Source organism: Lampetra planeri, chromosome 41 (assembly GCF_965212315.1).
Source record: "Lampetra planeri chromosome 41, kcLamPlan1.2.h2, whole genome shotgun sequence".
NCBI classification, from domain to species: domain Eukaryota; kingdom Metazoa; phylum Chordata; class Hyperoartia; order Petromyzontiformes; family Petromyzontidae; genus Lampetra; species Lampetra planeri.
In genome coordinates this window covers 9079855-9307354 of record NC_136147.1, presented here as the reverse complement: position 1 = coordinate 9307354, position 227500 = coordinate 9079855, and the positions used below count along the sequence as shown (strand labels likewise).

At 52.6% G+C, this 227500-nt stretch overlaps 8 protein-coding genes and 1 pseudogene across 14 annotated transcripts; 4 read left to right on the top strand and 5 right to left on the bottom strand.

Moving 5' to 3' along the window:
* Positions 1–22732: 22732 nt before the first annotated feature.
* Positions 22733–59002, bottom strand: GRHPR (glyoxylate and hydroxypyruvate reductase). Of its 2 annotated transcripts, none has more exons than XM_078613545.1 (9): positions 58499–59002; positions 50396–50526; positions 39806–39878; positions 38980–39096; positions 34701–34789; positions 33866–33970; positions 30929–31064; positions 29176–29306; positions 22733–25174 (listed from the first exon to the last, which is right to left on the bottom strand). In XM_078613545.1, exons 1-9 carry the CDS (start codon positions 58705–58707, stop codon positions 25032–25034), a joined length of 1134 nt encoding a protein of 377 aa, XP_078469671.1. In that variant the 5' UTR covers positions 58708–59002; the 3' UTR covers positions 22733–25031. The 2 variants fall into 2 exon arrangements, with proteins under 2 accessions (XP_078469671.1, XP_078469672.1); XM_078613546.1 differs by lacking the exon at positions 22733–25174 and adding an exon at positions 25759–26741 and having other exon boundaries at positions 58499–58998.
* A 6036-nt stretch (positions 59003–65038) lies between these two features.
* Positions 65039–72007, bottom strand: STOML1 (stomatin like 1). Its single transcript, XM_078613536.1, is given in 9 exon segments — positions 65039–65321; positions 65323–65342; positions 66035–66229; positions 67223–67454; positions 68801–69004; positions 69548–69697; positions 70311–70426; positions 71016–71157; positions 71798–72007. Coding segments are annotated over 8 exon segments (1212 nt in total). The 5' UTR covers positions 71122–71157; positions 71798–72007; the 3' UTR covers positions 65039–65132.
* Positions 72008–78202: 6195 nt separating this feature from the next.
* LOC144732187 (eukaryotic translation initiation factor 4E-binding protein 2-like) lies at positions 78203–92421 on the top strand. Its single transcript, XM_078613544.1, has 3 exons — positions 78203–78451; positions 87485–87763; positions 89864–92421. The coding sequence occupies exons 1-3, from the start codon at positions 78319–78321 to the stop codon at positions 89893–89895; spliced, it is 444 nt and encodes a 147-aa protein (XP_078469670.1). The 5' UTR covers positions 78203–78318; the 3' UTR covers positions 89896–92421.
* Positions 92422–95301: 2880 nt separating this feature from the next.
* Positions 95302–111254, bottom strand: LOC144732183 (uncharacterized). 3 transcript variants are annotated; one of them, XM_078613538.1, is made up of 8 exons: positions 111193–111212; positions 110983–111022; positions 103322–103414; positions 102914–102961; positions 100872–100953; positions 98591–98616; positions 97265–97291; positions 95302–96780 (listed from the first exon to the last, which is right to left on the bottom strand). In XM_078613538.1, the coding sequence occupies exons 2-8, from the start codon at positions 110989–110991 to the stop codon at positions 96625–96627; spliced, it is 441 nt and encodes a 146-aa protein (XP_078469664.1). In that variant the 5' UTR covers positions 110992–111022; positions 111193–111212; the 3' UTR covers positions 95302–96624. The 3 variants fall into 3 exon arrangements, with proteins under 3 accessions (XP_078469664.1, XP_078469665.1, XP_078469663.1); XM_078613539.1 differs by lacking the exon at positions 110983–111022 and having other exon boundaries at positions 111193–111254; XM_078613537.1 differs by lacking the exon at positions 111193–111212 and having other exon boundaries at positions 110983–111186.
* Positions 111255–111317: 63 nt separating this feature from the next.
* LOC144732186 (uncharacterized) lies at positions 111318–118092 on the top strand. Of its 2 annotated transcripts, XM_078613543.1 has the most exons (6): positions 111318–111399; positions 112450–112530; positions 113384–113431; positions 114118–114217; positions 116657–116682; positions 116836–118092. In XM_078613543.1, the coding sequence occupies exons 2-6, from the start codon at positions 112450–112452 to the stop codon at positions 116956–116958; spliced, it is 378 nt and encodes a 125-aa protein (XP_078469669.1). In that variant the 5' UTR covers positions 111318–111399; the 3' UTR covers positions 116959–118092. The 2 variants fall into 2 exon arrangements, with proteins under 2 accessions (XP_078469669.1, XP_078469668.1); XM_078613542.1 differs by lacking the exon at positions 111318–111399 and having other exon boundaries at positions 111407–112530.
* A 787-nt stretch (positions 118093–118879) lies between these two features.
* On the top strand, positions 118880–130064 carry CISD2 (CDGSH iron sulfur domain 2). Its single transcript, XM_078613540.1, has 3 exons — positions 118880–119239; positions 126320–126534; positions 128437–130064. Exons 1-3 carry the CDS (start codon positions 119143–119145, stop codon positions 128524–128526), a joined length of 402 nt encoding a protein of 133 aa, XP_078469666.1. The 5' UTR covers positions 118880–119142; the 3' UTR covers positions 128527–130064.
* Positions 130065–132509: 2445 nt separating this feature from the next.
* WDFY3 (WD repeat and FYVE domain containing 3) lies at positions 132510–213000 on the top strand. Of its 2 annotated transcripts, XM_078613535.1 has the most exons (63): positions 132510–132754; positions 139902–139964; positions 148213–148434; positions 148963–149086; positions 154010–154119; positions 154480–154737; positions 155358–155550; positions 157747–157933; positions 158629–158798; positions 160629–161234; positions 162058–162251; positions 162498–163018; positions 163867–163972; positions 164652–164866; positions 165594–165718; positions 165934–166189; positions 167437–167540; positions 167777–167998; positions 168419–168600; positions 169104–169350; positions 169905–170059; positions 170367–170478; positions 170776–170966; positions 171091–171243; positions 172183–172256; positions 173427–173692; positions 173944–174067; positions 175202–175419; positions 175918–176105; positions 176726–176869; positions 177612–177791; positions 178098–178343; positions 178599–178698; positions 179285–179445; positions 179782–180011; positions 181032–181141; positions 181522–181704; positions 182068–182309; positions 182856–183095; positions 183705–183885; positions 184317–184480; positions 185567–185715; positions 186198–186318; positions 187480–187565; positions 187824–187901; positions 197354–197405; positions 197646–197765; positions 198321–198438; positions 198860–198966; positions 199971–200124; positions 200844–200935; positions 201505–201717; positions 202281–202437; positions 202870–203024; positions 203265–203426; positions 203909–204088; positions 204281–204466; positions 205157–205256; positions 205547–205696; positions 206752–206988; positions 207351–207462; positions 208104–208301; positions 209005–213000. In XM_078613535.1, exons 3-63 carry the CDS (start codon positions 148243–148245, stop codon positions 209180–209182), a joined length of 10779 nt encoding a protein of 3592 aa, XP_078469661.1. In that variant the 5' UTR covers positions 132510–132754; positions 139902–139964; positions 148213–148242; the 3' UTR covers positions 209183–213000. The 2 variants fall into 2 exon arrangements, with proteins under 2 accessions (XP_078469661.1, XP_078469660.1); XM_078613534.1 differs by lacking the exons at positions 132510–132754; positions 139902–139964; positions 148213–148434; ... (3 more) ...; positions 155358–155550; positions 157747–157933 and having other exon boundaries at positions 158080–158798; positions 164655–164866.
* On the bottom strand, positions 188883–192806 carry LOC144732181 (leucine-rich repeat-containing protein 18 pseudogene; annotated as a pseudogene). Its single transcript, XR_013588159.1, has 2 exons — positions 192602–192806; positions 188883–190834 (listed from the first exon to the last, which is right to left on the bottom strand). The product of XR_013588159.1 is annotated as a leucine-rich repeat-containing protein 18 pseudogene (transcript).
* Positions 213001–217596: 4596 nt separating the features above from the next.
* On the bottom strand, positions 217597–227230 carry LOC144732179 (phosphatidate cytidylyltransferase 2-like). Its single transcript, XM_078613533.1, has 9 exons — positions 227073–227230; positions 225619–225677; positions 223746–223828; positions 222410–222497; positions 221516–221584; positions 220352–220516; positions 219610–219729; positions 219076–219179; positions 217597–218809 (listed from the first exon to the last, which is right to left on the bottom strand). The coding sequence occupies exons 1-9, from the start codon at positions 227119–227121 to the stop codon at positions 218698–218700; spliced, it is 849 nt and encodes a 282-aa protein (XP_078469659.1). The 5' UTR covers positions 227122–227230; the 3' UTR covers positions 217597–218697.
* Positions 227231–227500: the final 270 nt, after the last annotated feature.

Sequence of the window (227500 nt, the reverse complement as noted above, 5' to 3'; positions counted from 1 at the left end):
CTGGTGCGGTGTGCAAACATCTGAAGAGACAAAGGCGGCCGGGCGTGGTGCTGACCACCAACCCCCTCATACGGAGCTCGCGAGCAGCACTTGCCCCAACAATCTGCTACAGGCTACGTGGGGGATCTTTGTATTGTATGTGTGTTTGTGGGTATGGGGCCGTCCATAAATTACGTCACGCACCTAGGGGGGGGGGGGGTCAGACATGTGACGATGTGTGACGAGGGGGGGGGGGGGTTGAGAAATGTGACGTCACATCAAAATGCGAAACTTTAAATAAATATAGAATTGTTATAACAACACTCCTACAACATCAGAGTGCAGCTCCACATTAAATACGCACTACAATAACAATAATTTAAAGCGATTGGAAGCATGTTTTATTTTCAAAATGGAAATATGGTTTTGGGGGGGGCGTCATATTTGAGGGGGGGTCTGACTTTTTGTGACGCCGTGTGACGAGGGGGGGGGGGGGCAAAAATCGTCCAAAATAGCGTGACGTCATTTATGGACGGCCCCTATTAAGTAGCGGTTGTTTTAATGGTCAGCGCACTGTGCTAAGATCGCGTTGCGTGGTGGCTTCTTGTCACGGCACCGCAGAGGAAATTCGAACCTGTACCTGGTCTGGGAATGCCGCCAGGTGAACTCGGCCTAAACCAGTACCTGGCGCAGTTGCGGTCCGAGTCGTCGGCGCTGGAAAGACAACGGCAAGACAACGGAAAAGACAAGACAATGGAAGACAAGACAATGGAAAGACAAGACAATGGAAAGACGAGACAATAAAAAGACAGGACAATGGAAAGACAGGACAATAGAAAGACAATGGAAAGACAAGAAAAAGAAACAATGAAAGACAATGGAAAGACAACGGTCACGATTTTACTGAGGGAGTGGATGCTGAGAGAAGGAAGAACGCAGTGGAGTCGTGGCAGTGAGATGAATGAGAGTTGCATCGATCACGACCACAGAGAAGCAGCTGAAGGGAAGGAATAGTAGACAATGGAGGATGTCATTGCCTAGCAGCGTGACGTCACGTGTGTATGTTGAACTTCTTTCGCGCCGTACCTAGCCAACCGTGCTCATCGGAGGTGGGGGGGGAAGGACAACAAACTAAACGCACAAAGCTCGACTAAAGAAATGCGTTTTTAATCGAGATTATTTAAAAGTTCATAGCTCCAGTGGCTTCCTAATATCGGAAGGAAGAACGTTCCAGACGGCCGCAGAAGCGCATCTGCAAGCGCCGCGCTTTGCGGTGACCGACTTTGTTCGATGGCCATAGCCAAAAGCCGCCGCTGCTACTGCGAGGATGGACCGGAGTTCGCGTGACTGATGGTCTGTGTTCCTCGACGAGATGAGCGAGGTATTGTGGTTCATTTGTGGCAAGCGCTGTTGTGTGTACATGAATGCGACAAGGAGAACAACAGAAACAACAGCAGCGGCAGCGGCAGCGGTGGCAATGGGCCAAGCAATCTACGACGATCAACGTGGATCCTCTGTGCGCACGAGTGCCTGTGAGTTGTGCCCAGCGCAATGTGGGTGGGGGGGGGACGTGCATCGTTGCGTTGTTCATTCCCTCGGTGGTTACTGCTTTGCACTTGTATCGGTGGCCACGGCCTCTGCGACTGTGCCCTGTCGCTGTGCAGCTGAGTGGCTGGTTCTGGTTCACTCGGTGTCGATCTGCTCAGCAAGTACCTTCCCATTGTCTGAGCGAGAGTTGGTGGTGGTGGTGGGGGTGTTGCAGCACTGCGCTAAGCTCACTATTAGAGAGGGCACTGGGCTCACACCAGAGTCATCGCACCTCCGAATAGCACGGGTTGGCTACGTCCGCGGCGAAAGAGGCTCAACACACGTGCATACAATACACCTCGCATCGTCACTCCATCACTGTCAGCCGTGATCTTTCAACTTCTGGATGAAGGCCACCCCAAAGCTGTCTAGCGCTGAAACAATACAAATGATCTCCCGCACCATGAGATGGTTTCATCACTCCGTCTCCGCGCTGGAAATCCTCTCGGCTGCGCACTCCATCCTTTGCCTGCCACTCCATTATTGGTCTTGACCACCGGCCATTATCGCTCCAAGTGTTGTGTCCTGCCCGAGCCTCCGTACTTCTTTACGACCGGTCTCCATCTCGCATGGCAGTTTAACACGGAGCAGGCTTTTGCGACCAATATCTATATAATTAAAAGGGAAATTTGTGAATATGTGTGTTGGTTCGAAATGTTTAGCATACTTCCCAACATGCTACAAACTTGCAATTTGGCATGTGGGTAGCTTCCAGACTGTACACAATGCAAAACGTATAAAAATAGACTTTAGCATTTTTTGGGGGGGGGGCGCAATAATGGAAATATTTTGAACGGCAAGTGAGCGGTGACGTCACATCTGTGATGTCACCCGCATGCAGCAGCGTCACGCAGTATCACTGCTGACGTCACGCACCCCCCCACCCTCCGCGTAGACCGTGTGTTGATCCAAGACAAGAACCCAAGTCCCGGGCGAAGCGGGGTAGTCAAGCTCGTTATGCACAATAGAGGTGTTTTGGTGGTTAAATCGCGTTAATATGAATGTGCCGTTAAAGCCGCCACCACCGGACACAGCCGATTAGTAAGCCTCGTCACGTGACCAGAACGCGCCAGTTCGTGAGCAGTGCACAACGCCGGTGTGTGGGAGAGTGACCCCACTACGACATTCACAATTCGAGTTAACGACGTTTCGCCAGTAATTACAACCATCCTCATCAGGCGACAGCCAGGTTTGTAAACGTCGTCCTCGAATTGTAAATGTTGTAGTGCGACTTACACTCCCACACACAGGGTGTGCTGAACTAGTAACGAATTGGCACATTTTGTTCACGTGACAAACCTCACTAGTTGGCTGTGTCGGGTGGTGGCGGCTTTAACGACACATGTATATATTCACGCGATCTAACCCCCCAAAACAACCTCGATTGTGGACCTCGCATGTGTCCATGCGCTCCTCTCATGCTTTGCGATCACCGAGCACGCGTCTCTCCGTGCTTCTCTGCGCACTCTCCAGACTTTTTTCTTTCGGTTATCTTCGTCAACTGTCCACGTCTCTGAACCGAGGGTCACAGCAAGGGAAAGTTGCTTCGTGATTCCACCCCCCCCCCCAGAAAATAAATCATCCTTCCAGAGAGGCAATAACAACGAGTGAGGCTGTGCAAAGCCGAGCTGCGATTCCGTTTTTGTATGAAAACCCTGGTCCCTGTCATAGTAACGTGGAATTGACATTTACTGGCTCACGGCCACGAATGTAAATGGGCATCACGCCACGCTCGCTGGAGCGGGGATACGCTGACAGTGAGTTGACTTTTTGACTCGGAACGAGACACTGCCGCTTTATGCAGCCTAAGGATGTGTTTATCCGCATGTCAATCACACTCAACAAGCAAGGCATATTCACGACTTGTAACCCTCGCAGCTGACTTCACCCTGAAACAGGGGGTCAATAAGCCACCTCTCATTGGTGCTGTAACACCGCATCGATTCACAGGGTGAAGTAGATTTTATGATGCACACGAAACATGCATCGGATCGTGTATGTGATCATTTTAAGCTTTCACGTTACATTTGTTTAATTAATAATCTTAATCTGTGTTTATCCCGGAGGAATCCGATGAGCTATGAAGCTCTTTTTCACAGACATCCAGTAGGGACGGGCAAGAAAGTAACAACAAAAATCAACACGACAAAAATACCGAGAGGTGTGCAAAGTATAGTAAAGGTCGGCGAAGTCACTGTCAAAATATAAAGAGACTAAAACTAAACTGTTTCAACTTTACTCGGTAAAGCCCACTGAGCAATCCGTATAACCAGTATTCAGTGTAACCTGCAGTCGGTGTAACCAGCACTTCCAACTATTCAATATTTAATTTGTATTTTATTCTACCAGGTAAGGCCCACCAAGCTGTACAGCTCTTTTTCAGAAGCGACCTGTCCACAAATGATAGCTCAACAAAGTGGCTTAGCATCACGTGGAAATTTATAACAGAGAAAAAAATAAACGTGCAATGTGCCACAGTATTCACTGACTCTTGTAGAACCACAGACAAGCGGAAAGTCAGCCACGAGGTTAGCCAATAAATTGCCCAAGCTCTGCGGTCCTTTACATATTAAGGTGGTGTCGGCCAATTAATGAGTGTTCATGCACGTGGGAGGAAACCGGAGCACGTGGCTGACACCCACACGCGTGTGAGGGGGAAACACTCGATCCCACGCCGATGAAACATGTGGAGTCAGCAGTTGTTGCTGTACCGCCTTCTCCTGGCGAGCCGGGATGTGACACCACGGACTCTGCCCGAGAAGGGCGTTGTGAAACATTTGTGTGATCCACCAACCCTCGCCTGCAATACCGGATCAAAGGCGTGAACCACCACCACCACCACCGCCGCCGCCACCACCGCCACCACCACCACCACCACCACCGCCACCACCACCACCACTACCACCACCACCACCACCACCACCGCCACCGCCAACACCACCGCCACCACCACCACTACCACCACCACCACCACCACCGCCACCACCACCACCACCGCCACCACCACCGCCACCACCACCACTACCACCACCGCCACCACCACCGCCACCACCACCGCCACCACCACCGCCACCACCGCCACTGCCGCCCAGCTAATGGGTTCACTGCGGCCTCAAATTGTGATAATTAATCAGATCGCGGTTTGCAGGATGCCCACGTTTAAAACGTCCATTATTGACCCTGGCGTTGAACAACGAATTCGCTACACTGAGGAATTTTTCGTGAAACCTCCACATGGCTATCTGGATTCAAACACAGCGGCGCTGGCTCAGCACAAGGACATCGCGGGGCCCTCTCGGCCACCTGGTTGCGGTTTGAGAGCCGCGCTTTTGGTTAAACAAGCCGAGAAGAATGTTGAGTTTACACGTGGATTTAACCTTTCCTAACCCCAACACTTATCCCCCAGATTCGCCGTTGCTTTCATTTGTATTGCGACCACTTTCCATTTATAAATCCAGCTGGGCTATTTGGCTCGGTAATTTCCAATATACAGCAGCACGGCAAGTAGGTTGTTGATCGATGCACATCGCCTGTTTGTGTATGTGTTTTTTTAAAATCTGCCTTCAACGCCTTTTCATAGTCGACAACGGCGAGGCGTAATGGTTGTTGATGTACATCTCTCGTTTCCATAATCCGATTATTAATGCCCGTTATCGAATGTAGAGAAACCTTTCCCAAACCTGGTTTGCTCACGCGGTTGGTCGGCCTCGAAATGAGTCCACGATTCTCCCTGCAGTGATCTTTGTGAAGCACTTTGCTCGGTGCGAGTTGGTGAGGCAGGCGAGGCAACCGGGTATCGGTTCAGATCTCACTCGGCACTTACTCCACTTGCAACTGGCAATCGAAGCCAAGTCGCCGTCTTCCGAACGCCAGTGCGTGAACTACCATGCCACCAGTCGTGCCCCTCCTAACAAACACCACAGTGCAAGTTCACGGTGCAAGTTCACGGTGCAAGTTCACGGTGCAAGTTCACGGTGCAAGTTCACGGTGCAAGTTCACGGTGCAAGTTCACGGTGCAAGTTCACGTACCCAGAGTTGGACTCATCGTTTCGCTCCTTTGGGGTTCACACAACGAGCGTTTGTGGAACGTTAAAAGTGGCCCCCCCTATGGTGATGCCACGGGAGAGACTCACCCCCGCCAAGGAAATGTGGAATGTATCCACTGGCTCAGTGTCGCCACCAACAATGGTGAAGTATGCACCTTGAACTTCCTTCGCACCGTACGTAGCCAACCGTGCTGCTAGGAGGTGCGAACATTGAACCAGGCAGAGGTTTTACGCTTCGGATCTGGCAACGCCGCTTATTAAGGAACAAATGACTGGGCAATTACGACGCTCATTAAACATTCAAGTCCACAGCCTTGCATTGGCCTGCGCTGTGGTGGTGAAGGGCAGCGGGGTAACGCGCACGAACAAAAAAAACAATTTCCTTAACGACGGAAGTCGTTTAAAAGAGAAAAGCGGCCAGCTAACACTGGACTTACAAAATCAATTGTACGATCGCCATTATTTCTCGACGCTGAATAATCCACGACGTATTTGTTTGGGTTTTTCTCCTTCCCCTTTCTGCCTCCTCCTCCCTCCCTCCCTCCCCCTCTCTCAGTCGTCTTGCACTTCAAATTAAAGATCAGGAACTAATTGTCCTCGCCAGGCAGGGGGACAACAAAGGCAGCCTTTGTGTGCCACGTCGTTTTGTGTGTGTGCGAGTCACGGACTCTGCGTCCGCGTGGAGGCGAATTGTTCTGCTCCAACGGCCGCACACAAACGCACTCCGGGTTGAGGCAGGGACGTCCCATTCCGAAACAAATCCTTCATTCATGGCTCCGCACCACGTCCCGGCTGACTCAACTCCCCGCGAGCCAGGCGCCCGCAGAGTGATTCACCACTCTTCTACGAGTCACTTTCATCAGCGCAACAACATTTTTTCTAATTCACGCCTCTCGTGAACATTAGGGGGCAAAGCGGGCGGACGCGTTTGCAGCCAGCAGCGGGTGTACCCCTTGCTGCGTGGAGCTGCTCAGGCAGCTTGAATCATGCGTCGCTACTGTCATTATCATTTTTCTCCAGGTTGCCGTTCGCTTGGGCCTTGCGAATTTGCAGTGGAGCCCACTGGGCCGCTCACAATGGCCTAACACAAGCGTCAGTGCTGCTCTTTAGAGACGAATATCCCTTTTTTCCCCTTTAAAGTTTCTAACGATATGGGACTTACATGTAGACTGAAAAGACGGGATGAGGAGCTGTATTTATAGAGCGTCGTGTTGAGAAAGGTGAGCAGGCTTGGGTGGGGACACGTCGTGACAAGGGATGAGGGGCCGTGATGGAGGCAAAGGAGGGGACATGCCTGGGTCGACATCTGCCATGCGCGCAGAATCTCGATAGGTATTTGTATTGCGAATACAAATAATAAAGACAAACAATAATTGTCAACGGTGGTCACGATGCGGACAGGCTGGGCCTCCTGCCCTGTGAATGAGGAGTGTCTACCACTGTCTCAGTGCTGTCAGCAGAGAGATGAGCACAGCACCCACGCGTGTCTGAGCGGGGAGACAGGCCCTGGGCTTCTTGTCATTTATTCAGATCGTCGGAGCGAGCCAGCGATCTGTATGCAGATCGACAACTGGGCGCATGCGCATTTTTTGACTCAACAGTGACGGCGCCGAATTTGCCCCTTGTCGAGAAATGAAATGTCTTCGGGGGTAGAGTAAGAGGCAGAGATTGCAACAACAACACCACCCCTCCCCCCTAGCGTGGGCTAGAGATAGGGTGCCAGCGAGCGGCCTGCCAGGCTCAGCAGGTGGCAGCCTGTCCGGCGGCGGCGATTGTTATGCAAATGAAAGGCGCGAGGCTTAAAGGAGGTGGGGATTCGTCTGAGGAATGTGAGGAATCCGAGCCTGCTCCACGTTGCCTCCGATAATCCGCAGTCTGCTGCAATGCACGAATATTATGCCGGCATTCCGTACGCAGAATTTTCATTAACCCCCCACCCCCCAGATTCCTTCACGCATTCACTTCTAATCGCCGATGCTGAGCACACAGCCTTCCGAGGCCAAGAACGTCAAGCGGCCAGCAACGGACAGCACTCTTACAGTTAGCACGGTTGGCTATGTACGGTGCGAAAGAAGTTCAACATATACGTCTACTAGATGAGAGTTTACACTTTGACATTGAGCGAGGTTATTATCAGAGCTTGGGGAGATGACGGAAAGGAATTCCGAAGTGGAGCAGTGCGAGGGAATACGTTTAAAGGGAAGGGTTGCGACCTGAAGTGTGGTCAGTGGGTGAGTGAATGAGTGAGTGGGTGAATGTGTGGGTGAGAGTGAGTGAGTTGTTGTGACCTGCAGTGTGGTGAGTGAGTGAGTGAATGAATGAGTGAGTGGGTGAGAGTGAGTGAGTTGTTGTGACCTGCAGTGTGGTGAGTGAGTGAATGAGTGAATGAATGAGTGTGTGGGTGAGAGTGAGTGAGTTGTTGTGACCTGCAGTGTGGTGAGTGAGTGAGTGAGTGAATGAATGAGTGAGTGGGTGAGAGTGAGTGAGTTGTTGTGACCTGCAGTGTGGTGAGTGAGTGAGTGAATGAATGAGTGAGTGGGTGAGAGTGAGTGAGTTGTTGTGACCTGCAGTGTGGTGAGTGAGTGAGTGAGTGAATGAATGAGTGGGTGAGAGTGAGTGAGTTGTTGTGACCTGCAGTGTGGTGAGTGAGTGAGTGAGTGAATGAATGAGTGAGTGGGTGAGAGTGAGTGAGTTGTTGTGACCTGCAGTGTGGTGAGTGAGTGAATGAATGAATGAGTGAGTGGGTGAGAGTGAATGGGTTGTTGTGACCTGCAGTGTGGTGAGTGAGTGAGTGAATGAATGAGTGAGTGGGTGAGAGTGAGTGAGTTGTTGTGACCTGCAGTGTGGTGAGTGAGTGAGTGAGTGAATGAATGAGTGAGTGGGTGAGAGTGAGTGAGTTGTTGTGACCTGCAGTGTGGTGGCGGAGCACAGGAGGGATGATACAATGCGGCTTTAATGTTCTGCCACAACAAAGCTGCATTTCACGTAACTTGGTTTGTTTTTTTTGCAAATCGACACACGCGAATGCCAACTGCGTCCCAATTGTGTTTGAAATAAACGGCGAGATTCAAGAAACTCGACTTATTAGCAATCATATTTATTTCGCCGCTGGAGTTTGTTCATGGCAAGGGTTGTTGTGAAAGCAGAGAGCTGTTTATAATGCACGTCAAGAGGTGCGCTAGCTCATGGGCTGTCGCCTCAATGCAACCGTTCCAGCAACGTCCATTGTACAACAGCAGCACCACGAAAGGTGATCCATTCACAGATACCCCGCTACAATAATAAACTATGGGGAGACATTCTGGGACAAACGACGTTTCATCTCAAAGTCTCTGCGCATCCTTCGCCAAGTGTCAGCGCCACGCATTGATCAGTTTAAACGCCCTCCTGTGTCAGATGTGGAGCCAGCGCCGTGACATCGATCGCTCCAATCAGCTGTTGAGACGAAACTCGCACATTAATTAGAAATCAGTGAGGCATCTGTAAACGGATCGCCCACGCAGTATGATTTTCACAATTATCTACGGTGACGTGCTATTGGCTGCTCCTGCTGACTTGCATTAACCCAATCAGATTACACGAACCATTTCCCCCTTTTAATTGGGTGTGTAATCGTGTTGGAAGTATATTTGAAAAATAATGGGGAAAAGCAAAACAATGGCCTCTCTCTCTTTCGCACTTTCGCTACTCACCGCCGTGCGTTGCGTTGCCAAGACGAGTCGAGGGGTCTCTCTCTCTCTCTTTCTCTACACCAGCGGGTCGTAGTGACCTTCACCGCAGCCTTGCACCCCACCTGGGTCACAACCGTTAGACAAATGTATGATGCTCATAAACATGCAGGGTTTGTATTCTTGGTTCTTTTGGTAAAGTCCCGTAGAAGGAAAATAATAAAATAATATAAATATAAAGCAATAAAAAAATATATATATTTATATTATTTTATTATCTCCCTTCCACGTGACTTTACCGAAAGAACCAAGAATATGAATCCCTGTAGTCACGAAAGCTTTAGATCAAAATGTATGCAGGGTTTGGTGAAACAAAGTGAGTTTGCACTTAATTTGTGTCTTCGATTATTCACCTTCAAAAAAATCTGTCCGTGTGTCGCACCCCCAGAAAGGGCATCTGGCACCCCCAGGAGGTGCAGCGTGATGCCCCCCCCCCCCCCCAGGCTAAGAAGCCACTGCTCTGCACGATGCACACGGAGATTCCCAGCGGCCCCCCCAATGGCCTCAACGCCGCCACTAATCAATCTCACGGCACTCACCGGCCACTCGCTGGCACTGCCCATCTACCGGCGCTTGAGAGCTCTGTCATGAGGCGAGACGTGTGCTAATTATAACGGTGCTCTGATGGCACACTTAACACGGTCTTAGTAGTAAATGCAGGGTTACTTTGAAGGTGAATGCGATGACGGTAATGGGTTACACATCAGCACCCGCGAAGTTAACTGGAGATGCCGATGAATTGAAATGAAGCCATCAACTTTTGAGAAGCTGCATGTTCACTCCAGTGGCCCATGCACTGCAGCCCAGGGGGCAGCTCTCCACAGCAGCAGCAGCAGCAGCAGCGCGACCCGCAGCCTCCTCCTCCTCCTGTACACCAAGGAGTATGACCCTGGCCTCACATTTAACACATTTAAAAAAGTATTTCTTATTTTACCAGGCGAAGCCCACTGAACTGTGTAGCTCTTTTTTCAGAAGCGACCTGACCACAATTGACAGCCCAACGAAGATGACGTGTCACTATGTGGAGATTTAGAGCAGCCAAATACTTTAAACGCAAGCTTCTGAGTGTGGAGGGGGAAACCGGAGGACCCAGAGAAACATTCACACGACCACGAGGAGAGAGACACGCAGACTCCAAGCAGGCGTCAGGGTCGGGGTGGAACCCACGACCTCCTGTACACCAGGCGAGGTAGTTAACATCTCCTAGCCACCGCGGCGCCCTCCATCTGTAACGCGGCCATCATCCTCTTACTCTTAGGTTTTTTCGGTAAAGTTACGTAGGTAAAAAATAAAATTAAAATTAATAAAAGTAAAATAAAAAATCACGACGTTTCGGAGGCAACACAAGCTTCCGTCTTCAGGTGGAACCGTCACAGCACGATTGCTGTATCAAGTAAAGAGGATTCTAAGAGACCCGACCTTGTATAAAGCGATGGGTATTACCTTGTTATCGCGGCATCTCTTGAAGAAGGCCAGCGTCTCGAGAAGCTGTGACTTCTTGTCTCGTCGTCTGTTAAAAACTCTAACAGATAGGTGGAATTCCTCCCCGTAGAGGGTAGTAATTCTAGATTTGAAGCTTTCGTGACTGCAAGGATTCATACTCTAAGGTTTTTCGGTAAAGTCACGTAGGTAAAAAATAAAATAAAAATTAATAAAAGTTAAATAATAAATCACGACGTTTCGGAGGCAACACAAGCTTCCGTCTTCAGGTGGAACCGTCACAGCACAATTGCTGTATCAAGTAAGCAATCGTGCTGTGACGGTTCCACCTGAAGACGGAAGCTTGTGTTGCCTCCGAAACGTCGTGATTTTTTTTATTTTATTTCTATTATTTCTTCATCATACCCCACTGCACATACGCAGCAGCAGCAGCAGCAGCGGCGTTCAAGCCACGCCGACTTCTGAGAGACACTTCGCGGCCCCAGCCTCCTCGCTCGGCTGGCCCTCGAGCGCCACTTAGTTTGGCTCCACGTGTCTCAGAGTCGCCGTCAATTATGCCAGTGAAATAGCGTGCGCGTTATAAATAACTTTCTTATTACATTCAGTCCCGTCCTACAACAGCCGCGGGGTAAACGCACGGCCGTGCACTCCTGGCCCACCGACACCCATCTGGCAGCACTAAAAGTCGACACGTCTACTCTTCCAAAATGGTTTATGTTGTCCATCAAAACAAAAAGCTGCCCTGTTAGTGCGTCTCGTGACCTGCACCCCCCTCCTCCTCCTCGTTACCGCCGGCAATACCGAGGGTGGACCCTGTCGTGTTTTACCGCCCCGAAGTAAAACAATAAAACGCAGCTTCAACAAAGGGGGGGGGGTGTGGTGGTTCCTGGCCTCAGTGTGGACTCTCGTTCATCGCTCTGCCGCCCGATGATGGCATCGCCAACGCGGCCGTCGCGGGCCGTTGAGTCCTCATCAGGTCGCCGCTGGGTGTGCAGACGAAGCAAGGTGCAGTGCAAACGCGGATTTCGCTGCACAGACTTCCGCTGCCCATAACATGTCCCCACCAACTAAACTAAGACTAACTACTTGTTTTATTTTACCAGGTAAAGCCCCACTGAGCTACGTGGCACTTTTTTCAGAAGCGACCTGAAGTGTCTTACCATCATCACGCGGTCATTGATAGCAGCCAAATACTCTAAACGCGTGATGTTGATTCTAAATGTGGAGGAAAACACCGGAGAACCAGGAGAAAAATCCACGCCACCACGGGGAGAACACACAAACTCCAAATATACAGCAGGCGCCAGGGTCGGGATCGAACCCACGACCTCCTGTGTATCGTAACAAACAACCTAAAATCCATGGTGGTCACCCATCACAAGAACAATCGAGGCTCAACTCTATTCGCGTCTGGGATATGAAGACATCCGCCTCGTTATGGAGGATTTGGCCATCTGCCATTTGGGCTCTTATCTCGTTATCAATGAAGGCGAGCAAGATCTCTCTGCGCACATTCCAATCTTGCACTCTTTTCATTTATTTACAGATGCCTTTGTGTTTCGTCTGTTGTCCTTCCCCCGCACATCCCATTAGCACAGTTGTCTGCGTACGGTGCGAATAGAGTTCAACTCAACGACCTCCGCGTGTATTAAGAAGAAGAATTTACGGTGTCTTCATTTTCTAACGGTTCAGGAGCGCGGCTCTTAAACCACTGCCTTCCTATCTATGCTGGCAATGCCGAGCACCCACGCCTACCCACAAGTCCATAACTGGTGACAGTTGTCGAGCCGGGCAGAAGGAAGGAGGCGACGCGCAGATGCGTTGGCGACGCCGGCCTGACGTGGCCCTGCTCTTACTGCAAGCACCACGCGCAGCCGCAAGTTCTCGCCGAGCGGGAAGCGCAGCAGACAAGCAAACCAACGACGTTTGCAGCATCAGAGCGTAAACACACTTCCAGCTGCAAATGCAAGGCAGGCTTTGTGTCCAGGTCTTCCCAAAAAAACCCTTGAGGGTGCCGTTTCATTTCGACCCACGATTATTTATTTATTTGCGAACAACGAAACGAAAATGAGCTCGAGCGCTAGGAAGCACTGCACTAAAGTGCGCCCGGGCTGACGGGTAATGTGGCAGAGAAGCTGACGACTCGATATGCAACCCGAGGCCACTGTGACACCGTAACGTCGATGAGTACTCAGCACGGAGGACCCACACCGCTCACAGTCGTGAGCAACGTGCAACCTGCGGGCCGCAGTGCTTCTCGCTCCTTGGGGAAGGCGGTGGGGGGAGGGGGGGGGGCTGAGATAGCAGGGTGGCGGGTACCTCGCGTGGTGGCCCACGCAGGAAGGAGATGCATGGCCACCAAGAAGAGCGGCGTCATGACGGCTGATGCTGCTTGACGCCGCCGCAACTCGACATTGCTCACCATGCCCTGGCTTGTGCCACGATCACTGCGGAGTCGATGTCTGCGCTCAAGGTGCCACTCTCACCATCTTATCGCACTCAACATCACAACGCAATGTGGGGACTCACACGGCAACTCTACTTCTTTCGCGACGTTACGCAGCCAACCGTGCTACCGCGTCACACGTCACTGACAGACAGAGGGGACGAAAACGTCTTGGACCCTGGACTTTAATAGGGGCATGGAGTCGACAGCACGGACGGCTGGGGGAAGAGAGTTATAAGCCAAGGGGGCAGCAGCAGAAGAGAAAGAGCGAGCTCGCACTGAGAGAAGGTGGACTGGAGTTGAGTCGCGGCATTCTCCGCTCGCACTCAGCTCCTCTCCCAGAGACGATGCATGTGAGTGTGTCTCCCTGGCCCACAGACGCACGCGCATTCCACTACGGGGCGGTAAGTCCACTTGCCTCTAGTTCTGGGAAGGCAGTGCCTAGCCACAGCAGGAACGATCCCAGTGATATTGCCGCCCTCGATAAGGCGTACAGGCATCGCTCGATTTACGAAAGGGATGTGTTCGGCAAAAAACTAAAACACGCTTGATACGAAATGTCGTAAATCGGAATGGCTTTTCCCGTGAATTTATAACAAAAAATGAGGGATGTGTTTCGGACAATCATTCCAACTCTACTCCTGACGTATAAATATACACCTATATCACTTGTCGCAACACAAAAAATATCAATAGACCTAACTATGAAAACAATTGCAAAAATGGTTCATTTAAAACAAACATAATTCACCTTTTCAGGGAACTCCCCAAGAGATCTACCGCATGTTGTCGTGACTGACAAGGCGACGTGGAGGCGACACCGCTGCACTACAGCGACACCGTGACGCTGTCCGCTGTTGGATGACGCCGCAGTCCTCCGGGTGCTGCTTGTTCGACGATCGCGTGGCGCGTGCACAGGTCACATTTCGTTCACGCGGAAATTCTGTTTCGATGATCGAAACATTTCCATATTTTGTCGATTGCGTTTACGCGAAATTTCGTAAACCCCGCGCGTTCGTTAGACGAGGGATACCGGTGCATAAGAATGGCTTCCCCCTTAACGCCAATTTGCGCATTTCAGGGTGGAAACGTTTTGAAATGTAGATTTCCCAATCGCGGTGACTCACGCCTCCCTTGCCCACGTCGCTCTCGCCGTGTCGCTCTCGCCGCGTCGCTCTTCTCCGCGTCGCTCTTCTCCGCGTCATTGCAAAATAACGCGACACTAATAATGATCACGGAACAAACGCTGAAAAGTGCGCAAAGAAGCATGCGGAGATGAAAATTCCCCCGAGAGAAAGATAGAGAAACACATGGCGAAGTGAGCAATGAACGGTAAAGACTTCATGTTATGATGATTATAATGATTTTCATATTTACCCAGGAGAACCACACTGAGTCATTGGACTCTTTTTCAGCAGGGACCTGCATTGACATTTTATTCTAAAATGTTTTCGGCCAATTAATGATGAGTTGTGTTCTTTATATACGCGTGGGAGGAAACCGAAGCACCCGGAGAAAACCCAGGTGCGCGAGGGGACAACGCTCAATCCCCGTACAGATGCAAACAGATGGCGATTAGTCTACTTTTAGTCCACTTGCTGTACTGCTTTCTCCTGGTGAGCCAGGGTAGGCACCTCCTCGACGCCAACGGGAATGGCGTTACCACAACATGTGTGCGGTGATCCACCAACTCTCGCTGCATCCAAGGTGCCGGATTACAGGCCGTGTTCATCGCCAACTATTAAATAAATCCAGCGGGATTTGGCAGAACACGTCGTCTGAAGGGATGCTAGTCAGTGGTCAAGATGAATGACTGAGTGGCAGGCATGGGAGGGCACACACACACACGAGAGTACGCCCCCCATGGAGATGGAGCGATGAAAATCAGCTGAGGTGCAGGCGGATTGCTACAGCGCAGAGTCGCGAGGGATGGCTGCTGCTGCCGATGATGTCTTTCAAATCCATGGTAAATCCAAGCAAACGCTCACCGAGTTAAAGTTTGGCGCAGTTATTAATTTGATAAGAGCTCCAAAAGGATGCTGCGTCTCTACCAATGGCGCTAATAGAATGATTAACCCTTCGGGAGATCCCCGTCTGACGAGATGTATTACTCTGAGCATCCCTGACCTCATAGCGATTCCGCGTCTTCCAGCAAACATCCAATTTAACCGCCGACAGATCACTGCTGCCCAAAGCACCGCTGCTGCATAATGGCTTCTGAGTGGCCCAAGAGATCATTGCTGCTCTTTCGGCTCGAGGTGAGGAAGGCCAGATTTCCTCCGACCACCAACCGCTTTGACACCGGTCGAGAGGTCATTGCCCTCCACGCACGGCTCACCACGGCGCTGCCAACAGCAGCGAGCTGGCACCACCAAGAGCCGGCAGGGAAAGCAAATTTAATCGGGATGGGATTTGTCTCCCCGCAGCAGTAACGCGCGCACACACAAACCATCACGTTCGAGTCCGTCGACTTAAAAGTCTTCCGGGACAAATATTTCCCAGTAGCGTTTGTGTGAACAGGGGCTAACCCCCCCCCCCACCTCCGACTGGTTTCGCGACCTCTCCCGAGTCCCGTCGGCAGGAGCTGTGACTACGCACCTCCGATGCGGCACGGGAGGCCACGTGCCGTCGCGAAAGACGTTCAACACACGCGCTTGCATACCCCACCAACAGATATGCCACACGGGGGGGGGGGGGGGGGGGTAGGTGGCGTTGTCTGTTTCCGTGGGCAAAGCTCGGGGCGGACGTCCGCGAGCGAGTGAGGGCCGTGAAGACACCGAGAGAATTGGGGACGGAGATCGCTGCGCTCTGCCTCATCGGCAGATCGCCAGCAACGACTAAATAGGGTGGAGGGGGGTGGGTGAGTAATCGGCGAAGGCATCTGTTTCATCACCAAAAATAAATTCACTTTTGACCCCCCCCCCCCTCCCATTGACTAATGGACCTTCTGGACCAATGCCTTGCAGCAGCGGCAGCAGCGGCAGCGGCAGAATGTTGTTGAAACGAAGCGAACTGTAGACGGGGTTTGCCGAGCGTGGAGAGCGTGAGAGGGCGCCGCGGAGTGGCGGGTCGGAGAGACCGATTGGCTTCCACAAGCAATCGAAACGTCGTATTCTATTATTATGTAATTTAATTTATTTCCACGTGACTTTACCGAAAGAACCACAGAGTCATTCCACAAGCAGCTTTGTGGCGTCATCTTCCTCTCTCGCTGCTGCCCCGGTGTAGACTGTAGTGGCGAGGAGATGTTAACTACCTCGCCTGGTATACAAGAGGTCGTGGGTTCGATCCCGACCCTGATGATGCCTGCTGTGTATTTGGAGTTTGCGTCTCTCTGTCATCATCATCGTCATCATCACGGTGGCTAGGAGATGTTAACTACCTCGCCTGGTATACAAGAGGTCGTGGGTTCGATCCCGACCCTGACGCCTGCTGCTGCTGTATATTTCGAGGTTGCGTGTCTCTCTCGCCGTGGTCACGTGGATTTGTCTCTGGGTCCTCCGGTTTTTTGCCCCTCCACATTTAGAAACGTGCGTTGAAGAGTCTTTGGCTGCTGTACATGTCCACGTGATGAGCCACTTCGTTGAGCTATCATTTGTGATAGCCAGGTGCCTTCCGAAACAAGATCTATATATAGCTCTAGTGGGCCTTCACCTGGTAAAAAACTAAATGTTTTTTTTTGTTTAAATAACGATTATTTATTGTATACAACTCAAATTACAGTCGAGCTGATGTGTGACGTTTTGCGATTGTGCCGTACTCCTCTTCGACGCGCTATCAGGTTGTACCGAATGATGTCCGACGTTTCGCTCCCCACTGCTTGGGAGTTTCTTCAGATAAACCATATTTGCTTACTGATTTTTTTAAAGGAATTTTTGTATTTACTTCTCTGCAATCTAAATCAATATTTATTGAGGTATTGGCACGTAAATGTGGCACCACTCGTCGGGGTTGGGGCAGCTTTTGGCTGCGAGTCTGAATCCCGGTCAGAGGTCAGCTGAGCCCATCACCCATTTGTGGTCTCTAGAATAAGAAGCACGTTGGTGGGAAGTCAGCACTCTGTCATCAGTGTACACACATGAGCAAGTATGTTGTTGTTTAATACACCACACGGGTGTCGTGTTGACAGTGCCCTTGTCTACAAACGGTGAAGGCAGTGCAGCAGCATCGGCTCAATCAAAGCCCGACCCTGCTGATGAGGCACCGAATGCCAACGCCAGGTGCAGAGTTTGCTCGAATTCAACCGAATCGACGCTCATGGAAGACCGTGTGGTCCGATGGGTTTGTGTAACAAATTGCTTTCATTTTGTGCGTGCGCGTGTGTGTGGGTGGGGAGCGGTAGTGTAGTGGTTAGCGCGCTGCGCTACAAACCTGGCGACCCGAGGTCGATTCCCGCTCACGGCCAACACCCAGTGGGCCTCCCCTAGGTCGACTCAGCCTCAAATGAGTACCTTGTGCAGTGTGTAGTAAACATCGCTACTGCGGAGACAAAGGCGGTCGGGCGTGGTGCTGGCCGTCTGTCCCCTCGTGTACCGTTTCGGCCTTCATAGGTGTTCGCTAACGGCACTTGCCCCAACCGTCTGTTCAGGCTATACGGGGGATTTTTGTCTTTGTGTGTGTGTGCGGGGAGACACGTGTGGAGACAAAGTCGTTCTGTCATTCAAGCCAAAAAACACACACACAGCAGGCGCGGCGTAATATATTTGACGGACAAAAATCGGTGACCGCCTTCGTAACATTTGTTAGCCTTTGCCAATTACCGTCGCCTTCAACCGACATCCCTAATGGGAACAGAAACATTCCTTCCCATTTTTTTTTGGAGCGGGGATTTTGTTTTGTGATCTGGAGCCGCTTCTCCTAAAAGGATTCCTTCTCTCGCTGTTGTGGTTTTTTTTCTTTCTGGAGAGCTCTCAATGTGATGTGCTCCACTCTCGGGGTGAGAGAGACATTTTTTTCTTCCACCAGGACCAAAGATTCGCTCCGAAAGATCTCCCCTCTCTCTCTCTCCTATTCAGATGTTTTTTTGTTTCCCTCAAGCATTCCGCCAGCACGGGCGGCGAAGGGGTGATGTCATGGTCTGCAGGACGTCACGTCTCTTCAGGCATGGCTGGATTCTAAAATATTATGCCCATGTTTGGGTGACATCTCTTCGGCGCGGCAGGACGCGGTGTTCAAGGGGGGGGGGGTAGCGAGCGGTGGAAAGTCGCCCACCTTATGAAATCGCCGCGCTCCACCAGCTACAAAGGCAACTACAAAGATCCCCCACATAGCCTTTCATAGACTGACAGGGCAAGTGCTGTTTGCGAGCACCGATGAAGGCCGGCACGGCATACGAGGGGATGGGTGGCCAACACCACGCCCGGCCGCCTTTGTCTCCCCAGTGATGATGTTTCCACACCGGGTACTCATCTGAGGCTGAGTCGACCTCGGTGAGGCCCAGGAGCGGTTCAGATATAATCGACACTGATGCTGTCCGTGAGCGGGCATTGAACTCGGGTCGCCGGGTTCGCAGCGCATCGCGGCTCACCGCTGCACTGCGGCACACTACCGCACCACCAGCCACGCACGTGCGTGTGCGCGTGCGTGTGCCACTTCTGTTCCCCACCCCCCTCCCCCTTGCACTCAGCCCGAGCACAACTAAACAACGTCGGGGTGGGGTTGGTGGATCACGCGGAGATGGAAGCACGATGAGCGCTTCCGCCTGCCGGGCGACAAGGTGCTGACGGTGCAGAAAGGAAGTTTTCCGCGATGCGACATCGGCAGAGTCGATACGCTACCGCCCTGCTGTACTCGATGGGTTTGTCCAACACTCTGGTTTATTCCCACGTACGAAAATAACAAAATAATGTAAATATAGAAATTGGCCAAACTTCTCGAAAAAAGTATTTTTAAGACACTAAGGCTTTTCTGAGAAATATGTTGCTACATTGTGGTCTTGTGGCAGCCGGATAGCTCAGAGGTTCAGAGGGCTGAGCTGGTGCCGTTGAGATCCTGGGTTTGAGTCCAGGTTTGAGCCCCCTGTCGTTACCCTCGCTGCTCACATGGTAGTCAGTTGACAGTCTCAGCCGGGTCACCTATGACCAGATAAAAGCAAACCCCCCCCCCCATCACATATAATTTGGTTCGGCACTTTCATTTGACTGAATTCCATCTCTGAAAATGAATGCGCGGTTTGACGGTCACGCGATGAGCATCACTCTCATTGGCAGGGTGGGGAGGAAATTGCTGCGCCCGATTGTTTCAAACGGAGGCCACTTGAAGGAATCTCAGATGCACCTCTGTAACATCCACTGATGTGGGTCCTGCTCTTTTTAGCACGAAGGGTCGAAATGCCCCGAGATCTGAATGGATACTTTGTTTAATGACATTCCGCTGATGGCCCAATCAGAATAAAAATAAAGGCAAAGTGTTGTTGTTCTTACTATGTAGCGCCACGTGTGTTACTCAACTATAAAACTAGTTTTTATTTTGCCAGGTAAGGCGCACTGAGCTATGTAGCTCTTTTTCAGAAGCGACCTGGCCATAAATGATAGCTCAACGAAGTGGCTTATCACGTGGACATGTATAGCAGCCAAATACTCTAAACGCGTGTTTCTAAATGTGGAGGGGGAAACCGGAGGACCCGGAGAACAATCCACGCGACCACGGGGAGAGAGACACGCAAACTCAAAATATACAGCAGCAGGCGTCAGGGTCGTTATCGGACCCACGACCCCCTGCAGACGAGGCGAGGGAGCTGACATCTCGCCACTGCGGTGCTGTACAGCTCGGACGGCCTCTCGCAGCAGAGATAATTAATGCGAGACAAAATCGATGCCGGGCGTCGACCCATCCCACGACCGCTCTGTGGTCGATGAAATAGATGCAACATCACTTTGGGGGACGTCAAACAGCGACTGTGCCGCGTGGAGATTGGCCCCTGCCATCGGAAATTACCAATTTCACGACTGGCCCAAGCACTGCCCTCTTCACAAACCTCACATCTAACCGGCTACGGGCTTCCTCCACCTAAAATTAAATATTCTGACTTCCCTGTCAACTTCGTACATCTGCAGGAAGAGAGGTTGCACACTTTTTATTTCGCTGTCACCTATCTTGTCTTGGTAAAGTAATTCTACAAGAAATTTGGACAGAGAGAGAGAAAAAGCATCGTGATGAAGTTCCTCCCTCGGTCTCACCTGTGCGATGACATCAGCTGCCTATGGTCGAGGGTGTCGGTTGTAAACTCTGGTTTGGCAGTGCCCTCTGTTGGTTGATTCATCCGTTCAAAAAACCTGAACGGACGACAGCGGTGGTCTGTCTCGCTCAGTGCATGGCAAACGAACGCGCGGATTTGAAGTTGAAAATGACGTCCGGTAATGAACATAGAAAGCGATCGTATGACATTGTAGAAGACAAACTGATGAAGGATATGTGAAGCGGGTAGAGTGAATTGGGGTGGCTCATGTCAAACAAGCCAGCAACGTCGATACCTACCTCTCACTAGGTACGTTTTGAATCGTGTTGAGAATTACGATGTTATTGAAGCTTATGTTTGAGTCTGCATGTGAGGTGACGTTTGGCGAATCCCCATCTCGTCGTGAAGTTCTCCAGCGCAGTGAATTCATGGTGCCCGCTCGATCACAAATGGCTACACACAGTGCCGGATTAAGCTAGTGCGGGGCCTGTAGCATATGTTATAAAGGGGCCCTAAAAAACATAAATGTAAAAAAATTACTTGCATAGCAAAGTAATTGTATTTTTTTATTTGCTATACTGACTAACAGCCAGTCGTTCATAAAAGTTGAAGGTAGTATAGTACTATAGTAATAGAGCAAGTGCAGAATCACTGAACCGGAATTGATAGCTTGAAAGCATTTAGCGCGGGGCCCTTGAAAGTGCGGGGCCCGTAGCACGTGCAAGCTACTGCATATGTAGCTGCTACAACATGTGTAGCTCAATTTGTGTTCGTGGCCACCAGGGCTGGGTTAAGGCAAGCGTTTATTTTGTGCGCCCAGTGCCGGATTATCACAGGATCACAAGTAGCTACACATGTAGTAGCTACTACACGTGTAGCTACTGCAAGTGCAGCTACTACACGTGTAGCTACTGCAAGTGCAGCTACTGCACATGTAGTAGCTACACGTGTAGTAGCTACTACATGTGTAGCTACTTGTGATCCTGTGATAATCCGGCACTGGGCGCACAAAATAAACGCTTGCCTTAACCCAGCCCTGGTGGCCACGAACACCAATTGAGTTAATCATTTCCTGCTCAAACGAGCAATGAGAGAGCTCATTTTAGTTGGCCAGTCTCACTAATAGGATGACCATTGTTGATTTTCGACATGACGGTAACTCATTTTATTGACGCTGAAAGGGGTGATGGTCTGAGTTGACCCTCGACTGTGACTCGAACTTTGGAGATTGAATGGCAATGCAGATTTGTGCAATGTCACTTCGGAGTTAAAACTTGAAATTAACGGCCATTGTTTTATAAATGTTTTGACGTGCCAATCGCAGGGCATTGATTTTTACACGCATCTTTTGTGCATGCATTGTGAGCTGAAGAATTGATGGCGTGAATCAATGGATGCCATCGATGCACACATACACCCCTCATACCAATGCAGGATTCTTGTGAAAAAATACTGGAGGCTTTCCTGGATAGTGTGCAGTTCTAAATATTTGTTTTTGTTATAATTATTGGCATGACCAGTAGGTGAAAACATGGCTAAGGTGGCCGCCAAGGGAGGGAAGGCACCCGCCACAGGTGCAGAGTGGAGTGTTACTTTCCAGGACCGTGAAAAGATAGTGAAGGCTTAGTGAGGCATTCATTAATCCAGCAGTTGATTCATCGTAGCTGATGATAACAATCATTATTATAGGGGCGATAACATCCACTGTAAAATTAACTCCAGGCTTTCGTAATTCCTTCCGTAAACCAAAGTGGCTGTAGCGGGAATAGAACTGCTGACCTGAGTAAAAAACAAACGCGCATTGTGGCCTGGGGCCAGCGCGCTGTCCGGTAAACCACGTGTCGGGTCCATTCGATTCCAATTCGGCTGCGGTCTTGCTCGAACGATATGCGGTTATTTCACAGAACCGCCACTCATTGTATCGCAGCAAACAGTGGGCACAGAAACAAACCCGTGAACATTGACTCGTAAACAAACAAAAATCCTCATGCCCCCCCACCCCATGTATGTATTTGAATGCATACCACGTGTTTGTCTTTGTGTCTTTGGGAGCGGTAGAGTGGCTTGCGACCCGAGTTTCAGCTCTGGCTTTGCACATCAGAGGACTGTGGTATATATATATAATTACAAGACAGTCCAGATTAGCAGACGAGTCTGATGGGATGTTGACTTCTCTCAGACAACAGACTGGCAGACTCGGCTGGGGGTCTGTAGTCAGACTAAATTAAAAACATGAATCCAAACAACTGTGTTAGTTGAGATGAAATTCAGATGAAATGCAGATATATTTCTGATCAGTTTTTGTAAATAAAAAAAAACATCACAGCAATTGCACACGACTGTAGTATTTTATTGCCTTGTTAATCATCACATCTGAAATTAATGCTGTAACATTGCATGAACAAAATTAATCCTTTAGTAAAGCGATACCGATTTAAAAGTTGTTTATGGTGACATGGGGCAATACAATATTCTGCACCTAATCTAGGAATATTTGTGTTATCATCCGGCATCTCTATAAAAAAAATGTGTCCGTCCATCCGTCATGCTCTGTATCTACGAAACGGTTCGGTCAGAGTAAATCACGCATCAAGCCAAAAATGTTTCTCTTGCCGAGGATATTCACGGACAATTGCTGTCTTCCCTAATTAAACACATTTGGCACCCACATTTTTGAAAAATTAATTCCAACAAACCAATGGGAGCCGAAATCTTCCAGAAGAGTGAGTCGCATTTCATTGCAAAAGTCTACCGGTTAAAATGGGTTCCCCCATTGATGCATATTTAATGCATAGAGCGCCATCAATTCCATGGTGCTCTAAGGCTCGTATTGAATGGGACGCTGTAACACGGAGTGCCTTGCACGGGTGGTGCTCAGCCAATGAGTGTGAGCGTTGCGTCCATGGAGAGTTCAGTCACGTGTGGCGCCTCCGGTTGGATGGATTTTGACACGTCCACGAAAACGCTCAACGAGGCAGCTCCTCAGACCGTGCTCTGCCTTGCTACGGCGATGCGCTCTGGCTCGCGAACCACGACGTTCAATAGTAAAGCCCTCCGGAGTACTCTGCCCATTGACCGCGCCCCCCGACGTTTAGGCACGACCTCATCGCCCCTTGAGCCGAGCCTATGATTTTAGATTTGAAGCTTTCGTGACTGCAAGGATTCATACTCTTAGGTTTTTTCGCTAAAGTCACGTAGGTAAAAAATAAAATTACTAGAAACAAAAATAAAATTTATAGAATTTTTTTTATTTTGTTTCTATTAATTTTATTTTATCCGCAGAACGTGAGGAATAAAATTAATAGAAACAAAAGAATATTTTATTTTTTACCGTGACTTTACCGAAAAAACCTTAAGAGTACCAAGCCTATGACTTCACCACGGTAATGTCACGTGATTGGGCTGAATGGTGACGTCATCACGCTTGACGCCGACTACCCACGCAACTCGTGGTGACGTCACGCCACCACCCCGCTCATCTGCACGATGACATTAACCACATCTCACAGAACAGAAGCCAGGTTCACGTCATGCTCCCCTCCATCACCCGCCACCCCGGGCATGAACCATGCAAATATACGGGCAGTGCGAGTCCAGAGACTCCTCGACTTATGAACATTCGACTTACGAACTTTCAGAGATACGAACAAACCTGTCCGTATGTCCAGTTGCCTGTTTGGACCGAGAGTCGTAAGTTCAACCGCCGCGCAATAGATGGCGGTGGTGGCATCTACGTCTGCAGAACGTCAAGCACCAGTGGCATCAACATCTGCAGAACATGATGAACCAGTAGCATCTACATCTGCAGAAGGTGAAGAACCAGTGGCTTCTACATCTACACTAGACAATACAACTTTTAAAGCCATTCCCCGTGTTTAGTGTACACGCCGTACAACATTTGTGGAATCGACTTACGAACAAATCGCCTTACGAACAAATCGACTTACGAACAGACCTCTGGAACCCAAGCTGTTTGTAAGTAGAGGAGTCCCTGTACAGGAACCCCCCGCGACACGTCAGGGATGCGGTTCCTAAGAAATGCTCCTTAAACTCGAAATGACTCGCAGCAAACTCTCATTTCGCACAGACTTGTTAACAAAAAGGGTTACATTCATGTTGGCCAATAATCGATGCGTATAATTCGATACAATTTACCAGAGATGATTGAAGAGTTTTCTGATCGAGGCCTCTTGGGGTGGAGAGGGAGTGGAATTATTATGCAGACGAAAGCCACGCCTTCTTGGAATATCGACTGCCTTTCACCTGCTTTAAAACGCTTCGAAGCTTCTAATTTAACCTCTAGATTCATACTTTGCCTTCTCTTGCCAGAGACACTATCATCGTTTACTGTGCATTTTGCAATGATCTTTCCAAGCCTTTTGCAGTTATTTTAAGACCGTCACCTCGCGCAGGGGTCGGCGCCGCGTGCGGTGCCTCTTGAAGGACTGCTGCTCCGTGCCTTCCTTTATTTAAGGGACCCACCGTCTCGTATTCACGTTGCATTGCCAAAAGAAATGTCTCTTCTTCTTCACTTGGTTGCCGACCCCCTGACCTAACGCTACGCAGTATTTCTGCCGCGCACGTGCACAGCGGTCACGCGAAACGGCGGGCTGGTAGACGGAAGCCGATCACGGGCCGGAGGGAATTTCGGTGGTCGGCACCGCGCGTGTACAGTACGGTAGAGCCATTACATCGTAAATCAGTCCCGTTTTCGCCCGCATGCGTTCCTCGTTGACAAAAATAAATAGCACGAAAAATGTTGCGCAATTTTCTGAAAAAAAGAACGCATACGCAAAACGTTAACACTCATAGGGCAATACGTTCCCTAATTAATTGGCAACATGCACTTGAAACAACGCATCACGTGGTCACTTACAGCGGGGGATTCGTGTAACCTTTACAAAGCTTCCACAAAGAGGTCAATTGCTCCCTCTCTTCTAGTGCCCTCACTGCCTTTCGCCCACGTGGTGTGCGACTGAAATTCCTATGACAGCCCAGTGTATTGCTACAGTCCCAATAGCGGAATCAGTTCATCACACGGCTCATGGTTACAAGGTTGAGAGGGAGAGGTGGGAGAGCACGTGATGGTAAAAGAGTGAGATGTGAGGAGGTCAGAAATTGCATGGGGAGGAGTCGAGTGAGAGGAGAGAAGTAGGCAGCGGTGAGTGTCCATGGAGGACCATGAATACGGTGACACTGATATGAAATCGCGTTTACATTGGCAGCCACTGGAGAGACTGGAGTATCGGTGCGATTTGTCTCATTTACACGTGTGGGTAACAATTCTGGCAGTGGCAATTGAAGTATTTTGCTGCTGTAAATTTCCACATGATAAGCCACTTCGTTGCGCTATCACTTGTGGCCAGGTTGCTTCTGAAAAGAGCGATATAGCTCGGTGGGCTTTACCTGGCAAGATAAAAAAAATAGTTCATAGTTTTATTTGCATATTTTTGTTAAAGTAATTTATTTACCTTTCCCTATATTTTGCACCATCGTGTTTTTGTATTGTTGTTGTAACGTTCTGACCTGCCCCTACTGAACATCTGTGAACAAGAGCTTTATAGCTCATCGGATTCCTCCAGTATCAATACAGATTCAGATTCTGATGATGAGGCGTACACGAGTTTTTGGCAAAATTTTTCTGGAGGAAGTTTTCGAACCGATCCGAGATGACAGAACGCGAGAGTGGACAGCGAAGTTGGGTTTGTGTAGTCTATGGGGACATCCAGTTGAGAGTCATCAGCAAGGAAATTGTGATGGACATTACGAGGGAACATTTTTGGCAAGGGCGATGAGAAATATTCAGAGCATGTAAAATGCTTACTTGGCACGGGTTATTCGAAGTGCATAAGTTGATGATCCTGTTATACTAAGAGATTCCCAGTTTCTTCCGTATTCACATCTATTAAAAAAGCCAGAAATTAATTGTGGAGTTGCGCTCACATAGTGCTGCTCCCGGCTCAAACCACTCGTCCCTTTAACCGCCGTGCAGCATGACCATCGCCAATCGCTGGGTTAGTTGTCCTAGAGGAGCTATGACGAAATCAGTAATTAGCGGGGACAAACAATCGGGTTATTTGTGGACGCAGCAGTCGCTAAACTGATTCGGGCATCTGCTCAGATAGCAGCGCCAAGCCCGAATGCTGTCGCCGCGTGCGGGCGGGCGGGCGGGCGGGCGGCGGCGACGACACTAGAGCGGCGGCGACGAGGCTAGAGCGGCAGCGTGAGCTCAGCGTGCATCGGCTCTCCCCTGAGTCCGGCCAGAAGGTTCTCCGCGGTCATCACAGCCATCTTGCTCCGCGTGTCGGTCGTGGCGCTCCCAATGTGCGGCATGATCACTGCAGGAGTCAGAGTTTCAAATCGGGATTAGGGCACTACAGGGGTCAGAGTTGAAATCGGGATCAGCACACATAATGGCGGCTCCCACATGACCCAGTCGACCACACTGTGGCATTTCTAGGCTATGGAGAATAGTAGCTTGTTTATAATTTATAGCCCTTCGTTAATCCATTGCTAAATGAAGGACATCCTCTGCTATGTCAGTGATGGGGGTTGTTTGACCATACTTTTCCCATGCTCGTCAGTGCTGGTGGGTAAATAAGCAAGGGAGGCTCCCGGGGGAGATGCAGGACCAGTTCAGATATCACCCGCCACTGATGCCAGCCATGGCCACCAGTCGACCTCAAGTCGCCGGGTTCATCGCGCAGTGCGGCCGCCGCTGCGCCAGTGTGTGCTTGAGCGTGTGTGTGCACACACACATGCAAGCGTTGTTATTATCGACATTCGACGCTTTACATCACTGTTTATTTTCTCAATGCGCGGACCAAATCTGCCTCGCTCTCCAATTAGTGATGAGCGCCGCGGCGGTGTAGCCAGCATTTATAAAGAAGGGGCAAAAACATGTGAGGCTCGTGTTGGCACTGGGGTAATGCCAGGGACATTCTGTCTCACGAAGAGTGGGCTGTACCTCGGGGAGATTTTAGGGGTGGGACCCATGGCCAAATTTGGGGTCATGAAGACCTCCCTATTGGGTAGTGGGTGGCTACGCGTGGGTGGCTACGCGTGGGTGGCTACGCGTGGGTGGCTACGCGTGGGTGGCTACGCGTGGGTGGCTACGCGTGGGTGGCTACGCGTGGGTGGCTACGCGTGGGTGGCTACGCGTGGGTGGCTACGCGTGCACGTGCGCACGCAAGTGCGGGATGCGCCCATCGCTACTTGTCTGGCAATCCCCTGGAGAGTTCATCTTGTACTCAATCAAGTCAAAAAGCATTCCACTGTGAGCGAGTGCCCTGGGCACAAGTCAAACCTCAAAGTGTCTCCGCGCTCTCAGATGAGTATTTGTGCGGTGCTCGTCTCCATTGGCAGCCCTGAGCCAGCGGTGGAAATTCCACATTACTTGAGCGGAGGCCACTTGCAGATATAAGAGCATCGCGACTTTGTCACATAATTCAATTTTACACACCAAAGTTGAATCAATGCATGACTGGAATTTGAACCTTGCAACCTTCTTCCCACTGTAAGCAAAGCATCCTGCTGCAGCACTACTTGGCCAGATACATCGATTACCAATCAAATGTTAAAGTGTCTCCATGGCTGCACTGAGCAATTTCTTGTTCCTGAGTGCCCAAGTGCGACCGCACCTCGAGAAGCAAATACAGAGACATTGGGCAGAGTCAGTTTACAGGTTGAGGCGGTCCGTCATGGGCAGAGGGACACACAGGAAGGGATCTTGAGGCTCGACTGGAACAGGGGCAGGGTGTTGACAGCACGGACGGCGGGGTGAGGGGAGTTCCAGCAATGGCGACAGTGCAGGAGATTGAGCGACCTTCCTCCGAGCGGAGCGTGACCAGGGCGGGGCTCGACAGCAAGCGACGGCTGCTCGAGCGGGAGAGTGGACGGAGTAAGGCGAGATGGATGGATGTATGTATGTTGAACTTCGTTCGGAACAGTACGTAGCCAGACCGTGCTAATCGGAGGTGTGGGGGGAAGGGTAATAAACTAAACACAAAAAGCAGAGATGAGAGGGCAGGGGTGAGAAGTAGGCAGGGGAGGCTCCAGATGGATGAGGCGCTACGGACTCCCAATCGGGATCTGGAACTTGCAACCCGGTGCCGAGTCGGGTGCTACCTGGCCAGATCCTCGAAAAATTTACTTGGGAATTAAAAAGTTCTCTGGGCAGCTAAGAAGGGGGGGGGGGTGCGCTTGGCAGGACGCGGCTGAAAAAAAAAATTCCCGAGACTCCTTGAAGCCTTCCAGGTAAACGAGTGGAAACAAATAAATAAATAACATAAAGCACTGAACTAATCCTGCTCGGGTCATGCATTTTCTCAATTGAGATAAAACTTCACAGCGCTTCGCAATTCCAATGCTGGATGAAGAAGCCCTCCTGCACACTGTGTCAGTCCTGGTCGCTGTTGGACCAAACTTCACCACGTTGGTCACAGTGCGGTTTGATGGAGGGGCAGAGGCTCAGAACCCGTGGAGACATTACTCACCACCGATGTTAGACATGGCTGGGATTCAATCTCGGAGAGCTGTGGGTTTCATTGCGCAGCGTGCTAACCACTATACCACTGCTTCACCCAGAGTAGGCCATAGTCCAATAGTCAAGCAGTCTAGCCCTTCCAGAATATTATTACAAGATTAATCAAGAGAGATGTGACCACAGCATAAAAAAAGATACACGGTGGCCCTAAAATCTAAAACAATAATATATATGTCTATGTTATGTTTAGGCTATGGCCGTTATAGTGGACAGGTGGAACGCCGTACCACAGTTGCTGAGGCTGAGAAGGGGGTGGTCGGTGGGCAGGGGCTCCGGCGTGGTTACGTCCAGACCGGCCGCCGCGATCTCCCCCGACCTCAGGGCATCGTAGAGGTCATCTTGGTTCACGATGAGGCCCCTGGGGCAGACGAACGAAAACAAAAAATCTTTCCGCGGGAGCCAGAGCGGGGAAAAACCCAAGCACACGTGTTGGAAATATCAAAATTCCTCAGCGATTTTTTTAAAGGGCTAAGTTAATTAGAAACAAAAACGCAAGGGAGGATGCCTTTAATGGTGCAAATTGTACGCGCACGATCATCATCAGCATGATCAATCCACTGCTGGATGAAGGGCTCCGCAAGTCTTAGCCATCTCTCCCCATCCTGCGGTGTAATATGCACAGTTAAAACAATGACATCAATAGAGATTTGAAAGTGGCCTCTGTATCTAGTGCATAGCACTCACTCGTGTTTAAGCCTGGCCGGGTGGCGCTGTGGTCAAAGTACTTGACTGCAAGTTCAAATCCCGGTCTGTGGTCGACTCGATCATCATCCATCCGCGGCCAAAAAAAAAAAATTACCACTTGGTAATGGGCATTGACAGCGGTTGCCTTAACAGACACTTGCTGCCTCCAACCACAGGAATGAGGAATTTACACCACTGGCTCAGCATTGCCAACAGGAGACAAGAATTGCCCTATGATTGTTTGGGCAGAGAGAGGCTTTGGGTTTGTTGTTGTGTCTAATGGAGAAACTATGTAATGAATAAGGAGCCAGTATTACAAGTAGTCTTTCGCGACCAATATCATCCATATTACAGGTTTTTTGGGTTAGATGTCGTACTCAGATTGTAAATGTTGTGACTTTGCTCTCCAACACACCGGTGTGCTGTACTTGTACCAAATTGGCCACGTTCTGTTAACGTGACAAACCTTACTAGTTGGCTGTGTCGGGTAGTGGCGGGTTTAATGACACAGTTATATATTTAAGTGGGCTAACCCAATCAGCAGCCATAAAAATTATGTTTGAATCGGGGGGGGGGCGGGGGGGAACTCGAATGCACGCAGTAAGAATATTCACCGATGAATCATAAAGCAAATAACTAAATTGCCACAACTGCCTCAAAACTTGTGCGGGGAATTATCAAAGTACATTTTTGGCTGCATAACAATGGAATGTGAAAGACCATTTTACGTCAAAAAGATCCCCCCTTTCGTGCAATAAGTGCGTGGTAAAAACTGTTAAAATAGGGAATGGCATGCACATGCATGGTTTCTGTAATGTTTTCCAACGTGTTTGTCCTCGAAAATATTCAGCCATTTCTCGTAACGTCACGTATCACGCTGCACAATGACACGACGTCAAACTGCGCACGACGCGGCGAGATGACGCCACGCGTCACGTGATGTCTTTTCTTTCGGCACTGGATTTGCGGCTCCTTTTTAGCGCCGGCGTTCATTTTGATGTTTTTGGGTGACACAGCTCAAAAATTTGGCCGTTTTTTTTAGCGGGCAAGTGCCTAATGGCAACACGACTTTGCACTCAGGTTTCGTGCTTATCGGATCATCGCTCCAATACAAATTGGCACGCACGGTTGGCTATGTACGGTGCGAACGAAAGCCAATGGACATACATCGTTACGAGCGTCATCGTGCCCGCCTGTTACAATCAAGGACAGATGCCACGAACACTTTCATCCTCGGTCGAAAAGCCTCCCGAAAACTGTCTCGAAGGTTAATCAGGAGGCAGCGGAGGAAGTTACCGGCTGATGTTGATGAACACGGCGGAGCGTTTCATGCGGGCGAACGCTTCGCGGCCGAAGAGCCCCCGCGTGGCGTCCGTGAGCGCGCAGCTCACCACCACGAAGTCGGCCTCCCGCAGCAGCTCCTGCAGCGGCACTGCGCGTGGCGGCAACGGCGGCACGTCCGGCAACAAGGAAAATAATCAAGGCCCGTCGGACGCAAACTAAAGTCACCCAGCAGGGCGGAGGTGCTGTGGTTAAAGCAATGCGAGCGCACATCTTGATCACGTGTCGGCCTATGACCACTTTATAGCGTCATAAGAATTTACATTTGTCAAACCACTGCTGGATGTATGTTAGTTGAACTTCTTTTGCACCGTACGTAACCAATCGTGCTAATTCGAGGTGCGAGGGAAGGACAACAAACTAAATAGAAAAATCAGTTTGAAATGAGTTTTCAATCGAGATTTAAAAGTGCATAGCTCCAGTGGCTTCCCAATATCGGGTGAAGGCCTCCGCATGCAGCATCGATCACTGCAGATGTTGGAAGGGGCGGCCCAAGCTTGGTGAAGCGATCACTCGTCATTGGTGTTGCCATGAGCGGGAATCGAACTCGGGACGCTGGATTAATATAGAAGCGCACAAACCACTGCACCACCGCTTCTTCCCCGTTTACTGCTCTGGGGTTGAAGACAATTATAAACGACCTTGTGGGAAGTTAACAGTGGTCACATTACAGAGGGAATAGCATCCAACCAGGGGCATGTGGATTCTACATCACTGGCTAAGGGCCTCCAAGGAAAATGGGTAGAAGCCCTCATTGCTCATTGGAATATCGAGGACACTGACTTTGAGATGCACAAGAGGATAGGCAGCACGAACTACAAATCGGGAACACCGGTCAAGTAGCCGTGCGATTGAAAGCCCCGATTTTAAACCCGAATGTATCCGTGCACGACAATCACAGCAGCAGGTATCGGGAAACCAGGGCAGCGAGTGAAAATGCAGCTGGCGTGTTCGCCAACGTTGCAAACTCTCAAAGCATTTCCTGCACGTGGAGATTGAACTGACCCCAGCTTAATCAGTTTCCAACCCCGAAGAAAAGAAAAAAAACGGAGCATGCCGAGTAATATTCGGGCAGTCGTATTGCAGCTCTCAGAGAGTGGGGGGGGGGGGAAAGGATCTCAAACGGAAGGCTGCATATTCAAAGGAAATAATTAAGCCTATTTTGGGGTTGTGGCGTCAGTTGCCGTGCCATTAGGCAAAAGCTACCTGTCTTTCTACTGCCCCGTGATTAAAGGTCAGACCGGTGCGTTGAGTGAAGCAAGGTCTCCCCCCCCCCCCTCCTTGGCGTCATCTTAATTGGCCTGAACCGTAGCCGGTCATTAAATCTATTAGCGATCGCACATCGAGCCAAACACACATTCCTTGTGGATCAGATGACCCGCAGTACAGCTCGGAGATTCATAATTAAGCACTACCCTTTAAAGAGTGGAAGCACAGTAGGAAACTGAGATTGTTGAAATGTATGTTTTAAGATGTAACTTAACATGTTTGAATTGTACTTATGTTCGTTTGCATTTAAGCACTAGCCACTTCTGCAGTTTGCAGGCATTTCTGTGTCTGCACTTGGAAATAAATCAGTATGGCTCTGAACAAATGAGCAACAGCTCATCTCCCATGTGCAGCCCTGAGCCACTGTCGAAAATTCCACTTCTCACGAACTGTAATGATCCAGATATAATAATAATGATGGCCCGAGTCGATCCTTGACCGGGATTTGAACTTGCATCTTTTCCGCTCGTTCGTCAAACACTCTAACCGCAGCGCCATCCAGCCACTAATGTGAGTGCAGCTTCACGTTAACTTGCTTCCCAGATGGCCAATACACCACTCGATTGTTTATTAAGAAAAACTTCTAACTTTTTACCTTTGTAGTGGAACTGAGCAACAGTTGGCGATTAATTGTTTTAAGCTCTTGGCCCGGGAACAAGAACCCACATCTGCCTTGAGAAAGCCAGGCAGATGCTCTTCTAACCGCGAGGCAACGAAGCTCATTAGGCCCCTCTCATCTCGCACGGCTGCAAAATTGCTCCATTCCGTCTTCGGCCCGCTTCCACAGGAAATCTCTTGGCAGGACGCGGAGTCACACAATTGCACATGCCACTGTTCTCCTCTCCGCCACAGGCGGTGGAGAAAGTTGCCAGGATTTTACTCCACTTGGTGCCACACAGCTCTGCGCTCAGCTCTCGCAGGGGACGACGGATCTCCTGCAAACGCCGTCGCGACGTAATGCCGCTTCCCTGTGAATGCTTCGGCACTGTGAATAAACTGACGTGCTGTGTCGTCTCTCAGGTGAGTGGCATCTGAACGTGATGAGGTAGGTCCATATGCTGGGGCAATAACAGCTCGACGTCTGACGATTTTGCTTCACATGCCTGGAGCTCCTTTACAAACTGAATTTATACGGTATGACCCACAAACCCATCGGAGGGCTACACAGCACAACTGCGAAAGCCTAAACTATAAAAAAGAAAAATTACCGGGAAAGGCCCACTGAGCTATATAGTTCTTTTTCAAACGCTACCTGGCCACAAATTATAGCTGAACAAAGTGGCTTATCATGTGGAAATTTATAGTAGCCAAATACTCTAAATGCACGTTTCTAAATGTGGAGGGGAAAACCGGAGGACCCAGAGAAGAGTCCACACGACCACGGAGAGAGACACGCAATCTCCAAATATACAGCAGGCGTCAGAGTTGAGATCGAACCCACGACCTCCTGTATACCGGGCGAAGTAGTTAACATCTCGCCATTACGGCGCTACTACGTGCGTGGTAGCAGTCCCAACTTCTGCATCGATGTCCGTGGATTTGCGGCTAGCCGGGCCACTTTGGAATTGTGTCCTGCTGCGACGTACTACAACTGCAATCCGGAAATGAATGTTTGATCCTCACAGAACTGAGCGCCCAGCCTCTGCTCCACGTCCGGCTTTGGGTTGCGTCCCGTGTACAGCACTCGCCGCACGCCGAACGGCTTGAGACGCTCGCACACCGCCACCCCTGGGACGACGCGGGGGGGGGGAGGGAGGGGGGGAGACACGAGAGGGGGGTTTGCGATGTTCACGACGACGCACAAGGCAACAAATGGCCACCGGGGCCGCTCTGTTTGTGGGTTTAATCCGAGCCTCGTTCAATCCGAGCTTTCGAGGGTCAACAGCCAGCGTTGCGCATAGAAGTACATTTAATGGCATGCAATTGATAAAAGTAATCGGCTTAATTAAGAAGTGCAAGCATACGGACTGTTTAACGCGGGAGGAAACTGAAGTACACAAGAATGAACTGGTCATCGATCTTGACAACCTTGTGTCTGCAGAGAAAAATCTACCGTTCTATCCTGGGGGGCCAATATTCCCAAACTGCTGTTGACCTCCAATAAAAGTAACCCTCACTTTAGGAACATGGGCTGAGGTCCTTCCCCCGCACCTCCGATTAGCACGGTTGGTTACGGACGGTGTAAAAGAAGTTCAACATACATATACAACCTACTTCTTGCGCTGGAATCAGCAAGGCTCCCCTCCTAACACAGCAGGTGGGTGCCTCACGTGTAACAGCGATGACCTGAACTACCCTCCTAATCCACCAACCCCCCCTCCCCCCAAACCCCAATGCAGGTCAAAGTTGAGTGCCACCACGCATGGATTTGGGGCCAAATTACAACCTTCATCTGGACCCAATAAACGGCAGGGCACGGGGGAAAGGGCACGGGGGGGGGGGGAAACGAAAGTCTTACCAATGCGGCCCAGCCCCACCACACCCACAGTGCTGCCACTCAGACCCTGGCCACACATCCACATGGGCTTCCACGTGCCCCATCCTCCACTGGGAAAAGGGGGTGGGAAGGGGGTGGCACGGGGGGTGGGGGGTGCGGTGGAGGGGGGGGGGGCAGGAGGATTGAGTTACAGAGTTACGTGCCACTGTGTGGGTCTTCACGGACGCGCTGCTGTCCAGCCCTCCGCAGTATTCAAGGGGTCGTACTGACGCGCTATCTTTGGGCCCGGCCGCGATGCCCGGGCGTTTCGCTTTGCATGCCGGCAAACATCGTCAAGAACCCGGGGGCGGGGGGGGGGGCGGGGGGGGGGAGTCGAGGCATTTTGCTCCCAAGCACGTGGAGCGAAACGTCGGACAACGTGCCGAACAAAACGCGGCATGACCCGAGATCGCAGCGGAGAGCCGTAGGATTGAGTTACACCCCACCACTGAGAGGGGCTGTGCCGCTGCCGCGTATTTATTTACACCGCCGCCACGGGGTTTAACTCGTCAAACATTCCGCTTCCACTAAGCGCTTTCAAAACGACCTTTCTCCGGCAACACCGCTTCTGCGTTTGTTCCAGCGCTTATCTGCCAAAGCACTGTGCTTGCCGCGCGAGATTCATCGATATTACACCTACGTGACATATTGTCTTGCTCATAAATTAGCTATTACACTTGCACCTGTATCCAGCAGGGTAGTAGTAGTAGTAGTATAGCCCTGTTAGAGCAGGCAGCTCAAATCATGATTGGATTTTAAATCAAGATCAAGGGGTTGACTCAGCTCATCACCCTCGTGGGACTGATGTATTGGGTACCACTTTGTGACGAGTTAGCAGTGGTTTTCTTGTGAAGAGGCTGCCACCATTATGTATGTTGAACTTCTTTCACACCGTACATAGCCAACAGTGCTAATCGGAGGTGCAGAAGGACAACAAAGTAAACACAAAAAATCATCACTGTCGTTATCAGCCATGATCAATTTACTGCCAGATGAAGGCCTCCTCAATCTAACACCATTTTTCGCAGTCCTGCAATGGAACAATCCATATGGCTAATTTTATTGCTCCATCTCCGTGGTTAAGAGCATGTTCCCTCCTACTGAACATCTGTGAAAAAGAGCTTCATAGCTCATCGGATTCCTCCATATAAATATTCTAATTCGGATTCGTTGGCTGCCACTCTTTCATTCGTCTCGACCATCGACTATCGACCATCATCCCTGCTATTGAAGTGCTGAACTTAATATACGTCTCTCGGTGGAACGCAACATATAATCAACCGATTCTGGGACTCCGACTGATATGAGCTTACCAACCATTCCATTATAGGACCATAGAGCTTGGACGATCATTGGCGTACGCAGATTCTGACTGCTCTCTCATGCGTCGGTGGTTTGCCATGCCTCCGAATAATTCTCTCTCACTACGGGGGGGGGGGGTGGGGGGCTCGAGAATGGGAGGAGGGGGGTTGGTAAACATGAACTGCGCACATTACAAATTCTGCGCATTTGGCACTGCCCATCGCTCGTTTGTGCACACGGAGACACCGAGTTTTGGCATGTTTGTCAAATTTGTTTCTCAATAGCACTGAAGCCAGTGTGCTTCCCCACCGAGTCAGTTTGCATTGACGTCCAAGGTCAAATTCCTGCAGCTGTCCAGTAATGCATGGAACGAATTATCAAAATTCAGAGTAATCTACAAAGTGTTTGTTAACACAGCCTGCGGTGTGACACGCACCAGACTATTCCCACTTCGTGCCCGTATCACAGAACCGAATATTATCACAAACAGATTGTAAAAATAGGTTATAATTGACAAATAATATCACGTTGATATTTGCCAAAACTGAATATGGTCAGATGTATGTGTGTTGAACTTGTTTCGTACCGTACGTAGCCAACCGAGCTAATCAAAGGCGTATGATTTGATAACACATCTTAAATGGCCTTTCACTTTATTAATCTAAGGAGCATTAAGCCACATTATTCTGTCCAGGCAGTCCCCAGGTTACAGAAGGGTTAGCTTCTCCAGAATGATCCATAACCCGAATTTTCCGTATGTCGGAAACTGAAACATTTCCCCCCAAAATGAAGATAAAATCCCACAGCCGGAAATAGTTGCGCCTCCCCTACCCGATTACTAGTTCGTTTTCTCTCGATATCATACAAAAGGAAAATAATTACATAACGCTACGAAAAATTCCTTAATCCTAGTGCAGCTCGGGCTTCGTGAAGGCGGCGTTTGGTGGAGTGAGGTGTGCAAGGTGAGCCACCTGACATCTCGCTCCGCGGTGTTCATCCGCGATCTCACCGTGCTGCGCCATTTGCGCTTGCGTAACAAACGCAAACATTTCCGCATGCTGAACATTTTTGTTTACACGATTTATGGAAGCATTTCCGTAAAGTCGGATTTTCGTAAGTCGGGTCTTCAGCAACACGAGGACTGCCTGTATGTGTCACATTCAAGAATTGTAAATAGTTATTTGATCTTGGGTGTAGCAGTGCCAAAATGTTTAGCGCACTGCGCCATGGACCTGCCAATCTTGAGTTCGATTTCTGGCCACCGCAGCGAACGTCAGCGGCGAGTGATATCTGAACCTGTCCTGGGCTTCCCTCTCCACCGACAAGCACTCTCCCATGTGGTGAATATGGTCAGTCCACATGACCAACACGGCCTTCAGCCAGTAGCGGATTGATACACGACTGTAAATTATACATACAAGTTAGAGAAATCGTATTAAATAAACTGCTAGTAGCAGGTAATTAAAACTCGCAAGATGCTCTATTAAGCATCAACTTACAATCAACAGTTCGAATACAGCAAACCCTTGCCCATCGCGGGGCTTACGTTCTTGAAAATAGTCGCAATCGGCAAATCCGCGACCCGCAAACTCAAAGGCAAATGGGAAAACTCGTTAGTTGTAATTACTGACGGAACGTCGTACTCAGATTGTAAATGTCGTGGCTTGGCTCTCCAACACACAACCGGTGTGCTGTACTAGTGACGAATTGGCATGTTCCGTTTACGTGACAACCCTTACTGGTTGGCTGTGTCGGGTGGTGGCAGGTTTAATGACACATTTATATATTTACGCGATTTAACCAAAAAAACCTCTATTATGGATGATATTGGTCGCGAAACCCAACGTGTTAAACTGCATCTCACAAACTCTGTGGAACCACAGCTCAGCTAGAAGGCAGCCAGGCATTGAGCTGGCACCAACAATTGCCAAAGCTCTGCAGTTCTCTTTATATTAAGGCGTTATCGGCCAATTATTGAGTGTTTATATATAAGTGGAATGAAACTGGTGCGCCTGAAGAAAGCCCACGCCAGTGAGAGGGGAACACTCTCTGCTCTAGAGAAGGGACACAGACGATATTAGTCCACACTTTGCTGTGCCACCTTCTCCTGGCGAGCCAGGATATGGCACCTCGACTAGCCCGGGAAGGGAGTTTTTGAAAAATGTGTGCAATTCACCAACCCTCGCCTCCACAGTGCTGAATTACTGGCATGCATAACCATACCACCACCCAGTTCTGTTCACTGTATATGAATACATCCTCCGCTATTCAATCTGCAGCTCAACCATCCAGTCTGAAGCTACTCTTGCATCAGGGAAACATGCTACTTGGCTGCAAATGCAGCAGTTGTGCACCCTAGTTTTCCGTTGCTTCAAGTGTGCACAGGTAGCATCGAGCGACTGGTCAGGCCATTTCACCAATGCAGACGGATCACATTCTCAGCAGCAGCAGCAAGCAGCAGCAGGTGGCAGAATTATTCCTCTTTGCCGAGCGTCAACCGCAGCGCTACAGCGATACGGCGTGACAAGAGATCCATTAGCATCACTCGGCCACGATGCACCAGATACCCCTGTGCAAAGACACGGCGGGGGCACGATGACGCCCACGTGTGAAGTCTTAGTTGACGTGTCGGGTTGCAAGATGGATCGCCGAGTCCCTGAGAACAGAGCGGTTCACCCTTTTCAGCACGGCAGCCCCCCCCCCCCCAGCTATAACTCTACGACTCGAGTATTTTGTGCAGCTGCTATTGGCAACCCCTCTGAGATATTTTGTATCCACCTACCCGAACCCTAGGGATCCGCAGACCCTAATTAAGAACCCCCCCCACGCCACCTTGACAGTACGCAGGTAATGATGCATCGAGTCATCAGTTTAAATCAATGCTTACGATTCTGGTGCCCGGCCAAAGCCCTCATTGTCCCCCCCCCACGTGTTGTGGGAGGGTCACCCTGGGCCTCACCTCTTGACCTCGGCCGCAGCCTCCACCAGCCTCCGCGACGTGGCGAGCAGCAGACCCACGGTGAGCTCAGCGGTGGCGTCCGTTAGGACGTCGGGGGTGTAGCCGACACGGATGCCCCTGTGGCGAAACAGCGTCGGCACACACAAAGCACCTCCCGTCAACGTTACACCGTTGCCCTTCGCTTAAATGAACCCTCTCGCGCATCGTGGTGTCCGGTGTGGTGGGGACACTGCTACGATTTGTTTGCATTTCAGCCACGGTTGCTCGTGCCTGCAAACCTGTGGCGCACGTAATTCTCCCCTCCCATAGAACGTCACCTATTCAGGGTTGCGATGGAGTGGCGAGCGATACGACCACCAGGGCGAGCATCACCGGTTAAAGCAGAGCTTGGCATTCGAGGCGGCGGCGCCTGACGGAAGCTCAGTGTCCACTGTAACGGACACGATTCAGAATTGTGATTAAATTCGGTGAAAGTTTTCAAACATATTTGGGAGAATCCTTCGACTCAAATCATATGATAGCAGCAACACAATGTTCGGTTTTGGGTGCCCAGAAGAGTTCTATGTAATTTAGCAAGCCGCTACCAAGCCTGTTCTATGGACAAAGAGGATATATATATATTTTTTTTAACCACAGCCCTTGATTTAAAAAAAAATAATTGGAAGAGTGAACCGAAAACTCGTTATATATTTCACAGCTTTTAGAGACCAGGCCGAGATCATTAACGATATCAGGAAGTACCGACTGAGCGCTCACACCTCCGACTCAGCAGGCCGCCCCTCCGGCCAGGTGATTGGTAACGGAGGCGCGGTGTCACCGAGCTCACCTCTTCTTGCACTCGTCCAGAGAGAGGTGATCGAACCCCACCGACATGGTGCTGATCACCTTGAGGCTTGGGCCTGCTCGCGTGAATGGAAAACCGCGCTCAGCAACCCGCAGTGTTTCACTTTTCATTCAAATTAAAAAAAACTAATGGGATAGAAAAAAACATCGTTATACATATTATAGATGACCAATTTACCGAGAATGCACCTGACCTCATCAGATCTCGGAATCTAAGCAGGTGTGAGCCTGCACATTGCTTACATGGGCGACACTACGCATGCCGGGTTGTTATAGACGAGGCTGTGCTAAGTGGTTGGCAGCCGGTGGCAGTGAAGCATAATTGCCCTGTGATTCTATGCTCCCATAACTATGACTGAAGTGACCAGCATGGTGAAGTATGGTCAAAATAACTCCCACAACCCACAGTGGGGAAGCTGCCATCCAGCAGTGTACTGACACACAGGGCTCTACGTGTACAGTACAGTACCTTTCGGTTACAAGACATGAGGCCAGTGAAAATCTTTTGGAGGTGGTGCAGTGGTTTAGGTGTGTTATAAAAACTAGAAAAAATTACCTCCAAAATGACATCCCTACATATTACTGGGATGATTTTTGATTGTTCGACCTAATTTTTGGAACTGCACAGGATGTAATGGCCACACCAAAGCCCAGTATAGTTTGCGTAATAATAAAAATATTATTTTAAAAACAAGTCAAAACGCGCACATTTTCACGTAAAGACAGTTAGCATGACAATGGTGGCACAGTAGTCAAGTCGAGCCACCACAACCTCTCCTGATCCACTAAACACTCTTCCAAAGCAATGCATTTTTGATTTCTGCCACCGTGCCTGGCAGAAGAAAATTACAATTTATCCAAACTTTAAGTGAGGACTTTCATTCAATTATGTTTGCATTACAGAACCTCCCTCTGCAGCACCATCTGGTTTCAGCACAACAAATCCACTGGGTAGACACCACAAGTGTTTTTTTTCAGTATCGTTTATTGCAAACGACAGCACTCTACTGCCAGTTATTGCATTGGTAGAGATGCCGCGTCAGTCCGATAACACCACTAAAATATCATCGAGGAATATCGTCATCGTTATCGGCCATGTGTGCCGGTGCCACCGCCAAGGTTTGCTAATTATTATCAAATTACATCACTGGGTAGAAAGCCACATAGCAGCATTACCTCCAACTGTGAAACTACTCTCAGACTATGCTCGTCTGTGAAATGTAGCGCCTTTGGGATCGTGTGTATTCCAAATGTACTGATTCATAACAGATGCCTGTGCCATTAGAAACTGTCCACCACCTGACACAGCCCAATGATTTTTCACATGTACAATCTTCTAATTCTCTAATTCTAACTGTTTTAGCTCACCGGTGAGTTGAAAAACAATCCTCACAACCGTACGCATGTATGTTGAACTTCATTCGCACTGTACACTAGCCAATCGGAGGTGCGGGGGAACGACAACAAACTAAACACAAACAAGCAGTTCTAAAGAAATACATTTTCAATCTGGATTTTACAGTGCAGAGCTACAATGGCTTCCTAATATCGAAAGGAAAAGTGTTCCAGGCGGCCGCAAAAGTGCATCTGAAAGTGCACGATGTAATAACCGTCTTTGTTCGATGGTTAGCCATTTATCAATGTACTTTTAAATCTAGATTGCAAACTCATCTCTTTAGAACTGCTTTTTGTGTTTAGTTTGTTGTCCTTCCCCCCCGCACATAAGATGAGCACGGTTGGCTACAGTGAGGGAAAAAAGTATTTCATCCCCTGCTGATTTTGTACGTTTGCCCACTGACAAAGAAATGATCAGTCTATAATTTTAATGGTAGGTTTATTTGAACAGTGAGAGACAGAATAACAACAACAAAATCCAGAAAAACACATGTCAAAAATGTTAAATTGATTTGCATTTTAATGAGGGAAATAAGTATTTGACCCCCTCTCAATCAGAAAGATTTCTGGTTCCCAGGTGTCTTTTATACAGGTAACGAGCTGAGATTAGGAGCACACTCTTAAAGGGAGTGCTCCTAATCTCAGCTTGTTACCTATATAAAAGACACCTGTTCACAGAAGCAATCAATCAATCAGATTCCAAACTCTCCACCATGGCCAAGACCAAAGAGCTCTCCAAGGATGTCAGGGACAAGATTGGAGACCTACACAAAGCTGGAATGGGCTACAAGACCATCGCCAAGCAGCTTGGTGAGAAGATGACAACAGTTGGTGCGATTATTCGCAAATGGAAGAAACACAAAAGAACTGTAATTCTCCCTCGGCCTGGGGCTCCATGCAAGATCTCACCTCGTGGATGTGGTGGAGAGTTTGGAATCTGATTGATTGATTTCTTCTGTGAACAGGTGTCTTTTATACAGGTGTAGTGGTGATACGCGCTGGGTGTATATGTCGTGTGCCAGCGCGTATGTACGGGTGTGTGTGCGGTGACGCGCGCTGACGGGGAGGAGCAGGCGTCAGTGCGCGGGTGGGGGTAGTGCTGCTGATTGGCTGTGTGCCGGTGACGCGCCCAGAGGGAGTGATCGGGTAGCAGCGCGGTGTGATTGGTCGGGGAGTGGAAACACGCGCTGAGCGGAACCGGATCGTAAGGATAGCGCGTGGGGATTGGGTAACTGAGGAGCGGTGCCGACGTTGAGGTCCGCATCCGCTCCGCCTCCCGGGAAGAAGGGGTATATAAGGTGATGCACAGAGGAGCAGGGGGCAGAAGTGGAACCATCTAAGAATGAAGAGGAAGGTGCAGAGATAGAGCCCGGAGAGGAGAGTAATGGAGAGTAGAAGCTGAGTAATGTATAGTGTGTAGCCAGCGAGATAGAACGGTCTACACGAGCTGAGTAATGTATAGTGTGTAGCCAGCGAGATAGAACGGTCTACACGAGCTGAGTAATGTATAGTGTGTAGCCAGCGAGATAGAACGGTCTACACGAGCTGAGTAATGTGTAGTGTGTAGCCAGTGAGAGAGAACGGTCTGCACGAGCCGAGTATGCATACGGTGTAGCCAGCGAGAGAGGAAGGTCTGCACGAGCCGAGTATGCATACGGTGTAGCCAGCGAGAGAGGTGCAAAGTCTACACGAGGCGAGTGGAGAGTGTAGCAGAGGCGCAGAGTCTACACGAGGCGAGAGAGGAGTGTAGCCGAGGCGCGGAGTCTACACGAGGCACAGAGAGCCGGCAGCACAGAATCCAGAGTCAAGAGAAGCGCATTGTAAAGAAGAGAGGCCACGCGTTGTATTGTTACAAGTCAAGATTTAATAAAAGAAGTGTGTTCCCGTCAAGGAGTTTCCTGCCGTCATTTTCCAATACTTCATCTGGCGTCAGAAGTGAAACGGGCTTCCAAGTATGGAGACGAGGAAGACCCGTAGGACCCACGGGATTGACCGCGAGGAAGACCTGGACGACTCGGGGCCGCTGGTGGCGGGGGGTGAGGAAGAGGACTTGCCCACGCTGCAGGGTCCGTCGACGGCGCCGGCCGAGCGACCGGGGACAGACGCCGGGCTTCGTGAGGCGCACTCCCGACTGGCGGAGCTGCTGCTCGCCGCCGCGTCCATCTTGGCGGAGATCAGCTCGTCGGGAGGAGCGGGGACGGTGGGGGACATTTTACAAGGTCGCCCCGCAGATTCCCGCCAAAACGAATGGGGGATTCCCGCCATTGCGCCTGGGCCTACTCAAGGCGGGAACGGCGAGCGCCACGTGGTGGTGGGTTCCCAAGCGCGCGCATCGACGTCATCAGCGCGCGAGGGGGTCCGCCATCTTACGTCTGCTGCTGAAGCCGCCATCTTAGACACCGACGGACAGGCGGAGAGGAACCACGAGGCGGATGACTTCATTTTTCAACAGCGCCTGCCCACGTTGTCAGCCTTCAAGGCGGAAGGCGGAGACTGGGGCCAATTTCAGCGGAGGTTTTTGGCGCATCAAGAGATGTCAGCGTGGTCCGATGCTACGGCGCTGCGGGCATTGCCCGCCATGCTGGACGACGATGCGCTCGCGGCCTTCAGGGCTGCACGGAAGTCGGACCGCTCCACGCTGAAGGATGCGCTGGGTTTGTTGGCCAGGGTCTACGGGCCTCCCTCTACGTGCCGCCATCAGTTCTACGCAAGACGGAAAGCGGCCACGGAGACCGCGCTGGCCTATCGCACGGCGTTGCTGGCTCTTGCTGATGCTGCGTTCCCTCGGATGGACGAGGAGGGCCAAGACGCGATGGTTTTGGAGCAGCTGCTCAAGTTGGCGCAGGACCTGGGGGTCCCTATCAACACAGCTGACGAGATTGATATTTCTTCTTTGAGAGTCGCCACGTGTATTCAAGCGCACGAGGCCCTACAACGGAAGCAAGGCGTTGGTTGCAACGCTGCTGTCGTCGCAGCCCCGGGTTTGGTGGTCGCCGAACCCCAAGTCGTCAGCCCACGAGAGGAGGCGTTCGCCACGGGACGACCAGGGGACTGGAGGCCGGGGGCCCGGTCGCCTCTGCGATCGGGCCGAAAGTCGGAGCAACTAAGATCTACTCCGACCCTCGTCACGTGCTATAACTGCGGCCTCCGGGGCCACGTGGCGTCCGGGTGCCGCGCTCCGCGGCAGCGCGCCATGGGAGCTCGGCTGGACGACGACCGAGAGCCCAAGTCATCTCTACAATCCCCGGCAAGTCGCGGCACCTCACACGCTCGGCCTGTTTATTCGGCACACATGGGACGCCGCGTTGCGGCGGAGGAGGGCCGGTTAAGGTTCGGGGATTCGGTTCGGCGAGGGGGGTTCGGCCGGGACCAGGGAGACATTGAATGGGCGGAATTGGGGCATAGAATTGTGGCTGCTTCGGCGGGTTCGTCCGTTTTTACGGGATCTATTGATGGGGTTGAGATTAGGGTGTTAGTGGACACGGGGGCATCGGCAACTATTATATCGGACCTCATTTATAATATTCTTCCGGTCCAATGTCGTCCGCTGCTTCCAGTGGATGTGCCATTTTACGCCGCTAATGGGGGATCGTTGGGCATTATCGGTCAGGTTAGGGCGTCCATTTGCATTGGAGATATCAAATTGTCGGGACCCGTTTTCGTTTCGTCTTCTTTGGCAGTTCCGTGTCTTTTGGGCACTGACTTTTTGGCTAAAATGCCCATTAAAATTCTTATCGATCAACGATGCATTGAACTGCCATCGGGTCGCCGGATTTCATTTTTGACGGGCCCTACTGACATTCGGACGGCGTGCGCTACGATACAAGCGGTGGCGACGCAGACAGTGCAAGTGCCCCCGGGTTCACAGATGTTGATTCCCCTCCGGTTGCGGAAACCATGGGTGAGGGAGGCTTCGGGACAGAGTATGCTTTTGGGTCCTTCTAACAAGGCTGTCGGGGGTCTTGATTTATCGGTGGCTCACACTTTGGTGCGGGCTGACAGGGATCCGTTTGTGATGGTTTTGAACGCGGGGTCGCGACCAGCTGTCATTCCGCAGGGCACCGTGCTGGCTCACGCGGCGCAGGTCCCTGGGGATGATGGGTTGGTTGCGCAGGTGGGCTCGAGCCCCGCGCGGAACGTTGAGCCAAGGGAAGACCTTGAGTGGGTCCATTCGTTATGTGCCGCCTCGGACGATTTGTCGGCGGCGCAGTTGGGTGCGCTGCGCGAGTTGCTCATTGAATTCTCTGATGTATTCAGTAAACATAAGTATGACATTGGGTGCACGGATTTGTTGCACCATCACATTGAAACGGGCGATGCGGCGCCGGTCAGGCTAAATCCCTTCCGACTGAGTCCCGTGGAGAAGGAACATGTTCAGTCGGCTGTTAACGATATGCTAGAAGCCGATATTATTTCGCCCTCCTCTAGCCCGTGGGGAGCGCCTATTGTGCTGGTTAAGAAGCAGGACGGGTCCCTGCGATTCTGCGTTGATTTCCGTCGCCTGAATAAGATCTCTGTGGCTGACGCGTATCCGCTCCCCAGGATGGATGAGTCCCTCGATGCATTGTCTGGTGCGCGATATTTTTCGACTCTTGATTTGTTATCGGGGTTTTGGCAGTTGCCGCTCGACGAAGAGTCGAAACCTAAGACAGCATTTCGGACTCCAGGGGGGCTGTTCCAGTTTAACCGGTTACCCATGGGACTTCACTCCTCTCCAGCGACGTTTCAGCGACTTATGGAGCTGGTTTTGTCGGGCTTGCAGTGGGATACATGCTTGATTTATATGGACGATGTCATTGTTTTCAGTAAAACCTTTGAGGAACACCTCCGGCGATTGAGAGGGGTGTTCTTGCGAATGCGATCGGCTAAGTTGAAATTTAAACCGGCCAAATGTCACCTCCTTCGTAGGTCCGTTAGATACTTGGGTCACATTGTCGATTCTTCGGGGATCTCCACCGATCCCGCGAAGACGGATTGTGTCGGTTCGTGGCCGACACCTACGTCCGTTTCCGACGTGCGTAGTTTCATCGGGTTTGCTTCTTATTATCGGCGGTTCGTTGAGCACTTCGCCACTATTGCAAAACCCTTGCACGCTCTAACGGCGAAGGGAGTGAAGTTCAAATGGGGACCGGAGGAGGAGGCCGCGTTTCGCTCCCTCCGGGACGCCTTGGTGGGTGCCCCACCCTTGTGTTATCCCGATTTTGCCAGTCCCTTTTTGCTGGACACGGATGCTAGCAACACGGGCATTGGGGGGGTGCTATCCCAAGTCGTTGGGGGTGTCGAAAGAGTTGTCGCCTACGGTAGTAGGGTGTTGTCTCCGGCGGAGCAGCGCTACTGTGTCACCCGTCGCGAGCTGCTTGCCATTGTTTTTTTTGTGCAGCAGTTTAGGCCATATCTTTATGGTCGTCACTTTACAGTCCGAACGGACCACGCGGCGCTACAGTATTCATTGAGGGTCGCCCAGCCCTCGGGCCAGTTGTCGCGTTGGTTGGAAGTCCTCCAGGACTATCAGTTTACGACTACGTACCGTAAAGGGTTGCGACACACGAATGCCGATTGCTTGTCGCGGTTGTTGCCTTGTGATGAATGCGCGTGTTTGTCGGGATCGGCGCGCTGTAAACCGACGCTTGCGGGGGAGATGGGGGCACTGGCTGCGACAGCGGGCGCACCGATCGGGGATGATTCCACTGCCTCTCAGGGTCGGGACTCGCTGCTCTCGCTGTCGCTCAGCGAATGGGGCCGCCTCCAGATGGCGGACAGCTCGCTGCTAGCATTGCGCCGCAAGGTTGGGGGTCCCGAGGGGGACCAGGAGCATACCGGCTCCTATGTACTTGAGCGGGGCGTGTTATTGAAATGGGACAGTTTGTCCCGGCGGAACGCACTCGTGGTGCCTTCCGCTGTGAGGGGGAGGGTTGTCTTGGCGGCACACGAACGCCTCTTGCACTTGGGAGTTAACAAGACGCTTGCCCTGCTTCAGCGTGACTATTACTGGCCGGGAATGGGAAGTGATGTGGTGCATATTCTGAAGGGGTGCGTTGAGTGCGCCAGGCGTAAACCACCGGCCGTGGCAGCTAATCCACCGCTGCAATCTATTCAGGTCTCGCGTACCAACGAGCTCGTTGCACTCGATATTTTGGGGCCCTTCCCAGTCACGCCGAGAGGGAATAAATATTTGTTAGTGGGGGTCGAATACTTTACCCGATGGCCTATGGCGTGGCCTCTCGCTAACCAGTCGGCAGCGGCTGTGACGGATGCCTTCGTCCAGGGCTATGTCCTGGACAAGGGGGCTCCCGAACGCCTGCTGACCGACCAAGGTAAAAAATTTTCGAGTAAATTGTTGCAAGAGGTGTGCGATCTGTTGGGTACCAAGAAGGTGCGTACCTCCCCGTACCACCCGCAGACTGACGGGATGGTGGAGAGACTCCACAAAACCTTGACTTCCATGCTGTGCCAGCAGGTGTGCGAGGCACATGTAGATTGGGACCTGCAGGTCCCGGGAGTCCTTGCCGCGTATAGAATGGCCCCCCATGCAGCTACGGGGTTTTCCCCATTCTATTTGATGTACGGTCGGGAAGCTGACCCGCCAATAGAAACGCAACTTGGCCTGTCCGCTCCACGAACTAATTCTAATTTGGCAGAACATATTAAGTTTAATATTCACAAGCTGACAGAGGCGAGGGAGGCCGCGCGGCTTAATTCGCGGGCTCGCCAAATTGCTAATGAACGGTTGCGGGCACGGAAGGTGTCCATGCACGAATGGAAACCAGGTGACAGGGCCTGGCTGCATTGCCCTCAGGCACCCTTGGCTACGTCGCCTAAATTGTTGAGACCGTGGAGGGGACCCGTGGAGGTCGTGCGCGTTGCACGGCCCCAGTGCGTTCAGATAAAGTGGGGAAAGCGCCGGTGGTACGTTCACCCCTCCCGACTGAAACCGTTCTCGCCTCCATATGGCCTCCCCTTGTGTCGTGATGGCCGGGCGTGTGACGTGACCGGCGACCCAGAGGGGGAAATGTCTCTGCCTGATCCACACGTATTTTCGCCTGATCTGCTCCCAGGTGTCTCGGAACTGACAGCTGCCGATCACCGGCGGCCGGATCTCCGCGGCGGGGCCGGCCCTTTCAGGCCCGTTCCGCGCCGTCTGGAGCAGCCGGAACCGCCGGACGGTCGTCAGTGTCCCGCCCCATACGATGGACCAGCCAGACGGACTCGCGCCAGGTCGTGCTACTTTGCATGACCTGCCTCGTGAGGAATCGGGGCAGTTGGAGCGCCTCGTCACTGCGTGTAGTCGCAGGGACGTGGGGCGCGTTCGTTTCGAATTTGCTCGTATCGTGTTATTGTTGACTTTTCGGGTTCATTGTCAATCTGTACATAGTTATTCTTGTTGTTGTTGTTGTTGTGTTATGTTACGGGGCACACTCGGGGGGTTACGGGGTTTTTTTTTGTTGGTTGTCGTTTTATCGTCGCGGTTGGTTGTTGTTAGCAGCCGGGCCGGCTGCGAGCTATGTGGGAGGGGGTGATGTAGTGGTGATACGCGCTGGGTGTATATGTCGTGTGCCAGCGCGTATGTACGGGTGTGTGTGCGGTGACGCGCGCTGACGGGGAGGAGCAGGCGTCAGTGCGCGGGTGGGGGTAGTGCTGCTGATTGGCTGTGTGCCGGTGACGCGCCCAGAGGGAGTGATCGGGTAGCAGCGCGGTGTGATTGGTCGGGGAGTGGAAACACGCGCTGAGCGGAACCGGATCGTAAGGATAGCGCGTGGGGATTGGGTAACTGAGGAGCGGTGCCGACGTTGAGGTCCGCATCCGCTCCGCCTCCCGGGAAGAAGGGGTATATAAGGTGATGCACAGAGGAGCAGGGGGCAGAAGTGGAACCATCTAAGAATGAAGAGGAAGGTGCAGAGATAGAGCCCGGAGAGGAGAGTAATGGAGAGTAGAAGCTGAGTAATGTATAGTGTGTAGCCAGCGAGATAGAACGGTCTACACGAGCTGAGTAATGTATAGTGTGTAGCCAGCGAGATAGAACGGTCTACACGAGCTGAGTAATGTATAGTGTGTAGCCAGCGAGATAGAACGGTCTACACGAGCTGAGTAATGTGTAGTGTGTAGCCAGTGAGAGAGAACGGTCTGCACGAGCCGAGTATGCATACGGTGTAGCCAGCGAGAGAGGAAGGTCTGCACGAGCCGAGTATGCATACGGTGTAGCCAGCGAGAGAGGTGCAAAGTCTACACGAGGCGAGTGGAGAGTGTAGCAGAGGCGCAGAGTCTACACGAGGCGAGAGAGGAGTGTAGCCGAGGCGCGGAGTCTACACGAGGCACAGAGAGCCGGCAGCACAGAATCCAGAGTCAAGAGAAGCGCATTGTGAAGAAGAGAGGCCACGCGTTGTATTGTTACAAGTCAAGATTTAATAAAAGAAGTGTGTTCCCGTCAAGGAGTTTCCTGCCGTCATTTTCCAATACTTCACAGGTAACAAGCTGAGATTAGGAGCACTCCCTTTAAGAGTGTGCTCCTAATCTCAGCTCGTTACCTGTATAAAAATCACCTGGGAGCCAGAAATCCTTCTGATTGAGAGGGGGTCAAATACTTATTTCCCTCATTAAAATGCAAATCAATTTATAACATTTTTGACATGCGTTTTTGTGGATTTTGTGTTGTTGTTATTCTGTCTCTCACTGTTCAAATAAACCTACCATTAAAATTATAGACTGATAATTTCTTTGTCAGTGGGCAAACGTACAAAATCAGCAGTCGATCAAATACTTTTTTTCCCTCACTGTATGTAAGGTGCGAAAGAAGTTCAACATACAAACACAGCAATTCCATTTGAAATAAAACTATGAACAAAAAATATTTTTATTTTACCAGGTAAGGCCCACCGAGTTACATAGATAATTTTCCGAAGCGACCTTGTCAGAAAGGATAGCTCAACGAAGTGGCTTATTGCGTGGAAATGTATAGCAGCCAAATACTCTAAACGCACGATGTTGATTCGAAATGTGGAGGAAAAAAACGGAGGACCCGGAGAAAAATCCACGTGACCACGGGGAGAACACGCAAACTCCAAATATAGAAGCGTCAGGGTCGGGATAGAACCCACGACCTCCCGTATACCAGGTGAGGTAGTTAACATCTCCTAGCCACCGTGGCGCCCCAATCTCCGTGGGGCGGGCGGTGCTGTGTTACCGGCGGCGTCCAGCACGGCAGCGTCGACGCGGTCGGTGAGCAGGCAGTAGAGGCCGTGGACTCCTGGCACCCGGCGGAGGAGCTCCTCCTGCGGGATCTGGTCGTCGCTGTCCCACTGCTGCACCTCGCACCTGCCGGGCAACACCGAGGGCCCAGTTCCAGTACATTTCAGACACTTGAATGGTGGGGGCAATCATTAACATAATCAGATATACTCTTTGGTTCTTTCGGTAAAGTCACGAAAGAACCAAAGAGTATGCATTCCTGCAGTCACGAAAGCTTCACATCAAGAATAATCAGATATAATGTTATTATTATCCTGGGTCGATGTCCGGTAGTCAGCTGATATCCTGTGCTGCTTACTGTGCATCATTGCTCAGATTGAAAGAGATCGATTAACACAAGCACCGTGTTAAGATTGCTGTCTTTCTCCCATATATATATAAAACCTCGATATCTACATATATGTTGAAAATGTAACCTTTCCATATGATAGAAAAAGATGTGTAAGAGGAAGTAGCAGTGACGGTCACTGCATCGAGCGAATTCAGATGCGCATCTGCGCCCACCTGGAACGCTCTTCTTTCCGATATTAGGAAGCCAATGGAGTTATGCACTTTTAAATCATCTAGATTGAAACCTCACTTCTGTTGAACTATGCACTTTTAAATCATCTAGATTGAAACCTCACTTCTTTAGAACTATGCACTTTTAAATCATCTAGATTGAAACCTCACTTCTTTAGAACTGATTTTTGTGTTTAGTTTATTGTCCTTCCCCCACACCTCCAATTAGCAATTTGCTTGGGCATAGTATACAACCAAATTAGACCGATTCTGAAAAAAAACAGTTTCCAATACAACACTCAAAAGGTGCGCACAGACAAGTCCATTAATCCACTTGCTGTAGCCACCACCTCTTGGCCACCTCACAGCCCAGTGGGTTGGCGAGTTTCACTATTTTGCCCGAGATCCAATGCAGCAGCAACTTCTGCTCTAAGGCCTCTACGTGGCAGCACACACGATCGAGAAAAAACTGAAGCCACCAATCAGAATCGGTGATGGGTAGCAGAAGGGTGTCTCATGGGCATGCTCATGGGTAGCAGACAAAACCACGTATGGGAAATAAGGACAGCCTTAGGGGCCGGGATCATGGATAATATGAGGAAGATGAGTACAGCTAGGGATCGACTTAAGAGGTTATGAATAAGGTTAGAAATATCGATAAGGTTAATTTAAAGTTGGATTTATGGATGTTGCTGTAGAGATAAGCTTGGGGTACAGTTTAAAGTTGATTTGGTTTAACTGTTCAGAGCGCAATAGACCACAAAATAGAGTCACATTTGCCAGCGCGATCTGGGCCACAATGACAGGAGCAGACACAAAGAAAATAACGTGCAGCACCGAAGCAAAAAGTAATTGGAACAAAAACAACCGTGTTACACGAGAAATCCAAAACACTGCACACATGCCCACACAATCAATGCCAAATAATAAACGTCCTGCAGTGCAAGGCGGCTCAGGAAGATTATTCCCAGGGTGATGACAGAACAATAACGAATTAAGTTACAAAAGCATCAAACAGATATATGGGTGACCATTGTGCCTGTCTGGAAAGAGGCGACAATACATTTCAAATGCAATTACAAGTGAAGTGATTGCAAAAAACCGAGAGTTTAGCGTCAATTTGCGATTCAGATGGAAGGACATCTGCCTCCCGTTTGTGACAAAAGGCAATGAATGATTAGAGCCAGGGCTTGAGTCATGGATAGGGTTTAGAATACAATTAGGAACAGTGTTATTATGGCTTGGGTTGGGGGAAGCTGTCGTGCGCTAGCATCTCGGGATGTTCAACAGGGCTGGCTGCTACCGAGTGGTGACTGCAAGCGCCGCTATTTCGGAGCAATCGCCACAAGCACCGGCGACATCCACGCCACCACGGCAGCTGCTGTCACGCATCTCCTGACATGATGCTTGACACTGCAGGGCTGGTGGCCACCACGTGCGCATACCGTGTGAACCCATACGGTTTAACCCGTATTCTTGTACAGGGAAATTGAGTTTTCAGGTCCATACGGCGTACAGCCGTAGCAATAAGGGGACAAAAAAATGTTTTTTGTCTATTTGTTTGTTTCTCTCCTTGTGATGGGACTTTGTAGGATGAACGTTGAGATGTATAAGGGCACGTGGTGACCAATGCGGTCTGAATTGGTCTGTAATAAGGTAGGGCACTGACAAGGGGTTGACAGGTATGTGTGTGTGCGTGTGTGTATATATATATACCTTAATTCTCAGGATTATGAGGCGCTCCTCCCTGGCCCTAATTACCTATCAATTTGCGACACTTTGCAGTCGATTGCGGTACTTTGCGGTAACTGCTCTGTATTTGACGGTAATTTAGGGTCAGGGAATTTGCGTTGGTAGTTGTGCGGTTCTCCGCGAGACTTTGCTGTAACTCGGAGGGGCCGACACGCGGGAAAGTAAGACACACCCCAAACGCGTGCCGCCTATGAATTGTATGTCAATAGTTACACAAAATCTGGTCACACACACGCACTATCAACAAACACACACACATACATTATGATGAAGCTTGTTGTAATTACTGGCGAAACGTCGTACAGAGATTGTAAATGTTGTTGCTTTGTTCTCCAACACACCGGTGTGCTGTACTAGTAATGAATTGGCACGTTCTGTTTACGTGACAACCCTTACTAGTTGGCTGTGTCGGGTGGTGGCGGGTTTAACGACACATTTATACTGGTAGGAACGAAGTGGACCAGACCACCAATAGATTAATGTGTCCGTCCGTCCGTCCGTCCGTCCGTGTATCAACATCGCCCTCTACTGCAAACACTTGGCATGACCCTGTCCGACAAGATGGCCGCCCGCTCCCCCTGCGATCTGTGAATTAAACAAGATGGCCGTCGCTTCCGGCGCATCACGGCAAAACTTTCAACTTCGCTTCAAAATTACTTTACTGAAACGCAGCACTTTAAAAAAAATTACTTTACTGAAACGCAGCACGTTTTTTTAACACAGAGACAAGAAACATTTATTAACAGAGACGAGATACATTTAATCGCCTTATTTGTGCACGAAAAGCACGGCGCGAGGCCTAATGCGGCAGGCTTCGCGAGGCCTAGTGCGGCAGGCTTATTAACACAGAGATGAAACGCAGCACGTTTATTTAAAAAAAAAATTACTTTACTGAAACGCAGCACTTTTTTTTTTAACACAGAGACAAGAAACATTTATTAACACAGAGACGAGATACATTTAATCGCCTTATTTGTGCACGAAAAGCACGGCGCGAGGCCTAGTGCGGCAGGCTTTGCGAGGCCTAGTGCAGCAGGCTTCGCGAGGCCTAGTGCAGAAGGTGGTGGTGATGGGGGGTGGTGGTGGGGGGTGGTGAGGGCTGGTGGGAGGGGTGGTGTTGAGGGTGGTGTTGGGGGGTCTTTAAATCTCACAGCGTTTCTTGTCAAAACAAACACTTTTAATTAACGTTACACTAGAATACAGTAATTTTTTCTTTAACTCCTCTATACCCGGTCGATATCCCTGTACCGGTACTAAGTATTATTCCTATCAGCCCACCCCGCAGGGTCCTGTTATATCTAACCCCCAAAAAACCCCTGTATTATGGGCATTAGGAACACACAGACACATACCAGATGGCTGTACATTATTCTATAATACGCTCCCCCCCAACTCGTACTTTAAATAACTGAAGGGGTGGTGGGGGGGGTTATTATAATCCGAAAAACACGGTACAGTCAATCGTGGTGGTGTCCGTCCCGCGTGTTTGTGTGTGTGGGCTCGGCTGTGTGTCTGCGTGTGTGTGTCCGGCAAAACAACCCCCTACCTCCTCGTTGGTGACGGACGGTAACGCTGTGGTGAGCAGTGCCATGGATGGGAGGGCAAATTTTGATGGCCATTCCCCTCATGGCGTTTGTAGCCACCACAGAGGCCAAAGGGGGCTCTGGATGAGTGTGAAGGGCTGGTAACTCCTCCACCTTTAATTAATTAACACGAAACCGCAAAATAAAACTGCGGGTGGCCACGTGGAATGTTCCAACACTTACTGTGGAGGAGAGGCTGCCACTCCTCTGTCAGGAGCTGGACCGGTACAGCCTGGATCTCTGTGGTATTCAGGAGGTCCGGTGAACTGGCTCTGGCTCCTGCCACCATGAGGGGTGGACAGTCCTCTACTCGAGGCAGGAGACTGCCAAACAACATGAAGTGGCTCTTCTTCTGAACAAAAGAATGAAGGGAGCGTGGGAGCATGGCGGTGAGGTGTGGGAAGCTGTAAGCCCCAGGCTACTTTGGACTCGCCTTCCCATTAACCAGAGGCGAGGAGTGGTAGTCGTGGTTACTTATGCCCCCACCGAAGACGAACATCCGTGGAGGAATGCAGGCAAGGCCGACGAGTCAGATGCTTTCTATGACCTCCTGTCACAGGTGCTAGCTATAGTGGCCCCTCGGGATAGAGTCATCTTGTTGGGTGACTTTAATGCCTTAGATGGTCATGATGCTGGCACCTGGTCTGGAGTGATTGGAAGGCATGAACCAGATCAGCTCAATAACAACGGTAGAAGGCTGCTAGACTTTTGTGCAGCCCATGGGCTTGTAATGACCAACACGTTGTTCCGGCATCGGCACATCCGGGTCCAAGCAAGAACATCTGCTGGACTACATAGTGACGGAACAGCGGATGTGGGCCCATGTCCTTGACACCAGGAGCTACACTGGAGCTGACCTGCCCACTGACCATCGACTTGTCATCTGTAAGATACACCTGCCATTCTTCCACTCCGATGGTGGGTGTACACCCAGGACCCCATTCAAACCCATTGTGGCCTGGTCTCAGCTAGCTGATGAAAGTTGCAAATGAGAAATTCATCATCCCTTACGGCTGGGGTTGGCATCGTCCCCCATTCCTCCTGATGTCGAGGGGAAATGGGCGAGGTTTAGGACTGTGGCTCATGTAGCTGCAATGGCTGCATTGGGTACACGGTCCAGACCTCCCCAGAGACCCTGGCTGACAGAGGTGTTCAGGCTGGCTGAGAAAAAGCGACAGGCCCACTCTCATCGTCTACAGCATCCCACGTCAGAGAATGAGGAGGCTTACCGCAGCTTTTGCAAGGAGGTTCGGAGAGCCGTGATACACTGCAAGGATGGGTGGTGGTCGCGGGTTGCTGGGGAGATGGAGTAACTTGCAACACCACACCTATCACCATCATTAGGGGTAAGAAAGGTGATCCAATCTCCGACCGCCAGGAACAGGTTTGCAGATTTGCTGAACATTTATATGAGGTCCTGGGGGAGGGGACATCTCTCAGCCTGCAAAACATCGTGGGACAAAGTGGGTATGACCCTGCTGAGGCTGTGGTGCCTCAAATATTGGAAGAAGTCACCCCCTGTGAGTGGCTCGCTGATGTGCCATTTGTTGAGGAAGTAGTAAAGGCGATCCAGAGTCTGAGAGCAGGAAAGGCACTGGGCAGAGATGATCTCCGAAGCGAAATGCTGAGGGGTTGTGCACAGATTGCCCTACATGACATCATAACAGTTGGACCACTGGACAGGTTCCGCAGGATTAGAAGGATGCCCTGGTGGTCCCCCTCTTTAAGAAGGGGGACCACACAGACTGTAACAACTACAGGGGCATTTCACTCCTCAGTGTGCCGGGAAAGGTCCTGGAAAGGAATATTCAACATCGCCTTGCCAGGCACACTAAGGTTTCGGGAAAGGGCGGTCCTGCACAGATGCCATATTTTCCGTCCGTCTGCTACAGCAGAGGTATAGGGAATTCCAACAAGATCTATATCTCTGCTTTATTGACCTGGTCAAGGCCTATGATTTCATCAGTACGCCTGGGCTCCGGGTTGTTCTTCGTGCTTTCGGAGTCCCTGACTCTCTGCTCACGATCAGTAAGGACCTTCATAATGGTGAGTGGGCCCGGGTAAAACTACGTGGCCGGGAGTCGGAGTCATTCCTTGTACACCTTGGGGTGAGACAGGGATGTCCTCTGGCTCCCACATTATCTAACATCTATTTCGACCACGCAGTTCGTGAAGCCTTCGATGGCTGTACCGGAGGAATTTCCATCTGGTACAGATACAATGGGAGGCTGATCGATGCCTGGGTGCGGTCAAGGGATGGCTCCCTATTGGTCAACCATGTTATGTATGCCGATGACCTGGTAATTGCTGCTTAGAGGAGGAGGCGCTGCTGCTGAACCTGGCGCGTGCCGCGAAGAGGTGGGGCCTTACCATAAGAACCACCAAAACTAAGCACCTGCCTGGAAATGTTGTACCATTTGACACTCCACACCCACAACTCCCAATTGGTAATGGGGCAGTTGTGGAAAGAGTGGAAAGTCTCCCATACCTGGGCACTGTGGGCAGTATGCTCATGACCGGCTCCAGTTTGACAGCAGAGATCTCACTCCGAATCAGTCGAGTGGCATTATATTTTCATCGGTTGTGTAACGCTGTGAGGAAGCTACCTGGTCTGTCACTCCGCACGAAGCTTCAGGTCTTCTCGGCCAGTCATTACATCCCTTCTCTATGCTTGTGAAACGTGGACCCCCCTAATGGAACATCTTAGCCGGTAGAAACATTTAGGCTGTCCTGCCTAGATCCATCCTGGGTTTAACCAGGCTGGATTGTGTGAGGAGCTCACAAATCCTTGAAAGATCTGGGCAAAGTCCCATCGGTGAGCTCCTCCGGCAGATAAGGCTGCGTTGGCTGGGTCATGTAGCCCGCATGCCCAGCCACCGCATGCCCAATCAGCTTTGTTCGGGCTAGAGAAGAGATGGAGTGATGTGGTACAGGAGGACGTGGAGCTGAGTGGACTTGCCGATGACTGGCACCAGCGGTGTCAAGATCGGCCTCAGTGGAGGAGGCTCGTGAAGGACGCTACTGGGCAGTTGGAGGCAGTCGCCCTCCAACAACAACGGAGGGCGGAGGAGCGACGCTCACAACAACGAGCGGAGCACCGGGTGGCTAAAGCACAGCAAGTTATCACAGTAGGGGGCACAGGTGGTGCATCAGCCACTCGTCTCAGTCTACCCGTGGCACCTGCTGGGTCTGCCCCGTGACCTGCTACCAACGGGCGTTCGACACTTCACGTGGCCTCAACGTGCACCTCAACGTGCACCTAGCCTGGCACAAGCGCCGTGGTGACGTCACCGCCACTTAGTGCCGAATACCGGTTGTTGTTGTTGTGTGTGGGCGCTCGGCGTGTGTGTGTAGGATCAGTGTGTGTGTGTGGGTACAGTGTGCGTGTGTGGGTACAGTGTGCGTGTGTGGGTACAGTGTGCGTGTGTGGGTACAGTGTGCGTGTGTGGGTACAGTGTGCGTGTGTGGAATCAGTGTGCGTGTGTGGGTACAGTGTGTGTGGGTGTGTGTGGAATCAATCACCGTGTGTGGGATCACCGTGTGTGGGATCACCGTGTGTGGGATCACCGTGTGTGTCTCACCGTGTGTGTCTCACCGTAGTGTAGCGGTTAGCGCGCTGCGCTATGAACCTGGCGACCCGGGTTCGATTCCCGCTCACGGCCAACACCAGTGACGATTATCTGAACCGGTCCTGGGCCTCCCCTAGGTCGACTCAGCCTTAAATGAGTACCTGGTGCGGTGTGTAAACATCGCCACTGGGGAGACAAAGGCGGTCGGGCGTGGTGCTGGCCACCCACCCCCTCGTGTACCGTTCTGGCCTTCATAGGTGCTCGCTAACAGCACTTGCCCCTACAGTCTGTTAAGGCTATACGGGGGATCTTTGTCTCACCGTGTGTGTCTCACCGTGTGTGTGTGTGTCTCACCGTGTGTGTGTGTGTCTCACCGTGTGTGTGTGTGTCTCACCGTGTGTGTCTCACCGTGTGTGTCTCACCGTGTGTGTCTCACCGTGTGTGTCTCACCGTGTACAGTGTGTGGGTACAGTGTGTGAGGGTTCGGCGTGGCTGTGCCCCCACTCACTGTGTGCGTGTCTCACTGTGTGTACAGTGTGTATGTGTACAGTGTGTATGTGTACAGTGTGTGTGTGTACAGTGTGTGTGTGTGTACAGTGTGTGTGGGTTCGGCGTGACTGTGCCCCCACTCACTCTCCGCTCGCCTCCAGGGCCCCGACCCCGGAGTCGGGGATTCTGCGGGTCAGCAGAACCCTCCAGGGCCCCGACCCCGGCCCCGCTCCGCGTGTCGCGTCAGCGCTCGCCATTGCGAGGAGCCTCGACCAGGCGGGTCGCACGCCTCGACGCAGCAGAGGCACCAGCGGTAGTCGATGCAGCAGCAGCAGCGGCAGCGGTGCAGGCATCCGCCGTGAGTCTCTCCCCCACCAGCACCGCCTCCCCGCACGCCACCACCAGCAGCGAGAGAGCGGCTCAATTCAACAACACCAAACACAAAAGCAGTTATATGGGTACGGCGTAATGAGTAGTGCAATTATAACTGTGATGGCAACCGTAGATATTCGTCGTGAAGTAAGCGTTCTAGTATAACCGCTGCCCCAAAACGTGGTACCTTTAAAATGAGATTTTATAAACGCGAAACAAAAATTGAGCCGCGACGCTTGCCGTAGTCGGCTCTACGGGTCGCCTCGATTGCCAAGAAACGCGAAGATGGAAAACGCGTTTTGTTAAGTGCGCTGGCGCGCGTGATCACCCACGTGGACGTCCACATGGGTGATCACGTGAGCACCCACGTGGACGTCCACTGCTGCTGAACCTGGCGCATGCCACGTTGACGTCCACGTGGACACCCACGTTGACGTCCACGTGGACACCCACGTTGACGTCCACGTGGCGGCTGCGACGGAGCGACGCAATCGGACACCCGACGAGATCGCCCCGATCGAAGATTTGCCCAACGTGTGCCTGGCGTCAACCGGTGTCAAGATCGGCCTCCATGGTGGAGGCTCGTGATGGAAGCTGCTGCTACTGGGAAGTTGGAGGCAGTTGTGGGGACCGACGTCCACCCCACCGCCCTCGCGAGGCAGGTGGGGCGCGACATCCGCCCCTTCCGCTCCCTCTTCCACCGCGTCGACCGGCTCTCGCCGGGCCCCCGCCGACCAAACGAGCGGAACCCCCGCGCTCGCGCCCGCTCTGAGAGACATGTTCACACTGCTGGCTCACGGCCGCACGGAGTTACCCCACACGTGGACACCCACGTTGACGTCCACGTGGACACCCACGTTGACGTCCACGTGGACACCCACGTTGACGTCCACGTGGACACCCACGTTGACGTCCACGTGGACACCCACGTTGACGTCCACGTGGACACCCACGTTGACGTCCACGTGGACACCCACGTTGACGTCCACGTGGACACCCACGTTGACGTCCACGTGGACACCCACGTTGACGTCCACGTGGCGGCTGCGACGGAGCGACGCAATCGGACACCCGACGAGATCGCCCCGATCGAAGATTTGCCCAACGTGTGCCTGGCGTCAACCGGTGTCAAGATCGGCCTCCATGGTGGAGGCTCGTGATGGAAGCTGCTGCTACTGGGAAGTTGGAGGCAGTTGTGGGGACCGACGTCCACCCCACCGCCCTCGCGAGGCAGGTGGGGCGCGACATCCGCCCCTTCCGCTCCCTCTTCCACCGCGTCAACCGGCTCTCGCCGGGCCCCCGCCGACCAAACGAGCGGAACCCCCGCGCTCGCGCCCGCTCTGAGAGACATGTTCACACTGCTGGCTCACGGCCGCACGGAGTTACCCCACACACCCGCGCGCACCACAGCTATCGCGAACCCAGCCTCCAGCAGCACGCTCGCGCTCCCCACCTGCGAGCGATTACCTCAACGAGCGTCCGTGCACACCGCAGCTATCGTTAACACAGGGGCGCGAACGCCCTCGCACCTGCGGGCGATTATTTCCTAACACACCACAGCCAACGCTAACGCGGCGCACAGCGGTACGTCCACACCCGCGAGCGATTACCTCACGGCGCACCCGTGTCGCGGCTCCGCAGTCGCTCTACACACAAATCACAGACACCACACTAATGCTCTGTGCTATCTTTTATTCGCGGCACAAATACACACCCTGGAGGAATATTTTGCGAGAAGAGCCGAGCCTACTGCTGCCTAAGTGCTCAGTCACTCACACGTCCTACCACGTACCTCGAAGCTGTACTCACGGCGTCACATGGACGCTGTGAGAGTCGGAGGGAGAAGGACGAGAGAAAACTTTTCCTATCACTGCCTCGTAGCAGCACTCGCTGGCATCACACGGATGCTGCGAGCGGCTCGAGGAGGCAGGGCGGCAGGGAGTGGGCCTTGGCGGCCCAGAGGTTGAAGACAAGAGTCCGAAAATCATCCCGGGATACTCTTTTTATTCCCTTAACTTCAAAGGGCCGGGGTGACGTCGTACCGCGCGACCAATCGTAAGCCTACCTGTGGTTACCGCCCCCTGTTACCGTGTCCTCCGTGGAGTGCCGCCGTGGCGGCGCCGGCCATCCCTTGTCCCTCGTTACTCATTGTCTGGAAGGGCGCCCAGCTGGCGAACACACCCTGCGACTGTGTATTCAGTATGAAGGTCGAGATGGGGAGTGGCGCTGCGATTCTTCATAGTCTGCTCTTCTTGCTTAATATTCCATTCTCAGTCCCTCCTGATGTCGTGAATAACTCATTGCGGCTGGTCCAGTGAACCTTTTCTTTTTGCGCCCATACAATTTTACGCCAACTCAGGGGCACCACAATGTGATCTGTCCTGCGAGGGTCGGCCAATCTCCTGGCCCCAGGAAACCGTGGGACTATCCTCCTGGGGAGCCTTCGGATGAAAACCCGTTGTGCCAGGCGATCCCCTGCCAGGACACTACGTGTGTGCGCTGCATGTGGATGCTCAGTGTGTGTGCTCAGTGTGGGGCCAGGGGGGAGTCGCAACCCTGGCAGAGTTGCTCTGCGACCGTGGCACCACACAGTCGCCCTCCAGCAACAACGGAGGGCAGAGGAGCGACGCTCGCAACAATGAGCGGAGCACTGGGCAGATAAAATGCGGTAAGGTGGCACAGTGGAGGGTGCAGCTGGGTGCGTCTACCGGTCATCTCAGTCAGCCAACCTAAGGCACCTGGGCCTGTTCCGGGACCTCCAGTCAGCGAGCCTTCGACACTTCACGTGGCCTCAAAGTGCACCTGGCCTGGCAAAGGTGCCGTGGTGACGTCACCGTCACTAAGTGGCGAATGGTGGGGATTGGTATTGGCAGTTAACCGAAGGGGTGGGTCTTTGCCCATATATCAGAATCGGAATATAACACTGCAGGAGGAATCCGATGAGCTATAAAGCTCTTTTTCCACAGTCCATTTGGGGAGGAGGGTAAGAACGTTACAAAAACAAACAATACAATGACGGGAGTGCAAAGTACAAGGGTAAACAAATCACTCAAACACATACAAATAAAACAACAACATCCCCATCCCACCGAGACAAAGCCCACCGACTCTTGTGGAAAGTGAATCGCGGATAATTGGTTCGATTCCGCTCAGTCAATCCGGCGCCCAGCTGAAAGTCGATTGGACAGCCATCTTGAAGATGTCCGATTTTGATCATAAATGTAATTCCACGGTTCACAGGGTGCATACAAAACAACAGTATTGATGTCCACTTTTATTATGTGGAGATCTGCAAACCGCAAAATATTGATTCAAGATAAAATCGGATATTTTCAACTTTGAGCTGGGCGCTGGATCGACTGATCGGAATTGATACAATTACAGTTAATTTCGAGTCACGACCCGCAATGACTAGATGTGGGGGACATGTGGTCGGTGACTTGGTCGGGTGTGCGATTGTGTAGCTCCATTGCAGCTCCATTTCAGCGCCACGCGGACTCGAGGGAACACGTTTCGTGACCTCGCTTTAAAAGCAACAACTGAAAGTTGTGACATTTTGACCATTGTCCGCATGAAGTGCTCGCATACCTGTCAACCCCTTATCAGTGCTCTATCTTATTACATACCAGTTCAGATGTTCATCCTAGAAAGTCCCATCGCAAGGGAGAAACACAAATATATATTTTTTTTTTAACGGCTGTAAACCGTATGGACCTAGAAACTCAATTTCCCTGTACAAGAATACGAGCGCCATCTCCTGCATTATTGGGGAGTTACATTTACATACTGTCATGCGGTACTATGGATTCTATCTGGGGGAAAGGTTAATGGGCGGATCTAGTATGGAAACCTCTGGAACATTCCCAAAGGTTCCTAGAAGGGCGTGGCCAGAGGCGGAGCTTAGCCTCGGAGAAGGGAATATAAGCCGGGGGCACAGCAAAGTGAGGGGTCGGTGTTTGAAGATCGAAAAGGAGCTCCCCGCCGCTGCTGCCCCGCCATCTCCACCTGCCACGTGGCGGCTCGACCTCCAGCCGCTCAAGCCTCTCCCCGGCGCGCCATCAGCCGGCGGTGCGGTAGAGAATGGGGAGAGTGCCACGTGGCGCGCCATCAGCCGGCAGTGTGATGGAGAGCGCCACGTGGCGTGGAGCAGCGCAACCACGAGAACGGGTCGGCATCCGCGGAACGAGAGGAGTGGCTTTACCGAAGTCTAAATACATTTCCTGAAGTACTCACCGTGTCGGAGACACTTATGACATGGGTAAACCATATGGGTTTACACGGTTTGTGCTCGTGCTGGTCATGGTGGGTTGGTGGAGGCTTCTGTAAGGGTGCAGCAGCCAACACGATGATGCTCTGCCCACGTTGTTGTCTGTTGTCATAGGTCTTTACTTGGTCTTGGTTCTCACCTCTCTCTCGTGTCTGGCAGCGGTGATTAATAACTCCGGCAAGGGCATTGCTTCAAATCTGGACTCGACAGAACACCACACTTGGCGCTCGACAGAGGCAACCCGAATATGACCGCGACTGATGGTAATGCCCAATATTTACCTTGGGATGTTTGGCCGATTCCACAAATGGCTTCATGCTGGAAGAAACCAAAAACAACCCCGGAGAAAACCCAGCGGCGCACACACCGGCATGTAGGAATCAAAGCTCACCTCAGGTAGAGGCAATAATCCATTGTTCTATCATTTCCTGGCCACATTGCAGCCAAACCCTGTAACCCTTGCTCATCCCATGAGGTGTACTCATGTAGTGACTTGTAACGTCACTACCGTGTGGGTCTGTACACACACATGACGTCACTACGTGTGATTGTGGGAGTGACGTCACGGCCGGGCCGGGGAGCCTGAAAGCCGTCGGTCAGTGCCACGGGAGTCGTGTGAGGCCGCCGCACTCTGTATGAACCCGGCCGGACACGTGACCGGATCTAGGTGGGGGCCGGGGGCCCCGGGGGGACCTTGGAGGTCACGTGGCCAGAAGCAGAGCCTTCTCGAGGGTTCTCGAAGGTGGGTGTGGCCTGGCCACGCCGAGGCGCATATAAGCGGCCTCCGCACGAGGTGCGGGGCTGCTCGGGTCCGGGATGAAGACGCCTCATGAAGAGTGAAGCCAAGCCTCAAGTCAGCGTGGCCAAGCAGTAGTCCTCCTGGCTTGGCCATGCCAGTCGTTATCAGATAGTGTCAGTGTTAGCGAGAATAGGTCGGTGGTCACCACCCTATGTGTAGTGTAATTACTCATTGCCTTCCCATAACAGTGTGTGCGCCTCCATTTCACTCATAACTAGAGTAATTAGCAGACGCATGCATTTTTGACATGGAATAATTTATGGAACGTTTGATTTAAAAAAAACAGTAACAGATTATTTGACTGCCATGAGCATTTTTGATTTCAAGATGCACGCGATGCCCTGGGTGAGAAAGACAGTCGTCGGACCAAAGTCTCTTGGTCGAGGGACGCAGCATTAAACTTCGCACAGCAAAATATCAAAAGACGAGCTTTAAATAAAAATATTTTTAAAACTCCACACGAAGGCTCGTTGCTGAAGTTGTAACGCACGCGCTTAAGCGCAGATGTACGCAAACATTACCACTGCGGAACAAAAATTTACAAACGAACCCCCCGCCCACGGAGAAATAAATAGAGTTAAACACGCAACACCCGGGACGGCGATGGCCGTGGCCCAGCGGTGGTGCCGTCGAACCTCCATCGCAGCGGTTTGAGGCGAGCGGCCGTTCTGGTTAACACTGCAGCGTGCGTTATTGAAGGGAAATGCTACGCGCTGCCTGCTTCACAGTCGACGTTAAAGATCCCGCGTTGTCATTCATGACAGAGTGGGAGGCCACACGTGCCGAGGTCGCCGTCCAAATTTGCCGAATTGTGAAGATTACGTTCACCTTAATTTGGGCAAAACCCACATCGCAATGTCCCTCCCTGCTGGCGGACTCTACTCGTCTGCGAAAAGGCGCCACCACCATAGCCTTTGCACGATAACGATGGCGTAAATATAAATTAACTAATTTTTAAATTATGAACTAAGCCATTGTAGGGGTACACCACAATCGTTCAAGGAAGATGTGATCAAAACAGCTCTCGTGTCGGACCCGAAACCAAGCGGAAGACTCCGCAACTCTCACCAGACGGACGAGCTCGTACGGGGGGGCCTGGGAACGAATGAGCGGCTTGCATGCGGTGCGGTGATGTCACGTGAGAGTGTCTACAGGTGAGAGTGTCTACGGCTGACAGTGTCTACAGGTGAGTCTACTGCATGGCCCCAGGTGGTGGTGGCCCCAGCTGGAAATGGCCTGGGTGGGGGTGGCCCAACCTGGGGCTGGCACCCGGGTGGGGGGGGCCCTGGGTGGGGGTGGCCCTGGGTGGGGTGGGCTCAGCTGGGGGTGTTCCCGGGTGGCTAGAGGTGGCATGCCGCCTTGGCCACCTCCTCGAGGCGTGTGGCGGCTCCCAGGTCGCCGCTGATGCGGAGTCGACCGCTCATGTAGGCGGTGAGCGGACGCAGCTGCCCACTCATCACGGCCACCAGGTCGTGCTCCGTCATCTCCAGCACCGCGTCGGGAGGCTGGGCCGCCGCGGGGGGGGGGCCCTCGTCCCACGGCCCCCGATCCTGGCACCGGCCGCACGGCGATGAGCGAGGCGAACAAAGGCCGTAAAGCCACAGATCGCGCCGGACTCGGCTCGCCGTAAAAACGATAAAGATTCCCCATGTAGCCCATGCAAGCTGTTGGGGCAAGTCCTGTTAGCGAGCACCAATGAAGGCTGACGCGGCGCAAGAGGGGGTGGGTGGCCGGCATCGCGCCCGGCCGTATTTGTCTCCCTAGTGGCAATGTTCACACGCCGCACCAGGTACTCATTTAAGGCTGAGTCGACCTATGGGAGGCCCACTACCGGTTCAGATAATCGTCACTTGTGTTGGGCCTGAGCAGGAATCTAACTCGGGTCACCGGGTTCGTAGTGCGGCGTGTTAACCACTGCGCCATCGCTCCCCCACACACACTTTGGAGTGAGTGCAATTCTGGCGAAGCTGGAATGGCTATCCGCACGCCGATGGTGCGGTGCAGGACGGTTCTCATGACCAACAATCTCGTTACCCAATTTGGCTGAGACTTGTTCCTCAACTCGCCTATGTGAGCTGCCACACGAGAATGGGCGGCGCGTCGTTAAACGTTTGCCAACGTTTGGCTGCGCCGGGTGGTGGAGGGACGTCACGACACAACCTTGGTCGGATCCCCTTGTCGCGCGACCTACAAATCAACTGTGAATGAAACCGCCCGGCGCCGACGAACGCGCCGCTCTCACCGGTCTTGAGGTCCAGGTGGTAGGTCCGGAACGAGCCGTCACGACACTGCACGTCGAACCGGTAGACGGCGCCCACCCTCTCCACCAGCGACTCGCACAGGAGCGGCCCGACGGCCGCCAGCAGCGCGTCGTCACCGTCGTCGCCCCCCTCCCCTCCCTCCTGCACCGCGGACCTCGCCGCCTGCAGCGAGCATCCTGCGGCACAGGGGAGTGGGCAGCGTTCACGCCAGGGCCGGGCAGACCCGTCGCTCCCAACGCAACCCCGACGGTCACCACACAACCCCGGCACCGCGCCGAGCCAAAGCGTTCATTCCGGAACAGAACGCTCACAGCCGTAGACGCCCCGCAGCACTAAAGTGCCTCGTGCCGAGGACTAAATCCCCACCGGGTTCTCAGTCGTTTTCTGCCGATACCCTAAACACCCGGAAATCCACCGATTGTAAAACATCCTTGAGGTTCATCTACCATCTGTCGACGAACCTCACCTGCAGTTGTATTTGACATCGTACTCCCGTGTCTCTTTGCATTCCAGAGCGATCCTCGGCAAAATCCCCGCCAAAGTCTCCCACCACTATTACCCGTCTAGTGCAGCCAAGATGCTCGTAGCGATGGATAGAGGTCGCTCGTGGAAGACTCGTGTTGCCGCGGACCGTGTGGGATGAAGTTGCAGGCCGTGGCTGGGCCACGGGCCGCAGGTTCCCCAGCCCGCGTCTGAATCTCAAGATGCCACCTACAGCCATCTTGAGATACACGCACAGAGAGCTGGCTTTTTACGTTTACTACGTTACATTCCGCTTGTTTTACACCGGGAGAGCCTCATCGAGTCCCAAAACTCTTTTTGGGGAGGGTCCTGCCAAGTTTTTTGCAGTAAGGGGCGATGTTGCTACTGCTCTGTAAACCCAATTGAGTAATTTGCAGGGACATTTTCAGCATTGGGTTGTTTTAGGCCGATACTGGGTACATTGTGGGGTTTTTTGTTTTTGCAATGGGAGGAAACTGGGGAACCGGGAAACCCGTGCATAACAGGGGGGGGGAGAACAAACGCCTTACGGAGAGGCACCCGAGTCGGGAATCGAACGCAGACGCTTCTTGCTGGGAGGCACGAGCGCAATCATTTCTGCGTACTTTTACTTGCGATTATGGGCGGCGCTCAGCCAAGAGAAACAATCGAGCGACTTTGTTGCTCACCGGCGTCGCGCCCTGCCGCCTGCCGGTCGCTCATCGCCATCACGCCGCCCAGGATGGTTTGCACCGGCCCGGCCAGCGCTCCCCACGCCTCGGGAGTGAGGCCCGGCACGCACGGCGGCAGCAGCGGCGCCGAGAGGCCGGTCGCGCCCGGCGAGCACAGCACGGCCTCCAGCGCCAGCTCCACGCGCTCCACCTCCAGGCCCCACGGCTCCGTCACCTTGGTCACCTCCAGCTGCGTGCGGGCCGCACAGAGGGGGCGGGCCAGATCAGCCGGAGTCGCGCGGAGACTCGGGGGAGGGGGGGGGGCAGGACGCGCATGAGTTTCCCCCGCAACGCACCCGGCACACCACATCCAGTACACATCTTGCTATGGCTGTGGCTACTACTAGTCACTATCCTATTGTAAATGTATTGTATATACTATTGTGTATACAGGTTGTCCTCGCTTTAAGTGGGTTCGGTTTGTGCGATTTCTTTGCTATGTGGCTATACGGTCGGAAGCTGGACATGTGTGCTGTGTGTACTGCATGTGCTGTGTCTGTACTGCATGTGTGTGTACTGTGTCTGTACTGCGTGTGTGTGTACTGCGTGTGTGTGTACTGTGTGTGTGTGTGTACTGCGTGTGTGTGTGTACTGTATGTAATGTGTCTGTACTGCGTGTGTGTGTACTGCGTGTGTGTGTACTGCATGTGTGTGTACTGTGTGTGTGTACTGTGTGTGCTGTGCGTACTGCATGTACTGTGTCTGTACTAAGTGTGTGTGTGTACTGTGTGTGTGTGTACTGTGTGTGTACTGTGTGTGTGTGTACTGAATGTACTGTGTACTGAATTACTGTGTCTGTACTGCATGTGTGTGTGTACTGTGTGTGTACTGTGTGTGCGTACTGTGTGTGTACTGCGTGTGTATGTACTGTGTGTGTGTACTGTGTCTGTACTGCGTGTGTGTGTACTGCGTGTGTGTACTGCGTGTACTGCGTGTGTGTGTACTGTGTGTGTGTGTACTGTGTCTGTACTGCGTGTGTGTGTACTGCGTGTGTGTACTGCGTGTGTGTGTGTACTGTGTGTGTGTATACTGTGTGTGTGTACTGGGTGTGTGTGTACTGTGTGTGTGTGTACTGTGTGCGCTACTCGGCAGGAAGCTGTCTCGAGTGTTCGCTGGCTGTTGCAGAGGTTCGCGGTTCGAATCATGCAGACAGCCCTGGTTATTCCTGCGGGTGTATTAACTACAAAAATACGCGCCGTCTGTCTCACTGGATGTTATAGATCCTATGACACCAATCGAAACAATAAGTCCATTGTGTCGGAGTCATGCTAAAAAAATTTAAACATTTAACTGAATTGGGATTAGACGTGGCAATCATCGCCCCCTACTGGCAGACTATTGCCCGCTTGCAGCCCGTTGCCGAGTCACCTTGTGCCCCGTAGGCACAGCTGCCACTGGGGGTGCCCCTTCGTACGTGTTGACATGAGAGGTGATGCGAGTGGAGCGCTCCGACACGCCCTGGCATCACAGAGCTCGCCGTCGCGATCAGGACGAAGCCCTAACCCGGGCCGCGTCGTGCCCACGCCGCCGTCTCACCGCGAGCTCGTCGGCCATCTTGGCGCTCTCGCTCTGCAGCTCGTGCAGCGAGTGGCGGGGCAGCAGCGAGGTGAGCGCCGTGTGCGCCGCGCTGCGCGAGGAGCGGTTCACGTCCTGAGCCGCGGTGAGCAGCAGCACGGGGCAGTGCACGCGCACGCGCACGTCGGCGCCCACCGACACCAGCGCGCCGTCCCGTGTCATCGCCTGCGCCGGGTCGTGCGGAGAGGGAGAGCGGCGAGGGAGAGGACGGGCGGTTGGCTCAGAAGGGAACCATCACAGCGTGAGTTTCGTGTTGAGTTTGTTAACCAGGTGGGAAGTCAAGAGACAAAGGGAGCCCAGTGACTAACCTGGGTCACCAAATGACAAAAGCAATGATTACATAAAATAAAGTACCAACTAGAAAATAGAAAACAGGGCAAAAACAACCGTGTCAAAGAATAAGTTGAAAACAGGGCACAAACTTAAACAACGTTAAATAAATCGGGTGGGAAACAAATACAAAAAACGAATATAAAGCTGTGCTGTAGCACGCAACGGCAGTAAGGCCCGACGCCCATCCACACGCCTTGCGTGCGTGTCACGTGACCGCACATTGCCTGCCAAACCTCTAACAACCGACAAGTCGTGCGACTCCGGCCTGCACCTAGCAACCGCATCAGCGATGAGCTTGGCCGAGCGGTCGTTGGGCCCGCCGCGGCGGCGGGGACGGGGACCGGGCGAGGGGGGGGGGGGCGAGGAGCGACGCACCCTGCAGGGAGGAACGTTGAACGCGCGCGGGCGCGTGTCCACCCGGCGCCAGCGGTCGATGCAGGGCAGCACGAGCGCGACGCCGGGGCCCAGCGGCGCGCGCAGCCTCCCCAGGCGGAACACCACGATGCGCTCGTGCTGCGGCACAACCTGCGGCCGGGGGCGGGAGGGGCGGCGGTCACGGTCGAGTGGCCGTCTGGCTCGGCGGAGCCTTAAGAGAGGCCCCCCCCGTAAGTGGCGAGGCCTTCGTGGTTTTTGTAGCGAGGTCTTCTTGGGCAACCTTTCCGTAGATTGGGGCGGTTCGTCTCTCGCAACGCAATTTGACTCTACAGTTTTGTTCGTATTGGAAAGAGACGGAAGCCCAGAGGCATTGCGCCAACGCTTTTGAAACTCAGCTGGAAAGCTAAAACTCTTTTGAGAGTGTACACGTGCACGTGCGTACATGTACATCCCTTTTGTCAATCAACTGTCGCATTAACGCCTCCCTACGCGGCGCGAATCGTGGGGGTTATTCAACCAGACGTCACGACAATGGTCGGTGCGGGTTCGTCATGGTGAGGTGCTAATAAGTGGGAGCATACGAGTAGAGTACAATGGATTTTTCTGCACCGTCCTCTGCCGTCCACAATCCCCGCAGCCCCTACGGCAACCTGTTTGCGCGTGGCGGTGACCCATCGGAGCGCTATCCAGCCTCAACCTGCATGGCTTCCGAGACCCGACGGTGGGGAGCGCCGCGGGCGCTCGTGACGCCGGGACGCGGTACCTTGAGGCAGAACCACACGGAGAGCGGGAAGGTGAGCAGCACGAAGACGAACGTCAGGGACGTGATGACCAGCGAGCAGAACCACGACAGCCATGACTCGACGGACTCGGCCTCATCTGAGCACAAGACATACGCAGCGTCCACACACGCACACGGGACTCCGTGCCAGGGAGAGGTGCTCGCGTCGCGAGTGCGTGTACACGAGCAGCCCTGCTGTCAATCTGCTGCAGCACCCGGGCCTCCACTTGCCGACCGGGTCACGGCGGTTGTTGAAGGGGCCCGAGTCCTGCTGTTGGTGGGGATTTATATCGAAAGTCACAATGACTTTTCTTGTGGAGGAAACTGCACGTGGATGTTTGGACAATATCACGAATCATTGAGAGTTTTGGCTTCAAGTGTAAGAAGACCGGATGGTCTGGAGAAAGCCCAGCACCGTGCCGCTGTGTACACGAGGGGAGAGATCCGACACTGCCGTGTCCTGGCCGCACCTCGCAGCCCCGCGCCTACAACACCTGGCAAGCCTTGGTGCTCGGATCCCTTTAAAAATGGTGGCCACCCCACACATCAACAATATTCACGTAGACAATGCGACGCTATTTTTACACGTTTGCATTTCGCGTGAATTTTTAGATTCATTATTTTTTGCCCGCCGACCTGGTCGGGCTTAGCGTGAAACTCCGCCTATCCGCTGTTTCCCTGCAATACCGAAGTCGTCGTCCTGGCTGAGGCCGCCGCTGCCCTTGGTGGAGTCCGGGCTGCTGTAGGTGAACACGGACTGGAAGGACAGCGCCTGATACTTGGCACCGGCCATGACGCCTCGGGTCGCACCTCCGATTAGCACGTGTGGCTGCGTACGGTGCGAAAGAAGTTCAGCATAGACACACACACGCGGGTCACGTGGCCTGTCCCTGCAGTGAGAGGAGACCCAGGCAGGCCAAGTCAAGCCGTCGTCGCCCGATGGGATGCAATTGTTATTTTCCAACCATCTGGCGATGTGGCTGCTGCTGCTGCTTAAAAAGAAAAGACGTTTCGGGCCATGGCCCTTCTTCACAGCACATAGGAGAGAGAGAGGCCACAGCAGTTGCCAGCGTCCTGTCTCTATATTTATACGCGCTGCGCGAGTTTACACTTAGCACCGCCAGCCCACTGCTGGATGACGGCCTCCCCACGCAGTGCGGGTCCGCGAGGGGGTTGACAGGCCATGCTTCACCAGACCGCTCACTGCGCGCGTCGGTGAAGGCGCGGGAGCCATACAAGTGCAGCACAACACTGAATGCTGCTGCTGCATCGCCCTCTGCTGGCCGCCACGTAGCCCCGTCTCAATGAAGCTCCGTACGCAGCCCCATCAACAACCACCACCACCAAGAGACAAAGGCACACTCATTGACCTACATAGGCCGAGTTAAATCATCTCTGCCTGCACCCGGCAGCTCTACAGATGTATGGGCACGGCGCGGTACAGATGGGCAGGGCGTGGGCGCTCCTACCTCCTTGTCTGGCCAGCGAGGACGAGTAGGCCAAGTCAAACGCGCTTCAGCAGAGGCAGTGGTTGGGGGGGGGGTCTCTTTAGCGGCCACTCGTGGGGGGCCTTCCGCCAGCAGTGGCGGCGGGAGCGAGAAGCACTTGCAGGGCTGCGCCTTTGGCTTCCGTTCGCTTCCGCGTTGTCTGTGACGTCACGCGGCGGCCTCTCACCCTCAGGGGGCGGGGCGAAGATTGTAGGGGGCGGGGCGGCTCGAGAGCTTTGTTCGTATTTAAAAATAAAAAATATAAAAATGTTGGGATTTGAAGCTTTCGTGACTGCAGGAATCCATGCTCTTTGGTTATTTCGGTGAAGTCTACCTACGTGACTTTACCGAGAGAACCAAAGAGCACAAAACAAACTGTGCCAGGTAAGGCCCACTGAGCGATGGGTCTCTTTCTCAGCAGTGGCTCAGCTGCCTCAGCGCCACGTGGAAATGTAAAACGCGCGCGATGTCCATTCTCAGCGTGCAGGGGGAGGACCCGGAGGACCCGGAGGGAAAAAAATCCACGGGGAAGAGAGACACGGCCGCAGAAGCGCGACTTGTGACTGTCAATGACCATATTTGTTCGATGGTTAGCCATTTAGCAGGGCACTTTTACATCTCGATTGTAAACGGATATTCTTCAGAACTGCGTATTTGTGTTTAGTTTGTTGTCCTTCCCCGGCACCTTCGAATCTTCGATTAGCAAGGTTGGCTACGTCCGGTGCGAAAGAAGTTCAACATGCATACATGACGATTCGATTTGAAATAAAACTATTTTAAAAGTTGTTTTATTCTACCAGGTAAGGCCGACTGAACTCTTTTTTCAGACGCGATCTGGCGTTCGCAAACGATCGCTTATCGCGTGTACATGTCGAGCAGCCGAAGACTCAACATGTGTTTATAAATATGGAGGGGATGAACACAGCAGAGGACCCGGAGAAACATCCACCTGACCATGGAGAGAGAACGAGACACGCAGACTCCAAATATACAGCAGCAGGCGTCAGGGTCGGGATCGAACCCACGACCTCCTGTACACCAGGCAAGGTAGTTAACATCTCCTAGCCACCGTGATGATGAGAGAGACACGCAAACTCCAAATACACAGCAGCAGGCTTCAGGGTCGGGATCGAACCCACGACCTCCTGTACACCAGGCGAGGTAGTTAACATCTCCTAGCCACCGTGGTGATGATGATGAGAGAGAGACAAGCAAACTCCAAATATGCAGCAGCAGGCGTCAGGGTCGGGATCGAACCCACACGACCTCCTGTAGACCAGGCGAGAGAGTTAACATCTCGCTACCGTGGCTTAAATATATACAAAATTCAGGATTTATACATAATGTGTTTATATATATATAAAACGTGTGTTTACGCCATTGTTGTCATTGTGTACTTGATATATATATGTTTTGGTGCAGTAAGCTGCACGTTGAGTAACCCGCATGAATGGGTGGGGGCCACGTGGCGGCCTGCAGAGGGCGGTACAGCAGCAGCAGCATTCAGAGTGAGACCCCCACCAACAAGACAAAGATCCCCCGTATAGCCTTCACAGACTGCTGTTGGGCAAGTGCTGCACGCCGCTCTTGTACCGCCAGAGCTGCAACGACAAGACACGCTCACAGGGCCACATGCACCAACTCGTGCAACTGTGTTCTCTGAGTGTGCTACAAAGACAGATCCCCCCGTGTAGCCTTTACAGACTCTAGGGGCAAGTGCTGTCAGCGAGCACCTATGAAGGCCGGCACGGCACACGATGGGGTGGGTGGGCAACACCACGCCCGGCCGCCATTGTCTTCCCAGTGGCGATGTTTACACATCGCACCTGGTACTCATTTGAGGCTGAGTCGACCTAGGGGAGGCAAAGGACCGGTTCGGATAATCGTCACTGAGTGTTGGCCGTGAGTGGGAATCGTACTCGGGCCGCCGTATTCGCAGCGCAGCGCGCTAACCGCTACACCACCGCTCCCCTTGACCCCCACCACCCCCGCACTGACCGGCGTGGTGAAGTATGGTCAAACAGCCCCCATGACTGACGCGGCTTGGGAAGGAAGGGCTTCATACAAGAGCTGTATTACTCCATAATAGAGGGGTGTTTTGGGTGAGATCGCGTAAATGTATAAATGTGTCGTTAAACCCGCCACCACCCGACACAGCCAACTAGTAAGGGTTGTCACGTAAACAGAACGTGGCCAATTCGTCCCTAGTACAGCACTAGTGTATAGTAGTGTATAGTGTAGTGTATAGTAGTGTATAGTGTAGTATACTAGTACAGCACACCGGTGTGTTGGAGTGCCAAGCCACAACATTCACAATCTGAGTACGACGTTTCGCCAGTAATTACAACCAGCTTCATCAGGCGACAGACAGATTTGTGGAGAAGTCCACCTGCTTCGTTCCTTATATAGAGCCGTAGATGTGGTGACCACGCTTCTGCGCTCTTGCGCAATGATGGGGGGGGGGGGGTGTGAGTCATCGTACATTATGCATGTGCATTATGAGAGCCCTTTGAACTTGTCCTTCTACCGGTGTGTTGGAGAGCCAAGCCACAACATTTACAAATGTAAATGACAACCCTTACTAGTTGGCTGTGTCGGGTGGTGGCGGGTTTTAACGACACATATTTACGCGATCTAACCCAAAACAACCTCTATTATGAATGATATTAGTCGCGAAAGCCTACGTGTTAAACTGGTTGTATAACTGTTCATAATAGTTGTATTAACCAATACAATAGCCACGTGAACTTTATCAACAAACTTTCGTATAAATGATTCCTTTCAAGGTGTATTCATTAGTAAGCCAAAGTACGATATATATTTCTGTACAGTACTTGCATTTAATTTTCTTTATATTCCTGATGAGTGTTTTTTTTTATTGTGTGCTGACACATGGCCATGAAGTCCATTTTCTAGATAGACGTCATCGATTACCCCCCTTCCCCAGTGTGGCAATGAAGGCGCTGACTGATGGGTGGATGGCTATCAGCACACAATGCTGATTACCGCCGGGCTGAAGCTCACGTGGGCGTTGTTATTGTGACAGCTATGAAACGGGAGCCCCCCCCCCACCACCACCACGTTGTATGGAGGACGTCGTCGAGTAGGTAAACACGCCAGGGGGTGGTGTAAAGTTCACCGCCGGTACTTGCAGAGTGTGTGGGGATGGGGGGGAAGCACCCATGAAGGCACACACGGTCATCAAACTTTAGCCCTCACCCTAGCACCACGGGTGGGGATGAAATGGGGTTTTCTTTCATTACCGAACAAAATACCGACAGAGGCCCCCTACCTACAGCGTGGTCGCACTTACAGAGAAGAGTCTCGCTCGCGCAGTGAGCAGAGCGACACCGCTGTTTGGGTTGAGGAGGAGGGCTGCTGCCCGTGTTGTTGTTGATGATGGCTCGTGGCTCGCTGGACATCATCCAGAGTCGGACGGTTCAATTCCATCTCCCGGTGCGGCAGGTGCAAACGATGGTGCAAGTTCCAATCCGTGCACTCATTACGAACATTCCACCGGAATCGGTTACCGGTTCCTGAACCGGTAGACGATTCTGAAAACAACCCGAATCCTAATCAGAGTAGTCAATCGGATTATAACCTAAATAGGCCACTTTCTGGACTGTTTTGAAATGCGGTATCGTTTAGACGCAATACAGAGAAACATTGTCCAGTATAGACTAGCAGAGACCCATATACCAGTAGAGAACCATACACTCGCATAGAGTCCCAGTCTTACACAGAGACCCACAGACGCACACAGAGACGCACAGACTCACACAGAGACCCACAGACTCACACAGAGACCCACAGACTCACACGGAGACCCATAGACTCACAGAGATGCATAGACTCACACAGAGACCCATAGACTCACAGAGACCCACAGTCTCACACAGAGACCCACAGACGCACACAGAGACCCACAGTCTCACACAGAGACCCATAGACTCACACAGAGACCATTAGACTCACAGAGACCCACAGACTCACACAGAGATCCACAGTCTCACACAGAGACCCACAGTCTCACACAGAGACCCATAGACTCACACAGAGACCCACAGACTCACACAGAGACCCATAGACGCACACAGAGACCCACAGTCTCAAACAGAGACCCACAAACGCACACAGAGACCCAATGACTCGCATTCAGTGTTTTATCAGCAGTCAGTTGAGCCAAGACTGCTGAAATGATGCACCCCCAGAAAGCGACGGGATGTGTAATACAAATACTTTTATTTTTCGCGACGGGACAGATATGATGTGGAGGTGAATCGCCTGCTCAGTTAATTTGTCACATGAGGCAGTGTCATTGACGAATGTGTTGAACTTATGTGCGTGGTGCCGACTCAATGCCACGACTGTATGTAGCCTGTGATACATGTGTACAGAGACTCCTCCACTTGCGAACATTCGACTTATAAACTTTCAGAGATACGAACAAACCAGTCCAGATGTCCAGTTGCCTGTTCGGATCAAGTCACAAGATCAACCGCCGCGCAATAGATGGCGGTGGTGGCATCTACAGAACATGAAGAACCAGTGGCATCTACATCTGCAGAGCGTGAAGAACCAGTGGCATCTACATCTGCAGAACGTGAAGAACCAGTGGCATCTACATCTGCAGAACGTGAAGAACCAGTGGCATCTACATCTGCAGAACGTGAAGAACCAGTTGCATCTATATCTGCAAAACGTGAAGAACCAGTGGCATCTACATCTGCAGAACGTGAAGAACCAGTGACATCTACATCTGCAGAGCGTGAAGAACCAGTGGCATCTACATCTGCAGACCATGAAGAACTAGTGGCATCTACATCTGCAGAACGTGAAGAACCAGTGGCATCTACATCTGCAGAACGTGAAGAACCAGTGCCATCTACATCTGCAGAATATGAAGAACCAGTGCCATCTACATCTTCAGAACGTGAAGAACCAGTGGCATCTACATCTGCAGAACGTGAAGAATCAGTGGCATCTACATCTGCAGAGCGTGAAGAACCAGTGGTATCTACATCTGCAGAACGTGAAGAACCAGTGGATCTACAGAACGTGAAGAACCAGTGGCATCTACATCTGCAGAGCGTGAAGAACCAGTGGTATCTACATCTGCAGAACGTGAAGAACCAGTGGCATCTACATCTGCAGAACGTGAAGAACCAGTGGAATCTACATCTGCAGAACGTGAAGAACCAGTGGCATCTACATCTGCAGAGCGTGAAGAACCAGTGGCATCTACATCTGCAGAGCGTGAAGAACCAGTGGCATCTACATCTGCAGAACGTGAAGAACCAGTGGCATCTACATCTGCAGAAGGTGAAGAACCAGGGGCATCTACATCTGCAGAACGTGAAGAACCAGTGGCATCTACATCTGCAGAACGTGAAGAACCAGTGACATCTACATCTGCAGAACGTGAAGAACCAGTGACATCTACATCTGCAGAGCGTGAAGAACCAGTGGCATCTACATCTGCAGAACGTGAAGAACCAGTGGCATCTACATCTGCAGAACGTGAAGAACCAGTGGATCTACAGAACGTGAAGAACCAGTGGCATCCACGTCTGCAGAACGTGAAGAATCAGTGGCATCTACGTCTACATTAAATTATACAACTTTTAAAGCCATTCCCCGTGTTTTGTGTGTACGCCGTACAAGGTGTTTGGAATTGACAGGGTTTGTAAAGTTGGACTCACGAACATACCTCTGGAAACCGAACTCGTTCGTAAGTCCCTGGATTGCATCTTCCTATTCTTGCATTCTTGATTTGAAGCTTTCGTGACTGCAGGAATCCATACGCTTTGGTTATTTCGGTAAAGTCGCGTAGTTAGAAAATAAAATATAACTGTATTGCATTTTCTTGGTTCTTTCGGTAAAGTCATGTAGAATGGAAATAATAAAATAATAAAAATAAAACAATAAAATAATTCTCACGACGTTTCGGCCACAACGCAATTATTTTATTATGTTTTATTTTTATTATTTCCATTCTACGTGACTTTACCGAAAGAACCAAGAAGACGAATCCCTGCAGTCACGAAAGCTTTTAATCGAAATATTATTGCATTGTCTGTGACGTCACGTTCTAGATGAGGCGAAGGGCGGTACTTAGGAGGGGGCGGGGCGAGCTTGGTGGTGTGGGCGGGGCTCGTGAGAAGCGGGGCCACGTGGGGGAGTGAAGTGGGGGGCGGTACTTAAGAGAGGGGCGGGGCCACACGGAGGAGTGAAGTGACGGGCGGGGCGTTACTAAAGAGAGGGGGCGGGGGTACCACGGGGGGTGGAGCGGTACTTTTGAGTGGGGGCGTGGCCACGCGAGGGGCGGGGCCAAATAAGGGCGGTACTTAAACTGGGAGGGGCGTGTCTACGCTAGGGGCGGGACCACGCGTAGGAGTGAAGTGGAGGTGGGGGGCGGGTTCGAGGCCTTGGCTCGGGCGGCATCAGGGAGAGAGGCAACAGCAGCAGCAGGGACCGCAAGAGCAACAGCAGAAGAAGTCGCCATGTCGTGCAGCCGCTCGCACACGGAGAGCCGGGCCATCCCCACGCGGAGGGTGCTGCTGAGCGACGCCTCTCAACTACCTCACGACTACTGCACCACGCCGGGCGGGACCTTCTTCTCCACCACGCCTGGGGGTGCGGCAGCAGCGGCAGCGGCGCCACGCGTGGCTCCCTCCATCATCATCTACACCACCACGAACACCACCATCATCGTCAAGCGCCACTCTCATCAGCAGTAAACGCTATCGTCAGCAGGCACACGCTCAGCAGTAAGACTGTCATCAGCAGTAGAATTGTCATCGGCACCGTGACCAGCACATGGTCGCAAGTTGCATCATGGTCGGCATCGGTCTCGTCCTCTGGCTAATAGCGCGGTCAGCAGCAGACACCAGCTGGTATCACCACCCCCAGCATCGCGACTGCTATTGCACCGTCTTCATCACTATCATCATCAGGAGTATCATGAGTAGCACTACCACCATCATCAGCCTGCAATAATAGCACCGTCGTCATCACCAATATAACGACCACCATCAGCAACACGATCGACATTAACATCACCACCATCGTCACAAACATCGCTATCACCACCGTTACCCGCACCAACATCAACCACCATAAGCACCACACTCGCACACTGCTGTTGTGGTTGTTGTGTTGTTGCTTGCGAATCTCGTGGGGTCGCCTCGCCTCTAACTTGTGGGTGGTGGTGGTGGGGGGTGGAATCGCGTCGCGATGTTGAGGTTACACGGCGAGAGAGGAGGGGATCGCGTCTTGTTGTGCCCCGAGGCCTGAGCTCGAACCCAGGAGACGCCTTTAACCGCAGGCACACGCCGAGCAACTCTCACTCGACCAGGACCCGTCATTCACAACCACCACCACGTTGTTACAGCTTGGGGAGGGTGGGGGAGCCGACATGATGATGAGTTTAATAACCGAGACCCGGAGAGATGTTAACTCCCTCGCCTGGGACGCAGGAGGTCGTGGGTTCGATCCTGACGACGCCTGCTGCTGCTGTGTATTCGGAGTGTGCGCTGTCTCTCTTCTCGCCCTTTTGACCATCGTGGATACCACCACCACGTTTCGAATCGACATGGCACGTTACGAGCACTTGGCCGATGTAAATGTCCACGTGGTGATGAGCCACTTAGTTGAGTTTGTCGTTGTGGCCAGGCCGCTTCTGAAAGATAACGAGTTGTATAACAGCTAATTGAGCCTTGCCGGCTAAATAATAAATAGTTTAAAGACTTCAGAGTTGGCCTGCGGCCCATGACCCCGGACTTATTTGGCCAACAGGGTTCTGGCTCGAACTGAGAAGCTTTGGATGAGGGGTTTGGGGTTGAGCCAAGGAACACCGCCCTGGGTAGTTGCGTTCTGGGTTCAGTCTCGGGCCCCTTCAGTAAAACAAACACCACCTTCTCTGGTATAATGATAACTTTTGTAAACAAAAAAATACGTAACATTCTGCTTAAATGCGCTTTTGTGAGAAGTGTAGCGAGAGGCGGGCCACGTTTCGTACCAATCGTTATAACTGGCAGCAAACACGAGGGGAGTTGTAAATTAAAAGTTGAAAAACAAAGCGGGAGCGGAGTTTCGTTGCATACCGCGGGGGAGGGGACCCGCCTCGTGCTGCGGCCATGCTTCCACGCTGCTGCTGCTGCTGATGCTTCCACGCCGCTGCCGCTTCATATATAAGTGCCGCTGATTATTCTGATGCAGTGGGGAGGCGAACTGCCCCCGTGCTTTTGCGGTGTTATGCTGCTTCTGCTTCCAATCATTGTGCCGCTGTTAATTAGTCTGCCATTGCTGTTTGCTTCTATGGATGTTTTTTTATGCATCTCTCGACTTAAGCGATTGCTTAAACTTGTACTGATACTCGGCTGCTTCAGCCACTGCGTATTTGTTTCAGGTTATTCTCCCGTCAGCTGCTGCCATCTCCTTGTTTCAGCATCTGCTTCTTGCTTGCTTCTCTCTTAAAATCCTGCTCCTCACTGCTGCCCCTTGCTTCGGCCTCTGCCCCTCCCTTGCTGCTGCCCCTTGCTTCGGCCTCTGCCCCTGCTTCTCCCGTCAGCTGTCAAGGAAGCACGCGTCAGTCACCACGTGTTTACGTTTTGTGGAGCGCATCGGCATGCCTGCCGTTCGTGGCGCCCATTGGCTGCTGACACGTCACGTGAACTTCCACGGGTGCATTGCGATTGGCTCTGGCAGCACGCCCCCCCCACCACCTCCCCGCCCCTTTACGCACTGTCCCACACGTGACTTGGGGTGACGTCAGCACGTGTCCCCAGCGCGAGCACGTGCTCACTGTACTTGTTTTTGTCCAGTATCTGTAGCTCCGTGTTCTTGTTTTAATTGTGATGGAGCACTGCACGTGCAGCCCTGTGGCAGTGCCACGCAGTGTCAGTCATGGGGGATGCCTTGTTTATTTTAGTTCTTGAGAGTCCCTTGAGATGGAATATCTCGCTTTTAGCAAGGGTTTCCAGGGTGTCCGCTGACAGCAAACACGTATACACAACATTTAAATAACGTATAAGAGTACATGTATGCCATGAATCGTACTTCGCCGCACTTTCCAACACGCTGGATGCGAAGGTCGGGTTCAGACATCGATCGCGACTGAAGTTATTCGTGGCCTGGAATCTAACTCGGATTTCTAGCTCGGAGCGCTTAACCACTGCCAACGTTTACCCCACTCGCCGACATGGCAACAATGGCCTTGGTTTCTTTTAAAAAAATCCAACTTTGGTCTTCATCCAGAAGTGGATAGAAATGTGAGATGATGACCTTACTGTGACGAGGGAAGCCACATTGTGTAGATGTACAGGCCGTGATGTCAAGTCAACTGCTGGATGATGGACTCCTTGCGGGCCTTGACGGATATTTGGTCATACTTCGTCATCCTGGTCGGTGCGGGTAGGGGCAGTGCACAATGATTGTGATTGTTTTGAGCAGGCAGTGAAGGCACCCATGGCTGGACTTGCCAGGTGAGGCATCTCTAAAGCACACGCGAACGTGAATTAGTTGACGCGTAAACAACTCTTGCGGTTGACACCAAGTGGCGCGGCTGTAACAGAATAAGCATCAGGGGAGCTGCTGCACCCAGCAGCAACAACATTCGTCTCAAATTTCATCGTCTCGCTGTGACCCCGACAGTTCAAGTACAACTCGGGGGGGGGGAGGGGGGTGGTGTCTGTTTGTTTTTCTTGGTACTTTAGCCACCTGTGCGAGCTGGCTCGGCCCAGTGGCTGTTGCAATCGCGCGGTTTATTGATGTTTACAAGGCACGGGGCCCCTGTCCATTTAGTACGTAACGCATGGAGGGGGGAGGGGGGTGAACCCAAATGCGTACGCTGCGTATGGGGGGGGGGTCTACTGACAATGTACGCACGCATAGGAAACGGGGGGGGGGGGTGAAGCCTCGATAATAATGCAGCCGGCGGTGGACTATCTGTTTGCTTAAACACGTTAATATTATTAATCATTGATCGTTTCTGCGTGGATTAAATATCGGCCGTTCTATAGGATGGGAGGAGGGGGTCAGGCGTACGTACGCAGGTTGGGGGGTGTAAAAAGTCCGCGTGCGTACAGGGAGGGGGGGAGGGGTCCAGTTTTGACAGCTTTTTGGGTTCCTACTAAATGTATGGGGCCCCTAAGGAGTGTAGTGTGGCGTCAGGGATAACACACGTGTGTGCCCCCGAGCAAGGAGAAGCCGAGTTCAGTTCCCGACTGGGCAACTGCTTTGCGTGGAGGAGTTTGTGCGCTCTGCCGTCGCTTTGGTCGTAGGCGGCTTCCGCGTTCTCCGCAGATTCTTCCCGTAGCTTACACAACAAAAACTACGAAGCAAATTTGAGAACCCACTGGAGATACGTCTTTCTTGAGCTGTGATATGGGTTTCCTGGGTCGATAATAATTAAAATAAGGAATACGTCAGATATGGGTTCGGGGGGGCGTTTAAATTCTGTTTACGTTTGTGGATTTGAGCTTGATAGGTTGATGTGGACTGATGGCTCTGGACACTTGTAACGCTATCATGTGCATCATGTGCACAGAGAGGCTGCGGACAATTCCACTGCTGATAAAACGGTTGCGACAGACGGGAGCGAGCCGTCAACAAGGGCTATCTGGCAATCGGCATCGTGTGATCGATGATTGTTTGGCAGATGGGGCCGCCTGTGTGTTTTCGAGTGGTCACGTTTGTGCGAGGTGGAAAACCAAGCACCCGGTGCCCCCTACCTCTCGTTGCGCTCGGTCGAATTCGCCGTGAGGCAGTCGACTGGGTGACTGATCCAGCACTTCGCTAATTGAATCCACTCGCTCGCTCACCTGCGGCCAGTCGCCTCGACTCTGTTCTCTCGCTACTGCCGCGGTTTCTCTTCCTGTGATCTTCGCATATTGATCCCTCCACCCGTGGTGGGAGGACGCGATCTCTGCTCGAGGCTGCTTCATCTTTCATCCCCGTTGTGTTCGCTCGCCACACTGCAGGTCACAACAACGCTCCTCTTTCTGCTTCTTCCCTCGCTCTGCTCCACTTTGGGATTCCCTCCCATCTCTTTTCCCAAAGCTCTTGTGACCTTGCACATTTCAAGAAGCCTGTTAACTCTTAAGCAGTATCTACAACTTTGATAGTGCTGGTTGTTGCTGGCCATTGTAACATGTGGTGCACTGCGGGCCACTTTGCGACTGGTTACTCGCAATTATCATTTATACATTTGGAATTTGTTCCATACTTATAGCGCAAGACTCGTGAGGGTGCTGAGCTTGACGGACTGCAGTACGTTTGCAGTGTTGGCCGATGTTGCCATGTTTTCCAAAGGAGTATTTTGCTGTGGAATTGTTTCGACTTTTGGTAAATGTGTAATCGTCATGTGACGTCAGGCGATCTTTAGCGTTCACCGTGAAACAGACGGCGTGTAGCATTGGACGGTTTTACATGTGCAGTCATAACTAAGGCGGCCTACCGGGTTTAAACCGCAATCCTCTGCGACAAGTGGCCAATGTGTTACCGTTTGCCACTGTTACGTAACGCGCCAATGTGCCAGCAAACCGGCCCACCGACTTCATTGGATGTTGTTGTTCTCCTGGTTGTGGCGGCGGCGGCCACTTTGGGACGTAGGCCAGACCCGGGGTGGGAAGGAGCCAGGACGCCCAGGGGCCCGCGGTTTATTGCAGAAGTTTATCTCGTAGAATGAGCTAAATAAATAAGCTTACGTTATCCATTACTAGGGTTGTTGAGAATGGTTTTTAACGTTGTTGGTAACTGACGGAAAAGAACGGGTTAAAACGGTTACTGATTTACCTAGTGTAGACACATTGTTTAGCAATAAACACGTTTGTTAACATTTTTAATCGAGAAACGAAGGAAGCTGCCGCGGTGTCATAGTTGGTGAATTTGCAACCGACTCACTAAAGTGGAGGCCACTCCATCGGCAGTGGCGTGAGCAAGCAATTTCAGGGCTGCACCTTTACCCCGTAACTGAGAAATGAGAACATGTTTGTACAGCGTGTGCGTGCGTGTGCCAATCGGTGTTTTGACGAAAATTCACTGGAAAACAACCGGTTCCTGACTTTGGTAACCGGTTATCGCCTGTGGTCAACAGCAATTACCGCGTAACTGTTAACGGCCTCACCCATTACCCATCCCTTAACTCTGTGTACTCACGATCATTGCAGTGTGAAAGTACGTCGTGTGTGTGTGTGGTATTCCCATGAATCGCGTTTGTGTCTCGTGGTCTCTGGATCCTTGTCTTGACTTGGTCCAGCATGTAAACATCAGCTCTCGAGAGACAGAGAGAGGTGGCTGGCCGCGGTTCTGACCCGATGTACCCAATCGTGCAGTTCCAGCCTTCGTAGAAACTTGCAATGGGAATTGCACGAGGTCACAAGGTTAACCGTGGGATCTTTGTTGTTCATGAATACGTAACCCGCTGTACAAGGGTCTGTTCCGTGACCTCGCGGTGAACGTTTGCCACTTCACATGGCCTCAGCGTGCACTTGGTCTGTCACAGGCTTCATGGGTGACATTCACATTTGGCACTGAACAGGGGCTGCTGTTGCGTGCGCGTGATGCTGACCACACCACTGCTTAAACGAAGCTAGTGCGCTAGTGCGTACGAACGCTCAAAGGAAGGAGCAGTGACAGTGGTTAGGGCAGTGCGCTGTTAATCCGCTCACCAAGTTTGATTCACGGCAGAGGCTACCATCAGTGGAAATGATTTGAATCAATCCTGGGCCTCTCCTGTTTTGCCTTTCAATGCGTGCTCTGATGTGACGTGTTAACATCGGCACTGGGAGGCTAAGGCAGCCAGGCGTGGTGCTGTGAACACCACCACCCTCGTGCTCGCCAACATCACACTTGCCCCAGCTGTCTGTACGACTGGAAGGGGTGGTCGGGTGGGGGGTGCGTCACGGCGCAGCGGCAGTAGTGCTCGTCCTCGAGGTCTCGTCTCGGCTCCAGGACTGCGGCGATGTCGCCGCTCTCTGTGTTTCTCTGTTGTTCTGTTGCGCAATGTGTCGCTCGGCCCGTTTCTTGTTTGTTTTTATTTTGAAAGCCGCGGAAAGCTGTTGAGGTTTGTCATCGCTTGAAAGAGGACACTCAACGAAAAACTGAAATCTGCAGACCTCGCTCCACCCCTCCCACAAAAACAACCCGCCACTCCCACTGACTTGGCGCTGGCAACAAAATTTGCGGCGTCATTTCCTGTTGCCGCAGCCCACGAGGGTATTGGTCGCGCGATTTGAGTATCGGTGCGTCACGCTGGCGGCATGTCCTGGCACGTGCCGTCCGTCCGTCGGTGCCGTGGCCTCTGGGTTCTGGCCGGCGGGCGATGGGGACGGGCGATGGGGACCGCACGAGACGATAACTGGCCTTGCTTTAGTCTGCCCAGGCTTTCGTTCCCTTATCCACCGACTCTTTGCACAGATACAGACGGCGATGGGCGGTGTACTAGGCCTATGGAGAGACTGTGCCCCCCTTTGTGGATTGTGGAATGTCCACAGTTGGCGGGGGGGGGCAGTGGGAATGAGCATTGGGGCACGGCCACTTGAGCAGATGTTGTTTAGTTTCGCGTCTCGCACATGAAGCCGTGTCCGAGCTCGATGCGTTATTTCATTGCAACCTAAATATAAAATACGACATAAGCTTAGCATTCACCCAGCGAACAATGTCGGAGTTGTTGATTTACCAGATTTTAATGGGATCGTCATCATTACCCGTGACCCCAATCACGTCGTCTCTCGAAAGCATTGTTGCTAAGCAACTGGATGGGTGACCACCTTTGGTTCTTGCCAGGCGTTGTAGATGTACAGCTGTGAGCTGTGGGCCAGGAGTGTCTCCTCTTCGTATGCAGCGTCTGCTGGGTATTCTCTGGGTTCTCTGCCCTTTTTTTGTCCCTGGCTAGAAATAACTCCTATGTAACTGGTATTGGCCAATCATCCCATTGCTGCACAACTCAGTTGGGATTGCACATGGCAACATCAGTCCCTTCTGCGAACATTGGCAGGACTCTTCAGTCAGACTTTCCTTTGTAAAACAAGGGCGGTAATAACAAAGATTAAAAAACAATTGCATCCACGAGCTGGACGGCACAACTGGTGAACACCTACGAAGCGATGGGTTAACAATAATTAACATTTAGTTTTGGCGCATTTGCATCCGTAGATGGCAATGCACCTCTCGCCCCCCCCCCCCTCCTGGCTTGCGCGATGGCACCACACGGCACCCCACGCAACGTGAACCCTGTTGACTACGAGCGTGCGCCCGCCAGTATGTCTCGCGCGTAGCCCGGCCCCATCGGCTCGCCGTAAGAAAATAACCGAGACACTTTAGGCTCTCGTGGGAAGATAAAAAAAACCCCACAAGTTTTGCAAGAAGCGTTTGACAAGAAGCAGCGGCGGTGGAAATGACAAGTCCTGTTCTGCCTGTTTCGCTTGCAGAAGGCTTGGGAGTGACCAACTCGCACTTGTGGTTGCCTGTGTACAGTGTTGGATCGGAACGCCATGTGCTCACCCGCCCGACCCGAGCTGGCTTTGCAAACAAAAGCAATGAGGAGGAGGCGGCGGTGGCGGCACTGCCAGTGTTGTTGGGGCGACCTTGTGTGCTCCCTGCTCTGGCACGCGGCGCTCGAGCCTTTTGGCCTGGTCACGTGCCGCATTTTTGTACAAATTGTCAAATGCCTCTGCCCCCCCCCGCCTCAGCTCTGGCTCTGCCTGCATCATGCGGGGGGGGGGATCTTGAATGGCACGTGTTGTGGTGTTAGGGGGCGCTTCTGCCATGGAGCTCATTACTGCAGCAGCTGATTGAGTCAAAACAAATCTGCGAGGAGACACGATGCTTTGGGGTTGGTGTGGTCTGGCAGGGTGGGCACCTTTCTGAGTAGGGTTTGCAGGTTTTCTCCATCTGATCTGCATGGGTTTTCTCCGGCTCCTCCAGTTTCCTCCCAGGGCCAAAAACAATTACAACACACGTCATTGGTGTTGGGCAAACATCTCTCCTGTGTAGCGGGACCCTCCCGGAAAATAAGTGTGGTTGGCTTTCCCGAGTAAATAAATAGTTATTGTTTATAATGAACGACGGCGTGGCGCAAGAGGGCGGTGTTTTATTTCGAGGCGTTTGGTATTTATTTTGCTGCTCTTCAAGATTTTTATTTTATGTCGCTGGGGGGACTTTAAATCATCCCACGTGGCTTGGAGGAAATGCACAGTGATGCATTGTGTGTACCCCAGAAACGGCTGCCAGGCCGTTTTCGTAAAGAGGCGTTGGATATACTCGCGCCGTGGTGCGGCTGGATTGGTGGCTCGATGGTTGACGCACGGTGCTGCGAACCCAGCAACCAGCGTTCGATTCCCCACCCCGCACGCCTACCATGTCAGACCACTCCCGGGAACCCCCCCCCCACTTCTGCATCCTGCACTGACCAACTTGGGTGATGTATGATCATACAACCCCCACATGATGACGTGCTGTGTGGGGAGGGGCATTCATCCAGCAGTGTTTGTCGAAGGGCTGCAAGCCATCATCGCATTTAAAGTTGTATTTAAATAATTATACATTTTTCAAAAATGTTGATAAATGACTCTTGGGGAAAGAAAAAAACATCGCTGCCCCCTACTGTGCGAACTCGGTGACGGCTGAACACGCGCCCGCGTGCGCCGCCCCGCTCCGTGCTCGCAGGCACCCGCATCATCTACGACCGCAAGTTTCTGATGGAGTGCCGCAACTCGCCGCTGGCGCGCACGCCGCCCCCGCTGCTGCCGCACATCCCCGGCGTGACCAACCCCCGGAAGAGCTCCCCCACCGCCGTCGTCAACGCCGCCAACGCCGCCGCCAGCGCCGCGGCCAGCGCCGCGGCCGCCTCGCCCAACGTGGGCGGGCAGCAGGCGGCCACTCCGACCGCGTCGCCCACCAAGGCGGTGGCGGAGAACAACGTGGCCAACCACACCGACAAGCCAGGTCGGCACCACGTCTGCACGTGCCGCTGTGTCCGTGTGTGCGTGTGTGCGTCATTGTGCCCGCGTCGTGCATGTGTGTGTGTGCGCGCACGCGGTGTATGTGTGTGCGCGCGTCATTGTGCACGATTCGTGTGTGTGTGAGCACGCAGGGTGCGTCATTTTGCGCGTGCGGTGTGCGTAATTGTGCATGCAGGTGCGTTCGGCATTTTGTGTTTGCGTGCAGGTGCGTGCCTCATTCTGTGTTTGTGACAATTATTATTTGAATTGGTCCTGGGCCTCCCCTAGGTCGTCTCGGCCTCAAATGATTACCTGTTGCAGTGTGTAAATATCGCCACTGGGGAGACAAAGACGGCCTGGCGTGGTGCTGGCCACCCACCTCCTTGTGTGCCGTGCCGGCCTTCATAGGTGCTCGCTAACAGCACTTGCCCCAACAGTCTGTTAAGGCTACACGGGGGGGATCTTTGTTTTTGATCGCGTTTGAGGGAGTGATGGTGTAGTGGTTGGCGCTCTTGCGCTCTGAGCCCAGCGACCTGAGTTTGATTCCTGGCCACGGCTAATATCAGTACCAAATATCTCAACAAATCGACGTAAAAAATGAGTGCGTGGTGCAATATGTAAACATCAGGCCTCGGGAGACAAAGGTGGCTGGGTGTGGTAATGACCATCACCCCCTACATTGCTCTGCTGCCCTGAATCGGTGCTCAGTAACAGCACTTACCAAATCTGTGTGGCCATGGGAGACGTTTGGCCTGCTTTGTGCAATCTAATAGTGTACCTAGCCTGGCGCAAGCGCCGCGGTAACGCCACGGACGCTTTCGGATGAATAGCGACGGCTCTCGTGGTCTGTGTGTCTAGTTCTGGTTACGCAACTCCTTTGTGTGCCGTGCCTGCCTCAAAAGGTGCTCGCGAAGCATCATTTGGGCCTGCAGCGTGATTTGGCCGAGTGGTGGTGTTTGCACGTGGACGTGTGTGTGTGAGGTGGGGGAAGAGCCGTCTCGTCGCTGTGTGTACTGTGCTCTAGTCCTCTACACCCAGGTTCGATTCCAGGCTGTGATTCGCAATGTTTCATCCCCGTTGCTCCATCGGCATCGCCGTCATGAGACCCAACGTCCCCGTGCAGAAGCGGATACTGCAGAGTTGGCTCTGAAATTCTTTCACCTGACTTTTGGCCCACGCATCCTAGGGGGGGGGGGGGGGGGCAGAATTTCCCCACCCGCTCTTGTCACAGAGTACGACGTTCATCCACGGCACCGATATTCAAAACCGATATTTTTTTTTTATTCTCAGCGCTCCACTTTGGCCAAGTTAAGTGCAGAACCGAATTTCACGTTGTGGGTTTTATTTTATGCAGTCATGGGTGACCCAGGCTGAGAACATCGCCCCACAACGCTTGTAGCCCCGCGTTACTCGCCGGCGGCTGAAACCTGTATCGTAACCCAAGTTCACAGTTAGTCCCAGCTCAGTGCTCCGGCCTCTTGAGCCATGCGTCCATCTGTGAACAAAACTCACAACGGGCTCTGCCTCCACGGGGGGAGGGGGGAGGCCAAGAATTACTCCAGTATTTGTCTGAGCCGTTGTTTTTTATTTGTGGAGCTGCTGCCAGTGTCGTTGTGCTGCCGTGCACTTGGCTATGTTCCGCTTGCCGCTTGCATCACCGGTGTCCGGGGGTTCTCTCGAGGAAGTGGGCTCTGTGTGTGTGTCTTTGTTTTTGTGGGTGGGTGCGTATCAGATTTGTTTGTGCGCTGCGGGCAGCAGTGACTCTGTGGTCAGCACACCGTTACGAACCTGGTGACCTGAGTACGATTCCACCTCGTGGCCAACACCAGTCGGTCCTGGGCCTCCCCTAGGTCGACTCGGCCTCAAATTAGTATCTTGTGCAGTGTGGCGCTGTCCACCCACACTCGTGTGCTCTGTGTCGGCCTTCGCAGGTGCTCGCCCAACAGCACTTGCCCCGACAGTCCGTTAAGGCAATACGTGGATATCTTTGTGTATGAGAGCAACGACGGCTGTGTTTGTGCTGTGTTTGCCGGGCCACGCCCTGGCGCACTGACTGACGTGGGTCGTCTCTTTCTGTGTTCCGTGTTTGCATTCCGACATGCAGGGGAGGATGCTCAATTCGAGATGGACATCTAAATGGATGTCTCGATGAAGATCCCAGCTGTTCCACTCGACAGTTTCCACCGCGCTCGTCTGGCTTGCACCCCGTTTCAGTCGCCCCCGTGCAAGGCGAACTGATGTTTTGTGTTCTAAGAAAAAAAAAATCATGAAAAGTTGGCATTAAAACGGACACGTTATTATAGTACTTTAGAAAGCATGCTACTACTCCTGCGCTTATATTGTTGCCTTAAGGTAATCGTGTCTGCTCTCTACTCTTTTTTTAACCTAGTTTATTCAACCGAGCAGACGATTAAAGTCTACTTTTTAATTTGAACCCAAAGTTTAAAGACAACTTGGCTTCGAAAGGAAATGTGGCCATGGTGCCGTGTCGTTTCTGGCGTGTAACGGTGCCATCGCAAGTTTTGACTTTGCTTAATTTTTTTGTTCTAAAAAATGTGTCGCTCAATCATGGCAATTGTTTGTTTTATTGCTATACAAAACGACCTCCATGGAATACGGCTGCAAATGGACTTGGCGAAATGTACGATTGCGAAACTTTTTCGTAGTTGATATGGGCGCGTGTCCTTGGCTGACGTCTGTGCAGAGTCTCTCGCTTGCTCGGTTTCACCGTTTCCTATCAAAAGCATGGCGCTCGACTCGCAACCAAACTAAAGCCGGAACGATTCTTTATCGACGTTTTTAAAAGGAGTGCATTTCAGAAACGAACTCCCCTTTTTGAAGGTGTTAACTTCACAGTCAATTTTTTTTTGGTTCGCCAAGTCCCAAGATTGCCCCCCCCCCCCTCTTACCCGATGAATCCACCCGAGACGCTTAAACGTTGACGTAACTTGGGGGTGGAGCTGTTCTCTTGCAAGCTCCTCGCGTCGCAGGAGCCGTCGTGCGGTGCGGAGGAGGATGATTCTGTGCCTCGTTGAGACTCCCAGTCCGGAATCTTCCACAAATCCTTTTTGAAAGGTCGGTTACTGTGCCTCGATGCAGGACTCTTTTTGGAACGTGCTTGTTTTGGATTTGGTTCCTGCGCTCGTTCCGCCTTGATTTAAGCCCGGCAGGAACGAGCCTCTCCGTGTCTTTGCAACGATCGGCGGTGTGGAATTGAGGACATTTGAAGCCACCTGCCTCCCAACCAGCATGGAGAAGTGTGCACGAGCGTGTGCGCTCACAGAAGTTTCTATCGATATTGTGGATTTTTTTTACAGTTCAGTCAGTTAATGTCATTGCAAGTGGAGGTGCTAAATGATTTGTATTTTTTTTTTATCTCGTAACCCCGGAACTTGGCTCTTACCGAGAGGTGCCGCGTGCCTTCACGCCCAATGCAAATTTTAATTTTAAAAATTGTGGCGCGTTCAGGCGACACGGGCTCGCGAAATCTTTGGTTGAACTAAATCCCGCCCAGGTCAGGTGCCATTGACGCGAGTTAAATTGAATTACCTGGTCATATTTCTCAGCCTCTTGTGACCAGTGGCCAATCGGGGACTAATCCTGGACTCTGTGCCATCTTGGCCGCAGGGTACCGTGGATTCTCCCGTAACTTGCGGCGTGAATATTTGTAAACGGAGGTTTCATTTCTGTCCACGCGCGTCTGCGAAGTTGCATGCTCGCGAATTGCGAGTGGACGGGCCTCGCCATCACACGGTGGTGGCGTCGAGACGCCCCCCACCCCGGGAACCACTTTGCGTCGGGTGAGTCCGCCGGCCTCTCCCGTTTGTCCGGAGGCGCCGGCTGCGAGCGAGCGTCGTGTTCCTAGCGAGCGCGTTGTGTTCCTAGTGAGCGCCGGGCAGGGGGGGGGTTGTCTTGGTGCGTTGCCAATCCATCCGTGCGACGGCGTGCTTCGCCATGCCCGGTCCTCCGTAGATGAGTTGCACGGAGGAAACCAACAACCGCCGTCTTCCTCTGCTAAGTCGACAGCGGCGTTGGCGACCTTGACCTTTGCCTCTCCGATGGGAGGGGCGGTGGGTCTGCCGCACAGGTCAAAGGGCACGTGGCGTACGGCGGTGACTCGTGCTCCTCGCCACAATGAGGAGGAGGGGTTGCTGTCGTGCAAATGCACTCCCTTAAAAAAAATTTTGGAAGCAGCAATTTTTTTTCTTGACTCTTGAAAAGTTAATAAAACTTTTTTTAAACAGCGGTGCGTGCCAAAACGGCCCGGAAGGGTTGCGAGTCTGCGTGGAATTTCTCAAGATTCTGAACGCGTGCACCTGCAGCTTGCTGTATGGGGGGAAAAAAGTGTTGGCTCTCTTCGGCTTAAACCGCAGCGACGCTCCCCACTCCTCCCCTCGGTTCTTGGCTTTTGTTTTGGACTTCTCTCCGGAAAGGGATGAGATGAGGGCGAGGGACCGATTTACTTTTGTTCCGTGGAGCCCGTGAGGGTGGGGTGGGGGAGTGTGTGGGTGGCAACAAATGCCCTTGTTAATACTGTGATTGTGTTTGACTACCAGCCGGAGTCGCGTGCGAGAAGTTGAAATTGTGCTTGCGTTGAGATGAATGGGATGTGTACAGTTCACATTTCTGAAATTAAAGGTTACAACAAAAAGGTGAACAGCAGCACCACGGCGTTGGAGCGTTTTGTGCGTCGTGGCTTCCTGTGAACTTTTCCTCGTCGATTTGCTGCCCCCCTCCATCCGTGTTGAAGACTCGGTCGAGACCACACACACCGCGACCGTCTCAACCACCACTGCATGGTACAACAAACATCCACTCGCCACACTTCAACCACCACCACTGCAGGCCACAACGCACATTGCTCAAACACTCGCTCACCACACTGGGTTCAACCACCACCACACTGCAGGTCGCAACAACGACATCCACTCGCCACACCACGCCCAACCACCACCACACTCCAGTCACAATGCACATCACTCCTCCACTTACCACATCTACACTGAACCACCACTGCAAGTCACAACAATGAACATCCACTCACCACATTATGCTCAACCTCCACTCACCGGTATCCTCTCTTCCCCGAGCTCTCTGGACAATGGCTCAAGTCGAGAAACGCGTTAGCTTCTTTCTCTGTTTATTTAGCGCCTTTGTCAACTTGTACAAATATATCGATACACTCAGACACTAGGAATGGGAGGCAACCTATTGTAGCCTTCGCCAGGTTACAAGGGGTAACTACACTTCAGCCAGGACAGCCAACAGAGACTGCCTGGCTGACGACGCCGAGAAGGTGAAGACGGTGACGAAGACTCCAGCAGCCCGACGGGATCCCACTCCAAACAACAGCCCCGAACCTTCGCTCGGGGTCTCCTTTTATCCTCCTGGCGTGGCCTCGCTCTGCCCCTGGCCACGCCCCCCTTGAACCTACTCGTGAGCTCCCGAGCTTACCTCACGTGCCCCCTCTATCACCTTTGCCCCACACCCCCCTCTCTGCTTATCACGTGACCTGACTGACGGGGATTCCTGCAGTATAAACAGGTACCTGCGGGGTGGGCTGGTAGGAACGAATAACCAAAGAATATAAACATCATGTATTATTACACTTGTTTAGCCAGGAAAGCCTCACTGAGTGTAATGGTTTTTGTAGGGTCCTGCCAAGTGTTTGCAGTAGGGGGCGATGTTGCTACACCTAATCGGACGATACGAAGGGAGAGTTTGAGGCCTAGTTCTAGGCTTTAGGCCTAGCTGTAGGCTTTAGGCCGCTGTGACTTAATTTTTAATTCACATTTTTAATTATGAATGTAAAAGCTTTAAATGTAAATGTTTCTATTTACAAACATCAGGGAATGTAACATTGTTAAACATTAACTCCCTTTCACACACGCGGGGGTACGATACGAAGGGAGAGTTTGAGGCCTAGTTCTAGGCTTTAGGCCTAGCTGTAGGCTTTAGGGCGCTGTGAGTTAATGTTTAATTAAAATGTTTTAATTAAAAGCTATCTCAGGGAATTCTAAGGGAATGTTACACTTGTTTAGCCAGGAAAGCGTCACCGAGTCTAAAGGTTTTTGTAGGGTCCTGCCAAGTGTTTGCAGTAGGGGGCGATGTTGCTACACCTAATCGGACGGACGGACGGACGATGTAATCTATTGTAGGCTGGTTCACTTCGTTCCTACCAGTAATAGTCTGATTACATTAGTATTTGAACGACTTCCTGGTCTCTGACCTGAAGATGCTCGGCGACGTTTCCAACGAATCTCAAGTCGCTGAATGTGGTCGTGATAATTGACTCTTCGAGTCGTCTGAGAGCGAGCGGGGGCTCCCAGGACAGACGCGTGTGCACCCCGTGGCGATTTGCTTGGCTACGTGAATGGGTGGGGGGGTGAGCAAGCGAATGGTTGAGTGGACGGAAGGAGTGGGTGAGTGAGTGGACTGGTGACGGTGAGCGAGTGGGCGTCGACAAATGGGTGAGTGAGTGGATGTGTGGTTGGGTGATGGTTTGCTGGCGATAGTGAATGAGGGGGTGAGTACGGGTGAGTGTACAACGCCTGCGGTGGTGAAAGTCTACCCTGAAACCAGACGACCTTTCCTTTGGATCTTTCGGTAAAGTCACGTAAATGGAGAACATACAACAGATAAAAAAAACCCACGACGTTTTGATCGCAACACAAGCGGTGTTTTTTTCCCAGATGATGACCGCTTGTGTTACCATCGAAATGTGGGTTTAAAAAAAAATATTTTTTTTATTATTTTCTCTATCCACATGACTTTACTGAAAGAACCAAAGAATACGAATTCCTGCAGTCACGAAAGTTTCAGGTCAAAATTCAGACGACCACCTTCCTCCGTGCTCCGAGCTCCGTGCGAGTCTCTTCCACTCCCCTCTCGCAGGGGAGTGGAACTCGTTCCGTGCCGAGGGCCGCGCGGCACTGTGAGGACGCTGGCGGCGGGCGAGCCACGCGCCGCTGACGAGAACGACGCTCCGCCATAGCCCAGGTCGCCCTCGCAGAGACAATTCGAGGGCGACGCGGAGATGACCACACGATGTAACACGAGTTGTGTTGCTGGGTGCGAGGTGTTTTTTTTTTAATGGCTCATGCCTAAAACGTATAGAAAATGGATTTTATTCTCCACTAACTTTGCTTTTGTGACCAGGACTTTGTGTGAAGGAATGAGACAAGGGGCCGTCCATAAATGACGTCACGCGATTTTGGGCGATTTTTGACCCCCCCCCCCTCTTCGTCACACGGCGTCACAAAAAGTCAGACCCCCCCTCAAATATGACGTCACAAAGCTCTGCCCCCCCCCCCAAATAAAACATGCTTCAAATCGCTTAAAACTATTGTCATTGTAGTGCGTATTTAATGTGGCGCTATACTCTGATGTTGTAGGAGAAAACATCAAAAAGTCTATTTAATTAAGTAGAACGTGTTGTCTATTTTTATTTAAAGTTGCGCATTTTGATGTGACGTCACACTTCTCACCCCCACCCCCCTCGTCACACATCGTCACAAATGTCTGACCCCCCCCCCCCCCGAGGTTCGTGACGTCATTTATGGACGGCCCCCAAATGCACACCACGTTTTCTCATTGAAAATATGTACATTTCAAAATATCACTGTCCTGGTCACAAAAGCAAAGTTCGTAGGGAATAATCGCCATTTTTTGTACTTTTGAGGCATAAGCAATTAGGAAATAACACTTCCTACCCCAGGGACAATTGTTTTGTTTCGCAGTCATCGCAGCGTCGCTAGCCTCGTCAAGAATATGCGCCCCTGCAGTAGCCCGATGATCAGCGCAGCCGACACACACTTGGGTTGGATCGCGTAAATATATAAATGTGTCGTTAAACCCGCCACCACCCGACACAGCCAACTAGTAAGGGTCGTCACGTCAACAGAACGTGGCCAATTCGTCACTCGTACAGCACTAGTGCATAGTGTAGTGTATAGTGTAGTGTATAGTGCAGTGTATAGTGTAGTGTATAGTGTAGTGTATAGTGTAGTGTATAGTCGTGTATAGTGTAGTGTATAGTAGTGTAGTGTATAGTAGTGTATAGTCGTGTATAGTGTAGTGTATAGAGTAGTGTATAGTGTAGTGTATAGTGTAGTGTATAGTGTAGTATACTAGTACAGCACTAACCGGTGTGTTGGAGAGCCAAGCCACAACATTTACAATCTGAGTACGACGTTTCGCCAGTAATTACACCCAGCTTCATGAGGCAACAGCCAAAAATGGACGTCGCTCTCCAACACACCGGTTAGTGCTGTACTTGTGACGAATTGGCCACGTTCTGTTTAGGTGACAACCCTTACTAGTTGGCTGTGTCGGGTGGTGGCGGGTTTAACGACACATTTATATATTTACGAGATCTCACCCAAACCAACTGTATTATGGATGCTATTGCTCGCGAAAGCCTCCTCCTACTACTGCTGCGTGTTACACTGATCTGTCTGGCGTGACCACCTGAATGTGAAATTGCAGTTGTCGCTTCTGCATCGACATCGGCAGCCGTGCGACAACAACAACAATAATAAGACGACGCAGGGGAGATGCTCGCGGCGCCGGATGGAGATCGTCTGCGGCAGTCTCGAAGTGGGGGCCTCGTGTGGCCGCGGCGGCTCACGTGAAATCAAGTTGCGGTCGCGTCCAGAATGTGGCCAACAGCCCCGCCGGGGCCTAGAACATCGGGTGTTTGGTGGTGGTGGTGGAGGCCTAGAACATCGGGTGTTTGGTGGTGGTGGTGGAGGCCTAGAACATCGGGTGTGTGGTGGTGGTGGTGGAGGCCTAGAACATCGGGTGTTTGGTGGTGGTGGTGGTGGAGGCCTAGAACATCGGGTGTTTGGTGGTGGTGGTGGAGGCCTAGAACATCGGGTGTTTGGTGGTGGTGGTGGTGGCCGGGGCGGCGGTGGTCGCCGTGTGGTTGGAGGGGCACGGCACGGCGAACACGGCCGACACGAGGGCCTGGTAGACGGCGGCCAGGCCCAGGGACACGAGCAGCCACCCCTTGCCCTCGTCCTGCGGCCACACGCCCGGCACACCGATACACTTTTAGTTCCCTTACTCGACTTAGGATCACGCGGTTGACAGTCATTGTAGTAGTTCGGGCAGGTAGGTGGGGGGGTCACGCCTTGGTTCCCCTACACGTGCCGCTGGACGGGAGGTGATGGGCGAGTCTTTTGTGGGGGGTCATTGGCAAAAATATCCAAACGCGTCCTTGAAGAGCGGGAAATCCAACATCCGAAGTGTTGGAATCCAAAACGCGCTCCTACTCAATAAGGTTCTAACAGTTGCAATTGTGATGCGGTAGGGGACAATTCATGCTGTGTGTAATCCTCGCTGAGTAATGTTATAACTACAATTGACGGGATCTCGGAGGTAGTTCTGCGATGTCAGCTTCCGCAGGGCGTTCTCCACCACACGGAGCGACGCGCCACTCAGATGCGTTGCCCCGTGGCGTGACGCCGGTCACGCGAGTGGGTTTTGTTATCGGAAGACTCACCAGCACGCCGCTCTTGTACCACCAGAGCTGCAACGACAAGACACGCGCACGGGGCCACTCGCACCAACTCGTGCAACTGTGTTCTCTGAGTGTGCTACAAAGACAGATCCCCCGTGTAGCCTTTACAGACTCTAGGGGCAAGTGCTGTCAGCGAGCACCTATGAAGGCCGGCACGGCACACGAGGGGGTGGGTGGCCAGCACCACGCCCAGCCGCCTTTGTCTCCCTAGTGGAGATGTTTACACATCGCACCTGGTACTCATTTGAGGCTGAGTCGACCTAGGGGAGGAAAAGGACCGGTTCGGATAATCGTCACTGGTGTTGGCCGCCGGATTCGCAGTGCAGCGCGCTAACCGCTACACCACCGCTCCCCGAGACCCCCACCACTGACCGGCGGGGTGAAGTATGGTCGCATACACCCTCGCGACCCTAATATCACGCGCAATCATTTGGTGACATTAACGATAATAATCGAATTCATGATGACGCCCATGACGAGAATCTTTCTTAGTCTCCTGCTGCACAACAGTAGGAACCAGGAAGAAAAGCCACGCATACGCGTGGCTCCTGCGTAGTGGTCTGGTGGTGATGCTGATGCTGCATTGGCCCTGGTGCACAAATAAACAAACGCTCAACACGTTCCGCAATACCACTGTGTGGCCTTAAAAGGGAAAATGTATAATTTGTGACGTTTCGGGCAATGGCCTTTAGTTTACGTGCTATAATATCGTTTTATCTTTTAAAAATCAATGTATATTGGGGGTGAAAAAATGTATTAATATAATTAACATTACAAGCTGAAAAAACTGGCTAAATTTGGTCTTCATGGGAAGTAATGGGATCTTATTAAGATAATGGATAGACTGGGGGGGGGCACCCCTTTTATATCGAGGACACGTGCTGGACTGGTCGGTGGAACATCTGCCATGCCCTGAGCACACAGACACAACCAGGGAGAGTGTGGGGAGAGCGTGGGGAGAGTGGGTGGAGAGTGTTGAGAGAGTGCAGGGAGAGTTGAGAGAGTGGGTGGAGAGCGCGGGGAGAGTGTTGAGAGAGTGGGGAGAGTGCTGGGAGAGCGTGGGGAGAGTGTTGAGAGAGCGCGGGGAGAGTGTTGACAGAGTGGGGAGAGTGCTGGGAGAGCGCGGGGAGAGTGTTGAGAGAGCGCGGGGAGAGTGGGGAGAGTGCTGGGAGAGCGTGGGGAGAGTGTTGAGAGAGCGCGGGGAGAGTGGGGAGAGTGGGTGGAGTGCGTTGAGAGCGTGACCCCTCAGCTCGTGGTGAGCGTGCCCAGGGTAAGTGGTGAGCCGCACGCCACCGCAGCAGCACTCACCATGAAGAGCCACACGGAGCCGCTCACTGCAACAGACGGAGACACAAACAGCGCGACGCGTCACTGCGCTGCAAATTACACTTCGCCAGGCGCGGTGCGTCCACGAGGGGGCGTTGCGGCGCCGCCCCACCAAATACTGTTCTATACATAGTGTTGTCGTGTTCACATGTTTCAATACAATGATTCTTTCAACGTGGATTGTTTCTTATTAGAAACGGCTGCAACACCGCCGTATAATTTGTTTCTGGCGGCTGTGAAGGCGTCCCGAGTGAGAGATGTCCCACTTCAGTCACTGCCATCAGCTTCTTCTTGGTTCTTTCGGTAAAGTCACGTAGAAGGGAAGTAATAAAATAATAAAAATAAAACAATAAAATAATTTTCACGACGTTTCGGCCACAACGCAAGCAGCCGTCGTCAGGTGAAGACCAGGTTTGTCGGGGAGACAGCGTCTGAATGACGCTGTCTCCCCGACGCTGTCTCCCCGACAGACCTGGTCTTCACCTGAGGACGGCTGCTTGCGTTGTGGCCGAAACGTCGTGAGAATTATTTTGTTATGTTTTATTTTTATTATTTTATTATTTCCCTTCTACGTGACTTTACCGAAAGAACCAAGAAGATGAATCCCTGCAGTCACGAAAGCTTTAAATCGAAATTTAACTGCCATCAGCTTCTCACATTGTGGCCACGCCGTTAGAGACCCAATCAAGGGCGGTGAAGAAGTCGCCCGCGGCTGCAATGAGAGACGATGTCACGGCGCGAGGTTGCGTTGTGCGAACACCGCAGGTCACGGCCTACAGGTGGATGTAGGACGGCGTGTGGCTGGTACGGTGCGGTACGCGGTGTCTTGATTGCCGTGGCTAATTTGTTGAGCCGTGTCAGCTGATCTGCAATTGTTCTTTCGGCTTTTGGCAGTGCCAACGGGGTTGTGTAGTGTGGACTTGAGGGTCATGGGGACAGCATTTGAGTGCTTTGTTGTTTTGTCGAATTGTGTATAAATGCCTACCGTTGGTAGCTAAGAGAGCTGTATCACTCTCACGGGAAGGCCGATAACACGACGAGGTGTTTCTTCACTACGACGCTCTCTTGTCAGCAGAGGTCACTCACAACAGCCCCACATGAGGACAGCAATCGCCCCCGTATCGTACCAACGCGTCCTGCAACTCAACCGTGTCATTGTGTCCATGAGCAGCCTACACATAACCTGCCCGAGCCGACTCGCGACGCAGGGAATTCATCATCAAACACTGACTTGGGTTGGATCGCGTAAATGTATATATGTGTCGTTACACCCGTCACCACCCGACACAGCCAACTAGTAAGGGTTGTCACGTAAACAGAACGTGGCCAATCCGTCACTAGTACAGCACTAGTGTATAGTGTAGTGTGTAGTAGTGTATAGTGTAGTGTATAGTAGTGTATAGTGTAGTTTATAGTGTAGTGTATAGTAGTGTATAGTAGTGTATAGTGTAGTGTATAGTCGTGTATAGTGTAGTGTATAGTAGTGTATAGTAGTGTGTAGTGTATAGTGTAGTGTATAGTAGTGTATAGTGTAGTGTATAGTAGTGTGTAGTGTAGTGTATAGTAGTGTATAGTGTAGTGTATAGTAGTGTATAGCAGTGTATAGTGTAGTGTATAGTAGTGTATAGTGTAGTGTATAGTAGTGTGTAGTGTAGTGTATAGTAGTGTATAGTGTAGTGTATAGTGTATAGTGTAGTGTATAGTGTAATAGACTAGTACAGCACACCGGCGTGTTGGAGAGCCAAGCCACAACATTTACAATCTGAGTACGACGTTTCGCCAGTAATTGCAACTGGCTTCATCAGGCGTAGATGTGGTGACCACGCTTCTGCGCTCTTGCGCCACGTGGAGGGGGTGGTTACTGAGTCCACGGGAACGTTTTGCATGCGCATTATGGGAGCCCTTTGAACTGATTTGTGTCTGCGCGACATTGCCGTGCCCCCACGCGGCAACGCGGCTTGTTCACGCGGCAACGCGGTTTGTTCACGCGGCAACGCGGTTTGTTCACGCGGCAACGCGGCTTGTTCACGCGGCAACGCGGCTTGTTCACGCGGCAACACAGTCGGTTCACGCGGCAACGCAGCTTGTTCACGCGCCGGTCGTCTGTTCACGCGGCAACGCAGCTTGTTCACGCGGCAACGCGGCTTGTTCACGCGCCGGTCGTCTGTTCACGCGGCGGTCGTCTGTTCACGCGGCAACGCAGCTTGTTCACGCGGCAACGCAGCGTGTTCACGCTCCGGCCGTCTGTTCACGCGGCACTCACGCGCCACGCTGAGGGCCAGGAAGGCCATTTCGGGCTGCCGCACCAGCGTCGTCGTGGCCGCCCCGCACACGATCGTGGACACCTGCGGCGAGGGGGGGGTGAGGTGGGGGGGAGACGAGGGGGGGTGGGAGGGCGAGTTGGGGGGAGAGACGAGGGGGGCGAGGGGGCGAGGGGGTGAGGTGGGGGGGAGACGAGGGGGGGCGAGCAGACGAGGGGGGGGGGGAGACGAGGTGGGGGGGGCGATGGGGGGATCATCAGCCGCGTGTGGTGGGACCGAGCTCACACGAACGCGAAGCAGTGCCCCCCCCCCGCCTCTCAGACCGCCGTCTCCGCTCCTGCTGCCGCCTCGCCCCCTGCCCACTCCCCCTTCCTCAGCGCAGAGTCCGCCCACTGGCATCTCTCCGTGCAGGTGGCACGACCTGTGTGACACATTTCTCATGTGAAGACAACAACAAAAAGGGCCCCGTGATTAGCCGCTGCCTGATTTGTGCCGAGAGCTGATCGAGCCCGCGGCCTCGCCCTCGCTGATCGTGACTTGTCACGAGGAGCTACTACACGTGTAGTAGTAGCTACTACTACACGTGTAGTAGCAGCTACTACAGCTACTACACTACTCTAGTAGCTACTACTACACGTGTAGTAGTAGCTACATATGTAGTAGTAGCTACTACACGGGTAGTAGCTACTACAGCTACCACAGTACCTGTAGTAGCTACTACTACTACATAAGTAGCTACATAAGTACGGGCCCCGCACTTTCAAGGGCCCCGCGCTAAATTCTTTCAAGCTATCAATACCGGTTCAGGGATTCTGCACTTGCTGGATTACGATAGTACTATACCACCTTCAACTTTTATGAACGACTGGGTGTTTAAGGTTAGCGATTTGTCGTTTTAGCTGGCTGTATATCAAATTAAAAAATACAATTACTTTACTGTGCAAGTTAAACATGTATGTGTTTTAATATTTACGTGTTTTATTTTAGTTAGGGCCCCTTTATAACACGCATGCTACAGGCCCGGCACGAGCTTAGTCCCGCACTGCCCTTGGGTCGAGTGCGAGCGCGTTCGTCGGCACGGGTCCCGTGAGCGACTGAGCGGTCACGCGCGTGACCCACGAGTGGTCGCCCGGGTTAATCAGTGGCGCGTGCACCCCGCAACTCACGCGCACTCGGTAACGCGTGGCACTCACCTCATGACTTCATCCCAATACTGGTTGACCCGTACAGCCTGTACAGCCAGGTCTGGAGACACGTGTTTTGTATCCGATATGCTACATGGCGTCCCATTTACCACTCACTCAGCCACTCACTCACTCAGCCACTCACTCAGCCACTCACTCACCCACTCACTCAGCCACTCACTCAGCCACTCACTCACCCACTCACTCACCCACTCACTCAGCCACTCACTTACTCAGCCACTCACTCAGCCAATCACTCACCCACTCACTCACTCAGCCACTCACTCAGCCAATCACTCACCCACTCACTCAGCCACTCACTCACTCAGCCACTCACTCACCCAATCACTCACCCACTCACTCACTCAGCCACTCACTCAGCCAATCACTCACCCACTCACTCAGCCACTCACTCACTCAGCCACTCACTCAGCCACTCACTCACTAACTCACTCAGCCACTCACTCAGCCAATCACTCACCCACTCACTCAGCCACTCACTCACCAATTCACTCAGCCGCTCACTCAGCCACTCACTCACTGACCCACTCACTCAGCCACTCACCACAGTGCAGGTCACAACACTTCTCGCCCTGCTTCTGCCCTCGCAACGCTCTGCTCCCCTCCCATCTCCTATTCCCCCCCAGCCCCCCCCCCCCCAAGCTCTTTCAGTAACCTTGCTCTATTGAAGTCACGTGTTCACTCTTAATGTCACAACTTTGAGGTTGCTGTTTGTTGCTGGCCGCTGTGCTTTGGACAAATGAAAAAGCGGACCCCACCGCGTTCGTCAGATCCGCTCAGCTCCCGAACGCTTCACTGAGCCGAGCGCCGAGGTGTTGGCCCAGAGTGCGGTGGCTCACCAGGAGGAGGACGCTCACGACGCCGGCAAACACCTGGAAGCACAGCGCCTGCGGGGACAGGGCGGCAGCGATTCACGGAGCCCGCTCCGTGCATTGCCGCGCTCTGCACGGACCAGGCCACGCTACAGCCGGACACCGCACGGCGCCCCACGCTACAGCCGAACAAATACCAATTTGTCTTGGGTCAGATCGCGCGAGTAAAATGTTGTGTCGTACACCCTCCTCCACCCGACACAGGATGTAATGCTTCATTAGATTTTATTTTACTTTCGAGCAAAAAAACTACATTTGTTCCTCTGGAAATGTGGATGCTGTAGAATGGCTTAAGAATCAGCGGCTTGCACGAGAATGGTTGGCAGGTGTAGACTGTCACACATACTGGCTGTGAGAGTGATGTAGGTCCCTTACCCGCCGTGGGGTCTCCAGGGTCGTTATCTTCGGATCTTCCCTTTGATCAGCCATGACTGCGAGTTTCGATCCAGCTGCGAAAATGACTCGGTACTGAAGAAGGACAATTGCCAGAAACGTCGCCGATTAAATGTTTGTTTTCCTTGTAAGGTCACGCAGTGTTATTAATTGTGTTGTTGTTGTTGTTGTTGGTGTTGTTGTAGTTGTTGTTGTTGTCTGTGCTGTATAGACCTCCGGCCTGCATAATGCACGTGAACACTCCGCGCCCTGCTCTGTTTAAATCAGTGGTTCTTAACCCGGCGTGGTTCTAAACTCGGCGTGGTTCTAAACTCGGCCTGGTTCTTAACCCGGTGTGGTTCTAAACCCGGGGTGGTTCTAAACCCAGTGTGGTTCTAAACCCGGGGTGGTTCTAAACCCGGGGTGGTTCTAAACCCAGTGTGGTTCTAAACCCGGTGTGGTTCTAAACCCGGGGTGGTTCTAAACCCAGTGTGGTTCTAACCCCGGGGTGGTTCTAAACCCAGTGTGGTTCTAAACCCGGGGTGGTTCTAAACCCGGGGTGGTTATAAACCCAGTGTGGTTTTAAACCCGGTGTGGTTCTAAATCCGGGGTGGTTCTAAACCCAGTGTGGTTCTAAACCCGGGGTGGTTCTAAACCCGGCGTGGTTCTTAACCCGGTGTGGTTTTAAACCCAGTGTGGTTCTAAACCCGGTGTGGTTCTAAACCCGCGGTGGTTCTAAACCCAGTGTGGTTCTAAACCCGGTGTGGTTCTAAACCCTGCGTGGTTCTAAACCCGGTGTGGTTCTAAACCCGGGGTGGTTCTAAACCCGGTGTGGTTCTAAACCCGGGGTGGTTCTAAACCCAGTGTGGTTCTAAACCCGGTTTGGTTCTAAACCCGGGGTGGTTCTGAACCCGGCGTGGTTCTAAACCCGGCGTGGTTCTTAACCCAGCGTGGTTCTAAACCCGGTGTGGTTCTAAACCCGGTGTGGTTCTAAACCCGGGGTGGTTCTAAACCCGGTGTGGTTCTAAACCCGGGGTGGTTCTGAACCCGGCGTGGTTCTCAACCCGGCGTGGTTCTCAACCCGGCGTGGTTCTAAACCCGGGGTGGTTCTGAACCCGGCGTGGTTCTAAACCCAGCGTGGTTCTAAACCCGGCGTGGTTCTCAACCCGGCGTGGTTCTAAACCCGGTGTGGTTCTAAACCCGGGGTGGTTCTAAACCCGGTGTGGTTCTAAACCCGGGGTGGTTCTAAACCCAGTGTGGTTCTAAACCCGGTTTGGTTCTAAACCCGGGGTGGTTCTGAACCCGGCGTGGTTCTAGACCCGGCGTGGTTCTTAACCCAGCGTGGTTCTAAACCCGGTGTGGTTCTAAACCCGGTGTGGTTCTAAACCCGGGGTGGTTCTAAACCCGGTGTGGTTCTAAACCCGGTGTGGTTCTAAACCCGGGGTGGTTCTGAACCCGGCGTGGTTCTCAACCCGGTGTGGTTCTAAACCCGGGGTGGTTCTGAACCCGGCGTGGTTCTAAACCCAGTGTGGTTCTAAACCCGGCGTGGTTCTCAACCCGGTGTGGTTCTAAACCCGGGGTGGTTCTTAACCCGGCGTGGTTCTAAACTCGGCGTGGTTCTAAACCCGGCGTGGTTCTTAACCCGGTGTGGTTCTAAACCCGGGGTGGTTCTAAACCCAGTGTGGTTCTAAACCCGGGGTGGTTCTAAACCCGGCGTGGTTCTAAACCCGGGGTGGTTCTAAACCCGGTGTGGTTCTAAACCCGGGGTGGTTCTAAACCCGGTGTGGTTCTAAACCCGGGGTGGTTCTAAACCCAGTTTGGTTCTAAACCCGGTTTGGTTCTAAACCCGGGGTGGTTCTGAACCCGGCGTGGTTCTAAACCCGGCGTGGTTCTTAACCCAGCGTGGTTCTAAACCCGGTGTGGTTCTAAACCCGGTGTGGTTCTAAACCCGGGGTGGTTCTAAACCCGGTGTGGTTCTAAACCCGGTGTGGTTCTAAACCCGGGGTGGTTCTGAACCCGGCGTGGTTCTCAACCCGGTGTGGTTCTAAACCCGGGGTGGTTCTGAACCCGGCGTGGTTCTAAACCCAGTGTGGTTCTAAACCCGGCGTGGTTCTCAACCCGGTGTGGTTCTAAACCCGGGGTGGTTCTTAACCCGGCGTGGTTCTAAACTCGGCGTGGTTCTAAACCCGGCGTGGTTCTTAACCCGGTGTGGTTCTAAACCCGGGGTGGTTCTAAACCCAGTGTGGTTCTAAACCCGGGGTGGTTCTAAACCCGGGGTGGTTCTAAACCGAGTGTGGTTCTAAACCCGGTGTGGTTCTAAACCCGGGGTGGTTCTAAACCCAGTGTGGTTCTAACCCCGGGGTGGTTCTAAACCCAGTGTGGTTCTAAACCCGGGGTGGTTCTAAACCCTGGGTGGTTATAAACCCAGTGTGGTTCTAAACCCGGTGTGGTTCTAAATCCGGGGTGGTTCTAAACCCAGTGTGGTTCTAACCCCGGGGTGGTTCTAAACCCAGTGTGGTTCTAAACCCGGGGTGGTTCTAAACCCGGGGTGGTTATAAACCCAGTGTGGTTCTAAACCCGGTGTGGTTCTAAATCCGGGGTGGTTCTAAACCCAGTGTGGTTCTAAACCCGGGGTGGTTCTAAACCCGGTGTGGTTCTTAATCCGGTGTGGTTTTAAACCCAGTGTGGTTCTAAACCCGGTGTGGTTCTAAACACCGCGGTGGTTCTAAACCCAGTGTGGTTCTAAACCCGGTGTGGTTCTAAACCAGGGGTGGTTCTAAACCCGGTGTGGTTCTAAACCCGGGGTGGTTCTAAACCCAGTGTGGTTCTAAACCCGGTTTGGTTCTAAACCCGGGGTGGTTCTGAACCCGGCGTGGTTCTAAACCCGGCGTGGTTCTTAACCCAGCGTGGTTCTAAACCCGGTGTGGTTCTAAACCCGGTGTGGTTCTAAACCCGGGGTGGTTCTAAACCCGGTGTGGTTCTAAACCCGGTGTGGTTCTAAACCCGGGGTGGTTCTGAACCCGGCGTGGTTCTCAACCTGGTGTGGTTCTAAACCCGGGGTGGTTCTGAACCCGGCGTGGTTTTAAACCCAGTGTGGTTCTAAACCCGGTGTGGTTCTCAACCCGGTGTGGTTCTAAACCCGGGGTGGTTCTAAACCCGGCGTGGTTCTGAACCCGGTGTGGTTCTGAACCCGGTGTGGTTCTAAACCCGGCATGGTTCTGAACCAGGCGTGGTTCTAAACCCGGCGTGGTTCTAAACCCGGCGTGGTTCTTAACCCGGCGTGGTTCTAAACCCGGCGTGGTTCTAAACCCGGTGTGGTTCTAAACCCGGGGTGGTTCTAAACCCGGGGTGGTTATAAACCCAGTGTGGTTCTAAACCCGGTGTGGTTCTAAATCCGGGGTGGTTCTAAACCCAGTGTGGTTCTAAACCCGGTGTGGTTCTAAACCCTGCGTGGTTCTAAACCCGGTGTGGTTCTAAACCCGGGGTGGTTCTAAACCCGGTGTGGTTCTAAACCCGGAGTGGTTCTAAACCCAGTGTGGTTCTAAACCCGGTTTGGTTCTAAACCCGGGGTGGTTCTGAACCCGGCGTGGTTCTAAACCCGGCGTGGTTCTTAACCCAGCGTGGTTCTAAACCCGGGGTGGTTCTAAACCCGGGGTGGTTCTAAACCCGGTGTGGTTCTAAACCCGGTGTGGTTCTAAACCCGGGGTGGTTCTGAACCCGGCGTGGTTCTCAACCTGGTGTGGTTCTAAACCCGGGGTGGTTCTGAACCCGGCGTGGTTTTAAACCCAGTGTGGTTCTAAACCCGGTGTGGTTCTCAACCCGGTGTGGTTCTAAACCCGGGGTGGTTCTAAACCCGGCGTGGTTCTGAACCCGGTGTGGTTCTGAACCCGGTGTGGTTCTAAACCCGGCATGGTTCTGAACCCGGCGTGGTTCTAAACCCGGCGTGGTTCTAAACCCGGCGTGGTTCTAAACCCGGCGTGGTTCTTAACCCGGCGTGGTTCTAAACCCGGCGTGGTTCTAAACCCGGTGTGGTTCTAAACCCGGCGTGGTTCTGAACCCGGTGTGGTTCTAAACCCGGCGTGGTTCTAAACCCGGCGTGGTTCTTAACCCGGCGTGGTTCTAAACCCGGCGTGGTTCTAAACCCGGCGTGGTTCTAAACCCAGTGTGGTTCTAAACCCGGCGTGGTTCTAAACCCGGGGTGGTTCTAAACCCGGCGTGGTTCTAAACCCGGCGTGGTTCTTAACCCGGCGTGGTTCTAAACCCGGCGTGCTTCTAAACCCGGCGTGGTTCTAAACCCGGGGTGGTTCTAAACCCGGCGTGGTTCTAAACCCGGGGTGGTTCTCAACTCGGCGTGGTTCTAAACCCGGTGTGGTTCTAAACCCGGCGTGGATCTAAACCCGGGGTGGTTCTCAACCCGGGGTGGTTCTAAACCCGGCGTGGTTCTAAACCCGGCGTGGTCCTAAACCCGGTGTGGTTCTAAACCCGGTGTGGTTCTAAACCCGGGGTGGTTCTGAACCCGGGGTGGTTCTAAACCCGGGGTGGTTCTAAACCCGGCATGTTTCTAAACCCGGCGTGGTTCTAAACCCGGCGTGGTTCTTAACCCGGTGTGGTTCTTAACCCGGTGTGGTTCTAAACCTGGCGTGGTTCTAAACCTGGCGTGGTTCTGAACCCGGTGGTTCTAAACCCGGCGTGGTTCTGAACCCGGTGTGGTTCTAAACCCGGCGTGGTTCTGAACCCGGCGTGGTTCTAAACCCGGCGTGGTTGTGAACTCGGCGTGCATCACGCTGCACCCCCTGGTGGTGCGAGACGCCCTTTCTGGGAGTGCGAGACATGGGCAGAGTTTAATTCTAGAAGGTAAATAATCGAAAACACAAGTTCAGCATGGGCACGTGAGTAAGCACTACTTTGTTTCATTAAACCCTCCGCATTTATTAACATTGCACATTTGTTTAACGACTGGGATTAAAAGGGGTGCAAGGCTGCAGTGAAGGTGAAGAACCACCGGGTGCAAGCGACCACGTGTCTGGGAGCTGGGATACAACCGGACTCACAAAGGTGAGCGGGTACCCCCCCCCTTCCCTGGTGCCCCCCCCACCCCCCCAAATTTGCATAACCACGCCCTCTCAGACACCGGACCCCGCCCACTATTCAGGTATAGCACCGCCCTCCCTCTCCTCTTTTTACCCGTATCAAAATCCCCCCCCCTCCTATAATCATTATAAACTTAACAGACTCTTAAGACTTTCGCGACCAATATTATTCATAATATAGGTTTTTGGGTCAGATCGTGTTATTTATAAATGTGTCGTAACCCTCCACCACCGACGCGGCCAAACAGTAAAACATGTGTCACGTTTGTTACTGTGTGGCCGTGTCGGGTGGTGGAGGGTTACGACACATTTATAAATAACGCGATCTGACCCAAACACCTATATTATGATGAACAGACTCTTCTTGGGCAAGAGTGCTGTTAGCGAGCAGCCCCTGTGAAGGTCAGCACGGCCGCATTTGTCTCCCTCGTGGCGATGTTTACGCATCGCAGCAGACACTCAATTGACTGGCCCAAACATTTTTTTTTTAATTCGCCACCAAGAAAAATCACAGCTCGTTTGCCGGCCGTCGACCCTCGGGCGGGCCCGGGTACGTGGCGCCGAGAGCGCTAACCGGCCGCGCCACCGCTCCCCACGTAAAGCCAGCGAGGCACACGCGGTGAGCTGTCACTGCGCCCAGCCGGGCCCTCTGTGGCACGAGGAGGCAGCGAGCGTCGCTCGCACGGCGCCACTCGGAGAAGGCGAAGCCCTCGGAGGGAAGTAACAGACAGAGGGGGAGACGCCGAGACCCCTGGGCTCATCCGACACCCGCCGTGGGACTGCGAGCGGCGAGGAGCAATTAGCCGGGCCCGATCGATCCTGTCACTTTCCAACTGGTTGAGTGGCTGGGGGATACAAGGGTTTATCACCAACACGCCCTGACCAGCGTGGTGAAGTATGGTCGAAACAATCCGCACGGCGTGACAAAGGCGAGCTTTATCCGGCAATGAATCGACACATATCTGAGCACGGTGGTAATCTCATGTTCAGTTTTGATGATAATCACAATCATGCGTGGTACTATTGTGTGATTATTGTGATTATTGTGATTATTGTTGATCAAGGAAAGCCTCAAGGAGCCTCGAGATTTTCCTTTCTTTCTAGATTTATTTTTAATATTTTTTTTAATTTTTTTTCTTTATCTACGTGACTTTACCGAAAGAACCAAGAGTATGTTTTCCTTTCTATTTAATTCTCTATTTTTTATGTAATCAGGTTAGGCCCACTGAGCTGTACACCTCTTTTTTCAGAAGCGACCTGGCCACAAATGACAGCCCAGCGAAGTGGCTTCTCGCGTGGTCATTGATAGCGGCCGAATCCTCTTCAACTATCTCCGTGACTTTACCGAAAGAACCAAGAATATATCTTCAACGCGTGTTTCTAAATATGGATGGGGGGAAAACGGAGGACCCGGAGCAAAACCCACGCGATCATGGAGAGAGAAAGAGAACATGCAAACTCCACACACACCAGGCGTCCGGGTCGGGATCGAACCCACATTGGGTCCTGTTACATTCATTGGATGCGCGATCGACTCCACTAATGAGAGTTTGGCCTCTTGCCGGGGAACCCCGAAAGAGGTCCACCACGACGCATACGAGGGAATGGGGGTGACACTCTTAAAGCTCCGCACAGACAGATTCAAGAATCATCCATTGCTGTGCTGCCACCTTCTGGCCACGTGGCGGCCAGGCCCCAAGGCGAACAGCACCTGCTGCTGCTGCACCTGCTGCTGCTGCTGCACCTGCTGCTGCTGCACCTGCTGCTGCTGCTGCACCTGCTGCTGCTGCACCTGCTGCTGCTGCACCTGCTGCTGCTGCACCTGCTGCTGCACCTGCTGCTGCTGCACCTGCTGCTGCTGCTGCTCTTCCCCAGCCGAGCGAGTCAACCACGGAACGCGCAGTCCCGGGAATGGAAAGTTAAAAGCAGAAGCAGGGAAATTCCCCCCACCCACAATCCAGTAGCGCCCTGGAAATTGCAGAAGGTAAAGATCCCCCGAATAGCATGCAAAGGCTGTTGGGCCAAGTGCTGTTTATTTAGTCTCAAGCGGCGCACGAGGAGATGCTGTGGCCAGAACCGCGACCGGTCCGCCTTTGTCTCCCCCAGTGCCGCTGTTTAGACACCACGCCAGGTAATTATTTAAGGTTCAGTCGACCTAGGGGAGGCGCAGGATCCGGTCCAAATGGCATTCGCCACTGATATTAGCCGTGTTCGAGAATGGAACTCGGGCGAGAAGGTTCGCAGCGCGATGCGCGACAGCTCTCGGTGCACATATGCTTCGTGCAGACAAACAGACGCACATGGCTACACAGATACAATGACAAAGATCCCCCGTGTAGCCTCAGAAGACTGTTGGGGCAAGTGCTGTTGGCTAGCACCTATGAAGGCCGGCACAGCGCGCGAGGGGGTGCGTGGCCATCACCACGCCCGACCGCTTTTGTCTCCCGAGTGGAAACTTTACACACCGCACCAGGTACTAATTTGAGGCTGTGTCGACCTAGGAGAGGCCCAGGACCGGTTCAGATAATCGTCACTAACGTTGGTGGCAGTGAGCGGTAATCGATTTCGGCTCACCGGGTTCATAGCGCAGCGCGCTAACGAAAGCGCCACCGCTCTCTAAGTACATCTCTCACACACGCGCGCGAAGGTGTCACTTGAAGGCACATTGTATGTTGACCTTCTGTCGCATCGTCCGTAACCAACCGTGCAAATCACTTTGACGAAGATCGTGTGTGTGTGAGAGAGAGAGAGCAAGATCGGTGATCAGCAGGGACGCACACCTACCTGCTGCACGCTTCCTTCGAATGCCCCCCACTTGTTCAGTGAAAGCCCCCTCGCACCAGCCCCCCCCCCTAACCAACAACGCGGAACTTGCACCACCCACTCACGAGGAAAATGAGCGCCCGTCACGTGCGCGGGGGTAATGGGTAACCCGGGGGGGGGGAGCCGGGCAGGAGTCACTCGCACACGCGCGTGACTGCTGCTGGCCAGGTGAGCGCGGTGGCGTCGGTTGGTTTCTGTGAAAATTCCGTGATTGCCGCCTGCCATGTGTATTGTGCATATGGTGTGCTGCTGTATGTACAGGCTATTATATACAGCATCGATGTGGCCCCGTGGCCCCCTGTGTCTCCCCGTGTGTCCGCAAGCAGCAGCTAGTCACAGTGGCAATGTGTCCCCGTGTCTCCCCATGAGTGCCCGTGTCTCCCCGTGTGTCTCCCCGTGTGTCTGCATGCAGCAGCTAGACACAGCGGCAATGTGACGCATGCTTACGAACACATTTGTGTCTCGCTGTGTTGGCTCGAAAGCCTTCCTCGCGTGTTTTCTTTCTAAACGTAGAGTTTGCTCAGAAGCGTGCCGCCTGGGCAGTCGCCGGCGTTGTTGGGACGCTGCTAATTAACCATGGAGAGGCTGCGTGGCCTCATCACTCGGAATGCGCCTCGACCAGTCGCAGCTGAGATGATAAGATCAGAGTTGAGTCTGCAGAGTGCTCGCATGGGCCATCACCCACCGCTATGCACGGACAGATAGGGGCAAGCGGGGGGGGGGCAATGTGGTGTGGTGGGCAGCTGAGGGCACTGAAGCGAATCTCCCCTGAACACGTAGCACGCTTTCGCGACCAATATTACCCACAGTAGATGTTTTTTTCGGGTTATATCGCGTAAATATAAATGTGTCGTTAATTGGCCGCGTCGGGTGGTGGCGGGTTTAACGACACATTTATATTTACGCGATCTAACCCAAAACAAATCTTTATTACGGACAAATGTCCGTTGTTGTACTGTACTTCTATCCTCGTCGACTTCACAAACCCGCGCAGACCAAGATGGTGAAGTATGGTCAAGTATAACCTCACGACCCGGACGCACGGCGTGGGGAGGCCTTCACCCAGCAGTGGATAGATCATGCCTAGAGATGATGACTGCTGCTGAGCGTGGCTCTGTGGTGGCGGCGTGCGCTGCGTGGCTGTGACTATGTCCACCCTTGTGTCCACCCTTGTGTCCACCCTTGCGTCCACCCTTGTGTCGGGCCGCGGGTGCCCAGATGGCCGACTTATTCACAGAGCGCACCCCCATAGTGGGAGCAGCGGGAGAGGAGGTGCCATTGACTGAAGAAAGCAAAGCGGTGAGGAGGTGGTGGTGGTGCAGGTGGTGGTGGTGGAGGAGGTGGTTGTGGAGGTGGTGGTGGAGGAGGTGGAGGTGGTGGTGGTGGAGGAGGTGGTGGTGCTGGAAGAAGTGGTGGTGCAGGTGGTGGTCATGGAGGTGGTGGTGATGGTTGTGGAGGTGGTGGTGGTGGTGGTGGTGGCGGTGGAGGTGGTGGTGGTGGAGGAGGTGGTGGTGTTGGTGGTGGTGGAGGTGCAAGCGGAGGAGTGGCGATCTGGCAGGGTGTTGGGCGGCTGGGTGTCGCATTGGTGATGGCACTCGTGCCTCACAGCAAGAAGGACCTAGGTTCAATTCCTGACTCTAGCGCTTTTCTGCGTGTAGTTTGTATGTTCTCCCATAGGTACAAAAAAAACTATACAATGTAAACAGTCGTGGCCAAATATTCCGATGTCGAAAATGAACGGCAAATTATTATTCAATTAGAATGACACGCAACGCTAACATCGCCACCTACTGCGAAACCTTGGCAGGACCCTCCTGGATTGATAGTCTCACAGATACAAGGGGAGAGGGCGATCACCCCCCCGCCCTCCCTTGAGACCCCGAAAATGTGCGTTTCATTGACATTTAACATGTCAAATACTGTGCATGTTTACATTTCTATTGATGTAGGGGATAGGGGAGGCCTTCATCCGAAAGCTGATTTGGTCACGGTTGGCGACGTGAAAGTGCACACGTGTGTAGCGGGTTGGTTTTTTGCGTGTGTCGTTATGTATGTGTTGTATTGTCTTTATTGTTTTGTGTTCGTGGTGTGCGTGTGTGTTGTGCATATTGTGTTGTTGTGTGTTTAATGAACGTTGTCATCTTTTCATCAGAAAATCATCCGGCTGGTGTTCCGGGTTCTGGTCACTGTCATGGTAACGGTGAGTGACCACGTTTTGTTGATCGCCACTCTGTGTGCGTGAGCGCCGGCCTCGATGCTAAGATCTGTTATCGTTCCATGCCAGCTGTCACATGCTCATCACTAACCGCGTATATTTTGGCATCTCCACCATCTCTGCTGCACCAGCAAGGCGCTCTGTGCAACGGGCATAGTCCGCAGTTATGTCGCTACGCTACGCGATCATCCCAATTGAGTGATTTTCAGTAAACTTTAAACGACGGACCATGACTCCGGCACGCGGTCGCCTCCACGAGTATCAATGGCGTCTGGTGATCTCTAACGCCCCACGAACACGCGCGCAGTCATGACCAGGGCGGCCGACGGGCCGCGTTCAAGACCGCAATCCTCCCTGCTGGGCCGCAGCACAGAGCTCGCTGCTCCAGGAACCCGGTGGACGACGACCAACACCGGTGACGATTATCTGAACCGGTCCTGGGTCTCGCCTAGGTCGCCTCAGCCTCAAATGAGTACCTGGTGTGGTGTGTAAACATCGCCGCCGGGGAGACAAAGGCGGACGGGCGTGGTGCTGGCCACCCACCCCCTCGTATGCCGTGCCGGCCTTCATAGGTGCTGCTCGCTAACAGCACTTGCCCCAACAGTCTTTCAAGATTATACGGGGGATCTTTATCTTTGGGTGTGGCAATTCGTGTCGGTGACTGTGTGCAGGTCAACACGTCGCTGTGCTTCGTCCGTGGCGCCCAGTACTCCAACAAGTACGGAGTCTCCTACGGGGTCAAGTACTTCCTGCTGGGATGCAGCCTTATCGGTGAGATCGCGCTGATGATGATGGGCATCGTGATCACGATGTTTGATGATGATTTGCGATCGAGTCACCGCCCACACGGCTTCGGTTCAGTTGGGTCTGTCCGGCTCGTTGACTTGGAAACGATTTCCCGAACCCGGCACACCACATCCAGTGTCCCACTCGCTTTGGCGGCGGCTCCTAGTCCACGTGTCTACGGATCGTCACGCGTTTTCCAGCGATCCAGAAATTGTTTCAGTGAGGAATTTGGCTCTGCCTGCGTCGGACATGTGGTGGAAGTAGCCTTGTTGTTGTTGTTATTCCACGTGTTTACCCAAGAGGGTTCGGCCAAGTTTTATCAGTGGGGGGTTATCATTATTATGTAGAATCCAATCGAGTAATTTGCAGCAACTTTTCAAATTTGAAACATGATATCAGCACACGATGGCCCACCCTTGCGGATAACATCAAGGGATCGTCAACATTCACTGTGAAGCATATGTTTTGGGTTAATATACCCGCAGTGTTAACCGGGACGGCCGCTAGATTCGAACCACGAAAATCTGCGGCAAGCAGCGAACACGTTACCGCTTGGGGCGCGTCACCGCCATCAACAATCACGCCACGAATGATCGAGATGGACTTGAATGCCACGACGATGATCACTACAATTATGGATGACGTTGTGAAGGATGACGTTAGCTGACAGTGATGAAAACTTCAAGTACCCTTTGGTGTCGACGCATTTGAGGTTTGAGCCCGGGTTGAAGGCGGGCGATTAGCATGCGGGTGAAGCCGCAGACTCTGATGAGACGTGACCCGGTGTTGCCCTCTTTGCCGTTCCGTGTGGTGCTGCGTGACATTGTGGTTGAACGCCTGACCTCTACAGCGCCATTGAGCTTCTGTTCAGCTCCCTGTAATGCGTAACGATGAGCCGCTGCCACCACTGCAACGCTTTGCGGTCTCGTCACTGACTCAGTTTATCGGCGCTTACAAACGATCTCCGCCTCGTGTTACGTGCAGAATATAGGTCGTCACACGTTTGGCTCTCATCTGCGTTTGTCGTCTGGCCAGAAAAAAAAATCCTTTGTCAATCCACTGCAGGATAAGGGTCTCCCCACACCTAGCGGGTCGTGGGGGTTGTTTGATCATACTTCACCACGCTGGTCAGTGCGGGGCTTTGGTGACGACGTGGAGCATAGACGTGGGAGCGTAGCCTACAAAAACTCGTAGATCATAATCATCTTTAATCATCATAATCATCTTTAATCATCATAATCATCTTTAATCATCATAATCATCTTTAATCATCATAATCATCTTTAATCATCATAATCATCTTTAATCATCATAATCATCTTTAATCATCATAATCATCTTTAATCATCATAATCATCTTTAATCATCATAATCATGATCTTAGAGCCGTGCACTCAAGGCCGCACGGTGTGAGCCGCGATGGGAAATGGATCGCGGCATTCACCTTGACAATCCCCACGACGACAGCGTCTGCAAGGCAGCCCATCGCGTCTGAGCTCGCAAGCTAAGCAGCCTCGAGACGGTATAGCGCTTGGAGGGGCACTTGTGGCTACTTGTTGCGCTGCACTTCTATGCTCCCCACATCTGTGCTGCTCCGCCTTCACGAAAACTCACCCTGTGACCAGCGTGGTGATGTTCATGGTAAAACCCACGGCATGGGGAGGTCATTATCCAGCAGTGGATTGGCAAAAGGTCTGCACGTGGCTGCACGCACGCGTATGATTCTGTACGATAAGAGCGTGCAGTGACACTGAGATAAAGATCCCCCGTGTAGCCTTAACAGACTGTAGGGGCAAGTGCTGTTAGCGAGCACCTATAAAGGCCGGCACGGCACACGAGAGGGTGGGTGGCCAGCACCACGCCCGACCGCCTTTGTCTCTCCAGTGACAATGTTAACACTGCGCCAGTTACTCATTTGAGGCTGAGTCGACCTATGGGAGGAGGCCAAAGACCGGTTCAGATAATCGTCACTGATGTTGGCCCTGAGCGGGAACCAGGTTCATAGCGCAGCGCGCTAACCGCTACACCACCGCTCCCCGTAGTGAGACACACGCACAGTGACACAGACACAGTGACACAGACACAGTGACAAATACAGTGATACACACACGCGCACAACCACACAGTGACACACACAGTGACACACGCACAGTGACACACACACAGTGACACACGCAGTGACACACGCACAGTGACACAGACACAGTGACACACACGCGTGCACACACACAGTGACACACGCAGTGACACATACACAATGACACACACACAGTGACACACGCAGTGACACACGCACAGTGACACAGACACAGTGACACACACGCGTGCACACACACAGTGACACAGACACAGTGGCACACACGCGCAGACACACACACACACCTGTAGTCCTTGACGCTGTGCCGTGCCTCTCCTCTTTTGCAGGGTTCAATGCCCTGCTGAACATCATGGTGAGTGTTCTCTTGGAGATCCATTCTCGTCGCGTTACGCAGCGGGAACATCGCCACCGACACCGCGCTGACGACGAAAGGCGGCGGCTGAAAGTGCGCGCTCCTTGCCAGAGGCGGATTCAGCAACTCCCGGTGTCGGTGTGTCGAGCGCAGTTCGCGTTGTGGCGACGAGGAGACATCCCGAGGCATGGACAGAAGTTCCTCTACTGCTTCGGTGGCGTCATCACGCTCCAGTCGATCCTGGCGGACATCGCGGCGATGTCGAACTGCCTCTGAAGAGAGGCGGCTGCCGTCCACTCCGTCGTGGGGAGAGAGATCGGCTCGTTTATCCTGGCGGATGTGTGGCCCAAGCCGGCCTTTATTTCTCGCTGAATAGTTGCTGTAACACGCGGTGTATCTGCGCAACCAATATTCAGATTCATAATAGAGTAGACGTTTGGGTTAAGCCACGAAATGATGTGGCACATTTTTGTCGTTCGTATAGCCCCCCACCACCCGACACGGCCAAACAAATTAAATGGCCCCATGGTTAGATCATTACGTGGCCAAACCAAAACATCTCTCGTGAGTCTGAATGTTTTCCTGATCGTTGGTAGAGTAATAGCCACAGCCCCTGCGAGTCATACTGGATGCAGTGTGCTGGCTCAAGTGAAGCCCCTGAGAATAACTGTGCCCTTGTCAGAACGCAATACGATTGACAGTGCATCGTGTGTGTGTATAGGCATCTCAAGATGCTGACACGTGCAGGCCTGGCTCTAGCAGAGCTGTTGTGTGGGACCATTCCAGCACCTGCCTAGTGCTGCTCTGTAGACATAGTTCATAGAGAGAGGATGTCGGTCATAGGCAAAGGATAATAGAAAGGTCTCGAGTCTGGACTTGAACAGAGGCAGAGAGCCAACAGCATTTGATGGCTGGGACAAGGGAGTTCCAGACGACCGGGGCAGCGGCAGAGAATGAGCATCACAGGTCCACACGCTCAGAGGATTGTACGCACATGGACTTGTTTCCCACACTTGTGTTGTAGGTCACACACTGACCGGGTCCTCAGCGTAAAGCGATGGGTAATATCGGGCTGCACGTTTGTGCGTGTGTGCTTTGTCTTTGGCGTTTCAGCTTTTATTGTGAAGGGCAACAGCAAAAAGCTGTTGCCCTTCACAATAAAAGCGTGCAAACCTCGCACGAGCTCACGGCTCTGAGATGGGTGCAGCACTCATTGCGAGCGATGGTTTTGTGATATTTCAACCGATCGGACGGCAAGGCAGAGAGTTTGTTTATTCACTGGCAGCCCGGCGCAATGGAGACTCGTGCTGATGGTGGTGCGGGGTGCCCGTGGTTTAAGGCAGGCACGGAATGCCTGCTCCTGTATTGTATGGCCGGGCATTAAATTCTTGGTGTTTTCCACATCGACAAGCGAATGAATCTCAGTTGATCGACGCGTACTACGGATTATAACACGCACTTCCCACGCCCCCTCCCCCTGTAATGAAAGCAACATGTTGGGGGAGCGTCTTATAATCAGGAGATTATTTGTACTCGGATGTCTTACCCAAACACGTGGACACGGCAACTACTCCACTCAGCGTCACCCCCAGCACACCTCCCACCTGGGAAGGACCGCGCAGGCTGCGTCATGGACACCGTGCAGGAGAAATTTCGTCCGTGCGCAGTCAGCAGCGACGGCAAACACAAAATAGACACGCCACGAACCGCGTGTATCACTCAACACTCGAGGCCTCGACCTGCCATCTGTGTATTGTGACCACAGTTTTCAGTTTCATGTATTAGGTGTAATCCTGTGAGCCATGCGGCTCTTGACTCAGGTGCAACCGCAACAAAAAAAAACATGAACAAGACACATCTTAAAGTGACTACACGCAACAAAGTCAGTGATCTGGGGAGGGAGGGGGGAGTGGGGGAATCAGTCATCCCAGTGGCGGTCATCTCTGTCAGCCAACCCACCCCTAAACCCTCCTCCCGTCAGCGAACCGTCTGACACTCCACGTGGTCGCCTCAAAGTGCACCTGGCCTGGCACAGGCGCCGCGGTGACGTCACCGTCTCTTCGTGGCGGTGATTGGTCTTGGTGAGAGGGGTGTGTGCGCGTGTGGGGGGGGGGGTGTGAGTTGGTTTCGCCCGAGTGGGGTGGGGATTTAGACAAAGCGGCGACGCTGCTCACCCCCCTGGCGCCCGACCACGTGGTGGAGTCCAGCACTCGAGCGGCTCTCAAGTGCTCCGTCTTGTCCACCAGCCACCGCGCTGCCGAGTGGGGCATCAAAAGCCGCCGTCACCGCCTCGTCACTGCTGCTGCCGCCAACCACGTTCCGGGGCCCCCTCCACCACCACCACCAGCAGCAGCAGCACCACCTCCTCTTCCACGGCGCCTTCTCGCCTACGCCTCGTCCACCAACCTCCTCCTCCTGCTACCCCCGCCCCTGCCCCTCTCACCCCGCCCGACCGCAGCTATGGACAGCATCGCCCGCCTCGTCAAGACGCAGCTGCCCGCCTACCTCAAGAGCCTCCCCGTGCCCTCCAGCCTCACGGGATACGCGCGGCTCACCGGTGAGGCGGGCGCCGTGGCAAGGGGGCCTCTTGGGGCCTCTTGGGGCCTCCTCCCCTGCTGAGCGTGGCGCTCACGGTGGCGAGAGGGCCGCGCGTGTTCCCCCCTTCGTCGTGGATGGTCACTGGGCCTTGTTCTGCCCACTGCTGGATGGAGGCCGCAGTGGGGCTCGTCTGTGGCAGCGAGTTGGAGGCTCCATTGTGTCCCGCTTGGAGCTGGTTCTGCTTCATTTGAGGCGGGGGGAGGGTGTTTTCCGTGTGCGTCTTCCTACCGCCGATTGTGCGTTTTGATGCGGTGACGGAGAATGGGTTCGAGCGAGGTTGTGGCCCACCCCGAGTAGGCGAGCAGGAGGAGGAGGAGGACGGGGGGGACATTCCCGCCCGCCCCTCTTCGACTGCGGGACGTCGCTTGGCGTTCCAGTGGTGGCACCTCCTGTGGTGGTGGTGGTGGCACCTCCTGTGGTGGTGGTGGCACCTCCAGTGGTGGTGGTGGTGGTGGTGGCACCTCCAGTGGTGGTGGTGGTGGTGGCACCTCCAGTGGTGGTGGTGGTGGTGGTGGCACCTCCAGTGGTGGTGGTGGTGGCACCTCCAGTGGTGGTGGTGGTGGCACCTCCAGTGGTGGTGGTGGTGGTGGTGGCACCTCCAGTGGTGGTGGTGGTGGTGGCACCTCCAGTGGTGGTGGTGGTGGCACCTCCAGTGGTGGTGGTGGTGGTGGCACCTCCAGTGGTGGTGGTGGTGGCACCTCCAGTGGTGGTGGTGGTGGCACCTCCAGTGGTGGTGGTGGTGGCACCTCCAGTGGTGGTGGTGGTGGCACCTCCAGTCGTGGTGGTGGTGGCACCTCCAGTCGTGGTGGTGGTGGCACCTCCAGTCGTGGTGGTGGTGGCACCTCCAGTCGTGGTGGTGGTGGCACCTCCAGTCGTGGTGGTGGTGGCACCTCCGGTGGTGATGGTGGTGGTGGCACCTCCGGTGGTGATGGTGGTGGTGGCACCTCCGGTGGTGATGGTGGTGGTGGCACCTCCGGTGGTGGTGGCACCTCCGGTGGTGGTGGCACCTCCGGTGGTGGTGGCACCTCCGGTGGTGGTGGCACCTCCGGTGGTGGTGGCACCTCCGGTGGTGGTGGCACCTCCGGTGGTGGTGGCACCTCCGGTGGTGGTGGCACCTCCGGTGGTGGTGGCACCTCCGGTGGTGGTGGCACCTCCGGTGGTGGTGGCACCTCCGGTGGTGGTGGTGGTGGTGGCACCTCCGGTGGTGGTGGTGGTGGTGGCACCTCCGGTGGTGGTGGTGGTGGTGGCACCTCCGGTGGTGGTGGTGGTGGTGGTGGTGGTGGCACCTCCGGTGGTGGTGGTGGCACCTCCGGTGGTGGTGGTGGTGGTGGCACCTCCGGTGGTGGTGGTGGTGGTGGTGGTGGCACCTCCGGCGGTGGTGGTGGTGGTGGCACCTCCGGCGGTGGTGGTGGTGGTGGCACCTCCGGCGGTGGTGGTGGTGGTGGCACCTCCGGCGGTGGTGGTGGTGGTGGCACCTCCGGTGGTGGTGGTGGTGGTGGTGGTGGTGGTGGTGGTGGTGGCACCTCCGGCGGTGGTGGTGGTGGTGGCACCTCCGGTGGTGGTGGTGGTGGTGGTGGTGGCACCTCCGGTGGTGGTGGTGGTGGTGGTGGCACCTCCGGTGGTGGTGGTGGTGGTGGTGGTGGCACCTCCGGTGGTGGTGGTGGTGGTGGTGGTGGCACCTCCGGTGGTGGTGGTGGTGGTGGTGGTGGCACCTCCGGTGGTGGTGGTGGTGGTGGTGGTGGCACCTCCGGTGGTGGTGGTGGTGGTGGTGGCACCTCCGGTGGTGGTGGCACCTCCGGTGGTGGTGGTGGTGGTGGTGGCACCTCCGGTGGTGGTGGTGGTGGCACCTCCGGTGGTGGTGGTGGTGGTGGTGGCACCTCCGGTGGTGGTGGTGGTGGTGGTGGCACCTCCGGTGGTGGTGGTGGTGGTGGTGGTGGTGGTGGCACCTCCGGTGGTGGTGGTGGTGGTGGTGGTGGTGGCACCTCCGGTGGTGGTGGTGGTGGTGGTGGTGGCACCTCCGGTGGTGGTGGTGGTGGTGGTGGTGGCACCTCCGGTGGTGGTGGTGGTGGTGGCACCTCCGGCGGTCTCCGCAACGAGTTTCGAGCTGCTGCACGTGGCCACCTCGTCAGGCGGTGGCTTCGTTTGCGGCACAATGTGCTGCTCGGGGGAGTTAGTTCAGCTATTTAGTGCAACCGGCCAACTTAATTATTCTGCGAAAAAGAAGCTACGTTTATCAAATGCAATCACAATGTTTGGCTGGGTTGTTTGCAAGCTACCTCACCATGTCCGTCAACCCACGCGGTTTACCCCGTGGTCTTGTGTACAGGGAAATTGGGCAAAATTCGTTTCTATCTATTTGTTGTGTTTCTTCCTTGTGATGGGACTTTGTAGGGTGAACTTTGAGATGTATCAGGGTACGGGGTGACCAGTAAGGTAATAATCTAGGACACTGATAAACACTGGCAGAGCCAGTGGGGGGGGGGGGGGTGACATGTGCCCCCTCATTGATCCGATCGAAATCCCTAATTTCGATCAGATCATTGAGGTTTATTAGTAATACATCGGCATTTTGCGACCCCCACTGCCACTGTGTAGCATATTACTGTGTGCCAGGGACTCTATGAGATGATAGGACAATAGTCTGAGTCCATAATTGGCAATAAGTAACGGCAAAGCAGTTGTAAGTGACTCAGAATTGTGCGCAGTTGCGTCTACAGCACACGACTTCCCTGAAGGCATTCACCTTCAGCGAGCGCGATGCCGATCACACGACGCGGTTCGAATTCGATCCTCGATCGATGGCTGCACCATCACTGCACACGCGTCGAATAAGAAGCAAGGGACAAGTCCTTACTTACCAACAACTCCTTACTCACTAACAACTCCTTACTCACTAACAACTGCTGACTTACTAACAACTCCTCTATCATTTCTCATTGCTGGAGGGGTTTTGCCCCCCCCTACCTGAAAATCCTGGCTCCACCATTGCTGATGAACGTGTTGACAGATATGCCTCCTAACACGTTAAAAAAAACTACTTTGGCGTTACAATCAGACACACGTCATGAAATATTGGAGTTGATGCCGCTGTTTATGTGAACACGCACGCGATGAACATCGCGTTGATGTGTGTGGAGCGTTGTCACGATGGCACGGCCGCCTCCTGCCACTTGAAACGCCTTTGTCGAAGAGGGAAAATCGCTCAATCGAGGTCGCGTTACGCAACTTGCCACCTCCTCGTGTTGCACTCAACACCTCGAGTGATGAAGGCGTTCGCTTGCACTGTCGGTTAAATACTAACCCTCATAACGGTGAAGTGGTGATGCGACTCTCCATGTTCTAAACCAATGGCACCAGATTCCGATAAAATAGTAAAATACGGAAACATAATGGATGGAGCCTTTTGTGAATTCCGTTGCTGAACGGAGACCTCCTCTCTTCGTATCGGTCACCGGGATTGTGTGACCATACCTCACCATGCTGGTCAACGTGGGTTCAGGAAGTTGGGGGGAGGGGGTGTCCAGGGCCCGATTCTTAAATCACTCGCCACTGATGGTAGCCGTGGCATTTAAATTCTGCGATTAACTCTTTTCCTTGGACATTTGAATCCCCTTACCTCGCGTTGTGCTGTGAAGAAGGGCCATTGCTAGAAACGTCACCTTATGTTGCTAGTTTCTTAGCGAGGCAGTGATGTTGACCAATTTATGGAGTGTTTTAAGTTGAGGGAAATATTGATATTATATCTAACAGGCCGCAAGCCCCGATTGAACGTAACACTTCTCTCGTCTCGATATTTCATGTTCTGTGTTCATTGGGTTATTCCTTCGTAGATACCTCTACTGGAGCAATGCCTGTGTCACTGAAATTGGCTTCTAGTTCAGCATTATTAAAGAAGCCAGGTCTTGACTCCAGTGTTATGTTAAACTACAGGCCGATTTCACACCTCTCGGTTTCTGTCAAAAAATCTTTGTAATGTGTGGAAGCTCAGCAGTTACAGGGTCATCTTACAAATCACAACCTCTGAGCCATTTCAACCTGCGTTTTGGCCACTGCACAGTGCTGAGGCAGCACTTGTTAAGGTGGTCAATGATATGTTCATGAGCGCTGATTCGGGCTTCCGATCCTGGTGCTGTTGGATCTTAGTGCAGCGTTAGATACAGTTGAGCATCATCTTCTGCTCAAGCGTCTAGAGACGCGATTTTGCATCAGTGGCACAGCTTTTTCCTGGCGTAGCTCCTATCTGACTGATCGGAAACAGTTTGTTACGTTGGTGAGCCATGTGAAACTTGCCCAGTTGTCACTGGTGTCCCCCAGGGGTCGATTTTAGGGCCTTTGTTAGTTTCCATCTATGTGTTGCCACTTGGGAGCATTTTTCGTCAGGGTCTGAGTTATACATTTTATGCTGTCAACACCCAAATATATCTGCAGACTATAGGCCTGGCACTGATGATGCAGTTTCAGTCCTGTCTCAGTGTCTTTATGAGGTCAGGGTGTGAATGCATCAAAATGTCGTGAAACTTAAATCGGACAAAGTTGAGGTCATGTTGCTGGGTTCACCTAACTTGATGATTGATGATCTTAAAATCTTGTCATCTAGAGTCCAGAACCTTCGTCATTTTTGATCCTGCCTTGACTTTGAGTGTAATGCAAGGAATTTGATTTAAGATCTCCTGCAAAATATTTCACGCATTCGATCAATTCTATCCATGCCGGATGCTGATAGACTGGTACAATTTCATCAACACTTAATGATTGTAATGCCCTGTTGAGTGGTGCACACGGAATGTTTTAAATCGTTTGCAGCTTGTCCAAAACTCTGCTGCCCGGGTTTTGTGTGGAGTGATGGAATGAGCACATCGCACATTTTCTTCAATCCCTGCATTGGCTTCCAGTAAAATACGGGATCGAATTACAAGTTCTTGTATTGGCCTTCAATGCCATGAAAGGGTTAGTAGCTCCATTTGTATCTCGGAGATCTGCTGAAACCGCATCCCTCTGTCTGGAAACTTTGATCCATCAAAATCTGGCACCGGGAGAGTGTACCCAGGACAAATCTGCGTTCAGTGACGGAGTTTTCAGTAGCCAGGGGCCTTGTTTGTGGAATGTCTTGTCCCAGACCGTTAGGAATGCTCCGTTCACTTGAGGTTTTCAAGGCTAGTCTGAAAACATTTATTTATCTTGCATATCCGTCCGTGTAGGGTTGTTTTTACTCATAGTTTTAATCTCAAGGGTTTTTACTGGGATTGCGTTGTAAAGCGCTGTGAGGCTTTGTGTGAATGGTGCTATATAAAACTGAGTTTTGCTTACGAAGTATTTTCCATTTGTACGTCAGAGTTTAGTCAAATACAATTACATTCGATGTCTTGTACGAATAAACACATCCCCTTAATCTATAAAATTATGAATTAAACATTGCCTTAGTTATTTGGATAGACAGTGTAAGCTCATTGAACAATACCGTGTGTTACTAATTATTTGTATACACTTGTCCACAGGACACCTTGAACGGTCGTTGTCTTTGTTTGACATTTAAAGGCATGCAGTGCAAGTTCAGTGAAATTCTCCTGAGGGCATTTTCTGCAACTGCCACTGGGCCTGGCATGAGGAAGGGATGCGGTGTCGCGTCGTCACGGACCCTGCAGTGCTGCTCACCACCTACATTAGACTGCTCAGCGGGTGCTGCTACGGGGCAGCGCTATGTCCAGTTGCCAAACATGCCTCTTAGTGATGCGTTTTTTCCTTTGGCTGGTCGTGGTGTTCTCTAACCCGGCCGCTGGGCTGTCCTACAGAATTAGAATATGTATTTATACCGGAGGAGGAGTCCGATGAGCTATGAAGCTCTGTTGTCCAATCATGGTCAACGCAGCTCCTCCATTATTGTTCATCATCGTCATCTCCCTGGAGTGTCATCGTCAATATCGTCATGGCATCGTCTCTCACGGGCACTGTAGGCTTTATCAGCATCATCATCATTCTTGTCAATGCATCATCGGATTCATCAGCAGCAGTTTCAGCATACCATCGCCATTAGCAATAGCATTATCATCTTTAAAGTGGTTTGTCCATCGAGTCCAGGGAGCTACTGTACTTATCTCTTGTTTACAACCCTGGCCCAAAGGTACATATTCCACATTACTCTGGAAGGGCCGATTGGATAATTCAGGCACACATTATTGGCTTCCCACAGAGTGGAACGGGACTCTTTTTGTTTATCCAGGGGGGATTAAGGATTGAGTCATTCATTACGAGTGAGTGTATGTGTGTGCCACACTCCTTTCTATCCCACTTGTAAAATACTCCTTAAAAAGGAATTGAGCAGACCTCCCAATGCTGGACTATTCTGAAGTCTTTAGTGTGAGCCGTTACTGGGTAAACAAATTCCTTCAAGATTAATTTATTATTTTTCTTTATTTTAGCATAAGACCACATCACCCAGAATGCACCCGATTTTGTCAGATCTGAGAAGCTAAGCAGAGTTGAGCTGGGATAGGACTTGGACAGGTGACCACAGTGCATAAACAGGTTGCCACAGGGCTTGCTGGGCTATGTGGTGATGAGCAAATGGCAGTGCACAAAAATCAGTTATTGTGCTCTACTTCTATGCTTACACACCTTATGTTCCCTGTCCTCGCCGATCTGCACTGACCAGCGTGGTGAAGCGTGGGGGCAAATAGCCTTCACAGCCTGCACAGTAGTGGGGAGGCCCTCATTCAGCAGTGGCTGGACAAACAGGCTATACGTGTACACGTGCATTTGCAGTAGGTGTTATGCGTGTATGCTGTGCATCTGTGTTGTGCGGAGTGGTTAGTGCATAAACCCGTGACCCGAGTCTGATTTCTGACCACGGCTGACATCGGTGGCAAGTGATAATTTGAACTGGTTCTGGGCCTTCCCTAGGACAACTCGGTTGTTCGTGCACACCAACGTGGGAGTAGACCGTGCTACCAGCTATAGGCGCTCGCTATAACAGCAGCACTTGCTCCAACAGTCTGTGTGGGCTGCGTGAGGGATCTTTATCTTTGTCTTTGTTCCCTGGCAGTGGGCGAGTGGGTGCGGCTGCTTCCGTTCCTCAGCATCCTGGCCCTGCTTGGCTACCTCGCCATACGACCCCTGCTGCCGCGGAAGGTGAAGGTGAAGGACAGCGTCATCAATCTCAAAATCCAGAAGGAGACGTCCAAGGTGGTCAACGAGATCAACATCGAGGACTTTGTCGACGCCAAGAAGGCATACTGCCGCTGCTGGCGCTCCAAAACGGTTTGTGCCGAGCGCCGTCGTCCGTAAGCGGAGTCAGATTTACGTCTTGTTGAAGCAGCCAATGACGCATGGCCCAGCGGGGTGGTGGGTACATAGCCCACTTCGAATTCGGTAGGCCGCCCTGGTTATTACTGCAGGTGCATATGAACTGTTGATAATGCGCCATCCGCTTCGCAGCGCACGTTAAAGATCCCGTGACTTCAATCGACAAGGGTAGGCCATAGTGTGCGGGCGTCGTGGTCCTTTTGCGGGGGTATTTTGGCTGCTGTTGATTCTCTTGCAATAAAGGCAGCCCACAATACACTGGGCTAAATAGTGAAGGAAGAGTGTAAATGGGCAGCTACACGCGTTCAATTGTCGATGCTGCATTGCAGTAGATGTTTGCAAAATCGCCTACTCTCGGCGTTTGTGAAATGTGTGAATGTCTCACATGTTTGTCCTTGTAGGGAAAGCCTGCTTTGCAGTTGATATCAAAGCAGGACTAAAGATCCCATAGTTTCAGGATGGAGTGCTGTTGAATAATTATTTTAAGAAAGAAAGTAAGATGACGGTGCCTAAAAAAAAAAGAGCGTTTTCAATAATTGCGAATCGCCTGTTCATGACATGGAACGAACACGAAAAACTATGCAGAGAAGCATGGCGAGAGTTGCATGTTGGGAATTACAATTGGGTTGGAAGAGGAAGACGTAGATCGGAGAACAAACACAAATTATAGGTATCATGTGGACTTGCGATAATTAATTACGTGGGCTCAGGCAGGGCGCATGGGAACAGACGCGCGAGACTGATGGCAGCCCAAGGGTTGGCCATGACCAAGAGGAGGTTGGCCAAGGAGACGCGTCGATGAGGTCGGCTCACACGCCGGAGTGAGTTGATTTGTGGCATCGCATGACCCTGAGGAATGGCAATGACATGGGGGAGGCCTCTTTATCTACCAGTGGATAGAACATTGCTGTTTATTATGGTGACAATTTTTTTTGTCAGTTGGTGCATTTGATCATTTACTTGCTACAGCTTTCGACAGTGCCACGGCTGAAATAAAACTTTATGGTGACGTGTGACAAAAACCCGTGAGTGGTATAATAAATGGAAAGCTGGTTAAAGTTAGTCATTGATTGAGCTGTCCATTAAAAAAAACTTTGATTACCTATCAATGGGACATTTCAGCATAGTTGAATTAGGTTGCAGTCTTATATGCTTAATGTGTGTATATGACTGTGCGTGTGCATCTGTGTGTACTGCGGGGAGCAGTGGTGCAGTGGTTCATGTAATGTGCTACTATCCTTGACCTAAGTTAAATTCCTAGCCATGGATAACATATCCTGGGCCTCTGCGAGGTGGCCTGGTGTGCTGGCAGCTATGCTGCCACCCTGGTGTGTGCGCTGTGTTGGCCCAAGTAGGTGCTCATGGAACAACATTTGGCTCTACGCTTTGTCACCTTCCCCCAGTTTGATCTCTGTCGCACTATCGGCCTCATTTCATGAAACGAATATTCAATTTTAATTGCTTGCAGAGCAGAACGGCCCGCAGAAACGGAGATCCCTTCCAGTGACTTCTGGTCCACACAGTAGAGAGCAGCACCTCCTCACCTGTTCTGCACGTGAGAGTAATGGTTGTTGAATAACAGTAAAACCAATGCTTTAATTTCCCGGGATTTGCAGAAATGAAGTGCAGAACGAAATTTTTAATAATGCGTGTTTTCTGCATTCGTTACTGATGGCTGAGAACATCAACTCGCTGCGCTTGAGAAACCGGTTTAATCACCGATAACTGCTTGGATTCAATCCCAGGTTCTCAGCAGTGCAGTTTAGCGCTCTGACCTCCGAGCCACCCAGCCACCTTTCCACTCTTGATAAATGTGTATCTTTGTGTCTGTGCGTGTGTGTCTGTGTGCGTGTGCAGTTTCCCGCGTGTGACGGCTCTCACAACCGACACAACGAGGAGACGGGCGACAATGTGGGGCCGCTAATCATCAAGCGCAAGGACGTGTAAATGAGCTCATCTGATCGCAGTTGTTGATGTGGGGACAGGCCATACGGAATTGAAGCATTGTCCATAATGCCGAGGTCCTGTATAATCCCCTTCATTTGAATTAATGTGGAACGCTGTGTGCCAGTGTGCTAGACCCCCCCGGCGTTTAAATCCATATTTATATAGAACCAATTATCCTGATTCATGACCTTTGCCTATGTAAAATTAGGATACAGACACTGCTTTCAAGCACTTATGTGTTCAGCCCTGTGTGTGTGTGTTGACCTCACTGTTAATGATTTAATGCCCTGAAGAATGAGGTGCTGTTGAGTGGTATTGTAAAACCCACAACCATGGTATTAAAGCACGTTTTTCGTCTGGTGATTGTTTTATGGAATTGTCTGCATTCGTACAAAGATGTGAGATCTGACAGTGTCTGACCAGTGTAAAATATCCGGGTTACATCAGATTGACTCTTGAATGATTCTGGGCAGCAGCAGATTGACTACAGCGGTGACCACTATCCAGAGGGACGACCTCAGGCTTTCTTCCATGTCATTCCTTGTCCATCGATCAATATTTGACTGAACGTTGCATTGTTTATATGTAGACTGAGATGATTGGTAATCATGCAATCTGGATGGTGACCTACCATTTTAAGACCTGTGGCCATTCGTAATGTCTAGTTTTTTTTGTTTTTGTTGTGAAAATGCCAAAGTTGCTATCACCAACAAAGAGTGCAACGCTCAAAAGTGATGGTGTTTGTCAAATGTGAGTGTGGTCCATAAAACTGTTCATTGCCACTGAGACGATATTTTTTTAGGGGTGTAATGATTCTTCCCCCTTACGATTCAATGAATTGTTGCGATTTAATAAAAAATAAATCTAATATTGTGAAATGTATCATCTCCCAGTGGTTGGAGATGTTAGACAACCACTACAACATCAGCTGGAAAACATTGTTTATCACACACACACACTTTGTGCATTGTGAGCTTAAGAGCTGATTGTAATTGAGAAATGTAAGCTCCATTCCACCCCTAACAATTTCGCTGACCAAAATGTCGGGAAGATGGCGTATGGATTGTAATTATAAACTTATTATTTTGTTTCTGATTGCTATAAATGACATGAATGGTGTAAACTGGAATTACTCTGCTCTTGAATTTCATGACGCAGAGCTTAATTTAAACCAAGTTTGTCTGAGACTGTAACTTGAGAAAATGTTCCTCACCCGGCACATCACATCGACCTCTCGTGCTGCCAAGTCGGCCGCGTGTCATCCACTTCATTCTTCCAGCCACCCAGGAAACAATCAGTGGGAAAATGAAGCCCAGTCACGGCGCGTAGTTGTGCTGCTAGTACGTGGACGAGGAGAAGTTGACGCGGTGCTGAAACAGTTGATGGCTCATGCCCGAACCTGCTGTCTGCCCGTGTGACCACGTTTCCCCGACAGATTTCAGTCTGCGTGGTTCTGTTCTATTGTGACTTTCGTTTCCTCAACCCATGCCTTTCTAAGGAAGTGGGCAACGTCTGAATAAAATGTGCTGATTGTCGCAGTTTTGCGCAAGCCTTTGTGCTTCCCGTTTTTAAGAGTTGGTGAAAACATGAAACTTGACGTCCGTGTAGAAATTTGCATTGTGACAGATGGCCGACTGCATGCGTTTTGCGTGATTGACATCAGCACACAAGCAGAGAAATGAGAAACATGCAATACAGGGTGTTCCATTTCAGGTATCCCAGTAAAACAATTGTCCTGACTTGTGGTGAGACACTGAATGTTGAAACCGGTCCAGAGTTTGCTTGTGTTGATCCAATGCTGCTGAAGAAAACCACTCCCAGAAGGCTGTGTGGTGGATGTGTCATTTTAATATTTATACATTTTTACGTCTAAGGACATATTTTGGAAGGAGGCAAATGTATTATTTGGTCAAATAATATGGATGAATGAGAGTATGCAAAACAACATTCTTGTATCAAAGCCTCAACATGTCTCAAATTTCATTACACATGAGCTATTTAAATGTGCTCTCACAGCCGGTGTGATTTCGCTCACGAGATTCAGATGATGCATAAGCTGGAGCTCATTAACAAAGCATCATTTTCTTTGTCGCGAACGTCCACGGTCTTTGATGTAACCTCAGTCATCACCGTCAGCCATGGTCAATCCACTGCTGGATGAAGGTGTCTCTCGAATCGCTGCCATGTCACTATCAGGTGAACATGGGGGGGGGGGGGTGTCTATACACTAGATCAGCCTGTACACTCACTAACGTATTCATTTTCTGTGGACGTACGCGTACCGCTGATAAAGACGCGCTCGCAGATGAATGCCGTGCTGTGGCTGGTGCAGCAGAGCTGTTCTGGACTGTGTGGGGCAGGGGTCGGCAACCTACGGCTCCGGAGCCGCATGCGGCTCTTTACGGGCTGCTTCTTGACGATATATACGTATGTACGTATGTACATAGATGCATTGCGGCTCTTGAAATACTGAATTTTGTACCGAATTGGAAAGAAATGGCTCTTCTTGTTATTTTGGTTGCCGACCCCGGGTGTGGGGCAAGGGGGCGAATGCGTCTGCCCGAGTGAGAGGATTCATCGGGGTCACCGCGACAAGTGGAAGCTGTAATTCGCGTGGCCGCCCGCCAGGTGGCAGGGCAGCCCAATCTCAAACCCACACGAGAGGAGAGCCCTCGACGATACCAATCGCTTCCCCCATTTGGCACCACCACCACAACATCTACAACAAGTATCGTCGCAAAGCGCACCACACCAAGGTGAGGGAGGGTGGAGAGATGGGGCTTTGCCGTCTGTGCTGCTGGTGGTGTGGGGGGGGGGCACTCGGGATGAGATCTCCGCCGCACAAAGAGGAGGAGGGGGAGTAGGAGGGGGGTGGTAGGAGGAGGGGGGGGGGTAGGAGGGGGAGGAGGAGGGGTAGGAGGAGGAGGGGGGGTAGGAGGAGGAGGGGGGGGGGTAGGAGGAGGAGGGGGGGGGTAGGAGGAGGGGGGGGGTAGGAGGAGGAGGGGGGGGTAGGAGGGGGGGGGTAGGAGGAGGAGGGGGGGGGGTAGGAGGAGGAGGGGGGGGGGGGGTAGGAGGAGGAGGGGGGGGGTAGGAGGAGGAGGGGGGGGGGTAGGAGGAGGAGGGGTAGGAGGAGGAGGAGGGGTAGGAGGAGGAGGGGGGGGTAGGAGCAGGAGGTAGGAGGAGGGGAGGGTTGGAGGAGGAGGGGGGGGGTAGGAGGAGGAGGGGTAGGAGGAGGAGGGGGGGGTAGGAGGAGGAGGGGGGGGTAGGAGGAGGAGGGGTGGGTAGGAGGAGGAGGGGGGGGTAGGAGGAGGAGGGGTAGGAGGAGGAGGAGGGGTAGGAGGAGGAGGGGGGGTAGGAGGAAGAGGGGGGGGGTAGGAGGAGGAGGTAGGAGGAGGGGGGGGGGGTAGGAGGAGGGGGGGGGTAGGAGGAGGGTGGGGGGGTAGGAGGAGGAGGGTGAGGGGGTAGGAGGAGGAGGGTGGGGGGGTAGGAGGGGTAGGAGGAGGGGGGCGGGTAGGAGGAGGGGGGGGGGGTAGGAGGAGGGGGGGGGTAGGAGGAGGGGGGGGGTAGGAGGAGGGGGGGGGGGTAGGAGGAGGGGGGGGGGTAGGAGGGGGGGGGGTAGGAGGAGGGGGGGGGGTAGGAGGAGGGGGGGGGTAGGAGGAGGGGGGGGTAGGAGGAGGGGGGGGTAGGAGGAGGGGGGGGGGTAGGAGGAGGGGGGGTAGGAGGAGGGGGGGGGTAGGAGGAGGGGGGGGGTAGGTGGAGGGGGGGGGTAGGAGGAGGGGGGGGGGTAGGAGGAGGGGGGGGGGTAGGTGGAGGGGGGGGGGGTAGGAGGAGGGGGGGGGGTAGGAGGAGGGGGGGGGTAGGTGGAGGGGGGGGGTAGGTGGAGGGGGGGGGGTAGGTGGAGGGGGGGGGTAGGAGGACGGGGGGGGGTAGGAGGAGGAGGCTGAGGCGCCCCCTGTCTGCTGCTGCTGCCGCTGCCGCCGTGAAGCCTCTCCCACAATCCCCCAGCGTTTGTCTCCAATGGCCACTGCCGCCGTGCGCTCTCTACATGGATGAAGAAGAGGCGAAGGCGGCGGCGGCGGCATCGCGACAGCAGCAGCGGCTACGGCGGCTACAGTAGCGTTTTAGTTGTGGGGTTTTTTTCTGGCCGAGCGGACCTGCGGGTGAGACGGCGCTGCGGGTCGGCGCGTGAGCGAGCGCGCCGAGGGCGGAGGAGGAGGGCGAGGAGGAGGTGGGTGGTGGTGGTGTCGCGACGTGAGGAGGAGGAGGGTGGTGGTGGGTGGTGGTGTTGGTGGGTGGTGGTGTTGTTGTTGTTGTTGTCGCTGTTGTCGCGACGTGAGGCGGGCCCTGGGCCCTGGTGTGATGGAGACGAGGGGTCCCCCGGTCTGATTGAGGGGTCTGGTGATGGGGGGTCTTGACTGAGGGATCTGGTTTCAAGGGTCTGCGAGGAGTCTGGTTATTAGGCGTCTGACTGAGGTGTCTGGTTATTAGGATCAGACGAAGGGGTCTGATTATCAGGGTCTGTGAGGGTTCTGGCTATTAGGGTTCTGGTTATGAGAGGCCTGACTGAGGTGTCTCTGTGAGGTGGTCTTTTCGAGGTTCTGACTGAGAGGTGTCTGGTTATTAGGATCAGACGAAGGGGTCTGATTATCAGGGTCTGGTGATGAGGGATCTGACTGAGGGGCTGGTTTCAAGGGCCTTGATTATTCGGGGTCAGACTTGAGGTGTCTGGTTATTAAGGGTCTGATTTGAAGGATCTGGGAGGTGGTCTTGTAGGGGTCTCACTGAGGAGTATGGTTATTAGGGGCCTCACTGAGGAGTATGGTTATTAGGATCAGACGAAGGGGTCTGATTTGCAGGGTCTGTGAGGGTTCTGGCTATTAGGGGTCTGGTTATGAAGGTTTCATACGAAGGGGTCTGAGTTGAAGTCTGGGAGGGGCCTGGTTATTGATATCACTATGTAACAAACAACAAAATGGTTCCTGTGTTGTAATTGTTATTTCCTAATTGCTTATGCCTCAAAAGTACAGGAAATGTCTATTATTCCCCACAAACCTTGCTTTTGTGACCAGGACAGTGATATTTAGAAATGTACCTATTTTCAATGAGAAAACGTGGTGTGCATTTGTGTCATTCCTTCACGTAAAGTCCTGGTCACAAAAGCAAAGTTTGTGGGGAATAACAGCCATTTTCTATACTTTTGAGGCATAAGCAATTAGAAAATAACACTTACTACCCAGGGACAAAAACCGTGTCACATCGTGTATTCTGACTAAAGGGTCTGGCTTTAGGATCTGTGATGGATCTTGTTATTAGGGGTCTAGTTATTAGGGTTCTGTGAAGGGCCTGGTTTTAAGATTCTATGAGGGGGCATTTTACTGAAGGAGTCAGGCTGTCAAGGGATGGTTATTAGGGTTTGGCCTATGAAGTTTCTAGTTTTAGGGATTTGATTGGGGGGGGGGGGGTGATTATGTGTCTGACAGTGAGGGGTCTCGTTTTAAGGGATCTGGTTATTAGGGGTCCATCTAAAGGGTCTGGCTTTGTACACGTTCACCGTTTTATATCAATGCACTGCTGGATTAGGGTTTATCCCGGTCGTGGAGGTTAATTGACCATACTTCACCACCCTGGTCAGGGCGGGGCTTGGTGAAGGCGGCAAGCAGATCCGTGAGAACATAGAATCACAGTACAGCCCCATGGCAACCTGTTTGTGCATGGTGGCCACCCATCAAAGCGCTACTATCCAGGCTTCCAACCGGCTTAGCTTCCGACATCTGACGAGATCCAGTGATTCGGCCATAGGCCTGTATGTGAGCGGTCTACCTAATGGGGGGGGGGGTCTGAATGAGGTAGAATGCAGGGCTCTGGTTGTGGAAGGGTTTGTCTCTGTCCTTTGCCGGTGTGTGTAGAGTCTGGCCCTTGACATTGCCATTACTCTGTATATGCTGCTTATTCGTGGTCTGACTTTACACTGTACATATCCACTCTGTTGTATGCTTGTAGCTATCTGACTGTATGCTGTCAGTTCTGGGTTATTATTTTGCTGGGACTGCCTTGTATGCTGTCTGACTGCCCAGATACGGCATTCATTTTGCCTGACAGACACACTCAGCCCTGCGTTTGTTTCTGTTGTGTGTGCAGGCTTGCCTGTGGTATCCGATGTGGCATTGTTGAATGGAAAGCGGTGGTCGTTGTGGTGGTTGTGGTTGTCGTATTTGTCAAAGGGCAGTGGAGGGCATCTCATGTCTTAATGTCGCTTTTATAAAATCCCTGTAAATTACTTTTTCCAAAGGATGTCCTGCCCGACCTTGCCCTGTATGCGATATCCCTGCCATGCCTGTCTTAATATTGGCATTCATCTTATTCTCTGTCCATGACTTGCCCTTTCCCTTCCATGATCTTTGCCTCTCTCACCATGCCCTGACATGTCCTTTAATAACTCTTCTTTGTTTTAAATGCTCTATTTTTGGACTATCCCTGGCATTCCCTGCAATTCCCCACTTCATCCATACAATGGCATGTTCCTGCCATGTCTTGTACCGATCATGCCATGCCCATCCATCCTCTGCATTGCTTGCAAAGCCCTATATTGCCCTCTACCTGTCCTGCTCTATTATATTCCTATCTGCTGCCAAAAAGTACCATTCCAAGCACTGCCATGCCTAGAATGCCCCGTCTCTTAGGACAGTGTAGCAACATCCATTGCTGATCTGTGCTCTGCGCACCTTCATTAATCTGCTCTGACCAGGGTGGTTAAGTATGGTCAAATAACCCTCGTGGCTCTGCACACAATTGCCCCTGCATATTTCTATTTCACGTGATATTCAGAAGTGGACATAGTTTAAATCAATATTTAATCTCTACATGAAGCGTTTCTCTTTCATATTTTAAATCTAGCACATGTATAAATAACGCAAGCACATTATTTACCATTAGGAACATTGAAGCCTGCATATAGCCAAGGTGTGGGATAGTATTTGGTATCATAATACAGTACAATGATACCCTTTCAGGATGTGATCAGGCATTGTCTGTTCCATTATTATATTACACATTGCCTTCGAGGCCACAGCAATTCATTATAATTGTCCTGAATAACCCAGGGAGGCTATTCTCGCTGAGTCACAAGACTCGTTTTAAAGAAGGTCCTGCTTGTGATCTTTGTATTCGTATACTTTATTTTTTTACCAAGTGAGAAACATTTGAGACTTCGAGGCTCTTCAGCAAGGGTAACTTTAGTTCCAAGGCATGACAACCGATCCGGTGCAATGCAGGCTGAACGGACAAAGCTGAAGGAAGCGGTGACAGAGAGAAAAATCTGTTACACAACAAAGTTAAACATAGGTGTCAGCTGTTAAAAACGACAAGCAAATGCTTACAAAGTACACGCAACTCTCATTATTCAGGGTGACAGGGGAGGGGTGGCCCAGATAAAATGAAGACGGTCTAAAGCAAAACATACGTAACGTGTGTTTTGTTTTATTGTTTACCCATGTAGAATTGGGGTGGAGACGTGAAATGAGGTGTCTGTATTAATTGCTTCAAAAGTAACCTGTGATTTGATGAGTCGCTGACCCTCAACGAGTGAGGAGCAGATCATAATTAAACCAGCACTCACGTAAAGACATTTATTTTACATACGCCCATGGATGATTGGGAGTTCACTGTTATAAGACTCACAAACAGGTTAAAGTTAACCAACAAGCAGTGGCACTCATCAATTAAATTATCATTCAAATTTCTAATTGAATCATTTATTTTTGTTTAATTGAAAACCCTTGTGTGAGGAGTAAACCCCTTGTGTGTGCAAGAATAACGCTCAAACCACAATATGAATAGGCCAGCATCCCCCCTGTTTGACTGGTCGGCAGGGGATCTGAGCTCCACACTCATTAAGCATTACACATTTTCACTGGTGACAGCACGGCTGTGGATTATTGAATCTGTCTGTGTGGAGCATTACACACTCTTCGTTCATATACGTGGCTTTTCTCTGGGCACTCTCATTTTATTCCGCAAGCCAAACACTTGTTAATGAAATTGACTAAACGTCCAAGTGTGCAGGACCCACTTGAAAACAAGTCTTGAGACTCAGCATTCCTGGGAAAATAGAGGGCATTATTATTATTTTGCACATGTGCAGATGACCCTGGGATTGAGTTTAAATACATATAATCAACCATGCCCATGCCTCCGCTAAATAAAGGACTTTCCAAGCTGCCTCTATCTTTCAGGATCTTTCAAAGTAATAATACGTTTTCTCAGATGTGGTCCGTTTCTTGGCTGCCACTCCGTCGTTATTCCTGACCACGGCCATGTTCCCTTCTGGCGACATGCGCTGCCCACGTCCAACTTCCTTATCTTAGATTAAGACATCGGCACAAAGTTAACATGAAATTAAGACCTGAGTTTCAGAAGTGCAGCAAATGATAGCAACACAATTCCGAATCTGGGTGACTCCTTAAACAAAGGAAACAACGGAGGAAGCTTGCCTGGTGATATGTACCAGTTGTTAACCCGGACAGGCTCATGTCTGTTGACTAATTATCTGGGTAATGGGTACAGCACGGATAGAACACGATAATGCACTTCTTTAATAGGGATTGGCTTTGTCTCTTGCACGCACCAAGCCCTTTTCAGGGAGGTGGTTTGCGTTGATTTATCAGAAGCTTTCCCTTGTCCTTAAGCTCCCATCTATTCCTGATACCTGCAAATCAATACGTTTGCGGGGTGGGGTTGTCGAAGAGATGGGCCGTTGTGGTATGGGAGTATTTGGGGATAATTTGGCCTGCTAATAATTGGTAGCAGTGGTTTCAAGAACGGTTTCTGTGGAGGAAGCTCGTGAAGAACACTACTGGGCAGTTGGAGGCATCCACAACAAAAAGTGGAACACCGGGCGGCTAAAATGCAGCAAGTGGGCAAAGTGGGGAGCACAAGTGGTCCATCTGCTAGTCATATCAGTTAGTCAACCCATAACACCTGAGTCTATCCCTTGACCTCCTGCCAGCACAAGCGTGACATTGCTGCTCCTAGAGGCAAATAGTGCCTGTTTTTGATCTGTCTCTCATTGGCTGAGACAACACCATTTGGACTGCTTTGATCATCACAACACTGTTTGCGTGTGAAATGTTTACACGGCTACAGGGATGATGGAAACAACGACAGCAGTGATGATGATGATGATAATAGAGATGATGCTAGTTAAGGTGATGACCATGATAATGGATGATGATGATGACATTGGTGACCAAAACGATATTGTTTGATGGTGATAGCAATGGTAAGACAATGTTTGGTGATGATCATGCAGATAAGGCTATGATGATTAAGACAAACTTGCCTCTTGATAATGACAATATTTCATTAACGGAAGCATATTTCATCCCTGGAATTATGCATACTCCTCTTTAGAAAAAAAAGCAAATGCAGAAAATCACACAGAGGTAGTTCTGTAAATTTCAAACAGCATCACGTATCGGGCCCCTTAGATGGCAGTGTGCAGGTCCCTGCACAATTACCCCCCCCCTTACCCCCGAGCCCCACTCACCCACTTTCCCCAGCACATTAATATTTGACGCTGCGTGCAGGTGTGTGCTGTGTGCGTGTGCGACCATGTGTGGCATACACACACACACAAACACCGTGGCATTTATTTTATATGCTGTATGTGTACGGGTACAGCCCTTTATGCCAATCCACTCGTAGTGATCAGAAGCTAAGCAGGTACTCGGATGGGAGATTGCCTGACACGACCAGCTGTTGTATGCTTGGGCTGTGAGGTGGCCAGGTGAATGCAGCACAGCTGTGGATTCTTGAATCTTTATGTGTGGAGCATTAATCGCTATCCCCCTCATATACATGGGTTTTCTCCGGGAACTCCAGCTTTCTCTCACAAGCCAAACACTTGTCAATTAATTGGCTAAACAATTTCAGTGTAACAGGAGCCTCCTAAAACGTGTTTTGGGACTCTGTGAGGCTTTCCAGGGAAAATAAAGGGCATTATTATTATTGTGCCTCTGCACATGTTCAATTTGACCCTTGCATTGACTTAATCATCATCGACCATGGTCAGTCCACTGCTAGATAAAGGCCTTCCCAAGCTGCCACCACCTCGGGATCCTGCAGTACAACAATCCACGAAGCAATTGCACTTATTCTGATGCCATCGCTCCATCTTCCTTGTGGGCATATTCAAGGAAGCGTTCCTGTTTTTTGGCTGCCACTCCGTCATTATTCTTGACCACCAGGCATCATCATGTAATATTCAATCTTATTCTATTCAATATGCTATGTAACAGAGTAAGATTATATCTTAAGGGAGTGGTGGCTTATTAAATTAATCGTACTTCACAACGCTAGTCACTACGGGTTTGTGATGATGGGGAGCATGGATGTGGAAACGTATAAGTACCGTACATTAGTGGGATTTGCTTTACTGGCTTTATATATGTGTGTGTATGCCTCAGTGTAAATCAATATACACATATGATCAAATAATTGCAATCACCTCTGAAGACCGTGTTGGTCTTCGTAGGTGCTCGCTAACAGCACTGGCCCCAGCAGTCTAATTAAGGCTATCGGTGACCTGATTTCCATTCTCGCACACAGTCAATACCAGTGGAAAATGTCTGAACTGGTCCTTAGGGCTCCCCTAGATCGACTTGGCCTTGAATGAGTACCTGGTACAGCGTGTAGTAAAGAACAGCATTGGGGAGACGCAGGTGGGTGGGCGTGGTGCAGACCACACCACCCTCTTGTGTGCCATCCCGGCCTTAATAGGTCCTCCCTAACAGCACTTGCCTCAATAGCTTGAAAAGGCTGTATGGGCGATCGTTTTCTTTGTGTGTATATATACAGCAGCACGGTGTGGGTGCTGCACGGTGCGGTGTACGATTACTGAGCAGGCAACCGCTCGTCACACATCACAAAAAAACACTGTCCCATGGAATTGGATGCCATGGGAATGAAGTCATTATGGAGTGAAGCGTCAGACGGGTGATGTAATGCTTGCGAGAGCTTTGTTTTATTACAGTACTCCGTTAAAGCGAGAAATGTGATGCACTTGGTTGTGTTGATGTGCTTATAAGACAGAAGGGAGAGAGTGCCAGTGTCTCTTCCATGCTTGTGCGATGGTTGTGTGGTTCTCCTCTTTGTTGGCGGGCCGTGAGCTTGTGGTGGTAATTGCGTGGCTGTGTGTGGCAGCAAGCAGTCTCGATAGCTACTCGACTGCTGTTGTCTTGCGTCGAGCAGTTCAGCCACTGTCGCGCTTCTCATTTTCCTCGGCCTGCATTGATTGTGTGCTGAATTGACCCCGACTTCGATTTGTCACTTTCTTCTTTCTCCCTGGTTTTACCCCGATTGTATGTGTATGTATGTAGAACTTCAGCACCACGCCCGACCGCTTTTCTCTCCCGAGTGGCAACGTTTACACACCGCACCAGGTACTAATATTAATATAAGGCTGTGTCGACCGAGGAGAGGCCCAGGACCGTTTCAGATAATCGTCACTGACATTGGTGGCAGTGAGCCGGAATCGATCTCTGGTCACCAGGTTCGTAGCGCAGCAAGCTAGCAACTGCACCACCGCTCTCTAAGTACATCTCTCTCACACACAAGCGAAGGTGTCACTTATGGCACATTGTATGTATGTTGAACTTTTTTCGCACCCCATGTAGCCGACCGTGCTAATCGGAGGTGGCATGGCACGAGATGACCGTCCTCCTTCAGATCTCTAGCAGAGCAGCGCAACCTTTTGTGTTGGAGAACGGCCCATTGAAGTGGCTATCCACAGAGCTTCCTCTGAGATTCCTTCAAGTGACCTCTGGACCACGCAGTAGAGGGCAGCGCTCTCCCACTCGTTCTGCTTATGAGAGTGGGGTTCCTCGCATGATGATCAAACCAATCATTTAATTGTCAGAGTTGGAATTGAGTCAAATTAAGTGGAGAACCAAATTGAATATGGATGGTGTTTTTGTGCAGTCAGTTGTGACCAGGTTGAGACCATTACCTTGCTATACTTGAGAATTCAATTTAATCACTGGCACGCTGCCTGGATTCAAACCCTCAGTGGTGCCAGTTCAGCGCCCTGACCTCTGAGCCACTCGATCACCTTTCTAGAACTGAACTTAAGAACTTGAAACTGTGGTCATTGTGCTCTCGCCTCTCACATCTGCCACTTCCTTGTCCCATCTACGACTCGGATACGAATCTCTTCCTTCATCACCTCTCTCCCTGACTACTTGAAAATTCTCTCTTCCACCTTCATCTTCCTCAGCCATGATATTTCCACTTTTGGATGAAAGCCTTCCGAAGCCGCCGGTACCTCACAAGAGCTTGCGATGTAACGATGCATCCAGCACTTGCACGTGAACTACATAAACAAGCAATTTGAGGGCTACGCTTTTACTTATTACCGTATTATTATTTGGTTATGCTGACGAGGACTGACTCGAGACTAAGAGCTGTTGTCGCGACTCTACATCCGCTCTACGTGGCGTGCGCGTGCATGTGTGTGTGTGTCGTAAATAACCGCGCAGGGCGGCTGGGCCCTGTGGGGCCACGAGCGTAGGGGCCTCTGAGTGGGCGCGATGATGCTGATGGCGGTGTTGGCATGGCGATAATGGAGTCGTGGTTGTAGTTCTCTTGTAAACAGCAGTCGCCCTCCCCCACCCCGATCTCCCATGATGCCTTGCGCGTGATTTGGCGTGAGTACATTGGGTTGGGTTTGTTATTTCCCTTAATAATGGAAAACGCAATGAGAACTGTTAATGTGAATGAATGTAAGAAAGATATTGGCGTTTGGCCACTGGAGGAGTTCAAGTTGGTTTGTTGAGCCCAGTGAGAACCGTGGAGACCAGGATGAGTCTCATTTGCAAGAGTGACTCACGTGGGTCACCAAAATGACAAAGGCAATCGTAACATAAAAACAAAGTACAGCAATGGAGCAGCTATAAATCATAGCAAAGACAACCACGTTGCAGAAGAAATTGAAAATACTGCACACACATAAGCAGCTACAACAAGGCTATATTTTTTCCGCCTGAGGACGACCGCTTGTGTTGCGATCGAAACGTCGTGATTTATTTTATTTTCTACCTACGTGACTTTACCGAAATAACCAAAGAGTATGGATTCCGAAAGCTTCAAATCAACACATAAAACTGGTATAGAAAGTATGTTTTGTGGGATGTAAATTAGTTTGGAGAAATTGTGTTTGGACAGAAACGTGGAGGAGACATTAGCAGTGAGTAAAACTTGGCAGGGCCATCAGAAGATAAGAGTGGAGAAAGAATAACAGCGGTGAGATGTAGAGGAGTGCCGGCGAGTGTAGGAGCCTCAATTACGAAAAAATCCTGGGATATATTTTACGATCTTTATTATTAGCGTCATGTACAGGTACAGGCCTTTGTCACTCCACTGCTGGATGAAGGCCTCCCATTGTTTCAGACAGCGATTATAAACTCCGGTGGCCAGGCAGCTCGGAGCGCTCAGCCAGCACCACTGAGATCCTTGGATTGGATCCAGGTTTCAGCCACTGTCCGTGATTAAACTGGGCTGAGCGTGAATGAGACACAGGGAGGGAAGTTTACATCCCAACGTTAGATTGTGCGGTAGGATGGCGCAGTGATAACACTCGTGCCTTACAGCAAGAACTTCCTGGGTTCGATTTACGACTGGCGCTTTTGTGTGTGGATTTTGTGTGTTCCTCCCCCTGTTCTGCATGAGTTTCTAATGGGTTCCCTCATTCGTCCCATTAACAAAAATAGAAGCTTTGTAACTGGTACTGACCAAATATCCCAGTTATGAAAAATGAATTGAAAATGCCTCAATTTAGATCACTCACAGCAACATTGTAGCATCCTGCGAACAATTGGCAGGATCCTCCTGAAAACAGTCTTGAGACTCGGTGAGGTGATATGCTTTTGTGTTTGTTGTCCTTCGCACCTCCAATTAGCACGGTTGGTTGTGTACTATGTAAAAGAAGTTCAACATACATACACGCTATATATTATTATGACGCTTGTTTGACCAGGAGAGCCTCACCGATGTCTCAAGTCCCTATTTTGGAGGGTCCTGCTAAGTTTTCGCAGCACTGCGTGACCGTTGCTATGCATTTCCCAACGGAGTAATCTGCGGTACGATTTTTTTTTATTTGGCAAATTTGGACGGTGACGTCGGCGCACCATGGCCAACCCTTCTTCAAATGACGCCACGGGATCTTTAACGTCCACGGTGAAGCAAGCGGCTCGGCCTACTTTTAAGCGTCATACACATGTGAACCTCTGCAACTAGCGGTGAACGCATTGCCGTCGTAAGTCATGCACACTGTGTGAAAAAAACTGCAGAATTTGTAGCGTGTGGTCTCCGCACGGAGGCGCGGGGGACTACAGGCAAGCACTTGGGAAGATAGCCAGAGCCGGTGCTCCCAACAGTTGCCCAAGGTCTATGGTCCGATTTTGGGATGTGTGTACATGCGGGTATACGCTCAATGGGTTCTCAGACTGGACAGAGTGACTTAACGCTCATCTGCTCATTCCTGTGGGTGAGGAATCGGCCCTGGCTCGGTACTCCGGCCGCTTCAGCAAAATGCAGACATCACGTCTCTCCTTCACGTATCCGTCTCTCTGCATTAAATCATGCAATTGTTTCTTTCACAACCCATCGGCCTTCTGGGAGTGCATCATTTCAAGAGCATTGATTTGGTTCAAGCAAACTCTGGACTGGTTTCGACATACATCGTCTCATCAGCAGTCCGGCTAGCTCGAACCAACACTGGTGAACTGCCTGATGTTATATTCAAGGACCCTGTCTTTAAGATATGAGTCCTATTATCATTATTTTATATGTTTGTCCTCGTCCCGGTGAACCGCAGGAGCGATCTCGCTCACGAGCGTCACATCGCGTGGTTTCCGGAACAAAGCGACTCCCGGTCTCACTCCCCCTCCCTTCCTACCCCCAGCACCCAATGTCCTCTCTAAACACCCCCTGCCACCCCCTCTCCCGAGCCTTGAAACAGCCGCTGTGACGGGGCTGATGGCTTGTTCAGCTCGCTTGTGTCCGGGGCATAATGCATGGGGCTGTCACGTCGTAGGAAATAAAAGGAGTGAGGGAAATGCAGATGAGCAACGTCTCACAGCTTGGCCTGCCACTCGCTGCATCCGTATGCGTGTGTGTGTGTGCGTCTTTCACCAGCCGCGTCCGTAAATTGTGCAACAATTATTTCATAAAATGGATATGTATTTCTTCTTTGTTGTTAGTACAAAAACTGTTGTACTGTGCTCCCAACCATCACTAATTTGCACTGAAGTAACTAATTGGCGTTTTGTTAACGCGACACATTTTTTACTGATGGTGGTGGAGGGTTGCGACACATTTCTAATAACGCGATCTAACCCAAAAAAAACCTTTATTATGAATGACTGACCAGCTTGTTGAAGTATGGTCAAATAACCTCCCATGGCTGCCAAATAAGTCTCATCATGAAGTATGGCCATGTAAACCCCCCCCCCCCCATCATAATCAGCCATGAGCAATCCTTTGCTGGATGAAGGCCTCCTCAACTTGTTGCCATCTCTCGTGGTTCTACGATATTAATAATTTATCTTTCGCCTGCACACGAGCCGATTTATTGGCTCCATCTCCTCTGTGGATGTATTCTCGGATGCGCTCCATTCCTTGGCTGCCACTCAGTCGCCATCTCTCTCAGCGCTGCGATGCAGCACCTTCTGTATAAGCATGCTCTTTAAGTGCAGTGCTGCACCACAGATCGGAATATTACGTGTTGAATAAATACCACGGCTGGCTGTCCGATATTTACAGCTAAAATGTTTTGGAGGTCCTCGGATTTTTCTTTTTGTTTCTTTAAGGAAAAATATTAAAGCAACAAATTGTCCGGGGACGACAATGCGTCTTTCCACTCGTGCATCGCACAAGGCCGTGATTGATCCGTGATGGAATCCGAGAAATGTCTAAGGTCCACTGCACTCGCTCGGGTTAACGCAACACAAAGGCAAGGCCAGTGAGGGTCCCCACCAATCGGATGTCTCCCCTCTCGGGTCATGTGTCACCCAGAGCCAATGAAGGGCTCCGTGTTCACGCATGCATAGCCTTGGCCATGAACAGTTGTTAGCTCTGTGCTGCCCATGTGCACGTTGCAGCAATTATTTACTATTATTTTTAACAGACGTCAGGTTTGTGGATTTGTATAAATTAAGTGGGGCGTGTTACGTGAGACATATTTACAAAATGAGCTCGCACAGAGGGGTCTTTGCCTCAAACACCGGGCATTTTGACAGCATTGGTTCAAGGAAGCCGGACTGCTGATGAGACACTGCATGTTAAAACCGGTCTAGACGTTGCTTAATCACTTGCATTCAACCAATACTGTTGATGAAATGCACTCCCAGAAAGCTATGTGGTTGATGGTACGTGTGGTAAAATATTTTGTATTTTTTACGTGGCGAGATAAATATTGGAAGGTGGCGTTATGTTTGTTGTAATTCATATTCTCCATGACCTCTAGGGATTAATTTGTGTTGTGTGATTAGTCATTTTAATTCAGATGCTGTATTTGCAGGGGAGGGAAGGAATTTGTCAAAATATGTTTTTGATGAAGTAAGAAAGGAGAGGCTGGGTGGATCTGAGGTCAGAGTGCCCAGATAAAACCGCGATGCTACATTAGAATCCAGGCAGCTGCCTCTGAATAAACCGGCTTCTCAAGCACAGTATTGTTCTGGTAACCACAAATATAAAATATTACTTTCTATCTGCACTTAATTTGGCTAAATTCGAACAATTAAACAAATATCAGATTGACTGTCAAGAGACAAACATTGCTCTTCAGAGCATAGCGAGTTGGAAAGTGTTGCCCCCGCTGAATGGAACACAGGCCACTTTAAGGGGTTTGAGAGATAGCTCTGTGATATCCGCTCCGTGGGCCATTCTCTAACACGACGAGTAGCACTGCTGTGTGAGAGACGCGAATGGGTGGCATCAATGGGCCATTTTGGGATAAAATTGAGGTGGGGTGGGGGGTGGGGAGTTATAAAATAAAGGAATATATCTGTCCATGTAATTAGAAAAGGAGGTTTCGGTGAGTAGCACGTATGTCAATTCAAATGTATTTTGTTTAACCATGTGAGAACTCAAGAGACCAGAATAGAGGCTCATTTTCAAGAGTGATTCGGGTCCCGTAAATGAGAAAGAAGTCCTTCAGGGTAAGATATTGAGAGTAGAACAATTACGGGATCGAGCAGAAGGAAGTGAAGGCGAGGTGTGGGGGCATTCATGGCGTTGGCCATGATGACCCTTGGCCTGGATCTTCGACAAATTGTTAACGGCTCAAAACAGAAGAGGAATTGAGAATCGATACGCGAGAGGTGTGACGGCTTGTTAGCGCGTATCTGTGATCGGCCGCGCATCAATCGGTTGTGTCAGACCCTGCGTATGTCGCAACCCCTCCCAGGTTCATGAAATCCTCCGACTCGGTGCGTGTGTCCTGGAAAGGGAAAAGGCGCCTCCTTTGAGATGTGCTATTTCTTGCAGTGCTTTGGCAGATGCGGGGTTTATTATTTTGTCTCATTTCACTTGAGTGGTTTTATCAAAACAAACTCGGTGAACCGAATCTCCATCTCTTGTTTGATAAAAACAAGCCTAGTTGCCCCCTTAAATATTATACCTTTAGTTTGCAGCATATACCCATGTTTTAAGATAAAATGCTTCCCTCTTACATGAACGTGGTATTGAATTAATAATTGATTGATTATTTTATTGAGAGCTCTGTGTGAGCAGCTACATCATGTGCATTGTCTTTGTGCTGTTCGCCGTTTGGCATCCTCTGGTCTAACACTGTTTGAGACTAGGCTCAAAAGAAAGCTGTCTCTGGTGTGGTACAATCAGTTTCAAAGAAAATGCATTTATTATCAGATCATGTTTTTTGTTTGTTTGCATGATTCACCACAAGTATATGTGGTTAATGCATACACGATTCCTTGAAAAAGGTTTCAGTTTGGTGTTTTAAGATCTTAACACCTGTTTTATTGCCAAAAAGGGTAAAACCTATGCTTGTAGATGATGATTATGATCTCATTCAATGAATGATGATTAGATACACATTTGTTGGTGATTTTATGATAGTAGTGTAGATGGTAATTGATGTTTGCATGGTAGGGATGATTTTATGATTATTTGTGCATGTACTCTTGATGATGATTGCTCGATAAGGATTGGATGATAATCGTGATCATTTGAATCATGATGTCATTGCTGCAATAGTTTGTGAGTCAAGTATTTGACTACAGACCTGGTGTCAGTCATAACATATTACAGCAGAATCTATCGCTGAATTCCCATTACTTTTCAATTATAATTATTAATTACACAATCACAGTTGTAATGAAGGTTGTTAATATAGCACTGGATTTTGAACAATCGTTTTCGGAATGGATTCCAAAAAGTCAGGGAATAGATAAGTCACTGTGTGGTACGTCCCAAACAAAAACATACATACGCAGGACTGGCCTTTCATGTATTTTATTAGACATTTTGATGTGTGTGGCAAATCTATAATCATCCATATGTTTACGAAATAAATAACTCAACAAATGGTAATGCGGTGGCACGGTGGCGCAGTGGTTAGCGCCAAATTTTATGAACAAGACACCGTCGATTCCTTGCCATAGCTACTGTCAGTGGTTGGTGATATCTTAACTGATCTTCACCACCAACCTGCATTGACCAGCGTGGTGAAGTATGGTCAAACAACCCCCATGATTGATACAGCATTGGAGGACTTTATCCAGCAGTTAATTGACAGAAAGTGAGTTTCAAAGTGCAAATGAGATTGAGGTGGTGCTCATCTCCCGTTTACATTCCTGAGCCAGTGGTGTAAATTCCACATTCCCATGGCAGGTGAAAGTGGATCCATAGGACAACCACTGTTGATCTTCCCCAAAATGTGGTATCCACTTTATGAACCCTGGAGAGATGATGGGTTGAGTCTGTGAGGCGTTTGCTCTACCGTTATGCCACCTGTCTGGGATTGACAAAGGGATAAGTGTTATCATTATTATTATTATTTATGTCCTGTATGTTGACCATCTTTTGCATCGTATATAGCCAACCATGCTAATAGGTGGTGCGGGGAAGGACAACAAACTAAACACAAAAAATGAGAATAGGTTTTCCCCTTTTTTCTGGCAACAAAACAGGTGTTAAGATGTTAAAACACCAAACTGAAACCTTTTACAAGGAATCATGTCTGCATTAACCACAATAATTGTGATCAGAATGCACACAAAAAACATACTCTGATAATATATGCATTGTCTGTGAAGCTGATTGGTCCACACCAGAGACAGATTTCTTTCGAGCCTCGTCTCAAACGGTGTTGAGCCTCAGACTAGGCTCGCAAGAAAGCTGTCTCTGGTGTGGACCAATCAGCTTCAAAGAGTATGTTTTTTGTGTGCATTCTGACCACAAGTATTGTGGTTAATGCAGACATGATTCTTTGTAAAAGGTTTCAGTTTGGTGTTTTAACATCTTAACACCGGTTTTGTTGCCAGAAAAAAAGGGGGAAACCTATTCTCATATTTTGGTACTGGCAAAGGAGGTCCCATGATAGAAACACAAAAAGCAGTGCCTAAGTCTGTCAGATGCTCACTCCCGTGTGTGTGCATGCGTGTCGCCCAGTGGCTGGCCACCGGCCTCGCTACCCTCACCATGAACGTGGTGAAGAGGATGATGACGCGGCAGAGGCCGGAGGAGCATCCGCCATCGGCGTCGTCGCAGGACAATGCGCTGGGCCTCATGCACCTGCGCCGCCTCTTCCTCGAGATGACTACAACCTCCCGGCCCGTCACTCAGAAGGAGCAGGAGGAAAAGCTCTACATGATGCTGCCGCTCTTCAACAAGGTGGGCTGGGCCGGACAGAAGGTTCATAATAGCCGGGTCTGAAATGTTGGGTCTGCACCGCTGAGATGCGAGATTATGGACAATGGGGCTGAGTGTCCGTGTCTGTTCCACTGGATTTATAATGGCCATGTTAGGGACATTTGAGCCGGCATTGGATAGAACTTGGGTTGCTATCTGTATGAGGGGTGCACAATATCGCATCACATTAAATGTTAGATTTGCATCTAATTTATATTCTTCTAGCTCTGAGTGGCTATACGTTTCATTTTTATTCTCATGTGAAGAACACTCTTGACAGGGCATTTAAGTGTGACTCCAGAATTGCTTTTGTAATGTCATATTCCTTGGCTGTCCCTGATAATCATAATTATTATCACAGCGTCTTATTTGTATTCAGCATCATTCTTGCAAAAAATTGCGTCCCAAACTCGCCGTAGAATTTGCAACGTGCACAGAATTCAATAGACATAGCGGCTCGAGGGCGCACGGGGTGAGCTGTGGCGGGACGCGTCTCCTCGGCGAGAGCAGGTGTTTGGCGAGGCTCCTCCCACCTCGATGGCCGAGCGCTTCTCCGACCTGCTCCAGTTCGCCACGCAGGTGTCTCGGCTCATGGTGACCGAGATCCGCAGGCGAGCCTCCAACAAGTCCACCGGTGAGGCCCGTGCCGCCGGATTTCGACGGGAAAAAATAAAATTCTGATTCTGATCTCTCTCTCTCTCTTTGCTCCACCATTATTATTGCTCCTACTACGCTTGTTTACATAGGAAAGTCTCTTCCAGTCTCATGACCCTTTTTCAGGATGGTCCTACGATTTTGCAGTCGGGCAGGGGGGTTGCGATGCGTATGTGTGCGTGTTTTTAGCTGTGGGAGGAAACCAGAGAACCCAGAGGAAACCCATGCAGATTGAGGGGAGAGCGTAACTTTCCACACGGAAAGGTGCCCGAGTCGGGAATTCGAACCCCGGTCCTTGTTGCTGTGAGACATGAGTGGTTACCACTGCACTACGTCCACATATGAGCAAACAAAGGTGGCGCTTGATTAAGGTTGCGCTTCTGTGTCTACAGTGGGAATTCCACATTCCCATGGCAGGGACCAGTCTATCCATGATTCTTTCCTTCAACAACTGGCACTGGCCAGCGTGGTGAAATTTGTTCAAATAGCCCCCACAATCCCACGCACGACTTGGGAAGGTCCTCACCCAGCAGAGGATTGATGAAAGGGCTGCACGCGTGCATACACGCAAAAGTTGTATCTGATTGCTGAATAGGCAAACGTGTTCATAGGTCTAACGATTAAACAACGCTTGACACTGCCTAACAAATCAATTAGGCAGGTGGTGGTGCCAGCGTTTAATGAAGTGCCAATGCTTATAAGATATTTTTTGTTCCTGGGTAGTGTTATTTCTTAATTGCTTATGCCTAAAAACTATAGAAAATGGCTATTATTCCCCACAAACTTTGCTTCTGTGACCAGGACAGTGATATTTTGAAATTTACCTATTTTCAATGAGAAAACAGGCGAATTTGTGTCTTTTCGTTCACATAAAGTCAGAAAAAAACTACATGAATCAAAATTAACATGTATTTATACTAAAGTAATACAGAAATTACTACAAAAGATTTCGAAGTAAGTAGTTTTTCGAGATTTACGATGATACTGTAAATCACTTTTACGAATCGGCCCCAAAATGTAGTCTCCCATCATGTTCTCGTTATACTGTCCTTGGTAGCGGCGTTCAAAGTCCAGTATATCCTGGCGGAAGTGCTCGCCTTGCTCCTCCGAGTACGCTCCCAAGTTCTCCTTGAATTGATCAAGATGAGCATCAAGGATATGGACTTTGAGGGACATCCTACAGCCCATTGTGCCGTAGTTCTTCACCAGAGTCTCAACCACCTCCACATAGTTGTCGACCTTGTGATTGCCCAGGAAGCCACGAACCACTGCGACAAAGCTGTTCCAAGCCACTTTCTCCTTACTAGTGAGCTTCTTGGGGAATTCAATGCACTCCAGGATCTTCTTTATCTGTGGTCCGACGAAGACACCGGCCTTGACCTTTGCCTCAGACAGCTTAGGGAATAAGTATTGAAGGTACTTGAAGGCTGCCAAATCCTTATCTGCAGCTCTGACAAATTGTTTCATAAACCCCAATTTGATGTCCGGTCCACCAGTGGCTCCCACTTGACGTTGTTCCTCCCCACAGAGAACTCGGTCCGCTGCGGCCAGTCCCGTCTGTGGTAGTGCGCCTTGGTGTCCCGGCTATCCCAAAGGCAGGGAAACTTGGTAAAACCGCCTTGGAGACCCATCAGGAATACCACTATTTTGAAGTCTCCGATGACCTCCCAGCCGTACTCATCATACTTCAAGGCGTCCAGCAAGGTTTTGATGCTGTTGTAATCCTCTTTGAGGTGCACCGAGTGAGGCAGGGGAAGAGACGGGTACTTGTTACCATTATGGAGCAGCACGGCTTTGAGGCTCCTGGATGAGCTGTCAATGAAGAGGTGCCACTCATTCTGGTTACAGGCGAATCCGATTGCCTCGAACAGACTGGTCACATTGTGGCAGAAGTAGAGCCCATCTTGACGGGTGAAGAAGCTGCAAAAAGGTTGGTGACGCTTCCTCTGATTTGTGACTTGCACACTTTCATCCAACTAGTTCCACGGCTTGAGCCTAGATGTCAAATTCTCGGCATTGCACTTGGTGAGACCAAGATCTCTGATCAAGTCCTTGATGTCTTTTTGGTTGGGCTAGTATGGGTTTCTCTCCTCAGCTCCACCTCTGAAATTGTCATCGGGATCTACAACGTCTTCCTCGCTCTCTGACTTGCTGCTCTCTTCTAAAGACGTCTGCTCTCTCTCCAGAGGAGTGGGCACGGGGAGCTCATGGCAGTGTGGCACAGGGGTGATGGCTGTAGGAAGGTCCGGATACGTGATAGCAGGTGCATTCGTGCGAGTCCGATGTTAAGAAGGGTCCACCATGCAGAAGTAGCAGTTGCTTTAGTGGTCAGTGGGTTCTCGCAATATTCTTTGAATAGCGAACTCCATGGCTGTCTTTTCCCCTCTGTACCATCCTTCAAAAATACATTAATATCACCCATGAATAGTAATGTGTAAGATATTCTCGCAGGATTTTTCATATGTGATATATTTTTTCAATAACATTTTAAAATTGAAAACTTTGACAATTAATTTCTTTAAACAAATTCCGAGCAACAATTTTTCCTTGCAGAGGTTTTTTGCGTTGCTCGCAGGTGAAATGAGGTGCCCAGGATTTGTCTTGATATGTGACAGGCATGTCGAAATATGCCTTGTAGGCCTCACACATCTTAGCAGATGCTTCCACAGAGTACTTTTTCGCTCTTGTTTTGATAAATTGGCCACAGACATGGCAAAATGCGTCTTCCGGATGCTTACAGCCTCTTGATGCCATCTCAGAAAAATCAGATATGTATCCACTTAGGCAGCTGGAACTAAACTGAACTGGTGGGCTTAAGACCCGTGTATTTATACACGGCACTGAATCTATCTGGAATGTTCTGAAAAATAGGTACATTTCAAAATATCACTGTCCTGGTCACAAAGCAAAGTTTGTGGGGAATAATAGCCATTTTCTGTACCTTTGAGGCATAAGCAATTAGGAAATAACACTACCCAGGAACAAAAACAAAATAGTTACACAGTGTTATTGTTTCCGCTCACGCTCGTGAGTTGAAGAACAATTCTCATGACCAAATTAGCAGCAATTAAATTGCGGCGTTTCTCTTGAAACTAGGCCTAGCATCTTCAGGACAAGATCCAGGAACTAGGAATAATTGTCACCTGAACTGCTTTTTTTGTTTAGTTTGTTGTCCTTACCCCACGCCTCCAATTAGCACGGTTGGATGAAGTTCAACATACATGCGCACAAATGGCATGACATCACAGGAACAAAAAAGTCATATTTTCTAGGTATTAACCTTTATAATTGCATTCTAATGTTATTTTAAGGATAAACCTTGTTCGTTTGTTGAAGTACAAGGAAGCTTGGATGGATATTTATGGAATAGTAAGTGAAGCGGACTGCGTGCCTTAATGATGTGTTGCCTCTGCCTCTGTTTGTGTGTAGACGGCACAGTAATGGTAGTGGTGATCGTGCTGCTAATGGCAGTGGCTGCTGTAATGAGGGGTTGCCTGCGCTGTAATTCTGCCGGGTTGCTGCTCATCTCGCGCACGAGCTGTATTGCCTCCGTTGCAAATAGATTAGAGGCTTAATTACAGGTGCCGTGTCGCACGCTTGTGTCGCTGGTCTCTGCTTTTGAGATGCCGGCGTGGTGGGCGATGGACTGCGGAGTGACGTGACACCTACACCACTTTGTTTCCATGCTCCATTGTGAACTTCCTACTGCATCCTGCACACCTGTTCCACCGTCACATCTCCTGATTATGTACACGACGCTTTCTTAGATGCTCCGTTCCGTTGCGGTCGTCCAATCCACTTGCTCTACCCGTCCGGGGAGGGCCTAGCACCCTCCAACAGTAGCGCAGGTGCCAATGTTTACAGCCCTTTCTCAATCCACGGCTGGGTGAAGGCCTCCCCATACCGTGTGTGTCATGGGGATTCTTTGGCCATAGTTCACCACGCTGGCCATTGTGGGATGTTGAGAGCGAGCAGCCTTGGGCCGGATGAGATATCTTTCGCCAACGATGTTAGTCACCATCGGGAATCAAACTCGGGTAGATGGGCTGTGGCATGGCCCAGTAGTAGTCCATTCACCGCTTATTGCAGAGGTTTGTGGTTCGATTCCGACAGCCCAAACTGATTTTTACTGCGGTTTTAACGATAACAATATCCACCTTATGCTTCACGATTGACGTTAAGGATCCCTTGATGTCAATTCCAAGAGTAGGCGATTTTGCGCTGACGTCATGGTTAAAATTGATCAAATACGTAAATTTACCTACAAATTTTTCAATTGGGAAACACAGCACCATCGCCCACTACCTGCAGATTGATGTCCGCTTGCCAGGCGCTGAGTATTCTTGTGCCGGGGGGGCGGGGCGGGGGGTGCCCTTTGGAATGTGTTGAGATGAGATGCGATGTAAGTCACTTATCATTACACACAAAGTGCTCGCCACAAATGAACCACAATTCCTCGCTGATCTCGTCAAGGAGCATAAACCTTCACACAAACTCCGGTCATCCTCGCAGCGGGAATTTGGCTGGCCATCGAACAAAGATGGTCGCTGCATCACGCGCTTTTAGATGCACATCTGCCACCGTCTAGAATGCTCTTCTGTAGGAAACCACTAGAGCTATGCACTTTTAAAGCTACATTGAAAACTTATTTCTTTAGAACTGCTTTATGTGTTTAGTTTGTGGTCCTTCCCCCACATCTCCGATTATCACACTTGGCTACGTACGGTGCGAAAGGAGTTTCAACATACATACTATAAAGCGCTCTGATAACCCGGCGCACAGAGCGCATTATCAAAACAAATCACTCTCACAACAATTGTTCACCCAGGGGGGGGGGAAAGGAAGGGAAGCAGCTGTGGTTGAGAGCGCGAGAGTGACGCGTGGCGCCCTGTGGGTCTCACAGAGGCGGCGAGCTGCGCCATCGCCCAGTTTCTGGAGATTCACCAGAGCGAGGAGAGCAGCCGCGGGTGGATGCTGCTCAAGACCCTCAAGCTGCTCGCAGCCTCGGGACAGGTGACGGCCGTGAGGGTGGCGGTGAGGGTGGTGGCAGTGGTGATTATCGTGATGGTTGTGATGATGATGGTGAGTGTGATAGTGATTGTTGTAGTGGTGATGATGGTGGCAATGGTCATGATGATGGTGGCGGTGATCGTGATGATCGTGGTGATGATGATTTTGGTGGTGGTGAGGGTGATGATAATTGTTGAGGTGGAGATGAGGTGGATAGTGAGAGGTGGTGCCAGTGGCTTGGGGAGTCCATCCAGCAATGGAATGACCATGGCTGACAATGATGTCGACAACGATGATCGTATACAGATACCACAGTCTCAGTGGTAACAGCCTGACGGGCCGCGCCTCCGCCTCTCCTCGCAGAAAACCGTCGACTGCATGACCACCATGTCGCTGCCGTCCACGCTTGTCAAGTGCCTCTACCTCTTCTTTGACCTGCCCCCCCCTGGGGGGCCCAGCCGGGCCACAGCGGGGGGGGGCACGGCCGCACCCCCCGCCGCCGCCACCGCCGCCGCCACTCCGGCGGGGGCAGGGGCGCCGGTGCCGGCGCCGGGCTTGGCGAACCAGACTGACGTGTCGTGCTTCGAGCGCCGCGCGGCGCTGCAGAAGGTGTTCGGGCAGGTGAGACGTGCCACACAAGGGGAGTGGGCGATTATCATGCTTGTGGTAACCAAAGGATGACTTTGTTCGTAAAAGCTCAGGAGTGGAATTGGCCAATCGTCTCAATCATTAGAGGGCCACAGTTTTTGGACAATTGTTGGTGCCGGTTCTGGACGGCTTCCTGCTCGTCTATGGTTTACTAAATTGTTCTCTCTCTCTCTCTTTTGAGATGCCGAGCACAACATTTCCCGGAATGCACCAGATTTCATTGGATCTCGGAAGTGAAGCAGAGTTGATCCTGGACAGTGCTTGGATGGGTGACCACCTTGCACAAACAGGTGGTGTCAGCTGCTGTGGGTCTACGTTGTCAGTAGAGGGTAGTTTAGTTGTTAGCGCACAGCCAACATCAGTGACGAATATCCGAACCGGTCCTGGGCCTCCCCTAGTTGGATTCTGCCTTCAATGAGTGCCTAGTGCGGCATGTAATCATCAGCACTGCGGAGACAAAGGCCGCTGGGTGTGGTGATGAACACAACACCATCTCGTGCGTCGTGTTGGCCTTTATAGGCGCTTGCTAGCAGCGCTTGCCCCAAGAGACTATTAAGACTTAACAGCAATTTGTTTGTGTTTGTGCTGCGCAGATCCTGGTGCGGCTGTGTCGTTTCGTGTCCCCGGCCGAGGAGTTGGCGCAGAAGGACGACCTGCAGCTGGTGTTCACGGCGCTCACGTCGTGGTGCCCGGCACACAACCTGGCGTGGCGGCAGAGCGCCGCCGAGGCGCTGCTCACGCTGGCGCGACACGGCCTCAGCGCCAACGTGCTCAAGTACCTGCACGGTGCGCGGTCGCCAGCGCTGCTCCCCCCAGCTGGCCTGTCATCCGAGCATTATTGAGTAATCGCTTACTTGACCGATTGTAATCGGTGCCAGATCGGCGCTCTCATCTCTACATCACCGACCAGTTGATAATGGCCAGGTCTGGAGCGGTGAGCCCGTGTGGAACAATGATGATGTGCAGGGTATTGAGTACAGGGCTGGTATTTATAACGCTGTCTGCAAGGCCTCATAATGGCCAGCTGGCTTGGGCTGAGAGCAAGCCATCGTTGACTTGGCCATCATCTCTCTACGGTCAGTAAAATGAGTTCCACTTCATGGGGAAGTCAACAGTAAATGTCCTTTGGCTGAACTCACCCCCACGATAGGAATGGGGAATTTCCACCACTTGTTCCAGACTGTCAACAGGAGATGAGAACAAATGCCTCTGTGTGCATGTGAGCTGGGACTCACTCTGGCTTTGACTTTCCAAGAGACGCTGAGCCAGCAACGCAAAGAACTTCGGTTCGAATCCACACTGTGGTCGTACACAAATCTATGGGCTCTGATTACCCAAGTGAACGATTACTCTATTGATGACTCTACTGGCTATAGGTTTGATTCCCCAACTAACCTGTTAACTCTTTACAATCTGGTGGGAGAGGTGAACGAGCTAAAACACTAACACGGTGACACGAAACTCGTGTGTATTTAGCCACGTGGAATCGGGGTGAAGATGGAGAATGCTGCTATGTCTGTTATTGTGCCGCTTCTCGAAGTAACCGGTGACTTGCCGACATATTTGCAGTCACGTGGGCGCTGGGTCACTCACCCTCGATGAGTGAGAAGCAGCGCATAAACCAGTGCGCAAGTAAAATATGTTTTTGTGCAAACAATGTTTATCTATCCACGGCATGAGTGAACTGTGTACAGGAGTGTTCCAGTTCAAAGTTCAAGTTTATTTAGTGTGATCGGGCGAGAACGCAAGTGACCAGGATGAGTCTCATATGAAAATGTGATCTGCGTCACTAAAATTACGAAAGCAAAAATAACGTAAAAATACAACAATGGAGCAAATATTAATCATGACAAAAGCAACGGTGTTGATTCTAGATTTGAAGTTTTCGTGACTGCAAGGATCCATACTCTTTGGTTCTTTTGGTAAAGTCATGTAGGTGAAAAAAAATAATAATAATAAAATAAGAAAAAATTAATTACATTAAAATAAAAATGAAAATAACTAAATAAAAATTATTTCTTGCTGTGGCTGCCCTACCTGATGACAGAAGCTTGTGTTGTTTCCGAAACGTTGTGATTTAATTTAGTTATTTTTATTTTATAGTATTTGTATTATTTTATTATTATTTATTCTTTTTATTTTCACCTACGTGACTTTACCGAAAGAACCAAAGAGTATGCAACGGTATTGAATTTGTGGCAAAAACAACTGCATGACAGGAAAAATAGAAAACAGTGCACAAACATAATCAATATTCAATGATTTTCCACGCACAAAAATTGGCTCGAATGTAGGGTGATTATTGCACTCGTATGCAACCAGACAAGGGTGTATGATGTCAAATGCATCTGCAAGGGAAGTTATCGCAAAGAATCGAGAGCTCATCATCAGGTTGTGATTGAGCCGGGAAAGGAAGCAGGGACGTTTATGAAGGGAAGGGATCCCCCCGGTGTTTGGGGCACGAGCAAAGAATGAGTGACAAGCACGTCAATGTTTCTGATGAGTGATAACCGTGGGGGTGTTTGGGTTGAGTGATAACCGTGCAAGTGTTTTGGATGAGTGATAACCGTGCGAGTGTTTCTGATGAGTGATAGCCGTGGGGGTGTTTTGGATGAGTCAGAACCGTGCGAGTGTTTTGGATGAGTGATAACCGTGCGAGTGTTTCTGATGAGTGATAACCGTGGGGGTGTTTTGGATGAGTCAGAACCGTGCGAGTGTTTTGGATGAGTGATAACCGTGCGAGTGTTTCTGATGAGTGATAACCGTGGGGGTGTTTTGGATGAGTCAGAACCGTGCGAGTGTTTTGGATGAGTGATAACCGTGCGAGTGTTTCTGATGAGTGATAACCGTGGGGGTGTTTTGGATGAGTGATAACCGTGGGGGTGTTTTGGTTGAGTGAGAACCTTGCGAGTGTTCTGTCCTCGGTACGAGGCGCTTGTGAAACACTCTGCTCCCCCCTCTCCCCGTCCTCTCCATGTGCAGACAAGGAGTGCGTGGGGCTCTGCCTGCAGACGATGCGTCAGTCGAGCGAGCTGAGCCTGGCGGAGCTGCTCGAGATCCTTGTGAGCCTCCTGTGCTTCCTCAAGGACTCGAGCGAGGTGTCGCACAGCCTCCTCGACGACTTCCGCTGCTGCCAGGGCTACCAGTTCCTCTGTGACTTCATGCTCAGGCACGGTGCCAATGCACGCCGTCGTCCGTCTGTCCCCCCTACCTGTGCACGCTCGCCCGTTCACCCATGCATGCTTTAATTCGCCCACCCTATTCATCTGTATGTCTGTCCATGCATTCATTAATACATTCGTTCAGCCACCTGTTCATACTTAACTTTATTATCCAGATATCCATCAATGTACATGGTGTTTTTGAATACTGGGGCCCAAAGCAGGCGTGTGGCGTGTTCCGTTTTTTTAATTTTCTCAACAAAGCCCCCGTTATTTCTATTTCCAGAATGTAACGTTATTTATATTCCGTGTTAAAAGTAAATATGTACGATTATAAAACAAAGGAAAGCACGACGGACAATCACGAGTCGCTTCTGGAACACGCCTCCATTTCCACCGCAGCTGCTGTCGAGTCATATGGCTGCTTGCAGCACGGCGGCGGTGCCGGCGGCGTTAGGTAACGGCAACTCGGCACGGCTGGCGTGCCCCCTCCTTCGGGTTTTCTACTGTGGGAGCACAATTTTCTCACAACCGAAATGTTTTGGGTTTGTAGCTGTCCCACTCACCTGATCACCCACCCACCCAAAGCCACTCTCCCATCCACCCGCCCACCTACTCATCCACCGATCACCCGCCCACACCCCCACCCTGGTGGCCCACGGCGTTAGAGTCGTGTGATGCGGTTTGGCTGGTGCCCGCGCAGGCTGGAGCAGGCGGAGGAGGAGGGTGCGCGGGACGGGCTGCGCAACCTCGTGCTGCTGGTGGCCTCGCTGTCCACGTGCGGAGCGGCCGAGCTGCGTCCGTCTAGCAGCCTGACGAGCGGCGTGCCCTACCTCCTGCCGGGCTTCACCGTGCCGCAACCGCTCGGCAAAGGTGCTCCTCCCTCTTCCTCCTCCTTCCCCCCTCCATCCCCCACCTCCCCCCTCCCTTCTCTCTCCACCCTCCTCCTCCTTCTGGCCTCTCGTCCGTGTCGCCATTGTTTTTGCTGATTCTGATCCTGTTAAAATTGCCATCAGACAATTCTAGACTGGCTTTGTCCTCATCAGGACCCGTCAGTACGGTGGTCTTCAATGCTCATTGCTGCCCAATGGCTCTGGGAAGCCACACATGAAGAGCACTTTCCTCTCCACCATGGAGGCCCCCGTAAGCGTTTGCCTAATGGCCAATTACTTTGTCACAAAGGATGGCTTCAAGTCACCAATTAGACCGATTCTCTCTTCTTTCGCAGGGATCTGTGCTTGGCCCATCACATTTTAGCATCGACATGGCACCATTGGATATTCTGCTCCGACATCTTGGCTTATCCTACCATTGCTATGCAGATGATACTCAAAATTATATCCGGTTAAATCCAGACGATGCAACAGCATCTTCTGCGCTATCTGCATCACTAACAGGAGTGAATTCATGATTTGCGTCAAAACTTTTTGCAACTAAATGCCGACAAGACGGAAGCCATATTCATTGGCTCCCCTCCGCATCTTTCTAAAATTGGTTTGCCTCGTTTGTTGATTGATGGTCACGATGTCAGTCCCACACGGGAGATCAGAAACCTTGGTGTTCAGTTCTGACTGGTTATTATCCTTTGAGGCACATATATCTCAGGTGGTTAAAATTTCCTTTTTCCAATTTAGAAATATTGCCAGAATGCATCGCTTCCTGTCACCTGCTGACTTGGAGAAACTCTTCCATGCTTTTGTGTTGTCCCGACTCGACTACTGCAACACCTTATCGGTTGGGATTCTGAGAAAAGTACTAGGCAGACTCTAGCCTGTTCAGAATGCAGCTGCTAGAGTACTTGTACATACACCGTTACATGAGCACATTACACCAGTCCTCTTATCTCTTCATTGCCTAACCAGTCATATTCCGAGTGGATTTTAAGATACTGCTATTCATCTATCGGCTTTAAAAGGGCTCACCTTACGTTACTTGCAGAAAATACATTTATATCTTCCATCAAGGTTCTTAAGATCTTCTGATTTCCAACTGCTCAGCACTCCCAGGTCTAGTTTGCGATCTTTTGGTGATCGGGCTTTTCTTAGCGTGGCACCCAAGCTATGGAACTTGAAATCAGGTAATCAGAGTCTGTAGATATATTTAAGTCTCCTTTGAAAACCCATCTCTAAACTGGCCTTCCCTCTTTTGTTTGGTCAGTTGCACTGGTTTATTTTAGTTTCTTGCTGTTCATACATTGCGCATTGGGATCCGAGCATAGAATGCACATTATACATTTTAATTTTAGTTATTAATCAGGCATTTATCCCAATGCTGAGTCAAGTTGTCTTAACGAAAATACGGCCACACATCCATCACCTGAATTGGTGGTCTGGATAAGGCTGAGAGGTTTCTACTTATAATGCAGTGATCACATAACATGCATGCAAGGCATTATGGGAGTTGTGGCTTGCTGCTGTTTGGGAGCACACCTTTGTGTGTTGTTATTTCTATGCACGCTCCCACTCACTCACTAACCCAATCACTCGCCCACTCTCCCACTCATCCAGACCTTTCTATTAATTTTCATCCTGAACGTGTTCTCCTGTTCCCCTGAAGTTTCACATTATTGCAAATTAATACCTCTCTCAGTCGCCGGCACTACTCTTCAACAGCACGTAACCATAACTCAGAAAGGCACAAATCTCAACGTTCCCGTTTAATAAGCACACTGTCACCCCGCCCCACCCGGCATCGCCCTGGCAGGCATGAGCGTGCGAAACCTACAGGCGTTCGGCGTGCTGCAGTCGGCCTTCCTCAAGGCCCACACGACCCACCTGTGCGGCACCATCCTAGACGCGACATCCAACCTCTTCACCTCCGACCCGGCCAACTTCTTCATCCTCGAGTCCCAGCGGCCGCTGCCGCAGTTCGTGGAGCGGCTGCATGCGAAGCCGGCACGCGTACAAGAGCGCTTCTTCCAGCTGCTCGAGTCCGTGGTCTTCACCTTGGACTACGTGCCCTGCAAAGAGCTCATCGGCGTCAGCATCCTGCTCAAGGCCGGCGAGTCGCTGGGCTGCAGCGTGGCGGCCGTGCGCTCGCTGGCACGGCTGCTGGCGCGACACCCCGAGACTTTCCGCGAGGTATTTCGCGATGTCGGAATCCTGGAGGCGCTGGTCACCTGCCTGCACCGCTACGCCGCACTGCTCAAGGATCCCTCGCAGCAAGCCCCCGGCGGCATCGGTAGTGGTGGTGGTTATGATGGAACAGCCGCTGGTACTGCCACTGCCGCTTCGGAGGATCAAAGGGAGCTGGCGTGGCTCGTCATGGACACGCTGACAGAACTGCTGCATGACTCCAACAACAACGCAGGTGATAGTGGCGGTTGTGGAAGGTGGTGCCCAGTGTTGTTCTTGTCATGTTCTGTGAGCTTGGCAGAGTGTGCTGGGTACTTGGCATCACCTTGTTCATGTGAATGTTTTTATTGTTTACGTGCTCATGTTTGTTGCTTGTGTTTATTTTGCGTGACGTGTTGCTGATCCGTTACGTGAGTTGAGCGGCATGCGCTATGTACACAACGTCGTGTGTGTGTGTGTACGTGCGTGTTTTTTGTGGGGAGCGGTAGTGTAGCGGTTAGCGCTCTGCGCTACGAACCTGGCGACCCGGGTTCAATTCCCGCTCACGGCCAACACCGGTGATGATTATCTGAACTCATCCTGGGCCTCTCCTAGGTCGACTCAGCCTCAAATGAGTACCTGGTGCGATGTGTAAACATCGCCACTAGGGAGACAAAGGCGGCCGGACGTGGTGTTGGCCATCCACCCGCTCGTGTACCGTGCCGGCCTTTATAGGTGCTCGCTAACGGCACTTGCCCCTAGAGTTTGTTAAGGCTATACGGGGGATCTTTTTTCCAATAGTGTTTATGGAGAGCGGTCTTGCAGTGGTAAGCGCACTGTGCTACAAAACCAGTGACCCTATTTCGATTCCTGCTCCCAGCCAACAGCCTTAAACTGAGTGCCTGGTGCGGCGTGTAAACATCAGCACTGGGAGGCAAGGGCGGCCGGGCACGGGCCTGGCCACACCACCCCCTTGTGTGCCATGCCGCATGTAATGTGTGCTCACCAAGAGCAACTTGCCCCGACAGTCTGTGTAGGCTACAGGGGGGATGTTTGTGTTTGTGCGTGTCGTGCTGCAGGAGCGTTCCGCGAGCTGGGCGGAGCGCGCTGCGTGCACAACATCGTACGCTACGCCGAGTGCCGGGCGCTGGCGCTGCGCGTGGTGCAGCAGCTCGTGCTGTCGGCGTGCGGCGACGATGATATGGGCACGCTGCTTGGGTTCATGCACACGGCCGGGCCCAGCGAGATCACGCTCAAGTCTGACATCCTCGCCGTGAGCGCACGCACACACGCACACACACACGCACGCACACACGCACGCACACACGTACACACGCACGGGAAGAGAGAGGGAGAGGGTGAGTATAATAATATTGGAGGACGAGCAGGAGCTGGAGAGCAAAGGGGGAGAGTTACCGCTAGCACCGCTCCCAGCTGAGCGTATACCACACCCCGTGCCTTGCCCTCCGCTCACCACCCGGCGCTGCCGATTGGCCGCTTGCACCCTGCCCCCGCGCAGGCCCTCGTGGAGGTGCTCACCGGAAGTCATCGCGCGCGCACCGTCTTCCGCAAGGTGGGCGGCTTCGTCTATGTCACCTCGCTGCTCGTCGCCATGGAGAACTCGCTGAGCGTTAGCCCCGGTGCTTGCTGGGAGCAGGCCGACGAGGGGGAGGTGTTCGGCCTGCTCAGGGCCACGTTCCGCACGCTCACGGCCGCCATGCACTCGGAGCCGGCCAACGCACGATTCTTCGCTCGCGAGGTGCAGTACGACAAGCTGGCCGAGGCGCTGAGGCTGCTGGGTTGCTTCACTGGGGGGCGGCAGCTGGCGGGGGCGACAGCCGCCCTCTCCGGCTGTTCCCACGACGCGCTGCCCCAGCCCGATGCCGCGGGCCCCACGCTGCCGTTCTCCTCCCACGATGCCTTGCTGCTGCCGGAAGGCGGCACTGGCTGTGGGTCGGGGGAGCGCGTGTCTCCGTCGCTCAAGCACTGCGGCAGGCTGTTTGTGTATCTCTACCACATGGCCACGGACTCGTTTGATGGGTGAGTGATGTGGAACCGGAACACACCCCCTGTTACTGATACATGTGATTGTATTTAATGATTGTTTTTAATTGCTAAACTTGGTTGTTTTTCAACCTACCGGTAAGGAGCTGCAACGATAATAATTGCCAGGTGTACGTGTGACAGTTTGTTTGGCTGTGTTGGGTGATTGAGGGTTTTGCAACAAGATTTTGGCTCGATCACTGCATGGCCTAACCCAGAAATTTGCTATTAATCATATTATCCACTATGAAAACCTTCGTGTTAAATTACCTACTTTAAATGTGCGGATGAATCAGCGGCTAAATCGTTGAAGCTGCAACGATAAACAACTCAATAACGACTTTATTACGGCCATGAACACGCATGTAACATTGCAGCAATCTTCCCATATGTGAAATGGATGTTATTTAAACCGCTGATTCACTCTTTATTTGATCAGCTGGGTATGCTGTGCGGCGGTTATCGTCTTGTGGGTGTAATAATTGTAGCCTCGTGGTGTAGTGACCCACTCGCCGGCAGTCAGTCACTTCCTCATTACTCCTCTATCGCTGCTACCGTGAATACTAAACAAGAATGGGGTGGGCCCGTGAACCTGCAGTAACAGAGGTTCACGATTCAAGTCCAGCAGGCCACCCTGAATGTTAACAAAATACTTCACTTGCAGTGGATTTTAACATAATGTTAATCATGGAGGGAATTTTGTACCACCGTCATGGTACAAATTGCTAAATGCAAGAAATTATTAAGTTATTTAGAATTACTCAGTCTACTGGCAGACTAATGCCACATCCAGGCCAGTGCACACCCTCACGTGGTGAGTGACTGTTGGGCTGCCTTATCCACAGGTCCACCATGAACACGTCCTCCACGGACATTCAAGTTGTCCACCCGGGAGCTGTGCTGGCCATGGTGGACCTACTGCCCTCCATTCCATACGAGGAGCAGCCCCAGGTGACAACAATACGGACCGCTCGCCCTCCACCATCCTCACCTCCTCACACCCTTACCCCCTCATCCTCAGCTCCTTCACACTCCTCATACCCTCACTCTCCTAACCTCACCCATCTCACACCCTCCCCCTCTTCACCCCCTCACTCTTCTCCGTTCCTCTCCTCACCCCGTTCTAACCTCCTCACCCCCATCACCTTCCTCACCACTTTGCCCGCTGTCGCTACTCCCCGCAGTGCCAAACATCCCAATGTAGCGGGACCTTCCTGAGCCACGAGACTCAGAGGAGGCGTTCCTGAGTACATTTGCAGATGATTTATAGAACTCGGTGTAATCACAGAGTTCAGACATGTTGAGTCGGCACTGCTGAGAACCTTGGTTCTAATCTGGGCTTCAGGCCACTTCCTCATCAACTGCCTAGAAACCAGACTGACACTGATGGATGGGGGATAAGGTCACGGTCATCTGCTTCACGATCTACCCAGAGGGTTGTTGAGGTCGTGAATGTTGCAAATGTCCACGCGGCCCTCGAACCCGCGGTCTCGCTGCGGTGCCGGCTCGGCGTCCCTGGCACGGCCATCGTGAACCCTCCGAGCTGCGCGCCGCTCGCTACGCCGCGTCGACGCCGGGGAGTGACGCGTGCTCCTTGCGGCGCTCTCTCTCCCCACCACCCGTGAGCCAGCAGGCGCTGGAGCTGCAGCTGCGTCTGGCTGGGCTGCTGCAGCTGCTGTCACCGGGCGATGCGGCGCAGCAGGTGTTGTGTCGCGCGGGGCTGCAGGGCGCGCTGGTGCGACGTTGCGGCCCGGCTCTCGCCGATGAGGCTCACCCGCTGCATGCGCCGCTCCAGCGGCTCTTTGAGCGGCTCGCGTCGCAGGCCATCGAGCCCGCCGAGCTGCGGTGAGACTCCCACACGGGGCTGCTTCTCCCAGACACTGGCGCCCCTCTTCTACGCCGGCATCTGCCTTCTTCCTGGCAGGGGTTTGCCTTCCTATCCATCCGCTCACTCCTGTCTCGGGCCATCGTCTCATCATCTACTCCGCAGCCCTTTATGCCCTGGCTCCTCACCTCTCCAAAGCACCAATTTCACTCGACTCGCCTCCCGGTCTCTGCCCCTGCTGCTTCCACGATATTCCTCATTGTTCGTATGGCGGCGAGTTGAACAGCAGTGTTAATACGTTCATCTCGACGTTGGTGAGTGAGCCAGTGGACGCCTTAAGGAGTAGCCCGGTGTTTATCTCAAGCGCTGCCCACGAGTGATAGACATGGGCAGTGGCTTTAATATGTGGTCTATAATTTGACATAGAGTCTCACATGGAGATTTATAGGTAGACATAGAGACCCAAGAGACTACCATAGAGGTCCATAGACACACACAGAGACTGATGGACTTGTATGATGGATGTCGGCAGCAGTGTTTGAGCCAGGTAACCACTGTCACGTTGCGAGCTCTTCTTAATCCTCCGCCGGTGCAGGAGGCGATAGCCACTTCTGCCTCGCTTTCTCGTTCATCACCTCTCAGCCTGACGAGATCTTAAATCAGGAAGGTTGAGTACGAGCGGAGTGACGGGCACATTGTTGTCGTGTCCTCGTGTATTTTCGTGACCGTCGTTGGCCGCTAAACCAGAGAGTTCCTGCGGCTGGGGAACCCGCTGAGCTGCCTGGTGTGGGACAGCAGAGCGGCCACCGTGTACCGGCTCCACCGCCTCAACTCCAGCTCCTCCTCCTCCGACAGCGACGGCGTCGCGGCCCGTGAGTCACCGCGCCGCCCCCCACGCTCGCCAATCCTCACGAGCTTCCCGAAAAGCGGTGCCTCGGTTTCAGTCACCGGCGTGGTGACCCTCAATATATTTCTGGACCTGGCACGCCACATCCAGTAGACCTCCTTTCTTCTTTACTACCCCACCCATACCCTATTCTGCCCCCCACTCTCTCCGAACCTAACCATAACCGCCCCGGCCCCTTAGGCATCTTGGGAGACATTGCCGAGTGCCCCAACGGGGTTCCGGGCTCCGAATCTCCGCAGCAGCAGCAGCAGCAGCAGCTGCAGTTGCAGCGCTGGCACCGGGGGCTGCTGCTGCTGCGGCCGCTGGACTCTGTGACCGTGCCGCTGACGCGCGTCAAGTGCCTCGTCTCCATGACGACGCCGCGCGATGTGCGCAGCAGCGGAAGCGGCAGCACGCCGCCCTTCGTCGAGTTCGACATGGCCCCCGAAGGCTTCGGGTACGTGAGTTATCATCAGGGAGGCAGAGCCAGCGAGCGGCGGTGACACAGCCCGGCGGCAGCGCTAAAGATTTGTAGTGAAATCACCAAACATTGCCGAACAAAGTACAATTATCGTGTGCGCGAGTGCTTAACGTGCCAATCATCATTGGTTTGGCTCACACTGCTGAGTTGAAGAACAAATCTCACAGCTAACTTTAGCGATTAGATAGGACGTGTTTTCTCACTTTCCGGATTTTATTTTGGCTTCCTGGATTGTCCTGAAGTTGCTTGGTGCATTGTCAAGCGAAACGTCGCGTATATCACTGCCATATTTGTTTGTGAGAATTGTTCTACAACTCACCAGTGTGGCCCACCAATAACGATTGGCACGTTAAACGCTTTTACGCATGACAGATGTCATTTGTTTGGCTGTCGGGTTGTGGAGGGTCTTGGCCACACAAATTTGGCCAATGCCGGAGCCAGGATTTTTAGGTAGGGGGGGGGCAACCCCTCCAGCAATGAGAAATGATAGAGGAGTTGTTCGTAAGTAAGGAGTTGTTAGTAAGGAGTTGTTAGTGAGTAAGGACTTGTCCCTTGCTTTTTATTCAACGCGTGTGCGGCGATGGCACAGCCAACAATCGAGGGTCGAATTCGAACCGCGTTGTGTGATCGGCATCGCGCTCGCTGAAGGTGAATGTCTTCAGGGAAGTCGTGGACTGTATACGCAACTGCGCACAATTTTGAGTCACTTATAACTGCTTTGCTGTTACTTATTGCCAATTTTGGACTCAGACTATTGTCCTATCATCTCATAAGTCCCTGGCACACAGTAATATGCTACACAGTGGCAGTGGGGGTCGCAAATGCCCATTTATTACTAATGAACCCCAATGATCCCATCGAAATTAGGGATTTAAATCGGATCATTGATGGGGCACGTGCCACCCCACCCCCCCCACTGGCTCCGCCAGTAAATTTGGCCAGATCATTACTTGGCTTAACCCAATTATGACTCATAATAGTGGCTGCTAAAACCTTTGTGTTAATTTGAGGAGTTTTAAATGATCATCAATGTAAATTCGAGGTACAATCAGGTAATTGAAGACGTAAATTGTAACTAAAGATATCACAAGAACCAAACAAACACGTGAAACTGTAATGACACGAAGTCAAACCATTATTTCCCGACTCGCACACTCGGGCGAAACCTCACGCCACCTCTGTGTCTCTCCCCCCCCCTCCCTGCCTGGCTCCTGTGTGCTCAGCTGCCTGTTCCTGCCCAGCTTGGCGCCACAGAACGCCGTGCCGGGCTCAGCGGGGGGCTCGGGGGGCACCGGGGACAGTGCCGTCACCAGCGGCATCGGCACAGGCAAGGCCCGGACGGGACCCCCTCCCACAACATAAATCAATAAATAGACCGACCACTGTCACCGTCAACACTGGCTTGAAATGGACAAATATACGTGGTCCAGTTGAAGTGACTTCCCGATCTGGCAACAATGCCTCACTGTTTCTGCATTGTGACAGACTCGCTCCTCCGCCCGCTGTGCCCGCCACCCCTGCCACCCCACCCCCCTCCCCCTGCCCCGTGCACCCCACGTGCAGGCGAGCGCCTCTTCCCGCCAGCGTCGGGCCTCTCCTTCTCGGCGTGGTTCTGCGTGGAGCGGTTCTCCCCGCCGGGCCGGCCTCCCCACCCGGTGCGCCTCCTCACGCTGGTGCGCCGCGGCGTCGGCGCGGAGCTGCAGCACGCGTGCCTCACCGTGACGCTGTCGGCGCGCGACCGCTCGCTCGTCGTGTCCACGCGAGAGGAGCCGCTCCACGGCCTGGGTGAGGCCGCCGCCGCCGCCCTTCCTCGCCGCCAATGCTCTCGCGCTCCTTTTACCCAGGAGGGGCTCGCCCAGGCTCAAGGAACTTTTTCTCGAGGGTCCTGCCAAGTTTTTTAAAGGGAGAAAGGGGGGCGATGTTGCTGCTGCACATGATTCCAATAGAGTGATTTGTAGGTGATGTTTCGGCGTTGGAATATTTGACAAATACCGGTTGCATTGCATGGTTGTTCTTGCTATGAGAGGAAATCGGAGAATCCAGAGGAAACCCATGCAGAAGAGGGGGAGAACATACAAACTCCATACAGAAAGGCACCAGAGTCAGGAATTGAACCCGGGACCTATCCAGGTATCCAGGTCTCTTAAGCCCTCAATTGGTTTAACCTGAATGGTTACACAAGTACCTTTGTCTTTGTCCGTCCAGTGGAGGACCCGGCGGAGGAGAGCTCCTCGTATGAGATCCTGCCATCGCTCGCTCGCTTCCGCGTGGCCGAGCTGGCGCAGGAGGGCGTGTGGCACCACCTGGTGCTCACCCTGGGTCGCGGAGTGCTCAAGAACAGCACCGCCACGCTCTACCTCAACGGGCAAACTGCCGGCTCCGCCAAGGTGCCGCCCCCCCCACCCCCCCCAGCATCTCATTGCGTGGCACCAGTCAGTCGTGTGTCGCTGCTGGCAACCTTCATTATGCAGTCGCCGGACACACACCTGCTGGGTTATTGAATGGCCATTTCTTGAAAGGGGCACCCCCAGTGGTGTCTGTCCTTGTGCGGCAAAAGGTGATTCTTCAGCACCCCGCCTGCAAGTGTGTATGAGTCTGTCAGTAGGGGGCGATGATTGTTGCTGTGTGTTCCCGATTGCATTGCATTGCAGCTAATGTTTGAAGACGCCAGCACACAATAGCATTTACTCATTTCGAATTATATCAAGGGATATTTAACGTCTACTGTAAAGCAGACAGCACGTAGTGTTTTATAGTTATACACCAGCAGGACTAAACGGGGCGACCTTCAGCTTTGTGGATGTCTTTAGGAACACACAATGACACCGCGGTCTCTCATGCGACGTTGTACTCTACGCCCGTGCTCCTTTGGTGCGTGTTGCCCCCGCAGCTTCACTACGTGCGCTCCTTCCCGGGTGGCTCGGCAAACCCGCCGGCCGGCCTGTCAGTGTTTGGCTTCATCGGCACGGCGCCCTCGCAGCGCGACGCCGGGCCCCGGCTCCTGGGCGCGCCGCATCTGGTGTGGCGTCTCGGCCCCACATACCTGCTGGAGGAGGTCGTGACCCCGGCAGCTGTGGCCACCATATTTGAGCTGGGCTCGAGCTACGTGGGCAGTTTCCAGGCCGTGGGAGCCTCGAGTGAGCATGAGTTATTTTGTCATTTCGCTTCCGAAGCCCGCTTTAATTAGCCCGAGGAACGGAGCCATCGTAGCTTTGAAATTCCCTGGCTCGCACCAGACATCTTGTGTTAAATTAAGATGGAGATTTTTACAGCCAATGTTTTCATGCATAATTGAATTTTGGGTGAGACCACATAATGATCTGGCCATATTTAAGCTGTCACGTGGTGTGCAAGCCTTAATGCGACAGTTGATATTGTTTCAGCTCACACACCGGGAGGAAAGCAATTCCCACAATCGCATGTAGCGATTAGATAGGCGATGGTTCCCTTAAACTGTACCAAGCATTGTCATGATAGAATCCAGGGAGTTGCAACAACCGCAGCACCTGACTCGGCATCTTAAATAGGTGTCATGACCTAACAGAAACAACCAATCAGATTGCAATTAGATATTAACCATCACAAATAATTTTGTTTAAATGTTATTCCATCCCTCCAGCCCTTGCTGTAACACCTGATCACCCATGCGCATTAACGCACACGTCTCCTTGCTTGGTGGTGACGCATCCAGACCCCAAAGACCCCAAGGCCGAAGGCAGCCTTGGGCCCCTGGTGGTCGAGGAGAGGGTCTCTCTGGGCCTCAACGCGCTGTCCGAGTCCTCGCTGACCGTCGCGCGCATCCGCAAGGTCTACAACCGCGCCGACAGCAAGGCCATCGCCAAACAGGTCCATCTGTCACCCGCCACTGTCACCGCCACTGCCGCCCGTCACCCGCACTGCCGCACGCAGACCCCCACTGCCACCTGTAATCATAATAATGATATACATTGCGTATTCACGCCATTCTTATGGTGCAAGGCTATCATGAAGGCGCTGTGCGTCAGACAGTCTGCAGTAGTTTCACATTAGAGGGCAACGTTGTGATGTGTAATCCCTATTGCGTAATTCACTTTTTTTTATTTGGCAAATTTGGACCATGACGCCAGGACAAATTGATCGACTCTTTTAGAATAACAACGCCGCGTGTCCGCAGCTCGGCCTGCTGTCCCATGAGAACGCTACCCCGATCCGGCTGCTCTTCAACACAGCGTGCCACCTCACCGGGCCGGCACGCACCATCGGAGCCGCCCTCCTCGGCTATCTCGGTGAGCCACGCCGCGGGGGCCGTGGGGTCCGCGGGGAATGTGTGCCCTGTCTGGACGCCGCTAAGCCACGTGGACCAAGATTCTTGTTTTGTCCATTTATATATTTAGAGTCAAAGCAATTTCAATGTTCGTTTGAGCAGAAAATCGCTCTACAATTGGTTGAAGATGCCTGTGTTCTTAGCTGGCTGTTGTGAGTAATCCAATTAACGGTGATTGCATTGGTCATTGTGGTTTTTGTGAGTAATCCACTTCACGGTGATTGTGGTGGTTGTGGTTGTGGCTCGTTGGTCGCTGCAGGCGTGCGCACGTTTGTGCCGCGCCAGCTCGCCAGCACCTTGCAGTACGTGGGCGGCGCAGCGGCCATCCTGGGCCTGGTTGCCATGGCGGCGGACGTGGAAGGCCTGTACGCGGCCGTCAAGGCCCTGGTGTGCGTCGTCAAAAGCAACCCACTCGCCTGCAAGGAGATGGAGCGCATTCGCGGCTACCAGGTGAGCACACCCCCACAACAACAAAAGCCTAAACCGACTGCTGCCTGACGCTGGTTACCAAAGGAGTGGCTCTCTCCCTGTTCCCCCCGCCCTGCCCGCGAACCGTCATCATGGCCGCCACCAGCTGCTCGCCATGCTGCTCAAGAGGAAGCGCTCTCTGCTCAACAGCCACATCCTGCACCTGACCTTCTCGCTGGTCGGCACGCTGGACAGCGGGCGCGAGACGAGCCTCATCCCCAACCCCGCTGGCTTCCAGGACCTGCTGTGTGACCTCGAGGTGCTGCCCTCCCTCCCTCCCTCCCTCCTAAAGCCCCCCATCCTAATAATGAATTTGCCAGTCGGAGGGGGCGATGATTGGAATGTATGATTCCAATTGAGTATCATTATACCTCCTTTGCCAGTACCAAAATATAATAATAGGGTTTTTCCCCTTTTTTCTGGCAAGAAAACTGAAACCTTTTTACAATAAATTATGTCTGCATTAACCACAATACTTGTGGTCAAAATGCAAACAAAAAACACACTGATAATGAATGCATTGTCCTTGAAACTGATTGGTCCACACCAGATCTAGATGCGTACCCCGAGCCCTCATTACTTTGATAGTGCATTGTCTTTGAGCTGTGCGCCTTTTGGCGTCCTCTGGTCTAGCACGAATTGAGACGAGGCTCAAAAGAAAGCCGTCTCTGGTGTGGACCAACAGTTTCAAGGACAATACATATATTATCAGTGTTTTTTGTTTGACCACAAGTATTGTGGGTAATGCAGACATGATTCTTCGTAAAAAGGTTTCAGTTTTGTTGTCAGAAAAAAGAGGAAAACCCTATTATTCCAATTGAGTAATTTGTGGGTAGTTTTCGAATTTGCCAAATTTGGTTTCTACGCTTGTGAATGACGTCAGGGGTTCTTTAACATCGATTATGAAGCATACGGTGCGGATTATTCCACTTATTACAACCGCAGTATTAACCAGAGTGGTCTGGCAGATTCGACCCACGCACCTCTGCAACAAACAGCGACCGCGCTACCACTGGGCCGTGTAGTCCTTGAAGGTGGAGTGCCACCTTTGCAGCAGCTGTGGGATCTAGCAGAAGGAAGGGGACTAACGCCATTGGAGTGATGACCTCCTGACCTCGACTCTTGAGAGTTTGGTTTTAGTTGAAGGCTCCGTGTCCGTCCTGTGTTGCGAGCGATGTGCGTCCCTGCTTCACCACAGGTCTGGCTCCATGCACCGTACGAGCTCCACCTGTCTCTGCTGGAGCACTTTGTGGAGCTGCTTACTGAGTCCAGGTGAACACAAAAACAACAATAGCCACAGCAACAGATTACATTCATGCAGCGTCTAAATGGCCTTCGGCTAAATCACCCAGTATATATATTCATTTTAACTCAATGGCTGATCAAAGTTTAAAAGGCCTAAAAAGTAAGATGGTCAGCAACAAACAGCAATATCAGAGTTGTAACATATACGAGTCAACATGTTTCTTGAATTGAGCAAAGTTATTATTCTAAAAGCTTGTGGAACGAGGCGATGGGAGGGGATTCCAAAAGTGGAGCAGTGTGAGCGAAGACGCAGAAAGAGACTTGTTGTGACCTGCAGTGTGGTGAGTGAGTGGATGAGCGAGAGAGTAAGTGGGTGAGTGTTGTGACCTGCAGTGTGTGAGTGAGTGGATGAGTGAGAGAGTAAGTGGGTGAGTGCTGTGACCTGCAGTGTGGTGAGTGAGTGGATGAGTGAGTGAGAGAGTAAGTGGGTGAGTGTTGTGACCTGCAGTGTGGTGAGTGAGTGGATGAGTGAGTGAGAGAGTAAGTGGGTGAGTGTTGTGACCTGCAGTGTGGTGAGTGAGTGGATGAGTGAGAGAGTAAGTGGGTGAGTGCTGTGATCTGCAGTGTGGTGAGTGAGTGGATGAGTGAGAGAGTAAGTGGGTGAGTGCTGTGATCTGCAGTGTGGTGAGTGAGTGGATGAGTGAGTCAGTGGGTGAGTGCTGTGATCTGCAGTGTGGTGAGTGAGTGTTGATGAGACAAAATTGTCAGTGTCTGGTAGACTTCAACATGACAGGAGGAATCAATGAGCGATGGTCATGGCAACCGTAACCATCTCATCAGATCCCGGACGCTAAGCGGGGTTGAACCTGGATAGTGGTCGCCCATCCAAGCACTCTCCAGGTTCCGAGTGGTCACCGACCACTGTTTAGAGCAGGTGCTAGAGGATGCTGTGGGCATGCATGGTGGGCAGCAGAGGGCCACGCAGCAACATCCATTGTACTGTACCAAACACAACGTCTAAACTGCCCACCTCTTGCCCAACCCCACAGGTCAAGGTGCATCCGCGCCCACCGTTCCCTACCAAGGTCGCTCGATCTCGCTTCCACACAGAGACACGTACCAAGACACTCCCCCCACCCCTCACACTCGGACCACTCACTTCTCTCCCCCCCCCCCCCCCCCGTCTGCCCCCCACAGTGAGGCGACCCGTAACGCTCGGCTCATGCGTGAATTTGGGCTCGTTCCGCGGCTGCTGCTGACGCTGCGCGACGCTTCGCTGTCGCGCGCCTCCGTGGGCGCCGTGGCCAGCGTGCTGCGCCTCCTGCTGCAGGCCTTCCCCTCGCCCGGCGACCTGCTGCGCTTCGGACACTTCCTCGCCGCCACGCTGCCCCCACACCTGCTCAGCGAGAAGGCGCTATGCCCCGACAGGGACGAGCAGCAGCAGCAGCAACAGCAGGACTTTGGTAACAACAACAGCAGTGGGATTGTCGTAACAGCAGCACTAGTAGAACTGTGGTAACAGCAGCAGCAGGACTGTGGTAACAACCATGGCAGTGGGACTGTGGTAACAGCAGTGATATAACTGTGGTAATTGCAGCAGCAGGACTTTGCTGACATCAACAGAAGTGGGATTGTGGTGTGCGGTTGTGGTGTGATGCGTGTTTGGTTGTGGCTTACGACGTGCGCGTGGTTGTGGCGTGTGCGGCGCTTGCAGGCTGGGAGGAAGAGGTGGCGGGTCAGGGGGGGGCACGCACTGTGTGGCTCAGGAACCAGCTGCTGGAGACGCTCCTCGCGCTGCTGACGCACGGTGCCCGCGACAAGAGCGCAGTCAGCCTCACGTGAGCGCACTTGCCCGCGGCGAATCCTGGCTCCCAACCCTAAGCATGGCTCCATCCTGAACCCTGGCTACCAACCCTAAGCATGGCTCCATCCTGAACCCTGGCTCCCAACCCTAAGCATGGCTCCATCCTGACCCCTGGCTCCCAGCCCCAGGACAATCATATCCCTGGCTATAACCTTTACACATAGCTCCAACGCGAGTGCTAACCCTAAGCATAGCCATAACCCGAGATTCAACTCTTATCCTTACTTTAGCCCATAACCCAGGCCCTAACATCATCACCAGCCCTAACCCTAACGCCTATCTCCAACCTTAATCAAATCCCAACCATAAATCCTAGCCATAACCATTTCCGTAACCCCTACCATAGCCCTAGCTCTACGCTTCACACGAATCCCTTCGCCAACCGACCTCAACTGTAACCCTAACCATACCTTTGATCCCATCGCCAGCCCTCGCCTTAACACTCACCATATCTGACCAATTACTGATACCTAACCCTTAACACGGACCACCCTCTGTGTGTGTGCGAGTAGTGCAACGGTTAGCGCGCCGCGCTACGAACTGGGCAGCCCGAGTTTGATTCCCGCTTACGGCCAACACCAGTGACGATTATCTGAACTGGTCCTGGACCTCCGCTAGGTCGACTCAGCCTAAAATGAGTACCTGGTGCGATGTGTGAACATCGCAACTGGGGAGACGAAGACGGCCGGTCGTGGTGCTGGCCACCCACCCCCTCGTGTGCCGTGCGAGCCTCGCTAACAGCACTTGCCCCAACAGTCTGTTAAGGTTATACGGGTGATCTTTGTTTGTGTGAGTAACACAGTGGTAAGCATGCTGCTCGACAGACCCGTCGATCCGAGTTCGATTCCCATTCGCAGCCAACATCGGTGACAAATATATGAACCTCGCCCTGGTTGCCTCATCCTTAAATTAGTACCTGGCACGGTGTTCAGGCCTAAACCTCGGCATTGGGGAGACAAAGTCGACCAGATGTGGTGCTGGCCACACCACCCCCTTAGGTGCCATGCCGGCCTCAATAGGTCCTTGCAATCAGCACTTTCTCAAAAGTCTGTGAAAGGTTTCATGGGGGAATCTCTGTGTTTGTGCGCGTGTGGCGTTGGCGCTGCAGGGCGTGCGAGGACGTGATCAGGACGCTGGGCTTCGACTGGCTGCTGCTCTTCACGCAGGGCCACCTGCACCCCAGCACGGTGCTCGCCAGCATGCGCGTGCTGCTTGCGCTGCTGTCCCACCCCTCGGTGCTGGCGCGCTTCCGCGAGGGTGCCCCGGGGGGCGGCTGGCTCGACCACACTGAGCCTGTGCTCACCAACAAGATCGGTTCCGTGCTGGGTATGTCCGGACGGTGCTGGGGCAATGGTGAGGCTGGGGGGGCTAGAAAGAGTCGGTGAAGTGGCGATCTCCTGCCCAGTGAGCATTGAGTCATTGATGCCCTTCGCCTGTCTACAGCCCTGGAACTTCCACATTGCTTTGGCGGGGGTGATCCCTCCATTGGGCAAACACTGATAACTTCCCCACAAAGTGGCATCTGTTTTATGGACCCTGGAGTGATGATGGGCTGAGTCAACCCTCCAACCAGGATTAAATTCCCAACTTTCCGATTGCGAGTTGCTCGCTTTACTGCCGACCCACCTTCGGGCTGGAGGTGGGGTGTGTGTTAGGCGTGGGTGAAGAGGATGATGTGAGATGTCGGGCTATTGTTGAGGGTAATGAAGAGGCTTCGCGAGCCACCACACAGATTTGCGATCGCCTCTTGTCCAGCGCGTGCCGTGACCCCTCCATCTGTCCATGCTTTTCCTCCGCCCGCCCATTTGCCCGGCCGGCCGGCAGGCATCAATGTAGGCCGCAGCGGCGGGCGCTCGAGCGTGCGCGAGATCAACCGCGAGGCGTGCCACGTGCCGGGCTTCGCCGTGCTGCAGGCCTTCCTGCCGCGCCACACCGCCGTGCCGCAGCTCTACTTCCTGCTCATGGCGCTGCTGCTGCAGCAGCCCATCGCCCGCCTGCCCGGCGACCTCAAGGTGCTTCTCCACCCCCCCTGGGCTTTGTTTTTCTCGTGCGGATTTTCCCCGGTTTGACCGCCGTACCACGCTCCCAGCGTCGTGTGGCACTCTGGCGGATCCAAGGGGAAGGGGGCGCGATGATATTGTCCAGAGAAAATACGTAAAATGTTTTTTTTCATTATTATTGTTGTTAATATAGGGGCCCTATTTGAAAATATATCTTTATTTGTGACCGCCCACCTTGGGAAGTCACGAGATGAAGAATCGCCTCAGATCTCGTGCAGTGTGCTCCACGGAAGGTAATATCACGTAACTACCTCTGAGATCCCTCTGGTCCTCACAGTGGAGGGCAACGCTTTCCCACCCACTCTGCGTACGAGAGGGAGGCTTTTCGCATAATTGTCATATCGACATTTTCATTCTCAGAGCTTGAAATTGGCCTAATTAAATGCAGAATGAAATTCATTGTGATGGTTATACTGTCTCTGTGTACGTGCCCTTGTGTGTTAGCATGAGTGTATTGTGCACATGTGTGTGCTGTGGGTGCATGTGTGTGTGTGTGTTATGTTGTTATTGGTGAGTTTGGGTTGGTGACGATGATGATGATGTTGGCGCATGTATGTGTCTTGTTGGTTTAGTTTGACCTGGACTCGATCTGGACGTTCATCTTCGGGGTCCCTGCGAGCGAATCCTCTGGACTGGCAGCAGTGGCGCCCATCAATGGCATCTGCCCTGAGGCTGCTATTCTCCTGCTGTCCATGCTGCGCAGCATGCTGAACCAGGTACAGCTCCTCACGAATTCTACAGCATTCTGAGACACAGTTTGCATGAATAACGCCATATACAAATAACACGTTGTTGTTGTTGTTGTTGTTTCTACTGCCTGTTTACCCAGCAAATCCTCACTGACTTTGGAAACTCTTATTCGGGAGGGTCCTGCTAAGTTTTTGCAGTAGGGGGCAATGTTGCTGCTGTGTCATCCCAATTGAGTAATTTGCAGGTGATTTTTCAGCATTAGGATGTTTGGTCAATACCAGCTACATCATATATGTTTTGTATTATGGAAGGAAACCGGAAGAAATGCACACAGAACACTTTTGGAGAACATATAAACTCCGCACAGAACGGCGCCCGAGACTCGAATGTAACACAGGCCAACTGCGCCACCCTGCCACAACGATTGAGTTTGTGTGTCATGGTGCCGTGCAGCCGTGGGGAACGGTTGTGTCACGGTTAGCGCGCTGCGCTACGAACCCACCAACCCGAGTTCGATTCCCGCTTACAGCCAACACCAGTGACGAATATCTGAACCGGCCCTGTGCCTCTCCTAGGTCGACTTGGCCTCAAATGAGTACCTGGTGCAGTGTGTAAAAATATCGCCACTGGGTAGACAAAGGTAGTTGGGGGTGGTGCTGGCCACTCACCCCCTCGTCTACCGTGCCGGCCTTCATCGATGCTCACTAACAGCACTTGCCCCAACAGTCTGTTAAGGCTATACGGGGGATTTTTGTCATTGCTGTGCAGCCATGGCAGTCGGAGGAGGAGGGCTCGTGGCTCAGGGAGTACCCGGTCACGCTGCTGCAGTTCTTCCGCTACCTCTACCACAACGTGGCCGACATGGCGTCGCTGTGGAGCAGCCCTGACTTCCTCTCGGCGCTGGCGGCGACGCTCTTCCCTCTGCACAGCCGCCCCGTCTCGGAGATGGTGAGGCCCTCGGGCAGCACCACAACCACCAACGCCACCACTGTGATGATGGTTATGATAGTGATGGCCTAGACAGTGAAGATGATGCTCATGGTGATGATGTTGCTGAGGATACTGCTGATGACAATTATGCCAATGATGCTCTAATGGTGACAATGAAAGTGATGCTTTTGACGATGACTATGATTTTCAAATGCTGCTTTTGACTATTATACAACTGATGATGACGGTCAAGATACCGATGCTGCTGATGATGCTGGCGGTACTCCACCCTCCCCGCCCCTCCCTCCTCCGTGGTGGTGGCAGTCGAGTGACTTTGAGGACATCCTGGACGTGGGCTCTCCGGCTGACGAGTACAAGTCGATAGTGGGGCCGGACGGGGGCGGCCTCAACCGCAGCCAGTCGGAGTCGGTGAGCGTGGCCGGAAAGGCCCTGCTGGCGAGCCACCCGGCTCGCAAGATCGTCCTGGACTTCATGCGCGTCATCGTGGTGGACAACCTGTGCCTGCTGCCGGCCTCCAAGCAGACGCTTGCCCTTGACGTGTTGCTTGAGGTCAGAGGGCACGTGTGTGTGTGTGTGTGCTCGTTGTCTATTGCATGTGTGCCTGTTGCGTATTGTGAGTGGTAGCGGTTAGCGTGGTGCGCAACAAACCTGGCGACCGGAGTTCGATTCCTGCTCATTGCCAACAACATTGACGATTATCTGAACCAATCCTGGGCCTCCTCCAAGATCACTCGGCCTTGAATGAGTAGCTGGTGTGATGTGTAAACATCGGCATGAATGTGTGTGTGTGTGTGCGTGACCCAGGCGTCCCCTGACCGCTCCACCAAGGCGCAGCAGAAGGAGTTCCAGACTGACCTCATTGTTGGGGTCATGGAGCATCTGCTGGCGGCTGACGTGCTGCTGGGTGCGGTGCCACTACCTCCAAACACAGACAATCGCACACAGCAGAGATTGTTTGACCAGTGTGGTTTGCGGTAGAGCAGGCTTAGGGTCTGGTTGGCCATGTCGGTTAGGGTTAGGGCATGGTTAGGGTTCTGGCTAGTGTTGGGTGGATGGTGGTTTGCAGGCACATGGGTTCACCGTAGATTTATCATCGGTACCCAACAATTTGATTAATTTACCATCACTTTGTACATTCACCACAGCGTTCAGCATTGATTCACAGAAGGGCCATGTTTTTGTCGGACAGTTTCACCACAGGATCACAGGTATGCCATGCATGCACCGTAGATTCACCATAGGAATGTGGAATTTCCCCCACTGGCTCCGGTTTATATACAGGGGATGAGCACCTCCCCAGTGCTTGCATCACGCAGGAACCACTGCCACTAGGGGTGCCTTTTAACATGTTTTGAGATGAGATGTGACTTGTTTATCGCGTGTAAAGTGCTCCGGCGGAAAGGAGGGCGGCCATACCAAAAACAAGCTCACGATCATTATTTCAGCAAGAAATTACTGGCCATTTCCTAACCTGTTGCGGTCGCGCGCAGGCGAGGATGCATCCATCCCGCTGGCGGCCGGCGGGAGCTACTCGACGCTGGTCGCCAACATGCTGTACGTGGCGCAGAGGCTGGTGGACAAGCTGTGGCAGGGCATGTACGCCCGTGACTCCAAGCAGGTGGTCGACTCCCTGCTGCAGCTCATCACGCAGGTGAGCGTCCTGGCCGCCCCGGGTCCACGGGTCGGGATTGGAGCACGCGGACCGCGTTGGGCTGTGTTACACCGAGGGCTCTTGACTCGAGGGGTTGCGAGAGACCGTCGGTAAAATCCGGCAGGCAGCGATGAAGTCCGAAGAAATGTGTGCCACACAGGGAGAGCTGCCACTGGTGGTTCCCTTATTTTGAGATGTGATGTGATAAGGCGCTTTGAGTTGCATTTAAGCGACCCGTACATTCAAAGATTATTATCTCTATGCGATAAAACAAGCCAATCAAACTGGACCGTGTCTCCTCCTCCCTGCCGAATCGGCTGCTCCCCCCTCGCGCAGTCCAAGCGCAAGGCCCCGGGCCTGTCGGCGGACATCCTCTACCAGTGCCTGAACCGCAGCGTGCTCTACCAGCTGTCGCGGCCCCACCGCACCGTCTCGCAGCAGATCTCCCTGCTGGACGCACTGCGCACGCTCACCACGCAGCGCGCGCTTATCTTTGGCGCACACAACCCCGACCCAGAGTTCCTGGGCTGCCTTGTCTACTGCCTCATGCAGCTCTACGCGGGCAGGTGAGCTCTGCGTGCGTGTGCGTGTGTGCGCGCGTGCGGAGCACGCAAATCCTTGAAAGATCTGGACACAGTCCCAGCAGTGAGCTCCTCCGGCAGGCAGGGCTGTTGGCTGGGTCATGTTGTTCTTGGTGTGTGTACATGTGTAAGTATATGTGGGTGCTTGTGGAGAGCGGTCATATAGTAGTTACCGCAAAGTGCTATAAACACTGCGACCCGAGGTTGACTCCTGCTTAAAGCCAACATCAGTGATGAATATCTGAACAGGTTCCTGAGCCTAACCTAGGTCAAACGTAGTCTTGAATCAGTACCTGTTGCAATGTGATATATATCAGCATTGTAGAGACAAAGGCGGCTGGGCATGGTACTGGCCACCTACCCCTTCGTGTGCTATTCCGACCTCAATAGGTGTTCTGCTTCATTAGGTGGTCATCTGTTAAAATGCTCTATAGGTGATCTTTGCCTTTGTTGTTGTGTGGAGGAGGCTTGTAAAAGATGCCACTGGGCGGTGGTGGTGCACACCTGCCCCAGCACTATGGAGGCAGCAGGGGTTGATGGGTCACACACATTTTTAAAACTCCCTTACCCATGAGTGTCGGGATGCCTACCCTCACTGGCCAGGTGGTGGCAGTACAACAAAGTGGGTGAATCTCACCCCCAGCAGGCGTTTTATTTGGTACTCCGGTTTCCTCCCACAAGTAAGCACGAAACATCTTAATATATAGAGGACAACAGAGCTTTATCAATTGTTTGCACCGGCTAAAAGCCTGGCTGCCTTATTCCTGCATGTCCGTGGTTTCTCGTGCCTCTTGAGTCATTCGTTGTCAAAGAGAGCGAACGAATAACGTTACAAGTCTAACATTATTGTTGTTGGAAAGCAGTTGCCTCCCAACAACAACTCAGAGGCCACATGGCCAGTGATGAGGATGATGAGAGAGCTCTACGGATGGCAGTGTTTTCTGGGACAATGAGAGACGGTCACTTGCGGGCGAGTTATTGAGTTGTTGTGCTGTTGTGTTGCAGCCACCCGGACGGGTTTGGCCTGGAGGCGGAGGGTCGCATGACCACGTGGCACGTGACCCTGGCTCCTGAGCTCGAGTCAGACCGATGTCACGGCCCAGACACCAGTGAAGGTATGGCACCAGCGCTTGAGCCCTCTGAAAACTATCCAGTTGCGTGCGTGTGGGTGGGTGTGCGGGGAGCAGTAGCGTCGTGGTTAGCGTGCTGCTCTATGAACCCAGCGACCTGAGTTCGATTCCTTCTCATGACCACCAAAACACCGATGACGATAATTTGCACCGATCCTGGGACTGCCCTAGATCGACTTAGCCTTAAATGAGCACCTGGGGCAGTGTCAAAACAGCACTGGGGAGTTGGCAGCCAGTTGTGGCGGTTGCCACCCCACCCCGTCATGCGCCGTGTCGGCCTCAACGGGCGCCTCTCTCGCGGCACTTGCCCCAACAGCCTGGAGCTTTACGGGGGTTCTTTGTCGTCCTGCGCTCTTGTGCGGCAGGGCGGCAGCTGTTGCTGAAGGCCGTGCGGCGCGTGTGGGCCGAGCTGATGGTGAACCGGCGCCATGCCGTGGAAGACTGGTTTCGCGTGTCGCTGCCGAACAGCGAGACTAGCGGCGTTGACATCACCGCCGCACGCAGCATTCTGGAGGAGCCGGCCTCCAAGTGCTGGCAGACACACCTTGGTGCGGCCCACGGACACAGACATGCACAGGCACCCGCCTCACTCATCAGTGGTGGTGGTCATTGTGGTCGTGGTGATGATGGTGATGGTGATGTGGTGATAATCGTTATGATGATGGTGTTGGTGATGGTGGTAGTGGTGGTGTTGATGGATGATGGTGGTGATATTGGTGTCGATAATGATCATGATAATATTGCTACTGAAGCAACTACTCTGTCATCCACTCAGTTACTCCACCCACCCACCCACCCAAAAAACCTTCCACCCAACCAACCACCAATCCAATTAACCACCCAAGCACACACCCACTCACCCATCCACCCACCCCACGACACTGACGACAACAATGATGATAATGTTGCAGCCCATGAGAAGAAGCTGATTGGCCGGGGCGAGGCGGCCGTGGGCTCGGCCGTGCAATCGAAGCTGTACCGCGTGAGCAGCGGCTTCGCACTCTCGGTGCTCACCGGGGGCCGCAAGTACCGCAAGGAGGCCGGCGCCGGCCGGGCCGCGGCGCCCTCTCTGCAGGACGCCACGGGCTGGATGTTCACCCACGTGGCGGTCGTGCGTGACCTCGTCAGCTTCCAGCACCGGCAGCACGTGGAGGTGAGCGCCGCTGTTGCCGGAGGTTGGGTGGGAGGGGAAGACGGGGGCAGAGCCTTTGTGTTGTTCTAGACAACAGCGTTGTTATTATTCAGATAAATATAATAATTAGGCTAATTTGTAACGCGCACATTTGCGGGAAAAACCACAGACAAGCGAGAAGGCAGCCAGAGACGGGGCAAAGTGTTGCTCAAGTTCTGTGGCCTTATATTGGGATGTTTAATGAGTGGAGTACACAGAGAAAATCCGCACGTGCAAAGGAGATATGAATCCACTTTCCGGACTGCCATCACATCTTGACAAACCAGGAGATGGTGACCCCGATGCCCATGGGTAGGGAGGGAGTTTCACGGACTTGTGCGTGCGATCCACAAACCCACGTGGCCTGCATAGAGCTGAGTTGAAGGCCAAGTGCAGCAATGCCACCCGCACCCGCTGATCCAATAAACACATCACTCTGTCAATTTTATTGTCATCATCACCGTCATTGTCGGAACTGATGCCCTTTCTGGATTTAACCCCCGCGTGTCCGCCCGTGCACACGTTCAGCGCCAGCAGAATGCGCAGCGCTACGTGTCGGAGGAGTTCAGCCAGCTGGAGGGGGAGCTGACACGCGAGCGGGGGCTCTGGGGGCCCCCCGTGGGCTCGCACCTCGACAAGTGGATGCTGGACATGACGGAGGGGCCGTGCCGGACGCGTAAGAAGATGCTGCGCAACGACATGTTCTACGTGCACTACCCGTACGCGCCCGACGGGGAGCCGTCGTCCCCGGCCGCCGCAAGTCAGCACGTGAGGCTCGCGCTAATCATCATGACCATCATCATCGTGACCATCGTGATGTCACCGTTAAAGTATACGTTGCATTCATATTGCGCCAGTTTAAATGCATCTTCAACACAGAGTGCCTTACATCGCGCCTCATCTCAAACGTTTGAAGTGGCGCATCCAGCGGCACCTGTGGCCCCTGTATGGTGCAAGGTGGCTCGGCACAGGCCTGCAAGTGGGCACGAGCCTGCCCGTAGGGGAGCGATGATTGTTGCATGTTTTCCAATTGAGTAATCCGCCGCTTGTTGTGGAGGTTCACGCTTCGAATCGTGATCGGTACTGCTGGTGCGTTGACCGTAAAACACTATGCACCGTCTGCTTAACAGTGGACGTTAAAGAACCTGTAACGTCCTTTGATAAGAGTAGGCCATTGTGCACCGGCACAGTTGGGATTACAGAGAGCAACATCGACCCCTGCTGCGAAACGGTGTCTGTGAAACATCGCAGCGCCTCGCTTCGTGACCGCCGTGTGCTACGGGAACGGCGCAAACGCAAAATGCGGCGATGGCCACGATGACTGACGCGCGCTTCGTCTGCCGTGCCGCTTGCGTGCCATTGCCGCGACTGCCGCAGCGGCCGGGGAAGTACCGGCGCGCCGTGAGCCACGACAGCAAGGAGTTCTACAAGCGGCGCTCGGCGTGCGGCGCGCTCGAGTCCGTCGCGCCGGAGGAGGCGGCCGAGGTGGACGGCGCGCCGCCCGACAGCGAACAGCACGGCGGCAGCGGCGGCGACGACACCATCGCACGCGTCAGGGGTGCGCATGCACGCACTGCATGACCACGAGCCCGCGCACGCATGCATGTACGCGATGGCACGGGCGAAAACGCCCCAGCGCGTGTAAGTGGTGACGACACTGATTATCATCGGTGATTATAATGATTATAATCGGTGATTATAATCACTGCCGTCACCGCTAACACGGCCGGTTTGATTCAACGGTCAACCCCGTAGTAAACTCATCAACACTGCAATCCTATCAGAGCTGTTGTGGAATGGCTGCGTTACTGGCCTGGCGAAGAAGAATCTTGGTTGTTTATTTTGTGCCGAAGACTTTTTTTTTCACTTCCTGACTGAGCTATTGTGACTGATGGAGCGGGGGGGAAGGTATGGAGCTCGGATAGATCTGGCCCGGTGTCTTGTCGCAGAAGTCCCTAACGTAACTCGACGGCTGTGCTGCCTGCGCAGGCATCGTGAAGGCGCCCCTGCGGCGCTCGCGCTCCGTTCCGGACCCCAGCGAGGAGGAGGGCTCCGAGGGCGGCGCCGAGATGCAGGGCGACGCGGTCGGAGGAGAGAGCGAGGAGAAGACCGACAATCAGACGGTGCTGCGGCTCCTGGAGGAGGGAGAGAAGGTGCCACCGCCGCCACAGCGGGCAGCGAGAAACTTGACACGGGGGGGGGGTGGAGGGGGGGTGGCAGCTTTGGCCCTTTCCCAAAACGCTTCATAGTATAGTGTGATAGAATTTGAAACGCTCTTTACACGTATATTATCAGAGCATGTTTGTTTGCATGTTCTCCACAAGTACCTGTGGTTAACGCAGACTTGATTCCTTGCAGAAGGTTTCTATTTGGTGTTTGAATATCTTAACAGAAAGGGTAAAACCTATTCTTGTTATTTTTATACTTTGAGCCTGGCAAAAAGGTCCCATGATACTCCTTACACGGCCGTTGGATAAGAGGTTGCAAATATTTAGAATAATTTTTTCACAAAAAAACTCGAATGTTTACGGCCCGTTAAACTCTAGTTTGTATTTGGCGGGCTGTTGACTGAATCTGCTGATCGCTGATGATGTCGGTGACTGACATTAGCGACTGACGTCTAACGAGATGTATTTGTTTTCATGCAAGGAGGTCCGCGGGACCCATACGGTTGAGAACCACTGTCACAGGCTATTTTTAATATCTTTCAATAATTATAAAATTGTAATTCAATCTTTAATAGTAATTCTTGATGTCTCTCATATGAGATACATGTAATATTATGCAAGAGAAATGTAATTCACATTTTATAATGAACATTTAATTAATATGAAATCAATAATAATATGATTGGGTTCAGTGATGACGTCGTCCTGTTCTATTTAAGACAGGAACCAGGTGGATTGCTGCACTATTCTGGCAAATCGCCCGATGATGCTGGATGGTATTACCAGCGAAACGTCGTACAACTCAAATTGTAAATGTTGTGTATTTACGCTCCAACACACTGGTGGGCTAAAGTAGTAACTAATTGGCCTTTTTTTTACATGAAAAATCCCTTACTAATTGGCTGTGTCGGGTGGTGGAGGGTTACGACACATAGTAACGCAATCTAACCCAAAAACCTTTATTATGAATAATATTCCTGAAATTATTTGCCCCATCTGCCCAAGCCCGTTGGCTTCATTATATTTTAAATGTAACCGTCCCCCCTCTCTCATTCGCTCGCTCCTCTGTAGATCTGCCACCTGTACCGCTGCGCACGGGTACAAGGTCTGGACACGAGCGAGGGGCTGCTCCTCTTCGGCAAGGAGCACTTCTACGTCATCGACGGCTTCACGGTGACGGCCACGCGAGAGATCTGCGACATCGACCACCTGCCCGCCAGGTACCGGCCACCCCCTCCCTGTGCACCCTGTCCTCTTTCTCCTCCTGTCTCTACGTCCTTCTGCTCCTTCCTCCTCTTGTTCCCCCCACTTCATACCCCCCCCCCCCCGTCGTCTTCTCCTCCCCTCCCCATGGTGTTTGCCAAACATCTCAAGACCTTCCTGACAAAGAGTCGTTGATCCAAAAGGGGGGGAATCGCCACCTTCCCTGTAAGACCTTAAAAATGTGTATTTTATTCTTATATATGCCGGAGAAAATGCTTTGGCATTTTTTACTTATATTAACGGCAGGCCCTCTTTAAAAGGCTTGACATGTGTGGACCCCCCCTCCCTCCCCCCCAGGGAAATTTCGAAGTGAAATGTTTTTGTCACGGCTACCATGGTGCTCGCCCACCCTGAGCACAGCACCTCCCCGACTGCTGCTGCTGCTGCTGCCACTCGACGGTGCTAATTTAGCTTTCCCCGATGTTTTTGTTTCCGCCAGTGAACAAGATGCCATCATCCCCAAGGGCTCGCGCCAGGGCCCATGCCAGCTCAAGAGGACGTGCAGCAAGTTCGCCTACGAGGACGTGCGCGAGGTGCACAAGCGGCGCTACCTCCTGCAGGTGAGAGCGCGAGGTGCACAAGCGGCGCTACCTCCTGCAGGTGAGAGCGCGAGGTGCACAAGCGGCGCTACCTCCTGCAGGTGAGAGCGCAAGGTGCACAAGCGGCGCTACCTCCTGCAGGTGAGAGTGCCAGGTGCACAAGCGGCGCTACCTCCTGCAGGTGAGAGTGCGAGGTGCACAAGCGGCGCTACCTCCTGCAGGTGAGAGTGCGAGGTGCACAAGCGGCGCTACCTCCTGCAGGTGAGAGCGCGAGGTGCACAAGCGGCGCTACCTCCTGCAGGTGAGAGCGCGTGGCGCACAAGCGGCGCTACCTCCTGCAGGTGAGAGCGCGAGGTGCACAAGCGGCGCTACCTCCTGCAGGTGAGAGCGCGAGGTGCACAAGCGGCGCTACCTCCTGCAGGTGAGAGCGCGTGGCGCACAAGCGGCGCTACCTCCTGCAGGTGAGAGCGCGAGGTGCACAAGCGGCGCTACCTCCTGCAGGTGAGAGCGCGAGGTGCACAAGCGGCGCTACCTCCTGCAGGTGAGAGCGCGTGGTGCACAAGCGGTGCTACCTCCTGCAGGTGAGAGCGCGAGGTGCACAAGCGGCGCTACCTCCTGCAGGTGAGAGTGCGTGGTGCCGCACGCCGAGCGCCGTCGTGAACTGATCGTGACGCGCGGCGCGACGGGGAGAGGAGGAGCGGTGAGCTGCGTTGTGGGTGGAACACATTGAGCGAGGGAATGAGAGCCCCACCCCTAACCTATGAATAAACCGGTGACCAGTACTAGCCCTCCTAACTCTAACCTCTTAATCCTAACCTGCCAGCCATGCATGAGTGCTTACCCTCCCACTGAACCTAATCCCAACCAACTATCCACCCATGCGTATGTTCTCTAATCCACTTGTTTATGTTTCTTGCTGTACATGTAATTCCCATTTTGCATCATCCCATGCTTCTTTTTGCACTCTTCATTTTCTGTTCCATAAAAATTTTGCTTTTGGATTGATTAACAAATGAGAATTGACAAACGAGCCAGGCGCTTCAAACCAGACAGTACAAACAACACCCTTTTACGAATACAAAAGAAATAAACGAGAGCAAGATAGTCTAACGTGTGACCCTGATTGCTGACTCGCAGCCTCTGCCCTTGCCTCTTTGTTTGGACGCGGTGTCTCCAATTCAGCCAATCGCAATCGAGGTTTTCTCCAGCGACGGACGGAACTACCTACTCGCCTTCCCAAGGGGCATCCGCAACAAGGTGCACCAGAGGTACGCCCACCCGGCCGACCCGGCCCATCTGTCCCACGCGGCCCACCCGGCCTACCCGGCCCATGCGGCTCACGCCTTATCCATCTGGCCCATCTCACTGACACATTTGACCAATCCCGCCATTCTGGTTTATCCTGCACATCCCCACTGTGATCAGGGAGGGCTTGAGACTCCTCGGTGATCCTCTCCTGGGTAAACACGTGTGATAATCGTTTTCATAAAGTGTTACACTTGTTGTTGCGCTGTGCGTGCGTGGAGGTTCCTGTCGGTGGTGCCGTCTCTGGCCGACAGCAGCGAGTCCGTCTCTGGCCAAAGGCCCAACACCAGCGTGGAGGGGTGAGTCTCACACGGACGTGCATCTGGTCACAAGAACACACTGTGGAGGTCGTGCGTTGGATCTGAGCCACAGTTACGTGATTTGCAAAGAAGAAGGAAGCGACGGTGAGGTGTGTGAGGTGAGGTGGTGGCCTCAACCGCACCGGCTGTTTTACTTTAGAGATCTGATTTGTGACAGCTTCAAACGTAATTTATTCTGCTCGTATGTGTACACGTGCAGCCCTTTTGTCAGTCCACTGCTGGATGAGGGCCTCCCCACGCTGTGCGGGTCATGGAGCTTGTGTGACCATACTTCACCGCACTGCTCAGTGCGGCTGATGAAAGGTGGGACCATAGATGTTGAGGCATAGTACAGTACATGGCTAGTTTTTGCCGCACTGCCCTATGCTGACAGCGTAGCCCGACAACAGCCCCAGACAAATATTTAATGCACGGTGGTTGCCCATCCAAGCCCTGTCCAGGGTGAAACTTGCTTAGCTTCCATGATCTCACGAGACCAGGTGCATTCATAGGCTACGTAAAAATGGCTTTGCCAACAGCTCCAACATCCATTACACATGGGCATTGTTCCAGCAGTCGTCTTCACGCCATCGCACTACCAAATGGGCCGTTTCCACTCATCCTCACTGCGTTCAACTTCCACACTGCAGGTCGTAACAATACATTCACCCACCCACTCACCCACCCACTCACTCAAGCACCACACTGCACGTCACAAACCTTCTCTTTCTGCCTTATTTTTCACACTGCTCAGAATTCCCTCCCATCGCCTCTTTTCCCTGAGTTATTAAGGCCTCGTTCGGCTCAAGAACCGTGTTCACCCTATCTCCTTGGCTCGTATCTGTTAGACTATCATTGGTGCCAGGTTCTCTGCGTTAAAAAGCTTGGAGCCTGTGCATCTGTGATCTAAAAACAAACACACGCACACACGCGGGTCCAATTAAAATCACGTCTGTGTGAAGCAAAGTCTCAACACACAGATTGATGGGAAGTAGTTTTTTTATTCATTATTCGTCATTGTGCTAAATTAGACATCGTTATTCACCCAGGTTTATGAGTGTAATTATAGCAGTGTGTCACTCATTATGGGTGGCGGTACGCTCAAGCACCTGTGGTTAGTTTCTCCGCGTAAAATTTTATATCCGGCTCAGCGGTACAACGAAGCGGCTCGCAAGCAGAAGGTCGTGAGTTCAAATCCTGGTTGTGGGTTGACTGAGCCGCCCATCATCCCTGTCTCCGGGCCCAATAAAATGAGTACCGCCTTGTGGGGAAGTCAACAGTGGTTGCCCAACGAATATCCTCACCTCTGCCATAGCAATGTGAAACTTCAATCACTGGCTCAGGGATGTAGATAGGAGATGCTCAAGTGAACAGGAAATCACTTGAGAAATAATTATATAGGTGGGGGGGGGGACACAAACACGTGCCATGCACACATTGTTTGTGAATATTTGTTTACAACATGAAGAAAATACGTTTAGAAGATGAAAGTTTAGAATAATTATATCCTGGAAACGCACACGCCGGACGCGCCCAAAGCCAGGTGTCGGGGTCTCTCTCTGAGAAGGGGGCGACGTATGCAGGGATCAGCTCGCTGTGTGTTGGTGCTCATATCGCTCCACCTGCCCACTGTGTCACCAGGGTGGAGGGGTCTGCCTTGGGGACTCCAGAATTAGCCGAGGTCATTTCCAACAACACAGTGCTACGAGGTCTACGCCGTTCTCTCGCGGTCTCTCACCGCCACGGCTCGCTGTGTAATGCCGATTGCACGGTCGGAATATATTGGGGTAATTTTTGCAATGAATAACAAGGACGTATTCAGGGGGTCTCGAGAGAGAGGCCCTTTATATTGAGAGGCCTGCATTGGAATGTTTGGCCAATTCCACTCAGGAGTGATTTGCAATGCCAGGAAACCATAGCACCCGGGGAAAACCCACCACACAATGAGGAGGTAGCACTCAATTGTGTGTCGTACAGACAGGCTCACGAACCACCTTGCTTGTGCTGCAATCTCCCGTGCTACCCCTTCATCCGAGCGGGATCCAAGCGGGGTGAAGGGGTAGTACGCACTCCAACGTGCTGGATTAGAGGCGCGCCGGCACCACCACCGTTCACTTCCACGGTGTGTCGGCCTGCGTGTCGGTGGACGCGGTTTGCTGCGACCTCACGGCGCCGACACGCGGTCTCCGCACCGCCGCAGCCAACGCGGCGGCCAGCGCCGCCTCCCTCAGCTGGCGGATCCTCTCCCGCTCGTGCTCGCAGTGCTCCCGGCACGGCGCGCACATGACCTGGCGCGGCACCAGCAGCAAGCCTCGCTCGCGCTCCACCTCGCGGCCACCGGCGGCCTTGTCCGTCGGCTCGGGGAACGGGTTGCGCTTGACGTTGAGGCGCTGGATCTTGGGCAGCTTGATGACGGCGTCCGGCAGGCCCTTGAGCCGGTTGTCGAAGAGACCGATTTCGGTGAGCTCCTTGAGCGCCGCGAGCCAGCCGGGCAGCCGCTCCAGCGCATTGAGGCCCAGGTTGAGGTTGCGGAGGATGCGCAGCTGCGCCAGCTCGCGGGGCAGCCCGTCGGCCGTGAGGCGGTTGTTGCACAGGTTGAGGTGCACCAGCTTGAGCAGCGAGCCCACGGCCGGCGGCACGCTCTCCAGGCGGTTGCTGTGCAGGTCGAGCCAGCGCAGGTTTTGGAAGCGGCCCACGGTGTCGGGCAGCGAGCGCAGCGCGTTGCGGCTCAGGTCCAGCTCCTCCACGTCGCTCAGCTTGAGGATGCTCTTGGGGAAGGAGGCGATGCCCATGTTGCTGAGGTCCAGCCGGCGCTTGCCGTCGAGCGTGGTGCGCATGCGGTTCTGCGCCATCGCCAGCGTCACTTTGGTGCCCTTGGGCTTCTTGGGGCCCTTTTTCTTCGGCATGGCGGCCCCCCTGGGACCACGCGCTCACTGTGCAGTGGGGGGAGGGGGGTCGTTAAAGCCGCTCCGGGGTTGTCAAGTCGAGGATGCGGTTCGTTCAACATTAGCGTGCCTCCCGTATCCCTCTAAGAAAGGACCCGCACTACAGCTGCTGCAGGGCTGCTTTGCCATCACCGCTTGAGTTATGCCCACAATGTGAAAATGTAACTTGCGTGAGTAAAAGCTGAACAGCTTTGTGATCGTATTTTTGTGGATGCTCAGGGAGAATGTTAGCACGTGGTTTTCAGAGTTAAGGAGTTTTTATTTTTTCAATTGTGGAGCAAGGTGCCTCCCCTCGGCCTACTCGCTTTTGAATGATATCACCGGAACTGTAATGTCTACTGTGAAGCAGACGGCTCCAGGGCCTGAACTGAAATCCTCTGCAACAAATAACAAAACCTGCTTCCTAGAGAAGGATCCTAACACTTCCCCGAACTGGGGGGGGTGGGGGTGGAGGCGGTCGCGTAATTTCAATGCATTTTAAATAGGTGCCCTAGTTTACCAAAGAAAACATTCAACGTGTCTTCTCTGCTTGACGTCAATAAGGCACCAATTTTCTGTTTCCCAAGGAGAGGGAGCGACCCCCCCCCCCCTGCCGTGCTACCGCTTGGCCGTGCAACCACCCAGAGTCACCACACTCCTTCAGGGGCCGCACTCGACGCTGGAACGGATCTGCCGCACAGCGAGCCCTCTGTGCGTGGCCGTGGCACGGGCGGTGGGCCCTGTAGCTATAGAGACTGCGTTGGGCATTCACTGCTGGTTGACAGCGCAAGAAAGGGCCAATAAAAGGGGACGGATTTTCTTTGTTGCGTTGGTCGCGGGGGGGGGACAGGGCGGGGGGTGTTTTTCTTATGGGAAAGCTGCTGAAAAATGTCCGGCTAAGCTGTTTGCACTGTGGACCCATGCAGCTAAAGCCAAGCAAAACCACGGTTTTGTTTATAAACGTGGGATCTCCTTACACTCGTGTACCCGGTACATAAAGTTTGTGTTTACGTGACGCACATGGAAGTGTGCATATCACGTACGATTATGTGTTACTGATGACGTGTAGTTTGTAGTTGGTTCATATGTATTTTATGTACACGTCAGGATGTTTTATATATTTCCTGTGATTATGTGTGTAAATATGCGTATATCGGTATCCACACACATACTGACATTGTGCTCAGCTCACTGCAATACGGACTCGGCCAGGACCAACATGAGTTGCGGTTATCTGAACCGGTCCTGGCCCTCCCTAGGTCACCGCAGTCTTAAACGAGTACCTGGCGTGGTATGTAAACATTAGCACTGAGCATACAGAGGTGGTCAGGCACGGTGCTGGCCACAGCGCCCACCTCCTTGTGTACTCTGCCAGCCTTAATAGGCGCTTGCTAACAGCAGTTGCCCCGACAGTCTGAAAGGCTCCACAGGGGGATCTTTCTCTACCGTTGTTCAGTGTCAGGGCAAGACCAGACACTGATGAGAAGCTCGGAAGAACTCAACCGCACAGAATCCCGCCAAGTAATTTTAAGCATTACTCACAGCTGTGACTCGACACAATCGCATCGCTACACCTTTGGCTGACTTCTTTAGCCAGCGTCAGCCGGTGCCAATTTGAGAGTTTGCCAATTGACATCGGCAAACTCCTGTCTCGCTTTAGTCTCATTTGTAACGACACGCGAATAATGTTTGCGACGTTGCTCAGATTGTGCGACGCGATGGATCGTTGTAGCGAGTGAGCGTGCGTGCGTGACCGTGCGAGGGAATGCCACTCACCGGGCTGCGTGTCCCGCGCCTATGCTGGTTTGAGTCTTCGCGAGCGCTCCTCCAATGTCACTCACAAGGCTGGCGGCGCACGGTTCTGGCCTCGATGCGCCGTCGATGTGTCCCACCTTTATCGCCCACCCCCGTCTGCCCTGCTCGTCCACGCCCGCTCGCCTGCCCGCACGACAACCAGTTGCCAGCGATGTGTTTGGTGGAGGTGGTTTATTGCCGGAGGGGGGCGGTTGGGAACAAACAGTGGTCACATGGGCAGCTTCCACCCCTGCTCTCCTCTGTCATCCCCCCCACCCCCAACAGTGAACTCGCGCTGCCACACACACACTTACGCACACCAGCACATACGTTCACACACATTGCGTACGTGCACACACAAGCACATACGCACGCATACGTACGTACACGCGCATACAATGATCCCCCGTACATCCTCTAATAGGCTGTTGGGGCAATTGCTGTTAGCGAACACCTATTAAGGCCGACACGTCACACCAGCGGGTGGGTGGCCGGCACCATGCCTGGCCGTCTTTGTCTCCCTCGCAGTGATGTTTACACACTGCACCAGGTTCTTATTTGGGGCTGAATCGACCTAGGGGATACCCAGGACCTGTTCAGATAATCGTCCCCGAATCAAACTGGGGTCGCCAGGGTTCGTAGTGCAGTCCCCACTGTGTACGTAGACAGACAGACAGACACACAAAGACATTTACACACGCACGACCAGGTCTCGCTTAATCTCCACCCTGACTTTGGGCAGCTTCCTTAAGAGATCGGATACGATGTTAGAAACTATTTAAACAGAATACACAGAGTACATTTTCATTCCTGTCTCAGCTTTCCCCCTCCATCAGAAATGTTTTAAATGCAGTGTTTAAACAAAGTGAACACCAAGCCTTCGATCACACATCACCACCGCTTGCGTCCGCTTTTGTGCATCAGTGATAAACGCTAAGTCGTTACGCCCCACGATTAGAGACTTCCAGCTCGCACAACGCAGTTGTGGTTGACTGCCGACCATATAGTAAACCACTGTGTAGTGTGCGCTCCTTCAACAGAGAATTCGCAAAATGGCACGAACTTTCTGCCCTGAAGCCCTCTCGTCGTCGCCAGCAGACCTCGACATTGGCATTTAGCTCCTGAAACACATTGCTGCCATTGTACGCAAGAACACAACGTCATCGGGTTTTTGTTTACGAATTTCGAATTGACAGCTTCTGACAAGGTGAATATTTGTGCACCCACCGGGGCAGACGTTACACGTGGACTGGCAACACAAATGTGCCAGGGAATGCACACGAATACACAAGCAGCAAAGACACACTGGTTATTTTCACCGTGCTAACAGCCAGGCAACCCGAGTTTTGAGTCCATGCCCCCCTCGTTCACCAACACGCATTGACCAGCATGGTGAAGTATGGTTAAAAAAAATCCCCATGACTGATATGTCGTGGTGAAGCCTTCATTATTTCTGGTACTGTTAAAGAGGTCAAAATTAGTTCCTGCTGATATGAGCATTGAGGCATTGGTGCTCATCTCCTGTTTACAGCCCTGCAGAGGCAGTGGTGTAAATTAAACATTGCCATGGTGGGCGAGCGAGTCTATCCATAGAACACGCACTCTTAACTTCCACAGAAACTGGTACTCAATGTATCTACCATAGAGGTATGATGGGCTGAGTCAGCCCCTTCACGTGATCTGAACTCTTTTATCGCGAACTCCTCGCTCCACTGCTGAGTGCCCTGGCCCGTTGTGCTGTACTGGCACGTTCGAAGATGCGCGTGCATTTAGCAACGCACAGGTTCACTCGTTCGCCAAGTGACGATGCCGCTGAGTGAGCGTGCGCTCGGGCGGGCGGCGTTCGTTTACACAATCGGTGGGCAGATAAGCGGAGGCTGCATGTGGGGTTTTTTCTGTGTGTGCATACGTCTGTGTGTGTGCGCGTACGTGCGCATGTGTTTTTGTTCCTTCTCCCTGGCCTTGTTGTGGGCCCGTTGCTAGGACGTAAAATGCAGTGGGGGCTCATTTCTTCCGCGGCCCTGGAGGCACAGTGCAAACTCCTAGTAATTCGATGTAATTGGAGGCACACCTGAGCTGCCCTCCTTGACCTGAGGTCAGGTGTCACCACCGGGGTGAGTGGTGGGGTTAATAGATGATGTGTGTTGATGGAGAACTTATTTTGAAACACTTTACCCTCCAAAAGGCATCCTATGGTTTCCCATTTCACACAAGTCGCTCGCTCATCGGTGGGCAGTCGCCGCCTCGTCACTCTTCTGTCGCTACTACCATAGTTTCCGTTCCCGTGAACTTCACTCATTGATTCCTACACCAATGTCAAGGACTCCGTCCATCAGACACTCACTGGTTTCGTCTCTTATCCACACCGTGTTTAAGCCCCACACTGCAGGTCACAACACTCACTAACTCACCCACTCACTCACCACACTGCAGGTAACAACAACACTCATTAACTCACCCACTCACTCACTCACCACACTGCAGGTCACAACAACACTCGCTAACTCACCCACTCACACTGCAGGTCACAACAACACTCACTAACTCATTAACTCACTCACCACTGCAGGTCACAACAACACTCACTAACTCACCCACTCACTCGCCACACTGCAGGTAACAACACTTCTATTTCTGCTTCTTCCCACATCGCCTCTTTCTCCATAATAACTTTGCTCAATTTTAGACGTGTTACACTCTTATCTATTACTATCTTGAAAATAGTGCTGTTTGTTGCTGGCTGCTTGACATATTGGGTCCTTGGGCCAACTGTGTGTGTTTAAAAAAAGTATCCTCATACTTTGTGTACATGTACAGCCTTTTTTATGAATCCACTACTGGATGAGGGCCCACACCTTACGAATCATGCAGGTTTGTGGGCATAGACAATTAAGCATAGTGCACTACAACAATGGATTTTACTGCAGGCCCTTGTGCTGCTAAACGTTGCTTCTTACGTCAACGATTGGACGCACGTGTCGTGAGCTTAAGAATTCATCTCTTGCGTCATTCAGTCCGCGGTGCACAAAGCGCATCCGTCGTGTACCGGGGCCTGTAACGCAGAACGGCGTACGTGACCGCGTTTAAATATGCAGTGTAATCTCACGCGGCGAGCGTGTGGCACGGGCTCGCGGTTTTGTTTGCCATGTCTCTGTGGTATTGGCGATTGGGCCCGGCCTACGCCCTGTTGCCGGGCCTTTTCAGAGAAGCGTGAGTTATGACAAACAGCCCGCGCAGGGTGCCGCCTGTGATTGTTCGTGACGGGCGGGCGGCGAGCGATCGCACGGAGGAGGTGGGGACCTGGCTTCCGTGAGAAACCAGAGCCCCTATCTGCCAGCCTGATTAGCGCCGCTCAATAATGCATTGTCGCCGTGCTCAGAGGATTGAGTGCCTGGCATCTCCTGGGGGGGGGGGGGGGGGGAAACACACCACGATGAAACCCGATCCCTTTTCTTAATTAACAATTTCCCAGCAAAGCCCAGTTGTAGTTCACAGCGTGCAAGAGAAAGGAATTTAATTTTGTGACCGATTTTAAAGTTGTGTAAATATGTTGCAATGATCTTCATTTCCACGGGACCTTTCTTGCCAGTTTCAAAGTATAAGAATAGGTTGACTCTTTCTGGCAAAAAAACTGTTGTTCAGATGTGACCACCCCAAACAGAAACCTTTTGCAAGGAATCATGTCTGCATTAACCACACATACCAGGCTCTGAAGATCGCTGTTTCTGGTGTGGACCAATTAGTTTCAAAGACAATGCTTATATTACCAGAGCATGTTGTTTTTGCATGTTCACCACAAGTAATGTGTGGTTAATGTAGACATGATTCCTTGCAAAACGTGTTCTGTGTGGTGTTTTATTGCCAGAAAGGGTCAAATCTGAACGGGGGGGTCCCCAGGGGGGGGGGGGGGTCCCCCACTGTTCTTGGAAGGGCGCCTGCCGATTCCTCTCCTAATCTTTTCACGGAGCTTGAAAAAAAAAGCGACAATCGGGCTACAATTGTACGTTTAACGTTGTCAGCCATTCCACGGCAACCAGGCTAGCTGAGTGGAGACTGCTTGTTCCACCAGGGTACGCATAGTTGTATTGGAGCAGTCACCAGCAACGTGCACCTCACCACCGCATTCGCCTGTAATACCAGACGACCCAGTGTCATTTAACAGCTCATGACCCTGCTGATGAGATTGAAGTAAAAACCAGTCCAAGGTTTGCTGTTTAAACAAATGAATAAACCTTTAGTGTAAACTTGCGGGGTTGTGTCAGGGACTTGCTGCAGAGTTTTCGGCGAAATTGATCAAAGCACTGTCCAAAACCTCACGAGCCGAGCCAGAACTCTTCGCAAATATGCAAATGTGCTTTGTCCTCGCAGCGAAATATTAGTGAAGGCAAAGCACGTTGCAAAGCCTTACAGGATCCACGTGTGTGCATTGTTTTGTCCTAACTTGATTACTCTCTGGACCACGACGCGTCCCGCTGGTGGAAGGTGCCGCGAGGAAGAAGGAAGCAAACCTGCGCGCATGCAAGCTGGCGGTGACTGCGCCTGCCGCTCTCGCCGGGCTCCGTGGGCGGTTGAGCTGACCGTGTTGTGCGTGCGGGAGACAAAGGCGGCCGGGCGTGCTGTGCTGGCCACTTACCCCCTCGTGTGCCGTGCAGGCCTTCTCAGGCGCTCGCCAACAGCACCCGTCGCGACAGTCTGTTAAGGCTACGCGGGGGATCTTTGTGTATCTCGTTTCAGGACCGGTTTGCTCAGTACGCTGTGGGAGAAGTCTGTGACTCAGCGATGGGAGGTGAGCTGACACTCCACACTTGATACATCCCCTTGTCTGTTTACACTCGTACAATTGTCACCCTCTTTCTGTTCCGTGTTTCTCTGTCAAAACCGACTTGCACTGCAGGGATTTTATTATTTCACGTTGATTTATGTTCGTGCAATATTTTCAATAATCTCACTTGATACAGTTGTTTTTTCTCTCATTTCTATTTGCTTCATTGCTGTACGTGACGTTCTGACCTCTCGCCTGTAACAGCGCGGAGAGATCAGCAACTTCCAGTACCTGATGCACCTGAACACGCTGGCCGGGCGCTCTTACAACGACCTCATGCAGTACCCCGTCTTCCCCTGGATCTTGGCCGACTACGACTCCGAGGTGGGGTGACCCTGCTCGCCCGCCTGCTTGTTCGGCCGCCCGCTCTCTTGCATGCTCGCCCGCTCACTCGCTCGCCGGATCACTCACTTGCCCGCTCACTCGCCCGCTCAATCACTGGCTCACCCGCTCATCTACACATTGGCCAACCCAAGCACTGTAAGCGGAAGGCTGCCGGTGCCTGAACCCATTTACCATCCACCGATATCCGAAGTGCTTTGTAAACATTTTGAAAACAATCTTTTTTACTCAAATGTTGACTTAGAAAGTGAGCGTGCGCTCATAGGGTTTACACATTCAGCCACCTCAGCCTGTTCGGGGTCGGCAAGTGTGCTGCCTGTCCATTCACCTGCCTGATCGCTCATTTGCACACTTGCCCACTCACGCGCCTGCTCACCTGCTCGACCGCTCGCTCACCCGCTTACCCACGCTCTCACCGGCTCGCACGATTGCCCATGCGCTCGCACGCTCGGGTGTAACACAAGCGTTGAGTTGCATAGACTTGCGTTGCTGCTGCTGCGTTGAGTTGAGTTGCCCTCTGTGGCGCCGTGCACGCAGGAGCTGGACCTGAGCAATCCGCGCACGTTCCGCGACCTCTCCAAGCCGATGGGTGCCCAGACGGAGGAGCGGCTTGCTCAGTACCGCAAGCGCTACCGCGACTGGGACGACCCCACCGGTACCTCGCCAAGACACACAGCCCGCACTCGCGCTAACACTCGCCCCAACACTTGCACTAGCGTCACTATGAACAGTGTCCCTAACCCTAAAGGTTATCTTTGCATAAACACTCGCTCTCACATTCACCCTCCATTTAACCCAAACACACACCTTAGCACCAACACCAGAACCAACGCTAACCATACGCATACCCTGAACACTAACCCTAGCACTCGCACCAGCCCTCACGCCTTGTGCAACCCTCCACGCACGATACTCAGAGTGTGACACTGCGTGCGTGACAATCCACGTGCCACACTCCTGGCGTGACGCCGCATGCACGACCTACTCCATGCGTGACGCTGCACGTGTCACACTCTCCGTGCGACTGTCCCCGCGTGCGTGCATGTGTGCGTCTCCGCGTGTGTGCGTGCGTGCAGGAGAGACGCCAGCGTACCACTACGGCACGCACTACTCGTCGGCCATGATTGTTGCGTCGTACCTGCTGCGCATGGAGCCATTCACTCAGACCTTCCTCCGCCTGCAGGTCCCGTGCGCCCCCCCCCCCCACGTCCCCACCTTGTGCCCCCTCCCTCCACGCTACTTCACTCCATTCACAGCCGGTCCACTACCGCCAGAGTTAGTTGATCGGCAGGTAGCGCTGTGGAGGGATTAAAGTCTGGGTGTTTCCACCTCTGCGAAGATGTATGGCCATGCCCTCTAGAGCAGGGGTCCCCAACCCCCGGGCCACGGACCGGTACCGGCCCGTGGCCTGTTAGGAACTGGGCCGCACAGCAGCAGGAGGTGAGAGCGGTGAGTCCGCACGTGGCCCGCCCCCATTGTTTTATTCACCACTTACGTCCGCGCCTCTTTCCCGCACTGCGCACTCGTCTCAGTCACGGTGTTGGTAAGCCCACAAGCTGCTAACCCCTAGTAGCCACAATGAGTAAAAAACAAACGTCGCTGGAGAGCTTCTTTGAAAAGGGGGAAAGACCCAATGATGAACCCCCCCCCCCCCCCCGTCCGTGAAAAAATTGTCTTCCACGAAACCGGTCCATGTGGCCAAAAAGGTTGGGGTCTCGAGAGCTCGCGATAGTGCCACCAGTGGCGTGAGGAAGAAATGTCAGGGCTGCGCCTTGCCAGCAGTGTTACGCGGCACACAGTTTGTGTTCACTGTCAGAGAGAGAGAGAGATTCAAGGCGTGGGAAACCACAGACGAGCAGGAGAGCAGCCAGAGCCGAAACCAACAATTTCCCAAGCTCTGTGGTCCTATATCGGGGTGTTTGGCCAACTCCATTAATGAGTGTTTGCATACGTTGGAGTAGTACCCAGAGAAAACCCACACGTGTGAATGGGATTTAAATCCACAAACTCTACCGCCACAAAAACCTGGCAAGCCAAGGAGAGACGGAGACCTCGCAGACCGAGAGGTAGTGGGGAGTTTCACGAGCGTGCGTGTGATCCACCAACCCTCGTTGCCTTGCGCGGAGCCGGGTCACCGGCCGCACGGAGCGCGGCCGCTCACGCCCCTCCCCTGTCCGTCGTGCGCAGGGAGGACACTTTGACCTGGCCGACCGCATGTTCCACAGCGTGCGCGACGCCTGGTTCTCAGCCTCCAAACACAACATGGCCGACGTCAAGGAGCTCATCCCCGAGTTCTTCTACCTGCCCGAGTTCCTGCTCAACAGCAACAACTTTGACCTGGGTCAGCCGCCACCCCCCCCCCCCCGCGGCACCCGGCCACTCGCCGCGCCGTCGCTACGCGGCGCACGTTTGTTTGTCTGTGCCGGGAAGGCCTCGTTGAGTCTAGGGACTCTATTTCAGGAGGTTTCCCGTTCAGAGGCTGTTTGGGGGGGGAGGACGGGGGTCGGTCCCGAAGAGTTTCACGATGAGATCATGGAATGGAGGAATAGAGGAGGGATTGTGTGGGGAAGTAGGGGGAGAAAATGGAGAGGGTACGATGAAAGGGGAGCAGTGGAGGGAGATTACCTCACTCTGCACACGGAGATGTAAGAGGGTGGACACGTAGACATGAGAAGAGAAAACTCGCTATACGCAAGTTCAGCATAAAAGCAAATAGAAATCAGAGCAAAAGCAACCAAATAGAAATTAGAGAAGAGACAACTGCATTGCGGACAATAAAATAACAGACAGTGCATGAACATAAATACATTTTAAATTAAATTAACGCAAATAAAATAATTTCCCAGCGTCATAATCCCAGGCGGTAGCAGCCCCCATGCGCGCAGCTCTGAATGCCGCGTCGAGCTACTCCTTGTCTACCGAACACTCGGGTACGGTTGCCCCCACGAGCCGCACGGCGTGCGAGAGCGTGCTCGGCCCGCAGGCCCCCGCGAGCTCCGCGTTGAGTTTCGTTGCGGCGCGGAGCTGACGCGTGTCTCCGCGCCATCCGTGCCCTGGCAGGCTGCAAGCAGAACGGCATCAAGCTGGGCGACGTGCTCCTCCCGGCCTGGGCCAAGGGAGACCCGCGCGAGTTCATCCGCGTGCACCGCCAGGTGGGTCCTGCGCGTGACATTGGCCCCCCACCCACGCCACCCCCCGTCCAATTTCACAACCGCTTCCTAGCCCGACGCCTGGGCCTTCTTCGGCCCTTGGGCCCCGGTGCAGTTGCACTGCCTGCACACTCAACATCTATTCCACTGCTCTCGCTGTAAATATCCTTCCTCCAACAACAACGAGAAAAGCCGCCGTTCGCCACAAAGTGGCAGTTACGTCACTACGGCGCTTGTGCCAAGTCAGGTGAAGTGTCGAAGCCCTGCTGGCAGGAGGACACGGGACAGACCCAGGTATCATGGGTTGATTGACTGAGATGACTGGCAGATGCATCACTTGTGTCCCCCACTGTGCCAACTAGCTGCATTTTAGTTACCCCGCGCTCCACTCGGTGTTGTGAGCATTGCTCTTCTGCCCTCCGCTGTTGTTGTAAATTCCCTGTAGCATCTTTTATGAGCCTCCTCTATAGAGGCCGTGTCATACACCCCGCCGTGTCGGCCCATTGTCACGCCCGCCGCTGCGTCACCCTGCCATCGTGTCACCCCATCCCCACGCCACCCCGATCGATCAGGCTCTGGAGTGCGACTACGTGAGTGCGCACCTGCACGAGTGGATCGACCTGGTGTTCGGCTACAAGCAGCAGGGCCCCGCCGCCGTGGAGGCCGTCAACGTGTTCCACCACCTCTTCTACGAGGGCCAGGTGGACATCTACAACATCAATGACCCGCTCAAGAAGACCGCCACCATCGGCTTCATCAACAACTTCGGGCAGATCCCCAAGCAGGTGACCGTGACCTCAACCCGCGCCGCTCGGTCTCAGTCTGGTTTCTGGTCGGCTGATTTGTAGAGGAGGTGGCGGCGGTGGCCTCGAGGTCAGAGCCGCTGAGCCGGCGCCACTGAGAACCTGGAATCGAATCGAGGTTCTGGCCATCCAACCACAGTGATCACACCGGGTTCTCAAGTGCAGCGAACGAGTCGATGATCTCAGCTCGGTCACTAATGGCCTCAGAGAAAAAGTAATCATGCAAACGTTCATGCTTCTGAAGCTATTGCTGCTGAGGATGATGAAGATGCTGCTCACGATGATGGTGGTGATGATGCTGAACCTACTACTACTGATGATGATGATTGAAGCTGATGATGCTGAACCGACTACTACTGATGATGATGATTGAAGCTGATGATGCTGAACCTACTATTACTGATGATGATGATGATTGAAGCTGATGATGATGAACCTACTACTGATGATGATGATTGAAGCTGATGATGATGATGAAACTACCACTGATGCTGTTGAAGCTGCCTGTGCTGATAATAATGATGATGATGACGGTGTTTGTGCAGCTCTTCCGGAAGCCGCACCCCCCGAAGCGCGTGCGTTGCCGTGGAAACGGCGAGAACCCCGGCGCGACCCCGACGGCGGGGGGTGGCAGTGGGGTCCCGGACCGCCTCTTTTTCCATCACCTTGACAACCTGAAGCCGTCCCTTGCGCCCGTCAAAGGTGCCCGCGCGATTTATCATTAATTTTCAGGTTCGGCAGCTGAAATGATCTGACCAAATCTGTGTCGTAAGACCCTCCACTGCCTGGCACAGGCCCACACAAATTGAGCAATTCTCATGATCTGAGTAAGCGATACGATGTTGATAAGCGTTCTTCACTTACCGCTGAGCTGAAGCAATATGAAAGAATGAATGGATGTAGGGACTACATTATTATTTGAACGAATGGGGGCCTGAATATGGCTTATGAACAAAACGAATTACTTCAAAAAAGAAGGATTGAACGAATAAACAATGGAACTAATTGAACGATTTACTAAATTATTGATTTAGGGGACGTTTTATTAAATCACATGGACTTAATGAATGAACTGTCGACTGAATGGACAGCTTAACAAATGAACGATGGCATGAATGACTGAATGAATAACAGAGCTCAAGGAACCTGTGGGTCACATCGTTTGCACGGACAAAGGCGTCTTGGCCACCGAGCAGAACCGCACACTGCTCCCGCCGCAGTTCAACCGCACGTTCTCCTGGGGCTACGCAGACCTCAGCTGCAAGCTGGGCAGCTACGAGTCGGAGAAGGTGCCCCCTGCACCACCACCCTCTGCACCTGCACCTACCCCATCGCCCGCACTCTCACCCCTGCACTTGCCCCATCACCCGCATTCTTTCTTACCCCTGTACTACTATCCAATGTCTATGCTCGCCATCTTCACCAACTTGTCTCTTTTTTTTCTCAAACGAAAATATTTCTGCCCACCCTTGTGTTCCCCCACGTGTTTCCCTCCTGTGTCTCCCCCCCCCCCCACCACCGCGTGCCAGTGCTGCGTGGTGTTTGAGTGCCTGTGGGAGTGGGGCCACGTGCTGTGCGCCGTGTGCCCCAACCCGCGCCTTGTGGTCACGGGGGGCAGCAGCACGGTGGTGTGCGTGTGGCAGCTGGAACAGGGCGGCACCAAGGAGCGCGCCCGCCTCACGCTCAGACAGGTGGGCACGCACACGGGCACACGCACACGGGTACACGGGCGGGTACACGGGCGGGTGCACGGACACGCACATGGGCACGCACACGGGTACACACACGGGCGCACGGGTACAAACACGGACACACTTTTCCTAACGGATTGTTTAGGCTATAGGAATAACTTTGCCTTTGCATGTGGCTTCATGGATATATGGGGGGTGGGGTCGGGTGGGTGACGCATTGGTATGCACACTGCGTTACGAAGCCACCCAGGTTCAGTTTCCAGCCACAAGTGAAATTTGAACCTCTCCTGTGCCTCCACCAAGTACGGTTTGTCCCGAATTGAGTACCTGATGTGGTGTGTCAACATCAGCACTGGGGAGACTAAGGCGGCCGGCCACGGTCCTGGGCCGCCATGTACAAGGTTGCCGGACGCTGAGAGAGGTTTTGCGGTTTTGAGTGAGGCCGTTAACCCCGGCCACTCGTCCCTGCTTGTCGCCCACAGCCGCTGTATGGCCACACGGACGCTGTCACGTGCCTGGCCGCGTCGCCCGCCTACCACATCGTGGTGAGCGGCTCGCGCGACCAGACGTGCTGCGTGTGGGACCTCAACAAGCTGACCTTCGTCACGCAGCTGCGGGGCCACCGGGCCCCCGTATCGGCGCTCTGCATCAACGAGCTCACCGTGAGTGCCGCCCCCCCCACGGCCGACATGCGCGCACGCTGTCACGTACGCAGGGTGGGGGGTCAGCACGCGTTGAGGGCCCACCGACTCGCACCACTCCCATAGACAGTGACGTGCTCGTTGCAGTGTGCGTCACGCTTGTTGCACTGTGCGCGTGCATTCCTGTATCCTCTTCCTCCCCCCACGTGGCAGGGAGACATCGTGTCGTGCGCCGGCACGCACGCGTTTGTGTGGAGCATCAACGGCGACCCCGTGGCGAGCGTGAACACGTGCGCGGGTGGACGCAGCCAGCACATCCTGTGCTGCTGCGTGTCCGAGACAAGCGAGTGGGACCCGCACAACGTCATCGTCACGGGCCACTCGGACGGGGTCGTGCGCGTGAGTCGCCACCACCTCCACCCCGTCACTCGACGACCTGCGACGGCGTTATTGTTATTTTTACTCGGGAAAGACTCGCTGAGTCTCATGACTCTTTTGCAGGAGGGTCCTGCCAAAGTTTTGCGGGAGGGAGCAATGATTGCATCGTAGATTCCAATTGAGTGATCTGCTGCGTCATTTTTTATTTTTGACCAATTGGACCGTGACACTGGCACCCAATGGCCTATTCTTGCCATTCGCATCACAGGGTCTTTAACATCCACTGTGATACAGATACACTGTGATACAGATACACTGTGATACAGATGGCGCATGGCACCTCTTTGTGGTGAATAAACCCGCGATGTTAACCAGGTTATTGACGTTACCGAGACCCAACTCGCACAACAACAGCGGCCGCCATTCGCCACTGGGTGGCGGTGACGTAGCCACAGCACCTGCGCAAGGCTAGGCACAATGTGAGGTCTCCCCAGTGCTGATCTTTCACACCTTGCCAGGTACCCATTAAAGGTTGTGTCGGCCTGGGAACCAAAGTCAGATGCCGTGGTCCTCGCATGGTGGGCTAACCGCTGCACCACTACTCCCCCTTATAAGCATACGTATACTCGTATGCTTAGTTGACCTTGGATCGGCGAAGTCAGCTGGGGCGGCGATAATAGTCGTTTGTGTGCACGTGCCTGTTGTGTGCAGATGTGGCGCATGAAGTTTGTCCAAGTTCCAGAAATCATCGCACAGGACGAGACGAGGCTCTCGGAGAGGCAGCCGCTGCCCTCCACACTGCAGCCTATCGGTGAGATGGAGGGGCACTCTATGGGTAAGGCGGGGGTCCGGTATCGGTGAGACCAGGGTCTCGTATCGGTGAGACCAGGGTCTCGTATCGGTGAGACGGGGGTCCTGTATCGGGGAGATGGAGGTCACTGTATGGTAAAGGCGGGGGTCCTGTATCGGTGAGACCAGGGTCCTGTATCGGTCAGACGGGGGTTAATTTTTGGATGAGATGAGGGTTTTATTTAGGATGTCCTCTTCCTCTTTCCTATCCCCCGTTTACCCCGCCCCCCGTACCCCCCCGCCCCCCGGCAGTGACGGACGGCGCAGACGATGAGAGCAGCGAGTCCGAGGGGGACGAGTGCAGCAGCTCCGCGGACGCCCGCAGCAACCGCTCGGCATCGCCACGGCAACCACGCGGCACGGAGCGGCACAGCGCGCCCTGGAGCACGGGCGACGCGAAGGGTGCGTGTCCACCGCTTCCAGCGCTCCCTGTGGTGACGGCTCGCTCGCCGCCATTCACATAGCCGCATGCACGCACGCGCGATCAAGAATCGGATCCGTGTGATTAATCATGAATGTTTGGGTTAGGCCACCTACCTATGTGGCCAAGCTATTGTTATCTAACCCAGGTATATTTACCATATATATTAAAGGGAAAGTTGTGAATATGTGTGTCTGTTCAAAATGTTTAGCGTACTTCCCGACATGCAACAAACTGGAAATTTGCCATGTGGGTACTTTTCAGACTGTACACCATGCAAAAATTAAAAAAATACACTTTTTTTGGGGGGGGGGGGGGGGGGGGGAGCTCAATAATGCTGATATTTTTTGCACGGCAAGTGAGCTGTGACGTCAAATCTGTCACGTGACCCGCGCATGTGGAAGCATAACGCATTGTAGTGTAGTGGTTAGCGCGCCGCGCTACGAACCCGGCGACCCGAGTTCGATTCCCGCTCACGGCCACCACCGGTAACGAATATTTAAACTGCTCCTGGGCCTCCCCTAGGTCGACTCAGCCTCAAACGAGTAACTGGTGTGGTTTGTGAACATCGCCACTGGGGAGACAAAGGCGGCCGAGGCGTGGTGGATCCAAGTCCCGGGCGAAGCCGGGTAGTACAGCTAGTTTACCATAAAATGCTAGGCGCCGTCTGCTTCAAAGTGAACGTTACAGTTCCTGTGATGTAATTCAAAACAAGTAGGCCATTGTGTGCCAATCCATATTTGCCCAATTTGAAAAATGTACCCACAAATTACTCAATTGTGATCATTTGTAACAATCATCACCCTCTACTGGCAGACAGGCTAATGCCAGATCCTGAGTCACCTTGATCTACACATGCACAGCTGCCACTGGGGGGAGCCCTTTCGAATGTTTGACATGAGATGTACGTCATGGTGTAGATGCCCCGGCATCACAGGCACTCCAGTAGAAACAACTAATTCACTACAGCGCCTGCCGTAAGAACTTTGTGCTCGGATGCGATGGCCTTAAACGGAGCGTTCTGTGCGGAACTCAGTCCCGGCCTCGGACGACCCCAAGCGCTGGTCCCAGAACCTGAGCGTGGAGGAGAGCGACGGCTACGTGCTGGTGAGCTACGGCGACGGCGCCGGCCTGGGCCGCCCCGCAGACCCCGCACGCTCGCGCGCCAGCTCCCAGGCGAGCTCCGAGGCCTCTCCTGAAAACCAGGCGCTGGCGCAATTGCAGCCGCAGCCTCCGCCGGAAACGCAGAGCCCGGCGAGCAAGCTGAAGTCGGGTGAGTGTGCACTCGTGCCGGTCTCGGCACCTCGTTCATTCGTTTGTCCGTTCGTTCGGTCATTTGTCTATTTGGTCTTTCTTTTGTTCGTTGAGTTCCTCGTTGATTCGGTATTTCATAAATGTCTTTGTTTATACGTTAATTCGCACTTGAGTATCCAGTGGCATAGCTGGGTTGGCCTTCTGGCGAGCCAGGATATGGCTCCTCTTCGACGCTCACGGGAAGGGAGTCTCGCAACATTTGCGTGATGCGCGAAGCCTCGCTGCTTCCACAGTGCTGGATTATGACGCGTCTCTAACACCATAGCAGGCACATGGAAATGGCACGGCACGATGGTCATTGACGCGGCGTGCCGCTTGCAGGTTTCTGCTGGGAGCGGCAACTGGTGCTGTGCGGGAGGCTCACGATGCACACGGCGTTCGACCGCAAGGACAACGCTCAGCCGGCCGAGGTCACCGCCCTCACCATCTCCAAGTGAGCGCGCGCGCGCAGTCCCACCCACCGTGACGCGATGCCGCACGTCCGATCCTTCCTGCATGTCCCTTTCCTTCGAGCGGCCGCAATTTGGACAAATCGTGTCAGATTTCGAGTGGGAGCACGTCTGCCAGCAGTGGCGTGAGCAGGTTATTGCAGGGCTGCGCATTTAGCCTTTGCATTGACCCATCGTCCCAGCTCCAATGCAATTTTCGCCTTTATCGTTGTGTTGTGTGTGCACGTGTGCGTGTGTGGAACGGTAGTGAAGTGGTTGGCGCACTGCTCATTGTCAACATGAGTACCTCGTGTGGTGCATAAACATCAGAACTGGGGAAACAAAGGCTGTGATGCTGACCAACCACTCCATTGTGTGCCGTGCTGGCATTAATAGGTGCTCACTCGCAGCACTTCCCCGAACAGCCGGTTTCGACTACACGGGGGGTCTTTGTCGCGTGGGTGTCGACACAGTGGGCAGCACAGGTTGCGCATATCTGCCAATCATCTCGGTCAGTCAACCCACGGCACCCGAGTCTCGTCTCGTGACGGCCTCAAGAGCGCACGCCTAGCCCGGCGCAAGCACCGCGGCGACACTGCCGGCGCTTACCGGGCGAATGGTGGCGGTTGACGATCGGCGTGCGCAGGGACCAGAGCCGCGTGCTGGTGGGCGACGCGCGAGGCCGCGTGTTCAGCTGGGCCGTGAGCGAGAGCCCCGGCCGCACGGCCGCCGACCACTGGGTGCGCGACGAGGGCGGCGACGCGTGCGCCGCCTGCGCCACGCGCTTCTCCATCACCGAGCGCCGGCACCACTGCCGCAACTGCGGGCAGCTCTTCTGCCAGAGGTCGGGCACCCACCCAAGCCAGCTGGTCACGCAACGAACCAAGCAGCCACCCGGCCAGCCACGTACCCACACAACTTCCCACCCAGCCACCCAGCCACCTAGCCACCCACCCAGCCAGCCACGTACCCACACAACCTCCCACCCAGCCACCTAGCCACCCAGTCAGCCACGTACCCACACAACCTCCCACCCAGCCACCTAGCCACCCACCCAACCAGCCACGTACCCACACAACCTCCCACCCAGCCACCTAGCCACCCAGTCAGCCACGTACCCACACAACCTCCCACCCAGCCACCTAGCCACCCAGTCAGCCTCCCACCCAGTCAGCCATGTACCCACACAACCTCCCACCCAGCCACCTAGCCTCCCACCCAGTCAGCCATGTACTCACACAACCTTCCACCCAGCCACCTAGCCACCCACCCAGTCAGCCATGTGCCAACACAGCCAGGAGAACCACCCAGCTAGCTTGTGTGTGGTTGCGTTCAAAATATAGAAGCACAATTATATATTTGCAAATATTCCTTGTTTGCTCTGGTGTAGGGCCCGAAGAGCAGCACAGCTTTATACGGATCAGCATTATGAGAGTTATCTTGCCCCCCCCACCCCCCAGTTACAGACAGAGCTCATGCATCAACGCTTTCAACATTTCTTCATGAAAAAAAGTGACGATTCACCGCTTGCCGTGTTCCCCACGCAGGTGCAGCAAGTACCAGTCGGAGATCCGGCGGCTGAAGCTGATGTCGCCGGTCCGTGTGTGCCAAGCTTGCCACGCCAGCCTGCAGGCAGAGCGCGGCGGTGGCACTGCAGGGGGCAGCGGCGGTAGCGGCGGCGGCAGCGGCGGGGACGGCGGCGAGCGTGGCCGCGTGGCCACGTGATGGCCACGTGGCCACTTGATGATGCGCCACCGCGTCGTGCCGGACAGAACGCTGCTGGCCCTGCCTCGCCGGCGGTGTCTCCCTGTAACCCACGGTTGCCCCGTACTTCGCGCGATCGGCGGAGGGGGGTGCGGTGGGCATGCGGTTCTTTTTTACGCCCAATTATATTCCAGTTGTCGTGGCGTCGGCGTCACGTCGAGGCGTTTCCATGCGGAACTCTGGCGGCGAGCAGAGTAACGACGCGCTGCAGAGCAGAACAGCCGCAGAGGATGAAGTCACGCGGCTTCACGTGAAGTCACCCAGGTCGCTCGTGCGAATGAGACCGTCCTCGTCGCGTAGGGTCTCGTTTGGTCAAACAAATAAACTTGAAATCCCTTCGATTGCCCCCTCGCCCGTGCCAGGCGGCGCTCCCTCCTGCCCTGTCGCCAGCAGTCGTCGCGTTTGGAAAACCTAAAGCTGAAATTTTCTGAATTGAAACCAAAAAATGTCGACGCAAATTGATCTTTTCGGTGAACGCGTCAACTCCCCACACTTGACGACCGTTTCCTCGCAGGTGGCTGAAATCCGGTGGGAGCTCGGTGGGTCTCCAGTGGGCAACCCTGAACTACCCAGAGCCACCCAGCAGCTGTTTCCTAACATAATTCCCCCGTTGACGGGCTAAGATGGGACAGGAGAGATAATTCCCAATTGTTTGTTAAACATTTTTTTATCGTTTTAAAAAATTATGGTATGCTGGTCGTGAGTGATTTTTTTTATTTTATTTTTATTTATCTGCTGCTGGGAAAGGCACCGACCTGGCATCGCTGGGAGGAGATGACAAAATAAACGCACACGCACACACAAGAACGCACGCACACACGCACCGGGTCACCGACGGCTGGGTCGGTGAGCCACAAAACTGGGAGCCGAGTCACCTGTTGCAAAATGGAACGGCGAATTCTCACGCAAAGCCACCCCAACTAAACATGTATGTACGTATGTCGAACTTATTTCACGGCGGATACTTGCGAATATTGGCGCAGAGAAACTGTACGCGAGCTCCACCGTGACTCACAACTTGACCGTACCCGCACGCACACACACCGGCCCAGCGATCGTAGCTGCCATGCCGAAGTTTCGCGCAGCCTTTCTCATTAGCGAGCAAGTGCTGTCTAATCGTAATTACGCGCGAGGGACGCCCCGGCCTGGTGCAGCAGCCGGTGGCCTCCCCCAGCTTGGCGGGTTTCCCGTCGCTGTCGTCGTCGTCGTCATCGTCGTGGTGTTTATTTGACGGGCGCGCGCCGTCGTTTCGCTAAAGGGACTTGTCGGAGTGCCGGCTCCAATGCGTCGGAGCGGCGTTATATCATACGTGTCCGAGCGTGCAATACTTATCGTTTTATTCCCACTGAGACGGGTGGAGTTGTGAAAGCTGGGAGCGCGTGTTCTGTGAGAGGTGGCAATTCTATCGGGGGCCCGAATGAGCAGCACTGCCCCCCCCCAACACCCAGTGTGCCCCCCCCCGCCCCATTTAGAGGCAGATCCTTGATGATGTTGCCGCCGCCACCACCACCACAGACGTCTCATCCCCCTTGCAGTGGAGTTTGCCCTAAAACCCCATATCAGGTGGTTACTCGCCCCCATTGCCCCCCCATTACTGGGTCCTAGAATTGCCACTGCGCATGAGGAAGTGGAGCTGTCATGTACAGGAGGCTAAGTGGGATGGACACAGCACTCTACTATAGACGATGCTACTCGCGCGTGAACATTTCTGTCCCTCTGACGTGTAGCGATGTACATAAGGTTCAGTTGGAAACGCGGATAAAGGGCCACGTTCATGCGGAGGGGATCCGTAACGCGGACTTTGAGCGTCGGCACGACGCTCAAAGTCCACGGGGCCCCGGGGGCGGTGAGATGTTGGTGTAGAGGGATTCGTTCGGGAGATACGGACAGTGGCAGAGACGGAGGAGGGGGAGACAGGCGAGTAGGGAGACAGACGAGTAGGGAGATGCAGACAGGGACTAAGCACGACAGGAGCAGGGGACCAATGGATGAATTTATAATAACAACTCGTGAGTTATAACGTATTGGTTCACGCCGTATCGCCATCAGCCTTGATTTGAACAGAACCGGCCGGATCCCAACTCTTGACTTGAAGGAAAAGTCCGCTCCCTTTGACGTCATTCCTGACCCACGGTCGTGCCCAGAGCGCCCTGGAATCCCGTTCGTCCTCGTTCCGCGCTCTGTGCCCGAGCCCCAACCCGGTGTGCCGGGCACGCGGCCGCACGCTCGGAACGAGCCCCCACAATGCAGGCGGTGCCGTCTCTCGCTTTGGGCATGATAGCACAACCCCCGCCGCCAGGGTCTGGTTTTTAGATGTTTATGATTTTAACGGTTTGGTAGCAGTGGGCAAGTGGCTGTTGCGTTAAAGCAAAAATTTTAAGTGCAATGATCGGTCCTTAAAAATGAGATTTGCGGCGCGAATACAAAGAGTTCAAGTTGGCGTTTAGGCTCGGGGGAACAATGGTAATAATAATTGTTATTGTTGTTGTGATCATCGTCATATCTCGAGGGAGATGCTCGATCTAAATGGGTTTGTGGATCGCATGCGTGGTCGTCCGTTTGATGTGCGACGTTGGAGCGGATTGTTCATTGGTCGTGTGGGAGCGAAATGTCGATTGACGTGATCGGCAGATGACTTGTAAGTGAACGAATTTTGTGCGAGCGGTTCACTCATTCACCTGCAGGGACTGCGTGTGCATGCGTCTGTGCGCGCGTGCGTGTTGTGCTTCTCTGTGTGTGCGTGCACGCGCGTCTATCCGTCCGTTTGTTTGTGTGTGTCGGTGGTGGAGCGGAAGCGAAGTGGTTCGCACACTGCGACCCAAGTTCGATTCCTGCTCGCAGCCATCACCAGTGGCGATGTGTAAATGTCGCCACCGGGGAGACAAAGGCGTGATGTGTGGCCACCCACCCCCCGTGTGCTCACAGCACTTGCCCCCAACTCTCTGTTGAGGCTACATGGGTGATCTTTATCTTTCAGTGTGCCTGTCTCTGTGTTTGTATCTGAGTGTATATATGTGGGTGTCTGTCCCTGTGTGGCTGTGTGTGTCGCTCCCAGTGTCTATTTGTGTATCTGTGCGTGTATCGCTTCGTGTGCGTATGGCTGTGTGTATTTGCCCGAGTGTGCGTGTCTGTGTGTCATCACCAGAGCCCAGCTTTCACATCCATGTGACTTGATTACTGCCTTTCTTTGCATTGAACACTTTTTGTTACACGCGATATCACAGCGTTTGCGGTTCTGTTTACTATTCCCTTACACTGTGCTGTACATTTTCATGTAAAATTCGCCAATCTCATCTGATGCCTAGGCAGGACGCTTCTGTGATACATGGTGCAATAACTGCTGATAATGATGATGATGGACAAAGCAGGCAGTTTCGTGTCAGACCCCCGCCCCCCCCCGGGAAGTGGTGGCTACGCCGCGCGTGGCTGCTGCCTGATATCCAGCGCCGTGGAGGCAACAGCGAGGGTTGACGGATCACCCCACAAATGTTGTGAAAGTCCCTTCATTCACCACCACGACGTCGAGGAGGAGGAGGAGCCCGCGATGGTGGCTCGCCAGGAGAAGGCTGTACGGCCGCGTGCCGAATCCACCCGTCTCCCATCTGCACGGGGGATCGAGTGTCGCCCCCTCGCACGCCGGGTTTTCTCAGGGTGCTCCGGTCTCCTCCCACGTGTGTGTATATATATCAATACTCATTGGCTGAATACATCTTAATCTATACGACGCGCCTGCGTGTGTTGTGGATTGCGTGGCATTAAAATGCAGTTGCTTCAATGACGCCGCTAGACTACACGCTCAAAGTCACCTGTGTACGATGAAGAGTTGGGACACGTGATTATTTAAGTAATGGATTACTCCGTTTGGTCACAATCGGAGAGCACGAAAATAATTGGGGTGTGCCGCTGGACGGGAGGTGATGGGCGGGCCTTGATGTGATCGGCACCTTGAGCCGCGTCTCGTTGGGCGGGGCTTGCCTGGGGTTTCCCGCCTTCTCGAGGCGGGGTGTGGGGGGGGTAGCAATTGACCCCAATAGTAATTGACCCCAATAGATGATACATTTGACGTAAATTAATCGACTTCAATTGACTGCTATTCAAATTCAATGTTTTACAAAAGAGCCACGGTGTCGGCTCGCGTGTCTGGCTCGCACGGCATTGTCCTCGTGCTGTGCGCAACACGGCGATGCGTCGTCGACGACGACGATGGTTGTTGGTCTCCTCTCGGTGGACCTGGGCCCCTGAACATCGCAAAGTCGCGGTCCTATCACTGACTCCGGGGCCACCAAATGGAGCCGTGTCAGCTCTGCGCACGCGTCTGTGAGCGCGCACGACCCGCACGCTTCACGCTCGCGCCGACCCGCTGCTGGACGAGGGCTCTGCCCATTGCCGCCGCGTGGCGGTGCGGGGGAGGCAAGAGAGGTAAGGGAGGCGATGGGGAGGAAACGCCAAAGTGTGGAGCAGTGCGAGGGCGCAAGCGGCGAGAGGATTTGCTCGTGACGGCGATTGAAAGCACGGCGAGGACGAGACGCGACATTCGGTGACTGGTCGCGACCGAGGCCTCGACACGAGTGGTGGGGAGAATCGATTAATAACGTTCACGGTAACAGCGTGGGGCCATGCATCTCGTACGTACGCATGGAGGGGGGAGGGGGAGGTAACCCAAATGTGTACGCTTGCGTATGGGGGGTCTACTGACAATGTACACATAGGAAACGGGGGGGTGGGGGGTGAAGCCTCGATAATAATTTGTCTACATCGGCCTTCAAATGAGCCACAATTGAGTTTCTTCAGCTCTCAGACAACAAGTCCTGCCGGGAGAAGTGGGACTGTGGGAGAGGTGTCACTCGTGTGCCACCACCGTGCCCCCCTGACTGCAGCTGTCACGCAGCTCGGCAACATCAGTGGCCAAGGCACGCGACGTAATTCTTTCATGCAGCCGGCGGTGGGACTATCTGTTTGCTTAAACACGTTCATGTTATTCATCCTTGGTCATTTCTGCGTGGATTAAATATGGGCCGCTCTAGGATTCGGGGGTGGGGGGGGGGTGTAAAAAGTCCGCGTGCGTACAGGGAGGGGGGGAGGCGGGGTGGGTCAAGTTTTGACAGATTCTTGCGTACGCACTCGATGTGTGGCCCCTAACCACGGCAGCAGCGACTGGTCGCCGGAGGACGAGCGGCACGAGTGAATGGGCGAGTGCTTGGGATGATGACACCCATTGGCGCTTCGTGGGGCTGTCTCTCTGTGGATGCTGCCCCCCCCCCCCCGGTGTTTCGCTCAACGTGACTTCTGTCGGAGAGCGCGTCTGCCTGCCCATCCATCAGTGTGGATAAACAGATTTGGGATTCAAGTGAGAATTCGATGTTTGTCTTTGTGTACAGCCTGAACGTCACATCACCATATCTTAGTGGATAATGGAAACGATTGTGTGATGGTGTGTGTGGTGGATGTATGTATCTGCATGTACCTGTGTGTGTGTTGTATGTTAGTATGTGTGATTGTGTGGTGCGGGTGGTGAGGGTGGTGCGGGTGGTGAGGGTGGCGTGAGTGGTGCGGGTGGTGAGGGTGGCGTGAGTGGTGAGGGTGGGTGGTGAGGGTGGCGAGGGTGGTGCGTGGGGTGGTGAGGGTGCGGTGGGTGGTGAGGGTGGTGAGGGTGGTGCGACTCGCGTGTGCTCACGTCACGGCTTGTCCTGAACATCGCCACCCTCGCCACCACCGCAATCACCACTTCCATCACCGCTACCACCATAAAACACCGTCAAAGACAAAGATCTCCCCCCCCTACCCCACACTGAGAGCTTGAGCCCGGCCTGTTGTTGGCCACGTGGTGTTCGCGAGCTCTGCTAGTGGTGCCCCCACGCGGTGCGAGTCACGGCGCGAGGGAGACACGAGACGAATTGCTGCTGCTGCTGCGTAGCGCGTCCGCCTCCTCGCCGAGTTGCGAGTCAATGAATTGGTCGATTATTTATTTATTTTAAAGTGTTAATTGCTGTAGCGCCTCTAGTGGCTGGCGGGTGTTCCTGCAAAACTAGTGACGTCATAAAGAGAAAATAATCGATTGTAATTGATTAATCGATGCGTCCTTGCTGCCCTACTTTGTGTGTAGGCTGCGCGTTAGGTGCAAATCTCACCACCACCAATCATCATCGCCACCACGAGCCTTCATGTCACTCACGTCGCGTCGGATTCAGGTTTCACCGGATCGGTTGTCCGATGACGGAATTGACGGGACACGTGACACGCGCGCGTGTGTGTACACACGTGTCCATAACGCCGGCCAATAGCGTTGATGGTTTGATTAAATTATTCAAGTCAAGTCGATGATGCCTCCCTTTTCAAATGAGGAATTTGGGTGGCACCCTTCTGACGATCCCATTGGTGGAAATGCCACGTTACTATGGCGGGAGTGGCAGTCTGTCCAGCGGGGGGAGGTGGTGGTGTGGGAGGTGCCGCTACTAACAGCACTTGCCCCCAGTCTGTTAGAGGCTACACGGGGGATCTTTGTCTTTGGCCAGCGATCTCAACCGCCACAGCACGCCCTTAAATCGGGCCATCCATCACAAGAAATCTAACTGCACGTTCCCCGGCAAATATCCACGAGGTCACAATTGTCGGGGTCTTGACAAAGCGACGACCGCGGAGTGGCGGCCAAGGAGGGGAGAGGCGGCGTCCGAAGACACTCGTCCGCTGCGGAGACGGAGCGACGAAATCCGCGCGTGCGCAGGGACTCGATGGGTTGTCACGCCGCAGCATTGTTACATTTTATTTTTACCTACGTGACTTTACCGAAAAAACCTAAGAGTACGAATCCTTGCAGTCACGAAAGCTTCAAATCTAGAATAAACATGGAGACGGGTTGGTGAAGCCTTCGTTCAGCAGCGAGATGTTCACTACCTCGCGTGGTATTCTTAGTCTTAATGAGGACGCGGTCTTTCCGACAGCTCTGTTCTTCACCTGAGGACGGCTGCTTGTGTTGTGGCCGAAACGTCGTGAGAATTTTATTGTTTTATTTTTCTTATTTTATTATTTCCCTTCAACGTGACTTTACCGAAAGATTCAAGAATATGAATCCCTGCAGTCACGAAAGCTTTACATCGAAATTTACCTCGCCTGGTATACAGGAGGCCGTGGGTTCGATTCCGACCCCGACGCCTGCTGTATATTTGAAGTTTGCGTGTTGCCACGTGGATTTTTCTCCGGGTCCTCCGGTTTTTTCCCTACCCACTTAGAATAAACATCACGCCTTTAGAGTATTTTGGCCGCTTTACATTTCCACGTGATGATGAGCCACTTCGTTGAACTTTCATTTGTGATGTCCAGGTCGCTTCTGAAAAGGAGCTACATCGCTCAGTGGGACTTGCCTGATACAATTGTCATCGTAGTAAATCGACGACCCCATAGTTGGTGATGATTTTGGATTCTCTCGTCTATACACGAAGCAAGCACATCAACCAATTCTGGTGGAAACTCCTATCGGTTTTATTTCAATAGCTCCTACAAACAACATATATTACCATCATTAAACATCATTTATTATCATTTAACATCGCCTCACTTCGTTTACCATAATTTACCCTCGTCAAATCAAACAAGAGGGCGACCCTCCGCATCTCCCTTTGTGGCCCTGAGCCCGAGGCGCACGCCTCCCCAGACGCTGCACCCAGTGCCGACGATCCCAGCAGCACGAGCAGCTGCACGTGTAGCTACTACACGTGTAGCTGCTACACGTGTAGCAGCTACACGTGTAGCAGCTACACGTGTAGTAGCTACACGTGCAGCTACTACACGTGTAGCTGCTACACGTGTAGCAGCTACTACACGTGTAGCAGCTACTACACGTGTAGCAGCTACACGTGTAGTAGCTACACGTGTAGTAGCTACACGTGCAGCTACTACACGTGTAGTAGCTACACGTGTAGTAGCTGCACGTGTAGCTACTACACGTGTAGTAGCTACACGTGTAGTAGCTGCACGTGTAGCTACTACACGTGTAGTAGCTGCACGTGTAGTAGCTGCACGTGTAGCAGCTGCACGTGTAGCTACTACACGTGTAGCTACTACACGTGTAGCTACTACACGTGTAGTAGCTACACGTGTAGCTACTACACGTGTAGTAGCTACACGTGTAGTAGCTGCTACACGTGTAGTAGCTACACGTGTAGTAGCTACGGGCCCCGCACTCTCAAGGGCCGAGCGCCAAATGCTTTCAAGCTATCAATTCCGCTTCAGTGATTCTGCACTTGCTCTATTACCAAACCGCCTTCAACTTTTATGAATGACTGGGTGTGTAAGGTTAGCGATTTGTCGTATCATCGGGCGGTATAGCAAATTAAAACATACCATTACTTTATTATGCCAGTAAAAAATTGTCTTTTAATATGTGTTTCTTTTATTTAGGGCCCCTTTATAACATCATGCTACAGGCCCCACGCGAGCTTCATCCGGCACTGGCTGCACCTCCTCAGCTGCTGACCCCGAGCCGGGGACTTGAACTCGTGACTTCCGGATCACGAGTCAGCTGCTCTGACCACAGCGACGCGCGCGCACATTGTCGTGTCAACCCAGGCCACCGTCAACCCAGGCCCCCGTGAACCCAGGCCCCGAGGATGCTCGGGGCAGCTTCGAGAGAAACGTCGCGGATCTCACCGCTGAATGTGGCCGTGAGGCTCGTCCCCCGCACCTCGCCGCTGAGCGAGGTGAACAAACTATAGCAGAGCTGTCAGCCCACGCGGTTTACCCCGTATTCTTGCACAGGGAAATTGAGTCCATACGTCACACACAGCCGTTTCAACACGGGGAACATATTGTTTGTCTATTTGTTTGTGTTTCTCCCTTGTGATGGGACTTTGTAGGATGAACCTTGAGATTTATAAATGGCACGGGGTGACCAATACGGTCTGAATTGGTCTGTAATAAGGCAGGGGCACTGATAAGGGGTTGACAGGTTTGCTATCGTCGGCACGTCATGAAACGTCTGCACACCACGTGACAATTCATTTGCTTGGCCGTGTCGTGTGGTGGGGAGGTTCTTACGAGATAAATCTGGCCAGATCGCTTCGTGGCCTCACCCGAAAAATATCTTATTATGAATCAAACCATCTGGTGTGTTGTGAGACAAATTTTAAAAAAACATGACGGACTGCCGCCCTTGAGGTCATCGCCACTCCGGGTGACAAACGCGGACACCCAGGACAGGGCATCGCGCTCCCAGAAGGCAGCATCGCAACGCCAGTGGTTCCTCCTCACTCTTCATCTCGTTTCACCGACCAAAACTCAGAAATTTCTCGACGCTGCGAGAGAAGAAGGCCCAGAACCCCAGCTGAGACGGTGTCCTTGAGCGGGGAGGGGCCTGGGACGAGGGCTCGCCCCTGGTGCTCCTCCTTGGAATTTGGAGAAAGGAGGAGAGTTGTGGAGGTGGTGGTTGTGGTGCTTGTATGCAGTTGAGTTTATAGCCTCCTCAACCAGGAGCCACGTGGTGGTCAAATGAGACCCCTGCTGAGAAGCTGATCCTTGAGTTGGTTGAAAATCTGCAGTTGCTGCTCGGGCTTCAACGTCAGGAGTTGCTGAATAATCTTATTCACGTTTGGAGCCCTGCGGGGGAGAAGCAGAGGTGGCGACACACCATCAGCGTCGTTGTCACCAGAGGTTCAACCGTTCAAATCCAGCGGCCCCCCCGAAATCAACCCCCTTGCCGTACTCCCATCGCACCCTGGCAAGCCAGGAGGTGGGTGCCCTGGCCACCCACAGGTGGTAAGTGAGGGAGTCTCGACAGCCGGTGAGTGACCCCCACCCCGACCTCCGTCACTTTCCCGGGGGGCCCCCTCTGCTGGGTAGGGGAGGTGGTGCGGCGCCCTCACCGGATGAAGGTGCTGATGTAGACGTGCGTGAAGGTGCCCACCACGTACTGGCAGTCCAGGCGGTCCACGATGCCGCCGTGGCCCGGGATGCTGCTCGAGAAGTCCTGCAGGCCGCACCACGTGATCACTACGGTCACCACGGCAACCGCAACCACCACGGCCATTACCACGCACACATACACGCACGTGTATGTGTGCGTGCGTGTGCGTGACGCACACCAAGTGGGGAGCGGTGGTACATTGACTAGCGGTGCACTACAAAAGTCTGGCGACCCAAGTTCGATTCCTGGTCACGACCTATAACAGTGGTGAATATTTTAACTGGTTCTAGGCCTCCCCTAGGTCGACTCAGCCTTAAACGAGAACCTGGTGCGGTGTGTAAACATCGCCACTGGAGAGACGAAGCCGGCCGAGCGTGGTGCTGGCCACCCACCCCCTCGTGTGCCGTGTCGGCCTTCATAGGTGCTCTCTAACAGCACTTGCCCCAAGTCTGTTACAGGCTATACGGGGGATCTTTGTCTTTGCGTCGCACACCTTGATCTGGAAGGCGCGCTTGAAGCCGCTGGCAAAGAACCCCCCAAAGGGGCCGACGAGAGACGCGAAGGAGGAGAGGGCGAGAGCGTGCAGCTGGAACGGGTAGAGCCAGAGGCTCTCCTAGGGACACGCGGACATGGGGAGACAGTCAGTCACACGGAGACAAAACATTGACAAAGATCCCCCGGAAAGCCTTAACAGACTGTTGGGGCAAGTGCTGTTAACGAGCACAACCGATGAAGGCCGGCACGGCGCACGAGGGGGTGGGTGGCCAGCACCACGCTCGGCCGCCTTTGTCTCTTCAGTGGCGATGTTTACACACCGCACCAGGTACTCATTTGAGGCTGAGTCGATCTAGGGGAGGCTCAGGACCGGTGCAGACAATCGTCACCGGTGTTGGCCGTGAGCGGTCCCCGGGTTCGTAGAGCAGCGCGCTAACCGCGACACTACCCACAGCACACACAGATAGACACATACACAGGTAGACACACACACAGGTAGACACACACACAGGTAGACACACACACAGGTAGACACACACACATAGATAGACACACACACATAGACACACACACGTAGATAGACACACACACACACACAGATAGCCACACACACACACAGATAGACACACACACACAGGTAGACACACACACACACACAGATAGACACACAGATATATAAATACACAGACAAACACAAAGACCCCCCCTCCCGTCACCCCCCCCCCCCCGACGGTGCTCACGATGCCGGTGAGGTGTTGCAGCAGCGCCGGCGCGTGGTAGCGCGTGAGCCGGAACGTCTCCGAGGGCTCGCACTCCATGATGAACGCTGCCGCCCTCGCCGCCGTCCCGCCACTCGGCTCCACGGCGCACACGAAGTAGCGGTGCCCGCACAGCACGTGGGAGAGCTGCCCCCCACACACACAGAGACACACACACAGTGACACACACACAGTGACACACACACAGTGACACACACACACACAGTGACACACACACACACAGTGACACACACACACACAGTGACACACACACACAGTGACACACACACACAGTGACACACACACAGTGACACACACACACAGTGACACACACACACAGTGACACACACACAGACATACAGTGACACACACAGAGACACACAGAGACACACACACAGTGACACACACGCAGTGACACACAGTGACACACACACACACAGTGACACACACACACAGACACACACAGAGACACACACACACAGTGACACACACAGTGACACACACAGTGACACACACACAGTGACACACAGACAGTGACACACACACACAGTGACACACACAGAGACACACAGAGACATAGACAGTGACACACACACAGTGACACACACACACAGTGACACAGACACACAGTGACACAGACACACAGTGACACACACACAGTGATACACACACAGTGACCCACACACAGAAGGCCCCCCACCACCACCCCCGTGTAGCCCCCCACAGGCCAGTAGTGGCGAGTGCGCTCCGAGTGAGCGGCACACGCGAGGGGTCGGGTTTGGCCAGATCCACTCCCAGCCGCCTTTGTCTCTCCAGTGCTGGATGTTCACGCACCGCTCGAGGTACGGATTTTCAAGGCAGAATCGCCGCAAATGTTGAACCCAGAGGCGGCCGGGCGTGGAACTGGCCGCTGGGTTCAGAGTGCGGGGCGCTAACCGCTGCACCGCCGCTCTCCTTTGTCGTGCGGCAGGAACAGCGCACAGGCGCAGTGCGCTGTGCGCGAGCGCCTATTAAGGTCGTGGGTATTGTACGGGCAGAAGGAAGGAAGTGACAGCGAGGTGCGGTGACATCGGCGGACACGAGCCACAGTGGTTGGCCAGCAGCGGACAGAGACTGGGACACGCACGCGGCCGGCTGCTCTCTCACCAGGATTCCAAACACGAGTGTCGAGATGTAGCCGCCGACGAATCCTTCCCACGTCTTCTTGGGCGATACCTGGGGGACGCGTCCACTCCTCGTTAGCGACGGGCTTGCCGAGTTTCACCAACAGACTCAACTCCTCCACCTGGGAATCCCCGTGAGATGGGACACGGCGCGTGCGGGTGTCCAGGGTCCCAGGTGATGCGCGCACGCGCAGCCGACATGTGATGATGAAGGCGCGCAAGACAGTTACATCTCTGACTTGCAGAGCACGAGGTGTGTACACGGGGAACATCGCGCCCAGTCACGCACACGCATGAACGCGTGCACACACACACGTGAACACGCACGCACAGTGCCCGCTCGCTGCACTGGCTGTGATCGTGGTCAGACGGTTTTCGTTCATCTTGGTCACAAATTACCGGACACTGCCAAAAACCGTGCCGAAGTTTTTGCTTGTACCGAACCAATGATCCTGAAATTATTAATTCCCAGAAGGGCCGTGCATGTTGTATAACACGCAGTATGCTTTCGCGACCAATATTATCCACAATAAAGGTTGTTTTTTGGGTTAGATCGCGTGAATATAAATGTGCTCACGTGGTAACTAATTGGCAAGTTTTGTTCACGTGACGAACCTCACCGATTGGCTGTCGGGTGGTGGCGGGTTTATTTACGCAATCTAACCTCGAAAACACCTTTACAAGGGATGTGTAAATCAGACTGTGTAGTAAGTGGAGAGAAGGAGACGTCAAGGGGACGTAGAGGAGACGTGAAGGAAACGTGAAGGACACATGAAGGAGCCGAGTTGTCCGCTTGGCCAGGAACGAGCAGTCCCGTAATGAAGGCGACCGACGAGGGTGATCCGTCCCGTCGCCGTGGGGCTTCTGTGACCCTCACCTTGATGAGGGGCGTCCTCCCGAAGAAGAATCCGAAGATGTAGGCAGCGATGTCGTTACAGATCACCACACACATGGGGAACACGAACCTGGGGGCAAGTTGGCGGTCTCAGGCCGGTCACCAATGACTCGCATACAGACCCACGGACTTACATTGAGACCCACTAACTTACGCAGATATCCACTGACTTGCACAGAAACCCACTGACTTACAAAGAGACCCATTGACTTAGAGACCCACTAACTTACACAGATATCCATTGACTTACACAGATACCCACTAACTTACACAGAGACCCACTGACTCGCATGCAGACCCACTTACATACAGACCCACGGACTTACATAGAGACCTACTAACTTACACAGAGACCCAGGTACTTACACAGAAACCCACTGAATTACACAGATATCCACTGACTTACATAGAGACCCATTGACTTACACAGAGACCCACTGACTTACACAGACCCACTGACTTACACAGAGACCCATTGACTTAGAGACCCACTGAATTACACAAAGACCCACTAACTTACACAGAGCCCCACTGACTTACACAGAAACCCACTGAATTACACAGAAACACACTGACTTACACAGAGACCCATTGACTTACACAGAGACCTACTAACTTACTCAGAGACCCACTGACTTACACAAAGACCCACTAACTTACACAGAGACCCACAGCCTTATTCAAAGACACACTGAGTTACACAGAGACCCATGGACTTGCATAAAGACACTTAGGCTCACTTAGAGATGCATAGACACAACTTAGAGATGCATAGACACAACTTAGAGATGCATAGACACAACTTAGAGATGCATAGACACAACTTAGAGATGCATAGACACAACTTAGAGATGCATAGACACAACTTAGAGATGCATAGACACAACTTAGAGATGCATAGACACAACTTAGAGATGCACAGACTGAGTTGCGATTAAACTTGGTTCTCAGGAGAAGCGCAGTTGATGATCTCGGCCCAGCAGCCACCAATGACCGCACACAACAAAAACACCACATCGTACAACAACCACATGTGGCGCTCCACCTAATGTGGTTTCCCCTTTCACCTCTGAGAATTACAACTTCGGATCAGCTGCCACGCGACGGACACGAATCTCGGTGGCGGGGGGCAGGTGGGAGAGTGCCGCTCCCTGCTCTGGGGACCGGAGGCCACCGTTCACTCGCATTGATCATCGAGCAGAGTGGCTCTCAGTGCGGAGGGCAATTCCAAAGGGCCACACACGTGGAGCGCTGCGCAATGGGGAGAGACTGCGGGGCAGAGGGAGAGGCGTGAGTTCTGGGCTGCCCCGGTGCTCACCAGATCATGCCCTCGAAGAGGTTGTGAATGACGAGGTGAGACTGGGTCACGATGAGCAGGAGCGTGATGTGCGTCCAGCCAAACTGCACAAAAGAAACGACAAAGATCGCCCCGTGTGTGTCGTCTGTGACGGACTGCGGGGGCAAGTGCCGTTAGCGAGCACCCCCTATGAAGGCCGGCACGGCACACGAGAGGGGGTGGGTGGCCAACACCACGCCCGACCGCCTTTGTCTCCCCAGTGGCGATGTTTACACACCGCACCAGGTACTCATTTGATGTCGAGTCGACCTAGGAGAGGCCCAAGACCGGTTCAGATAATCGTCACCGGTGTTGGCCGTGAGCGGCAATCGAACTCGGGTGGCCGGGTTGGTAGGCGCGGCGCGTGAACCGCTACACCACCGCAGACACAAACAGCCAAAGCCACGCAGACAGGCAAGGTGCTGTGTGTCTCTAGGCAGGCAAGGTGCTGTGTGTCTCTAGGCAGGCAAGGTGCTGTGTGTCTCTAGGCAGGCAAGGTGCTGTGTGTCTCTAGGCAGGCAAGGTGCTGTGTGTCTCTAGGCAGGCAAGGTGCTGTGTGTCTCTAGGCCTGGGTGCTGCTTCGTCCACACACGCCAGACACAGACCGCAGAATTGAGTGAGTGAGCGAGAGTGTGACTGAGTGAGCGAGAGTGTGACTGAGTGAGCGAGAGTGTGACTGAGTGAGCGAGAGTGTGACTGAGTGAGCGAGAGTGTGACTGAGTGAGCGAGAGTGTGACTGAGTGAGCGAGAGTGTGACTGAGTGAGCGAGAGTGTGACTGAGTGAGCGAGAGTGTGACTGAGTGAGCGAGAGTGTGACTGAGTGAGCGAGAGTGTGACTGAGTGAGCGAGAGTGTGACTGAGTGAGCGAGAGTGTGACTGAGTGAGCGAGAGTGTGACTGAGTGAGCGAGAGTGTGACTGAGTGAGCGAGAGTGTGACTGAGTGAGCGAGAGTGTGACTGAGTGAGCGAGAGTGTGACTGAGTGAGCGAGAGTGTGACTGAGTGAGCGAGAGTGTGACTGAGTGAGCGAGAGTGTGACTGAGTGAGCGAGAGTGTGACTGAGTGAGCGAGAGTGTGACTGAGTGAGCGAGAGTGTGACTGAGTGAGCGAGAGTGTGACTGAGTGAGCGAGAGTGTGACTGAGTGAGCGAGAGTGTGACTGAGTGAGCGAGAGTGTGACTGAGTGAGCGAGAGTGTGACTGAGTGAGTGAGAGTGTGACTGAGTGAGTGAGAGTGTGACTGAGTGAGTGAGAGTGTGACTGAGTGAGTGAGAGTGTGACTGAGTGAGCGAGAGTGTGACTGAGTGAGCGAGAGTGTGACTGAGTGAGCGAGAGTGTGACTGAGTGAGCGAGAGTGTGACTGAGTGAGCGAGAGTGTGACTGAGTGAGCGAGAGTGTGACTGAGTGAGCGAGAGTGTGACTGAGTGAGCGAGAGTGTGACTGAGTGAGTGAGTGGGTTAGTGATTGAGTGCGAGTGGCTGCACGAGTAAGTGATTGACTGAGTGACTGAGTGACTGGATGAGTCAACGACTGTAAGTGACTGGATGAGTGAGTGACTGAGTGACTGGATGAGTGACTGGATGAGTGACTGGATGAGTGAGTGACTGAGTGACTGAGTAACTGGATGAGTGAGTGACTGGATGAGTGAGTGAATGAGTGACTGGATGAGTGACTTGATGAGTGACTGAGTGACTGGATGAGTGAGTGAGCGACTGGATGAGGGAGTGGATGAGTGAGTGAGTGACTGAGTGAGCGAGTGACTGGATGAGTGAGTGACTGAGTGACTGGATGAGTGACTGGATGAGTGACTAGATGAGTCGGTTACTAGATGAGTGAGTGAGCGACTGAGCGGAGCTCACCATGAAGAACTGCAATCTGGTGTAACGCTTCACCAGACTCAGCACAAACATGCACAGCCCTACACACAACAACAACAACAACAGCAGCTTGACACGTAGGCTTTCGAGAACAATATCATCCTTTCGCGACCTGTTAAAACTATTAAGAAATACCGTACATTGCGGGAGTAACTGATAAACTAGCCAGATGTTTGGAAAAACCAAACAGCCGAGTCAGATTTGGCACTGTACATAAAATGCAGAAATTAATGTCTGGTACAAAAGATGTAATGCCGATGCTATCAACAGAAGGTGTGTACCGGATTAACTGCACGTGTGGCAAATGTTATGTTGGGCAAAGAGGACGAACGATCAGCACGAGACGAAAAGAACATCAGAGAAATATAAAATTATCCCAAATGCAACCGTCAGCAGTTGTAGAACACGCGTGCCAACAAGGACACTCATGAAGTTCGGTGCAAAACTAGCTACTATTGGCCAAGACAATTTAGAGCATCTATCGAAATTAAAAAATATAATAATGTTAACCGTTCGGATAGCTACAGACTTAGTGCTGCTTGGAAGAAAATCATCAAATACTACATTGTTTAAATCCATGCCTATACAGGTCACCATACTGCCATAGGGATTACCGTTGAAATTTTACAGGTACGGCTAGTTTAGTACACACAATCTACAGGATGTACAATAACAATGGCCTTGCAGAATGTGCATGCATAACGTACGTTAATGACCATACAAATAACCCAAACGGCAATGGATGCCCATTGTCATTCATATGCATTCATTAACCCCTTCCCCCCCCCCCCCAACTTCACTCAAGAACAAATCTGGCTGTCGCCTGATGAAGCTCGTTGTAATTACTGGCGAAACGTCGTCCTCAGATTGTAAATGTTGTGGCTTGGCTCTCCAACATAACGGTTAATGCTGTATTAGTGACGAATTGGCCACGTTCTGTTTACGTGACAACCCTTACTAGTTGGCTGTGTCGGGTGGTGGCGGGTTTAACGATACATTCATATATTTACGCGATCCAACCCAAAAAACCTGTTCTGAACAACAACATCAATGTCTTTTGGGTAATAAATAACAACATTGCGTCATTGTGGAGGAGATAACGAACAGCATAACGCAGCCCAGCGGTAGCTCGTTCACCACTATTCTAGAGGCTCGCGGCTCGAATCCGGCTGGCCTCCCTGGATAATATTTCTGGTGAATTAACCGTAAAAATACTAGACGCCGCCTGCTTCACAGTGCACCGGCGACGTCATTCTAAACGCGTCGTAAAGTCCCTGCAGTGGGCAGCAGGTGAGGGCCAGCGGAGGCCGCGAGCCTCACAAGGGGAGAGACCCGGGACACGCAAAGACGTCCGCAAGCAGACGCCGGAGGAACCGCCCAACGCAGAGCTAAACGACACGGCGGACGAGACCGGCGGAGCGGAGCGGAGCGCGCACCTGCCAGGTAGAGCATGAATGAGATGAAGCGGTGGTAGCGCATGAGCATGCGCACCGTGCCGCCCAGGTTCAACTCCGTGGAGAAGTAGTCGACCACCGTCTCCCCGTAGCAGAAGTAGTTGGCGCACAGCAGGAAGTACCTGGGGCAGAGCGCGAGCGGTTACGGGGACGGCGCCGGCAACCCCCGCACCCGAGCTTCCTCCTCGGGCTCCCAACCCGTCCCCCACCTCCGCCTGCTCGCCGGGTGTTATGCGTCGCAGGGAGCAGCTGCCACCGGGGGTGCCCCTCGAATCGTGACGAGGCGATGCAAGTCGCTCGCCACGTGTGGGAGCGCTCCATCAAAATGAATGGCTCTCGTCGTTATTACTGTGACGACGACGACGACGACAACGATGACGACGACGATGACAACGATGACGACGATGACG

Bases quoted from the DNA above. Each gene is read 5' to 3' on its own strand.
- CISD2 (XM_078613540.1), top strand. From the start codon at position 119,143: ATGGACAGCATCGCCCGCCTCGTCAAGACGCAGCTGCCCGCCTACCTC. The intron at 119,240-126,319 runs GTGAGGCGGGCG...GTTCCCTGGCAG, and splicing joins GGGATACGCGCGGCTCACCG to TGGGCGAGTGGGTGCGGCTG. The intron at 126,535-128,436 runs GTTTGTGCCGAG...GTGCGTGTGCAG, and splicing joins GCTGCTGGCGCTCCAAAACG to TTTCCCGCGTGTGACGGCTC.
- WDFY3 (XM_078613535.1), top strand. From the start codon at position 148,243: ATGAACGTGGTGAAGAGGATGATGACGCGGCAGAGGCCGGAGGAGCAT. The intron at 163,019-163,866 runs GTGAGTGATGTG...CCTTATCCACAG, and splicing joins GCCACGGACTCGTTTGATGG to GTCCACCATGAACACGTCCT. The intron at 167,541-167,776 runs GCAAGGCCCGGA...CCCCACGTGCAG, and splicing joins CACCAGCGGCATCGGCACAG to GCGAGCGCCTCTTCCCGCCA.
- LOC144732179 (XM_078613533.1), bottom strand. From the start codon at position 227,121: ATGCTCATGCGCTACCACCGCTTCATCTCATTCATGCTCTACCTGGCA. The intron at 222,498-223,745 runs GTGAGCACCGGG...ACTTGCCCCCAG, and splicing joins CTCTTCGAGGGCATGATCTG to GTTCGTGTTCCCCATGTGTG. The intron at 221,585-222,409 runs GTGAGGGTCACA...CGCGTCCCCCAG, and splicing joins GGAGGACGCCCCTCATCAAG to GTATCGCCCAAGAAGACGTG.
- LOC144732183 (XM_078613538.1), bottom strand. The intron at 102,962-103,321 runs GTAAGGGACCTA...CTGTCCCCGCAG, and splicing joins CCCTGGAGACCCCACGGCGG to GCGCTGTGCTTCCAGGTGTT. The intron at 97,292-98,590 runs GTGAGTGCTGCT...TTGTCGTTGCAG, and splicing joins GCTCCGTGTGGCTCTTCATG to CTCTGGTGGTACAAGAGCGG.
- LOC144732186 (XM_078613543.1), top strand. From the start codon at position 112,450: ATGGCCGACTTATTCACAGAGCGCACCCCCATAGTGGGAGCAGCGGGA. The intron at 114,218-116,656 runs GTGAGATCGCGC...CCTCTTTTGCAG, and splicing joins GCTGGGATGCAGCCTTATCG to GGTTCAATGCCCTGCTGAAC. The intron at 116,683-116,835 runs GTGAGTGTTCTC...TGTCGAGCGCAG, and splicing joins ATGCCCTGCTGAACATCATG to TTCGCGTTGTGGCGACGAGG.
- GRHPR (XM_078613545.1), bottom strand. From the start codon at position 58,707: ATGCCTGCACCGCTGCCGCTGCTGCTGCTGCATCGACTACCGCTGGTG. The intron at 50,527-58,498 runs GTGAGTGGGGGC...GTTGCCCGGCAG, and splicing joins GCCCTGGAGGCGAGCGGAGA to GTGCGAGGTGCAGCAGTGGG. The intron at 31,065-33,865 runs GTGAGGATCAAA...CGCCACGCGCAG, and splicing joins GAGGCTGGGCGCTCAGTTCT to TGCCGCTGCAGGAGCTGCTG.
- LOC144732187 (XM_078613544.1), top strand. From the start codon at position 78,319: ATGTCGTGCAGCCGCTCGCACACGGAGAGCCGGGCCATCCCCACGCGG. The intron at 78,452-87,484 runs GTGCGGCAGCAG...CCGTGCTCGCAG, and splicing joins CTTCTCCACCACGCCTGGGG to GCACCCGCATCATCTACGAC. The intron at 87,764-89,863 runs GTCGGCACCACG...TCCGACATGCAG, and splicing joins CAACCACACCGACAAGCCAG to GGGAGGATGCTCAATTCGAG.